We start from the raw sequence: 235,629 nt of genomic DNA on the forward strand, positions 1-235,629 counted from the left end.
GGATGTCTTGGTAATTGACCTTGAATGGACATCTAAAAGTAGAGACAATATGGTATAATGGTTGAGGTGTTGAATACGTACTCAGAAGCCCACTCACCCCTTTTTGTCCCATACAATTCTTGCCCATATCTTTTGTGATTCTTCCATGGAGGATCTACTCAATATGATAGATTTCTTTGGAAATTCAGGAAGCTCTAGATTCAAATACCATCTTGGCCATTCTAGATGCATAGCCTTTGACAAATCACTTGCTCTCTGAGCCTAAGGTTCCCTTTCTGTAAAATGAGGGCATTGGATTTGATGACCTCTATGGTCTATGATGTGATGATACTAAGGCTGACTGACTACTTACTAGGGCTGTGGTAGAGAGAATTCCCATTCAGGTTGAATTACACAGCTTATGGGGTCCCTTCCAACTCAGAGAATCTGTAATTGATCAACTACTTTCTGTTCCTAGTCTGGTCAATATCAAGAAACTAGTCCATAGCTAAAGGTATAGTAATAATGCTATCTATCTATCTATCTATCTATCTATCTATCTATCTATCTATCTATCTATCTATCTATCTATCTGTCTATCTATCTCTTCATTCTCTCATTCATCCATTTACCTGTTTTTTTAATTTTTTGTTTATATTTTTGCTGGCAAGATTTTCCTCCAAATATCAAGTGTTAAAATGTTTTATTAATAATTAGATTATATATTTTCTGCATACTTAATGCATTCCCTTTTTAAAAGTCCTGCTCTGACATTTCACTGTAGCATAAAGGTTATACTGGGTTTCTAAAGGCTATTGCTGGAACACAAAGTCTTGTAGGTCCTATTACGTTCGAAAGGCTTCCAGGATGAGCCTCACAATGAGCTGTCTGTCTGCTGTCAAGGACCAGCCCAATTAAATAACTATATTCTTAGACTCATCACCACCTTTGGCCTTACAAAGATGAAAACAATGGTTGTATTATTTATAACATGGAGTTGTTGTGAAGATAAAATGAGATAATATGGGAAGGTATGCAAACCAAAAGGACTATATAAATGTCTGCTATTCATATCACTTTTACTCCTCTCCCAAGAGCCACATCACAAGCTGATGATAGAACCAGGACTAGAATCCTAATTTTTCTACTCCCACCCCACTCCCAACATTCTTTTCACTCTATTACACTAACCTGTTGTGAGAGCTCTGACAAGTCACTTAGGCTATCTGACACCTGCCTCTTCTGTTAAATAATATCTACCTTGTCCATCTCATGGAGTTATTATAAAGAAATGAAGTAATGTATTTGAAAATGCTTTGAAGATATTTTGTTTTTTGGATATTGTTAAGATTATCCAAAGAATCTATATTTAATTCCTGAAACCTCAAGATAGGATGATAACATCTGACTTTTGAAATGTATGCACAAATTTAGAGAATCGACCCCAAATGTTCATATGGACTATTTGTGCCTGACCTGTGTTAGAACATTCCAAGCTCATATTGTCAGTCAGACACACTGAAACTTGAGTTTAACAAAGTGATGTCATTTTGGTCCTCTTTGGGAATGAAGGGCAATAACCAACCAACCATGAAACAACAGAACTAAGATTCTCCCTTGGAAAGATATGCTGAATGATTATAGATATTAAAAGAAACAGAAAAAGGCTCCCATCATGTTGAACAGATCCTTTACAGAGGAATTATGAAAGATATGGGCAAAACTGCACAGGATGAGAAGTGGGTGGGTTGCAATTGGCATTGGAGGAGAGGGTGTTCCCATGGATTCAATGAAAAATGATACCATATATGAAATGAATAATACATGACACTAAGCAATACTTAATACTGGATCAAATGCAGAAGCATTTTTAATGCATATTTTTCCAGCAAAAAAAATTTCATAAAACATACCTCATTATGCAGTTTTACAAATTGGACTTTTGGCTACATTCTTTGTTGGAGTCCATGTTAATTGATGTTTTAGAGTCCCTTGAGTTTTATCCAATAAGATTAGAAAATCAATTTTATACTGTTTTTTGAGATAACAAAATAGCTACTATATTCTAAAACAATGCAAAAGCTGAAACAAAAAATAATTGGCTTTGAAAATTTTTTTTGTTGCTTTGAATTTTATTTTTCAAACCATAATTTTCAGTATTATGCAGCTAGTTAAAAAAAAATAAACCAGGACCCAAATAAGCCTTAGCTGAATTTTGAAATCAATATTCTCTACTTTCCATACATATACTAATGCATTTGACAACACATGTACGTATCAATACCTGATAATCATCATCATTTGGTGCTCTGTGGATTTGTCTTTCAAGATATCTCAGTGAGGAAAAACACTTTGCTTCCCAAAGTCTGCATCATGGCAGTTGCACCCTGAATGATAGCACCAGGATGACATTCTGATCAATTTACTTAAATAAGGAAGTTCTGGGGCTACAAAAATCACCATTGATTTAGGGGCATCAGGGCTTCAACACTGAGTATTCTGAGTTCACAGTATCAGCTAAAAGTAGGTATTGGCAGAAAACTCCACAGCAAGTGTAAAAGGGAAAATTAGACAGGGAAAAGACTAATTTGAACAACAAAAAAATAGATTTAGAAATCAGTTTCCTATTGCACCAACTTTGCTACACTGAGGAACTTGGTATCAAAGGACGTGGAAGTGAGTCCCAGATCTTGCCATTTGCAGGTCTTTGAACAAATTACCACTCCACTCAAGCCCTCAGTCCTCTTACCTGTAAAATGACAAAATTGGCCTAAATCATCTCAAAGATGTATTCTAGGATTACTATTCTATGATTTTGAGATTCCATATCTAAATTAATTCTTTCCACATGTTGCCCTCCACTTCTTGATTTCTCGCCCCTGTAAATTTACAGACCTGTTTTTCAGGGATTAACACAAAAATGTCAAACAGTAGGATTTACATAAATCATTTACTTTGCTGTCTATCATTGTCTGTAATAGAACTGAGTTCATAAACAAAGAGCTAACATGTGCGCTGACAGCAGATATAATGCTAATGCAGATTTTAAAAATCATATTACTTCCAATTTCTGTTTTCAAAAAGAAAAAAACATCGGTTAAGGAAGCAGAGAAAGAAACCGCAAAAATTCACAAAGAGTGCATGTATCCATGTAATATTTTTGTAAAAGTATTACAGAATCATGAGAGGCAGCAAGGAACAGTCGAGAGAACTGGCCTTGGCATTAGAAAGATCTGAACTGAATTCTCACCTCTAATCTCTAACCCATTTTAGCTGTATAACCCTGAGCAAATCACTTAATCTCTCCATATCCCAGGAGCCTCTCTAAGACTTTGAGTGGAAAAGAAGATGCTGATTTGCACTATGAGAGGGGAATTCTTCACCTGAAGCTCCATACTGGAAATCAAAGGTCCAGCAAAAAATTATATTATATATTTTATATATACATATATATGTATGTAATAGAATATTATAGCAGGAAGGGACTTCAGAGATCAAATAATCCCTTGATTTTGTAGCTATGGACACTGAGATCCAGAGAGGCCAAGTAATTTTTTTAAGGTCACACAGCTAGCTAACAGTACAGAAAAGACTCTAGTTCCATTACTCTGCACTAGGTATGAGATTTAGAGAAGGAATTTCAGGTCTAAAATTTGGTAAAATATGAAAGGGCACACAAAAATTGCTAATTTTTTATATGACATGAAATAATGGGAGGTCGGTGCAATTGATGATCTTGCTTTATCGGTAATAAACTGCATTTTATGCCTCTTTACTTGTCACTTATGTAATATTACTACATTATTAATTTCATCATAATAATATTACATATATTCACTTATATAAAGAAGTGCCAACTCTACTTTCTACTCTTCTTTGATGCAGATATAAAGCATTTTACTATGGCTGGAATACCATGTGGTAGAATGAGCTCTGAACCGGTATTTAGGAGACCTGGATTTTCATCCTGGTTCCTCCATTCCACACTAGCTGTGTGACCTTAAGCAAGTTACATGACCTTCTGGTCCTCCATATCCTGCTTTGTAAAGGGAGATGGTTGGACTAGGTGATTTCTAGAGCTCCCTCCAATACTTGCCCAAAGGAATGCTTTATGACTATATGATTTATGGGCTTTAATTAGGCTTAAAGCTTCATTCATAATTAAAAATTACAGTCACAGTCAGAAACTAATTGGCTAATTATAGTCATTACCCTGGAAATTAAATCTGAATGATTGTTTATGTATAAAACCTTTCCAAAATCAGATTCACTCTCTCCCTCGCTTTGATTTTGACAGTGGCGGTACAGTGAAAAGATTCCAACTTGGAGTCAGCAGAGAGGTAAGTTTGAATCCTGTCTCTGACCCTAGCAGTGTGACCAAAAACAAGTCCTTGAACTTCACTAGTCAAATGGAGATCATAATAACTGTACTACCCAAAAGGCAGGGTTGTCTCTAGGTTCAAATGAGATGTTCATAAATTTATAGTACTTTGCATATCTTAAAGCACAATGTATCAGTTACTGTTATTGCCATTACAATAAAGAGTGAAAGGAGAAATCCTCCAGATGCCAATGAATGTACAATGGCCTTAAATCCCTGTGTCTTGTCCACTTCCTGGCAAATAGCTGCACTTGCTGACTTGAACGGAAAGGAGATAAAGTGCACCCCAGCTGCCCCAAGAAAAGGCCAGAACAGAGCTGTTCTTTACAAGGCAATCATCACATAATCTCCTTTTCCAACCCAACATTCTGACATTAATTATAAACTTGTTCAATTAATGAAGCAAACCAAGTCTTTCCAAATTGGTGTACTGACCCTTATAATGGAAGGTCAACATGGAGTTATGAACATGCTTAAGGAGAATTTCATCAAGCTGCCCCAAGTTCTCAGAAATATTGTTTCCTACTGAAATTCAATTGCCTGGCATGTTGGCAAAGCATATGAATATTTTGTACAAGTACCACCAAAAGAAAAGACTGTATTTGTAATTAAAGGTTACCAAACCTTTTTTTTTTAGCACCTACGCTACAAATGGGATAAGTTTAGTTAGACACCCATAAATTAAGTACATATGTAAAATCTATACCCGAACCCCTTTGTGGCAATGTTTCTCCAACTATGGCACTGGGTCCATTAACAGTGCTGACTTCCAAAGGCAGATTATGGAAGCCACTACCTGATGCCATGATATGGCAAAGGGAGCACTGGATTGGCATGCAGAAGACCTGAGTTCACATCTTTACTATGAATCTTGGCTCTGCTACTTAATGCAAGTGGATTAGACTAAGTCACTTTTCTCGATTTCCTAACCTAGAAAATGAAGAGGTTGGAGCTAGACCAAAGCCATCTTGCATTTGCTCTTATAAATATACCTCTGTATATATGTGCATCAGTGTGTGCGTGTGTGTGCATGTGTGTGCGTTATCCCCCATTAGAATGTAAAACCCTTAAGAACAGAGTTTGATTCACTTTTGTCTCAGCACTCAGAGCAGTTTTTGGCACAGAGTAGGTTCTTGAGAAATGCTTGTTGATTGAGTAATTGTTAAATGATCTCCACTTCCCATTCTAGCTCTCAATCTGTGATCCTTTAAGTTCCACTGATGTATCAAGAAACAAGAGCTGGAAAACACCACTACAGCAAATTAGAATTCAGTTCTTTGCTAAAGGTCTTTTTTTCTTTTGGTGTCAGTCTTCATGGGAATTAAAGCATCTGAAATTCAAAGTGATAACACAGTGAAGGCAACGAGAGCAGGAGATGTCCTAAGATTGTAGAGATTAGGGCATTATGGCATGAAAAAAAGATGGAAAATATTTATTGACTGGGATTCTTTCTGATGTTGAAAATCCCTTAAGGTCTAATAACAGAAAAGATTTGCCTCATCTTCTAAAGACATTAAAAAAAATTTAAAGGGTAATTTTCCCTTAAAGCATGGTAGAAACCTAGCTCCAGATCTAAGAATGCTTGGGTTCAAACCCTATCTCTTACAGTCACTGGTTTTGTGACCTTGGGTAAGTCACTTAACTATTTTATGGTCCAGGCAACTCTAACACTTAAGTTGCAGAGAAAGTGCTGATATACACAGTCATATCATAGAGGTGGGGAACCTGCAGTCTTGAGGCCACATATGGCCTTCTAGGTCCTTGGGTGTGGCCTTTTGATTGATTCCAAGTTTTACAGAACAAATAATTTTACTAAGGGGATTTTTGTCTTTGAAGTTTGAATTCAGTCAAAGGGCCACACCTGAGGACCTAGAGGGTCACATATGGCCTTGAGGCCACAGGTTACTCAACCCTGGCTTAAGTTCCTATTTTTTTCCTAAAGGAGTTCAATTTAAAGGATGCTAAGAAAAAACCCTTTAAAAATGCTTTGTGGGGGTCCAAAAAATCATATTAGTGTTCAAGATTCTATTCCTGTTCAACATTCTTGAAGGTCATATAAGTGTTAGACTACAAAGCACTGTATTCACTTACATTCTACCTGTGAAGAGGTAGAGGCACAGTACATTACTTATCCAGGAATGAAGTATCAGCTGTCCTAAGGTCTTCTGAAATGGGGTTAATGGATGCACATCCAATATTATGTGTATCGGTCTATTTGCATTAAGAATTCCTTTACATAGAATTAAGATGTATCTAGCAACTCCTGGATCCCATTAATCATTTCTTTGGGATTCATTTCTTTCTTGGAGACCCCAAGTAAGTTCTTTCTCATGTCAAAAAAAGAAAATACACCATTCACACACAAACTTAAAAGTCACAACAACAAGCGGTGATTTCAGTGGAAGACAATTCTAAAAAAGCAAGGACAGAAACATAGAATGTGTTACACAGGAAAGCTAATGCTAGAGAGGAAAACACACTCCCAAATAGGAAGGTGACAGTTTCTGTTTTTCTCACATTATAGGTCAAACTATAGTTCAGTGTTGCTGTTTTTCCCACTGTAAAAAGGCATTTTAATCAAGTGCAACAAACACTGTAAGTATATCAGTTATCCATCTACCATATATATACATTCAGTTGTTTTCAGTCATGTCTGACTCTTCGTGACCCCATTTGGGGTTTTTTTTTTCAAAGATACTGGAGAGGTTTGCCATTTTCTTCTCCAGCTCATTTTACAGATGAGGAAACTGAGGCAAACAGGGTTAAGTGACTTGCCTAGGGTCACACAGCTAGTAAGGATCTGAGGCTGAATTTCAGCTCAGATCTTCCTGACTCTAGGCTATCCACTGAGCCTCCTAGCTGCCCTAGGTATGTACATACATACACGCATATATACATACATAAATGACTGTCTATATACATTCAATGGATTTAGGATCAATTCCAAAAAGTGACTGTAGTTTCTGTAGCCTACAATCACTCAGCCCCTAAAGGGTAATGTACCTTCTGAGAGTTGTAGAGTATTTTAAGAAATGTTTTAAAAAATTACAAAAGTTTCTATTTCATATCATATTGGAAAGCATGTTATAAATAAAAAGCTGACTGCCAATGGCAGAGAGATCAAGTGGGATTCTGTTGGGTTTCAGACATGTTAATGCTTTCAATCTATTTCTTTAAAAAGTTGGCACATAGTGTATTAAGGACCCTGCAGGGATCACTTCGAAATGAGGTTCATTGAACTTCTATCAATGTTACTACACTAATGCATGCTGATTTCAGTAAGACTTTGAAATGAGAACCTATATAAGTATATTCCATCATTCTTGGGGATTTTTGGCATCTTGAAGTTTAGAGAGAGAAAAACTTCACTTTCTAAAAGAGAAAAGATGTAAAAGGAAAAGAATATAATGATGATAGACACTGAAAGGACATGGAGTAGGGGGTTCTGTGTAATGGAAAGTCCAGTGTCCTAAATGAAAAGGATAGATTTCTTAAAGGGCACTTGAACATTTAAATCACATATGAAACTAAACTGAAAGGGGTAAAGGAATATAAATGGTCACCGCCATCCATTTAGATGGGGAAGAAAGCTTTTCTCTTGCATTGTTTTGTGTTACTCATTGCAGGTAATTATGATCACATTTGTCTGATGCAGTGGTGAAAGGGGGAAGTCTCCCCTTTAGTATTCCAGCTCTTCCATGACTTCCATGACAATCGTCCGAGGGCCAGTCAGGATCAGATTGCTCACGGTCCGGTAGTCAACATGCAGGACGTTGAGACCATTCACCGAAACAACAAACTGACAGACCTGAGAAGATAAAGATAAAAAGTGCTCATTCGAGATCAAGTCTCTTCACAAAAATGTGTTGAAGTTTCAAAAGAAAAAAATACATTTTATTGATAGCTTTTGTTTTGATATCACTAACATTCATACATATTATATACATGATCCATGATAAAAAAAAAGAGCCTAGACATCATCTTTCATGAAATTATCAAGGGAGACTGCCCTGATATTCTAGAACCAGCGAGCAAAATAAATATTGAAAGAATCCACCAATCACCTCCTGAAAGAGATCCAAAAAGAGAAACTCCTAGGAATATTGTGGCCAAATTCCAGAGTTCCCAGGTCAAGGGGAAAATATTGCAAGCAGCCAGAAAGAAACAATTCAAGTATTGTGGAAATACAATCAGGATAACGCAAGATCTAGCAGCTTCTACATTAAGGGATCGAAGAGCTTGGAATATGATATTCCAGAAGTTAAAAGAACTAGGATTAAAACCAAGGATCACCTACCCAGCAAAATTGAGTATAATACTTTGGGGGAAAAATGGTCTTTCAATGAAATCGAGGACTTTCAAGCATTCTTGATGAAAAGACCAGAGCTGAAAAGAAAATTTGACTTTCCAACACAAGAATCAAGGGAAGCATGAAAAGGTAAACAGGAAAGAGAAATCACAAGGGACTTACTAAAGTTGAACTGTTTACATTCCTACATGGAAAGATTGCATTTGTAACTCTTGAAACTTTTCTCAGTATCTGGGTAGTTGGAGGGATTATATATACACACACACACACACACACACACACACACACAGAGGGAGAGAGGGAAAGAGTGAGAAACAGAGAGCACAGGGTGAGTTGAATTGGAAGGGATCGCATCTAAAAAAATAAAATTAAGTAGGTGAGAGGAATATATTGGGAGGAAAAAGGAATAAATGGAATAGGGCAAATTATCTCTCAAAGAAGAGGCAAGAAAAAGCTTTTCCAATGGAGGGGGAAAGGGGGGAGGTAAGAGGGAAAAAGTGAAGTTTACTCTCATCACATTTGGCTCAAGGAAGGAATAACATACACACTCAATTTGGTATGAAAATCTATCTTACAATACAGGAAAGTAGGGTAGAAGGGGATAAGGGGATAAGTGGGGGGGGATGATGGAAAGGAGGGCAAATGGGAGGAGGGAGCAATTAGAGGTAAACACTTTTGGGTGTTTTGAGAAGGTCAAAAGAGAGAACAGAATAAATGGGGGGCAGAATAGGATGGAGGGAAATATAGTTAGTCTTTCACAACATGACTATTATGGAAGTCATTTGACAAACTACACATATAAAGTCTATATTGAATTGCTTGCCTTCTCAGTGGGAATGGGTGGGGAGGGAGGAGGGGAGAAGTTTAGGAACTCAAAATTTTAGGAACAAATTGTTCCTAGAATTGTTTTTGCATACAACTGAGAAATAAGAAATACAGGTAATGGGATATAGAAATTTATCTTGCCCTACAGGACAAGAGAAAAGATGGGGATAAGGAAAGGGAGGGGTATTAGAAGGGAGGGCACATTGGTGGAAGGGACAATCAGAATGCATGGTGTTTGTGGGGGAAGGGCAGTAATGGGGAGAAAATTTGGAATTCAAAATTTTGTGGAAATGAATGCTGAAAACCTAAAATAAATAAATAAATAATTTTTTAAAAAAAGAATTAATAAGAAACAACCATCCCATACCTTTTTGAAGAGTCCAAAGGATAGGAATGGGTAACTAAGGTTTTCTGACTTCTCACAGATACATACACACAAATGACTCAAATTAAAAAAAGTTATTCTTGCCTTCTCCATGGGTAGAGGAGGGGGCAGAGGGAGGGAGGGAGAAAATTTGGAACTGAAAATAAAATTTCTCTTAAATTTTTAAAATTTAATAAAGGTTAGCTTCTCTAACTTTTTATTAACCTTATCAACAGCAGTTCATGTGAAATTACTATAGGATTTTTAGCTGACTTGTAAACTCAGTGAGTCAAGAAAAAGGGTACTTCAAACTTGTCAGCATTAATGAAGGCTGTCATTCATTCCAAAGACTTTTGCTATGATATTGTGTCATGCATTACCCAGACCACATCTAGAGCCCCACTAACAGCACTGGGCATCACATTTCGAGAGGGATATCAACAGAGTGATGGATGTGCATTCAGAGGACAATGGTAAAGGGACTTCTTGGTTTGTCCTTTGTTTTTGAAGAGGACCGTGACATCAGGGAGGTGATGCCATGACATACAAGTCAACTTCATTTAAGTGAGGAAGAGCTCTGCAAAGTTACCAGCCTCATTTTCTTCTTTGTAGCCATCTGAGTCTAGTGGTAAGATAACAGATCAGGACCACTGGAGATGGCCCTGGATGCAATGGGAGACCTTGGTCTTTTTTAGTAAGACAAATGACATAGAGGTAAAGAACTAGGAATATTTAGCCTTAGGAAGAGAAGATTTAGGAGGGATATGATTGCTCTCTTAAAATACTTGACGGGTTCATGGGGAAGAGATATTGGATAATTTGTGTGGTTTTTAAGAACAGAATTGAGGTTAAGTTGAAGCAGATTGCAGCTGCACATAAAAGGGTTTTTTTTTTTTTTTTTAACAATTAGAGCTGCCTGAAAATGAAAACAGATTGCTTGGTAAGGTACTGAGTAACTTGTTACTGGACATATGTCAACAGAAGTTGGATGATTAGTTTTCAGGACTAGAGAAGAATACAGATTGAAATAAAGATGACTGATAATGTCTCTTCTACCTCTGAAAGCTTTGAGCACTTCAATCAGAGAATCAATCCATAACCACATATTAAATTCCTAATAAGAATCATAGCTAACATTTATATAGCAACTTAAAGTTTGCAAAATTCTTTATACACGTTAACTCATTTGATCCTCACAGCTTTGGGAGGTAGATACTATTATTATCTCCATTTTTACAGATGAGGTGACTGAGAGTGGAAGAGGTTAAATGACTTGTCTAGTTCCACAGCTAGTAAGTGTCTGAGGCAGGATTGGAACTCAGGTCTTTTTGACTCCAAGTACTGTGTTCTATCTACTTGCTCTACCTAGCTGTCTGGTAGTATGTACCAAAATTAAACAATCTCCATTCACAAGGAACTTATATAACAGAGAAGATCACATACACACATATATTTACACAAAAAAGATACAAAATAAATAGTAGAAATCAGAATCAGGAAAGATTTTTTGTAGGTTGCAACATTTCAGTAGATCTTTGAGGGGAACTAGGGATTCTAAGAGGGGAAAACAAATAGGACTACTTGATTTCAAATCCAGTCTAAGACACTTATTAACTGTACAACACCAAATAAGTCACTTCAACCTGTTTGCCTCAGTTTCTTCATCTGTAAAATGGGGATAATAGCACCTATCTGCTGCAGAAGGTACATTGATGCCAAGGCATAAACTATTTAAACAAAAGTCTAAATTTTATTCTAAAAGCAATAAGCCACTGAGGTTTACTAAACTCCTGTGACTGCTGTTCAGTCCTGTCCATCTCTTCATGACCCCATCTGGGGTTTTCTTGGCAAAGATACTGGAGTGGTTTGCCATTTCCTTCTCCAGCTCATCTGACAGATGAGGAAACAGAGGCAAACAGAGTGAAGTGACCTTCCCAGGGTCACACAGCTAGTAAGTCTCTGAAATCAGGAAGATAAGTTTTCCTGACTCTCTACCCAGTCCTCTATCCACTGAGCCAGCTAGTCCCAAGCTCCTATGACTCCTTGTACTCAATACACTAATATTAGAAACTGAGGAAGTTTAAACAAGAAATATCACTGGATAATGGCCAATAGGATTAGGTATTTCACAGCCAAAGCACCAGAATCAGCCACTGAAAAGAGTATCTGATGTCATCAGTGGCAGTATTTTGGTTTCTAGATTTCTAATGCTGAAGGTGACCTGGCCCTTTTCTTTTTATTGAGGATTCCTACATTAGTTCTTGTTTGGATGGGAAGACTGCTGAGTTCCCCTCAGATTCTCAAATGTGACACTTGTCATGGCCAAAAGTCTGCTGGTTTGCAGACAGAGCAGACAGTATTTCACTACAATGCCATATGAGTTTGCCTGGAACTCATTTCTTCCATCATTATACCACAAAGGCAACAAGACAAACAGGTTCTCTACACACACACACACACACACACACACACACACACACACACACACACACACACACACACACACACACACACGAGATTTAATCACAGAATGCCAGGCCTGTAGAGATCATCCAGCCTAACTTAATTCTGTTATACAATAGGACCATAGATTCAGACCTGGAAAGGGTCTGTGACTTTCTCATCTTGAAAATGAAGAAAATGAAACCCAGACCAAAGTAAGGCAATTTGCCCAAGGGCATATATTAAGTAAGTTGACCACAGTAACATTCAATCCCAGATTTGACTACAAATCCTAAATCTTTCTATTGCATCACGCTGTTTCCCATACTATCTCCCAGCTTACATTAAATCAGTAAGTGAAATAAATCACAAACCACAGTCCTGATAAGTGTGTGATGTTCAGAATCTGAGACTTCACATGTGGATGACCCTCAACCAAAGTCAGATGGCTTCCTTTGTCATTTAAAATTCCCCACCATCTTTAGAACCACAGAAGATGAAAGGGATCTTATAAACTGTATTTTAGAGAAGAGGAAACTGAAGCTGGGAGAAGAAAAGGAAGGAAACAAGCAATTATTAAGCTGTTATTAAGCCTTTTACAAATATTATCTCATTTGATCCTTACAACTCTGGGAGGTAAGTGCTATTATTATCCTCACTTTACAGTTGAGGAAACTGAGGTACAGAAAGATTAAGTGATGTGCCCATTAGTAAGTGTTTGAGGCAGCATTTGAACTCAGATCATCCTAACTGCAGGGCCAGAACTCCATCCATTGCACAGCCAGCTGCTTTGGTGAATTGACCGTGGTCATACAGTGAGTTCATGGTAATCCTGATTCTGTGACACGGACAATTCTCTTAACCCCTCCCCTCAGTGGCCTAGATAATAATAGTCTAAGGCTGTATATTGCAGAAGAAGTGCTGATCTGCACTGGTAAAAAGAGTTTTGACGAATTCCCAATACCAAGAAGATTACAGGTCTGGTTTGAAAAATATAAGTTAACATACATCCCATACATTAACATATCATAATTTCTTTTGCCGTTCTTCAATTATTGGACGTAAAGGGTGCCTCTAATTTTTAGCTATTACAAACAGACTAGTAAATATTTTTACACAAATTGGTATTTTTTCCCTTTTATAAAACTTTTAGGATGCATGAGGTTAATAGGTTTCTACTTTGCATCCACTTCTCTGCCTGGTTTCATCTCCAAAGAACAAGAGGACCCCTGATGTCCCCCTCCCCCAGTTTTCCTGCCTCCTTTCCTGTGTTGTCTTCCCATTTCAATTACGAGCTCCTTGAAAGCAGAGACTGTCCTTTTTATTAATAATTGTATCTTCCACGCTTAGCACCATGCGTGGCACATAATAAATGTACAATGGAGTGGATTGGATAATGTTAGAACACTATACTTTGTTCATATGTGCATCAAACAATAAATTCATTTTTTCATATTTATATTTTAAATAATCTGTTTTCAATGTCAGGCTAATAAGAAGAATGTCATTTCCTTCTAATTGGTTTAACTTGAACCACATCTGTTGATCTGTAAACAAAATAACATGATGTTCTACAAACAGAAACAGGTAAAATTATTTAGAAACCCTGAGTACTACCAGAAAATCTGTCCAGTTATAGTGGATTTAAAATTAATAACCAACAGTACACTCTGTACCCACAAATCACATATACATTCCATATAACTACAGCACAAAAACAGCCTCAGGGAAAATAATTTTCTCTTTATTCAATAAAGGAGGTATGAGTCAAGGAATCTAAAAATGGGAATGTATCTCAGATGCCAACTAGGCCCAACTTGTAAATGAATAATTCCTTTTAGAGAACACTCAACAAGTGGTCATCTAAGCTCCTACTGTATAGCTTTAGTGACAGGAAAATAACTGAGAACCGGTCTCATGTTAGGAAGCATCACCCTTCACACAAACCTAAATCTGTCTACAGCTTCCACTTATGGCACCTACCTAGTTCTGCATTCTGTGTCCAAGCAAAATAAGTCTAATTGTTCTGCTTTGTGACAGTCCTTCAAATACCTGGAGACAAATAATAATAATTGCACCAACAACTAGCCTTTATATAGTGTAGTGTTTACAAAGTGCATTGCAACTATTATCTCATCTGATCCTAATACTAATCCTGGGAGATAGGTGCTATTATTGTCCCCATTTTCCAGATGAGACAGATTCTGGAGGTTAAGTGACTTCCCCAAGGGCCACATAGCCAATAAATGTGTGAGGCTGGATTTGAGTCTTTCTCTCCAAATACAATGCTTTACTCACTGTACTTCCTGGCTGTTCGTGTTGTCTTCTTAAGGTCTCCTTTTCTCCAAATAGACATTCCCAGTTTCCTCAAAAGCTGACACAGTGGATGGAGTGCTGGGCCTGGAGTCAGGAAGCTCTGAGTTCAAATCTAGCCTCAGATACTTACTGGCTGTGTGTCACTTAACCTTGTTTGCCTCAATTTTCTCATTTGTAAAATGAGCTGGAGAGGGCAATGGCAAACCACTCTAGTATCTTTGCCAAGAAAACCCCAAACGATATGGCAAAGAGTCAGATACAACTGAACAACAACATAAAAAATGTCTTTTTTCATGAAAACTGTTGTCTAGCCACACTTCCTCCATCCCGAATAAGTTGATTTTTAAGCAGAATTTATTCTTAACAAGTGTCATCTTATTAGATTCTAGCTTGTCAAAATTCTTTTATATAGCAACTCTAATCTAACATATTACACATCTCTACAAGTTTTGTGTTATCTATAAATTTGTAAGCACGCTACTGATTTTTCCATTTGATTAATTTGATGACTCATTCTAAGAAAAGAGCAGATCCCTAAGATTCTCCATTAAGACACATCCCTCCAAGTTGACATTGGACCAGTAAACTATTCTTTGGGTCTAGCTATTCATACTCTTCCAAATGCACCTAACTAGTTTATATCTCTATGTCTTCACAAGAATACCATGAGAGACTTTGTTTAAAATGCTCCACCTTCTTCATTCTTCTCATTTGCCAGTCTAGTTATCTCATCTAAAAAGGAAATTGGGTTAGTCTGCTGTGACCTATTGTTGATAAAGTCACACTGACTTTGAGTGAGAATTACTTTTTCTTGGTGCTAACAAACTGTCATTTAATAATGCACTCTAGAACTTTGTCAGGAATCAAGGACAAGATCACTAGTCTATATTTGTAGATTCTACCCTATTCCTCTTTTGAAAAATGGTACATTTGTCCTTCTTCCATCCAGTAGCTCTTCTCCCATTTCCAAGAACTTTCAAAGAGCCACTGACTTGAATTCACTGAGCATAGCTAGATGCTATCTGACCATCTCTTCACTTATCTTGGGTTGGTATTTCCTGTAGATCAGTTATGTCCTTTTCTTCACAGTCTGAAGAATATTTCTGCATGAGAACCTTTAGTATTCATTATTTTCCAAAACTAGCTCTCTCAAGCCTCTACCCATGTGAATACGAAAGTAAAGATAAAACAGGAGACCTCTCATTCTCCCCACACACACTGAAAATAATTTTTTGAAAACTCACATCTCCTATTTCCAGTGATTTCTTACTTCTCATTAAAAGAAAAAGAAGACTCATTTTTTAAATTTTATTTTATTCTGAACTTAAGAAATAAAATGAACATTTCCATAACAGTAGATTAGAAAAATAATAATTATACATGAAACTGCAAATCTATTATCTACTTGTCATTTCTTTTAAGTACATGACAAAATTCTGGAACTTTTTTTTCACTTTTTTCTCTTCTTCCCCCAATGGCTACTAGTAGGCACAAATTATCAGACACAAATATGTGAATGTATGTATATATATATATGTACATACATACACATACATATATATGTACAAGTAGACACAAATAAGTGTGTGCATGTATATATATGTACACACATACTTACACATGTATAAAATCATTCTATAAATACTCCTATTTATCAGTTCTTTCTCTGGGTACAGATGGTGTCTCACTTCATATGTCTGTTGTAGTTAATTTGGATATGAATAATAGTCAAAATGACTTAGTCACTCAAAGTTGTTCTTAAAACAATATTTCTAGCCCTGACAACCACAAAGCCATCCCTACAAGCTGGTGGAATTGAGAGTTGATAACCCATTTCACTGAGGCCCGCCCAGACAAAGGGCCAGAGGCAGTATCCACAGTAGAAAGTAGTTAGAATGGGATTGATTTTAGATTAATTAGCTAAGAAATTAAGTCTGAGCCGTAATGTCCTAAGCTTCTGGCCAGCATCTAGATTAGTGTTATCAAACTCAATTGAAAATGGGGCCTTTAACCATTCATAAGGATCCCTATTGTTATTGTTTGGGCAGCTACGTCGTGCACTGGATGGACCATCAGTGCAGGAGTCAAGGGGACCTGAGTTCAAATCTCACCTCAGACACTTGACACTCACTAGCTGTGTGACCTTGGGCAAATCACTTAACCCCAATTGCCTCATCCTGGGTCATCTCCAGTCATCTTGATGAATATCTGGTCACGGGATTCAGATGGCTCTGGAGGAGAAGTGAGGCTGGTGACCTGCACAGCCCTGTCTCACTCAAATCAAAGTCAAGTGCAAGTCATGTCATCATTTCCCTGATGGCATGGTCTTCTTCAGCAATGGATGCACACACACATGTTGTTACTGTTTAGTTGTTTTTAGTCATGTCTGAGTCTTCATAACCCCGTTTGGGGTTTTCTTGGCAAGGATATTGGAGTAGTTTGTCATTTCCTTCTCAGGCTCTTTTTACAGATGATGAAACTGAGGCAAACAGGGCTAAATGATTTGCCTGTGGTCACCCAGCTAGTCACTGTCCGAGGTCAGATTTGAATTCAGGAAAATGAGTCTTCCTTACTCCAGACCCAGCACTCTATCTGCTGTGCCACATATCTGCCATAACAGGATTCTTACAAACCACATATTTACGTAGAAAGTCACATGTTAACATTACCTTTGTTCTATTGTATATTTTTATTTACTGTGTTAAGTATGTCCGAATTACATTTTAATCTGATTTGGTTGTGCTCAGGAGTACTGTGGGAAGCAATGGACTGCATATTTGATACCTTTAATCTAGATGATTGTTGAAGCTTTAGCAACTGAAATCAGAAGTTTGTATCAAGAGGAACACAGAAACTAGTACCAGGTTGTTGTTCAATCACATCCAACTCTTTGTGACCCCATTTGGGGTTTTCTTGGCAAAGATATTGCAGTGATTTGCCATTTACTCCTCCAGTCCTTTTGACAGATGAGGAAACTGAGGCAAACAGGGTTGAGTGATTTGCCTAAGGTCACATAGCCAATAAGTGGCTGAGGTCAGATTTGAACTCAAGGAGATGAGTCTTCCTGACTCTAGACCAAAACTGTGTCCACTAAGTCACTAGCTGCCAAGTACCAGGTAGGCAAAAAAATTCCAAAGCAGGCCATGGGAAGGGAATATCTGAGCAATAGTTTGGAGAAGCAGAGTTAGAATGGCCATGAGATATGAGGATCAGTGAGGGAATCAAGGCTCAAATTGGTCAAACTGGCAAATCTCTGGTAATTCACCTTCTTCAACCTCCTAAGACTGAATGTCTCCCAAGACTCTTTGTCTTTGGTCCTGATTTCTTCTCCCATTATATTTATATGCATTCCAATGGCTCAGATAAATAGATACACAGATGGATAGATAGATCAACAGATACATAGATATTTTCTGCTCTGGATGCCACCCCACAGCCCTTCACCTGGACCAGCCCCAATGGAACAGGATAGCAACCGTCAATTCCACCTACTGGTGGAGAGGGCCTTAAAAAGAACAATTATTTAGTGTTTTCTATATAAACACTACACTGTGCTAAGTGCTGGGAATATACAAAAAAAAAAAAAACTCAGAAGAAAACGATGATTTCTACTCTCGGGGAGCTTATAGTCTAAAAAGGGGAGCTAGGAATGAGGCACAGGAGGAAAGAAGAGCACCAATAATGAGAGAAGTGATTATTACTGGCCAATGATCTGGGGAGAGCCAGAGTTCTCCCCCTTTTTCTAAAGTTCTCATTTCAAGGCTCAGCAGGATAGGACTGATATACCAGATAGGATTAACATCCTCCTCAGTCTAGGTCTTGCTATCCCACCCAAGCTTACAAGGAATTTAATCTAAGGTTAAACTCTGGCCTATTGTGTTCTGGTTAAGCTTGGGTGATATAAATTCTTTGAGACTATCAGTGTTTTGCTCAGGCACACCTGTTAACTGCTCTGACAGCTAATCTTTTTCTGGTTTAGTGCTGCTAACTTAAAAAAAAGAGAGAAACACTTGTGACTTTCCTTCTCTGGCTGAAAAAAGAAGAAAAAGAATTCTTGGGTGAAGAGTGGGGACAGCTGCCTTCCCTGCACATATGGGAAGTAGAGAAAGAATTCTAAGAACCAAAGTCAGCATTCTAAGTGTTAACAGGATGAGTGCAGCAAGACGACAGGACCCTGTGATCAAGTTGGGATAACGCCATGGTTGGGGGCCAGCTTCCCATCTGATAGAAAGCCAGACTAACTGTAAATAATCTTTCCTCCTGTATTAGTTCTGGCAGCTGTGATAGCCCTGCAGTATGACTGAGAGCCAGCAGGGATTGTGTAATTACACATTTGTTCTTGCATGATGGGAACCTAAGAAAAACCATCCAGTTGTATAACCCCAAAGGGAAAAAAAACCCAAACAAAAACTATGCCTGCTCTGCAAACATCTCACCACAACACCAATCGATAACAACTAAGGAACTGTGTGTTCAAAAAGAGCTGAAGACACATGTAGAAAGTATTCCTATTTGTCACACTTTCTTTTTTTTTTAATCTGGAAGGGGAAGGATGTAGTATAAGGAAAGACAGCTTAATCTTCCCTGTGATTAGCAGAAAGCAGTTCTCTATCTTGCAGAGAAAATAATTTGTGAGTACTAAGTACGGAGTAGCTGGGAGAAGCCATGAATGGTGGGGAAAGAAGTATCAAAGGACTTTCCTATTGACACTGGAAGAACAACAGAGCTGCAAATTGACAAGTAACACTTAAACAGTAGGGAGATTTGAATGTGGCCCTATGATTTTTGCCAGAATAAGTAAGAGAAAGTTAAAGCTTCTCTTTAAAGAAGAAAGAAAGCCAGAGTTAAATCAAGCAATGTCTGAAAACACATTTTATGGAAAGGATATGTGTACCTATGTGTCTGCATTCATTTAAACCTTGCCCTAAATTGAGTATCACAATATTGCTAAATAGAAATTAAAGACTTAAAATAGCATAAATGATGATTAAAGAATTTCCCCTCCCCCCCAAAAATCAGCTACCTTATGTGTTACTCTTACTCTTTTATCCAATGGAGATAAAGGTTAAGCAGTTGACCTATACAACCAAACCTTAAGGTACCATTTGGCTGGTGACAGCTGTTCAACTTAGGGAAATAATGTGTCTGAAGCTTTACAAAACTAATCCTAAAAAAGTGGTGACAAAACATCACAGAGATAAATGTTCCTACTTTGTGTTTGGCAGGTACCATTTAAGATGATGTTTGTCATCACTGACAACAAACCAATGAAAGCTCAATGCTTTCAGGCTATTAGGCCTGGAAATGTCATTACATTATTGAAAACTGAATGACATTATTGGGAGAAATGTAGGAAATGAAAAGGGAATAAGATTAAGATTTTGTGATGGCTCAAGTTAGTATGAATCTGTGCTGTATTTTGGCAGAAGCAGACTCTCACTCAACTTCTATTCAGATAAGTTTGTTTAGCTCTGAAAACAAGAAAGGGAATGAAGCTGCAGGTGAGGTTAAAAGATACCAGGTTTCTCACTGGAAGGAACCCTTTATCCCTAAACATACAGTATGATATCTTAGAATGAGGAAAGGATTAATGAATCCTGGAAATGACAGGATTATAGAATTCCAGGCAGCTAGGTGGCATGGTGGATACAAAGCAGATGTGGAATCAGGAAGGCCTGAGCATTAATAACACTTACAATATTTAGTTATATGACTCCAGGCAAGTCATTTGACAGTTCTGTGCCTCAGTTTCCTTATCTGTAAAACAGGCATAATACTAGTACCTACCTCACAAAGTTATTGTGAGGATCAAATGAGATAATACAGCCAGGTTTCAATCAGTGTGAATAATGAATCTGATGAAGTAGAGTGAATTCAAATTTGAACTATCTGAAGTAATAATTATGTAAAATATGATAATTGGTTCCAGTCCAATGGAAAGCTACAATGTGAATTTGAATAATGTAACCACTTCACAGGTTTCATTATTTTGTTGTTCAGTATTTCAGTCATGTCCAACTCTTCATAAAGATACTTTAGTGGTTTGCCTTCTTCTTCTCCAAGAGATTAAGGCTAACAGAGATTAAATAATTTACCTAGGATTGCAAAAGCAAAGAAGTGACTGAGACTGAATTTGAATTCAGGTCTTCCTAAGTCCAGGTCCAGGGTCAGCTGCTCTGTCCAGAAAATCACTTAACTGCCTCCAATTAGGACCTAGCTTTATAAATAAAGTGCTTTACAAACCTTAAAGTGCCGCATACATGCTAGGCACTATTATTAGGTGACTACAAAGTATATAATTATAATTTAGGCTGCCAGTTACCATGATTTGCACAATTAGCTACAGAGATTATCCTAGAGATTCTCCATCTTTAACCAGCTTTTCAAATTCCATGTCCTTATAAGAGGTCATTGCTTCACAACAGATATGGGACCATAACTATGCAATGTTGACTCTATTAGGTTGTTGGCTTTTATACCTCATACAGTTTCATTCTCTTTTCAACAAAAGAAGTATCTAGATGGTGACTTAACCTTGAGTACTCATAATGAGAGCACAAAATGGTTGGTAACACTAGAATAAAACTGCTTCCAGGATGCCTTTCTCTCCTTAATGTATTTTTTTTAAATCAGATCTTCTATACCTCATGATAAAAGCCAGTGATGTAGTATGCTCTCTGAAGAGTTAGAGTCACCAAGCTTTTATTAAGTTTGTACTGTGTGCCAGGCATTGTGCTAAGTACAAGATGTACAAACACAAAGGAAAATAAAGAAAACCAATCCTTGTCCTCAACAAGCATATATTCTAATGAGGGAAGAAGCCAAAGACGTAGAAGGGAACTGAGAAGTAGAGGGGTAAGTATCCCTGTGTGGACATGGTTCCAATCTGGAAGAGGAATGAAGGACGGCAGATCTGGGACATTCCCAAAAGAAGCCCCGGGAATAACTCATCAGTGGGAGCAAGAAGGGGGCTGCAAGAGTAGAGAGGTATTTCGGTGTGAGAAGGAAGAGTATGGATTGAGAATGGTGATGTCAATGGAACTCTACAATGTATATGTTGTTGCCGTTTGTCCATCATTCTTGAAGATGACCAATGACTTCACAGTCTTGACCTGAGAGTGAATTGGATTTAAGTGAGGTAAATGATGTGCAGTCCTCTGCCCCTCTCCCTCCCTCTCCCTCCCTCCCTCCCTCCCTCCCTCCGTCCGTCTCCTCTCTCTCTCTCTCTCTCTCTCTCTCTCTCTCTCTCTCTCTCTCTCTCTCTCTCTCTCTCTCTCTCCTCCAGAGTTATCAAAGTCCAGTGGCAAGACATAGGTCAAGACTACTGGTGATGGCCTGGCATGCAGTGGGTGACCTTGGCCTTTCCAAATTAAGATTGTTCCCAGGCCTCAGTTTGTCTGAGACAACATCCATTAGTGTAGGTATAATGGCATTTCCCTAGACTTTGTCCTATGACCTACAAAAGGGCTACTTCCTCTAACAAGTCCAATAGCTCTTCCTAAGCCAAAAAAATGCTACAGATTTTTCTTTCTTGACAGGGAAAGGGCACATTTATCAATGAGTCAGTCAACAGACATTTATTAAACTCAGCACAGTGCCTGGCACATAGTAGGTGCTTAATAAATGTTAGCTAACTATGTACTGAGAACTGGGCAAAGTGCTAGGGATACAAACACAAAAGTGAGAAAAGTCTCTGCTCCCAAAGAATGTGCATTTTATAGAAGGAGACAACAGCTACACATAAATTACATACATAATACAAAATAAACAACAAGGTCATTTAGCAAGAGCGGCACTGGGTGGGCAGGGAGGCAGGAGGAGAAGGGAATAAGCCTATTAAAAGTGTATTAGGAGGGAGGGACTTCTATTTATTACACCCATTTTACAGTTGGGGAAAGTGAGGCAGACAGCAGTTGTGTGACTTGTCTGAGGTCACACAACTACTGAGTGTCTAAGGACAGATATGAACTCCACTCCTAGCACTTTACTCACTTACTGAAAAAGCCTCTCTTCAGACTGGGAAGAAAGAATAAGAGAACAAAGGATCTAACTCAATTCTAAGGTAGATATAAGATTTTTGAGGGGCCGCTAGATGGTTCAGTGGATAGAATGCCAGCCTGGGGTCAGGAAGACTCCTCTTTCTGAGTTCAAAGCCAATCTAAGACACTTACTAGTTGTATGACCCTGGGCAAGTCACTTAACCCTGTTCACCTCAGTTTTCTCGTCTGTAAAATGAGAATTGGAGAAGGAAATGACAAACCACTCTAGCATCTTTGCCAACAAAACCCCAAATGGATGGGATCATGAAGAATTGGACTTGATCGAAAAAAAGACCAAAAACAAATCAGGTTTGTTGAAGGAACTGGTAACAGATGACCTTGATCTGCACTAACAGGGAGGCATGCTTATTCACTAAGAATGAAAAAAGTAAGATTGTGGAACATTCAGTGGGGCCTGGGGGAGAGCACAAAATATTTGGGATACCTCTTCTGGGGAGTCACCTATAGAAGAATATAAAAAAAAAGATTGCCAAGCAGCAGTGAGGGCCCAACTGAGGTTACATAGTACAGCATGTGTCAGCTGTAGGTAGCTGGGTGTTTCAGTAGATAGGGTGCCAGGTCTGGAGTCAGGAAGACCCAAGTTCAAATCTAGCCTCGGACACTTACCAACTATGTGACCCTGGGCAAGTCACTTAACCTTTGTCTCAAGTTTTCTCATGTGTAAACTGAGGATAATAATAGCACCTACCTCTCAGGGTAGTTGCGAGGATACTACGTAAATGTTATTGTAACTAATAAGATACAGTTTCCTTCTACCCTCCAGGAGGACTTAAATTTTAAGGTGATGGGGAGCCACTGAAGGTTTCAAGAAGGGGTGTGACATGATAAAAGTGGTGTTTTGGAACAGTCAGAAAGAATTCACTGTCCAACAAAGGCTTCACTCAACCAGGCAGCTCTGGCACCAAACCCTTTCCCACAAAGATCCTAATTCAAGCAGTTTCCAACAAGAGTCACTCTGTTTGTGTCTCTGGACCAAACTTGAGTCTGGCTGCTTTGGTATTTATAATTGAGAGACTGGTGCATAAAGGACAATGATAAGCCTCTGGTCAGAGAATCATAGATTCAAAGACAAAAAAGACCTCAGAGGCAATCCTGTTCAATCCCTCATTTTATAGATATGGAAACTGAGGTCCAGAAAGGTCAAGTGATTGAGGTGGCATCTGAGCCCTGGTTGTTTTGATCTAAACCACTCACAAGCATTTATCATTCATTAGTGTCTGGTGTAGGCCAGACGCAGGCAGTTACCTAGTGTAGAGTCTAGAGAATGCTGGACCTTGAGTTGGGAAAGACCCAAGTTCAAATCCAATCTTAGTCACTTTGTGACTCTAGGCAAGTTGCTTAACCTTTGCCTCAATTTCTCTGTACCAGGTGCTATGCTAGGTGCCAAGAATACAAAGATAAGAGTGAAACCTCCCCTGTCCTCAAGGAGTTTATAATTTAACAATTTCTGGACTAAGCTACTGGTTTTCTCCCATATGTTATAGTCAATGGTATGCAACTGGCTCTCGAAAGCATGACAGACTTTTAGGTTTAATTTGCAGTATTAACAATTTCTCTATCACTTTCTTAGGTCTAAACAATCAACAGAACAGTAAACCAAGCCCTTATTTATAGCATTTGCTGATTTCTAAGGTATAAATACTCATGTTGACACTTTAATAATCTGCCAGCTGGCTCTATTACACCCTTGGGTACAACAATCCTAAAAATGTCCCCAAACCCCATTAATCCTACCATCTATTCTTGTGACCTTTGATTACAATCATGTCTACACATTCTCTCTCTCTCTCTCAAAAATCCTATTACACAACTTTCTCATTATTCCAGTTATTATTATGGCTTTACCATATTTGTTTATAGCACTATGTAGCTTTCATTCCTTCAAAAGCTATCATTTTGAAATTTGTATGGTTTAATTTTCTCCAACTTATAATTTAATATATGATGACTGGTGAAAAACAAAACAAAACGAACACACACACACATAATTAAAATTTTTTTTTAGTTAACAATCTAAAGAAAGCACATAAGGGAAAAAGAGGCAGCAAACCCTGCAGCCTTCCTTGACCAAAGGAAAGTCATCTTGGCTAAGAATCCCTTGCTTTCTCTAAAGCATAGCTCCAGTGCATGCACCATGTAAACAGCCCTCTTTGATGGCCCCCAATTGTGGGCTCTCTCCCTCTGGAGATTACTTTGCTTCCATTCTATTTACTTCTCATGGACATCTTGTATATCCAATTCCTCCCCCTCCAAACTCCAGAACATAAATTCCTGTAGGCCAGGAATTGTTAATCTTCTTGGCAGCCTCAAGACCTTTCTCAAAGTAGGTGCTTAATGTAGGTTAAGTTAAACTGAACTGGGGGCAGCTTGATGGTGGGTCTGGAATAGAAAGTACATCCAGGCGCCTTTTCTTCAATTTGAGAGATTCCTAGAAGTTTGGCTCACTTTAGGAAACACTCTAGATACATATTCAGGCCCATTAGTTAGAACTGGGAGGTGTGACTTAAACAGAGGCCACTCCAGTGGCAAGTGAAAAGAGCTCTTAACCTTAAGTCAGGAAGATCTAAATTAAAATCCAGCCTCAGAAACTAGTTTCCTAGGGGAGTGACTCTGGACAAGCCATTGAACTGCTTTCTGCCTCAGTTAACTCATCTGTAAATGAGGCTGATAATACCTACTTTTCAGGACTATTATGAGGATCACATGAGATGACAGTAATGCATGGCTTTGCAAACTGTAAAGTATTATAGAAATATATAACTATTATTAATTAAGGGTCTTTGCTCTTTCTCAGAGTGACCTAGAAAAAGTCTCACACCCCTGAGGCTATCCCAGAATTGAACCAACCTCTTGGGGTGGCTTGGTGGGGTTTCACTTCAGCAAAATGTGGGCCTATCCTATGGCTGGAATCATGAGCTCACACAAGGTTTATGGTTACAAGCAGTAAAGTAAGGCTACCTACAAATCTGAGGTTTCAGATAATGTTGTGGTAACATAATAAGTATTCTTTTTGAAAATGCATAACAACCCTCTAAACAGCTGAATTTTTTTTCAAAAAGTGGGAAAATCTGCAGCTGTGCGTTCAGCTCCATTAATCTCTCTACCAAACATGCAACTGCCTGGATAATGGGTGGTGTGGGAGTAGGCAAAAAGCCAGTTCTTGGACAAACACAGGATTATCTCTCCAGAGAATTACAGCCTCCTTTCAATTTTTATACAATATTTGAAAATGCTACATGGGTATATCATCTTTAAAACACACACACATACGCACGAACCCCAATTGTCAGCTGAAGAAAACTATCAACATTTAGATAAAAATGTAAGATTTATCCTTGCACAAATTTTAAAAATAGTTATATAGTTGTGTTTTTTATTTGTCTACTCTTCCAGTTGGTATACATCCATGAGTCATGGAACGCTGTTACGGTCCGTAAAGAGCTGAAGGCAGTGGAGAGGTACCTGGTGAGTGTGAGTGATCCGGCTGCAACCCATAACAATAACAACAAAGAATTATCAAAAAGAAGAGAGAAAAAGATGTCATAGTAGAAATATAGCAACAACAAAAAATGGAAATTAGGCTAGTCTCACAGCAAAAGTGAAAGAGAACTGATGGACAGCTTATGCACCCCATTGGTACCCTCTTGCTATCAAGAGGAAGGACAGAAGGCCCCAAGGTATTCTGGGTAGATCCCGTCTGCTAAATTTAAGGGAAGACGTAGGCAAGAGTTATACAGAATGGGTAAGTGCCTTGCACTGTAATCTATGTCACTGGAGGGAAGGGATCCTTCCCACTGATGGATGGGAGGATGGATCCACTGAAATACAAAAGTATCAATATTCAAAAGTGCCCAACTATATCCCATAGAATTAAAAAAAAACTGTTGGGTGGTTCCATCCAAGTTCTCTGTCCAATTGGTTACAATTTATTTTGTTTAGGATGTGAGATTAGGAAACCCAGTTTAGTAGAGATTTCCTAAAATCCTATTAGAATGCTTGGGGAATCTCAGAACTGACTTGCCCTCTCAGGGATCATCTCGGCCATTGTATGGCCTATAGCAAGTGGAATTCCTGGAATTATTTCCCTTAAATTATAAGCTTCTTGAGGGCAGGGACTGCCTTTTGCCTCTTTTTGTATCCCTAGTGCTTAGCACAGCGCCTGATACATAACAGCTATTTAACAAATGTTGATTGATTAAGAATGGGTTACCTAGGTGGTGCATTTGATAGAATTCTAGGCCTGCAGTCAGGAAGTTTTCAATTCAAATGGAATCTTACATAATCACTAGCTGTGTGACTCTTGTCAAGTTATCACTTAACTGCTACCTGCCTCAGTTTCCTCAACTGTAAAATGGGGAGAATAATAGCATCTATCTCTCAGACTTGTTGTGAGGATCAAATCAGACAACTTTTGTAAAGAATTTTCTTAGTATAGTGCCTGGCACATAGTAGAAATTGAATAAAGGCTTGTTCCTTTACCTCGCCCTTCTCAACAGCTCTCAGAGGTAGCCTGAGATGTGCAACAGGGACTCCCCAAGGTCATCATCCATCAAAGCTGAACAGTACTTCTACCTGGGGATGTTTTTAGTGTATATGGGTGGGCCCAGGGTGGATAGGACTTCTATATATAACACTATCACTATAAAACCCAACTGACCAGCCACCTTTAGTAGTAAGGCGATAATGGTAGCCATTCAATATTGGTTTTTATATCATATGTCTTGTGAATAGTCATATTCAAATTAACTGGCTATAGCAGAAGTGAAATTTGTTATTGCATAGGTCCAAAGAAGTATTCCTGTCAACATCATTATGTTTTGGGATTTAAGAAAGACAAGAATCCAAACATATATATAACATGTATATGTGTGTATTAAATCTGTGAATATCTCCCTCTTGAGTATAAGGCTAAAGAGAAACAGAACTATTTAAAAGAGGTCAGAATCTCTAGCCAACCACAAATTCCTTCCTTTCAGCATAAACTTTAACCCATTTAGTTTCCTGGGCAGAGAAATACTTTACACTTAACTACTTCGTACCCAAGGAACACACTATTATTTTTTCTGGTTCTTGTGGAAATGCAAAATTAAAACATGAAAGAAAATGATTATAAGAAGGATTACCAAAGAGTGTTCATAGAAAGCAATCTTTTAAAACCTGCACCTCAGGGTAGTACCTTCTTCCACATTAAGTTTAATCTTCACATGATTAATTACATTATTAACTTGCATTCATGTGCTGGCTTTTTTTTTTTTGAGAAGCTAAAATTACTTCCCCTATATTATTTTATTGCCAAGATGAGGCACATATTATTCTCATTCCAATTTCCCAGATGAAACACCTCAAAGCAGAAGAAATCAGGTGCTAGTCCCTGATTATCCAGGCAACATAATGATACCCTGTAGCCTATTATCCAGAAACCTGCTATGTTTTGCTTGTATTGTATTTGCTTACAGCACTAAGTCACTCTGTCTTCTTACCAGCCCCAACTCCTTTGGCCAAAAGATTTGACATGCTATACTTTTGGGTGCACACCTTGCTCAGTGGGAATGTGCCCACCATCCTTGCTCTAAAGGAGCTGAGGAAGCTGCATCACTGACTCCTCTTGGGGCTTTATTAAGCACTTGTCCATCACAATAGTGTGAGCATGAAATATTCTCCTCATGGAGCTGCTCTCCCAGCAGCCTCACCAGGCTCCAGATCTCTGGCAGCAAGACACCTACCCACAATGCCAGCTATTGTGATACCCACTGTGATAAATGACTAATTGGACCATTATTTTATTACAATCAGCATTGATCAATTTGATACGATTCCATAGGGGTGGTGATTGTAAATTCTGCATAGTAGGCTCCAAAGCTGTGAACTGCAGACTGTAAATTCACTTGCTTAAACACAGGAAGCTAACTAGAGGACTTCCACCCTTGTTTTTCTTTGCTATGGTGACCAAGCCCAGTGTGGGGGATGTGACTCAATTATATGGAAAGCCCCCCTAGCTATTTTATTTTTGCCCCTCTGTCCCTTGTTATCCCTCTGTTGCTCAACATGGGGAGATGACAATGAGCACTTAGCCCATGAGTGACCCTGGTTGCTTGCCTTTGACCTGCCTTTCTATGTTTTGACATCTGTTTATCAGCTGGCTGTGTTTCATGACTTGGGACCTCCTGAAAGGGCAAGACAAGTCTGTCAAGGTCTCCCCATTAGCCTCTTTGTCAACCAATGAGATTCTATATTTTGTGTAGACTCTCCTAGAAGGTCAAAGGCAAAGTCCATCCACCAATAAGGCTGTATTTTCAGTCTCAGCTCATGAGGAAGATCTGAAGTTCACTTCACTAGATAGGGTCATGGACCCTTTAATAAAGTACCATTCGCTCAGAGCTTGACTTCAGTGGTTTTTCTTGCACATTGGACAATTTTGGAATCCTTCGAAATTGATGTTTATCACTGCAATCTGGCTGGGTTTTCCCATGGTGCCATTAATCTGGGTGGTTGATTTAACACAAGGTTCAACCAGGAGTATTTTCATAAGACTTCCCAATGCTGGAGGGAATAATGATTGAGTCCCTCATTCAGACACACAGCCAGTTGAGTCATCATTCTTTTCTCCAACAAGAATAATCTTTTCCAAATGTTCCAGGTTTGAACCCTGGATTAAAGGCCAAGATACTTTTTGCTAGGATTTGGTCATCCATGGGCCATAGACCTGATGAATATAGGTGAACCATGTCTACCTCTCTGGAGGTTACAGTTACATAGGCCGTATTTCAAGCTAAGGGCTGAATTAACGACCTCCAGACACAGTTGTCCAATATATTATTTGAGTTTCCCAAAGAGTAGGGTTCCACTCTGAGTGCTGCCTGTTTACAAATAATTTTATGGCTTCTACACTCCTGGATGCTGATCTGGAATTAGAAGAACTCGAGGGTCTAAAAGTCAGGGAGGAGCCTTGGCTTCCACAGGCTTTCCTGAGAGGCAGTGATTTGAGACTTCATCTTTACCTGGAACTAGGAAGGAAGTGAATGAGGAAGGAGAGAATAGGAATCAGTCATGGTCATGTGACCTAACAAAACGTTTAATTGAGAAGCTGGCTGAAAAATGCTATGCTTGACTCCCAAGAAAGTTTTCAAGATGAGAATATACAACCTCTCTAGTAGGGATGCTTAACTAGAAAAGTGAACCATAGCACATATATTAAAAAATATTCTGATAAGTGTTTCAATATAACTAGCTTCCTTTGTCATTCTATGTATTTTATTTTAAACATTTAAAAACATGATTCTGAGAAGAAGTCCATAGGCTTCACCAGATAGCCAAAGGGTCTGTGACTCACAAAAACACTAAGGATCCCTGTGTCTTAGACATAAGCAGGTCTTGTTTGCACATGGAGGGCACTGGCTGTCACTGTACACAGTGTAGTGAGAGCATTTCTAACTTCCACAGCTGGCCTTGCATGGCAGTGACAAAGGGAGCCTTTCTATTGGCACCTGAAGTGTGGCTCTGTGGGTACACTTATGAAATTGGCATGGGACCTTCACTCTACTGTGGCTCTGGGAGGGAACTCTGCAAACTCTGGCCCTATAAACTTTTGATTGTTCTGTAAACTTGCCTGCCAGATTCAGGGAGAATCTTTTCTAGGAAAAAGGATATCATTCAGGAGGAGATGCTTATAGGACATCTCTTAAAAGACATGTAGTAACTGCACATGTATAACTTACATCAAATTGCTTAGTGTCTCAGGAAGAGTGGAGGGGAGGGAGAGAATTTGGCATTTAAAATTTTTTTTGAAATGAATGTTAAAAATTATTTTTACATGCAATCAGGAAAAACATATTTTTTAAAAGAGATATGCAAGCATTTCTCTTTCAAGAGCAAGACATGAAAGCATCATCTGAGGAACACGGTCATCTAAAAGCAGCCTTAGTTAGACACTTCTGGAGATTGCCTTAATCTCTTAATCAGACTTGAAAATATTTCCTTTTCTATAAAAAGTCCCACTGTATAAGCATGAAGGGTAGCACTAGATGAAACCACAGCAGGGCACAAGAGCACAGCTGTTCTCCTGGCAGGCACTAATGCTCACCATGAAATGGGGCAGAACCTTAAGACTGGAATCCCAGCCACTCTAAACACATAAGCATAGCAGTGTTTTACAGTGGCAGCTCCAGTGAGGGCTAGTTCCTTTCATTCCACATGATCCAGCTGTAATGACTTAAAACAATCAAGAAAACAGGATGTGCAATACAGGCTAAAAAGACGTTAGAGCCAAAGAAGAACAAAACCTTTTATTAAAGAGTGGGGGCTTTTTTTTTTTCTTTACTTGTTTTCATCCTTGCTAATTTTAAAACCAAACTGAACTCGCAGCTTTCCAAATGTGCTTGGAACTGATAACTGTGCAAGGGAAATACCTTGATGCAAAAAGGGCACCATGACAAACACCTGACTTTCATGGATTTCTTTACACTTTGCAGAAAACTTTCACATACTATTACCTCAACTGGTATTTTCATCACAACTAAAGTGAGAGGTTTCAGAAGAAAATGGCAGGTTTGGTTAAAAACCTAAGAGTTTAAAGTTAAAGCACTAGAAGCAACCTTAGAGGTTTTTGGAAAACTGCGTGTTCATATCCATTGACCATTTATCATTTGGGGAATGACTCATTTTCTTATGGATTTGACAAACTTCTCTATATATCTAAGATAGGAGACCTCTATATGAAAAATTGTCTATAAAATTTTTTCCCCAGTTTTCTGATTTTCTTCTGATCTTGGCTACCTTGTATTTGACAAGCATAAAGACTTAAGATTTTGGAGGAATTCATTATTTGGTAAAACATTCTTGGGAAAATTGGAAAGCAGTATGGCAGAAACTGGACATCGACTAATATCTTACACAATTTACTAAGATATGGTCAAAATGGATATGTGACCTAGATATAAAGAGAAATATTACAAGAAAATCAGAAGAATTACTTATCAGACTTAAGATAGGCAAACAATTTATGAATAAACAAGAGATGGAGAGCAAAGTTAGCAGTAAAATGGTTAATTTGGATTACACTAAATTAAAAAGGTTTTGTACAGTCCCTTGATTTTAAAATGGTATATGATTTATGGCTGGATGGGGTCCTAGAGATCATCTAGTGAAGTCTGACTCTGATTTTACAGATAAGGAAACTGAAGTCCAGAGAAGTTAAGCATCTTAAGGGAGATCACATAGACAGTAAGTCAGGATTCACACTGAGAGGCAATATGGAATAATGGACAGAGTGTTGAATATGAAGTCAGGTAGATATGGTTTGGAATACCAACTTTGACACTTATTAGCTAGGTGAACATGGGTAAGTATGAACTCCCCAAGTCTCAGTTTCCTTATTTACAAGATGAGACTGATCATACCTGTTGTACCTAACTGCCAGAATTGTTGTGAGGCTTAAATAAGATGATTTGTGTAAGGTAATGTGTATGTGTGTGTATGTATGTATATATAGATACGTTAAAATATAAATTTTATAACTATTTTTATACATATGTATACATATAAAATCTCACATACATTTAAATATTCTTAATTTTTGTCACTGTTAAATCCAAGTACTCTGATTTCAGATCTAGGGAGTTGGAGAATAGGATCTATACCTCTGGATCAGGGCTTAAGATACAGGAATGTTGAGTTCTTGGCCAGAGATGAAATACTATATCTAATAAAGGTTGAGGAGAATATTATTTGTCAGACTTGTGGATCTGATCAAAATGGCTTAACTAAAAACAGAATGGGGATAGAGAAAATTGTCTTTATATGATGACTGAGCCATATAGTTACAGATATAACACAGGAAGAAGAGTAGTCCAGTAATGAGCCTCTTCAATAAGGACATAGCTTAAAGTGATACATCAGAAAACTGATGGGTATTAAGCATGGGTTATATGTCCAGCACTGTGCTAGGTAACATGGGGGATAGGAGAGAAGTATAAAATGTGGTTCTTGCCCCTGAATAAGAGGGCTAATAATAGTGCCCATGACATCACATTTTATATAAAAATATATAGAATATAAGTAACAAAGTAAACTAAAGAGATTAATTATGATTTATAGGTATCACTGAGATTTTGTGAAATGTTAATGTTTGACTGAGATGCCACAACAGAACAAGGTGATTAAAGTTTGCTTATCAAGAAAGTATACTTGGTATGGAGATCCATGAAAGAAAAGGAAGAAAGGTGATAGAGAAGGAAGCATGTAGAGAACATTTGAGTGGTTATCAACAAAAGCAGAGATAGAAATGTGATTTGGTAAAAGTATACACACATATACGCAAATGCTTACATATATAATTACATATATTTGTGTGCATGTCTAGTATGTATACACACACACACACATAGAAAACAGATTGCCTGGCAAGAAAGAGAAAGTGAATGATAAATTAGGATCATGTACGATTAAGAGCTGGAAGGAGCCCTCAGAGATCACCTAATCCAATCCCCTCATTTTATGGTTTTAAAAACTGAGGACCAGAAGAATTAAATGTCCTGTTCAAGGTCACATCAATAACAAATTGTACAAATACCAGGATTTGAATTCAGATCCTGATTCCAAATCCAGTGATGTGTCTTCTACACCACACTGCCTAAAAGCAGATTGCAAAAGCAGCAGAAAGACAGGTATAATACTTATTCTTGTTGAGTTGTTTTTTCAGTAGTGTTGAACTCTTTGTGACACTATTTGGGATTTTCTTGGCAGAGATACTGGAGTGGATTGCCATTTTCTTCTCCCAACTTATTTTGTAGATGAGGAAACTGAGGCAAACAGGGTTAAGTGACTTGCCCAGAGGCACACAGGTAGTGAGTGTTGGAGGCTAGATTTGAACTCAGAAAGAGGAGGCTGACTCCAGGCACAGCACTCTGTCCATTGTGCCACCAAGTTACACTCAGGGTCTTCAATTATCTGTATAACTGCTGGAATTCCTTCTGTGCTAAAAGCAAAGTTGGAGATAAACTATTGACTTTCTTGACAGAGTTTTCTCCTTCACAAGGGAAAGTAAACTCCAGGTGGAACTGCTGTAGTTTGGACCTGATTCTCACCAAAAATGATGAAAAAGTAGCCCCAAGCAGAAGTACAGGAACTGTGGGAGAAAATGCAATTCTACTTCTCTCTCTTTTCAAAAATTCTTTGAAATCCAGTCTTCCATAAGGTAAGACTTCTTAATCTGTCATAAGCTCTAAAACGCCATGTTAATGTCAAAAAAAAAGAGAGAGAGAGAGAAGTAGAACGGTATGGTCATAGCAGATAGAAAATGTAGCAGAAGTACAGTAGAAAATGGATTGGATTAAAATTATTTAAAGAATGGATGTCAAAGACTCCAGCAAAAAAAAATGTAGGATCACATGGCATAAGAGTCTTCTGGGGAAATCAGTTCAAAAGGGAAAATGATAACTGTCCTCTAGACAGGGTTGTCATATTTCAATCCACCACCTATATAGTGCTTTAAGGTTTGCAAAGTATCATGTATGCATCATTTCATTTGAACTTTGACAACCTTGTGGGGTTACTTCATTTTACTGATGAGGAAATTGGAGCTGCAAGAGCCCCAAAGAGATTTGCAAAAAGTCACCCAGCAAGTAAGCATTAGAGATGGGATTCAAATCCAAGATTCTTGATTACAAGTCCAGGATTATATCCACTATATACTATCCCCACACCTAAAATGAGTGAATTAAATTTAGATTTAGTCTGAAAAGAAAAAAAAACCCCACAAAATAAAACTAATGGCAGTTTATAGAGAGGCAAATTTCAGTTCAATAATAAAGAAAATTTTCCTGGTAATGAGGATTATCTAAAAATGGAACACTGGGAGATGAGTTCTCAAAGTCTTAGATGCTGAATAAGCACTCTCCCAGGATGCTCTAGTGAAGTATAGCTGTCAGATACAGGCTGGTCCAGATTATCTTAGGGTTAGGTTCCAACAGCATTTGTAAGGCCTTATTTGGCCTTCACAGCAGCATAGTCAGGTAGCTAGGGAGGATAACATTTTTATTTTATAAAGTAATGGAGTTTTTCATAAAGTAATGGAGTTAATTCATACAGCTTATAAATGAAAAGGGTGGAACCTGGATTCAAATTTTAGAAGCTGGGTCTAATGGTCTTTTTACTACATCATGCAGTGATATGCAAATGATTCCCCATTTTAGTCTGAAAAACATGGATGAACAGTGAGGTTTCAGGTTCAAGTCAATTTTTAAGACATGACAATTTACACAATCTTTTTTTTTTACTTAACTAAGGATTTATATGGCATTAATATAACTTTTAGAAATTAAATATTTAAAATGAATAGCATATTGTACATAAAAGATTTGCAGTTTTGTGCACAATTATCTTTTTTATTATATTATATTACGGAAATGCTTATTTTATTCCATAAATAAAAAACAATAAATTTTTAAAAATAAAATAAAATTTGATTTCATTTTCATATCTACATTCTTACTATAGCTTTTTGTTCAAAACTTGGGTTGCCCCCAGTGCTCTATTTCCTTCTTCATGCTGTCTCTAGAAAGAAGATAACCAATTAAGAGTTCCATTATAATAGTCTACTGAAACAGTACTGGATTTGGAGCTAGTAAGAACTGAGTTCAAATCTAGCCCTCTGCCTACTAGCTGTGTGACCTTGAGTAAGTCATTTACTTTCTGTCTGAAGCAGTTTCCTCATCTATAAAATTGGGATAATAGCAACACCTACCTTACAGGATTATTGTGACGATAAAGTGAGATAATACTTGTAAAGCACTTAGCAAAGTTTGAAGGACTATTAGCTATTAGCCTATGATGTATTTTAAAGCTACAAAAGATCACTTTCCCCAAAGCTCCAACAATGCTAAGGCTGGCTCTGAATGATAATATTACTCTGAAAGTTTAAAAACATAGAAAGAATAGGTGGCATTTTAAACAAACCACGGAGTTTTTGAGCAATGTTATCTTTGACACCAATACACTTTTAGTCACAAGGCCAGTAGGATGCAAAATTCTAGATAAGAACCAGAAACAACTCAAGTTAAATGCTTCCCTTTCCTTTCCAGGGGCCAACTGCAGGACAGCTTTGGGTAACTAGAGCACTGTGTGGAGGATTTCTAAAAGATGAAATTAATTCCTAGACTGCCTTGAATACTTTTGGCTCACGGAAGGGTGGCTCCTAATGGGACTTGTCATAGACTTGTTTCTTTACCCCCTTTGATTTTGAGCTCCTTCAGTGCAGGGACAAGCGTTTGCCTCTTTTTGTATCCCTGGCACTCAGCACAGTGCCTGACAGATCCCTAGAGTTTCTGTAATAATCATGATGATGATAGCAGCTAACATTTACATAGTACTTACTCTATGCCAGGCACTGGGCAAGTGCTTTACAATTTTTATCTCATCTGATCTTCACAACAACCCTGGGAGGTAGATATTACTATTATCTCCATTTTACAGAGGAGAAAACCAAGGCAGAAACTGGCTAAGTAATTTGCCCATGATCACATAGCTAGTAAGGAGCCTGAGGTTCAATTTGAACTCAGGTCTTCCAGACTCCAGCACTCTATCCACTGGACCACCTAGCTACCCAATACTGATTAATGGCTTCATATCTTAACAGAGACTGAAGTGTTGAAATAGATAGCGGGAAGGGTCAAAGACTCACAGAAGAGCTAGAATTGGTAGGGCATGTGGCTTAATCAGATACAATTAACTTGGATGTAAATGGACCTTGGTTGTCATGTACTGTCTGCGGTTGCCTCTGATTATAGCTTCAGTTCTGAGGTCATAAAATCTAGGATCAGAGAATGAAGCCTAGATTGGATCTGCCAGTCTAACATGTTCTGCTCCTCTTAAATAGGGTAGGGATAATATCTATGTAGTTGAGGTAACCATTCATGGAGACTGATGCAGAACAAAATGTATCAACTTGACGTCAATAATTTCTGCTCTAGGGGAAGAGAGAGAATGTTCCAGGATTATCTGACCCGTTGCCAAACAAATATTTCCCCAGGTCAGAATCTTTTATTGCATTTTCCAACATTGCTTCTCCCTTTGGGAACTATTAGGTGTGAATTTAATACCAGCACTTTTTATAAGGAACAGTGAGTGGGACATGAAACCCAGAAGTAAAATCTCCTCTTGCAGCCCTCAGTCTGTGATTTTAAAGAAAGAACAAAACACGAACAAATTAAAAAAAAAATTAAATCCTCCAAAGCTCAGTTGTATGCGTTCCTAATCTGAATTTTGAACATGTGTGTGCTCCATGACAGTTGATTACTGTCACTTAATCTAGACTGAAGGTCTTCAGAAATGAGTGGTAATTATATATATAACAGTGGTAGCATGGTGCACCAGGTTATTCCTATCTTTTTGTGCCTCTAAGCCACCTCACCCCGCTCCCACTACTGACTGGTTGCCTAGAAGGGTTTTCTACTAAAAAATGCTCCTCTACTCTGGAAAGTTGTATCAAAGGATGTATAATCCTTTCTTTATCTTTTGAGCTTTAAGCCCCTAGCCACAGATCATATTCTGGCAAAATACTGCACTGTTAAAACTCTCTTCTCTAGTGATATTCTCCCTTATATAAACCTCCTTTTAAACGCCTACCCAGCAAGTATACTCAGATTAACTCAGGACCTTATATTCTAATTGGGAAAACAACATATACTTGAAAAACACGGAGAAGGAAAACAGACCTCCAGGGGCATGGTCAGGAAATGCCTGTGCTGTGATGTGGAGACCTAGCTCCAGACAAGATAAGAAAAAAGGTCAGTCATCAGAACCAGGGGACCTGAGCATAGAATCCAAAGTTATAAAGAAGGGAGATGATGATAAGGATGCTGGCTAGAGAAAAGGCAACTGAGAAGAAGTAAAGAGATGTTGGGGAAGGGAGAGATGCTGGATGTTCCCAGGTTAAGGAGAAAATATTGCAAGCAGCCAGAAACAAACAATTAAAATATCAAGGAGCCACAGTTGGGATAACAAGATTTAGCAGCTTCTACATTATAGGATTGAAAGGCTTGGAAAATGATATCCCAGGGGACAAAGGAGTTAGGATTATAAGGGACTTAATAAGGTTAAACTGCTTACATTCCTACATGTAAAGGTGATATTTGTAACTCCTAAGACCATTCTCATTATTAGAGTAGTTAGGAGTATATGTAGACAGAGGGCATAGGTATGAGTTGAATATGAAGGGATAATACCTAAAAATTAAAAGTGTGACGTGACAGAGAAATGTACTTGAAGAAAGGGAGAGATAGAATGGGGTAAATTATCTCACATAAAAGAGACAAGAAAAAGTTTTTACAGTGGAAGGAAAGATAGAGGAGGTGGTGAGGGGAGTGAGTGAACTTTACTCTCATCAAAATTGGCTCCGAGAGGGAACAACAAGCACACTCAACTAGGTACAGAAATCTGCCTTACCCTAGGAAAGTAGGAAAGGAAGTGGCTAAGAGAAGGGGAGGGGAGGGGAGTGATAGAAGGGAGGGCAGACTGGGGGAGGGGGAAGTCAAAACCAAAATACCTGAGGAGGGACAAGGTGAGAGAGAACAGAATAAATAGGGGGTGGTGGAGGGGAAATAGGATGGAAAGAAATGCATGTAGAGATAGTAACTGTGAAAAAAATTTTGAAGCAAATTTCTCTGATAAAGGACTCATTTCTCAAACATTTAGAGAACTGAGTAAAATTTATAAAAATGAGAGCAATCCCCCAACTGGTAAATGATTAAAAAGATACGAACAATTTTCAGATGAAGTAATCAAAGCTATCTATAGCCATATGAAAAAATGCTCTCACTATGGATTAGAGAAATGCAAATTAAAACAATTCTAAGATACTACTTCTTACTTATGAGATTGGTTAATAGGACAGAAAAGAAAAATGACAAATGTTGGAGGGGATGTGGGAAAAGTAGGACTTTAAAGCACTGTTGGTGGAATTGTGAACTGTTTCAACTATTCTCTAGAGCAATTTGGAACTAAGCCCAAAGGGCTAAAAAACCCTTTGACCTAGCAATACCACTGCTAGGTCTGTATCCTCAAAGAGACAAAAAGACAAAAATGAAAAAGACCTATATGTACAGAAATATTTATAGAAGCTTTTTTTCTGGTGGCAAAGAATTGAAAATTAAGGGGGTACCCATCAATTGGGGAATAAATGAACAAATTGATGAAACTGTGCTCTAAGGAATGATGAGCAGGGCGCTCTCAGAGAAACCTGGAAAGACTTACATGAGCAGGTACAAAGTGAAACGTACTGTGTACAAAGAAGCAACAATATTGTAGGGTGATCTGCTGTGAATGATGTAGCTCTTCTCAGCCACACAATGATTCAAGAGAACTGAAGGACTTAGAATGAAAAATGCTATCCATCTCCAGGGAAAGAACTGATGGTGTCTGAATACAAATTGAGACATACATTTTTAAATTTCTTTATTTTTCTTGAGGTTTTGTTTTTTTGTTGGTTTTTTTTTGGGGGGGGGGTATCTATGTTTTCTTTTACAACATGACTATTATGGAAATGCTTCGCATGACTACACACGTATAACCTACATTGAATCGCTTGCTTTCTCAATGGGGGGAGGAGGAGAGTAAGGGAAAGAATTTGGAAAACGGTTTTAAATTTGGAATGCAAAATTTTAAAAATGAATGTTAAAAATTGGAGGGGAAATACTAATTAAACTAAAAAGAAAAAAAAGAGTGAGGACCACCAACCCTTGTTCTAGTTCTTTCAGAAAGGACTAACACCACTGATGGTGGAAACAGTCTCAGCTCTTCTAGCTCCTTTGAGGCATAGACTCTGAGACATGTCACCTTGTCTTTGCAAATTAATGCCCTTTGGGCACATTTGTGTCCAACTTCTGAGCTCACATTGGCCTGGTCAGTCACATTCAGACACACTGTGTCTTGACCCCAACATAGTGATGTCATTTTGGTCCTCTTTGATAGTGAAGGATAAGAATCAACCAGCTTTTCCTTAAAATACAAAAACAAAATCCTTTTATATTTGGGGAAAAAGGGAGAAAGTCAATAGCTAGGATTGGTTTCCTAAAGCATTGTTTTAATTTGTTTAAGTTTCTCCTTTCTCTAACTTTTTGGTACAGAGTTGAGTCCCCCTGGTGAGAGACCTCATCCTAATTTATGGTGACTATTCACTACATTTTCCTAATCCTCATTTGTATAGGATACGTCTATGCCATAGTTGGCAATGGCTGTTTGCCCCCAGATCACCAAATAGCTCTGGCATTCAGGGTTCTCCAGCTTTTTATACTCTAAATCTCTCTTTGTCCATGCAAATCAGTAAGTGAGGAAAGGTTAATTTGCCCAGGGTCAAGTTCATTCTCTGTTGGCTGCTCAGTGGCTTTCCTGACCTTTTCATATGCAAATGAGCTACTCAAAGCCCTTGGACAGTTTCAAAGTACAAATGAGCCTGATCAAAGTTTTATATCCCTAAGAAAGTACAAGTGATCCACTCAAATCTGAAAGGAGCTCACTCTTTAGAAGGTACAAATACAATCTGAATGGGAGCATAATCATACATATAAGGGGAAAAGTGACGAGCAGTAATGAATGCATTTCCTTGCCTTTAGTCTATGAATGAGTTTGTTTGTTTGTTTGATAGTCAGCTACTGTAGAAACCTCACTTAGCAAACTTTCCTTCGTTCTCGAAGAGGACCAAATTGACATCATCAAGATAAAGTCAAGTTTCAATGTATCCAACTGTGGCTGATCAGACCAATACGAGCTCGGAATGCTCTACCATAGGTTGGGCACAGATAGTCCATGTGAATATCTGGGGTGGATACTCCAAATTTGCACATCTTACATTTCCTCTGTGCTGTTTCAATTCTGCTTTGCTCATAAAGCACAGCACCCTTTCTGATGTGGGCACGCCATGCTGACTGGTCATGTGCCAGTGTCTCCCGTGTTGCACAATCAAATCCAAAGTTCTTGAGAGAGACTCTGAGAGGGTCCTTGTATCGCTTCTGACCACCATGTGATCGCCTGCCCCGTGTGAGTTCTCCATAAAATAATCCTTTTGGCAAGCCTACATTTTGCATTTGAACAATATTAGCCAGCCCACTGAAGTTGCATTCTCTGAAGCATAGTTTGAATGCTTGGCAGTTGAGTTCGAGTAAGGACCTCGGTGTCTGGTACCTTATCTTGTCAAGTGATCTTCAGAATCTTCCTAAGACAGTTCAAATGGAAGCAATTCAGTTTCCTGGCATGACTCTGATAGACTGTCCATGTTTCATAGGCATACAACAATGAGGTCAGCACAACAGCTCTATAGACCTTCAGTTTGGCAGTCAGTCTAGTACCTCTTTTCTCCCATACTTTTCTTCCCAAACACTGAGCAATGCGTGCATCAACCTCATTGTCAATGTGTATATATCCCTGGAAAGTACACTACCAAGGTAAGTGAACTTATCCACAGCACTCAAAACTTCTCCACTTGTTGTAACTGATGGCTCCATGTATAGATGATGTGGGGGTGGCTGATGGAGCACCTGTGTTTTCTTGGTGTTTATTATTAGATCAAAATTAGCACAGGCAGCAGAGAATTGATCCAACTACATCCCCTACCCATGATATGAAAGCTTCAGCATGTTGATCTCAGTTCAAACCCAACTCAGAAGGCATTTATGTACCTTTTTTATTCATGATCCCATGAATCAGTAAATCATGGGGTCATAGATTGAGTTGGAAGGGACCTCAGAAGTTACCTTCATTTTACAGATTCAGAAACTGAGGCAGAGAGGACAAGAGACTTGCCCAAGGTCACAATTAATAAGGAACAGAGTTAGAATCTGAATCTCAGGTTCTCTCCTTCCAAATCAAAAGCTCTTTCCATAGAAATTTCTGTGCTTGACTGAAGGAGAAAAGGGGGCAGATCATATGAGAGTTTCAGTGGAGTGTCATGCCTTGAATTGTATTGTAATTGAATTGTAATTCAATCTGACCTTGAAGGTAAGACCAAGGAAAGCCAGAAAGAAAGCCTTGTTTCTTTGGTGTCCAGGTGAGTGAATCTTAACTTTTTTGTGTCATGGATCCTTTATCAGTCTGGTAAAGACCATGGACCACTTCTCATAATAATAATGTGTGGGGATTTTTTTTAAAAAAATCATATTTGAAGGAAATACTAAATTTTAGGTAGAGACAAGTGAAAATAAAGATGCATTTTTTTCCTGTCTCTGGGTTAAATTAATGGACCCTGGCTTGAGAACTTTTTATGTTACCACAATCAGGGAAGCAGGGTAATTGAGCTGATCAAAAAGGCTGAATACACCAGTGGTCCTATGAAGGGCCTTTCTCTTATTCTGAAGCTGTCGGTGAGCAATAGATAAAAACAAAGAGGTTAGAACCTCTGACCTGGTAGAAAAAGGAACTAGAATTTCTTAGCAAATTATGTGAAAAAAATACAGAACTGAGAATACTGCTAAGACTTATTTAATAAGCTAGTCTTGGCACCTAAAACACCTCTATAATTTGCCTACCTAAAAAGTTTGTACGCCCTCAGAGTCCTCAGGCTGTGTGAAAATAGTTCTATGAACTCCAAATGGTGCAGCTGATGACCCAATACTGAGAAACAGGGAAGAGAAGACAAAAGGTTGTGGTTCTGAAGCCACAAGCCAGAGAAAACAGATTTAGAGATGGAAGGTACTTCAGACAGGTCAAGTCCATGTTCCTCTGGTTAACAGATGAAGAAAAGGAGGCCCAGCTTTTCTATGGTCACATAAATAGTAAGTGATGGAAAAGAGATTTGAACACAGGACTTCTAATTCCACATCCAATGTTCTTTCTTTTGAAATTGAATACCACTGTGATAGTTGCAAAGGCAGGGAGCTACTCAAGTTGGGATGCTTGTATCTTGCCAAGGGGAGAAACAAATTGTAATTATAAGCAAAGCCATTTTTGTGGCAAGTGCTGACACACATAGTAATAATAATAAATGAGCATTTATATGGTGATTTAAGGTTTGCAAAGTGCTCTACATACATTATCACATTTGATCCTCACAACAAAAATGGGAAGGAGGTGCTATTATTATCCTCATTTTACAAATAAGGAAACAGAGGCAGGCAGAGGTTAAGTGATCTGCCCAGTGTCAGCTGGATTTGAACTCACATCTTCTTGACTCCATATCCATCACTCAATCTGCTGTGCCACCTAGCTGCCTCTAGTAAAACTGGCGCAGTCAAAATGGAATCATGGAATCACAGAGTTGGAAGGGATGTCTAAGGTTACTGAGTCCACTTCTTGTCCAAAGTGTGAACTCCTTTCATTAGTACCCAAGCAGGTGACTTATTATTTCCAGCGATGGGAAACTCTTTCCTCAGATTTTAAGACATGTCTGCAAGATGGAAGCCAAGGATGGATTACTAGGGATGAACATAAAGGAATAGCTCAGACCTGTAAGAAGAGCACCTAGGAATGCTATGATCAGAAAACGCCAAGGCTCCCCATGACTGCCAAAGGCAGGAAAAAAAAAAAAGGACTTTTACTTATCAGGTGGGAAAAGGAGCATCAGAGACCATGGGATAAGGATTACAAACAGCAGAGAGGAAACTCTCTGTTCAACTCTTTGTGGCCCCATCTGGAGTTTTCTTGGCAAAGATACTAGAGCGGTTTGCCATTTCCTTCTCCAGCTCATTTTCAGAGAAGGCAACAAGGTTAAGTGTCTTACCCAGAGTCACCCAGCTCAAGCCCAGTATTCTATCCAATGCACCACTTGGCTGCCCCGAACTACAGCCTGGCGTACTAAAAAGCACTAACAAATTTGACTGTTACTATTACTCAGCTTTGAAAGATTTTGAATCATTTAGAAGGGACCACAGGACTGGAAGAGGTAAATGACTCAATTTAGAAATAAAAAGAAGAACATGGGAGTCCTTCACCAAAAATGAACAGGCAAGTTTGACTTTAATTCCCAACAAAATTGTGGAAGACATTATTAAAGGAATGGTTTATGAAATAAAGCCATCAGTCACTAAAAACCAGTATGACATGGGAGGTAGCATGAAACATTGGAAAGGGTCCTGGTTCTGAAGTCAGAGGTCCTGGGTTCAAATCCACCTCCGATGCATACTGCCCATGTGACTTTAGGCAAGTGTCTTGACCTCACTGGGGCCTCAATCATAAAATGAGGGGATTGGATTAAACTAAGCAATCTCTGAGATCTCTTCCAGCACTAAATCTATGATCCTATTCTTGATGTAGAATGGAGAGGGATGGGCTAAATGCTAGTACTAGCTAGACTGGAAGTGGTTGAATGACCAAGCCCAATAAGAGAGCTGATTGTTAAATTTTTACCTTGGAAGTCAGCAAACACCAAAATTCAGGGCTTCATTTATTGTTTTCCTGATTGTTTAAACTTAAGAAAGTGATGGAGAAAATCATCACGATGTAGATTGAATTTAAAAGTGTAATCTGAAGACATGCCCGTAGCCAGAGGTTGGCAGGCTTTTAAATTTTGCCCCCTTGGATCTGTTCTTGTCCCAGGGCTGATCAGCATTTATTATGGATGATTTGATTGCATGTTTATAACCTCCACAGGTGATATAAAGTTGAGCAGAATAGATAAAAGAGTGGATGACATAGGATCCATAAAGAACTTTATAGGTTAGAATGATGAGCTGAGTCCAACAAGATGAAATTTAATAAGAGGAAATTAAAATGTCTACATTTGGGCTCAAAAAGTCAACTTCACAAGTACAGGATGGATAGTACAAGAAGCATGGAAATCGAACAGTTCCCATGAAAAGGATCTAGGGATTTTTAATAGATTACTTACATTAGAAGCCTTTCTGCTATGGCAGCCTTGGTAATATCATAGTTAACAGTTGAACTGTAATTACCTTCTAACTGTTTGGGATGTGGGGCACTTGGCTACAGTTACAAAAAAATACACTGGCTGCCAGGAGCCACATTTACTATATTTAGGAGGTAACTTTGGGAATAGGAAATAGGGTGGGAAGCTGAGGGTTCAAAGTTGACTCTCTGCTTGGAAAGATGGAGAGTTGAGTGGATCAGCATTGACCTTCAGATTTGGCAGAGCTTAAAAATGTAGAAGATAAATGATGTCTTTAACCAGGGAGGTGATGGTCAATATTTTTAACATTTGGCTCTACAGAAAAAACAAATATATGCATGACATATTTTTAAGTTTAATTATTAGCATTTTCTCCATTACTTTCTTTTTTTCTTGCTTATTTTTTATTTATTTATTAATATATAATTTATTTTTCAGTTTTCAACATTCACTTCCACAAGAATTTGAATTCCAGATTTTCTCCCTGTCTCTCCCCACCTCCATCCCAGGACAGTACGCACCCCATCCACCCCTTCCTCAGTCTATCCTCTCTTCTATCACCCCACTTCTTCTATTTCCCTCTCCTCTATTTGCCCTGTGGGAACATAGGGCAAAATAGATTTTTATACCCCACTGCCTATACATCTTATTTCCCAGCTGCATGCAAAAACAATTTTTGACAATCATTTTTAAAGGTCTGAGTTCCATATTCTCTCCCTTCCTCCCTCCTCACCCACCCTCATTGAGAAAGCAAGCAATTCAATGTAGGTCATACATGTGTAGCCATAAAAAACACCTCCATAATACCTATGTTAATCACATTTCCCTCTGTCCTGTCCTGCTCTCCACTTATTCCATTCTCTCCCTTGACCCATCCCCCCAAAATAGTGTTTGCTTCTGATTATCCCTTTCCCCAATTTGCTGTACCTTCTATTATCTTCCCTCTTCCATCCCCTTCCCCCTTGCCTTCCTGCAAGGTAAAATAGATTTCCATATCCAATTGAGTGTTTATTATTCCTTCTTTAAGCCAAATCCCATGAAAGTAAGACTCACTTATTTCCTTCCATCTCCCCCCTCTTCCCCTCCATTGTAAAAGTTCTTTCTTGCCTCTCTTATTTGAGATGATTTGCTACATTCTACCTCTCTCTTTCTCTTACTCCTAGTACATTCCATTCAACAGGAAATTTTATTTTTTAGGTATTCTCCCTTCATATTCAGCTTACTCTGTGCCCTATGTATATGTGTGTGTGTGTGTGTGTGTGTGTGTGTGTATTCCATCTAATTACCCTAATACTGAAAAAGATCTCATGCATTACAAATAACATGTAGGAACGTAAACAGTTCAATTTTAATGAGCTCCTTATGGCTTCTCTTTTCTATTTACCTTTTCATGTTTCTCTGCATTCTTGTATTTGAAAGTCAAATTTTCTATTCAGCTCTGGTCTTTTCAACAAGAATGTTTGGAAATCCTCTATTTCATAGAAATTTCATTTTTTCCCTGAAGTATTATACTCTGTTTTGCTGGGTAGGTGATTCTTGGTTTTAATTCTAGCTTCTTTGAACTCTGGAATATCATATTCCAAGTCCTTCAATTCCTTACTGCATAAGCTGCTAAATTCTGTGCTATCCTGATTGCATTTCCACAATACTTGAATTGTTTTTTTCTGGATGCTTGTAATATTTTCTCCTTGACCTGGGGACTCTGGGACTTGGCTATAATATTCCTAGGAGTTTTCCTTTTCAGGTCTCTTTCAGGAGGTGATTGGTGAATTCTTTCCATTTCTATTCTACCCTGTGGTTATAGAATATCAGGGCAGTTGTTCTTGATAATTTCTGGGAAGATAATGTCTAGGCTCTTTTTTGATCATGATTTTCAGGAAGACCAATAATTTTAAAATGATCTCTCCTGGATCTATTTCCCAGGTCAGGTGTTTTTCCAATGAGATATTTCACATTGTCTTCTATTTTTTCATTCTTTTGGTTTTGTTTTATAATTTCTTGATTTCTGATAAAGTCAATGGCTTCCATCTGCTCCATTCTAATTTTTAAAGAACTATTTTCTTCAGTGAGTTTTTGGACCTCCTTTTCCATTTGGCCAATTTTGCTTTTTAAGGCATTCATCTCCTCATTGGCTTTTTGAACCTCTTTTGCCATTTGGGTTAGTATATTTTTAAAGGTGTTATTTTCTTCAGTATTTTTTTGGGGTCTTCTTTAGCAAGCTGTTGATTCATTTTTCTTGATTTTCTTGCATCACTCTCATTTCTCTTCCCAATTTTCCCTCCACCACTCTTACTTGATTTTCAAAATCCTTTTTGGGCTTTTCCATGGCTTGACACCATTGCATATTTTTTTGGAGGCTTTGGATGTAGGATCCTTGACCTTGTTGTCTTCCTCCAGTTGTATGCTCTGGTCTTCCTCTGATTGTATGCTTTATGCTTCCTCATCCGAAAGGATGGAAGAAAATTTTCACCAAAAAAGTAACCTTCTATAGTCTTATTTTTCTCCCTTTCTGGGCATTTTCCTGGCCAATTACTTTACTTTTGAGCCCTTTGTCAAGTAGAGGGTATACTACCCCAGCCTTCAGAGGTTTTGTGTAGCTATTCTCCAAGATATCAGTAGCGACCTGTAAGTTTTTGGTTCCTCCAAAATGGCATAGTCAAGAGAGAGATATTTACTCCTCTCCTGGCCTGCACTCTGATTTGTGAGCAACCACAAGCACTCTTTTCTGCCCTGGAACTGAAAGTAGGATTCTTTCTCCACAGCTGTCACCAGTTCCGCCACACCAGCACCAGAACTGCCACTCAGGACGGAGACCCAGATCAGTCGCTCAATTCCCCCAAGGTCTGTAGGCTGAGAAATCCAGAAGCAACCACTATTGAGGCAGTGGCTGCAGCCACCCTGAGGCTGGGGATAGGGCCAGACCTCACTGTTCTCTAGCCCAGGTAAAAGAGCTTTCTTATTGAACTTTAAAGCTGTCTTTGGCATTTGTGGGTCAATAAATCTGGAAACCACAGCAGCTGCTCGTGATTCAGTGCCCTGAAGCCTGCTCCAGTCTGTCTATGCCAACGAAGCCAATGCTGGGCTGTGCTCCACTCAGAGCCCAGTGCAACAGACCCTTCCTGTCAGCCTTCCAGATTGTTTTGGGCTGAAAATATGTTTTACTCAGTCAATTTGTGACTTTTGCTGCTCTAGAATTTGTTTAGTCGTTTTTATAGGCATTTTAAGGGCTTTGGGGGGAGACCTTGAGCAGATCTGTGCTTGTATTCTGCCATTTTGGCTCTGCCCTCTCCACTACTTTCTTAAGACCTCTAAACAACCAGCAAAACAACAAATCAATCCCTGATTTGTAGCATTTATCATGTTCTCATTGAAAATTTAACAACAAACCCTTATAATCTAGTTGAGAGCTAGCTTCAGCACAGCCTTGCTTTCACCCTCAAGAGGGAATTGCTGAACAGGCCTAGATCCTCATATGGCCAGGGTCTGACTAACAGAACTTGTAGGCAGTACTTAATGACACGTTTGCACTTAATCCTGTTCTCTCTCTCCTTCCTATTACACTCAGGAAAGTTACTCTGGATACTTTAGGTTATAGTTTTTTCTTTTTAGGTAAACAAGAGAAAAGAGTTTCCTTTGCCTCTTTTCTTTGGGAAGACAGAGGAGTAAGGGAGCATATTACTCTTGCTGGATAATGGAAAAGATGGTTCTTCCACCCCTGGCAAAGACACAACTCTTTCTCTCTTTGTCTTAGTCTGCCTGTGTCTCTCTATCTCAGTCTGTGTTTCTGTCTGCTTGTCTCTCTCAGTCTGTCTGTCTGTGTGTGTCTGCTTGTCTCTGCCTATCTCTCTCTCTGTCTGCCTGTCTCTCTTTGTGTCTGTATGTCTATCTTAGTCTGTATGTCTCTCTCTCTCTCTCTCTCTCTCTCTCTCTCTCTTTCAACTAGGCAGTGGGAAGTCCATATGGCCATATGTTAAGATAGGCCTAATCAGGCCCAAGTAAAGTTTCCATTGTCATTCTCCCTTTAGATATAATGGTGTATCTCTAAATTTTAAGATTATTATTATTAAGGACTCTAGTTTCATTATTTGACTTATTTTTAGGTACTTTATGGTTTTATTGAACTAGGAATTTCCCTTGATAACCCCCATTACAGCTCATCTCTTGAGTAAAACTGTATGTTCACTTAGTGGGATACAGATTATCATATTTCCTGTTTTCTAACACCAAAAAAGATCCTAAGAGGACTGGCTCTCAACAAATGTGAGGTGTGGCAATCTCATTGATAGTAAGCTTCATATGAGCCAGTAAGTATTCATGACAGTCAAAAAAGATAATGCTATATTAGACCAAATTAAGAGGGCCATATTATCAGGTATGAGGGAGTTGCTATTCCAGTTTTACTCTGCCCTTGTTAGACCACATTTAGAGTACAGTCGTTCAGTTATTTCAGTCATGTCCAACTTTTCATATCCCCATTTGAGGTTTTCTTGGCAAAGATACTGGAGTGGTTTGTCATTTCCTTCTTCAGCTCATTACAAATAAAGAAACTGAGGCAAACAGGGTTAAGTGACTTGTCCAGGGTCACACAGTCAGGAAGGGTCTGAGACCAGAACTGAATTCAGGAACAGGAGTCTTCCTGATTCCAAGCTCAGTGTTCTATCCACTGTGCCATCTAACTGCCCCACCTTTAGAGTGCAGTGACACATTTCAAGGACAAAGATAAACTAAGGGGTGTCCAGAAGAGAACAATCTGGCTAGTAAGAAGATTAGAGACCATGTTATACAAGAATAAGTTGAAGAAGATGAGAAAGTTTAACCTAGAAAGGAATAAACCTCAGGAGACATGGTAGCAGTCTTTATGTATTTAAAAGGCTAATATGTGGAAGAAAGATGAATCTTGTTCTTCCTGGTCCAGAGGCCAAAAGTCTCAGTTGAGCTGTGGAGGCACATTCCAACGTGATGGCCAGGAAAACTTTTTCATGATTCAGTAAGCCTCAAAGCTGAACAGGTTCCTTCAAGTTCCCCCTTACTGACATTTGAGCAGACTGGAGGCCCACTTGTCACTAATACTGGAAGGGATTTGGGTTAGGCAGACTAGATGAAGGAATTCCATGTTGTGTAGATGAATTCATCAGGGTTTTGAAGGCTTGGACTTTATACAATTCCTAGTGTCTTTCTTACCAACTCCTCATCTAGCTTTGGCTGAAGGTTCCTCCTTAATTTTAGAGGAAAAAGATTTTAGGTAGAGTTTCCTGGGATGCATCTCATTTTTCCTGACAGATAATGACTGAATGAATGATCATTTAAGTGCTCGCTATGTGTCAAGCACTTACTATGTGCTAAGCTCTAGGGGACACAAATATAAAAGAAAGATCCTACTCATGGAAAGTTTACAATCTAACAGGGGGAGAATATGCTATAGGGAAGAGGTGGCTGTGGGGGGGGGGCGTGTTTTAGTTTGGAAACTTACTGGGATCGTGAATGGAGCCACAGAGGAGGGTATTAACATATTTTTCTAGAATTAATGATAGAGTTGATTTTATTGGGGTTCAGGAACTGGAAGCATGAGAAGCGGATGAAAAATGTCAAGGTTAGAATAAGAGCGGGGCTGAGAAAGCTGCATGCATCGTGGCCCAGCTACAGATGAGAAGATGGTGGAAGAATGGAATAAAATATGGCTGGGCTAGGCATAATATACTGGGTGACTATGACAAATGCAACAGGACAGTGAGACCCCAGAGTGGGAGTTTCCAGCAGTGAAAGGCTTAAGTTCCTCTGGGAATGACTTTTGGTCTGGGTGTCAAAGCTTCTAGAAAGAAGATGTCTGGGGAGGGAAGTGAAGCATGACTGGGGTTGGCTCTAGATGTGAGAGAATGAGGCAATCACCAATGGGAAGAGCAGGACTCCAGAGTGGGATGTAAGAAGATGGTGGTCAAGTAATTTCACTTTCTTTTTATCTGCTATTAACATTGTCCTGTCTACCCCCAAATAGCTAATAAATTATTCTTATTAGACTCCATCTTGATGGGGAAATCTAAGACAAAAATCATGAGTCATTTGTTCAGCCCAGGTAAGCATAGGGACAAAGAGGTCTATGGACCCTGGGAATGGGGGCTGTCCAGAAACTCACTGCCAGAACATTCCAGACCCCAGAACTGTGCTCAAGAGCAACACAAAGCCCAAGAGCCATACTGGAGCTTTGTGCAGGGTGTTAGAACAGGTGGCAACAGGCAGCTTTGTTACCTACTGATAATATTAATAATGACGATGATGATGATAAAAATAGCTAGCCTTTATACAGTGGGGCAGCTAGGTGGCACAGTGGATAGAGTGACGGGTTTAGAACCTGGAAGATTCATCTACCTGAGTTTGGACACTTACTAGCTGTGTGATGCTCAGCAAGTCAATTTACCCTGTCTGCCTCAGTTTTCTCACCTGTATAATGAACTGGAGAAGGAAATGGCAAACCATTCCAACAATGTTGCCAAGAAAATTCCACATGAAGTCACAGAGTTGTACACAACAGAAAAATGACTGAACAACAAATATAGTGCCTACTCTATGCCTGGCACTGCCAAGCACTCTATAGATATTATCTCATTCGATCCTCACAACAAAACTGGGAAGTAGGTACTATCATCATTTCCATTTTACAGTTGAGGAAACTGAAGCAAATAGACCTTAAGTGGCTTGCCAAGGTCATACAGCTAATAAGTGTTTAAGGGTGGATTTGAACTAGGAGTATCTTAACTCCAAGCCCAGTGCTCTACCCCCTGCACCACCTAGCTGCCTCATTCAGAAGAGGAAGTTCAGAAACAAGGAGTAACTGTGTGGTTCTTACCTAGGAGCAGAATGGGGTCTCAGGACCATTTTCTCTTCTACTCTGAACACTGAAAAGGAACAACCAAGGCAGGAAACCCATAGCAAAGGAAAGTACTCTGAAGCCAGCAACAGTCTTTCATTGCTCCAAAGTCAAACCCAGATTAAGAACTTGCAGAGTTTAAACCAGAAGAGTAATCAGACTTTGACCAGGATCAAACCACTTTGGAAGTGCTAAAGTTTGTGGGTCTGCAGTTTGAGTTGTTTCTAATTGCCTAGAATAACTCAATGCTCATTACTCCTGAGAAAGTAGCAACCTCATCAGACTAGATCTTACCTCCTTAAGTGCACAGAGCCTAGCCCCAACATAAAATCTGAAGTCAGAAAGTAGGCTGGAAGAATGAGAAAATGACAAAAAAGAATCTCACCACAAAAAGTCATTATTGTGACAGGGATGTTCAAGACATAAACTCAGAAGAAGAAAATGATTCTAAAATATCTACAAGCAAAGCCTCAGAGAAAAATACAGCTTGTGCAAAAATTCAGCTAGAATTCTTAGAAAAAATGAAGAATTAAGAATTAAAATATTTTTGTAAATGAAATGGGAACATTAGAGTAAAAAGGGGAAAAGAAATGAGAACTATGGAGAAAAGAATTGGAAAGGGTATTAAGAGCTTGGCACAAGAAGTATAAAACCTTGCCTAAATGACAAATACCCTGAAAATTAGAAAGAACTAAGTAGAAAACAATAACTCCATTGTTGTTGGACCATGTTAGATAAGTATATTTTTAAGTGAAAAGACGGAAAAAGCAGAAGAATATGTATGATATTTCATAGCAAAACCACCCAGAAAACAGATTAAGGAGGAAAAATAATAATCATTAGACTATTTGAACACCATGACAAAAAAAAAAAAAGCCCAAGATATCTTATTTCAGGAAATATTAAGAGAAAACTGTCCAGATTGCTTTAACCAGAAGACAAAGTGGAAATAGAAAGAATCCACCAGTCATGTCCCGAAAGAAACCACAAAATGAAAATGTCCAAGTCAAGGAAGAACTACTATGAGCAGTTAGAAAGAAAGAATTCAATACCAAGGAGCCATGATTAGAATCACATAGTATATAGAAGTCACCACTATAAAGAAGTAGAGAACTTAAAATATGATATTCCAGAAGGCAAAGGATACAGGCTGAAAGCCAAGAATAACTTACCCAGCTAAAACTGAGTATAATCCTATAGGGGAACTTCACTCCCAAGCATTCCTAATGAATGAGTTATGTAGAAAATTAGAAGTTCAAACAGAGGAATTAAGATAAATATAAAAAGCTTAACAGACATGAACAATGATAAAAGACTAAACAAGGATAAACCACTTATATTCTAATATGGGGAGATGATAAGGTTTCCATTCTGACCCCTATCATCATCAGAAGTCATAAGGAAAGTTTAATTAGGTAGAAGGCCTGGGAGTGATTCTGCTATTTATGGATGAACTGAATATAAGTATGGAAAGGGAGGGGAAGAGTAATACTTATTGCGGGGGACCAAGAGGATTGAAAGGAAGGTTAGAGAAAAGTTTCTCACATAATAAGGATGAACAAGAAGAAATCTATACAAAGAGGGAGGGATGAGGGGAAAACCTGACACTTTCACCTTATTCCTATCTGAACTGATCAAAGAAGAGAAGAAGACACACACACACAAACAAACAGGTACATGGGAAAGGGGAGAAGAGAGAAGGGGAACTAGAGAGAGTGTAAATTAAAGGAGGGAGTAGTCCTAAGCAAAATAAATTCTAAGAATATTTTTAAAATATGTATAGCCTTCTTTTGGGTGGCAAAGAATTAGAATGAGGGGGTACCCATCAACTGGGGAATGGCTGAAGAAGTTACAGTATGTTATAGTGTTGGAAGTTACAGTTCCATAAGTTACAATGATGGAAGAGTAATTGTAAATTATCAAAGGGATGGATTCAGAGAAACCTGAGAAGATTTGTATGAACTGATACAAAGGCAAGTGAACAGAAAATTAAGAGAATAACTTATACAATGACAACAATATTGTAAAGACAAAACATTTTGAAAAAATTAAGAACTCTGATCAATCTAGACATATATACACATATATTGTATATGTGTATGTGTGTATGTGTATAATACAGAGAGATAGATGTATGTGTATATTGTATATATGTTTCTTTTAGACATGGTCATTGCAGAAATATGTTTTGCTTGATCATACATTTATAAGGGGTTTTGTTTTTCTTTCTTGGAGGGAGGGAGGTTAGATTTTTGCAGACTGAAAAAAATTCAATTAAGGAAAGAACTTATGATATCCTTATTCAAAGGGTAGATTGAGGAATCTACGTTTTATTCTGAGACAGAGTGTATGAGAACATTGGAAAAGTTATTCTCTGCTGGGAAAGTAATTTATGAAAGAATATCATACTAGATATAAAACACACACAAACCCCAGAATTTTTACATATTTGATTTGCCTGAACTTGGTAGGAAAATGGCAATGAAGAAAACCAAAAAACTTCAAAGCTTATCATATATTTTTCCTCTGATCAATCTGATTTTTTAAAAACTGCTTAAAAAACTAGAAAATAGTATGGCAGAAACTAGGTGCAGATCAACATCTTACACCATATACCAAGATAAAGTAAAAATGTGTATTTGATTTAGATATAAAGGCTGATACTATAAGCAAAATGGGAGAGCAAGGAACAGTATACCTATCAGATTTATGGAAAATGGAAGAATCTATGACTAAACAAGAAACAGAGAACATTATGAAATGCAAAATGGATAATTTTGATTGCATTAAATTTAAAAGTTGTTGCACAAACAAAGCCAATGCAACCAAAGTTAGAAGGGAAGCAGAAAGTTGGGAAACAACTTTTATAGCCAGTATCTCTGATATATATCTAAAATATATAGAGAAGTAAGTCAAATTTATAAGAATACATGTCATTCTCCAATTGATAAGTGATCAAATGTTTCCAAAGGCAGTTTCCAGATGAAGAAATTAAAGTTATCTGTAGTCATATGAAAAATGCTCTAAATCACTAATAATTAGATAAATGTAAATCAAAACAACTCTGAAGTACCACATCACACCTATCAGTTTGACTAATACTACAAAACAGGAAAATGATAAATGCTGGAGAAAATGTGGGAAAACTGGGACACTAATGGATTGCAATTTGGAGAGCAATTTGGAACTATGCCCAAAGGGCTATAAAACTACGCATAACCTTTGATCTAGAAATACTACTCTGCATCCCAAAGAGATCATAAAAATGGGAAAAAGACCCACATGTACAAAACTATTTATAGCAGCTCTTTTTGTGGTGGCAAAGAATTGGAAATTGAGGGAATGTCCATAAATTGGAGAATGACTGAGTTAAGTTGTGGTATGTGAATGTAATGGAATACTATTGTGCTAGAAGAAATGACAAGCAGGATGGTTTCAGGAAAAACCTGGAAGGACTTACATGAACTGATGCAAAGTATAGTGAGAACCAAGAGAACATTGTACACAGTAACAGCCACAGTGTGTGATGACTGACTCTTGTTGACAATGCAAGGATGTAATACAACTCTATAAGACTCATGATGGAAAATGCTATCCACATCCAGAGGAAAAACTTTAGAGTTTGAATGAGATCAAAGCATACTATTTGCTCTCTTTTTGTAGTTGTTGTTTTGCTTTTTCTTTCTCATGGTTCCTCTCATTGGTTCTAATTCTTCTTTACAACATGACTAATGTCAAAATATGCTTAATATGAATGTATGTAGAAGCTGTATCAGATTATTCCCCATCTTGGGGAGGGGAGCGAAAAGAGGGGAAGAAAATTTAAAACTCAAAATCTTATGGAAGTGAATGTTGAAAACTAAGAATAAATAAATTAATTTTAAAAACCACAATTTACTACATTAGTAATTCTTTTAACCAAAATCTGGAATTTCAGTGGGTGATTTTTACCAGCCTGACTTCTTGTTATGGATAATGTAAAACACGCAGCTTTTCTGCTGTGAGAAATGAAGGGTCAAATGTGCGATTTACATTGTACTGCTCTGTTTAAATGAAGTACAAATATGGTGTAGGGGAGGAAGCAAGAAGAAATTGAGAATGAGAATTACAGCTTGTTTCCTAACATAACTAAAATATTTTTGGCAATACATAGCATTGACACTTAAACAATTAAGTAAATGGAGAAAAGAAACTGAGTGGGCCAACATCCATCAATTCATTACAACAGGAAATGAGAGAGGGGCAGGAGTTTTGAAATACCTCTATGGTTTTGTAGAATTGCTGGCACAGAACTGCCCTGGAATAATTTAAATGTTGCTCACTTTCAGAATTGTATTATTCTTCCTAAGAAAAATAAACCTTTCCGAGAACAGCACTGATGTCTTTTGTACTGAATTTATGACCAGGAGTCAAATTCCATGAATACACAATAGCTGAATCGTGTCTCCTCAGCTTGCTCAGGCAAGTACAAGAATACAAAATGACTTTACATCTCTCACCTTGAAGCCCCTAGAGCAAATACCTACCAGGTAGAATGGGGCCAAAAATCACAGTTGTCACTGTTTTTATTTGATCTTAAACAAGCAAGGTCCAGCAGAACATGTGGCCTTGATCTTACCAACCATGGTGTATTTGACTTGAATAGGCATTCAAAAGAAATTTATCAACAGGACGCCAGCTTGGACTTTTTGTGATAGGATATAAGAAGCTATTTGCTGGAGTGTTGTATGTTCTCATTTAAAAAGAAATATATTAGTTATTTTCTCTTTTATCCTCCTCCTCCCTTAAAAAATCTAGGTAAGTGGAATGTAATTAAAAGATGCATGGAGCAGGACATGGCATGAGGCCATAGTACAGAACATTCCAGAAATCTTAGTGTGGTTTTAAGCTATTAGAAATTTAAAACTGCGTCAAGATTTTTGGAACATCTTGGGTAAGCAGGACAGTAAAGAAACTAGACTGGAGAGAAGTGACAGAAAAGTAAGTGGTAATAAGGAAGGGCCAGGTCACGGAGAGGTCTGAGTTGCATTTTGATTCAGGAGGCAACAGGAAGCTACTAAAGGTTATTGAGGGCTTAATGAAAGAAATTATTCACTATTTCATTAGAGAATTAGAAGATGAGAAGAAAGTTCTGCATGATATAAATAGAATTTCTGACAGTAGTGATGGATTGGTAAGGGTTCCTTTCTGTTACTGTCTCCAAAAGGAGCTGCTGTTCCCATCAATCTTTTCTCACGGGTTACTACTGCTATTTAGGTAATTTGACTACACCTCCATCTCATCTTAAGCCACCAACATTTAGCTATTAGAATTTGTTAACTATTAAAGAATTGAGAACAATGGGCAGACAACCTGGTGGGCTAGGAAACAGCCAATTCCAGTTTGAATCTATGGTTATTGTGCACAGGCTACACCTGTAATCAGACATAATGCTCCCACTGTTATATTTACTCATTGCAATGTGGTACTGACTGACTATATGATCACAGAAGAAACTGCCATGAGGCTGAGGCCTTCAAGCTTTTTGAAGTTATCAAATTTTTATGCTTCAGAATGAACAAAGGGGCAGTTATGTAGCATAGTAGATAGAGGATAGTCCCTGGACTCAGAAGAACTTGAGTTTAAATCTTACCTCAGACACTTACTAGCTGTGTGATCCTGGGCAAGTCATTTAACCCTTATTGCCGTTCCCCCCCTCCCCCCCGTACCCTAGCAAAAAAAAAAAAATGGAAACCTGTTGTGAAGTGGTATAATCTTTTAGCTAACAGAAATGGTGATAACACAAAAGTGACACCAGTTTATGTAGCCAAAGATCCATGTTAAGAGGGAAGGTGAGTCAAAGATACTATTACTAAAGCTAAGATTAAGGTAATGTGATCGTAGGGACAAAATTTATTCCCCTCCCTCCCTTTTCATGCAGTTCTTGCTCTGAATTGAAATAAAATGAACATAATACATTCTCTTCCTACACGCTGCACATGAAGTCATGACAGTATGAATTCAATTATTCTCTCAAAGACCATGGGCAAGTAACATAACTTCCCTTAGATCCAAATTCCCACTTTGTAAAATGGGAGAATACTCATAGTACTTAGCTCATAGAACTGTTGTGAGCCTCAGGTGAGATAATGAAAACAAATTTTAAAACATTATATAAATGTCAGTTAATAATAGTGATTTCTTGGCAGTAAAGTGTTACAGTGGATAGAGTGGGGGCCTTTGAGTCAGTAAGAATTGAGTTCAAATCATGCTTCGGACAGTTATCAGCTATAATCCCAGGCAACTGATATCAATTAATCTTTGCATGCATCAGTTTCCTCATCTGTAAAGTGGGGATAAAAATAGCACCTACCTCATAAGGATGTTGTGGGAATCAAATAAGTTAATAATAGTAAAACCTGTTGCAAACTTTAATCTATTAAACACTGGCTACTGTAACTGTTATTATAGATTGAACTTGGCAACAAGTATACTACCATAGGGTGAAGGTGTGGGTACAATATGAAGATAGAATAACAGACATTCGTGCAGCACTTTAAAATTTGCAAAATAAAAATTTGCAAAAAAAAATTATTTTATCTGAGTCTCAAAGTGTCCCTACAAGGTAGGTATGATAGGTATTGTTATTTTCATTTTATAGATAAGGAAACCAGATCTCAGAGGGATTAAATGCCCACAGTCATCAAACTAGTAAGAGAGATGGAAGAGGGGGATAGAACTGGATTCATTAAAGAATTCTCAGGAAATACAGTATACTTCTTAGAACTACAGCTATTAAAAATTACAAGTTCGAGGACTATGAACTATGTATAATTTAAATATACCCACATATATGTATGTATGTGTATACCCGCATATATCACCTTATATAGGGTATTTAGGTGGTGCAATGGATAGAGTGCTGGGTCTGGAGTCAGAAGACTCATCTTCCTGACTTCAAATCTGGCCTCAGACACTTATTAATTGTGTGATCTTGGGCAAGCCATGTAACCCTATTTGTCTCATTTTTCTCATTTGTAAAATGAGCTGGAGAAGGAAATGGCAAACCACTCTAGGATCTTTGTCAAGAAAAGTCCCAGTGGAGTCATAAAGAGTCAGACACAACTGAAATGATTGACAACATCATAGCTTATGGGGTCCCACTGGTGTTTTCCTTCCCAATGCTTATCAGTCAATATCAAATGCTTGGTAAGTCATAATTAGCTTTTGGTTTCAAAAGTATTTATTTACTAAGGCGACAATAGTAAAAGCAATTTGTACAAAATTTCAAATCTGTGATTCACTCTCCCATAAGTACACACCAAGTCCAGGGGAAGGTGGGCTCAAGCTTGGAGAGTTCAATATGGCACAGAGGTAATTCACAGCTCCTGCAAGTCCTTTGGCGATATTCTCAAGATGTTTCCCTCAGGGAAGGTACAGCTTTCCTAAAGGCTTCTTGTAGATCCTTGAATGTGCTTTTCCTCATGGTATCCAGTCTATCCTCAGCTCCTGATTCAGACACTGACGCCAGCTATTACTATTCTAGGGATACTGTGAGGACTCTTAAATTCACAAGGTCTTCCTCTGGTCAAGCAAGGATGGGGATTTGTGTGGAGGTCAAGACCTGAGGCTGGAGCTCTTATCCTCCCTGCAAGGAAGGCTTTCAACCTGATTCCAGATGTTTGAATATTTTGGTTTTGAAGTGGCTTCAGTATTTTACAGAGGGCCCAAAGGTCATCTTCTCAACCAATCCGAACCAGACTTTCTCTATAATAGTTCTAGCATTTGACACTTTCTTTAAGTGGGATGAGTTCACTTAACTGATTGACTTAATTGATCCCTACCCTTACCAATAGTGAATGTTTTGACAAAAAATTAAAATAATTTAAAAATCCAAGTATTTCAGAAAAAGCACCTAAATTATCTATAATAATAATAGCTAGCACTTATGTAGCATTTTAAGGATGGCAATATATACATATTATCTCACTTGATCCTTACAACAACCCTGTGAGGGAGATTATTGTTATTATTATCCCCATTTTACAAACGAGGAAACTGAGATGGAGTACTCAGGTGACTAGCCCAAAGTCAAACAGCCAGGCAGGACACATACTAAGCACCGGAGTCTATGGTGAATTGCTCTCCCGCCACCCTTAAAGCATTCTACTGGAGTTTCTCAATATCAACATATTCTATTGGAGGGTTAATTCAATAATTACTCAATTGATAATGCTTAGCAACACTACATCAGCCACTCTAAATATTTCTCAAAGTGAGTTGAATCAATCAGGCATTTAATTAAGTGAAAAGACACATTTAACTGAGGGATAAATCCTTGCCTTTCCATAAGTACTCAGCTCAGTGGAAAGGAAAGAAAATACACTTAAAGTCAAAGAAATGAGCAACCATAAGTTTTATAAACAAAGAACCTGCACAGTACAAACCAAGGCAATCTTCCAAAAATAAACTCTGCTAGGTACATCTTTGTGGAAATAAAATAGAAAATCTTTCCTGTGGCCAAGAGTTCCATTACAAATTGAAATGTTCAGTCCTGGCACATGTACAAATTCTCGCCCTTTTTTTATTCCAGCCAATTTTCTTTCTTCAAGTCTCTTTGGTATTGTGCCCACCACTACAATGCCACAGGGATGGCATGAACTGTAAAACAAACCCACACTGCCAACAATCTTACTTACCCACCCCCACAGTGGGGCTCCCCACCATCTAGTGGGTTGTATTCCCCAGGGGACTTCACAGCCCTTCAAGAGAATGAGTAAGACTGAGCTTCTAGAAAAGACTGGCCCAGTCTTCCGAGGCTGGGATGTCAACCATGCTCTTTGCTGCTTTTTAATTCTTATCTTCTGCTATCCTTTCTCTTCCTCATACGTTGGCATGTACATGGGAGGATGAGCAGGGAAAATGAGTCCCTCTCTTTCTTGACCTCTCTGCAGCATAGGACAAAGTTGAAAAACCTTCCTTCTGCATAGTGTCTCATTGGGATTTTGTGACATCCCATCCCTTGGTCCCGAAGAGGACCACCATTCATGGCCATATGGGTGGGTGTATCCCAGGGCTTGGTCATCAGTCCTTTGCTTTTCCATATATATATGGAAATATATAATACATATAAAGAATATGTATATATATATTCTTTCTTCTTGGTGACTTCATCAGTAAACACAGATTCATTCAGTGTCATCTCTGCGCAGAAGACTCCCAAATCTACATAAGTAATAACTGATTACAGCTAACATTTATGTAGTGCTTCCTATGTGCCAGGCACTCTAAGTGCTTTACAATTATTATCTTGTATGCTCCTCACAATAACCCTGGGAGGGAGCTGCTATGATTACCCCCATTTGACAGATGAGGAAACTGAGGCAAGTGACTTGCTCAGCATTACACAACTAGCAAGTATCTGAGACCAGATCGGAACAGAGCTTAGCATGATGCCCGGCACACAGTATAAGCTTAGTAGCTGTTTATTGACTGACTACTCTCTCTCTCTTTCTCTGTCTCTCTGTCTCTGTCCCTGTCTCTCTGTTTCTCTCTATTTCTGTTTCTCCCTCTTATTTCAACCCCACATCTCCAACTTCTTGCTGGTCACTTCCACTCGAATGACCCCATTATAGGACTTCATGAGCCTTAGTCACTCCTTTTTCTAAGTTCCTTATTTCCTTGGAAGGCACCACCATTCTTCCAGTCACTCAGATCTGCATCACAATCTTGGAGTCATCTCCAGCTTTCATTCTCTCTCACTTTCCTTATATAATCAGTTGCTAAAATGCTGATTCTTCTTCCTTAACATGATTCCCATTCATTCCCTCCCCTCTTCTTGGACTAAAACCAGTCTTATTCAGACCATCCATTCCTCTCTATTGCTTGTAGCTAGGTGACACAGTGGACAGAAGGCTGGGCTTGGAGTTAGAAAGACCCCAGATCAAATCTGCCCTCAGACATTTATTGGATGTGTAACTCTGTGCAAGTTACTTACCTTCCTTCTGCCTCAGTTTCCACAATTGTGAAATGGGGATTATAATATTAGCATCTACCTTCCAAGATCAAATGAAATAATACTTGTGAAGGGCTTAGCACAGTGCCTGGCACATAGTAGGCACTTAATGCTTGTTTCTACCATTCCTCTCCCCCTTCCCCTCTTGCTTAGACTATTATAATATATTGATTTCCTTTCATCCAACCTCTCCCTTTTCCAAGCAGTTCTACACACAGCTGCCAGATAGATATTGCTAAAGCACATAGAGAATTTTATCACTCCCCTGTGGAAAGAGCTCTAGCATCTCCCTCTTGCCTCTAGGATAAGATGAAAATTCCTCTTTTTACCATTTAAAATTCTTCTCAGTCTGTCTCAAGCTTGTTTCCTGACTGATTGTCCATTACTCCTTATACATTTTATGTACCAGTCAAACACTCTGACTTGCTATTTCACATAGATATATAGATAGACAGATGGATATGTAGGTAAACAGATATCAACAGACAAATAGATGTACAGATAGATGGATATGTAGATAGATATATAGATAGATGGATATAGATAGACAGATAGATACGTAAATATATAGACAGATAGACAGGTAGATAGATATGTAGATGGTTAGATATAGACAGATAGATATGTAAATATAGATAGATGGATATGCAGATAGATAAAATGCATTTATTATGTGCTTACTTTGTGCAAGGCACTGTGCTAAGTCCTGGGCATACAAATATTAAGTAGAAAGAAAGATAGTTCCTGCTCTCAAGGAACTTATATTCTAATGAGAAAAGACAGAAAAGGGAACTAAAAGGCAGGAAGAGTGAGTGTGAGTGTGTGTATGTGTGTGTATGTGTGTGTGTGTATGTGTGTGTGTGTATGTGTGTGTATTCTGGAGCCAAATCCAAAGTTGGGGGAAGAGGGGACAGACAGTGTGAGATAGATAATGGCTAGAGTGCAGGCAATACATTTTGGAAGCAGTAGTGTAGACATTTAATCTCCCATCTCCCTGTCTTTGTACAAGCTGCGGCCCCCTGCCTGAAATATTCTATCTCCTTGCCTCCATTCTTTGGAAACCCTATTTCCCTCAAAGTTCAGCTCAGTTTTCTTCTCCTTTAAGGGGACTTTTTTTTGATTCCTTCCATTGATAATGTTACCCTTGACATTTTTTATGTATGCCTTTGAATTTTTTATGTGTATATTATATACTTATGCACCTGGGTTCCTCCTATAGGATAAAAGCTCTTTGAGACAGGGACTATACTGGTTTTGTCTCTGTATCTCTAGCAGCTAACCTAGTGTCTGATGCGTAGTAGACAGTTAATAAATGCCAGCTGAATTTAATTTAATTCTGTGTTCTATTTATAATAAGTTCATTCAAGGTTCAAAACAAAGTATTAAGTGAAGTCTGAGCGGGACCAACTTTCAGAAACATTTATTGACTTGAAGGACACCAACCACCACTCATGACAGCAATATGTTTCATTCATGAGTAGGTGATTTGCAAAGCATGGAAACATTGTGGTGACAATACAGATTGAATGAAAAATAATGGCAAACGTGAAATCCTGCTGAGGGAAAGAGCAGAGAAAGTGGGTGTTGAGGTCTCTTCACCCAGAATGAGAAAGGAAACTTGATATGAATGAGACCAGAAAGTCAGAGGGAAAAAACAGAACCTAGGCTCAAACTCTAACTCAAAGCAAGAGTTATGTTAGTGGCTGCCCTGCAGAAAGAAAAACCTGAACATCAAAGAGGCTGAAACAGGGCTGTAAGAGAGAGGTGAAGGGCCAGCTGAGGCGGGCGGTAGGATGGAACAAAGCTATATCTATGTAAGGGCATGCGATAAAGCTGTAGAGACTTGAGACCCAACAGAGCAACACAAAATAGAAATTATGACAACAGGTAGATACAAAAGACTATTAGGATAAAGACAGATAGACATACCTTCATTCCAGCTGCAGCTGCTGGGCCACTGGGATCCACAGCCTGTATATGACATGGTTTGCTTCCTCTTACAACAAAGCCCCATCCCACTGCATCACCAACAATCTAGGACCAACAGGAGAAGGGAAAAAATATCAATTAGGAATCCTTGGAAAACACCTTGTAATTCACCTTTCATTTTAAGGGAGAATGAAAATCAACAAATAAATGAACATTTATTAAGCACCTACTATGTGCCAGGTACTGTGCTCAGTGCTGGGTGAAAAAAGAAAATAAATATTACTCCCATTCATTCAAATTTAGTTTAGCTTTTCTCACAATAGTCTTATGAGGTAGCTAGTGTGTTCCATAGTAACTCCATTTTATAGATGAGAGAACTGAGGTCCAAAAAGGATGAATGGCTTGTTCACGGTAATACCTCTATGAAACGTCAAAACTGAGACTTAAATATATGTCTCCTGATTCCAGCTCTTATATTCTCCCTTTATATTGAGCTGCTTCTCTCAAGCACAGGCTATGACAAAACTTGTCTCTGCTTCAGGGTTAACTATTTACCTATCTTGAACTGATCATCTTACCAAGATAACTTAGCAGAATAATAATTATCCTAATGGCTGATGCATGTTTCTGTTCAGTGATTTCTGTCATGTCTGGCTCTTTGTGACCCCATTAGGGGTTTTCTTGGCAAAGATACAGGAATGGTTTGTCATTTCCTTCTACAGTTCATTTTATTGATGAGGAACTGAAGCAAACAGGGGTAAGAGATGTGTTCAGGGGCACACAGCTAGTAAGTGTCTGAGGCTGGATTTGGACTCAGGGAGATGAGTTTTCCTGTTGGTGTTTGTCTTTCATTCTCAAAGAGGACCTTGTCATCAGGGATGTGATACCATGAATTACAAGTGAATTGGACTTAAGTGAGGGAGGACTGTGCAAAGTCACCAGCCTCGCTCTCTCCTACTGAGTCACCTGGGTTCAATGGCCAGTTGTCCTGATCTGAATCTTCCTGACTACGGGCTCAGCACTCTATCCACTGCTCTACCTAGCTCATCTGGCTGATGTCTATACAGTATGAAAGGCTGGTGTTTAAGTCTTACCTCTGACATATACTAGCTGTGTGTTCCTGGGCAAGCAACCAGACCCCTAAGTGCCTTCCAGGGAACTCTCTAAGTTATGGATGAAGGACTAGCCTAATGTAGAACTATGAAATCACAGGGGAGGATCCCTACAATTAGCTCTCTTGAAAGTTTTCTTTGTGGAGAAGGCATGTGAATGACCACAATGATGTAAAGAAAAACCAATACTGAAAGACATTAGAATTCTGATTAACACAGTGACCAATCTTGACTTTAGAAGACTGGAAATAAAGCACACCTAAGTTTGTCTTAGGGGAAAAGGGGTGGACTATAGTTGCAAAATGAAGCATACGTGATCAAACATGGCAATTATATTGGTTTGTTTTCCTTAACTCTATTTCTTTGTTACAAGAGAATGTTCTATTTGGGGGAAAAGGCAGATTTGAGGTGTGAAAGCTATTTTTTTTAAAAAGGCATTACAAAAATAGCTTTCTTAAAAAGATGTAGAGAATAAAATAAATTTTAAAAAGATATAGGGAAGTACTTGACTTTCTAAGCTGGCTGTTTCAAACACATTTCCTCATAGAAATAATGTTTTATTTATAATAAAATTTATATTTATTTATAATAAAATTTTATTTATAATGGCTAAGTTCTCATGCTAGTCTATAAGCATTTAACCCATTTAATGAATCTAAGATAGTATACATTTCAATGAAAATATAGGCCAAAAATACGATACACCAACAAAATTATTTAATGTTATTTTGAGCATTGGTGCTTGAGAAGAAGTAGGTTTAAGAGAAGATATAAAAATAGATTGAAAGGTGTGGGGATTCAGGAGAAAACTTTCAAAGGGCTGGGAGGTTTTATTATATCTAATTCCATTTAAAAACATGTAGCTATTTATTTGTACAGGTGTAGCACTGCCTTGGCCTCACACTTATTTCTTATGTCTGAAATGGAATAGAAAATACGGTGTCAGGTGGGGGTGGAGAAGAAAAAGAAGCATGAAGAGGAGATTTTCTCAAGGGTACTGGAGAAATTTTCAAAGAGAAATAAAAGAGGAAGGGGGTTATAGAGGATATGGATGTGACCTGGGAAAGGCAATCATGTGAGCTGAAACTGATTGCACTCCAAGTAAGAAAAGTTGGAAGAAATTGAGAAAGTTTGATGCGTGCACAGTCGTTTTGAGGGAGAAGAAAAGAGAGAGCAGAGAACAGATTGTTGGATCAGATTTTATGATTCACCAGGCCAACCACCAAGAGCCATTATCCACCTGGGATGTTTTTGTCATCTTCTGGCTAGTATAGAAGGTAGTGGTCATAGAAATGTCTTACAGGAACACAGGATCTCAGAGTTGTCCAACCTTTGCTTGAAGACTTACGTTGAGAAGGAACTTGCTACCTCTCTATTCCATTTTGGGATATTTTTATGTCAGGAAATGTTCCCTAATATCCGTGGTTGCTTGTGTTCACAGTGAGCACAAGTATCATGAGTCTGGTGGATGGAACTAAGCTAAAACGACATAAAACACTATTTCCCTTCATAGCGGTAAAAGTACTGCTTCCCTTCATGGACTCAAGATGTAATCACTTGAGAATGCTCCTCAGAGATCACCTAGTTCAACCTCCTCATTTATAGGTGAGGAAATTGAGGGACAAAGAAATTAACTGATTTAAGGTCACATAGGTAGTAAGTAGCAGATGGAGGATTCAAACCACTGTGTCTATTCAACTCTGCCTCCCTGGTGCCATATTTCTTATAAATACTAATATAGTCTATCCCTGCTTTGTCTTCTCTCCTTGGTAATCTCACATACCAATCCCTCTAACTTGTTTAGATTTTTCTCAGAATTTAACTTCAGTTCAGGAGGATTGTACTACTTATAATTCAAAGTATAATCATATTTGGTTAGTGCATTTTTTTAAAGATTAGTAACACACACTGAATAAAATAACATGGAAACATGGAACAATGCCAGTATAATTGCAACATTTTGAGTTCCTTTTTCTGTGAACAAATTTGGGATGTAAATGCCCAAAGACCAAGAAACCTTTTGATAATTATTAATATAATATTAAATATATACTAGTAATTATAATCATTTATATATTTATATAAATATATAACAAATAATATAATATATAAATAAATGTAAATATAATTCATGTTATATATTTATGTCATCATGATTATATATATTAGTAATTATGGTTACTATAAATGATACAATATAATTAATATTACAATAAGCATATTAATAATCATAATACTATCACTTTCAGGTTTAACAAATTTTTTACGTTAGTTCATTTATACATGTAAAGTCATTATACTAAAGCCAAACCAGAAAGTCACTTTCACAGGAGTTTACTGCCCATACACCAAATGGCACAGGAAAAAACCAAAGTACCTACAGTGAAAGTCTTTCTCGCATATGGAGCCCCAGGTGTCAGGAGTTCTTCAGAAGTGACTGGTCTCTTTAATACTGTGAAAACAGACATAGGTTATTTAAGATAAGCTTGAGGAACTAAACAGTTCACAAAGCTCATGCAAAATGTACTTTGTTATTTTCTCCACATTTCAAACTTTGCAAGTTTTTTTTAAATTTGAATTTCCATGAATATTTGATATTGACCCAAGTTATAAAGGCCTTCCTTATTCAAAGGATGGGTCAATGATCCAGGTACTGTATGTACCTGGATGAAGACACAGTGTACCACTGTGGCCGTAGTCTTGATCAGGAATTACTCAGGAATGAGTTTTCCTTCATTTCCTCATTATATTGAAATTTTCAGCTACTCTAAAAGTCAGATAACACCCAAGTACCTAGCTATCCACCGTTTCCTCTTTTCATAGACTTTGGGATGGTCTGTCATTCAATCACAACTTGACTATTTTAATTATCATAACTTTTTCTTCTTTAGCTCCATGAAAATATTGAGACTATCCCAAAAAGCCCTTAATGATTTTTACCATATGATATCATAAGAAAGTGGCATATATTATAGAATCATGAACATTTTTTTTAAGAACTGGAAGGAATCCTAGAAATGATCCAGTCCCTCTCACTGTACAGATAAAGAAAGTGCAGTCCAGAGAGGGATGAAATTACTTATTTAAATTCACAAATATTTCTAAGGCTCAGTTTTTGTGCTCTAAAATCCTTGACTATTTGGGAATATCTCTTTTTCCATATTATCTTTCTTGCTCATAAGTGAAAGAGGTAAAACTGGGGATTCCTTAGAATAAACTCTTAAGAATTTTGAGCTGGATGTCTGCTCTGGTAACTTGTTCCTAAGAGAGCAGGCCTTGTTGTTTCTAGTTTGGGCATCTTTCTTGACTGAGGACAGGGAGAAATAAAAAATAAAAATAATCCCCTCCACCTTAGTTCAGGCCCCTCTTAGTCCCCTCTTCTCTGAATTTTTTCAAGACTGATCTCTCTGCCTCCAGTCTCTTCCTTTTCTAATTTTTTGTGGCTGTCTTTCATTTGTTTTTAGTTGTGTCTGACTCTTTGTGACTCCATTTGGGGTTTTCTTGGCAAAAATACTGGAGTGGTTTGCCATCTACTTCTCCAACACATTTTTACAGAGGAGAAAACTGAGTAGTAAAATGAGGTTAAGAGACTTGCCTAGGATCACACAGCTAGTAAGTGTCTGAATCCAGATTTGAACTCAGGAAGATGAGTCTTCCTGACTCCAGACTCAGCATTCTATCCAGCTATCATCTAGCTATCGCTTTCTAATTCATTTGCCAAATTAGTAATCCCATTACACAGATCTGATCATGTTGCTATTCTTAAAATTTTAGTGGTTTCTTATTTTTTCTAGGATCAAAATCATCAAGTAAAATCATTAATCTCATATTTAAAGACTTCACAACTTGACTCCCAACTAACTTTTGGGTGTGTTACTATGTTATCTCCTTTCTGGTACTCCTCAATCTAGCCAAACTGGATGGTTATCTGGTTTCTATATGGAGTCTTCCATCTCCTACTTAACTGTACCCCATATCTGAGATGCATTCCCTTCCTACTCTCATCTCCTTGAAATTCTAGTTTCCTTCTAAAACTCAGCTTGGGTGCCATCTCCCAAGTGAAGCTTTTCCAAAAGTCCAGTTTTTAGCATACCCTCCTTGTTAAGGTTACTTTGTATTCATTTTGCTGTATTTAGTTTTACTAAAATTTATTACAGATTTACTATAACTTACTATATCTCCCTTCACCAGTAGACTATAAGTAAGGTCCTAGAGGGAAGGGATTTTTAAATATTTATATATTATATATTTTACATTTTTTGTCTTTGTATCCCTATTACTTTGCAAGTTGCATCAACGTCCATTTAATACCTCCTATGTACCAGGCACTGTGCTAAGTGCTATGCCTGGAACATAGTAGACATTTAATAAATTCTTGTGGAATTAAATTCAATTAGCCTAACTCAGAAGATCATTGACAGACTATGTTCATTCATAAAATACTTGCAGCCTAAACAATAATTTTAAAATACCCACTGCCATCTTATTGTCTAATGTAACCAGAAAGATTCAAAATAAGCTTCAGTTTACCTAATTTTTCCTGAAGCCTTTCCTTTTAAATGGTAAAATATTTAGCACATTTTTATCTGGGCCTCAAGTCCCATCCACTTCTTCCTTCCTCATCCTAACTTATTAACAGCATTCTGCTGATTAAAAAACCAGATATTACGGAGGGATTCTTAATGACTTGTAGTCAGAGTCCATTGACAATAGGGTTCTCTTTTCATTGTTAGCTTAGTTCTATTTTTCTTGAACTGACTGGGAGGACTCAACAAGGATATTCTGAAACATCCCCTAAAGAAAAATTAAAGTTCATTGGACTGGTCCCCCCAAAATGCTATTAGATGAAATTTGCATACCTAAAAGGACAGATTAAATGAAAATCTAGATTCCTGAAAGTATTCACTCTTTGAGAATTTGACTTATTTCCAAATCACAACTGATGAATAAGGAATTAAGTCAGTTTAACCTGTGATGCATTTGTTTAGTTATACCTCTTCTCCTGTAACTCTACTGGTATATTCAAAATTACAGGAAAATAACTTAGAATTAAAACCAGCACCTTATTTTACAGACCACTGTAAGAACAATAAAATATTTGGCCAGGGCAATAAAATGCCAGTTTTTTATCTTGTGACTGTTTGCTTTTATTTACTCTTCAAGGCATAAATCTATAAAAAAGGGCTATTAGTAGCACGTATGTTACAGAGCTGCTCTGATGATCCAAAAAGATAAAATGCTATAAAATGTTAGCTATTAACATATTTAATGTGCTTACAGAACAGAATTAAGCTTCTGATCTGATGGATCCTTTCTGAATAGCTCAGGCTGTCCTCTTCCCCTCTCAGACAGCATTGTGGGTATTCTGTTTCCAGGTAAAGGTACAGAAATCCAAAGGCAAAGTAACTTGCTGTAGTCCAGGCAGAAGACTGGTGAACTGAATTTTCAAACCTGTCTAATCATTTTTACACCAGATTCTCTGCAAAATTAAAATAGACCATAAATAATGGTACTTGTTCTACACCTGCTCAGGACCATCCAAATATGCCAGGGGACATTATAAAGTCCAGTTAAATGGTGATCTCATCACTTTCCAGACATTTAATTACCACATCTATACTGATGATTTTCAAATCTACCTATGCTTCCTTAACCTCTCTACTGATTTCCAGCCTCAAATCTCCAAATGCCTTTCAGACATCTTGAAATGAATGTTCAGTAGACATCTTAAATTCATTATCTTTCCCCCAAACTCTCCCTACCTCTAATTTTCCTATTACTGTTAAGGGTAACACTATCCTTTCAGTCCTACATTATTGACTGATTGATTATCTTTATTGCACTATCTGTATTGATATGTGTGTATGTGTATATACATATATACATGTGCATATATGACTGCATATATATACATATATGTGTATGTACATGTAATCTGTATGAGGGGCCACTTCCCCAACTTGCTGACCAGCTCATCATAAAATCATGACATTTTAAAGTCACAAAAGAGATCAGAGATTTATGTCTTCCAATCCCTCATTTTATAGATCGTAAACTTGAAACCCAAAGAGGTTAAAGTTCTTGACTGAGGAATAATCAATGGGATCCACAACCCTATCAGTTTTTGGATAAGAGGCTTCTTTTTCTTCGGATATGGAAATTTAGAGGGTGCTGGCAGCATTTCTACAAATGATTGAGTTTGTCACCAAGTGACTATGAATACTCAAATGCTCAAATGAATTTGTGGTCTCATTGATCCAGGAGGTCTCTCCAATGACCCAAATCATAACCTGTCTAAACCTGTCTACTCTATATGACCCTTGTCTGTGTCACCCCAGAGACAAAAAGGCAAAATAATGAATGGACAGAGAACTACATTTGGAATCAGGAAGCCATTTACTAGCTCTGTGATCTTACACAATCACTTAACCTCCCAGACTCAGTTTTCTCATCTGTAAAATTAGCACAATAAGAGCATCTTACCTCTTATTGTTATCTTGTGTTGTAAGAATAAACAAAAAAGATGAAGTGCTACATAAATGTTAGCTATTGCTATTGTGAATAAAATTATCTCAGGAAATCCACTCAACATGCTAGAGGTCTTCCTTGCTCTCTCCTGATAACCGCTCTGGCTGCTCACCTATCACCCCTTCAGCCTTGCTGCGTGACCAGCCCATCTTCTTTTCTTCCCATACAATTTCTTGAGGACATTTTTTACACCTGTTCTTCCTCTTTGGTTGAATGTTGCAGTCAGTTCCCACCCACTCTGTGCCTACTCCTTGTACAAGACTCATTTTTAAAACCTTTGAAGCTCTTATACTGCCCTATAGCAACAGCTGTAGAATGCTGAGGTTTTAAAAATGGAACAAACATTTATTAAATGCTTATGATGAGCCAAGCAGCATGCTACGATCTCATTTGATGCTCATAATAACCCTAGGAGGTAGGTGCTATGATGATTTCCCCGTGATGAGGAAACTGAAGCTAAGAGAAGTAAAATTACTTGCCAAGAGTCATACAACTAGTGAGTGTCCAAGGCCAGACTTGAATTCAGGTCTTCCTTACTCCAGGCCTAGGCTTCTCTCCACTGTGCCTCCTAGTTGCTGCCAGGTTTCATGAAAAGTTTGGGATTATTAAGGGAGGTAGTCCTGCACTTTCCCAAAGGCAATTACACTAACTCTCTCCCTCCTCCTTTTCAACTCTTGGGCCCAATTCATTATCCATATGTACTGTCTGTTTCAGACATACACACTGATGGCCAAGGCCCATTGGGTGTCCATCCAAATGCATGTTGTATTTTGGGCAATAGATATTCTTCACCCTTTTGATCTTTCTTTTCTACGTGGATAAGCAAGCCAAACTTCTTTGGGTGATGACAGATCTCTTCCAGGAGGCTCCTCATTGTTCCTGGGCTTGATGCAGTCAACACAGTATCTTGTAAAATCAGGAACATCTGGAGGATCTCAACATCCATAGGGAATCCCTCTTCAACTTGGACTCTGCTCTAAAGCTTTCTAATCATGATGGTGAACACCTTTGTTTGGCACACAGCTTCCTGGTTTATGACTCACCAGATGTTATGATCAGAAGGTCACCGAACAGGGTTATCTATTATGATTTCCTTCTAAGTATTTATCACTAAGAATTAGACGGTGACAGAATGGGGTTATAAACTGTTATAACATTAAAGAAGTCTTGAATATTTTTAATGCATCTATGAGAGACCCCTTATTGAAAAAGACTGTAAGATATCATACTGCTCTATTGAATTATATGCTTTTAAAAAATAATCAACAAATAATAAACCCAATTAAGATCTTATAGTCCTACATTATTCAGTCAATTGTGAAAAGGTCAAGATGTGGTTCTTGGTATCACCTGCAAAAGCCTACACACTCCACATTAATACTCTCATCAAAGATGCCCTCAGTTTATATATGGATAACTTTCATAAAGATTTTACATACATGGGAGAACAGGCATATAGGCCAATAGTTAACAATGTTCTCTTGGTTGTCTTTTTTAATTTTTTTCACCTCTCTGTGATGTCTTTCCCTTCTTCAGAAACTTTACATATTGATCCACCTCCATAACTGTCACCTCTAACATGAATCTCCTTTATACATACTTGGTCCATGTTGGCCTCCTTCAGGTCACTTAAAACCCTACCTTTTGGGCTGGCCATACACACAGGCAGAATACATTACAGCCTAGGTAATGTGAGTTAGCTTATCAAAATCTGGCAATGACCCATTATGATAAGTGGCTTAAGAATTCCTAAAACATTTACTGCTTTCAGCTGAGAGACTGAAGGTGGAGGCTATCTTGGGGTGGGAGGGAAAAGATAAAACATTAAGCCATTATCATCTATTAATATCTTAACAGGAATCAGATAATCAAACCAGCCAATCACCTGGCAGGGCCCTAAGAAAGTGAGACAAAAGCTTTCATCAATTAACCAACACTTCTGTGTGTGCAAAATTTTGTTTTTGTGATTTAGGGGAGGGAAAACAGGAGTTCCTAACCTCTTTGGTGTCATGGATCCCCTCTGGCAATAAAGTGAAACCAACAAATTTCTGTTTTAAAATATATAAATAAAATTCATAGGATTGCAAAGGAAAGGAATTCTATTGAATACAGTAATCAAAATATCTATTTTTTTACAAACCAAGTTCATAGACCCCAGATTAAGAACTTTTGGTCTATCACAAGGGTCTAGGTATTCAGAGTAGCAAGAGGGGAGGATGCCAAAAATGTAGAGGGGTGGAGACCATGCAGAAATAGCGACTGAAGGGCAACAGAAGCTGACTTCAGAATACTGCCAAGGATTGTATGACTTTACTGTGTTTCCCTGCCTTGTCTAGATTCCCTGGGCAGGCTTCTTCTACTTTCCAACAGCTTTCCTTAATTTCTTTCAGGAGCCTAATAAAGCCTTCTTTATTTGTTTCTCTGCCCTGCTCTTAGCCCCAAATAATATGGCTGTTCACCAGCAATAGGCATGAAGAGCATTCCTCAAAATTCTCTAATGTTCTTTAAAATAATTCAATTACTGCCTTCTTCCTGTATCATTTTATGAACAAATCATTTATTCACCATGAAGGCAACCATGCTTCTCTTCTTAGAAATTTAATTATTGTCTACACAGGCAACACTGTGAGTCTGATGTTCTGACGTTTTGTGAAGGCAAAAATCCAAGGAGCTGGAGATCACATGGACTTTTTGTCTTTTTTTAAAAAAATTTCTTCCTCTCTAAGACTTGGATGCCACTGTGGCCCAGAGGGAGGAAAGCTCTGGGTAGATTTGTTTCATTCCTGATGATTATCTCTTTAGAGGACCTCCAACCTGAATGGGACGTTAGAGATAATCTAATCCCACCACTTCCTTTTATAGCTGAAGAAACTAGGGCTTTGACAAAATTAAGTGACTGAGTTCAAGATCACATCAGTAGAAAGTGACAGACACAGAAAGCAAACACAGTTTTTCCAAATCCAGACCTCTTTCCATTGTATTACAAGCCCCCAAATGCTTTGTGGGCATATTCATAGTTGTACCTCCACCACCCACCCAGCACCTAGCACACTGTTCTACACATAATCATGACTTAATGTCTGTTGAACTGAATTAGCAGAAATAACTGAGACCTATATACTTAATAGTATCCTTTGTCTCTTTCAAAACTGATCAGTTGCCTCCTTCTACATAAAGCCTTTTCTTTTCTCCTGTCCCCCTGCAAAATGTACCTTGTGTTTATTTTGTGCATGTTTTCCTCAATTGAAAGCCTCTGAGGACAAGAACAGTGACAGACACATAAAAAGAGCTTAATAAATGACTATTAATTAATGAATGACTTTGCTCTTCAGGTTATCATAGGACTGAGTGTACTCATCCTGTATTTTTAAATATAACAATAGAAATTTGCAGATGTATCTAAATATATGCGTTGTTCAGCCATGTTCGAGTCTTCATGACCACGTGACTCCAGAGATCAGTATCTCTGGATAGAGTAGTTTGGTATTTCCTTCTCCAGCTCATTTTACAGATAAAGAAACTAAGCCAAACAAGGTTAAATGACTTGTTCAGGGTAACACAGCTAGTAACTGTCGGAGACTAGATTTTTACTCAGGAAGACGACTTTCCCTGACTCCAGACCTAGCACTCTATCTACTGCACCTATTCATATATGTATATAATCAACAATATAATCCTGAAGCAACTTCTGAACAATTCCCTATAAATAATAAAATTTGTTTTTTGACAAAATTATAAAAGGTCATTCATAGTAATAGTATCATAGATTTAGAGCTAGAAGGGACCCAACAGGCAATCTGATCCAACTCCATCATTTTACAGAGGAGAATCTCAGTCCAAAAAACATTGAATGACCTCCCCAAGGTCACATAGAGCAGAAGTGGGATTTGCATTCAAGTCCTTTGACTCCAAATCTAGTACATTTTCCATTATACCATTCTATTTCTCTCCTCTTCTCCTGTTTCTGCATTATCCATTTTAATCAGTTTCTCAAAAGCTACACTAGCTTGAAGTAGATTCTACAAACAGGAAGGACCATCTAGAGTCCTCACAGGAACCAACTCCAGGGCCAATCCACCGTAGGCTGAGTGGAATCCCCTCTTTACAGTAATCAATCAATAAATATTTACTAAGCCCCTACTATATGCCAGGCATTGTGCTAAGTACCAGGGATACAAAAAGAAGTAAGAGAAAATCCCTGCCCTCAAGGAGTTTATGGTCTTTCCTGAGGACTAGCAAGGACCTCATTTGTTTATAGTCAGGAGAAGTCAAGTTCAAGGGCATTCCTACAAAATCCAAATGGAGGTGGGGTTTGCAGAGTGGGCTGGTAAGGGAGGTGGAACATTTACCTGACTTGGGGTTACAGAGCACTGGTGGGCTGCTGCTGAGGGTCGGGCTGCTGCTGAAGTAACCACTGCTGCCACAGCTGCTCATGCTGCTCCTTCTCACTGCAGACACGATCTTGATCTCCTTGCTTGGGCTTACTGTGAAAAACCAGAAAACAAACAGAGCCACTGCAGTCAGTCCCTTGGCACCCTGTTGGGCAGGAAAGCTGGGAGTCAACAGGCATTTGCTTCCATTTTCCAGGCCACAAGCTCTAGAAAGCCTGAGCAGGGAGGCTCCCTAAAGATACAAATAAGCTATAGATGCAGTAGCAGTGTGGTGGCCACTATGTTGGCTACAATATTAATGAGCTAATAATGATAAAGAATGCACGGCTGCAATGTCAACTCACTGAATATTCAATGATTAGCCATCCACTTCCATGGAGAAGAAGCTTGCAATTCAAAACATGATAAAGCTTTTCAAATTGAATCTTTGAGGATTTCACTAGTTTTCCATTCCTGTTTTTGATCTCCACCATGGAATGGGATTAATTTCAATCAACAGAAGACAATCAACTGTTTGAGGGCACTTAGGAAATCAATTTCCCATTGCACTAAAATGAAGTGTATCTCAATTAAGAACATAATATGTTGTAATTGGACCAAAACTGCAATCTTATGGGGGAAAATGAGTTATGTGAACTTCTAAGACCTGTCATCATTGATCTTAGGGGGAGAGTAATTGGCATTATGAACATCAATAATTATATAGTATTATAAAACTACATTATAGTCTATATAAATGGTTGGTCTTACAGTTGGAAAGAACTGGGCTCAAGCCTATCTCCAATATATACTTTCCATACGACCATGGGCAAACCACACTCAGTGCCCAGGGAAACTTTCTAAGTCTGCACATTACAGATGTACAGGTGCATCAGTGTAGGGAGATTCCACACTGGGAGGGATGAAATCAGAGGACTGGACCAATTGATGAAAACAACAATGCCCTCAGGGACTACATGGGTGTGTTAGGGATATTTATTTGCTCACACACTGAAAGGTCCCAGAGAGCTCTGCTGCTTTATAGAAAAATGTCAGAACTGTCAACCAATTCTCTTATATTCAGCTATCACATCTCATCACTGTCCTAGTACCTGGACAGAGTAAGAACTTTTCTGGTTTTTAATTTGCTATAAGTTAGAAACTAGACAGCCAAACTTATTAGCCAAACTGTGTAAACTAAAAGTAAATAAGACCTATATGAGGCTATACGGGGCCCTCCCATAAGTAAAATGCATGAGCTTTGTAACATTTATTCCAGTTCCTGGGAGCTTTTCTTAATTGCTTCTTAGTTCTTGACTGTCCCCTAGACAGATGAGGTTGTTGGATATCTGAGTGCCAATAACTGAGATGTTCTCATAAGTTTCTTTTTTTTTCTCAAAGCCAAATAAATGACATGACTCAGTGGAACCAAGTTACCTGACATAAAACTGGTGGGTTTTCGGTTGTCACTGTTCTGCTTCCTCAAGCAAAAGGGGCTATCGTGGGTTTCCTGGGAGGAGGGAGATCGTTCATTGAGCAGTTCCATTAGCCTTCTTCTCCGACGGAAATTCATTCTAAACTGGTAGAGAAGGTTGCTATCCACAAAAGCATGCTTATTGGACACTGTGGAGGAGAAAAAGGATATGGGCAAATAATGTAAAGTGTTATAAGTCACTGATCTCACTCCACAGAGGCTGACACCTGATTAAAGTTTGCAGCAGAGTTGCAAAAGTCCCAGTTAAATTAGACAAACATTATCTAAGCACTAACAGTGCATAAATAACCTGCAGGATACTGGAGATACAAAGACAAAACAAAACAGTCCCTAAAACATCATTTTACAGATGAGAGAGGGCAAGTCACTCAAGGAGTTTACATTCTAGTAGAGGATGTCACATATACAGAAGTAAATATTAGATAATAGTTGGTGGCAGAAGAGATCACTAACAGTAGAGGAATTAGGAAAGGCTTCACAATTGAGCTGAACTTTGAGAGAATGTAGGGATTCTGAGAGGTAGAAGCAAGGAGACAATGCTTTCCAGTGACTGGGAGCCACTTGAACAAAGGTATGAAGATGGGAAAAAGAATACTGATTTCACGGAATGAATAGTCAGTCAGTTTGGGGGAAAACCTAGCCTAAGCAAAAGACAATAATATGAAATAAAGGTAGAAGAGTAGGTTGGAAAAGATTAGAAAGCATTTGACCATGATGGAATTACTATTATGTTATAAGAAATCAGGAAATAGATGATTTCAGGAAGACATGGAAAGATTTATATGAACAAATGCAAAGAGAAATAAGCAGAACCAGTACAATGTATATGATGATAGAACATCAATATTGTAAAAATACACAATTTGGAGGATTTTTATACACTGAAGAAGAATGAAATGAGCAGATCCAAGAGAACAATTTATATAATAACAAAAGCACTGTAAAAACAAACAGCTTTGAAAGCTATAAGAATTATGATCTTTACCATGACCATTTGTGATTCCAGAGGACCAATGATGAAATATACTATGCCAAAGAACTGATGGATGATATGCATCATTCTGCATTTAGGATACAGAATGAGACATTGAGACATACATACATACATACACACACACACACACACACACACACACACACACACACACATATATATATGGAGAGAGAGAGAGAGAGAAAGACAATGAGAGAATTTGTTTTGCCTATTATTTATTATACAAATTAATTGTTCTTTTTTTTAATGAAGTGGGAATAGGAAGAAAAGAAAATAAATTTCTGTTACTTTAAAAAACAGGTGTGCAGTCCCAGCATTATTAGTTTTACTTTGTTACATGGACCTCTCACAAAGCAGCAGTCATCTGTAAATGTAATCTAAAACTTATATCAATAAAAACCTTTTAAAAAATGCTAGGTAAAGATTTTTATATTTTATCTTAGGACTAACAGGGAATTGCTAAAGAGAACTTATTTCAAAAGATGGCATGAAGCTCTACTTATTTTAATAGTTTTACTTTCTTTGATTTTTAAGGAATATTTTTCATGTATGAACAAAAGTCAATTAACTGATCAACTTGATTGATCCACAATCTGACCATGACATCTACCTACAACTTTATGTTTTCCTGTCCTCTCAGAGGAAACATAGCTATGTTGGGTCAAAAGTAGTTAACTGGTACTTGCTTTCCCAGAAAGCATCCTACTCTTCCCCACAGCACTTCCCAAGCTTTGCCAAGCCCATGGCTTGCTTACGCTAACTCCCCTCCAGGAATTCAGTCTCCCCTCCACTCCCTCCTCTACCTGTCTAATTCATCCCCATTTTTCAAGGCCCAGCTAAAATACCAGCTCTTCAACGAAGCTAAAATTTCAACTATGGATTTTCTCTCCCTCCTCTGATCAACGATAGCAATAATTCACAGTTATTTAACATCTTAAGGTTCATACAGGGCTTTCCTCACAACACTGTGAGACAAATAGTACAATTCATATCACCTTCATTTTACAGATGAGAGAGGGCAAGTCACTTGTCCTGAGTCACCTTACTAATAAATCTTGGCAAGGATTTAAGCTCAGGTGCCTCCTTACCCTAAATCCCATGCTTTCACTCTACTCTGCTGCTTTTCACATGGTACCTCAATGAAGTCATTTGTATTTTACCTTGCATCACAGAGAAACAGAGTATTTATCTATGTTTATACATTAAAATGATGTAAAGCAACAAATAAGCAATTTTCAGGCAGTGGACGAAGTGCTAGGGATACAAAGATGAGGCAGCAAGATAATCCCTGCACTCAAGTAGCTTATATTCTAATTGGGTAAAGGCAAGGCATAAAGGGGAGCTGAAAAGTGAATAGGGAGAATAGAAGTGCCACTGGATGGTATAGGGATGTCTAAGAGTGGTCTGGAAGCCTGGTTCTAAGCTCACCTAAAAGCCAGGATTCATTATTTTAATATTTAACTATACCACAATAACCTTCACTCTAACTCAGGTAGCTCACATGATCTCTTCTGGAAAAGACCCACAGAAATGATTACAAATGGCACCTTCTGCCACCCTCTCCTATCCTAGCAATCAAATTTCAATGAATTTGTTTAATATCAGGTATGAAGTTACCAAAATTCAAAAGATCTAATTTACCTCTCTTTCGCTCTTTCAATTATGCTGCTTACACCAGGAATATTCCGAGCAGCCCCCTTCATAAATCTTTATTACAAGGAAAAGCTCACTAGTTAAAGGACAAGGGAAAGGAAAAGATTTAGAAATGAATGTGATGCCATAACAAAGGAAATAAATACAAATAGATTTTTTATAAAGAACTGAAGGTCTTCTTTTACTCCAACTGCTAGGTATATATGTTTTATCCTCCCTTAGGAGACTGTATAACTCATAAGAACATGGACTATGTGTTGTGTGTGTGTGTGTGTATGTGTGTGTGTGTGTGTGTGTGTATTGTAGTGCCCAATAGAGTTATTGAGTACCTACGTTTGATAAATACTGAAGGAATAAATGCTTCTTTTATGTGAGAGCCTACAGATGCAACAAAAAGGATATTCCTGGGGAAAGCATTTCTGAGGGAAATGCGGGTCAGAATCCTTGCTTTAGAGTTCACTAGCTGGCTAAACCTGGGCAATTGTCACTTCTCTGTGTCTCAGTGTTCCAAGCTGAATAATGGGGATGCCAATACTTGTACTGGGCTGCTGTAAGGAAGGTATTTGTAAATTGTAAAGTAATCAAATTAATCAACAAATATTTATTAATCACCTACTATGTTTCAGGCACTGTGCTAAGCACTGAGAATACAAAAAGAGGCAAAAGGCAGTTCATGCTCTCAAGGGGTTTATAATCTAAAGGAGGACTTTACAATTTAATGGTACCTAGCTAATAAATCTTGGCAGGGATTCAAACTCAGGTGTCTCCTGACTCTAGTGGTAATCCAAATTACTGTTGAAACTACCGAATTTCAGAGTCAAAAGAGACCTCAGCAGTCATTTAGCACAAACACTACCTGAAACAGTCATCCAGTCCCTGCTACAAGATCACCCACAGGGGAGAGAACTCACTAGTTCCCAAGGTAGTTCTTTCCTCTTTTGAATTGTCCTCATTTTCAGGAAGATTTTTTTCTGACATCAAGTCCAAATTTGCCTCTTGGCCATTTCCCCCCATTGTTTCTAGTTCTGCTTTCAAGGACTTGTCTAAACCTTCTTCAAATATTTGAAGATGACTTTAGTGTCCCGAGAGTCTTTCCTTCTCCAGGCTCAGCATTCCAATTCCTTTCCACTGTTTTATGTAAGAAATTGAAGCCCTTCACTTCCCTGCTTTGTCCTCCTCTGGGAACTCTCCAATTTATCAATGCCTTCCTTAAAATGTGGCAACCAGAACTGAATACAATATTCTGTACAAAGGGATCCTTATTACTAGAGATTCTACTGGTGGTTGCTAGGTCATTAGACATCAAGCTTCTTGAATTAGGGGAAACATTTACTCTAAGCAAAACTATGGCAGAATAGTTGCAGTTAAATCTTTTAAAACGGTATTTTTAAAAGGTGTAGTGCTAGTGCTGCCTAATTAGACAAGGCTGATTTTTATAAAATCAGATCTTTGTAGATTAACATCTAACCATATTACACACCAGTTATTTAAGTGACAAGAACATGACTGCCTGCTCTCATTAGAGGATTCCTACCTTGGATCAATACTGGACAGCTTGTGTTGAATTCTGCATTTAGCCTACAATAATGTCTTTGTTTCATGGCCACGCTCACCCAGAAAAAGACCCAGAAAAGACTTACAAATTCTCAGCTGCAAACTAATTACTGCAGTTTACAAACTGTCAGGAAAGACTTCTTTGGGAGTATGGCAAAAGATAAAGTCACAATATTTGTGAAGGTGTCTTTTATATTTATGTCAAGTACTGCTCCCTTTATTTTTTCACCGATCCAGGATAGAGACTGCAAATGCTCTATATAATCGTCAGAGGGTTTCTCTTGTGAGTGGGCTTTTGGTGATGACTTGTAGCTCATGTAAATGTTCCATTATATTAAACTAAATGCCTTCCCTAAAAGTGAGGAATGCAAGAAAACATTATTTTTTTTTTTCCTTTTGGACAAAGGTTCTCCAGCTTGCAGTTTCCTGATCCTTTCATGTGTTGATAGTTAAACATTCACTGGCTCTTGAGTCGAGGGAAATTGGTTCATATCACCCCTCTAATGCTTATTATCTATGTGACCTTGAACAAGCTAGTTAACTTCCATGGGCTTCAGCTTCTTTCCCAATAAAGCAAGTAGTTTGGACTAGATGTACTCTGAGGTCCTTTCCAGTTCTAGACTTATCATACTATAGGTCAGGAATTCTTAACTTGGGGTCTATGGATAGATTTCAACATATTTCTGAACTAGGACGAGGGAAAAAACAAAACACACACATACAGAATATATAACCTCTAACTAGTATTTATCATTTCCTTAAATTGTGAGTGTAATCACAAGTATAAGATTTGACATTTATACATATTAAGCTTCAGCACTTTTGACCCAACCCAATGTTCTAACCTCTTGAGATCTTCTGCAATATTGACTCTGCCTTTCCCATCTTCATGTCATCTGTGTATCTGGTAAGTCGCCACCTATACCATTAGCCAAATTATTGATATAAAAATATTAAACAGCCCATAACGAAGCACAGATTCTTGTGTTGCGCTGCTGTATCCTCAGCTAATATCCAAGGACTTCTCTGTTGAGTCATAGGTTGGTCGCATGTGTTTTAGTAAAAGGGGTTTTCACATCATGAATTCTCACTGCTGACATAATCACAGATCCCTCCAAGTTTCATCTACATAAAACTGCAAGTACATTACTAACAGATAGCATTTTTATTCAAGTGTACAGTATCCTATATCTTAATGGGTCCAATGAGGAAAATCAACGTGCTTTGGCTTTATGCTTAATCCTGGCTCAACTCAACAAATATTTAACAATCACCTTCTATACAAAGAATACTGTGCTAGGGACTAGGTGAAATACAAGAATAAATATACTATGATCCTGCCCTCAAGGAGCTTACCTTCAAACTGGAGGTTACAATGAATACAAAAATAATACAATACAATCAATACAATCCAGATCCCTGATTCTCTGACCGAAGCGAGGCATTAGGGCTTAGAAAAGGAAGGTCCTAAACCCCTGAGCATATGGGACATATGGTTTGGTAGAAAAAGGAGCAGCCAGTTCCATTGTGCCTGCCTAGAGTTTGCATAATGGTGCCTTTCACTTAGTCCTTCTAACTATTTCCTTTGAACACTCTCATTATTAAGACTCTCTTTGTTGTTCATGGCAAAATGTTTTGATAATTGAAAGCAGTCACAACTCCTGAAGCTTTGAAAGAAACCAAGAGGCATTTTTTGCATCAGACATCATCAAGATAAGACAAAACTATAGTATGTTCACTGGCCCTGAAACAATTCGACTTTATTTGGGGTGCCTATGTAAAGTTTACACTAATAATGCTTGTTATGACTAGTACTATATACACACATGAGGAAAGGCAGCCCAAGAACACACATACTATGTGACAAAATACTGATCCTTCAGAAGGAACATATCTTTGTAGAATGTATACTATCATCCTTCCAAGGAAAGGCAATGTGGGGCAGTGGAAAGTAAGCTAGGCTGGAAGTAAGGAGATTTGGGTACTATTCCTACCTCTGACTAGCCAAGTGACACTGGATGAATAATTTAATCTCAATGGACCCCCGTATTCTCATCTTTCAAAGGAGGGAGTTGGGCTCATTCACCTCTCTAAGGTGCTTTTTCCTAAGTTTGAATGTTCAATGATTAAACAAAACTGATAAACTCCCTTATATAGTCTAACTTGGGACTCAGATATACATTTAGAAGAATTGTCTATGTAAATAACCCAGAAATTAAATAAGGGAACAGAAACAAGGAAAAAAGTGTCTCATAGTATCTTTAGATACAAGATATTTTTTGATGGTGATGGAGAAATAGAACTGACATCCTTCTCCAATGCCCTCATTAAGGTACTGAGTGACAATGGGTTCTCCCAGTCTAAGTCATCAGAGTACTACTAGGCTAGAAAGCCTCAAAGCATAGGACTGATGATAGAGTATATAAGAGCTTTCCTCTGAGACTCAGCCTACCTGTAAACCCTGGTTTTGTTCATGACACAACACAAGCACTACTGGATCATGGTGATACATAGCTAAAATAGGCTGGAGAAGAATGACTGAGTACAAGAGACAAAGCTAGCTTGACAATGACTGGAAGCAAAAGTGTTTCCAAACCTCCCAAATTGAGAGATAATCATTACAAAGCTAAGATCCTTTTAAGAAAAGTGAGAATCTGATAGCCAACTTAATCATTCTCATTAGCAAGCTTAAGAGGAATGGAGTTTACCTTACCACCTCCAGAATTGCAGTCATATCCTTGTTCCACCCTCACCCCTAGCAATCTGCTCTTTGTTGATTTTCCCTAATCACCTGAGCAAATCTCCCAAGATTACAGGTTCCAATTTAGATAGTTCTTTCTTACCTCTTACCATATTTGAAGTTGCCCAAAACAAAGGGGAAAAGATACTCAGTTTGGTATAGTGATTGCATCTGAAAGTCATAATCAAATCTTGGGAGAATAATCTGGATAGGGAGATAGTGTCACAGAAGGTATTTGAAGATGGGCAAACAATCTTCAGTAGGTATTGAGGGAAACAGTTTAAGAAAATACTTTCTATTTCTAAGAAGTAATCAAGAGAAATATGGGAAAAGAGCAAAAATGAAAAAAAAAAACATTTGTAATAATTTAAAAAGCCTTAACTCTTTTCCAAGAGAAAAGGTCCTATCTTTCTGCTGGCAAATGCAAAAGGTGTGAGAAAAGTTGTAGTAACTCTATGTCCAAAGAAGGTAAGAAATTAATTCATCAAATGATACATATTTAACATGTACAGACACATAGTACTAGACTTGATGGTCAGTGCAGAAAATATATGGATCTGAATACAAGCCACTCCTGAATATATAGGTTGCTGGTCAGTTGTCTTCAGTCATGTCTAACTCTTCATGACTCCATTTGGGTTTTCTTAGCAAAGATACTGGTGTGGTTTGCCATTTCTTTCCTCTAGTCCACTTTACAGATGAGGAAACCAAGGCAAACAGGATTAAGTGATTTGCCCAGGTCACATAGCACATCTGTCTGAGGCCAGATTTGAATTCAGGAAGATGACTCTTCCTGACTCCAGGCTCTGTGCTCTATCCACTGTACCATCTAGTTGCCCCTTTGGTTGTAGAATGGTGCACATACTCCAGAGTCAGCAGATAGTCAAGTTTGCTTCTTTGTTTAAAAGGGAGAATTCAGTTGGAGGAGTGGACATCAGGAAATTACTGTGCCATCCATAAAACAAACAATTTTTTAAAAATTCCTATTCTCATTACTTATAAGTCCCTAAAAAGAAAAGAGGAAATAAGAAAAGAAGACTTCCAAGAAAATGAGAGTCAATGTTCTAACTAGTTGTTTTAAACCATCTCAGTCTTCTAACTAAGAAATAAGGACAGAATTCAACAAGGAAAGCTCGAACAGGATGCAGAAAGGGCAAATGTTTCACAGGAGGGTGAAATGATACCTATAAGTCAAGACTGAAAACCCCATTAGTTGAGCTACCACTTAGTTCCTGTGAATTTTAATGATTAACTTCATTTCACCTTTGTTCAACTAAAATTCTATCCAGCGACCTATTAATTAGCAGAGTTTCTATCCCATTGCCAAAGTTTACTTATGAACTCATTGCTCCTTTACCTCAGGAACCTGACGCAAAGTTTGCTGTGTCCACTGTTATCCAGCTTGGCAAATGCCCAAAAGGTATGGCATCGCACTTCACATCCTATGAGGAGGGAGGATGCTTAAAGCAGTAGCCAATGAAAACCAAAACAAATGCCAAAAGGACTAACCTGTATGCTTAGAAAGGAAGTCTAGAAAGCTTAGGTAACCAGAGGATTTGTCCACATCCATAAAATTACTTATAGTGTTAATAACAACTGTCATAAAGTAATTTAAGGTTTGTGGGGCAATTAGACACACTGTTTCATCTGATTTTCACAACAGTCTTGTACGTTAGATGACATAGGGAGTGAGATAGGGACTGGCCTTGTGATTTCATTGGAACCGGCAAATAGGGATAAGGAAACTCCCTCTACCCATATGTAGGTCCTTCCTTCTCTGACATTTATAGCCTTAGAAGACTGTCTAAAGCGCTAAAAAGATTAAGTGATTTGACCAGGGTCATACAATCTTAGAGTCAGGGACAGAACTTTGATGATAATAATAACAACTAATAATTAATATTTGCAAAGCATTTTACATAAATTATTTCTTTTTAAAAAATTTATTTTCAGTTTTCAACATTCACTTCCACAAAAGTCTGATTTCAAATTTTCTCCCCACTTCCCCCTCCCCCTACCCCCGGATTGCATGTATTCTCATTACCCTTTCCTCTGATCTACCCTCCTTTCTATCACCTCCCCTCTTATCCCCTTCCCTTCTATTTTCCTGTAGGGCAAGACAGATTTCTATACCCCATTGCCTAGATATCTTATTTCCTTAGTTGCATGTAAAAACAATTTTTAACATTAACTTTTAAAGCTTTGAGTTCCACATTCTCTCCCTTCCCCCCTCCCCATTCACCTCCACCGAGAAGGCAAGCAATTTGATATAGGTTATACATGTGTAGTCATGCAAAACACTTCCATAACAGTCATGTTGTGAGAGACTAATTATATTTCCCTCTATCCTGTCCTGCCATCCATTTATTCTATTCTCTCCTTTGACCTGTAAATCTACCAAAGTGTTTGCTTTCAATTACCCCTTCCCCCAATTTGCTGTCCCTTCTATTATCTCCCCTCTCTTGTCTCCTTCCCCTCTGCTTTCCTGCAGGGTAAGATAAACTTCCATAGCCAATTGAGTGTGTATGTTATTCCTTCCTGAAGCCAAATTCAATGCAAGGAAGGCTCACTTATTCTCTCTCACCTTTCCCTTCTTCTCCTCCATTGCAAAAGCTCTTTCTTGTCTCTTTTATGTGAGATGATTTACTACATTCTACCTCTCCTTTTCTCTTTCTCCTATTACATCACTCTCAACACTTAATTTTCTTTTTTAGATATCACCTCTTCATGTTCAGCTCACTCTGTGCCCTCTGTCTGTCTTTCTCCATACACACACACACACACACACACACACACACACACACACAACACACACATATTCCCTCCAACTATCCTAAAACTGAGAAAGGTCTCATGAGTTACAAATATCTTCTTTCCATGTAGGAATGTAAACAGTTCAATTTTAATAATGCCCTTATCATTTCTCTTTTCTGTTTACCTTTTCATGCTTCTCTTGATTCTTGTATTTGAAAGTCAAATTTTCTATTTAGCTCTGTTCTTTTCAACAAAAATGCTTGGAAGTCTTCTATTTCACTGAAGTTCCATTTTCTTCCCTGAAGTATTACACTCAGTTTTGCTGAGTAAGTAATTCTTAGTTTTAATCCTATCTCCTTTGACCTCTGGAAAATCACATTTCAAGCCCTCTGATCTCTTACTGTAGAAGCTGCTAAATCTTGTGTTATCCTGATTGGGTTTTCACAATACTTGAATTGTTTCTTTATGACTGCATGTAATATTTTCTTCTTGACCTAAAAACTCTGGAATTTGGCTACAATATTCCTAGGAGTTTTCCTTTTGGCATCTCTTTCAGGAGGTGATCGGTGAATTCCTTCCATTTCTATTTTACTTTCTGGTTTCTGAATATCAGGGCAGTTTTCCCTGATAATTTCTTGAAAGATGATATCTAGGCTCTTTTTTTGATCATGGCTCTCAGGTAGTCCAATAATTTTTAAATTATCTCTCCTGCATCTATTTTCCAGGTCAATTGTTTTTTCCAATGAGATATTTCACAGTGTCTGCTATTTTTTCATTATTTTGGTTTTGTTTTATAGTTTCCTGATTTTTTATAAAGTCATTAGGTTCCATTTACTCCATTCCAACTTTTAAGGAATCATTTTCTTCAGTGAGTTTTTGGACATCTTTTTCCATTTGGCCTATTTGCTTTTAAAGGCATTTTTCTTCTCACTGGCTTTTTGGACTTCTTTTGCCATCTGGATTAATCTAATTTTAAAGCTGTTATTTTCTTCAGCATTTTTTGGGCTCTCTTTTAGCAAACTGTTGACTTGTTTTTCATGATTTTCTTCCATCACTCTCATTTCTCTTCCAAATTTTTCCTCTACTTCTCTTACTTGATTTTCAAAATCCTTTTTGAGCTCTTCCATGGCCTGACACCATTGCATATTTTTCTTAGAGGCTTTGAATGCAGGAGCTTTGGCTTTTGTCTTTTTCTGGTTGTATGTTTTGATCTTCCTTGTCACCAATGATGTAAGAAAATACCTCTTCATCAAGGAAGTAAGAATATATAGTTTGTTTCTTTTCCCCTATTTGCTCATTTTCCAGTCAATTACTAGACTTTTGACCTTTTTGTCAAGGGGAGGGCTCCAGAAGCAGCTTCCCTTTCAGCAGTGGCTGCTGCCACCCTGGGGTTATGGTTGAGGTTAGGTCTGGGGCTAGGGCTGGACCATGCTCCCCTCTCAGCCAGGTAAGGGAGTTTTCCTACTGACATTCAAAACTGTCTTTGGTGTATGTAAGTTGAGAAGTCTGGAAACTGCAGCAGCCACCAGAAATTCAGTCCCCTAAGGCTTACTCCAGCTTCAACTGTGCTGGTGTGCTCCTCTCCCAGCCTGGAGCAATAGATCCTCTCATAAACCTTCCAGACTGTCTTGGACTGGAAATGTCTTTCAGTCCACCATTCTATGGCTTCTGCTGCTCCAGAATTTGTTCAGGTTTGTTGAGGGGTTTGGGGGAAGAGCTCTAGTAGGTCTTTGCTTCTACTCTGCCATCTTACTCCACCCCCCATAAATTATTTCTCTTGATCCTCAGGATAACTTTGTGAGATAATGTTATTATTATCTCTTTCCTACAGATGAGGAAACTGAGGCTGAGAGAAGCTAAGTGACTTGTTCAGAGCTGCAGAGCTAGTAAATATATGAGTCAGGATTTGAACTCAGGTCTTCTTCACTCCAGGTCTAGCACTATATTCTTTACATCATTTAGATCTCCCTGGTTCTGAAGCCAGCTCCCTTTCTACCAGTCCATAAGGTATTATTAACAGGTATTATAACACCCATTTTGCAGATGAGGAAACTGAAATTCCTAAAGTTTAAGTGGTTTGTTCATGGTCAAAGAGTATGCATGAGGGACTGGAACCTAGACTCTAAATCTCTTGCTCTTTCCCCCACCATTCTATTGCTACATACCCTAGTTTAAAACAACAGTTAAATGACAGGCTATGTGGTCTAGAAGCAAAAATGTTTGTCTTTTCCCTTTCAATTACTGTTTTTTTTTAATCACATCACTCAAATCATTATCATAGTAATCATAAGCTTAAAGTTGGAAGGGACCTTTGAGATGGCCAAGACAGATGAAGTTACTCATTGTCCAAGGTCATGGAGAGAATAAATAGCAGAGTAGGATTTGAATCCAGGTCCTCTGACTTTTAATCTCTCCCTAAGTTTCATAAATAGCTTAATTATAAATGCAATAACAACATTCTGTCTGATCTGACAAATGAGGGAAATAGTACCTCTTCCTCTGACTCATGACCTGTTTCCATCTTCTCAGACACATTATTAAATATACTGCACACTGGAGTAGCAAAATGTGGCTATTTTTATCACAGAATATCACAGAATCATACTACCATTTGAATATAAGGATCTAAATGCTTGTTGGGCAGCTAAGTGATCCAGTGGATCACCAAGCCTAGAGTCAGAAAGACCTATCTTCCTGAATTCAAATCTAGCTTCAGATACTTACTAGCTATGTGACCCTGGGCAAGTTACTTCACTCTGCTTGCCTCAGTTTCTTTATCTATCAAATGGGCTGGAGAAGGAAATGGCAAACTACTCTAGTATCTCTACCAGGAAAACCTCAAAGTGAGTCACAAAGAGTTGGACCCAACTGAAACAACTAAACAACAATATCACAGAAATTTCAGTCTTAGAATGGACCCGTGAGACCATAGAATGACAAAATCTTAGAACTTGAAGAGATACCCTTACTCCTGTAAATTATATAAACAGAAGTTTGACTAATGATCTTTTAGGTTACTTTCTGTCTACAATCCTGTTACCCTTTGATCTAGAGCCCAGTCCAAGCTCCCTCATTTCACAGATGAGGAAGGTGGGGTCTAGAGTGGTGAACTTTTTTGTTCCAATGCACACAGCTAGTTAGAGGAAGCTCTGGGACTACAGCCCAGGTTTCCCATATCCCATCCAAGTGCTCTGCTGTCCACTACACCACACCAGCTCATTCTTAACTCCCTAAGAATATATTTTTTAAAAAATCATTAGAATGAAAGCTGAGGAGAAAGTGTCTCAAGTCTACTTTCAATATTTTAAAACTTCACATACAATCTTTTTATCAGATGGCATAATGTAATAAAGACAATATTTTTTCACTCACTTAATTTATGACTTCCGGGAGCCATTCCAATTTGCTGTGTGTTATGGTTTAGTGGAACATTACCCAAATGTTATTCAGGCAGCTGTGGCAAAGCCCAGGCAAAGGAACATAGGTGCTTGAGAAAGAAAAGTAGACCCCAAGGCAATATAATGTAGTCACTGGTGAAAACAAGTCTGTACATACTGGCGTTGGGAGCCTTAGATATCATGGGAAGGACATGCTCAGATATCATGAGAAAAGAAAAAAGTCCCTGTTCTCAGGAGAATTGGCTAAAGGAATAAAATCTCATGGCAAACACAGTAAATACTGAGGTTTATTCTTCCATAGGCAACTTGACAACTATAAAACATATACATATTTTTCACTACTAAACTCCAGAGTTAAATATCTTTAGTGCACATATCTTGGATAGACAATGAAGAAGGGCAATGGCTGCTTCCAAAACAGATTGTGAGAAAAGAAGGCTGGATTACATTTGGGAAACTGCATTTTTTATTACTAATTCTAAGCTTCATGCTGGAACAAAAGGTCATTTTAAATAAATATCAATATTCTTCTGGTGATGAAGTATGATACATCATAGTCTTTGAAGAATTAAAGTTGGAACTCACCCAGTGACCACAGAAACACATAGTGCGCATGAGTAGTCTTTAGCAAATTACCAGCGAAGAATTACCTAGAAGTAGCTTAGAACAGTGAAGTCAAATTCAAATAGAAACAGGGCCACTGAACTGTATATAACCACCCCTATGGGTTTGTACATACTTAGAAAACTACATATTAACATTATCCATCTTCTACTATGGGGCAGTTAGGTGGTGCAGTGGATAGAATGGGAGGTCTGGAAACAGAGAGACCTAAGTTCAAATGTGATCACAGATACTTTTGAGCTAGAAAATACATATCATTATTTATTATTATTACCTTAATATTACTAGCATTTATTCATAATTCTACTGGGTATTGTGAATTCAAAGATGAAAGATAACATAACACTTGGTCCTAAAGAATTAACATTCTACTAGGGGGAACAGAATAAAAACATAGATAAGAATAATACAAAATGGGTTATAATGGTGGCAAAAGAAAGATCCAGACAAAATTAGTTCAGAAAAATTGAAATATCTGGTGGAAAGAGGAGGGTATCAGGAAGAGAAACTGACTTTAGTATAGACAATAACCTAACATATGCCTGAAAGTTTAGTGATAAAGATTAAAATATATTTTAAGAATATCAGAATTGGAATCAGAGGTCATCTAACATAACTGATAGCTGAGCAATGATCTTGTCTACAACGCATCTAACAAGTAGTCATCTAGCCCAGTAAATGTCTGCTAAAGTGGACAAATATTTGCATATTTTTTTTTGTACATCAACACATTAAAATCAGATAGAAACTATATTTTAATGTGGTTAGGGCTGTACTTGGGAGTATTATGGGCTGTATGTATCCTTGAACTGCTTGTTTGATAACTGTGATCTAGAAAATACACCAGAATAAATTCTGATCAGAAAAGATAACAAGTCACAGTGAGTCACTTTTCATGCCGAAAGTGTCTTGGGGAGACAGAGAGGTCTGCAGACTCTAGGGGAGGGTCTGGCAGGAGCTCAGGCCTATGGAAGCAGTGAGGAGCAGTACAGTACCCAGGGACTAAGAGAGGACCAAGGCAAGGTACCAGAAAGAGATGCCAGTGGATCCCTGAGTAAGCCAGATTCAGGAGCTGGTGCTATCTGGAAGCTCTAACTCTTCCCTCTCAGGGCTGAGTCACAGATCCAGGGCAGAGAGAGGAGATTGTGAGCCTTGGACCTAGCTATGTACTGAACTCAGAAGCTGTGTAGCTTTGATCCCTCCAGGAGAGTGAAATATTCCCCCACACTCTCCTGCAGGGATCAGAGCTACCTAGTCAAAGGGGAGCTGGCAATTCAGTCCCTTTGAATCTGCAAAGTCTCCCAGCTATCCAGTAGTGCCCACAGAAAGCATGTCTCCTGAAAATCCCAATCAGAAACAAGCTGATAGATCCAAATCTGAGTCAAAACTTACAGAACTCAGACCAGGAGGGCAGCAAACAGAACTCCCCTGGTTCACACCACTTTGGGAGCACTGAAGGCTTTCAGGCCCCTAGTTGGAGCTGTGAAAGCAGTAGAAGAACACAGAGAACAGAAGTTCAGGCCAGAGAACTCTCTTTTCTTCTCCCCCTACAAAAAAGTACGAAGAGCCCAGCACTAACATAAAGTCCAAAGTTAAGAACCAAGAACCAAAGTCAAGAACAGGAAGAATGAACACAGAAAAAGAACGTGAACATAAGAGCTATTATGGCACTAGAGAAGCTTAGGACACAAACACAAAGAGGAAAATAACTCAAAAAATCTACAGGGAAAGTCTCAAAAAGAAATGTAGTGTGGATGTACATCCAACAAAAATTTCTAAGAGAGTTAAAGCATGAATTAAAAAATAATTTTAAAATAAATAACTTTAAAAACCAAATGAAAGTAGTAGAGGAAAGAAGCTAAAAGCTAGGGAAGAAAGATGTGAAAAGATACATCAGCTTAGAAAAAGAGGCACAAAATGTTACAGAAGAAAATTAATCACTGAAAATTACAATGCATTGGCCAAATGGAAACTAGTGACTTCATGAGATATCAAGAAATAAGAAAACAAAGTCAAAAGCTTGGGAAAAATAAAAAAAAATGTGAAATATCTCATAGAAAAAAACAACCTATCTAGAAAAAAGATTGAGGAGAGATAATTTAAGAAATGTTGGACTACCCAAAAGCCAGAAAAAAAAGGAAACAGCCTAGACATCATATTTCAAGAAGTAATAAAAGAAAACTTGGATCTTAGGGCAAAGCAGAAATTGAAAGAATCTACCAGTCATCTCCTAAAAGAAAAGCTAAAATGAAAACCTTTAGGAAAATTATAGCCAAAATCCAGAGCTCTTGGTTCAAGGAAAAAATTCTGTAAACAGCCAGAAAGAAAGAATACAAGCATGAGGAGCCATAATCAGGATCATACAAGATTTAGCAACCATCTCTATAAAGAATTACGGTATTTCAGAAGGTAAAGGATCTAGGTTAATAATCTACCCAACAAAAGTAAGTATAATTCTATAAGGGGAAAAAACAAGAACAGAGAAGAAAATATGCCATATAAACACATGAATCAAAAGGAGCATAAAAAGGTAAATATGAGCAAGAAATCATAAGGAACTAATAAGGTTAAACTATTTACATTCTTATATAGGGAGATGACACATGTAATCCCTCATAATTTTATCACCACCAGATGTCACAGAGAGAGTCTAATGAAATAAAGGGATTGGATGTAATTCTGTTCAGTCTGACTGATCTCAAAAGAAGAGTGGAATGGGGAGAGGGAAGGAAAGGAGAAGGAATGCATTGGGAGAGAGTGTCTGGGAGAAGAATGGGGAAAATTATTTCACATAAATTGAGACAGAAAGAGGAGGTGATACAATGAGAATGGGGCATGGGGGTGTGTGAACAGACAACACTTGAAACTCACTTCTCATCTGAACTGGTTAAAGGGAAACATAAGGAGGCATTAATCAGAAGCAAGCACATTTAAAATAGAAGGATGTATATAGAATTAAACAAGGGGCTTCAGCAGAATCTCTTATAGATCAGCTTTTATAAAAAAGGCAGGGGTAACATTCATGATCTTAGACAAATCAAAAGCAAAACTAGAACTAGTTAAAAGAGATAAGAAGAAAAACTAAATTTTGCTAAAAGGTACACTAGACAATGAATTAATATCAACACTAAATCTATCTACCCCAAATGGCATTACATTAAAATTCTTGAAGGAAAAGTTACATGAGTTATAGGAAGAAATAGTAAAACTATAATGGAGCAGGGTGAGAAACTTCAATTTACTCTTCTCAGACTTGGATAAACCTAATTTAAAAATAAGAAATAAATGAAAGACCTGAATAGAATTTTAGAAAAGTTAAATGTCAGATATCTGGAGAATGCTGAATGGGAACAGAAAGGAATATACCTATTATTAGAGATGTATGGCACTTTCACAGAAACTAATTATGTATTAGGGCATAAAAACCTCACAAATGCAGAAGAATAGAAGTATTAAATGTGTCATTTACTGAACATAATACAATAAAAATTACATTCAATAAAGAGCCTTTGAAGCAAAGATTAAAAAGTATCTTAAAACAAAATATATTAATCTTAAAGAATGGGTGGGTCAAAGAACAAATTATAAAAACAGTAATTTCATTAAAAATAATGACAATAATGTGACCAAATAAAAGGTGTGGGATGTAGACAAAGCAGTAATTAGGGAAATCTTATATTTATAAACTCATCAATAAAAAGAGAAAGAGCACAGCAACAAAATGAGCACACAAGTGAAAAAACTAGAAAATGAACAAATGTAGAACCCCCAATTAGATAGCAAAATAAAAAGCCTGAAAATCAAAGCAGAAGTTAACAAAATTAAATTTTTTTAAATAAATAAAATCTCTGAATTATTAAATTAAATAAGCTTGAAAAAACCAATAAAATAGATAAGCCATTAGATAATCTGATTAAGAAAAAAGAAAAAACAAAATCAGTAGAAAACAGAAGGACTACCAGTCAGAGCTATGAATATGAGAAGAGTTCATGACTAAACAAAAGACAGAGAGATTCATAGGAGAAAAAAATTAATAATTCTCATTCTACGAAATTAAAAACATTTTACATGAGCAAAACCAATGCAGCTAAAATTAGAAGAAAAGCAGGAAACTGGGGAAAACATTTGCAATAGATTTCTTATAAAGGTCTCATTTCTAAGGTATATAGGAAACTAAAGTCAAACTTACAAGAAAAAGAGCCATTCCTCAATTGATAAATGGTCAAAAGATATAGACAGACAATTTTCAGAAGAAATCTAGGCTATCAATAGTCATGTGAAAAAAAAATGCTCCAAATCACTAAATATTAGAGAAATGCAAATTAAAACAACTTTGAGGTACCATATTACACCCATTGGCTAACATGACCAAAAAAAAAAAAAAAAGGAAAATAAATGCTAGAGGGACTATGAGAACATAGGTAAACTAATGCACTGTTGGTACACCTATGAACTAGATGAACCATTCTGGAAAACTATTTGAAACTACATCCCAAAATCTATTAAACTTTGTATATCCTTTGACCCAGCAGTACCACTACTAGGTCTATACCCCAAAGATATTAAAGAAAGAGGAAAATGATCCAAATGTACAAAAATATACACAGAAGCTCTTTTTTGGAGTGGCAAAGAAGTAGCAACTAAGGAATGTTCATTGACTGCAAAATGACTGACTAAGTCATGGTGTATGAATGCAATGGAATATTATTGTACAAAGAGAAATGATGAAGGGGATGATACAGAAAAACCTGGGAAGACTTATATGAATTGATACAAAGTGAAATCAGCAGAATCAGGGGACTAATTTATACAATAACAGCAATATTGTAAAGATAATTAACTGTAAAAGACTTACCTCTGACCCCCATAATGATCCACCACAATCCAAAATGTGATACAATGTTTTGGGAATGATAATGCCTCTACCTAATCTGTATGAAGCCATCCCTATTATCCTACTGTACGTAGAGTACATGCATGTGAGTTCTTTTAGAAATAAGAATGGATTGGTGAAGTTTTGTTCCCACCCTCTTGCCAGAGAACTCTGCTCTTGTCTAGAATAGTTTAGAATGTTATGTAGCCTAAGTAAAGACAAGACTGCAAAATATTAGGTCATCTGTAAATTCATGTTAATCATGTTTGGCACATTTACCCATTTCTGCCAGAGAACATGATACGATAACTCACTATTGCTTGAAGATGAAAGTCACTTTCTTAGGATAACTTGAGCTGTGATTTCTTATCTATGGATATTGCTGGCCATTTCTAACAGCCCTATAAGGTTTTATAGTTTAAAAAATGGCTCAAGTTCCTGCAGCACTAAAACCATTCAATCTCCAGAAAACAGCAATTCCCAGACAACAGTTTCAAAATTGCCTTTGGAATGAACAAAACTGAAGGTCAGTTCATGAAAAGTCATTTCAGTTCTGTGAGTTTCAATTTCCTCATCTGTAAAATGAGGATAACATCTCACAAGATTATTGTAAGGTTCAAAGGAGATTATGTCTGTAAAGTGTTTTGCAAACCTTAGAACTTTATAGCAATATGAGTTATTATTATTATAAGAGTTGAGTCTCTTCATTTATTATCCCATCTGATTAACAGTAATTATCTCTATTAAGTAAGAAGACTTTTGGATTGAATCAAACAGAAGCTAGTGTATATCTCCTTAGAGACTGGTTTACACCTTAAAGACTATATAAAAGAAACTATTTCAAAATCAGGGTTAAAAATTCTGAATTCAAATTTAGCTTCAGATGCTTCCTAGCTACATGACCCTGGGCAAGTCACTTAACCCTGTTTGCTTTAGTTTCCTCATCTAGAAAATGAGCTAGAGAAGGAACTGGCAAACCACTTCAATACCTCTGCAAAGAAAATTCCAAATAAGGCCAAGGAAGAGTCAGATATGCCTGAAAAACAATTGAATAACAACAAAATAGACTCAAAATGAACATGCAAAACTGAATTTAGTGAAGTCTGACTGGAAAGAGTGGATTTCTGAGCTTGCTATTATAGGTTAAAAAAATCTCTTTAACAAGCAGGACAGCACCTTCTCTGCAACTTATAATCTTAGAGAGTTGCCAAAAACACAGAGAGCTTAACTGATATGAACCAGGCTGACATGACTAGTGTGTCCAAGGTGGGCCTTAAACCCAGGTTTTCCTGATTCCAAGGCTGGCTCTCTTCCCACTCCAGCACAGGAAAAGGTAAAAAGTATGAGCAGAAGATAGTTAGAAAAAAACAACAACAATTAGCTTTATGTGAAGATAGCTTTAAAAAAAAAAGACAGCAAAAAAAAAAAAAGGACATTGTGAAAGCCATGGGTTTTAGCTGTTTCTGTTTTACTGCCAGAAATTTTACAGCCAGCAGTAGAGTTAATAAACAGATGGAAGGTCAAATTTTATTTTACTCTTCCTTATGCACCATCAAATAATAGCTGGATGGCTTCCAAAGTTAGAGCCTTTATTACTGATTGTGACACTCAAAGGAGGGGGAAATGTGCTTTGTTTTCAAGAACCAGGCACTACCCACCTACTGAACACAGAGTTCCAATTTTAAAAAAATACACACATCTATACAGAAGATAATCTTGTTCTGATGGTCAGGCATATTTATTTTGTATATAATTCAAGGAGAGAAAAATCAATATGGAACCTTGCAGTGTACCTTCTAGCTAGTTCTCCTATTTTTAAAAGTATCATAACTGGGATATTGTAGAGGTGTCTGTATAGCTTTGAACATTGCTGCAAATTATCTCTGTGCTTAATTAGATGTAGATAAACCCTCCTTGGCCACACTCAAACCTAAGCACTGCAGATAGTCAAAATATGTTATGGAATCTCAGAGGAGGAAGGGACTCCAGAGGCTGTCTAATTCATTCTACCTACATCTCAAAAATCTTCTCTACAACATATCTGACCATGGTTTAAAAGTCTCTGTTCAAACACTTCAGTGAAGAGGAACCTACTATATTCCAAAGCAACCCAATCCACTAATGAGCATTTTTAATTGTTAGGAAGTTTTCCTTCTCAACAAGACAACGTATCAAGATGATACCTTTGTCCTAGCGTTGTGGTACCTGTTATACTTGCTAGTCGGGCAGGCTAAAGTTGATGGACCACTTGAGTTCAGGAGTTCTGAGCTGCAGAAGGGCTAAAGGGGGAATTGATATCCTCACTGGGACCAGCCTCGGGGTTGTTGTGAGAATAAAGTGAGTTAACATATTTAAAGTGCTTTGCAAACCTTAAAGTAAATGTGAGCTATTATTGGCTTTTGTCAATTTTATTCCCAAACTATAAGAATTCATTGGAAGAAATACTTACAAATATAATAGTAGTAATAATAGCGGACATTTATATATCCTTTTAAGTTTTACAAAGCACTTAAATGTATTATCTTATTTAAACCTCACAATAACCCTGGGAGTTAAGTACTACAGTTATTATTATCCCTATTTTATAGATGATGAAACCGAGGTTCAGAGAAGTTAAATGATTTGCATATGTTCACGTGGTAAGTGTCAGTGGTTGGGGCAGCTAGGTGGTGCAGTGGATAGAGCACCAGTACAGGAGTCAGGAGGACCTGAGTTCAAATTTCACCTCAGACACTTGACACTCACTAGCCGTGTGACCTTGGGCAAGTCACTTAACCCCAGTTGCCTCATCCTGGGTCATCTCCAGTCATCCTGAGGAATATCTGGTCACTGGATTCAGATGGTTCTGGAGGAGAAGTGAGGCTGGTGACCTGCACAGCCCTCCCTCCCTCAAAACAAAGTCAAGTGCAAGGCATGTCATCATTTCTCTGATGGCCTGGTCTTCTTCAGCAACAAAGGAAGAACACACACATAAGCGTCAGAGGTAAGACATGAATCAAGGTCTTTCTGACTCCAGTGTCATTGTTCTGTCTGCTATCCCATGCTACCTTAAAGTATACAATGAACTATCAAAATGGCCTTGGATCAAGAAGGAATCTTTAGCTTGCCAAGGTCCACCCTTCTACACCCACCCTTGATCCCATCTCCTTCCATCTTTCCTAAAGGACCGTCCCCGACTTTCAGCCCTACTCTCTCATCTTCAATCTATCTATCCCTATCAATTGGCTCCTTCCTGCTGCCTACCAACTTGGCTACGTTTCCCCCATCCTTAAACAAACAAAAATCTTTCCACTCCTCAGTTAAACTCCTCAAGAAAACTATCTAGATTAGGTCCCTCCATTTCCTCTACTTTCTTTCTCTTTTAAACCCTCTGCAAGCAAGGTCCTAACCTAAAACCAAATAAAACCAGTCCCTCCAAAGTAACCGATGATCTCTTAATTGCTAGATCTAATGGCCTCTTATCAATCTTCATCCTTTCTGACTTCTTTGCAACATGTGACATTATTCATAAACATCTCCTCCTGGGTATCCCCTCTCCCACTTCTCCCTCCACTCACTCGATCCTTCTCAGTCTCCTTTGCAAGTTCATTATCTCTATCCATGCACTAACCATGAGTGTCTCCCAAGGCTCTCCCCTATACTTCTCCCTTCATGCTATCTCACTTGGTGATCTCCACTCCAGTGGGTTCAATGATCATCTCTATACAAATGATTCCCAGTTCTATATATTTAACCCCAGTCTCTTTCCCAAGCTATCATCCTATATCACTAATTGAATTTTAGACATCTCAAACTGGATGTTCCATAGTTATCTCAAACTCATCATATCCAAAATAGAACGTGTTATCTTCCCTGACATCTACAAAAATAACAACAAAAGGGAGGTAAAAAAAGGATTGCTGAACAGCAGTGAGAACCTAATAGAGGTATAACATAAGTTTGTAGTGCCCTCAGAGCAGATGCATGATTTTTTCCATCTTGGTTCAGAAGCATGTGTGTATGAGTGAAGATGGTAGACAGTGGGAGTGATCTAAGGTTAAGATTTGGCAGAGCCAAATCAGAAATGTGATAAGGGGGGTAGGGACTAAAGAGAAAGGACAATGAAAAGCTGAAATGTTTCTCCAAGGGGTCAAGAAGAGGGAAAGAAAAGAGGGTGGCTAGTGCAGGGGTCATAGTCTGGGAGAGAACTGGGTTGAGGGACTGGAAGTCATAGTACAGACAGAGTTGTGTTTGTCTGTTTTTGAAAAGGACCATGACATCAAGGAGATGATGACATGACTTGCCATTGACTCTGTTTTGAGTGAGGGAAGGCTGTGCAAGGTCATCAGCCTCACTTTCTCCTCTAGAGCCATCTGGGTCCAGTGGCCAGATACTCAGGATGACTGGAGATGACCCTGGATGCACTGGGAGACTCTGACCCTTTTAGGCTAAGGTCTTTTCAGGTTCTCACTTTGAGTGAGGTAACACCCATTCAATGAAGGGACATCTTTAAGAAGTGAGTCAAGGGATGGCCCCTTTAATTAAAAAAAATCAAACTGGGAAGGGAAGATCCTCAGGGTTGCTGGTCAAAAGAAGACCTTGGAGCAAGTGAGGCTGGTGATCTTGCACAGCCCTCCCTCACTCAAATCAAAGACAGAGTATGGTTATAGAAGAGACGGCAGAGGGAGAGGCAGAAAAGCAATGGATTATGGTTAGATAAGTGAATTTCATAATTCTTGAACAGAGAGGTGGTGTATTTGTGAGTGATAACAAGATCAAGGGTATGGCTAACTCTGTATAGCTGAGGTCAGGTGGAGGAATAGGTCATGGAAAGTGAATAGGTTGAGGAACTGATTAGGGTGTTTGAGGGAGAATCTATATATATTTTGAAGTCCCCATATTTGAGAGTAAGAGTTGAGGAGGAGAGAAAAATAGTGCGCCAAGCTCCAAATTCATTGAGTTCAGTAGATTGGGTGGTGGACATGAATTGTACAAACTTCAAAGGAGAAGAGGTTACTGAGTGATGGAGGCAGAAAGTGGCAATGAGAAGCAAGGAGTATTGCTTGCTTCTAATAGAGTGAGCTGAGGGGAATGAGTGAAAATGCAGCCGGCACTGGAAAAGGTGGCCAGAAAGGCTGTATATTTTCTTGGTGCCAAGCACAGCGCACTTAATAAATGGCATATGAATTGATTTGAATAAAGATACCAATTTGGACATAGTCTAGTTGAAGTTATAATAACTTTTTTTTGTTTTGTTTTACTTTGCACATAAATATTTTTTTAAAAAATTAACTCTATTAGAAGTCAGGAAGTGGAAATAGGAGGAGAAAGAGAAGTTAAAGGACCAAGATGGTAGAAAAAACCCAACAAAACAATTAAAACCAAATGCTGCAAAATTATAAAGACTAGGTTTAGTCTTGAGCAAGATGACTCCCCCTGATTCTTTGCAGAGATGGGGAATCATGGGTATGCAACACTGCATATAACATCAGACCTCATCAGTATGTTGGTTAGTTTTGCTGAACTTTTTTTTTCCTTTTATCTCTTTTCTTTAATATAAGTGTTGGCTCTCTGGGAAGAGGCAGAGGAGAAATACTGTGGGAACTGTAGATGAGGAGAAAACAAAAGATATTAATAAAATTTATTTTTAATAAAAAGAAGGGTAGGGGAGTCAGTTAATTATTTCCTGCCCAAAGTAAAAAGACATATGAAATCACTGTTGTTACATAAAGGTGCCTTGCAAGTCCTAATGGGGTATATACAAATGTGAGTAATAGTTCCTATGGAAAGAAGGAAGAATGACTGTTATCTTCTATTATTGAAGTGTCTGGCATTGAAACTTTACCTAAGTATATAAAGCTGGCACCAGAAAAGTTGGTTCTCATTCTTCCTGTTTATGAGTAAATGGCCATAATATCATTGGAATCACAGTGAAAGGGTAGCATGAGTCATGTAGAAAGTTACTGAGGGAAGGTAGATCAAGGAGACCAGGATGTTATCTTTATGGCTTACTGATTTCAAGTATAGTAAAGATAGGGCAACTCTGAAAATCCGTTTCAGAGAAGGCAACCCATGCCTTGGGCTTCCTCTAGGTAATTTTTGCTCAACTTTAAAATTTTAAAATGTTAAGGTCCCTTCCTTAAACCAGATAGCTACCAGTTCTACAAGTACTCAAATATTGCCTACCTTGTGTATTCCTGATTTATCATCTTTCACAATTTGAAAGGCAAATATTTCCCATAAGCACTCATAAATTTTCTATCTGCAGAACAATAACTAGCAATTTTTGCACCTGAGGCAAGTGACATCAATCAATATCAACCTTTGTTAAGTGCCTGCTCATTGCTGGGCACTGTGCTAAGTGCTAAGGATACACCAAGAGATAAAAAGCAGTCCCTGCCCTCAAAGGGCTTACAATCTAACGGAGTAGACAACATGCAAACTATGGTATGAATTTGACTTTCCAAAAAATTTAAGATAAATTCAGCTAAACAGAGGAAAATGAGGTGTAGCAGACTGACCCTGAGACACTGTCCTATTAGTGAACACAGGGGCAAAGACCCTGGAACATCAGCCCCTGAGGATGGAATCTACTGAATCACTGTAAGGCTGCTGCTAATGATACTTTTATCCAAGGGGTCAAGTCCAAGGAATAGGTAATCTGTGGTTTGACCATAGGGGCAAGAAGCATGCTATCTGACAGTTTCTTCTTTTAATTCACACAGTAAATAAGCATTTACTAAGTGTTGACCATGTACCAGGCTTAACTACCTTTGCTAACTAATTGCTAATCTCCATTACTTCTCTGTTGTTAAAGGAGGACATGCTGTCCCTTTATATTTTGGCATGCTGGGACAAAGCCCTGATCACTCCATCATAGTTATGGCTCTGCCATTTTGGATAATAAAAGTCAGCACTAGACAGACAGAGTCAAAAGTGACCCAATGGAATAAAAACAAAATACTAGCCTGAAAATATTCCACGTGGCTTTTGGGGTATTCAATCTGGTTACACTATGAGAGAACTAACTTATACTGAAAACACAGATGTGCTGTTGTTATGGACAGCTCAGCCTAGACCTAGTGCTGGAAGGGGGATGGACTAATGTAAAAGGACACTTATTCCCAAGGGTCCAGAGAGGACCCTCTGCCTGTAGGAGGCACAAAAACAAATGGCTGAAACTATTTAATGCCATGAGCTTGTGCCAAACTAACCAAATAATAAGAGACCAGGTGCTTATATAGAGTTTGTGCATGCAGTACTTATCATACAGTAGAAAAGATGAGTTTTCCCTCCAAGGGCCTCTTGGATGTGTACTACTGACACTGAGGGAAGTGTTTTGCCTGAGAAGACAATAGAGGAAGAAGTGATGATCCCAGAGGAATGAAGCTGGAAGAACTCCATCCCGCTCCATCTAATCCTACCCGCCCTCGTATCTGGCCTGCTGTTCTTGTCATATCTTGATTACAGGAGGAGAGTTTGCTTTAAAATGTCCTCAAAGGGGCTGCCTTGGGGGAGTGGGGTGCCCCATTCTATCACACTCTCTTAGCTAAGACTGTTTTAAAGCAGGTTCTAGCACACCAGCTGCTCTAATCAAACCTAGAATGGGGAAATCATGCTTCTGGCTACCCAGGCTATAGACCCTAAGTTATCCTTTCAGCAACTGCTGCTGAGAGCAATTTACATAAGCAATTATTCAGCTCTGTCTGCCCCTCCTTTTACAGATAAGAAAGCAAGGAGAAGGAGGGGAACGTGGATAGGTGAGTAAATAGATAGTTGGCACAAATTTGCCCCTGGTAAGGTGAAGTAATGAAGATGACAGACATTGCAGTTCATTCTGGGACAAGGATAACCTCATTTAAAAAAGTTATGGGCTGTCAATTTTTATATTTTTGTATTTTTCAGGCGGAGGGAGTTAAGGTCATAAAAGCTAAAGATTTCTCAATTGTTTTCTTTTTCCTGCTTATCTACTGTGACTAGCATTCAGTATCAATTTTCACTTTATACTTGGCCAAGTATGTGTTTTATATGTCCAGAATATCAGTCTCTGGTTAAATTGCTTATACTTCAAAGACGTTAATTGTTTCCTTATCTAATAAATGCAGCCGTAATTATAGGCTGTCAGTAACCATTAACGAATAAAACTGGTGAGGATTTCACAAAGTATAGATATTCCACCTCCAGCACACTAGGAAGTCAAATTCTGCATCATTTCCACAGGGAAAAATCTTTGATCAAGGCATAAAGCTAAACCTAAGTTATTATTTCATCTTTGAAACTGAAACACAAAAGTAGAACAATTAAATAGTTTCCTAACTCTTCTTCCTTGCTAAGGGTATAAAGTGATATTCACTTTCTTTAGCTCTAATGTGTGACTATGTTTGTACGATGTTCAGTGCCATGGAAAATGCCTTGCACAGAGTCCAACAAAAGAAGGGTTTCATACTGATGGATTTTCTCCCCAGATGTTCTTGCCTCAGGATAATATTGTGCTAGAAGCTGAGAAGGGGGGAGAAGGGAGGAGAGAGGGAGGCACTGAAGAAGGACAAGAAATTGGGGTCTAAATGGAATAGGAGGAAAAAATTGAGCTGGACCCCATTTGAAAATTTAGCTGGGGGGTGGGGTGGCATAGGAAGTACTCAGAAGACAGTGTGAATACAGATATGGAGAAGAAGGGAAGGTGCAGTGACAAATAGGTTGGTCTTATTATGGTATCAGGAGAGTGGTTTGCCCTCTTTTCCCCCATCAGGTTAAGGCAGAAAGTAGGTCTTGACAGGTGGTACCACAGAAACAATAAAGCCCAGAGACAGTTAACCCATGCAGCACAGGCTAACAGAGGAAGTGTGATTTGGTTCTTGGCATGGGCTTTGCCACCAACCAACAGTTTTGCCTTGGAGAAATTTCTGAATCTCTTCGAATCTTGGCAGTTAAGTGCTGCAGGAGACCTGTGTTCAAAGCTGCACTATCTGTATGACTGGACAAATCACTTAACCTCTCTCAGCTTCATTTGTAAAATAAGGGAAATCGACTCAAAAGCCTCAAGGGTCTCTTCCAGCTCGAAATCCATGACTTGTGGTTTTTCATCAATTAAAGGAGAAGATGATGGTATTGGAATTGACTTCTCTGCCTCCCCTGAACTTGTATATCACTTGAAATTTCCTCTCTTATTGTACTTTACAATCCACCTTGTGTTATACAGATAATAGTTTCTTTCAAAGCTCAATTCAAGCCTCACATTGTCAATGAACCTTTTCCTGACTCCCAAATTTACCTTGTATTTTTTTTTTGTCAGATCTGTGATTTCACTGGTATGGGGACTGGGGACTTTTCAGCAAGGAGACTCTTCCATCAACAAAGCTCATCAGTGTATAGTCTTAGAGAGTTGCCTGAGGTTTTGGGAGATAAAATCACTTTGTCCAGTCACACAGCCAGTGTATGTTAAAGGCAAGACTTGAAACCAGGCTTTCCTGAATCTTAGACTGGCTCTCTATCCATTAGGCAACACTACCTCTTGTACATATTCCACAATTTGTGTGTATGTATGTATGTGTATGTATGCATGTATGTATGTTGGGCAGCTAGGTGGCACGGTGGATAGAGTACTGGGCCTGGAATGAAGAAGACTACTTTTCCTGAGTTCAAATTCAGCCACAGACGTTTACTAGCTGTGTGACCCTGGGCAAGTCACTTTACTCTGTTTGCTTCAGTTTCCTCATCTGTAAAATGAGCTGGAAAAGGAAATGGCAAACTACTCCAGTAGCTTTGCCAAGAAAACCCCAAATAACATCAGAAAGAATCAGATACAAATGAAAAATAACTGAATAACAAAATGTATGTGTAGGCATATGTGTATGTATATGTATATATATGTAGGTACATGTATAAATACAAATACCTACATACACACACATATATACACATGCACATACAAATATAACTATATATAAAAATATATACATATACAGAAATATACATACACATATACATATATAAACATATATATACATAGGCACACACACTTATACACATTGTTTTCTGCCATAAAATGTAAATTCCTAGAGGGCAGGGACTATTCTTTTTTGTCTCTGCAGACTTGCTGCTTAGCAGAGTGCCTGGCACAGAGTGGGTGCCTAATGAATTTTGAGTTAGAATAATGCAGCTAGCTTTCTGTCCTCTCTACCCCACATTGTTCTCATATGTTTTCGATGTATTTTTTAGAAACTTACATTTGAGCATCTTGACTTCCCTTGTAGAATGTGTGCTCTCCGATAACACCAACTATATTACCAGGCACACAGTAGGACTTAATTGAAGCTTGTTGATTGATTTCATCCCCTTCTCTTAAGAATCTGAAATATGTCCCTAAGTTCCCTTTACTCACTCATGCTGAAACAGGGAGTGTCTTGCACAAAATGGCCACTCAATAAGTATTGATTGAATGATTGGTTTCCGTCTAGCTCTAAATTTTTTTTAAATACTGTAGAATTCTAAAACAAGATGGAAATGGTAAATTAGGGTGGGAGGTGGGGAAGCTTGGAAGCCTCAGCAGCAATAGCCACAGGGATCACAATCAATTTCAATCCTGACTTAGCAATCTGCCTTTCACCATTTTGTTCCCCCTTCTCTCTCAGACCCCCAGACTCCACAAATTCACAGTGAATTCCTCACCATGCTGGATGATACCATGCTCCAGAAGCCTATGGCAAAGTTGCTCGGCTTCATTCCTTGTGGTGGCCTCTCCTTCCTGAACCAGCCAATCAAGGAGCTCGGAGGCCATGAAGGTACGCTCATACTTGATGCCTTCTTCCTCCCTCGGCTGCAATAGTGTGTTTTCAGAACTCATCAGCCTGTTGAGAGAGGTGGGGGATAGGGAGAGAGGAAAAGAAAATAAATGAACACATGCTTAGGACAAATAGTTCTTTCCAGGCTTCTGTAAGGGATCATGACCAAGAAGGCTGTCACAACGTCAGATGCATCTGTCCAGGGCCTGCCCCAGATAGCATTCTAAATAGTGAGGCTTGATTCAGGAAAGAAGAAGATGGATTCTCATGTGGCAAGTGGATAGAGCTGAAGTGATAGCAGTCCACAGAACCGCCTTTAGCAGACATTAATCTTAGCTGTCTTTAGAAAGGATTATGAGCCACTTCCTCTTGCCTCTAAGAGAAGAAATTAGCCCATTGTTTCCCACAGGCTTTGGTGGAAGTATTTATTTCCGCTAGGGCATCATCTACTTCCTTGAAGGGTTGTGCTAATTAAAAAATCGACCCTTTGCAACCCTCTTCTTAGATATCCTGTTTCTCACACCTCTTAAAAAGCCAAGACTAGCTTATCTTCTTCTTTAAAAGTTATTATTGATAAGGTCTTGCCTTCCATACTAGTTTCTCACTTCTATTTCAGTGGCCTTCTCCATTTTACCCCCCTTTTTAACTTTCCTCATTTTCTATCCTCCCTGCAAAACCAAACCAAAGAAATCAGCGAAAAGAAAACCCCAGAGAGTCACTAACATCATCTAATTCAACTTCATTTTGCAAATGGGGAAATTGGGCTTTCAAGAGTAGGAGTGGCTCCTGCTATATCACAGGACTGGTTAGTGGCTGATCTTGGTCTAGATCTGAGTCTTCTGACTTACAATCCTCTTCCTGCATTAGGATGCCATGCATGTGCTTTATAAGCATTTCACTGAGTGGTTACTTTTGTTTATAGGGTTACCTGTTTCCTATCTACATTGTTCACACAGACATCTTCTATAAATTTCTGGAAGATAAATACCAGCTCTTTTAAAGTGATTTATTCAGTCTAGCTGCACCAGATCTCAAATTGTATTATAAAGCAGCAATTATCAAAACCACTTGCTGCTGGTTAAGAAACAGAAGGGTAGACCAGTGAAATAGGCTAGGTACTCAACAAAAATAGTACTCTACTGTCTGATAAACCCAAGGACCCCAGGTTCTGGGATAAGAACTCACTATTTGACAAAAATTGGTGGGAAAACTGGATAACAGTGTGGTGGAAACTAGGCATAGACCAATGCCTGACACCATACACAAGAAAAAAGTTCAAATGGGTACATGATCTAGGTATAAAGACTGATACTACAAACAAATTAGTGGAGTAAGGAATAGTGTATTTATCAGATTTATGGAAAAGGAAAGAATTTTTGACTAAACAGGAGATAGAAAGCATTATGAAGTGCAAAATGGTAATTTTGATTACATTAAACTGAAAAGGTTTTGCACAGCCAAACCCAATGCAATCAAGATTAGGAGGGAAGCAGAAAACTGGGAAAGAATTTTTGCAACTAATGTCTGTGACAAAGGCCTCATTTCTAAAATATATACAGAACTAAGTCAAATGTACAAGAATATATCATTCCCCAATTGATAAATGGTCAAAGGATATGAACAGGCACTTTTCAGAGGAAGAAATTAAAACTATCTATAGTCATATGAAAAAATGCTCTAAATCACTATTGATTAGAGAGATGCAAATCAAAACAACTCTGAGATACCACATCACACCTATCAGATTGGCTAACATGACAAAACAAAAAGATGATAAATTTTGGAGAAGATGTGGGAGAGTTGGAACACTAATTTATTGTTGGTGGAGCTGTGAGCTGATCCAACCATTCTGGAGAGCAATTTGGAACTATGCCCAAAGAGCTACAAAAATGTGCATACCCGTTGACCCAGCAATACCACTTCTAGGACTGTATCCCAAGAGATTGTAAAAATGGGAAAGGGTCCCACATGTACAAAAATATTTATGGCAGCACTCTTTGTGGTGGTCAAAAACTGGAAATCAGGGGGATGTCCATCAATTGGGGAATGGCTGAATAAATTATGGTATATGAATGTAATGGAATACTATTGGGCTATAAGAAATGATGAACAGGAAGACTTCAGAGAGGCCTGGAAAGACTTATATGATCTGATACTGAGAGAAAGGAGCAGAACCAGGAGAACTTTGTACACAGCAACAACCACAGTGTGTGAGGATTTTTTCTGGTAGACTTGGAACTTCATTGTAATGCAAGGACTTAAAAAATTCCCAATGACCTTTTAAGGCAAAATCCCTTCCACATCCAGAGAAAGAACTATGGAATTGGACTGCAGAATGAAGCAGCCCGTTTTCTCTTGTGTTATGTTTTGTTTTGTTTTCATGGTTTCTTTATGTCCAAGTTTTTTGAGGGGTTTTTTTTTTTTTTGTGGGGGCAGGATGGGGATAGTAACTCCTCTACCTTTTTCGTCTGAAAGTTATAAAGCAAAACCAAGATAACAGGCATATTAAACAATTTTAAAATTTAAAAACACACACAAATGCAGGATGTGATTGCTAAGGATAATAATATTAACATACTGAGAAGAATCTAGTGAACACTAGGCATTATGCAAAGCTCATTAAAGCCTTTATGTCCATACATTTTTTTTAATATCATCATTTGTATTTCAACAGTTTCCCCAAGTTCATCCTCTTTTAAAGAAAGACTTGGCTGCTAGCCCAGGGTAATATCAAGTTACATGTAGGCATTTCTCTTCACTCTTCTCAGTCTTATTTCATCATATTCCCCTTGCCCAAGAATGGGAAGCAGTCTGATACAGTGGAAAGGGTCCTGAATCTGGAGTCAGAAGACCTACGTTTTAATTCTGGCTCTGTTACTTTCTACCAAAATGATCTTGAAGTGAATTATTATCTCTGGGCCTCAGTTTCTCATCTTTTGTAAAATAAAGAGTTAGACTAGATGGGTCCCTTACCAGGCTAAATCTGAAATTGACTAATGAGGGACAAAGTATTTATTACATATCTATTTTGTGGTAGGCACTGGGGATAAAAACACAAAAGTGAGACAGTCCTTGACCTCAGAGAGCTTACATTCTATTAAAGGGAAGGAGGTTTTAGTTTGGGAGCTCACAGAAATGGTGAACATAGAGAAAAAGCAGCATGGTGCAGGGGATCTTAACCTTTTTTTTTTTTTTTTTTTTTGGTATCATGGACTCCTGGGGTAGTCTGGTGATATCCAAGGATCCCTTCTCATAATCAGATTTTAAACATACTAATAAAATGCACAGGGCAGCTAGATAGTGCAGTGGATAGAGTGCTGGGCTTGGAGTCAAGAGGACCTGAGTTCAAATCCAGTCTCAGACATTTGCTAACTGTGTGACCCTGGGCAAGTCACTTAACCCTGTTTACCTTAGTTAGTTTCCTCAACTATAAAAGCAGCTAGAGAAGGAAATGGCAAACCACTCCAGGATCTTTGCCAAGAAAACTTCAAACAAGGTCACAAAGAGCTGAACAAGACTGAAATAACTGAATGACAAAAAAATTAAAATGCATAGGATTATACAGGAAATCAATCATATTGAAATAGTTATCAAAATGTTTTTAAAACAAGTTTACAGATCCCAGATTAAAAACCCTGGGGTAGAGGCAGAGGTCTGGATTATAGTTGGGACAGAACTAGGTTCAAATCCTGCCTCTGACACTGGCTATGTAGCAATGGGCAAGTCAAACTCACTTAACCTGTCCCAGCCTCAGCTTCCCCATATGTAAAGGGGCAATGATGATAACTATAATACCTCCCTCATCCACCTATTCCAAGGACCAGATGAGATAATCCAACAATACAAGTTAGGCAATTTTAACAACTTTAAAATTGTTATTTATTTTTACTGTACCCTTTATGCTCCAGAAAACAAAACAAAACACAACTGTACTACACTTCTCCTGCCTTTGTGCATGGGCACATTCATTCCTGAAAGAAAATCCTTCCTTTTGCTTCCTCAGCCCCATCTTTACTTACTGAAATCATTTCCTTCTTCCAAAGCCCAACTCAGGTGTCACTCCAGAAAACCTTCCAAATTCCCCTTTCCTTGAAAGTTTAGTATGATTCTATTTCTCTTCTCCCTTAGAGTTTTTAATTTCCTAATTAGTGTAGCCTAATTTCCTAATTTGTATCTATATCTCACTCTTCTTAAATATTATAAGCTCTGTGAGGGCAAGGATTATGCAATCTTTTTCCATTTTTGTATCCCCAGTGCCTAACGCAATCCCTTGCAGATGGTAGACTCTTAAAAATATTTGTTGAAGTAAATAATCACACATGACATTATATAATCTGAGCACTTTGACTGCCTTTGATATAGAAATCAGTTATTTGTAGTATGATCTTAATCTTCCTTATTTCACTTCCTCTTCTTAGTGAATCAGCTCACTTCCCTAGTCAAGGAAATTCATTTATTGGAGTTAGCCTTAAGGCTAATCTACATTAACTGTTGCATGTTAATAAGTCAACTTCCTCCTCTGTCTAAAAATAAACATTAAAGGGTTATTTCATTATGCTCTTGTGTCAAAAATTTCGTGTCCCTATTGAATAAACAAATTACTTTTCTTTTTTACAAAATTAAATATATGAGTATTCTAGGTGAACCAGAGAATAACTAGTTCATAAATTAGATTTCTTTTCATATTTCACAGAACACAGACTCTCAGAGTTAGAAGGGGTCTCAGAGGCCATACAGTCTAAACACTACCTGGCCATACAGTCCAAACACTACCTGAGCAAGAATCCCCTTCTTCAATTCATCTAACAATCAGTCATCAGGCCTCTGCCTGAAAATCCCCAGTAAGGGGGAGGCCCAATTCTTCTTGTCTGAGGCAATCCATTCCAATTTGGAAAACTGATTGTTAGGGGGTTTTCCCAAAATTTGTCTCTGTATGGTTCTACTTACTCTTCTCATTGTGCTATCTGGGTTGTAGGATCATAGTTCTCAGACTGGAAGAGGCCTCAGTAGCCATTAAATCCAAGTACTTAGTTTAGGCAGCTAGGTGATGCAGTTGGTAGGGCGCTGGGCTGGGAGTCAAGAAGACTGATCTTCTTGAGTTCAAATTGGCCTCAGACAATTACTAGCTGTATGACTTTGGGCGAGTCACTTAACCTTGTTTGCCTCAGTTTCCTCATCTGTAAAATGAGTTAGCGAAAGGAAATAGCAAACCACTCCAGTATCTTTGCCAAGAACAACCCAAGTGGAGTCATGAAGAATCAGACACAACTGAACAGCCTTCATTTTGCAGATGAAGGAACTGAAGTCCAGAAAGGTAAAGTAAGGTCACACAGCTTATAAGTAACAAAAGCAGAATTTAAATCCAGGTTTTCTGACTTGAAATCCAGTGTTCTTTCCCCACTGGCATGCTGCCTCAGGTCTAACTCTTCTTCCACATGACAGCTTTTTTCAGTTCTTGAAGACAGCTATTATGTATCCCCTGGACCTTCTCTAGGCTAAATATTCCCAATTCCTTTAGGCAATCTTCATATGGGATAGCCTTGAAGATCAATACCCTATCTAAAAGGTGTGGAATGAAAACCCCAGATGAGGTCTGATCAAGGCAGAGACTCTTCATGACCCCATTTGGGGTTTTCTTGGCAAAGACACTGGAGTGGTTTGTCATTTCCTTCTCTAGCTCATTTTACAGATGAGGAAACTAAGGCAAACAGCATTAAATGACTTGCCCAGGGTCATACAGCTAGTAAATGTGTGAGGCCAGCTTTGAACTCAGGAAAAGGAGTTTTTCTCACTTGAGGCCCAGCACTCTATCCACTGTGCCACCAAGTTGCCCCATTATTGAAGGCTAAGCCTCTCTAATTCAGCCCAAGAACTTTATATCATAGCATATTGCTGATTTACATTCATCTTGTGGTCCACTAACACTCCTAGATCTTTTTCAGACAAACTGTTCTCTAACCATGCTCCCTTATTTTGTCCTTGAGTTAAACAAACAAAGAAAAAAACTGACTTCATGAGTATAAGGCTTTACAGTTATCCCTATTAATTTGTTAAAACTAAATTCAGGTCACTTTTCTAACCCAGAGGTCAGCAAACTATGAGCTAAGGGTCAATTTCAGCCTGTCTGTTTTTGTATGGACATTTTAAAAATAAAAAAACTCTTTATTTTAAAATATGAAAACCATTTTTTTAACTATTCAAAAACAGTTAGTGGGCACTTGCCACTGTTTGCCAATCCCCTCCTCTAGCCTGTCATGATCTTTCTGCATTCTCAATTTGTCATCCAGTGACAGTTTTTCCTTTCAGTTTTGTGTCATCTCCAAGTTTAATAAGCATGCCATCTATGTAAAGCCACGTTATTAAAAATGTTAAACTGCACAGGGCCAACGCCAGATCTTTAAGGTACCCTACAGGAGAAAATTTTTAATTCTGACAAGCAATCATTAACAGCTACTCTTTGCTTTCAATCAGTTCAAAATCCACTTAATTATACTTGCATCTAGACCACAACTCTCTCTTTTATACAGATTTAGCATGACAGAATTTATTAAATGCTTTTCTGTATTTACTAAATAACATCTATATTGTTATCTTCCAGGTTAATCACTCATTCAGAGGAGGAAATAAGGTTATGTTGGCATGACATGGTCTTTGTGAAACCGTGGAGATTCTTTTTGATGTCCCAAGCCTGACTACCACTTCCTTGTTTCTGGATGTTTACTTTCTTTTTAATAGCATGTTCTAGAATTTTGCCAGGAATGTACTCAAACCCATTTTGGCCTGCAGAAAAACAAAACAAAACAAACTAACAACGAAATCTGAGATGTTTGTCCTTTTCCAGTCCCCTTACTTATTCACCATGATCCTTCAAGTAGCAGCCAGTCAACAAGCATTTATTCAGGCATGCAGGAATATATGCCAGGCACTATGCTAAGAGATGAGGATACAAAGAAAGGCCAAAACCATCCTTGCTCTCAAGTAGATCTCCTTCTAATGAGGGAAAGAACAGGTGTAAAACTAGGGAGGACAAAGTATAGACAGTATAGACATATATATATGGACAGTATAGACAGTACGGAAGTTAATCTCAGAGGGAAGGTACTAGTAGCTGGGTAGCCTTGGAAAGGCCTCCATTTACAGAAGGTGGGATTTGGCTGGGAATTGATTCATAAAGGAAACCAAGAGGTGGAAATGAAGGAGAGAATTCCAGGCATGGGAAGACCACCAAGGCAAAAACCTACAGGAGCTGGAATATTGTATACAAGTACGCCAATGCAGCTGGATTTTAGAGGTCAGGAAATAAGGTGTAAGAAGATTGGAAAGGTAGGAAGGGGCCAAGTTTGAAGGGCTTTCAATGGCAGAGAACTTTATATTTGATCCTGGAAGTAATGGGAAGTCATTGGAGTTTACTGAGTAGGGGACAGTGAGGGGAGTTGGATGTGTGACATCATCAGGAAAATGATTGCCACAATTCGCAGTCCAATCCACCAGGTTCTTCAGCATCCCAAGAGATGATTCATCTAGGTTAGATAACTAAAACTCTTCCAGAACAGCTAGATTATCTCTTACATATCTTGGGTATCAATTCCACTATTAGTCATTTTTTTCCTGTCCTTTCTAATCCAAAGATCATTCTCTTTGATGAAGATAATAGTAGTTTGTCTGTACACTCAACGTGGGATCATTTGGCTTCTGCTTAAAAGATTTCCAGGGAGGGGAACTCATTAACTCCCTAGATAGCCCATTCTCATTTCGAAAGGCTCTACTTGTTAGGAAAATTTTTCTTGCATTGGATCAAAGTCTATTTCTCTGAAATCTAAGCCTATTATTTCAGATACTGCCCTCTGAAGCATGTTATTATTAATAATAGGGAAAATGGTTAGCATTATCCTTGATTGTCTTATTATCATTATTATGGTTGCTGTACTGTTGTTACTGTTATTAGGATTATTAAATAGAAAAATGTGCCTGAAATCCCAAACTTCTCTCGTTTATGGGGTGAAATCCAGGAGCATCCAAAACTTCCATGTATGAACATTTATAATCAAGGCCAAGTTATCATTATCGTCCTTCATCTGAAATGAAGCCTTCATGCATTCACTTATTTGCTCAGTGAACTTTTTTAAAAAATTCACTGCCTGGTGCATATAGAAAGTTTCATTTCAATTAAACAAGCATTTGTTTGGCACTGATAATACAAAGGCAGTCATCCACACACTCCCAGGTGTCTTTTGGATCATCTCCAAACTACATGGCCTACTCTTCAGCCACCAGAAACTTAGATTTCATTCCTGGAATCAGCCTGGGCTCTGATAGGTGACCCTCTATTGCCCAAGTCCGGATTTCTGCTTCATTTCCTAACCTTCTCCAAATTATGCTGCCTCGGGAAACTCTTCACCCTTCTTTGAAGGTTTCTTTTAAGTGAAGTCTCCCTATACTTTTATGTAAGCTCCCTGAGGACAAGGGTTGTCTACCTTGCCTGTATTTGTGTCTCTAGCACTTACTGCCTAGATCACAGGATGGACTTATGTATGTAACTATATCTTTTTAGGTATATATGTATATATACACACATGTGTGTGCATATACACTATACACACATATGCAAATATGCATGTATGTGTGTATACAGACAGACAGATACATATAGATAAGTTTCAGTTATTTTTCAGTTGTATCCAACTCTGTGACCCCATTTGGGATATTCTTAGCAGAGACACTAGAGCAGTTTGCTATTTCCTCCTCCAGCTCTTTTTTACAGATGAGGAAACTGAGGCAAATGGAGTTAAGTGACTTGCCCAGGGTCACACAGCCTGGATTTTGGCAGTGTAGGGTTACCTATCAGAACTCAGGTTGGTTCCAGGAATGGAGTCTAAGTTTCTGGTGGGAACAGTGGGCTGAAGAGTAGGCCACAGAGTTGGGAGATAACCCAAAGGACACCTGGGCCTGTCTCGATGACTGCCTTTGTATTATCAGTGCCTAGCAAATGCTTGTTTAATTGAAATGAACTCAGGACGATGTCTTCCTGACTCCAGGTCCCATGCTCTATCCACTCTACCACCTAGCTCCCCCATATATGAACAAAGAAACAAATAAATAACATATGCATGTGTGTGTGTGCGCACACGCACGCGCACGCCTATCATTCTGTCTTCCTAGGAACTTATAACTTACTGGAGGAATACAACAGGTACAAAGTTGTTTTTTTTTACAATTAAGTATGGACCCATTTTAGGATGGAGAGACCACTAAGATCTGGGGGTGAGGTGAGTTAGTAAAGGTTTCATGAGGCATGTGAGATGTGCCACAGATTCCATTCAGTCATTCTTCCCTGTCATAGCACGCTAACCAGAATCAGGCAACATGTGGATGCTGATGCTGATTTCAATTTCCATGAATACAGCTGAATCAGATGCCACAAGAAACAATTTGAGCCAAAAGAGGAAGATGCTACATTACAAGGAAGGAAAAGACAAAAGGAACTGTTATAACTGGCAGCTTCTGAAATGTCTTAGAAGTATATTTGTTGTTGTTGTTCAGTCATTTTCAGTCATGTCCAACTCTTGTGACACCATTTGAGGTTTTCTTGACATAGATACTAGTTTGCCATTTCCTTCTCCAGCTCATTTTAGAGATGAGGAAACTAAGGCAAAAAGGGTCAAATAACTGTCTCAGGGTCACACAGCTAGTAAGTGTCTGATACTGGATTTGAACTCAGGTCTTCCTGACTCCAGGTCCAGTGCTCTATCCACTGTGCTACCTAACTGTTCCTTAGAAATACACTGGGGTTGCTTAGTATGTACATAGGCTCAAAGGACCTCACAGGTCTCATTTTGTAAATGAAGGAGTTTAACGCTCAAGGTCAAACAGGTAGGGAGACACAGAGGCTGAATGTGACTCCCTGTTCCCTGGCTCCAGAAGCAATGATTTTTCTTTTATGTCACACTGCTCAATGTGTGTACATCATAAGGTAACTTCAAAACTACATATCTATGATATATATATATATACATATATATGCACATACACACATACATATGTATACACACATATATATGTATGTATATGACTATGAGACAGAGAACAAGTATGTAAGGTTATCTATAGATTTCATTAAGTGAAAACTGAAACAGGAAGAAAACTATTGAGAAAGAGAAGCAAAGGAAACCATTATTTTGTCTGCAAAGGATGAAACTCACCTCTGAGAAGGTTTTGGGCTTTCTATGCTCTGGAGAGAATCATAATTCTCAGACATGGCCAATGTGTTGATTTGTTTTACTAAAAGATGTACATTTTTTACAAAGGAGGACTTGTACTCAGAGAGCAGGGGTGGAGGTGGTAACTTAGTAGGTAGTGATAGTTATGAAAAAAGCAGCATAACTAAAACAATATTTAAAATGCAGAAGAAAATTAAAAGTGTAGGAGACAAACAGATCAGCTGTGTAATAACCTTTTAAAATTTAACATATATAAAATATAGTTCTTTAATAAGTATATATGCAAGTTTCTTGAGTGTTTGTAGATGGTGCCTGTTTTAAGTTTGTAGTAAGTAAAAAAGAAAAATAAATATAAGAAAAATAAATGGAAGGAAGAAAGAAAGAAAGGAAGAAAGAGAAAGGAAGGAAGAACATATAAAAAGTAAAAGTCTTGGCTCTTCCACTTCCTATCTATATAACCTTAGCCAAGCATGGTATGATGGAAAGAGTCCTGGTTGAGAAATCAGAATAGATGGAATCAAATCCCACTTGTGACACTTAATACATATTCCTATAGGCTCACTGGGTCTCAGTTTCATATAAAATGACAACAACTTCCACAACAACAAACAGATTTTGTTATTGTCCATGTTCACCACTCAAAATCTGTGGGTATCCTAGGAAGCGATAATTCAACAACACTTCAGGAAATTAGATTTTTTTAAGGAAAAACCAAAAAGTCAAAATACTTAATCCAGCCTAAATGAAATGAAATTTTCATCCAAAGGCAGGATTCTGACTATATTTAGTGTTAGAAAGAGTGCTGGATTCAGTTCTAGGTGACAGTCATAGAACATTAACCAGCTGAACTGAATATAGACAAGAGTTATGAAAACGACAATGAGACTTTAACTTGTGTTTTATGAAAATCACTCAAAGGCTCTAAAGATGTTTGGTCAAGAAAAGGCAAAGATCTAGGGGGTGATGCAAGATGTTTTTAGTTTCTTTCCCCATAGCTTAAGTTTGTCACGAGGAAGCTGGGCTAGACTTTTCTTCTTTGCCAGGGGGAAATGGCTAAGAGAATACTGAAAAAAAACCAACTAAGTAGAAACTGAATCTAAAAATTAACACACATGTGTGTACATATATACACATATGTATCTATAGATTTTGATACATTATATGCGCATGCATACGTACAATAGTATCTGTGTGCATATGTATTTGTAAATATACATACATGTATATTTACACTTATTTATTTATTCGTGTATTTATTTATAGGCCGTAAGGTGGAACAGGAAAGGTGACAAGCTAATACATCCAAATGGAGGATTTGTAAGAATGTATAGTTAAGAGGTGAACAAGAAACAAAGTGCACAAACTGTAATCTGCACTGGAGTACTCTCTCTTGTTAGCGCACATACCAACACCAACATTATCACCTGCCCTGATTTTCAAAGATCTATGATCTCCTTCGTTGCTAATATGCCCACCACTTAGAAAGATTATAGATTAAAATCTCTGACATTGAGTAGATCTTCTCTAGTTTGAATGACCAAGAAATTCATAATCTGGGAGCCAACAGAACGATGAGACTCTCCAAACTTGTTCCTTGGCCAACAATAAGTCTATCACTCAACGCTGGTTCTATTTTCAATCTTAAAGTCATCACCTAGTTTATTTCTGAGCATAATGACCATTTTAAAGGATGATAGCTAAGGCTAAACTCATTTACACAAAGCTTGCTTTTAAGTTCAGCTGATAATTAATCAGTTAGATGATAAAGTACTTCGTTGACACAATTATCTCCAATTTACTTTGACTATTTCTTATGGCCTGATACCAGCAGGAGATCTTTAAAACCAAAAGGTTTAATTATCTTCCCAAACTCAGGAAGGATTAAAACAAACAAACAAACAAAAAAACAAACATAAGCTTATAATAATTAGTTTGAGGCTGGTGTTTTGGGCTCTCAGACTATATTATAGCATACAGTCCTAGCTTGGACAAGTTTCAAGCTGTGGGGCAAAACTGGGAAGGCTTTCTACAACTTTGTAAAGAGGTCCTTTATCTTACAGCTTTCTTCACTACTCAGCAATAAGTGTGGTGAATTCTCAGACTATGAGCTATCACTACATCCAGTTGGAAGTCCAAAAATAAAAGTTTTAAAAGCAAATTTAAGCATACTTTTTCAAATTTGCAACACTGCTCTCCTCCGTTAGCGCACATAATCAAGGGCTGGCCCATATAGGAAATTGTAACTAGTCTCTACAGGCCCAAAGTGAAATCACTATCATCTCTGTAGGGGACACCAGAAATTAGGTGAAAGCAGATGCAAGGAAAGGACAAAGAAGGAATTGCCTTTGAGTTCTATGAGTATTTCAAGGGGCTGCCTAGTATAATGGATACAGTTTTAACCTTGAAGGCAGAATGATATGGATTTAAACGCCACTCTCTACACTAGTTATGAGACAGGCAAGTCATTGAGCTTAATTCACTGCTTCAGTCTCCTCCTTTGTGAATGGGGAAGAGGAGAAGGGGAACCCTGTGGTGCCCCCCTCACAGGGCTGCTATGAAACCTGTCTTTATAAGCATGTGCAGCCTGCTGGGCTGACACATGTGGGAGAAGGGGAATAATAACACGGAATGGAAGGACCCTCCTCCTCAATTCAGAGCGTGTTCAGGCTTGTTTCCAGTCTGCTTACTACGTGAAGAAAAGAAGCCTTTCCATTAGTTGCTTAACCAGAACTGAGAACGTGTTCAAAAGGTACTCATCAGCCAAGGCATTTTTTCTTTGCTATCTGGTTGTCTGAGTAAGGAGGCAAGGGCTGCTACAAATGTCCTCTTGGGGAGATAGGTTCCACTGGGGTTGCTGCTGCCTTGTGGTTCATGAGTGCATGGTTTTGCTGTTGCTTCTTTCTCTGTGGTGAGAGAAAGGCAGGAGAACAAACCACCAGAGGTTGGGGAATGAGAGTCCAGAACAGTTTGTGGTCCACCAGCAAAGCCTCAGGACTCAGACCCAGCTGGACTGATCCCATATCTAGATCCTATCAGCTAGACTACATCCAGAAGCAACTTGGTGAACAACTTGGGACAAATGTTTTATAGAAACTGCTTTTAGTTTGAGCCCACTCTCCCCAGGAACTGAGGTGGTATTGGGAGATGTTTGTGCCTTCTGTTCCTACTATAACTTCTCAGTAACTGTCCCTTTGTAAAAGCTAATTGAACTTAATTGTTTAACTGAAACTAGAATGAAGATCACTAGCAACTGATTGAAAAGAATGAACTTGAATAGAGGCTTGAGCTCACAGCATTAGAGAATCACCCTTGACTTTTCAAGGGTACCTTTATAACTCTTTATAACAAGTAGCCTTGCTTTAGGACCTAACATGTCTATAAGAGTGAAAATGGTATTAGGGTCTTCTGAGAGTATATAGGCTCCAATCAAATAAGGCAATGCATGTAAAATGCTCTGCAAATTTTAAAATGTTATATAAATTCCGTTTATGACATTATTCAAATATATTTGATAATATAAATCTTACTGAGAAGCAGCATGGTACAGTAAATAGAAGGCTAGCTTTGGAGCTAGAAAGATCTGGGTTCAAGTCCTACATCTAACATATTAGTTATGTGACTATGGATAACTCATTTAAACCCAGTGCCTGGGGTGACTCACATCAGAATGAAAGCTCAATAACAGCAGGTACTGTATTTATTTTTGTTCTTTCTGTGTATCCCCAGAGCTTGGCACAGAGTCTGCACTCTGTGAGTTTAATAAGTTCATGTTGATTGATTATATAAATTATAAATAAACTGCTAATGTGCATCAGTGCTGGGATTTTTCCATACTGGGAGGTTCCCCACCCATGAATTAAATCGCAGGTCCAGATAAATTAAATAGATCTCGGTAAATGTTTATACTGACCCCAAAATAAAATGTATTCAGTATCTAAAACCTTGTTTTAGATTCATGCTTTTATTTATCCTTTAAAGCTTCAAAGACTCTTTTGAAGAACTAAAATTAACAAGTGCTTGCTTCTCATTAATTTGGTATTTTTCTCAGTTTAGTAAACAATGAATCTGTACTCCCTCCCCATCTCATTTTGTACAAGGCTGTAATTAACCAGGGATGTTTTCATTTTGCAACTCTAGCAACAAAGACAGACTTACCTCTCAGCACCCTCTGGATAAATGGATTTACTCACAATCTAGTTAATAATAGGGAGTCCCCACACTTACAGCAATCCCAATGTGCTGTTTCATCTAGGCCAAGCATTAAATGGGGGGAAACATCTCACTGAAGACTTTCTATCTCTTCTCTAATCTTCTGCTATTTTCCTTTGCTCCAAATACTTCTCTAAAGTGCCATTTTTCAATTCTATGTATTCTTATTGTTGCAAACATTGGCAATCTTCTCACACTTTCCCCTCCTCTTTCACCAACTTCAGAATCTCCCTCAAGTCTTGAATCAAACAAAGATTGCATAACTTAAAAAAAAAAAAGATGGGGGTTTTTGCAACGTTCTTACAGAAGGAATAAACTGAACTGAATAATCAGTACTTAGATTCAGACTATGTTGCAAATGGTGTCCAGTTTCAAAAGGAGCATTGGAAGATACTTAATGTCTTTTCTATGCCAAGTGTGGCCAAGTGAACAGTGTATCACTTCTGGTTAAGGACAAGTTTAGAAATCACTCTCTACAGTGTTACATGTGTTTATGGGCACAAAAAAAATTCTCTCCAGATTAGTTCAGAGGGTTTAAAGAATCATATGGAAAAAGGTAAAGCTTATAATGAAGACCCAATTATATAATAATAGCAATAATTAAAATCGTTTATATAATAGCACTTTAAAGTTTGCAAAGAGTTTTACAAAGATCTCATTTTGTCCTTGCAATAGTTCTGGGATATAGGTGCTTATTATCTGCATTTTACAGAAAGGAAACTGAGGCAGATAGAGAGGAAGTGATTTGTTCATGGCTATGCTACTAGTAAGTATCTGATGCAGCATTTGAACTCAAGTCTACCTGACTTCAGGTTCAACATTATACACTGAGCCAACTAGTTGCCTAGAGCTATAGAGAGGTAAAGGAAAGAGGACCAAGAAAAGACCACTAGATTGGTAGTCAACAAATGGATGCTAACCTTGTATGGAGATGTTTCAGGTCATTAATGAGGCCAGATGCTAGACAGTCAGGCTTCCAGAAGTAAATGGGAGGTGAGAAAATGTAATGAACAGAAACGAGATTTCCAAGGAATTTGGCAGCAAAAGGGAAGGCAGAAGGTTATTGTTTGAGGTAAAGGCAGACTAAAGTGAAAATACTGAGGCTTTTGTAAACCATCCATTTGTCCCACTTGCTTCTGAACGGAAGATAGAGTAGACAAGGGATGCATTAATTAATATCTTTCTTACAAAGTGAAGCTAATTCTTGGTTGTTTGTTTATATTTGTTTACCCCAGTCTTAGCACAGAATCTGGTTGTAGTTTGTGATTAATGAATGCCTAAGCACTTTAAAGTTTACAAAGCTCTTTCCTTACAATAGGTGTGCTTAGAACTAAGAGCAAAGAATCTTGAAGTCAGAAGACCTGAGTAATATAATATTGGTACCGGAAGCTTACTAGCTGTGTGACTGGACCTATTTAGTTTTTCTTGGAAACAGCCAAAAAGCTATTTAGAACCAAATCTGACAAATAGAAAAATCAAGAAGATATTGAAGTTTGGGAATTCTGACTCCCAATTAGCAAAATTAGCACTTTAGTATTTACAAAGCATTTTATATGCATTATCTCATGTGGTAATGCCCACAATGTCTGTTAAAAAGTATCTATATGTCTTATCTGAGAGTCTAGGAATATTAGCAATGCTTCCACCACAGAAGTAAAGTGCTCTAGAAACCTTAAAAGCAGAAGAGAACTACTATTATTATTAATGACTGTAGCCCAAGAATTTTTATTCCCATTTTAGAGATGAAGAAACAGACTCAGAGAAATCAGAGACTTCTATACAGTCACAAGGCTCACTGCAGTCTTTAAGCTTTTGGCAGAGCTACTCTGCGATTTCTTCCAGTTGCCAAGATCACACTAGAAATTAGGTCCTGTAGGACTGACCTGGGAGTCCAATTTTCTCATCTATAAAATGAAAAGGTAGGGTGAGATATCTCTATAGCCCTTTTTAGCTTAAAATCCTCTGACTGCCATGCATAAATGAAGGCTAACCCACAGAGTTATCTGAAATGAAATGCTTTCGAATCCTGACCGATAAGGATGGCCTGTGGGTTGAAAAATAAAAATCGGCCTTCTTAGGAATTTAGGCTTTCTGATAGATTCCTCAAAATGTGAATCCCAGAGATCAAAGGAACATAGCTCTAGAGCTAGAAGAGACTTTAGAGGCCATCTAGTTCAAACTCTCCATTTTATAGTTAAGGAAACAGTTATTTTATGCCTAAATCTCTAGCTTTTCCTTCTGCTGCTGTGAGAAGGAAGCAGTCCAAGAAGCCAGGCCCTCCTGCAGCTGCTAGCCAGGACATCTGTAACAGTCAGAGCAGAAGCAAGAGGGATAAACCAACCCATCCTACAAGTCACATTCCATAGAGTTCCTCATTTAAAAACCCAGGATTCTTCTTTCTAGGTAGTAATGCTTTGAACCTAGAAATTAGGGTGATCAGATCCAAACATAAACTAAAGAGGAAGGAAAAGCCCTTTGCTCTGTTTTGAGACACTTTCCCACTTGTGAACAAGCTCCAAGAGATAATACAAAGAAAAGGCAATGTATACAATATGAACAAGAATGCAGTTAGTTTCGGGAAAACTTCAGCCAGGAACTACAGTTTCACAAAGAACTAATAATAACACAAAGCAAATGACAAGAGAAAAAGAACCAAAACAAACACAGAGAACAAGGCAAACAAATTAAGAGACATTATGATGGTGTGGAATGAGGAGTAACCAGGAGTCAGAAGAACTGGATTCTGACGCTGATGCATATTCATTGTGGGATCACAGGCAGGTCACACAGTGTCTCTCCACCTCATTTTCATCATCAGTTAAGTTGGGGTAAGGATCCTTGCCCTGTGTATTCCACAGCCTAGCAGAGTACACTACAGGGTAATGATTATAGGGACTAGAGCAGTTTAAGAAATTAGGAAGATCTAAGATAGAGAGACAGACAGACAGAGTGTTAGCCAGAGAAAGAGACAGAGAGAGAAACAGACACAAATAGAGAGACAGAATTCAACATGGTTGAAATAAATTGAGTAAAGATTGATACCTCATATCCACTCTGTGAGAAAGGCACTGAGATTCTCCAAGAAATGAAGTATCAATCTCCACTCAGCTGTCTTCAAGTATCTTTGTGCTCTCTCTCTCCCTTTCATCTCCCCCTCCAGCCCCATTCCTCTAATTTCTTAAACTGGCCTAATCAACGTCACCATTACTCTGCAGTTAACTGATCCCTTTTAAATTGGTCCTAAAGCATGGAAATGTCCGTGCCTTTTGGTTCAGTTGAGACAAGGTTTTGAGCTTCTGTTTCCTTATCTGTAAAATGGAGATAATATTTGCTGTACCCACCTCACCAAGTTGTTGCGAGACTCATGTGAGGTAATGCATATAAAATGCTTTGAAAATTCTAAAGTACTAAATAAATGTCAGTTATTATTATCATGAGAAATAAGAGTAACAACCCTTCACTTGGCCAGTCCATACCCTCAAGCTATTGTTTTATGCTCCCATTCTTTCACTGCCAAATATGGAGGGGGGACTGACACTTGTTGCTTCTACTTCCTCATTTTCCCCTCCCTTCTCAAATTATCTGAGCAATCTGGCTTCCAATGGTCGCTGAAACTTTTCTCTCAGTCTCATAATGGGCTTTCTTCAATCACAGGATCATATATTTAGAACTAGAAAGGACCTCAGAAACCATTTCTCATTTAATAATTCAGGAACCCAAAGAAAAGACAGGGGTGCCCATAGTCACTCTGACAGCAAATGACAGAGGTGGGATGGTAATCCAGGTCATCTTATGACGCAGCCATTGGTTCATCCTGTATAGCAAGTAACTTTTCTATCAACAACCGAGCTTGGTTTTGACTCCAAGGAACATCATGTCCCTACACCAGGTTACTCCCTTTGACCCTCCACTTTTCAGCGTCTTTTTGGATATCGTCTTCCCCATTAGATTCTAAACTCCTTGAGTGCAGGGACTGCCTTTTTTTTTTTTAATTTGTATCCCTAGCACTTAGCACAGTACCTGGCACATAGTAGACAATTAATAAATCTTCACTGACTTGAATTTAATTTGTGCATGCTGCTTCTTGAACTCTCTAAAGCTTTTGACACTGTTGACCATTCCCTCATCTAAGATATTCTGCTCTCTTGGGGTTTTTATGACAGCAGGCTGTAATGAAATGGGAAGATCTTTCCTGCCCATTAATAGGCCTTTGTGACTGGCTTTGAGTTCTGGCCCAGCTGACTGCTGTGATGGAGCCTGAGTCACACGAAGCCCATGGTAGGAAGAGCTTGCCAAACTGGTGGAGCAGGAAGTAAGAGTGAGGGAGAGCTGAGAGAGAGTGAGGCAGAGCAGGTAGCTCCAGTGAGAGAGGGAGGAATTTTGCCTAGGGAAGCTTGTTTGTGGGGAGGCCTAACAGAGAGAAGGCTTGGAGATGTCACTTCTTTGTTACCATGGTGAAACTGCCTTTCTGGTATCTGAATAAATATTTTGGTTTTGCCTTTGAGAAAGAGAGTTATTTATATTTTGCAAATTTACCCTGGAAATACACATGCATATTCATAGCAGCTGCTATGGATATTGCATTGTTGTTACATAGGCTCTCTTGTTTCTTCACTTTCCTATCTCACCATTTTTTTTTGCAGTCTCCTTGGCTGGATGAACATCATGACTTCTCCTGCCTTCTTGGTCTCCTTTCCTGGAACAATAGCCACACACTACATTTACGTAAATGTACCCCCACTGCTCTGTTCTGAGCTTTCTCTTTTCTCCACTTTCTCATCAGTTCCCATGGGCTTAGGCAATGCCCATATCTACCTATCCTCCCCATTTCTCTATCTCAAACTTTAATCCTATCTCACCAATTGCCTCTCGAATACTTCTCCCTGGTTGCATAGGCACAGGTGAGGGTCAAAATTGAGATACCAAGTCCAAAGGATCAAGCAAGAAATCAGCTAACAAGTCATGAAATTGAGAGGCTAGAGGGAGGAGGTGCTAGCCTAGGTAGAAACAGGATCAAAACCAGAAAATTATGGCCAAAAAAGTCTGGTATGTCTGTTGGCTAAATAGTTTAGTACTAGGCAAATAACATGGGGTTGAGCTGTAAAAAGGATTATATCTCAATTTGTGGCAGTGTTTGTTTCTGGGCATGTGCATATTCATCTATATCTAGGTCAATACATTTTCCCCTACTTTCCATACTGAAGAGCTCAGGTACTTTCTGCACTTAACTATTATGTAGAGTCTATAGAGTCCATGTAGTGACATTCACACATTTAGATTCCAAATGTTTTCATTAGGAAGAGATATTGTGCATTTTTGCCAAGCCCTGTGATCACTGACTGAAAAACAATAACATAGAGATCACTGAGGGAGTGGAATATGTGATGGTTCTTGTGGGAGCAATGGGGATGTTCTATTTTGATCAGTTATTTCAGTTGCTTCTGACTCCTCAAGAACACCATTTGGGGTTTTCTTGGCAAAGATACTACAGTAGTTTGCCATTTCCTTCTCTAACTCACTTTACAGATGAGGAAGCTGTGGCAAACAGGGGTTAAGTGACTTGTCTAGGATCCACTGAGCCACCTAATTGCTTATTCTGTCTTGATCAGAAAGCAGGAAGTAGGATCCTACTAGAGACAAGCACACTGTCAGCAACAAGAAAACAACAGCTGATAGAAAAAAATAAATTCGTAATAAAGTATAATAATAGCTTGGCTATATTATAAAATATATTATATATCATCCATATATAATATTATATATTATAATATATGCTCTGATTTGAGATTGTGCCTCAAACACTTGCTAGCTGTGTGACCCTAATCAAGTCACCTGACACCTGTGTGCCTCAATTTCTTCCTCTGTAAAATAAGGAATGACTTGTGTAGGGTTACACAGCCCAATCCTGTGTATCAGAAGAAAGTTTCAGATAATTCTGAAGCCAGTTTAATTATCTACTATATTTTGCTACCTCCCAATAAATTCTATTCTCAGAGTCAAGGAGAGCATGCCATTTTGGGCAGAATTTCTATTCCAACTCTAGGAATCCAGAACAATAATGGAAAGAGTTTTGGCAGAAATGACCAGACTGAAGATCTATGAGTAGATTGTTATAGCAAAACCCCCATGTTTTGATAGCCATTAATTGAGAAAAACAATTTGCAACAGCAAGCTCTTATTTTTAATGGAAATTTGAAATTTCATCTTTTTTCTTTTGCTTTTTAGAAATTTGCTAACACTATTTAATTATATGACATATAATTGAAATAATAGTTTTTATTAAGAATCTTCCTAAATCCATTTCCTTTTTATTGCAAGGAGAAAAGCAAGTGAGTCTGTTTGCTCATACTAAAAAGGCCAGCTAATTAATGGTTCCATAGAAAACATACAGAATGCACTGAACATTGCGGAGTACAAAAATTAGCCTTTGTTGTTGTTGAGTTGCATCCAACTCTCCATGATCCCATTTGGGGTTCTTGGCAAAAATCCTGGTGTGGTTTGCCATGTCCTTCTCCAGCTCATTTTATAGATGAGGAAACTGAGGCAAGTGGCTTATCCAGGGTCACACAGCTAGTAAGTGTCTGAGGCCAGATTTGAGCTCATGAAGTTGAGTCTTCCTGAGTTCAGGTCTGGCACTCTACCCACTATAGCACCCAGCTGCCCCCCAAATCACCCCATCACTTTTTAAAATGGCTTTCTGGCCAACTGTATCATCAAGAATAAAGGATTTCTGAAGTAACCTACTTTTCATACAGTCTCTGTCCTCTCATGAATACTTTCACTTCATTATCCAAAGGGAAGGTGCCATCATCTTTCCTGAAGCGGTAGAAGAGTTTGACATCCTTGAATTCCTTATGCTCATCACACACTGCAAGACAATATACATGCAAAGTAAATTCAGTAGAAAAGGCTGATATATTCCTGTTATGAAATGATCATTATTCTATTTGTGTAATAAAAATATTCCACTCCCCACAATTATGAGTGAATCGTACATACATTAAAATCCTAAGGTTATCTTCAGGAGAGAGTCCATACATACTGGTTGCTACTTACTAGCTGTGAGACTATAGGTAAATTATGTACCCTTCTCTGACACTCTGACAATCAGGTTTTCCAGCTTCCATAATTCAATTCTCTAGACATAACACAAAGCAGAAAACTGAGTAATTATGCAGTCATCTGTTGAGTATACAGCATGAGACTGAATAATGAAAGGCAAAAAAAAAAAAGGAATTGTCTATGGAGGATAACAAGGGCTGGTAAAAGATTAGTACTTGAAAGAACAAAGTACTTGTTTAAATTAGGGCTGTATGTGTGTGTTTGGTGTAATTCTGTTCAATTCAATGCACCTTTATGAAGTGGTTACTATGGACATGTCTAAGGTTTGGTTTCACAGTTGTTGAAGTCCTTTTTCAGTTGTGTCCAAATCTTTGTGACTCCATTTAGAGTTTCTTGGCAAAGATACTGGAATGGTTTGCCATTTCCTTCTCCAGCTCATTTTCCAGATGAGGAAACTGAGGTAAACAGGGTGAAGTGAGTTGCCCAAGGTCACAGAGCTAGTAAGTTTCTGAGGCCAGATTTGAACACAGGAGAGGAATCTTTCTAACTGGCTCCAGGCCTGGTGCTCCATCTATGCCACCTAGCTGCCCCAAGGTATCTGTGCATTTATTATAGTCTGTGAAATAAGTTCTGGGAGACTACATAAGCCTTTAAAATATGAAATTTACAAAGCATTGGGAGAACAACAGATCACTTATTTCCATTTCCTCTGAAAAGAGGATAAGGGGACTCAAAAACTGAAAAAACATTTCAAGGAAATAGCTTGAAATAGAAACTTCTAACACATTATTTTGTCAACTAAAGATGAATATGAAATATTCTGATTTTTTTTCTTCTTCAAGATTGGGAATGATGTTCTCCACTCAAACTGACCTGTTGATTTAATATTTATACAACTGAAATGTTAAAATCTGACTCACCATGATGAATAATACCTCGGTCTGCCAATTTTTGCATTAATTTAATAGCTGTCTCTCTATCAGAAGCTTCTTTTCGATCAATCAACCAGTCAATTAGCTCTTTGGCCACAAAACAATTTGGATATGTCTTGAGGTGGTGTCTTCGATCTTTAATTACTTTTTCTTCATGTAGCCTGAGCCTGGAAAAAAAATAACAATCATGTTATAACTGGATTTTGGAGATAACACAGTAGAAAAAAATTTTTAATAGTTCAATTAATCCAGATCTGCCATTAGGATGGAAGTCCCATCTCTGGGAAGATAGTTCCTGAATCTCCATATTTACACCTCACACTCCTCTTGAGATTCAGTCCTCCATTAGTGATTGCTTTCTAGACATCTGCATGACATCTAGGTATTTTAAACATAATGTGTTCATAATAGAAATTAATATCTTTCCCCTTAACCCCACCTCTTCTTTTTTCAATTTATCTCCTTTGGAGAGTACCATATCTTTCTGGGTTACCCAGATTTGCAATCCAGCACCTGTCAATTCATGGCTGTCCCTCACGCTCATGTCAAATATTTGCCAGGTCTCGTAAACATGCCTTATATTCATAAACTCTCCATTCTGATAAGCACTATCCTAGTTCAAGGTCTCATCACCTCTCAAATGATTACTGCAGTGGCCTCCTAACTGTTCTCCCCTTCTCCAGTCTATATTCCACATAGCTCTCAATTGATATTCCTTAAAGCACAGATCTAACCATGTCACTCCACTGCTCAAGTAGCTTTAGTGGCTCCCTACTGATTTTAGGATAAAATCTAAAATAAAATAAAAAACAATCCTTTTTTCTACATTTAAATTTTTCTTATTCTAAATCCAACTCATCTTTCCAAGATGATTTCACATCACTGTTCTTGTTCACTATGCTCCTGCCAAGCTGGACTACTTGTTCTCCATACACACCATTCCATCTCCAATATGAATGTCATTGCACAGGCTGCCTCTCAAGGCTCTGCTCAAGTGCCACCTCTTACAATAGGCTTTTCCTGGTTTTTTAGCTGACATTACTCCTCCCATCAGTGTAATAGCAAGCACCTTAGCACATCCAGGATGGTCTCCTAGCACAGGTCCTTTGATCTGCTTTATAAAGGAAAGACAACTTTTAAAGGGGTCAACAGTTCTCCTTTAATTAAACATGTATAAGTCATTCACTAGTGCAGGGGGAAGGTTAAAACCCTGAACATGGAGAAAATACAAAGAGAGAAAATATAAGCAGAGAAATTAGCACAATGATCAATAAACGGGGCTCCAACTATCTGAGGAGTGGGAGGAGGGGACTCTTAACAAATGCTTACTCAGAATCCCATCCAGGTATCAAAAAGTCCTTCTCATAAGTGAAACTCCCAAAGTAAAATACCAACTTCCCAGTATATACAGTTTTCAACTAGTAGTCTCAGAGTCAAAAAGCATCACAACTCATGTGACTCAGCACAGCTGTGAACTACAAGGGTTCAAAGGAGATTGAGCCTTCAGATGTTTGCAATTTAGCCTGAGTCTGGGAAACTGAACTCCAAAAAGAAAAAAAAAACAGAAAAAAAATCTCACTTTGCTTGCTCTTACAACCACTCAACAAAAAATCAATTTATATTCATCAGTAAAATGCTTCTTCAGTTGAACTGAATTGAATGAGAGCAATACGTCCCAGAACCCTAAAGTCACTGCATATTTTTAGGGATGGCACCAAAAAGCTCATTAGATCATAGCTCCATAGTTAAAGTCAGTCATCTCTGACCCTCTCATTTTACAGATGAGGAAACTGAAGCCAAGGAAGTTAAGTGACTTACCCAAGGTAACATGGACAGTAAATATTAGAGACAGGATTTGAACCCAGGTCCTCTGTGGATAGAGTGCTGGACCTGGAATCAGGAAGACTCACCTTCCTGAGTTCAAATCTGGCCTCAGAAACTTATTGGTTCTGTTATTCTGATCAAGTCACTTCACCTTGTTTGCCTCAGTTTCCTCATCTGTAAAATGAGCTAGAGAAGAAAATGGCAAACCACTCCAATATCTTTGCCAAAAAAACCCCAAACAGCTTCTGAAAGAGTTGGATACAACTGAAAACAAGTGAACAACAAAAATAACAAAAAACCATCTGTTTCCAAAGCTCATATTTTTTCAGTTATTTTCTTATGGCACCAACCATCCAGGCTTAACACTTTAGGCATATCTGATTAACAGCAATAATAATAATCACTGGTATTTATATAGCACCCATTATATGCCTGCACTTTGCTAAGCAGTTTACAAATGTTCTTTCCTTTAATTCTCACAGCAACCCTGATGGGTGCTATTATTACCCTCATTTTACAGTTAAGAAAACTGAGGCAAAGAGGTTAAATGATTTGCCTAAGGTCATACAGCTACTAAGGAAGGCTGGAGACTCCGGAGGCCTAGTGCTCTATCAACTGCACCACCTAACTGCCTCTCCTATCCTATAGGCAATTGGGTGTTAATATTCTATATATTCTATCTTGGCAATATTGTAGTAGAACCTTTAATGGACTTTTAGCTCAATGAGAGTCAACAGAGTGGCTGTGATCTTAGGTTGCATTAAGAGAGGCAGAATTTTGAGAGGAAGCTGGCAGTCATCCCTCTGTTCTCCAGACTATGTCTGGACAACTGGGTTCATTTCTGGGCACTAGAGTTTAAGGAGGATATTGAGAAACTAGAAAGGGAGGGCAACTAGGGTATGGTGAAGGGCACTGAGTTCATATCACATGGGCACAGTGTGAAGGAGCTGGGCATAGAGAGCCTGCAGAGGAAAAGAATTGGGAGGATGCAATCATCGTCTTTAAGTTGGAAGGGCAGATCTATGGAGAATGGATGGGATTTGTCCAGCATGGCTCTTGGGAGCAGAACCAGAACCAATGGATAGAAGTTAAAAAGAGCCAAACTTGGGCTTGATATCAGGAGATAGGTAGGACAGGCTCCCTGGGAAGTGATTCATTGGAGGTCTTCAAGCAGAGGCAAAAGATTAATGCATATAATTTTTAGCAAGGATGTATGCAAACTGGTGTATTGTTAATGTATTTTTTGCTTAATTTCAAGATCTTTCCCATCCATTAATAGGCCCATGTGACCTGCTTAAATCACATGGAAGACTAAGTCACATGTGGTAGGAGGAGCTTGCTGAATGGATGGAACAAGAAGGGGTGGAACAGGAAGAGGCGGAGCTGGAGCAGGGCTGAGAGGAACTTGATCAGACTGATCAGATCTGAGAGAGGGAAAGGAAGCAGGCAGCTGACTGTGAGTGAGAGAAGGTCATTTTGCATAGGGGAGCCTGTTTGTGGGAAAGCCTGATAATACGTATAGACTTCTTGGATACTATGATGCATTTATTTGTTGCTATGATGGATTCGGTTTTCTGGTGTCTGAATAAATGTCTTGGTTCTGTCTTCCACGTGGAGAGTTTGCTATATTTTGCAATTCAGAATTGTTCTGGCAGATTCATAGCCATTGTAGGTGCTGTGAATATTGCCTTGGTGATACAACTGGGCAGCTAGTCAGCAAGACCTGAATTCAAATCCACCCCCAAACCCTTATTAGTCATTTAATCTCTATTTGCCTCAGGTTTCTCAAATGTAAAATGGTGATAATAACAGCACCTAATTGGCAGGGTTGTTGTCAATATCAAATGAGATAATATTTGTAAAGTACTTAGAGTAGTGCCTGAACTACTATATAGTGACTCCACTTAAATGCTTTCTCTCCTCCCCTCCTCACCAAAGTGCTTTGCAGACTTTGATGAGTTATATAAATGTCATCTTCTTTCTTATTTCACTAGTCTACAGTACCATTGTTTAACCTGCTTTCCATGTTTAAGACCTTGGAGCTATCTTTGACACCCCCTTCTCTCTCACTTCTCATGTCCAGTTAAGTTACCAAACCCTGTCAGTTCTACCTTTGCTGCACCACTCTCATCTGTCCCAACTTCTTGATTGCCACTGCTACTACCCTTATCCAGGCCCTCATTCTGACCCACTTGTGTTATTCCTAAAGACTCCCAACAGGTTTTTCCACCACTGCTCATTCTTTCTCTCTCTCTCTTTCTCTCTCCCTCTTTCTATCTCTTTCTGTCTATCTCTGTCTGTCTCCCTTTCTCTCTCTTTTTCACTCCCTTTTTCTCTCTGTCTCTGTGTCTCTCTGTCTCTTTCTCCATCTCTCTCTCTCTCCTCTCCTGTCTCTGTCTCTCTTCAATCTCTCCTTCATATCACTTCACATCACAAAATAATCCTCCTTTTGAATAAAAATGACCATATAATTCATGCCTCTGCTCAAAAATTTTCTGTGGCTCTCTATTGCCTACCAAGTAAGGTTTAAATGTCACTACCTAGCATTCAAAACCATCTGAAATATGGAACCACCAATACCTTTCCAGCCTTATTTCATATTTCTCTCTTAAATGAATTCCATGCCATAGCCATGACATGAATGTTTTTCTGTCTCCTTGGTTTTGCTCACCTTGTTCACAATGCTTAGAAATCCTCCCTCCCTATCTTCACCTCTGAAATCCCAATATATCTTTAAGGATCAACTCAAATGCCATCTCCTTTGTAAAGGCTTCCTTGATTTCCCATGTCAGTAATGACCTTTCCCCTCAGACCTCACATAATACCTTTTTTTTTACAATCCTCTAAAGTCAGTCAACAAGCATATATAAAGTTCTAACTTCATTTAACATGTAATATTGGGTAGCCTAATTTTCTATATGTATTTTATCTCCTGAGCAGAATGCAAACTCCATCAGGACAGTAACCTTGTCTATACTTTGTACCTTCCCTCCACCAGCAGAATACCCTGTATGTTCACAGTGGGCAATTTGCATTTGTTGAAGGTGGGGCTCCTGTGATACCTCAATCCTCGCCTAGGACAGCCCTCGGCATACAACAGGAATTCAGTGGATGTTTGTTGAATTTAATTATGATATTCAGGGATATGCAAACTGGCAAGAACAAAGAATCCCTGCCCATCCTTAACCCTTCACATCTAAAGCTGCAAAAAATTTTGTCTGACGTGCTTTGGAGAAAACCCATTCAAGTCAACAAACCTTTATTAAGCATCTATTCAATTTAGCAAGAATGTAGGGACATGGACATGGAGTCAGGAAGACTTGGGTTCAAATCCTGTTTCCAATACACACTACCTGTGTGACCTCTGACAAGTCATTTATCTATATTACCTCAGGCAGTTCCCTAGGATTTGACTACAAGATACAAGGGCCTTTGGTGGAGAGAGTTACCATACCAGGAGTTCCCTACACTAACAAGATACAAGACAGGATGAGAGTTCATTAGCAATGCAGAGGGATGAGAAAAATTGGTTACACTGGAACATTGGCTCTTGAGCCAGAGGCCTAAATTCCTATATTATCTGTGTGACCTTAGCCAAGTAACTTCATCTTCCTTAGACTCAGTTTCCTCATCTGTAAAATGAGAAGAGGTGGAAGATGAATGAGATGGTCTCTGAGATCACTTTCAGTTTTAGATCTAGGATCCCCAAAGGTCTCCCCACTCTGCCTCACCCCTACCCTTGTCATCTCTGCATTGTGCTGCAGAGAATGATGACAAATTCAAGAAAGATCTTTTCCACAGTAGGTTACCTGCATGCTTCCACATTTTTGTGTTTGTTTTGAGGACCCAGGTCTCCCTATCTCATCCAGACTGGAAGTGCAATGGCCACTCATGGTCCCGATCCCACTGCTGATTAGCACAGAAGCTCTGACCTTCACTTCTGACCTAGGCTGGTTCCCCCCTCCTTAGGCAGCCTGACAGCTCCAACTCCCCCACCCTGTGGGACCCACTGCTGGTGCTGGACTTGTTCTAGACACCCATTTGGCTTAGTCCACTGCACCTCAAAACTTCTAAGCTCAAATGATCCACCATCCTTGACCTCCCCAGTAGGAGGGATACAGGCATGTTCCACCATGTTCAACACTGCTACATCTTTATAGGAACAAAGGAAGGAAAATGAAAAGTCAGGAAGGAAGGAAGAGGGATTAGTAGAGGAGACCAGACAATAACTCAAAAAAGACCAGGAGAAAAAATGTTTCCTTGTGATGCATAGTTGTCCCTTCCTTGTAGAACTTAGTGCTTTTAGAAAGGAGAGCCTCTTCCTTGGAAGTCATCTTTGAAGCAAGTTCAGACTATCTATACCTTTAGTCTTTCAGGGAAATTTGTTCCTGTGAATATAAATCTAAAATGAGAAGAAAAAAAAACAGACCAGTAATAGAAATAAGAATAATTAGACTGATGCTAAATCAGTCCTACAACTTCTTTTAATTAATACAGTGACAGGAACACTGCCTAATTGGTTGAAAAATATTCAGGCTGGCAGACTGTTATGCATTAATTCCTAGACACAATGCCTGTCAGGGATCCATGACACATGAATTCTAATTTGTTAACAAATCTAAAATGTATAACCATCTATTCATCACTTGATAGAAGAGAAACAGGTAAGGAATAAAGAAGAGAGGAGAAGGATACAATGGAAAGAGTACTGGTTCTGGGGTCTGAGGTCCTGGGTTTGAATCCTATCTCTGATACTTAATATGCATGTAACCTTGGTCTCTTAGTCCCACTGGGCCTCAGTTCCCTCATCTATAAAATGAGGATATTGTAGTACTGGATCTTCCTAGCTCCTTTCTGACCTCCTAATCTGATTTCTTGTGTGGAAATTAGAAAATATAAAACATGAAAGTTATCTATGATATCTTACACTAAACATATTTTTTAAAAGGCGCTGGCCTTTTATAAACCCTGCATTATTTTTAATACTACACTCCATACTGATCCCCAGTTCAGGGAAATTTGGGACTTTCTCCTCACCACAAGATCTAGGCATATTTCCAAGTTTCTGAATGTAAGAGCTAGAACCCCAAGGGGAGGGGGGAGAAAAAGGAAAGGAAAAAAAAACAGTAAGTGCTGACAACACCAACAAATATTTAACAAACATTTATTCTGGAAGTAGGGACCTGCAGCCCCAAGGCCACATGTGTCCCTCTAGGTCCTTAGGGAAGATCTTTTGACTGAATCCAAAATTCACAGAACAAATCCGATTTGTTCTGTAAAATTTGGATTCAGTCAAAAGGCTACACCCAAGGACCTAGAAGGCCACAAGTGGCCTTGAGACATAAGGTTCCCCCCACTCCTAGGCAGATAGGGTGGGGCTGTAAGAGCCTGGAGGCAGGAAGCACAGACTTCAAATGTGACCTCAGACACTAGCTATGTGACCCTGGGCAAGTCACTTCACCTTTGTTTGTCAGGGCATCCAGGTATAATGGAAGTGAAGATCAGTCAGGAAACACCAAAATAGGTGATTCTGGTGATAACTAAAGATAAGGGAAGATTTATATTCAACCAACAACGTCTGCATTGTATATTTTTAGACAGTCATTCTTAGGTAACTACCTCATGACCAAAAGTCACCATGATTTTTTCTTCTATCTGGACAGAAAGATCAAAATATAAATGGTGATTATAAAAAAACTAGACCATTTGGGAAAAGGATAAGGAAAAAGAAAACCTGCTCTCCTGTGTTCCTCTAAACCTAGGATTCCATTTCTGACAGTGGCCTCAACGTGTAGTTTGTAGGAAGGTGTTAGTTACCCTCCAAAAGGTCATCCTCATAGGTTAGATATGTCTCCAGAAGGTCTCTGTTTCCTTTAATAACCAATTCTGGATCAATGAATAATAGCTAGCATTTACATATAGTGTCAAAGTGCTTTACATGGTATCTTATTTGATCTTTACAATCACCTTAGGAAGTGTTATTATTAGTAAGTGTTTTTCTTATCCCCATTTTATTCATGAGGAAGTCACTTAATCATGGTGATATCATTTTGGTCCCCTTCGAAGATGAAGGACACAACCAACCAAACAACATGAGGAAACTGAGGTGGAGAAAGGTCTAGTGGCTTAATTTGTGGAAACCTGTTCTTTAAAACAACACTATTTAGATTTCGATTATAGCAAAGTAGATAGAATGTTGGGTTTGCAATCAAGAAAACCTGGGTTCAAATCCTCTCTCTGATACTAGCTGGGAGTCTCAGAAAACTCTCTAAGGCTTAGCTACTAAATTAGAGACTGGTTGTAATTGCTGCTGATAGGGGGAGTTCCCCTCCCCCCCACCAGATCATTCTCAAAATGTAGCTCCCATAATTGAATACAGTACTCTGGATTCGATGTGGATAGGGGAAAGTGAAGCAAAGTTCTCCATTCTCAATAGCATGACTGTCTCTTTGTGTAGCATGAGAAGCCATTAAGTTTTTTGTCTGTCATGTCACACTTTTGAATCCTAATGAGATTGCTGTTCTCTAAGACCTCTGCTTCTTTTTTCAAAGGAACTTGTTGTCCAGCCATGTCTGCTATTCTATATTTGCAAAGTTGATTTTTTGAGCCCTACCAAAAAATTTTATATTCAAGTTCCCTTATTTAAAAAGCAGTGTAAGATACAGTACTAATTACACTACAGGCCAAAATGAATAACTAACAATCATTTCATAAGCACCTAGGTAGAGTGCTGGACCTGGAGTCAGGAAGACCTGAGTTCAAATCTAGCCTTGACATTAACTAGATGTATGACTTCAACCTTCCTTTGGTTCAGTTTATTTACTTGTAAAATGGGGATAATAATCCCATCTGCATTCTTATGATGAAATAATATTTATAAAGCACTTTGTGAACTTTAAAACACTAAATAAATGCTAACTATTGTTATTAAGTATTTACTGATTATTTAGCCAAAAAAAAGTGATCCATGCTGGATTTCTGGGTTACAAGAGGAACATAAGACAAAGGCCAATCAATGAACAGCTAAGGACATAAGTATTTCTATTATTATCCCATTTTTTCCCCAGTGGTTAAGAAATTTAAATATGAAATACAAGTATGAAATCTTCCCCTCATTATTCTCAAGCAGCTGGTCAAATGCTCTAGACAAAAGGTTAATTCTTCATGTACTATTTCTGGCCAGCTAAGGAACAGCTAAAATTGCAGCAGATAATTTCCTCTTTCAATAAATATAATTTATTCTTCCTTGATTAATAAAGTCCTCCTTCAGCAGCTCATCAAGGTGTACAGGTGATACCGAGTTCACAAAGGCAGAAGGTCTATAAGAATCTTTACAAACTGAAAGGCCTTAGAATATAGGCCTGGCAACACACAGTCTGCTAAGTCTAAGTGCCCAGAGGGACTCATCAACAGATGTTGGCATAAGAAGATGAATGTAAATATATATACATATGTGAAATTTAAAAAATCTAGGTCAATGTGCATTGGCAAGAATTCTTATTTGACTTTGATACAAAGGTCAGAATCAACACCATATTAAAGACTACAATAAGAAGAAAACATGTGACTATAGTATCTCCAGTCCAGTATTTTTAATTAACTTGTCAACTCCAAAAAATAGTAAGTGGGGGAAAAAAGATGTTGACTATAACAGCATTTCCCAGCAAAATTTAACCAATGGAAAAACAGGAGGCTAAAGGAGTCTAGAAACCATTCTGGCCATAAAAACATCTCTTTGATAAAATGATACAAGATAGCTTGTATGATACTCAAGTTTAGAGTATAAAGTTTATTTGACAAACATTACAGAAGAGGGGGAAAGAAGATGACAAGCAATCCAGCCTCATAAAATCAACCATAATGGTAGAATCACTTCTTTTGGAATCTCCCATCTAAGTATCCACATATGAGGAAATGACAGTGGTCCAGGAAAGGATCCAGCCAGAGACATAAAAAAGAAACACATGCTAGAGGCAACATATTTTAAAGGTATTATTTAGTGACAGATTTTCAGGGTATTTCAAAGAAAGGAATATTCCAAAAGAGTGAAAAACACCACAGACTGTACTTTGACCCCCCCAGAAAGTCTCCTGAAAAGACATTAGTGACTAACAACTCTTATACCTGTTTTCTCATCTCTATGAAATCTGTATAAGGGTCTGTACACACATTGAAAGCATTCTTGATGAAGACATGAAAGGGAAACATTTTCTTAAGCAGATCACATCTTCAAAGTCACACAACTGACTGTGAGATATAGAGAATAAAAGATCCCACTGTCTTTATTTTTCCCAAAAAACATCTGACTCGGGAACAGATGTAGCCTTAAAATTTTCTTGAATAAGATGTCTCCTACACACACATTAAAATCTTACAAGATGCTCTGGCAGGTGTGATCAGAGAGATATAACTTTGTTCAATTTCAACATCAATCAAGGCATAAAACAAGAATATTCTTATCTAGTGTGTTCAGGTACGTACTATCTGTGTGACCCTGGGCAAATCACATAACCTTGTTTGCCTCAATTTCTCATCTGTAAAATGAGCTGGATAAAGAAATGGCAAATTTTTCCAGCATCTCTGCTAAGAAAACCCCAAATGGGGTCCCAAAAAGTCAGACACAACTGAAACAACCAAACAACAATAACAAGTGTCTTCACTAGTGTCATAAAGGATATTGTGTACAGCAAGATTCTTTATGGATTACAAGATATCCCAAATGCTTCTATTCACAAGGAATGATATGGTTCAGACTGCATTAAACCCTAAAATATTACAAACTCTCCGCCATAAAATTCATAGTAATTTAAAAGAAATCAGGCAAGCTATTTACAAAATGAACAAAAAACACATATATCCTAGATCACAACATGACACTTAAGGAATATCTCATGAGATATTCTTTGTCCACTTGTATACAATCTGTCTACTAGTGAACAATGTGCTTGGCTGAGAATCAAACAGGAGAGAAACTGGCTAGATTGCACTTGGTAAACTAAGCAGTACTTTCAATGACACCAAGATACATGTACCTTTAACTCCAGTATTCTTTCAAAGTTCCACAATTACAGAAGAATCAGAATTGAAGAAAGCCCAAACAACAATAGAAGACACATCCTGGTTTTACGTACACGGAAGCATGTTGCCAACAATAAGTTAGATGCAAGAAAGGAAATGACAGGTAGGAAGTGGTTTGGTCACATTGGAAAAATGAGGAATAGAAAATAAACACCAGGCAGTGTGCTTCTACCCTTGAAATATATATATATAAAATCCGGAGGAAAGCCTCTGGCATGTTAGAGGTTTCTTAGGAAGTATTAAGGTGAAATATCAACAAAGATCACAAAAGGTATTGAAGGGTGTGATTTCTACCAGTGGAAAGAAGACCCATTCCAATAAGATCATCATCAATAGAAAGTTTTGAAATTAAGAAATATAAAAATAATTGTAGCTGGCAGAGAAGAAGCAGCAAAAGGGGAATAAAAGGATGTGCTTTTTTTAAAGGATCATAAATCTCGGTCAAAGTGAATACTATAATTAAAAAAACACTGCAAGCCAAACAGCAGGCTCAAAATGTAAGCTATATGATTTGTGTGATATTGCTTGGATAAGAACGTTTTGACTTATAGCTATTGTTGACTCCATATGTAGTCACACAGCCCACATCTGCAACTTCCAAATTAGAAAACCTGGACATTGCAGTTTGCTGAAGTCATTCAGAAAAACCAAGCCATAACTATAAATACTGAGTCATGATTCTGGTGTCTCAATAAAATTAGCTTAGAAGTGTCTTCAATGAAACTTGGGTGCTACCATATAAAGGTCATAAAAATCTCACAATGCAGACCAGAAAACCAGATATTAACACCTCCTTTACTGACCACAATACAATAAAAATTTTATTTTAAAAAGGGCCACAGAAGAAAGAATTAAAATTAATTGTAGATTATGCAACTCAGTCCTTTAGAGTTAATGGGCCAAAGAACAAGTCATTGAAATGTTAGATCTTTTCATTAAAGATTATGCCAATGAGACCAAAAAAGAGAGAAAGAATGAATGAATGAATAAACAAAAGAAAGAAGGGAAGGAAGGGAGGAAGGGAGAGAGGAGAGAGAGACAAAGACAGAGAGAGAGAGAAAGTTTCAGAGATTAAAAATTTATATTTCCTTTAGGGTGTGATACCCTATGTACACAGAGAGAAAGAAAAAGGAAGGAAGGAAGAAAGAAAGGAAGAGAGAGAGAGAGAAAGAAAGAAAGAAAGAAAGAAAGAAAGAAAGAAAGAAAGAAAGAAAGAAAGAAAGAAAGAAAGAAAGAAAGAAAAGAAAAGAAAGAAAGAAAGAAAAGAAAAGAAAGAAAGAAAGAAAGCAAAGAAGAAAGTTGGATGGAAAATTCGATAGATTTTTCTGCTTTTTGTTTTCTTTTGCATCAGCCAGATATCCATGTGCTTCCTACTTGATCATATAGGTAGCAGCAAACATGGAGGAAAAAAGGACCGTCGTAGTAGTTATGTGCAGAAAGCTAAAGCAATTTTAGTAGGCAAAAGTAAATGTTAGGGGCCTGCAGCCTATGACCAGACCCAAAAACAAAAGGAAGGACTCGGAGGCTATGGGACGTGAAGGACTCAGAGGCTACGGGATGTCAAGGACACAATCGCCAGTGACCTTATGACACAGGGTCATTGCCACCCCATCCTTTGGTGTACTTTGTGTCTATAGCCTTAGGCAGCTTACAACTTATACTTGGAGGGAGAAGACTTTCCCAAGAGAGACACAACACAAGGGAACATAAATACAGACATAGAGGGAGAGGCACTGAGGAAACTTCGAGAGTCAAGCTCCTATGCCACTGAGAGGTTTCATCCGACTTGACTGTGTTTCCTCCTTCCAATATCATTGGCCAATAATAATACTAACATTTATAGATATATATATATACATATATAAGTATGTATATATATATATAGCTCTTGCCATATGCCAGACACTGCGCTAAGTGCCTTACATATATTATCTCACATGATCCTTACAATAACCCTAGGAGGTAGGTACTATTATTATCCCCATTTTACAGGTAAGGAAATAAGATAAACTGAGAATAAGTGTCTTACTCAAGGTCAACAGCTACTATGTGTATGAGACTAGATTTAAATGGAGGTCCTCCTCACTCCAGGCTCAGCCATCTAGTCTGTACAACCCCCTGAACCTCTGGGTCTCCTTGCTTTTCTCTTCTGCCTAGAGGCAGTTTGAGAATGGGTGATGTTTGATAACCCTCATTAGTGCTACGGACATCCGCTAAAACCTTACTATTCTCAAAGTATTTTCCTGAATATTAGCCATGGGGAATTTTTTTCTGAGCAAATGATTTTTTGAAAACTATTTGCAACACTCCATCAACAAGCATTTTATTAACCATCTTGGTAGGGTTCTTCAGTATTATATAGGTAATTTAAAACATTGCACTAACAAAACATCATTGGTATTCAGGAGATATGGTACATGGCTCATTGAGTTAGGAGCAAAGACTGGGTCAGAAAGTCATTGGCTCTATAGCAGGACCTTCCAGTCCATTCTCATAGGGCTTTAAGGGAAAAAGTCTACTCTCTCTGTCTTGTCTGCAAGTATAATTTAAATGGCAAGTCCAGTAGGGGAGAGATCAGGTCTTTCATGAAGCAAGAGGTAACGTGCCACAGTGGAGAAGAGAGCTGGCCGTGAAGAAGGCAAGAAGATCCTTTGCCATTGGTCCTCCCCAACCCACCCAGTAAACACACATATTGATGATGTGATGGCTTGGGGAAGTGGCTTACCCTCTTAGGGCTCTAAACAACCCTCTCAGACTACATGTTTCAGAGAAAGTGAAGACCTGAATCAGTAGAGGCAGTTTACTTACCTGGGGTGCTCCTTATGCCAACGAAAATACAGGTCTAGTCCCCATCCCCTACGTTTCATGCAGCATCTACTTTATAGCTCAGGAATAAAGGAGCAGAACAGAGGTCTGTACATGTTTGTAGATCTCAACAAAGCCTCTGACACTGTCAGTCATGAGGACTTAGGGAAAAGTATGTCACAATTTGGCTGCCCAGAGAAGATCATCAGTATTGTATGTCAGTTTCACGATGGCATGTTTGCCTGGGTTCTGGATGGTGGACAAGGCTCTTGTGCCTTCCCATCACCAATGGAGTGAACCAGGGCTGCGTGCTTTCAGCCATGGTATCAAATGCTTGCAATGAGGATGAACACAGCATCAAAGTCAGCTACCTCGCTGATGGTAAATTCTTCAGCTTGACAAGGCTACAAGCCAAGACCAAAGTGGAGGGAGTGTTGGTACAGATGATTGTGCGCTCAGCGCAGCCTCTGAAGCTGAGATGCAACAAAGTATGGATCGATTCTCTGCTGCTTACACTAATTTTGGCCTAAACTTTATTCCTCATCAAGAGCTGTTTCCAGGGATAATATTTTGTTCTGGTGGAAATAGCACCTGGTCTTCTGCCTACTTTAGGCTTTCACTGGTTAAAGAGTACAAAGCGCTTTGTGAATAATGTTGTGTTCTAACGAGGCTAAGGAATTAGGATACATTAGGAACCAAAGAAATATTTTACAAAATGTAGATAATTAGAGCAGTTTGAAGGAGTACTGCCTTCTTTCTTTCAGTCGAACATAAGCTACCTAAAGGCAGGATCTATTTCATTTTGGTTTTGTATCCCCAGTGCCCAATTAAGTGCTTGGCACTTAATTAATGGAATCTCAATAAATTCTTGCAGAATCAAATTGAATTGAATTGGTCTAAGCCAATATTCACTTTAGATAAAATTTCTAGGAGACAAGGAATGGGTCCATTTAAAACTACACCAGGACAATCACTGTTAAGTGCAATACACACACACATACCTACATATATATATGTATGTATATATATACACATGAAAGCAAGCGTGTGTGTATACACACATATGTGTATATGATGTGCATATATGTGTACATATGAGATACTTTTAAATGATACATTATTAAGATGCACACTTAGTCCTTTTTAATCTAGAAATAAACATAGTGTCCAGCTAGAAAGATCCCAAAGTCATCACTTCCTTTCATGTCACACCTTTACTAATTTTTGTTTCCTTCCTAAGGTGTTTTCTTTTCTAATGAAACAAAGAACAGTTGGTTCCTGAGGCCTCAGGCTACATACTCATCAATAATAAGGTTGGTGTCTTTTCTACTTACACAGCACTTTTCCAAGCTCATGTCATTAATTCTGCTTAAACACCACACCTGTGAAGGAGTCAGATGATAAATCTTTTTCCCATCTAACAGGTGAAGAAACTGACACAGAGAGATTAAAAAGACTTATTCAAGATAAACAGTGTGTCATAGGGGCAGAAACAATTAAAGGGCCCAGGCCTTCTCAGTCTTGGCCTCCATTTTGGACCTTGCTTCTTCAGGTAAGGTAGGGAATTTTCTACTTCACAGCTTTGATAGCTCTACCTTGTGCACAACCTTCCTAATGACAGAAAGTCTAATCTGTTGGTAGAGAAGTCTCTATGGTCTAGAATGCAGGGTGATTACTAACCAGGTTCTTCCCTTTAGGTTATATGATTCTTTGCAGCCAGGCAGGTAGGGCCACACAAGTCCACACGTGAGGTACTAGTAGCACCAGCAGATGCTAAAAGACCAGGCATACATAGATAGTATATAAGTCCCCTTCCACTCCACCCAGGCAAAGAGAGGCCAGCTGCCTAGTAATAGTGCCCTTCCCCACAGGCTGATCAGGTTGCCATTCCTCCCTCCCTTCTCCCCTTGATATTTACTTTAATCTCTTCCCTTGATTTTTGACTTTTCATACCCTGGATCACCCCAGTCCTGGGCATCCCAGCTATCTAAATTCTCTTTCTACTCCTGTGCTGCAGAATACCCTGTAGGAAGTTGTACAGTTTGGGGTTTTTCTTTTTTGATGGTTTGCTCTCATGTGATCTCACTCATGTGATCTCAAGTGGGCCCTCACTCCTGCACGGCAATCCTTTTATTCTTTTCTGATTGTCTATCACACACACTGCCCTCCCCCCAAAAGCTATACCAAAACTCCTAGGTAAGATGGAAGTACCAACCTCTTTTTCAGCAGAAGAAAGTAATTCCTGCTTTTTTGGAGAAAAGAGAAGCCGTCTATCTTAAGTTCCCTCATCTCCCCTACTCCATGAATCAAAACTTATCTATATTAGCACCGATCCTTTCTTTTACTCTAGACTCTGAGGAAAACATGGCTCTTCTTGCCAAAGTCCACTACATATCTTTCTCTCTCTCTCTCTCTCTCTCTCTCTCTCTCTCTCTCTCTCTCTCTCTCTCTCTCTCTTCCTCTCTCTCTCTCTCAGATGCACAATCTTTTAACGTTTCCTATTTACTTCCCCCATCACTTCCTACAAATATGTCCAGATTCCCCCATCCCATCCTTAAAAAATCACTTGACCCTGGCATCCCCTCAAACAACCATCCTCTATCTCTCTGCTCTTTCATTGCAAACTCCAAGAATGTGTTGACTATTTTCACTGCCTCTACTTCCTTTCTACCCACTTATTTCTCAACCTCATGCAATTTGGCTTCTAATCCTACTATTCCACTGCAATGCTTGCTTAGTGGTAACCAACCAACTCTTAGCTGCCAAATCTGATGGGCTTTTTTCTGTTTTCTGTAATTTTCTGCTCTGTTGACTATTCCTTCCTCCATGATACTCTCTGCATCCATGGTTCCTATTACATTGGTCTCTCCTGGTTCTCCTATCTATCTAACAACCCCTTGGTCTCCATTGCTGAATAATTACCTCCAGCATCCTAAGTTTGGATGTCATCAAAGACACTGTTATGTACTCAGAAATCAAAGAATCACAGAATGTAAGAGTTTGGAAGGGATGTTAGGAGCCATCTATTCCAACCAATGTTGCAAAGAAATCCCTATCCTCTACAAGTGGTAGTTGGGAATCCACCACTTCTGTTAGGAAAATTTTCCTACAATTAAGCCTAAATTGGCCTCTCTAATCTGGTACTCTTCATTCTGCCTTCTAAGGACAAACAAAATGAGCCTAATCCCTTTTTAAAATAGACAAGTGTCATGTCTCTTTCTTCCCTCACACCACCCTAGTCTTTTCTTCCAGCATAAACATGCCTCATTCCTTCAATCAATCCTCTTCAATTCCTTCAATCAATCAAGGCTCTTCTCCATTCTTGCTGCCTTCCTTGGGACATTTTCCAGCTTGTCAACATCCTTCTTCATCATGAATATTGTGAACCTAGTTCAATGAAGGCAAAGCACAATGGGACGATCAACTTCCTATGCCTGGAAGCTGTCTTTCTTCAAGCAGTCCAAGACTGCATTTGGTTTTTGGCTGCCACATCACACTACTGACTCATAGAGAGCTTGCATTTCACTGAAACCCTTCGATCTTTTCCAGAACTGTCCTTTAACTATGTTTTCCTCCATCTTATTCTTGTGAAATTGATTTTTTTTGTACCCATGTGCAAATCATTAACATTTATACCTATTGAATTTCATCTCATTAGATTCAGCCCAAGACTCAGGCCTGTCAAGATTTTTTTTTTTAATATACTGACTCTGTCATCCAGTGTGTCAGTTATCCCTCCCAGTATTGAGTCATCTGCAAATATGATGAGTCTTCCATATATGCCTTTATTCAAATGTTACACATCACAGAGCCAATCACAGATCCCTAGGGTACTGTACTGGACATGTCCAGCCACATTGACATGAAGTAGTTAATAACTACTCTCTATTAAAGATGGCCATCCAAGGAGTTTGATTTATCTGATTTTATTGTAGACTATTCTCTCCATTTTCTCCACAAGAAACATATCAGGAACTTTAACAAAATCTTTGCTAAAATCTATGTAAAATATCCAAAACATTCCCATGAGCTACAAGTTTATTAATCTTTTCACAAAAGGAAATGAGGTTAGTGTGGCATGTCCTATTCTTGATAAAGACCTGACCATTCTCTGTAATGGAAAAACTAATCCTTATCATTTCTGTAACTATGCTGGATATCCACCAATCATTTCTTGAATGATCCATTTTAGAATTTTCCTAGGATTAAAGTTAAGCAAACCAGTCTACAGTTTATAGACTCTTTTCTTTTACCATTTTTGAACATCTGGGCATTTTGTCTTCTCTACTCTTGTGGTACCTCTCCCATTTGTCATGAGCTTTCAAATATTACTAACAGTGTCTCAGCAATGACATCTGCCTTTTTTTTTTCAGGACTCAAGGATATAGTCATCTAGGCCAGGTGACTTGGATTAATCAAGGGCAAGTAGCTACTCTCTCATTATCTCCTTACTAGCTGGGGAATCAATCCCTATTATTCATTTTCATTCTGTCATTTCCAACATAAAGGTCATTCTCACTTGCAGAGAAAACAGAAACAAAATGAGAATTGAATTGTTCTGTCTCCTCTTGTCAGTTAACATTGTCTCACCATACCAAGCAAATTATCTTTTCCTTCTTTGATCCCTTTTCTCCCAATATAATTAAAATAAAAAACAAAAAACTTTTTGTAATCCTTAGCTCACTTCACCAATCTCAGCTCATTCTGAGCTTTCATATTCTTGACCATATTTTACTGAATTGTGCCACACTTAACATTGTTTTCATCTTCTGTGAATTTCTTTTAAAGATCTAAGCTGATTACTGAGTTTCTTGTGCATCCACATTGGTCTCTTCAGATAAATTCCATTTTTTCTTTCTTGCTGGAAGTTTTCCTTTGTGTCTTCAGACTTTCTTTCTTGGGTATCTCTCATATTTCATGAGCTGATTTTCCCTGAAGCATGGCATTCTATCTAACTTTCATCTGAACTCTGAAATCCACTTTCCCAAAACCTAGAGTGCATGTCAGACAAAACTTAGATTTCCTCTCCTTCTTTATCATAAACTTTAAGGACGAAGTGCTCACCACACCCTAAAATTCACCTCATTTCCTTTTTTAAATAAAATTTTATTTTTTTCAGTCAATAAAATACTGCACCCTCTCTCACATACCCCCAATTGAGAATGAAAGAAAAACAAAGATCCTGTTACAAACATGTATAGTCAAGAAAAACAAATTTCTGCATTCATCATGGTGTGTGTATGTGTGTGTGTGTGTGCATGTGTGTGTACAGAGATATTTTGAATTTGTTCCAGAATACTGCAATAAAGTGAGTCACATGAATTTTTTGGTTTTCTAGTACATATAAAAGTTATATTTATGCTACATTGTAATCTATTAAGTGTACAATTGTATTACATCCAAAAAAATGTATGTACCTCAATTTTAAAATATTTCTTAAAATGCTAACCATCTTCTGAGCCTTCAGAGAGTCATAATCTTTTTGCTGGCGGAGGGGTTTGCCTAGATGTTGATGGCTGCTGACTGATCAAGATGGTGATTGCTGAAGGTTTGGGTGGCTATGGAAGAGTCTTAAAACAACAATGAAGTTTGCTGAATCAATTGACTCTTCATTTCACTTGAACACTTAAAAGCATTGTAGAGTTGTTCATTGGCCTAATTTCAATATTGTGTCTCAGGAAATTGGGAGGCCCAAGAAGGGGAGAGAGAGGAGGGACTATTGGTGGGTGGAGCAGGCAGAGCACACACATTTGTAGATTAAGTTTGCCATCTTACAATAGTAATGTTGAAAATCACAGATCACCATAACAAACATAGCAATAATGAAAAAGTCTGGAACTATTCCTATTTACAATATGTGTAAATTACCAAAAGGAGACAAAGTGAGCACATGCTATTGGAAAGATGGCACTGACAGATTTGCTAAAGGAAGGGTTGCCACAAAACTTCAAAGTGTACAAAGTGCAGTGTCTGTGAAGCACGATTAAACAAGGCTTATTTACATTCATAAACACACACATACATATATTTGCACACACATCTGTCTTATTCTGCATTCTGATTCTTTCACCTCTCTATCAGAAAGTAGGTAGCATATTTCATACTTATTCCTCTGGAATTATGGTTGGTTAATAAACCGATCAGAGTTCCTAAGTCTCTCAAAATTGTCTGTCTTTATAGTATTGCTGTCATTGTATAAATTGTCCTCCATATTCTGTTCTCTTTGCTCTCCATCAGTTCATACAAGTCTTCCCAGGTTATTCTGAAGTTATTCCCTTCGTGGCTCAATATTATTCCATCACATTGATATAGCATAACTTGTTTAGGCATTCCCCAACTGACATGCACGTTCTCAGATTCCCATTCTTTGCCACCTCAAAAAGAGCTACAAATATTTTTGCACATACTTAGAGTTTGTTTTGCTTAGGATGAATCCTTCCCTTATTCTACCCTCCCTCTAATTCCCATTTCTCCCTCCTCCATTTTCCCTCCTATTTCGCTCTTGAGTGAATATTTATATTATATATACACATATATATAATAGGCATATTTCTATACTTAACTCCGTATTTGTCATCTTCCCTCCTTTGACCATTTCAGATGAGACTGAGGTTCAAGTGTCAACAGCTCCTCCCATCCCCTCTTCCTGGTTTGTATAGACTTGTACTTACACACCCTGATGGAGATAATTTTCCCTAGTACTCCCTGCACCCTACACAGTTCTGGGTCACAGATTTAAGGCAGGCTCAGGAAGAAACACACCCAGGAGTGGCATTTGAGGTGAGGAATTATTGAGGTCCTAGCCTGCGTGGTTAGTATTCTCTCCCTTCACAAATTATCTTATGTTTAATTACCTATGTACATGTTATCTCCTTGAGGGAAAGGACCTTTTTTCTTTTTTTTTTTTTTGTCATCTCTGTATCTCCAGCACCTAGCACAATGAGTGCATATAGTGGGCCCTTAATGAATGTTTGCTGAATTTAAGTGAGTCAGATTTCATTCATGTTAGGTGCTACAGGGTAAGGACCCAACTGACCTCCAAACAGACTTTGCAAAGGCCTTATCTTTTAGTAGCACCAAGGAACTAGGTAGAGCCTTAACCTCTTTATAGCCTATTCACCATTTTGATGATCTGTAACTGCATGTTTCCTCATGCCTTATCAAAAGTACTGCCAAGAGGTCAGAAAAGGAAATTATTCTGCTTTTTAATACAGCTCCATTTTTTAGTCTTGATCAATACTTTATTAACATATTCATATTAACTGAATTGGAATTTTTTGATGAAAGAAGGAAGTATAACTTAATAGTTGTTCGGTTTTGTATATGTGTTGTGATGTGGTACTCTTGAGATATGTTGATCAGTTTGCATAACGTGTCTCAATACCTGGGCACTGAGGAACTATTGTGACAATGTAGCAAGCCCTAGAGAGCGACATTCTTTTGGGTAAATATATCCCACCCTCTTTTAAAGAGGTTTGGAAGGACACTTTGGAAGGATACTTCACCCTCAGTAAGGGGTCAATGACTAGGATTCCCCCATTCAATGTTAGGACAAAAAGGAAATTTGGAACAGAAGTTCCCAAACTTTTAAGAATGAGGACCCCTTTATCAAAACATTTTGTAGACTCCCACATAATAGTAGTTGGGTTATTAGTAGCCATTGATTAAGAAAATAAACAGGCAATGCTTTGGCACACAGATGGATTCCAAGATCCTTCCCAAGAATTCCATGGCTTCTCAGGGATTCATGGTCCACAGGTTAGGAAGGACTTCTCTAGAGATGAATGTGTTGCATTGGGGAAAACACCAGATTGATAACTGGACTATAACCCAGTAAGATAGCCTTTTGATGAGGATCCTCTGCATCAAGTCTATGGCACACACTACTAAAAGAGTTTGAACTGGTTAGATATTGGGGGAATTTCTAAGTTCCCTGCTGGAAAACAGAGTAACTGAGGAAACATGAAGACCTCTGGAAGGCATGGAAAAAGCAAATGAAGTAGACTCCACCTGTAGAGGACAATAGCTCATGAGCTCATGACCTTATTCAGCTAAGGGTAGCATAGTTTTCATAAATCACAGATTTAGAGTTGATAGGGGCCTTCAAGGTCATCTAGTCAAGATTTCTCATTTTACATAGGAAGAAACTGAGGCCCAAAGAGGTGAATGACTTCCTCAAGATCATATAGTTAGTAAGTAGAAGATCCGGGATTCAAACTCAGGACTTATTACTCCACATCCAGCACAGCCTCTGGGAAGACACAGTTATAGAACTTTAGAGCCAGTATGTTGGATTCTTGAGCCTCACTTTATAAATGAAACAAGGAAATGTCCTATGTCACACAGCTAAGTAGTGGAGACACAGAACTAGAACTTAGATCACTTCAGTCTTGAGTGTTTTTACATGATACTCGAAAAAGGGCAAAATAATTGCAAGCAAATTTCCGTCTGGAACTCTGAGTAACTTCTGCAGCCTCAGGTCAAAGGATTAATTGTATTTTGTTATTGTTGACAGGAGAGACTTATCACTGTTTGTGGGGTTTTTAATTTAAAGTTTTCTTTTCATCTCTTGAACAAAGTGTTACAAATAGGAAAATGCTGGGTTTTTCTGGTAAGATTTCTGAGATTTCTAAGGGGAGGCTACAGCCAAAAAAAAAAAAAGATGATATCAACCTCCTCCACTGGATCCTTCCCTCCACAAAAACCCTTTTTACCAAGATTACATGGATATAGTTACAATCTGGGTGTTGCATGGTCTTTCTTCTTTATGGCTCTGGAGTGAATCTCTTTCCACTTCCCTTACCATCACACTAGAGTCCTTGCAGAATTGTTAATATTGGCCATTATACTGTGAATGAAAGAGATAATGTTGGAGCCCAGAAGACACAAAACAGCAAAGGAATTCCTCCATTAACCAAAAAGGTGTGTTACAACGAAACACTCTAACATCTAACACTCAATTACAAGAAGTAGCAGTAATATAAGAATGTGCTCTAGGATATCAAAAAAAGTGGGAATGTCATGGCATGAAAATATGATTAAATGTTAACTGTATGCATGAATGAGGATTATTATGCTGTAAGAAACTAAAAATATGATGAATACAGAGAAGCATGGAAAGGCTTATATGAGCAAAGTAAAACAAACAGAATTAGAAAAACAATACACAAAGACTACAACAGAATAAATGGAAAGAATGGATACCACACAAAAGACCTGAAAGTGAATGCTACAAAATTACAAAGTATAAGCTGGGCAGAAAGGAAGAGCTATAAATGGCTGGTCTCCTTTGCACAGGTGGAAGGTACAGGGATGTAGAATTTTGCATGAAATGTTAGAATTTTTTTCATCATTTCTACTGTTTTTTTCCCCTCATATTCATTATTTTCTTTCTTTCTGTGTTATACAGGATGGCTCTCTGGGAAGTGAGGAGAGGGCTACAAGGGGTAATGTAGGTTACATAAAAATGAAATATTAATAAAAAACTATCAAAATGTTAAATGAAATGTCATTTATACTGGGAAACATAACCTAATAGAACATAAGCTCCTTGAAGGCAGGAACTATTTGATTTTAATCTTTAAATTCCCACTGCGTCAGCATGGTACCTGGCATGGAACAGGAGTTTAACAAAGACTAGTTGTATTGAATTCCATCTCAGTCATGGCAAAGGAGGAAGAGTGAAAGTTCAAGGAAGTGAGGCATAACATCTATTTTATGCTCATGTAGGAAAAGGAGTTGGGATAGGGGACACTGTGATCCTGAAGTGTTGGGAAGAAATGTTTGTACTTTTGTTATTGCTAAATCTTTGAAGTAAATATCCCTTTGTAAAGGCTAAAAAAAGTTTTTTTTGAAAAGAAATGAAAAGAAAGGTCAGGGATTAAAGGAAGGGAAAGTGTCAAAGGGAGAAAAGACGTCAGAGCCATGACAAGGTAGGGTAGCTCTTTCATCTGCTGAGATTGGGTCAGTCTGTAGAGCCTTTTCTCCAACCTGTATCAAGCACCCATTTTATGGGGTGACATTATAACCCTGAAGACTAGTTTAGGGAAGCTACATGCTGAATAATCCAAAGAAAATGTCACTCTTGATTGGCTGGGAGACTTCTGAGACCACGATGCTACATACAGATAAAGAGGATTAAGAGAAGGAGAAAAGCTGAATTCAACTTTTTGGATAACTAATTAGAAAGTCCATCCGTTCATTTATATTACATGAAGTTTTAGCATACCAATGCCAGGCTGAGGCAGTCAGTGACTGAAATCAATTCACACCAGAGCATAATTAGATCAATCCAATTCAATAAACATATATGAAGGGCCCTATAAAACATATCATTGTAGGGGTTGGGATTGAGGCCTAGAGGCCACATGTGGCCTTCTAGGTCCTCAGGTGTGGTCTTTAGATTGAGTACAAGTTTTACAGAGCTAATCCTTTTATTAAGGGATTTGTTCTAAGAAGTTTGGATTCCCTCAAAGGGCCATACTTGAGGCCCTAGAGGGCCTCAAAGCCCCAGGTTCCCCACCCCTCTAGAGATACAAAGATAAAATAACACAAAAATTCTTGCCCTTCAGAAACTTTTTAAAAATGACAAATAACCAAATTCTTTCCTATTCAGATAATGAGAATGGGTAGATTTGTGGATGGCTGACTAATCAACATTTTGGGTATGGTAACAGATTGATGTTAGGCTAGAAAGCTGTTCAGAGTAGTGGGCCACAGAGCTTTCTGTTCTTGCCTCTGTCTTCTCTGACATTTGAATAAAGACAAAGAAGGCATGCTTTTTTGAAATCATGGATGAACAGCACCAAAAAGGATTAATTATCCCTCCAATGACAGACTCTGGATTCAAAAAGATTGAGAGGATGGAACGATAAGCCAAAACTAATGGATAAAAATGAATAGGGATCGATGTGAAGGTCCAAAAAAACAGACAGCTGCACAAGTACAGGATGGAGGAGATGTACATGGCTTAGCAATAGTTCATGTGAAAAAGACAGGCCTATTTTAATTGGCCGTGAGTCAACAAATTGATGTGACAGTCAAAAAAGTTTAATCACTCAGGCTACATTAATAGTTGCTTCATATCTATAACAAAGGAAACAGTGCCACTGAACTGTGCACTAGCCATACCTCATTTGACTTCTGTGTCCAATTCTGAGTATTACAGAGGGATTTTAGCCAATTGGAGTGGGTCTGAAAAGTTTGAAAACCACATTATCTGAGGAATGGTTAAAGAACTGTCCTAGGGAAGAAGCAAACATGACCTACATGAAAACCTGCTTTTTTTTCCTTACTATTTCTGTGATCATAGCAAGTTTCTTTCAGTCTCTGGGCTTATTTCTTTTCTTTTTGCCTAAAAAAACTGAGCCACATGAGTCAATGCTCTCCTCTTCCTTTTAGCTCTAACAATCTGTGAATCTCTATTACAGGGAAGTAAATCACAACTCAACCTGAGAGAAAGCTTCCTATCATCAGCTGCCCCAAAATGGAATGTGCTGTCTCTGGAGGGAGTCAGCTCACTGTTTAAGCAGGGACTAGATGGCTACATGCCAGGGATAATGTAAGGACATTCCCTGCAGTAGATGGGAAGTTGGACAAGATTACCTGAGTAGTGGGACATAGGAGAAAGAGTAGTGAATGGATTTAGAGCCAGAGGACCTGGGTCCAATCATTTTGGTCATGTACTACTTATACAACCTTGAACAAGTCACCTACCTCTTCTGTATCTCAATTTCCTCATCCGTGAAATGGGGATAATAATAACACCCTTCAGTCATGTACTATTTATACAACCCTCAACAAGCCACTTGCCTCCTCTGTACCTCAGTTTCCTCATCTGTAAAATGGGGATAATAAGAGTGCCCACCTCAAAGGGTGGCTGTGGGGATCAAATGAGATAACAAATGTTAAGTGCTCTATAAATGCTTGCTACTATGATTACTATTACTTACTCCTCTGATCTTTGGTCTTGTCATTCTTAAAATGAGGGGGTTAGGCTGGATTGCCTCTAAGTTCTTCTAGTTCTGATTTTATGAATGCACTGATTAACCTAGGGAACAAGACTTCATTCTAAAGACCAAAATAGCAGAAGCAACTTCCTGCACATTTTGTACCGAAAAACTCCACCACAAAAACCATGGGCCAAGGCAGCCCAAAAGAAGTTTTCTTTGCTTTGACCTACCAAACAAGGAGGATATTAAATCAAATCCTGTTCCAAACATGCCATGCAGGCGTCATATAGGGTTACTGCCATCTATTTTCAGGGCACAGAACAGATGTTCAGGCTCTGGAAGTCTGTCAGTGTCAGGCCTGGACCATAATAGAGTTAAGGTTTCTCTGGATGTAAAAATAAATCCCTCAAGAGACATTTGGAGAGTCATTTGTCTTCCTCCCATCAAAATCTTTTCAGTGACATCTGTAACCTGGTGGGAAACGCTTTTCAGTTCATCAGCCTGTAAATGATCAATAAATCAGCAAGTTCATGGAAACCCTTCTTCAGCAATATAAGCCAGCTCTAGCCACAATACTTTTTTCCAAGGGGCTCATGCTGGCCTCAGCTCTGTAACTTGATGACATTGAAAAACAAAAGAAAGTAGAGTCATTCCGTGAGATGAAAATGCAACAGAAAGGTTTTTGCTATACATGTTTAGGACTATTTCTGTCAACCTTGATGATCAGAGACATCCTATAACCGAGCCCTACCCATCTTACCCCAGACACACACACACACATACACACACATACCCTCTCTACTTTAGCCCAGTCAGTTTCTTGATTGGCCTAATGAACACAGAATTTTCATTCCTCCCTCTGTATCTGAGCTCATGCTCAAGTTCTCACCACCAGGTACTTTCTCTCCTTTTCCAGTCTCCCTCAAAATCTCATCTATTCTTCAGTGTCTGGTCCTAGCACCATTTCATGTCTTCTGAGATGCCTTCTCCAAATCCTTTCTTTGTCAACCCTTCCCAGAATTCCTGACAATACTTATCCTAAAGGGGGTTATCCTGTCACTTAATCAAAGGCTTCCTTAAATTGTTATTTCGGAGCATTTGCCTCCTCAGCTATACCATTATCTTAAAAAGCTAAAGATGATACAATAGGTGTATGTACATTTACAGTGTCCCAGGCTTATCCTAATGTCTCCAAAAAATTTGGTACTGTCTCATGATCTAAGTTTGTATTTTTAAAGCAAAATTTGGTTTTTAAGTTTTGAAAAAGCTAATCTTAAGTTTTATTTAATTTAGTTTATCTGATGAATGATTGAATGGTCAACAAATGTTGACCTTAAAAAATTAAATAAAATTCACTGGGTGTACACCCTAATAAAATGTACTGTACATGCTATGATCATATATGTCTTTATATCTTCCACAAAATCAAAGAATTTCAGAGGAGGAAGGGCTCTCACCAGTCATCTAGTCCAGCCCATATTCAAAAGGAATTCCCACTATATCATACCCATTTGTTTAAAGAACACTTACTACCTCCCCAGGTGGGTCTATATCTCTTCTGAATGGTGTCTAGAAACAATTTTAGTTAACTTACTAAATATTTACTGAATTAAAACAAACAGAAGCAATCTTAGTACACTATAAATAGAACAGGTATGTGTGCCTCTACCATGTCATTCTTTGGTACCTACCCAGCAATTTTGTTTGAATGTGGCTGATATGTAACCTCTGCATAGCAAAAACAGCTTCTCAAAACACTTATGAATCAATCAATCAACAGTCAATAAGTATTTATTATGTACCTACTGAGTGCCAAATGCTCTGCTAAATACTAGATGTACAAAGAAAGGCAAATGGTGAAGATTCCTGCCCTCAAGGAGTTCCTATCAGAAAGGACTATAGAAATCATTCGGCCATAAGATCACAGGCCCATAAATCTGGAGTTAGAAGTCTTATAGGTCTGTGTCCTCATTTTACAGATGAGGAAACTGAGGCCCAGAACAGTCCAAGCTCTCACAGCTAATATCACAAGTTCTAGGATTTGAACCTAGATTCTCTGGCTCCAGAGTTCATGTTCCTTCTACCATACCACATTGTTCCCTTTCATCTTACAGATGAGGAAATGGAGGCACAGACAGGAAAAATGATTTTCAATCTGGGGTTGAAAATCTACTACTCTCCCAAGAAGGGTGAGGGATATATTTAGAAATGAAAGCAATAAGAAAATATGTAAAAATTATTTTAAAAAAATTAAGTTGTGCTAGACCTGGTTTATTTCCTTTATTGACAGGGTTACTCAACCAAGATATGGTTTGTTTGTACCTAGTTGTTCACATCACCTCCCTTGTTAGAATGTGTGCTCCAAAAAAAAGAAAGAAAAGAAAAAGGAAAGAAAAAAAGGGGGGCAGTTAGCCCTGGAGACAGGAGCATCTGAATTCAAATTTAGTGCTAGCTATATGACCCTGGGCAATTCACTTAAACCCAACTGCCTATTTAATAAAGAAGAAAGAAAAAAATTGTGTGCTCCTTGAAAGTAGGGATTATCTTTTGCCTTCATATCCCCAGCAGTTAGCACACTGCCTAGAATACAGGAGGTGTTTAATAAATGCTTTCTGTCCCACAACTAGGGACAAAACAGGAATGTAAGTCTACATCTTCTGACTCCAACTCTTTGGGGAACTTCTTTTTTTTCAAACAATCCTGCCTTCTGGGATATGACTATAAAGTGAATATAGCCAAACAGCTGGCTCCTGAGTCTACATTAGTCACCTTCCATTTCATGTACATCCTTTCTGTAGACATCTGTCAGGGAGGGGCTGAGGAGGCTCAGGATCACACAAACTAGGGGTCTAGCTAATATGGCATTTGTTTACTGTGAACATGGGAATAACTGAGAAGCAGAGGGTAAAGTGGGAAGAGCTCTGGACCTGGAGTCAAAGGATCTAGAATCAAATCCCAGGCTCTGCCACTCACTACCTTAATGGAACCTGAGCAAGTCCCTTAATATCTTTGTCATCATCTGTAAAAAAGATGGGGATTGGACTAGAGAGCCTGTCAGTTGCTGCCATCTCTAATTCTGATACTATGATCCTAATTTCTGTAGTATTTCCCACTGAAATGAAGGGTGATATTTTACACCTAATATACTAAGGAATGTACTGAGAATTTAAAAGAATACCTCATTAGTTGAAGGCTAGGTAGAAATAATAATAGTTATCATAATATTATAATAATTACTAGCCTTCATGGACTTTAAGGTTGGCAAAGAGCTTTACAAACATTTTTTCATTTGACCCTCTCAATAACCTTGAGAGGCAAGTGTTCTTATTATCCCCATTTTACAGACAAGGAAACTGAGACAGAGAGAGTTAAAATGATTTATCAAGGGTAAATCACACAGCTAGTCTAAGTGTCTGTCTGACGCTCGAACTCAGGTCTTCCTCACTCTAGGTCCATGCTACCTACTGCACCACTTAGAAAAAGGTGCTTTTAAAACAGTACTGACATTTAAAATAGCTCTATCACCATCAAAGAGGGAAGAACAGTTTGATGGACTAGGAAGACCTGAATTCAATCCTACCAATAACATACATTAGCTTTGTGATCCTAGACACAAACCTGTGTCCTAGGCAACTTCTTAGCCAAAAAAGGAAACTCTAATATGCAAAGGGACACGGTGTTCCTCACTAGGAGCTGTTCCATAGAGTCAACAGGCATCTCTTAAGCATTTACTAGTTCCAAGCACTACACTAAACAAAGGGAAAAACATTCCTGGCCCTGAGGGAGTTCAGACTTGAATGGAGGAGATAATTTAAATAACTAGGTACATAAAAGATTTATACAGTATAGTTGGGAGGTAACCTCAAAGGGGAAGGCCTTCCCAGCTGGCCAACTGGGAAAAGGTTTTCTGAAGAAGATGGCATTTGAGCTGGGTGTTAAAGGAATCTAGGAAGCCAGGGAAGCTAAAAAAAGAGGTTAGGAAGGAAAGCATTTCCAGGCAGGGAGACAGCCAGTGCAGAGGCCTAGAGACAAGATGAAGTGACAAGTATGAATATTAGTCAGCAGACCAGTTCAACTGAATCACAGAGTTTGTAAAGGGGAGTAAATTATAAGAAGACTGGAAAGGTAGCAAGGAAACAGGCTATGAAGAGTTTTAAGAGCCAAAAAGATTATTTTATATTGGATCATGGAGGTAACAGAGAACCACTGGATTTTGGACCAGGAGGGTTGTATTACTTGGGTAGGTGAGTGGGAAGATTGGAGTGGGGAAAGACTTGAAGAAGGCAGACCAATTAGGAGGGTACTGCAGTAGTCCAGAAGACAGGTCATGAGGATGCAAACCAAGTGGTTGTTTGTGTGAGTACAGAGAAGGGGACATATAAGAGAAATGTTGTAAAGGTAGAAATGACAAGATCTAGTGGTGGAATGAATGTATATACTGCAGAGGAAGTGAAAGTGAGGAGCTTAAGTTGCAACACTGAAGTGGTAAACCTGAGTGCCTGGGAGACTGGCTGGGTCCTTAAGAGTAATAGGGATGTTTGGAAAAGGGGAAGTTTCAGGAGAAAGATAATGAGTTCTGTTTTGGACAAGTTGAATTCAAGGTATCTTTCAGGACACTCAGAGATTCCCAAAAGGCAGCTCAGGAGAAAGGCCAGGATTGGATATAAGATCTGGGAATCATCTACCTCCAGATGGTCACTCAACACATGAGAGCTGATGAGATCACCAAATGAGGCAGTATTCAGGGAGAAGATAAGAAGGTCCAGGATGGAGCCCTGGGGGCAACGGTCAAAAAAGAAAATCAGCAGCAATCAGACAGAAGCCCCTTAGAAAAATTCAAAAATACTTTACACTAAAGACTTTTAAAAAATTAGATCAATTGCCTCTTGTATCATAGGCATCTTTCTAAGTTTTACATATACTTTTTCCCCTAAATATAAAAATCAAAAGCATTTGATAGCATAATTTTTTTGGAAAACAATGGAGTACCAATGAATCTAAATTAGTGTTGAGTTTTGGAAACTCTATGAGGAGAGTTTCATAAGTTATAGCTACCAGGCTACAGGAACAGACTTTATGGACTTTCTGAAGATGTGAATTTGTGTGTGTGGCATTGCCTGAAATTTAAGGCATATGAATATGGCCCTTAGGGAAATTCTGGTGGAAACATTTGTACAAAAGCAAATGGTGAAAAGAAACTAAAGGGGAGCTATATGGCCATTTATTCTAATCTGGCAATCTCTGCTTGTAAACACAAACGGCCGTCATCCTTATATTCCTCCAGTTCACATTCACATGACATATTTCACAGACTGTACTGTCATCACAGATGTATGGCCCTGCCCTTTCAGGTAACCCTACACGTTATCTCAGTAGTCTGAGCAGTCAATGAAGTTCCAAGGAGGGAATACTGGAGGAACGCTTGGTGGAAAATTCTGGAATGTCTGTTTCTATATACCTAGATACAGGTTTATGAGGGTCTATCTTCTCCAGTGCCTTGGTGTGTGAAGATGACGTGGGGTTCCTGAAGGTTCTGCCCATAGAATGTAGGCTCAAACAGTTTGCATCAAGTTGAAAAGGCTTTGAGAGCTAATGACGGACTGTGCTTATTTTCTTAGGACCAGACTACCTAAGTACGTAGAGGATCAATTACCAAAAGGTTGATCATTAGGTTGTAACAACCTAGGAAATAGAGAAATTTACGTTATTGTACGTCCCCCTTCCATTTCTGCGGCTAACAAGGTGGACTGATGAAAAAAGGGAGTCAGAGAATGCTAAAGGATTATGTAATGTAAATAACTGAGTGTATATGTCACTGTCCAGCACTAGTTGATTATATCTGTTCTGATATCATTTCACATTCTTGTACGTATTTGTTTATATTTGTCCTGCATCCTCTATTACTCCATAAGCTCTCTGCAGAGGCAGCCTGAGGCACCTGATAGCATATTAGATTTCTATTCCTGACTTGGACTTACTAATTGTCAGCATAAACAAGTCACTTTCCCTCTCCAGGCATCAGTTTCCTTATCTGTAAAAGAGAGATGATATTCCTATAATCTAACTTATTATGAGGCTCAAATGAAACCACTGGATCATTTAGATTTAGATTTGGAAGGGACTTTAGGGCCATCTAATTGAGCCGTAAGCATTTTACAAATAAGGAAATTGAGGCTTAGAGGAGTTAAATGATTCGGAATCACACAAGCTAGAAAATGTCTTAGGTGGGATATAAACCCAAGTCTTCTTGTCTTGTCTTGTGCTCCATCCATTCTACCACACTGACTCTCTAATGTTCAATAAAACTTAGTATACTTTAAAGTGTTAAATAAATATCTATTATTATTATCATTGCTATTTGGTGAAATTTTTTAAAGTTTATTTTTAATGACATTGAAAAACAATTTTTAACTTTCATTTGTTAAAATTTTGAATCCCAAATTCTCTCCCTTTCTCCCTTCCCTGAGATGACAAGCAATTAGATATAGAATATACATGTGCAGTCATGTAAAACATATTTTCATATTAGCCATATTGCAAAAGAAAACACAGACAAAAAAAAACCCAAGAAAAATAAAGAAAGTATTTTTTAAAAGTACGCTTTGATCTGCATTGAGACTCCATCAGTTCTTTCTCTGGAGGTAGATAGCATTTTTCATCGTAAGTCCTTTGGAATTGTCTTGGATCTTTGTATTGTTGAGAATAACTACATCTTTCACAGTTGATCATGGTACAATATTGCTGTTACTGTGTACGATGTTCTCCTGGTTCTCTCTAATTTACTTTATCTCAGTTCATAAAAGTCTTTCTAGTTTTCTCCTGAAAGCACCCTCTTCATCATTTCTTCATATACCACAACTTGGTCAGCCATTCCTGCAATTTCCAATTCTTTACCACCACAAAAAAAAAAAACAAACAAAACCCTGCTATAAATATTTGTACATCCAGGTCCTTTTCCTTAAAAAAAAAAAATCTCTTTGGGATACAGACTTAGTAGGGGTATTTCTGGGTCAAAGGGTATGTACAGTTTTAGAGTACTTTGGGCACAGTTCCAAATTGCTCTCCAGAATAGCTGGATCAGTTTACAACTCTACCAACTGTAATGCCAATTATACTACACACTCCTTAAGGCATTCTGATGCTGGAACAATATTCTTGTACAGAGTAGGAAATAAATATTGCCGACTGACGATGAGTCAAAGAATCTAAGGAGATACTATATTCTTGGCATAGTAAGAGGAGCATGGCATAGGGGATAGAGTGTTGGTTTTGGAGTCAGGAAGAGCTGGGTTCAGATCCTGACTCTTACACATACTTGCTGTGCTACCCTGGGAAAACCACTGTCTCCCTGTACCTCAGTTTCTTCTTTTGTAAAATAAAGGCACTGGACTAGCGGGTATGCAAGAATTCTTCCAGCTCTAATGATCCCAAAACCTAGAGTGTGCACCATGCCAGACACCCGCAGACTTTCACTGAAATAAATACTGATTAAAAAAACCTATTACCTAAAGGTCTTGTCAGCTTTCAGCAATAATCTCATGACAGCTGTCACTTGTACCTGTTACGCTTGACTGAGATTGAGTAATACTTGATAGTGGTGACAGCAATCAGGCACATTCTATTGAATATTCTAATTAGGGTAATAAGGGGATATACACCACTAATGTTGAATGGGAAATCTGGAGATGATTAGAATTCTGGAATGCCTTTTAAAAGATAGCTATGACTTTTATTGCACATGAGACTGCACCTGTCTCCAATCTCTGTATATTTTACATCTGTTCTCTTAAAAATAAGATGCAGGCAACAAAGTCAATTCCGTACAGTACCAGTAAAGAAAAGATGCCCATTTGTGAAGAACACAGAGTATAATATGTGGTTTGTAAACTGACTGTTGGCATCTACTTCAAGCCCAGGGCTCTCTTGTTGGCTCTACTACTTCACTCCTAGAAAAGAAATTCTTTTAAGTGCCAGAAATATCATCATCCATAAGACTTCTCTGTATGTTCAAACCAAGATGAGGTGTAAAAGGAGGAAAAAAATCTCCAATGATTCCACAGTGGAGCATAGAGACAAACAGCTCAAGATGGAGACAGCTATAAATTCCTCAAATCTTTCTGTAAGGGAGGAGTTGTAGATAGCAAGTGGGTCTTACCCAAAATTAGAGGCACTCAGACAGAAATCTGATAACCAAGCAAATGTCTTAATATAGTGACATAGAATTAGCACTGAGGAAGTTAAAAATTAACAAAAGAACACAGACTTTAATGCTAGGCTGAACTGATTTGCAGGTGTTTAATGATTAATCCTGCAGCCATGACACAAAGCATACAAAATCAAGTGTATGTGCATTATACAATTTCTCCTCCTCCTCAGTTCACTTCTAGGGATTTTTTTTGAGTGGTTTCTGAATTACTAGAATACCTCCTCCCTCATCTTTTCCACTTCCAGCCTTTCCCTGTCTGGATTTCTGCCAGACGTACCATTATCAGTTGCTGTTCTACATCATCCAGTTCCCAAAATCTTCCACCAATGGCTTACCATTCATGCTGGGAGCCAATGCTTCCTCCTAGTTTGCTTCTCTTCTGTTTCTAGATGCACTTCTCTCCCCACTCCCCACTACTCCTGTCCCTGATTTCTATGCTACAGCCAGGTTACCTTGCCCATATTTTTTCCCATCCATTTCATCCTAGTCCATCTCGATCCTTGACTTAGCCATCCTCTAACCTTGGCCAGGTTTCCAGGTATCAAAGTATAAGTCAAAACTCATCCCACTCATAAAAGCTTCTCTAAGAATAAAAAGTTATGACATCATACTGTGACTCAACTCACCCAATGAAGCTTTATTTAACCATGGACTAGGGTACAATGGTTGAAAATAAATTTATTTATATGGTAAATTTTATTACCCATGATAACTGGCTCCTCCATTCAAATCCATTTCTATCATGACATGGAAGTGACCAGAGGCTGTAAAGGTCAACTGGTGACATTTAACAGACCATGGTATGAAAGCCAGGAGAGCAGGAGGAGTGAGGAAATGTAAATATTCCAGACAAACATAATTTCTCTGAAGGGAAGGGCTTTCATTTTGGTCTTTGTATCCCCCAGCTCCCCCACCATCTAGCACAGTATCTGAATACATTATTCTTATTGTTCAGTCGTGCCCCATTCTTTGGGACCCCAAGTGAGGTTTTCTTGCAAAAATACTGGAGTGATTTGCCATTTTCTCCTCCAGCTTATTTTACAGATGAAGAAACTGAGGCAAACAGGGTTGAGGGACTTGCCCAGGGTCACACAAGTGACCTGTGAGTGTCTGAAGCAGGATTTGAACTCAGGAAGATGACTCTTCTTGACTCCAGGCCATCATTCTATACACTGCAGCCTGACTCCCACCTGGAGTATAGCTGGTGCTTAATAAATGTTTCCTGAATCGAACTGAGGTACAAAGTTCAGTCAGCTTTAAATAAATAATAAAATTATCTATGGAAAAAATATTGCTTAATAATTTGTTTAAGTAGGGAAGGAAATCAGGGAGAAATCTGTGATTCATGAGTTTAAGAAACACCCAGTGAGGAAACTCCCTTTGTCAATGCATATCAGTAGTGCTCTGAGGATACTGAGAGCTTGTTACTTGCCCAGTGGGGGTCAAACAGCCAATATACGTTAGAGACAGAACTGGAATTCAGTTCTTGCTGTCTCTAGGGCCAGCTTTCTATCCATGTCATCCTACCCCTCATCTGACATTATATACCATAGTGTTTTAAGATTTGCAGCGCACTTGCTTCCCAATAGCTTTGTGAAGTCAGGCCAGTATCCCTATAAACCTCACTTTACACATAAGGGAAATTGACATACAGTGAGAGGAAGTGACTTGGCCAACATCAAAAAGGGAGGGAGTTAAAGAGCTAGGACTCACATTCAGGTTCTCTGACTGTAAATCCAACCTTCCTTCCAGAGGACCATGCTATCTATCTCTTTTGTCTAGGCAGGAGAAATGGAGAAAAAAATACTGAAATATATGCATGTATATGTGTGTGTGTATATATATATGTATGTGTGTGTATGCAGGTGTATATACATACACAAATATACACATGTTTACAAATATACATGTGTGTATATACATATATATTATATATGTATTATAGATACATATATATGGGTGCAAAGGGTGGGGGGAAGTGGTAGAAAGAGATTACATTTGCATCTTCATAGATTTAGGGAATTCCCAGGTCAGGAAATTCACTCTGCCAATTCAGGATGCCATCGCTGCATCTTACAGTCTCAGACAACCGCCTAGCACACTTAAAGGTAAGTGATTTGCCCAGGGTGACACAACATATACACGCACACAGACACACACAAGTCCTCTTATTCTTATTGTAGAGATCTGTATAACCCTCAATCTACCCAGTTCTCCATAAAGTAACATAAGACTAGACCAAAAATGCCTCTTACAAAACCTAGCTTATAAGTACATATCATCTTTCCATTGTTATGCAAATTAAAATTAAACAAATGTGTACTGAGTACTTCCCAGGTAAGACCTTTTGCCCTGCCTTTTATTTGATGGGCTATTTCTGTTGCAACACCATATACTCTCTGGACTCAAAACAAAAAAATGCATTTTAAATGCTCTCATTAAAAGTAAGAATCAGCGTATGAGGAAAATAATTCATTTTCTCTTCCTGGTTACACAAGAGCTACTTACCATTTTTATTGTCCTTTGTTTTGTGTCAAGCCATTTTATGACATTTTTATTAGTTTTACAATATCACTTTTATTAGTTATTCATCATAGCTACCATGTGATTAGCCTTTTTAGGCAACAGCATTATCCTAATAACACAGAGAGATAAACTATGTAACTAACTTACCCTGGGAAACAAATTAAGGACCATAGTAGGAAGTCATAGTTTCATGAGCCCTGCAACTTAATCTGGCTTTGGGAAAACTGCCTGACCTCACTCTGTGCGGCACAGGTCCTTTAATCTCTAAGATGCAAGTATTTACTTAGAACAAAGAATTCTTCTTTAGTCCAGTCTTTGAAGGAGTGGCCCTTCTTTTAAAGGAGATCAACCTCTCTACTCATGCCCTTGATTCAGTCCTCTCTTATCTCCTATGGTTGATCACCCCCAAACTCATCACTTTCCCCTCTCTAATCTTCAATCTCTCTCAATCCACTGACTCCTGTCCTGATGCCAACAAGTATATGCAAATCTCCCCATCTTTAAAAAAACACATTGCTTGCCCCTACCACCTCCCCCACCCAAGATACCTAGACAGAAAGACAAATAGATGATATCTGTCAATCTATATCTCTTCCTGCTTCCACAGGCAAATCCATAGAAGAACATCTCTACTCAATCGTTTCCACTTCCTTTCTACCCACTCACTTTTCATCTGGCTTCCCACTTAACCTTTGCCACTCGACTGAAACTGTTTTCTCCAAAGCTAGCAATGATCTCTTAATTGCCAAATTCAAGGGTCTTTCCTCAATCTTGACCCACCTGGATTCTCTGAAGCATTTGACACCAACAACCCTCTCTCCTCTTGAATACTTCTACCTTTCTGGAGACCTGTAACAGTGCTTTCTTGTGGTGCTCTTCTAGCTGTCTTACTGCTCTGTCTCAGTCTCCTTTTCCAGATTACCATTCATATGCAGCTGTGGAGTTAAGACATCACCCGTGATGTCATCGGTTCTCTTTGAAAACTAAGGATGGAAAAACAGCAGCACTATCCATATCTTCCAGTAACTATGGGTGTACATTAAGTCTCTGTCCTTGGCTGTCTCCTTTTTCTGTTTTCTCAGTGATGTCATCAATTCCTCTGGGTTTAATTAGCATTTCTCACAGGACTCCCATATTTAGCCCTAGTCTCTCTCCTGCGTTCTAACCCCACGTTGACAGCTTCTGACTAACATTTTAAATTAGATATCCTATTGGCATTTTAAAATCAGCATATTTAAAATGGAAACCATTAAGTTTTCCCTTTATCACCCCCTGCCAAAAAAAATCTACCCCTATTCTAAACTTGCCTATTTCTGTCAAAGGCACCATCATCCTTCCCATCCCACGGGTTCACAATTTCTGAGTTATTCTTGATTCTGCATTCTTACCCCACAAAGCCTATCAGTTAGGTTTTGTCATTTCGACCTCTATGATCTCCTTCCCATCATTCTCTTTCCCTCCAGTCACACTGCCATCACTCTAGTGATCACATCCTCATCACCTCTTGTCTAGGTTACTCAAAAGCCTTTTTCTTGGAATCCCTGTCTCAAGCCTCTTCCCCTTTCCAATCACCTGCCAAAGTGATATTTCTAATAGAGAGGGCAGGTCACACCCCTCCTTAATAAACTGGCCTTCTTTGTGTTTTTCCAATACCACATTCCATCTTCCACCTTCATGCCTTTGCACTATGTCTCATGCCTGGAATACAGTGGGTTGTTTTTTTTTAACTAAGTGTCTTAGAATTAATCTCTCTTAGAATTAATCCCTAGTTTCTTTCTAAACTCAGCTCAAGCACTAACTCATGTACAAAGCTTTTCCTGATGTTTCCAGCATCAAGTGCTACACCTTCCAAAAATAATTATCTTGTATCTATTTCAGTTTTATTTTGTACAGTCCTATATATGTACATGTCATTTCCTCCCCCCCACACACACACTAAAATTCAAGCTTTCTGAATACAAGATGTATGTCATTTTTCTCTTTATATCCTCTAGTATCCAGAACAATGATTGGCATATAGTGAACATTTAATGAATAATCTATGCAGGCTTTAAATTTCCACTCCACTCTTTATCCCACACCTGATCAGAATGTGGCAATGACCTTCATGGGGTCAACAGAAAGATTATTCCAGAGGAGAAAAGAAGTTCTGTGTGTCCTACAGGCCTGGGTATGGACTGTGTGTCTTTCATCTGAGAAACAGTCTAGCAAAGTTTGAAGAGGTTTATTACTTATTTTATTATTATGTCATATTATTATTTTCAAGCCACAACTTACAAAGACATCTACTATCATGTGAAGGGGTTGCAATCTGCATAAGTGGAAGGAGTCTCCATACAGATGACATTTCATTAATCCATTTCAGATCCATTAATCTGAGGCAAGTGTTCAAACAAAAGGGTGTTCCTTTACCCCGGGCACATGTTATAGTTATTATAATAATAATGCAGCTAATATTTGTTGTACTTATTATGTGCCAGACATGGTGCTAAGTGCTTTATGATTAGTATCTGATTTGATCCTCACAACAATCCTGAGAGGTTGGTGCTATTATTATCCCCATTTTACAGATGAGCAAACTGAAATAAATATAGACTAACACAGGGTCACATAGCTACTAAGTGTCTGAGGCTGGATTTGAACTCAGGTCTTCCTAATTCTAGGCCCAGTGCTCTCTTCTACTGTACCACCTCAAATGCCCCATGCCCTATGGCATCCTTCTTTATAAGGGTCTTTATCTGATAATTCCTCCTCCTCCAATTTTTCAATTCTTTCAGTTGTTAGGGAAAAGAAGCTTGACATCTTTCAACCGCTGCTCCTTCCCCAGGTGTTTCTGACTCTAAGGCTAGCCCTCTAGTATGCTGACCATTCTCTGACCCTAATGGGGAAGCAGCATGATGCAGTAGAAAGTACACAGTGGACAAGGATGGAAATCTCCCCTGTCTAATGATTACCTCAATGAACCACTGCAAGGAGACTTACAATTCTAAAAAATTCCATGATTCTGTAATTCAGAGTTTGGGCTCCAGTATAGCAGGATAATAAAGAACTGAACTTTTCTAATGAAAACAGTCTTCCATTCATTTGCACTGTAACTATAAAACTAGGCCTTGATTATAGCCATAAAAATCATCTCAACCAGTTGTTAAAAGATCCATACACAAAAAGTTCAACTGAGTACTTTTTACCTTGACTTGAATAAGAACTGTTTTTACTGCCTGATTTGGGCTATAAACTATACACCCCAGAAATGTTTTACTGCAAAACTAAGTTACCACTATCTCCTATCTCCTTGTCCAACTCCAGGCCCAGCTCATTTATTCATCTGCAATGTCTATCCAAGATATTTGTAATAATGGACCAAATCAATGTCCTGTCTGTCAAACTGCATCTCACAGCCTAGACAATAAGCAATCTATTTGATTTTTCATCACCAGATCAAACTTTTTAAATTTCAAGAGGTTCTGCAATGCTCCGGGGAATGATGCAATCGACCCAACAAGCCCTGCAAAGAAATATTGGGAGGTCCTCACGTTCTAGAAAGAATCACTCTTCTATCTGGATCTCCACTGGACATAATTCATGATAGTGGTGAACAACTCTTTGATGAGCATATATCTCCCTATTTTATGCTTACTTTGATATGGATAATCAGAATATCATAGATCAAAGTTATTTCTCACTGCATCTATCAAGGAATCTTGTACAATCTTAACCTATTCATGGGAAAGAAATCTTATTGACGGAGAACCTTAATTTGCTCTACCAAGTCAAATGCTCATTTTATGATCAGCAAAAAGTGTGGATCTTATATCCTCTGTACTGTCTAGCTCATTGTATGACTATGAATGTAGTCTACTTTTAAAATTATTTATTAAATTCCAGCCTCTTCCCTTTCCATTCATATTTTCATCAAGGACACTCTCAATACAATTATCATAAGCACTTTAGAGAGAGAGAAAGCAGATATATGGGTTGGTAGTTACTGATATCATCTGAAAGATTTTTTTAAAAAAAGAGTTGATGTACTTTTTTCTTAACATCAGAATAATTTCTGGACATACTACCCATACCTAAATACCCCAGACCTGAATCTTCCTTTGTAACAAAGATTGAGCAAAAGCTAAGTTACACGGTCAACAAGCATTATTAAGCACCTATCATATAACAGACACCATGCTACACACTGCAATATTAACACCTGACAATGTAGGTAACATTTCATGCCTATAATCCTCTTCACTTCTCTACTGAGAGCGAGGAGGGATATAGTTCTTTCAAATGTGCATTAAAATCTGGCCAACAAACATATTTCATGGATTTGGTGTTTGCTATGTAGATGATCAGGCCAATTTCTTTTTAGTAATTACAGCTTTGTTCCAGGAGGTTCTGTAATGTTCTGGGGCTTGATCCAGGCAGCACAATATCCCACATAAATGGGAGCCATCCATAGGCAAGTCCTCTTTGATCTAGATTCCGTGCTGGATCCCCTTCATCACAGCAGCAAATATCATTGGCAAGCATAGATCTCCCTGGTTTTATGCCTCACTTAATGTTTTGCATCAAAAGGTCATTAAATAGGAATATTTCTGTTGCTCTATCATCCAGAGAATCCTGAATGATCTTGTTGTATGTATGGAAGAGACCTATTTGTAAAGTGGTATATTGTTCTAATAAATTAAATGCTTTTCATAATCTATGTGGTACAGTGAGAAGAGTGTTAGGATCTGGAGTCAAGAAGACTTGATCAAGTCCTTCCTCAAATATGTACTAGCTGTATGAACCTGGTTAAGTCACTTAAACTTTTCCAGCTTCAGTTTCCTCATCTGCAAAATGAAGATAATAATAACACCTACTTCCTTAGGTTGTTGTAAGACTCAAATGATATAACAAGTGCAAAAGTGCTTTGCAAACCTTAAAGTGCCATTTCAGTGCTAGATATTATTAGCTCTTATTAACAAACACGAAGCATAAAAGACGCTTCTTCTTCAAAAGAAGATGAGATCTATTTTCCTATATCTTTCAGTTAAGTGCTAAATGGCAAAGATTCTATTCACTGTTTACTCTTTTGAAAGTCTGTTTATTCTAATGCCTTCATTAAGCATATCCTTGATTTGTATACAAATGATTCTCAAAAATGTATAGATGGGAGAGTAGGCATTTAGTTGACAATTACTAGTGTTTCAATTTTTTATCGTAATAACTGCCAAGATTTTCCCATGCCTTTTCAAGCTTCCTCTTTTCAGAGGTCCCTTTTGACACCCTCACAACATTGTTAACCCCAACACAGATCTCCTCTATCTACCCTTGGTCCCATCTGGTTGCTTTTCTTGTTTTTGTCCTCTTTGGTATAATTTCTACTTTCTCTCTAAATACATTCAGGACTGGGATGTTGAGTCCATGTGTGGTGATTCTATTGTCTTGGATGAAGAAAACAATTTTGCTGTAATGAGTTTTGCAAATCTTTTCCATTTTTCTTTTATCTGTAGTCCTCCTTCCATCTTCATCCTTAAATGCCTTTGGGAAGACTTAACTTAGTTGGAAATCTTGCCAACCCTTCTCCAAACTGATTTTATACAATAATGCGTCTCTCTGTTTTATGAGATGATATAGCTCAAAATCATCTACCATCAGCCTTTGTAAGATTTTCCAAATGCATTTGTAGTCTAACACACTGTTACTTTTGGCAAGCCAGATGTTTGCTGATTAAGGCATTTTCTAGGCTTTTGGGGCGAGGGGGTTTCGTTGTCATATTAATTAATTTACATTGGCTAACCTTCTAGATAAAATTATTATAGAAAGTGTTTATGTCATTTCTGCTATCCATTTCCCATTTTTAATTTTCAGTCAGTTATTTAAATAGTTCAAGATTAAGTTGTTTCAATTGTAAAGCATATCTTTTTCTCATTTCCACTCTAAAAATGACTTCTCCTTCTCCCTCTTCTTCTCCTTCTCCTCTTCCTCCTCCTCCATTTCATCTTCCTCCTCCTCTTTCTCCTCTTTCTCTATTTCCTCCTCCTCCATTTTCTCCTCCTCCTTCTCCTCCTCCTCCTACTTGTCCTTCTCTCAGCTCTAAGGTGTTAGTGGTATGACTCAAGGATACCTTCCACATCAATGACAAATCTTTTCCTGTCTATTAAAATATAACCTATTGAAATGTATACCCAAGTTCAAAAAGCAAAATTACTGGAAATATTGAAGGAGCTGTAGGAAAACAGGCATGTTAGCGCACTGTTGGTGGGCTGTGAATCAATTTAACCATTCTGGAAAGCAATTTCAAACCACACCCAAACACCATTACTAGGCCTATACTCCAAAGAGATTTTTTTTTTTAAAGAAAAAAACAAAAATATTTAGAGTGACTCTTTTTGTAGTAGCCCAAAATTGGAAAACTAAGGAGCTATCCTCCTGTTGGGGAATGGTTAAACAAATTATCACATCTAAGTATAATGGAATATTAGTGAGCCACAAGAAATGAAGAAATGGACAGTTTCAAAGGAAACTAGAAAGATGTTTGTGAACTAATGTTGATCCAAATAAGAATTTAAACAATTTATACAATGACAATAACGTTATAAATAAAAGTAACTTTGAAAGACCTTAAATTAATGCAATGACAAAACGTAAATCCAGAGGACTGAGTTTGAAACATTCTACTTACCTCTAAGATGCCAGAGCAAACAACATGCAGAAATAGATATATATTTCAGCATGACCAATGTGGAGATTTGTTTGCTGGATTATATATTTTTATGAAGAAAGTTTTCTGCTTGATTTTTTTTTGTTTGGGTTCTTTTAGTTCTCAGTGGAGAGGACATATTATAAATGCATATAAAATTTTGTTTGTTTTTTTAAAGCAAAAGTCCTAGATCCAATTCTGTAATAGTCAAAATTCCCCATGTCATCCAAGGTCTTACAATGATGCATCACTTGATTACTTGAAGGATTACTTGAGCAACACATCAGCTGCCTTGAAACCTCCCCTGGCCTCTCCCATAATAACAATGCTAAGATCTCAGAGAGGGTCCAGAATTCTGACCCTGAGGTTGAGAGAGGAGATAATGGAGAGACAGCAGACTTTGTTTACCTGTTTCTTTATCCTGGAATGAAGGAAAACATCAAGGTAAAAAGTTAAAGTGAAGAAAGGAAGCATGAAGGAGAATAAAAAGATGAAATCATAGAGGGAAAAGGACCTGTGAGGGACAGGAGGAAATAATTGGATTTAGAAGGAAATAAAATCCAATGGAGAACTTTAATACTAAGAATGAATAGCAAGAGGTAGATAAAGAGTTAATTGCCTATAGTCTCAGAATTACCTAAGAACAGATTAAAACAGTGCCATAAACTATGAAAATGGCATGTAGGCACGTACAGTAAACATTATTTTAAAAAACAAGCTAAGTAAGCTTTAGGGTTTTTTTTTGAGCTCTAGTTCTAAATGACAGAATTGAAAGTAGTTAAATTGCAAAGAAGTCTTACACACTTAGGAGCTTTTATTGCTTTTATGTTCTCCTAACTAGGCTATTTCAGAGTTGTCATCTGTTTTCAACCTTTACCTATGCAACTGATTTTTCTGAACCCACTATGTTTTATTGTTGTTTAATCAATTCCAGTCATGTCCATTTTTTTGTGATCCCTTCTGGGGTTTTCTTGGCAAAGACTGGAGTATTTTGCCATTTGCTCCTCAAGCTCACTTTACAGAGGAGGAAACTGAGTTAGGTTTAAGTTAAGTCATTTAAGCAGGGTTAAACGGCTTGACCAGGGTCACACACTTAGTAAGTGTCTGGGGATGGATCTGAAGTCAGGTCTTCCCAATATCTTCCTGATTTCAGGTCCGGTACTCTATCTGCTGCAACTGATTCTAATACAGAATCTTACATTTATCTCCATTAAAATTTCATCTTAAAACTAGACACAAAGCAAGTGCTCATCAATTGGGGAATGTCTGCAAAAAATTATGGCACGTGAACATAATGAAAGTTTATTGGATCATAAGAAATGACAAAATGGATGGATTCAGGAAAACCTGGAAAGAACTAATATAGATTGAAATGAAGAAGACTCAGAGAACAATTTATGCAGTGACTACAGCAGTAAAAAGGAAAATAAATTCAAAAGATTTCTCACCTCTTGGCAGAAAAGGGAATATATTCTCAAACACAGTGTGTGCTTGTTTTGCTTAACTATATTTGTTATAAGGAAAGGTTTCTACTTGAGGTGGGGAGAGTGTAGTAATGCAAAAAAGGAAAAGATAATCAATGGAATGTTTTCAAATGCATAGAAAAGAAGTAAGTTGAGAACACAGAAAAGCATGATTTAATTTAATACAAACTTTTTAAGTGGTGTATAAAATAAGATGCACAGTTTCATATCCAAATATTTGGAAATATTTGTTTGTTGATGTTTGTCCTACTCAAAATTTAATTTTTTTAAAATTTGACCTATCCTTCTTTTACAGTCCTGTTTCTGTTTTCCAGCATGTTAAGTCTCTTCCAGATTTGTGCCATCTACAATTTTTGATCAACATGCTTCCTGTGTCTTCATCCAAATACAGATAAAGATGTTGAACATGATAGGGCCATGGACAGATTCCTATAACTGTACAAGGAGACATACATTCTCACACAATATGTGACTTTGTTTTGCCTGACTATATTTGTATTTGCTTGACTTCACAAGACACTTTACTCCAGATTGATGTGAATCCACTAACCACTATTCTTTATATGTTCAGTTGTTTTCAGTCATGTCCAACTCTTCACAAACTGGTTTTGGGGGTTTCTTGGCAAAGATACTGTGCTAGTTTGCCATTACCCTCTCCAGCTCATTTTACAGCTGAGGAAACTGAGGCAAATAGGGTTAGTGATTTGTCCAGGGTCACACATCTGGTAAGTATCTAAGACCACAGTTGAACTTAGTAAGAGAAGTTTTCCTGACTCCAGGCCCAGTGCTCTATCCAGTGTGCCACCTAGCAATTTTTTAGCTTCCATCATTAAACTAATTTCAAATATATCTATCTGTAATATCTTTTAACTCATGATTCTCCATTTTGTCTACAAGGATAACTAGAGATTTCTATTAAATGCTCTGTTGAAAAATCTGTTACTTTCCATCAACTCTTGACTGTCATAAGAGCATAAGTTTAGAGCCAGAAAGAATCTTGGAGTTCATCTGATCCAACCCCTTCATCTTATGGATGATATCAACAGGGTTGATATTGGAGCCTAGTTTCTCCAGTTCCAAATCCTGCATTCTTACCACTAAACCACTAATATGTTGCTTTTCCATAGCAAAACTGTAATTTCAGGGCTAGCTTCTCTTTGTCACTCTACATGTTTCTGGGGCTAGTTTTACTCTCCACAAGTCGATATGGTGTCCTCCACATGGTAAGCGTTTAACAAATGCTTGTTGATTGGTTGTTGTTCAAGCTCCTATTATGTGGTAGGCACTATTCTAGTTGTTGGGAATAAAAATACAAAGAATGAAACAAAGCCTACTCAGAAGTAATTTATATCTTCCCTAGAACCTAGCAGATACTTGAAGAATAAATCTCTGCTCCCTTTCCAAAACTGTGCCCAATTAAACAGGCTGCAACATTAATTTGGAATAAAACAAACTTTTTGTTTTTAAATAAATATATATCACCTTTGGCAATGTGTAATTTTTCAAAGATCAGTCAGATAACCTGATGTTCTGATAATATATTTGACCTTTTAAATCAAAGTCTGCTTTTTTGAGGTCTTTATATGTCAGATGAAGTTCTGTTGGATTAGGCAACAATGAAAAGACATAATCTCATTCCAAATAGTTCATAATCTGAGGCTTTGCTGTGTTAAGCAATACCAATAAAATATAATCTTAGTCCTAATGGTTCAGTCTGATATTGTACAAATGTTACATTTTAACACACATGATGGTCAGTGATTAAGCAAGTATTACATTCTTCCTTAGTACATTAGTCAGTGAATTTCTCATATACCTTTAAAGAGGTCTTCAAATAGACCATGAGTACTTTAGAAAAACAAAGGCCATTCAAGTTTTCTCTTAGTGATGTACTATTCTACAATCTGCATGCATAAAACATCTCAACTTGCTTTTACATAATGTAATTACCCCCACAATTTAGGAGTGACAGGTAAAATAATAATACAATATCATTAAGACACTTAAGAAAAAATTTCAAAAAGAACAATTAGTAAAAATTCCATGGTTGCAAGGGTTTTTGTCAAGTCCAAGAAGAACAGACCCACAGTGAAGGTTGACAATTTTCTACTGAAAGGATGTAGGAAATTACTAAAGAATCCATTGCAGCAACTGAGTGCTTTCTGGACCTGGGACACTAATAATTTCTTTTGCTGCCTTGTTCACTGTGGTAGAACTGGTTTCCTTCATGCTATCTGAATGAATGATCAGAGGGAAAGGACCTTAGCATCCAGTCTCCAACACCTTTCTGCATAGAGAGGAAAACTGAAACCCTGAAAGTTTTAAGTGATTTTTCCCAAGGTCACAAAAGTAGTAAATGTCTGAGTTGGGATTCAAACCCAAGTCTTCTGAATATAAATCCAGCATTCTTAAAAGAGACCTTTTAGGTAGGTCATCAAATGTAAGGGAGAGTTTGAAGTATGCTGCTTCTGAAGAAAAGGAAAAGGGATGCAGAACAAGCATTTATTAAGCACCTACTATGTTCCCAGACACTATGGTAAGCACTTTACAAATATTATTTCACGTGACAACTGAAGGAATGGATATACAAAGCCAGAGACAGGACCACATTCATTTTGTATGTTTATGTCTATGGCAAGTGCTTTAGTTCATCTATATATACTTAGCCATGACAGAGAAATCCCAGGCTCTGTACCATCTTGGATTTTAAGTCAAGTTTGAATTTTCTGGAAGGGTATGTAATGTTGAGAAGGCAGAAATTGTTCAATTGCTATTCTTTCAGTCAAAAGTTCCATCAGAATTTCAGGTGAAGTAGGAGCATTTTGACAATATGTTATGATTTACAGATAGTAGTCATAAAAACCTTTGGCCTTCCGTACATTTGGGGAATATGGCAACAACATACTACTGCCCCTTCAGTATAATGTAGTGATATGAATGCTGGAGGTGGAGTTGTGTCCTGGGTTCAAATCCTAGCTCTGATTACTAGGTATGCCCCCTTTCTTTAGATTCAGAATTCTCATTGGTCAAATAAAGATAATGGTACTTTCTTTGCCTACCTCACAGAGGGGTTGTGGGAAAATTCTTTGTGAACCATAAGGCACCATGTGAGCTACTTACTATTTAACAACCCTTTCTAAGTTCACTTAGTACACCTGTTTACATACTCTTGGTTAGATTCCAATTAATTGGGAGTTCAAGCATACTGAGAGAGGCAATGACCTGACACTGTACATATATATTCTCCAATATGAATGCTCAAAGGATCTGTGATTCCTGGAAATAAGGCAATCACTCCAACATAGAGTGCCATCACCCATCTATAACTTGTTAGAGAAGTGCCAGGGAGCTGACTGAGGCCCACAGAAGTTGACTTGGTCCCAGAGCTAGTAAATGTCAGAATGGAGATTTGAAACCCAGATCCTGAAGCTGTTGCCACTATGGAATTTTTGACACTCTAATCACCATTCGCCCTCTGACTTTCTAATTCTCCCACTGTGTTAAGTCAGAATGCAGTGATTCATAGTCAAAAAAACAGTATAGGCTGCGATGATGGGCACCATACATATAGTCCTCCAGGGAATGCCTATGACTATCCAGATTCACAAACACCTTGTACTGAGCTATCTCCCCTGTATAGCTTCTTTAGAAGAAAAGACAATAAGGCAATGAGAGTTCTAGTTAACAGAAGAAAAGCCAGCTCCTGTATGGTGAGAGAATTTGATGAGTTCATAATCTGGGCATACAGTGGATTTAGTCCTAGATCAAGCAAAACTTAGAACATGCCTGAGTCTGGGGGGCCAGGGATCATGTGAACAAATACCAATTAATCAATAGACACTTATTAGGTGCCTACTATGTGTCAGGCACTGTACTAAATGCCGGAAATAAAAAGGTTCCAGGTTACATAAAAATGTATTAGCCCCAAGCTTTAGATTCTTTACCCCTCAGGATTTAGTTCCAAAACTCATTGACAAGGGGCCTAACTGGCTGATTCTCTTTATCTGCTTTTAGAATGTGAAGCTAACAAGCAATAAAGTGACCAAAAGTAGAACAATGAAGAACCAGGAAGAATTTAGGTAATTCATTAATCAGATCAAGTGTCCTCTGGATAAATCTTGGTTTCTTTTAACTAAAAATAAATGAAATGAGTTAGTACCTGCTTGCTGACCCATTTGATTCCTTAGGAAGTAAATGTCTTATTGGCTGTTACATGAATCATTAGCCTTGGAAGCAAATAGAGCTCAGTGTTAGAGCACTCCTATTAAACCTTTCTTTCCGCCATCCCACTTCCACACACACAAAGGTCCCTCTCCTAAGTTTATGAAATCTCATCACCACTGTACCCCAGGGCTAGTTACTGCCATACATACCTTCACCTCCAACATCCTCTCTCCTCTACCTTCTTCTCTCCAACCCTGTATTACCGGGTCATACTCTCCCAGACTTCCAAGGTAACAATTTATTAATTTTATAATCTCATTATACTAATGTGCTAATAACTCTTCTCCCATCAAAGGCAAGCTTGTTGCACCTAGAACCAGAATATCAAGTATTTAAATAATCAAGATAGTATTATGCCCTGTACACAAATGGCCGGGCAGACCTTGCGAGATTTGGAACTTGTGGTTTCAAGGAATCCTGGCTTTAATCACTTTAAGTACTTAATTGTAAGTTATATTGAAGCTCTGAGTAATCAGAATCCACACTTGTTTGGCTGGAAGCCCTCTTCTTTACTGTGAAGTCAGCAGTAAAGGAAATATGTAGACAAATGCTTTGGCTTTGAACCCAACCTCTTAGATTTCATCAAAGCCCTCTCAAAGATTTGAATTCACAATGCATTAATTGTAGCCTTTTCTTTCTATAATCACAGGCATAACAAAAGGCCATAGGATTCCTTAGCTGGTAACTTGTAGTTGTCTAAGTCTCAGGTTTGCCACTTCTGTACACACGCAACCTATTTTAAAGGCTAAGCTAAATAAATATAGTATTGTGAATGGTTTAAGATGTCACTGGTTAGAATGGTTTCTTTAGTCTTGCAATGTTTATGCTAAAAGAAGTATTTAGAAATAATGCCAACATCCCAAAGGTAAAGCCAACAGTTCAGCATTTAGGTGTATTCTTTCATCTGACTAAATACGCTAGATATAATCTGTGGTCATGAAATGAGGGACAGCTCCCAGCTGCTTACATCAAATTGATTCAAATCAAATGCAAGAATCTGACAAAAATAAATGGAAATATAATTCCATTATCTTCGTTAAGAGCTGTATAAGTAAAGGAAAGGTCTGCATCTTTCCCAAAATGTCTGCATCTTAATTATCCCAGAAGCGGCATTATTTACTCTTGGTGGTAAAAAATCTGTACCACTCTAGATCAGCACAGTGTTTTATGCGCTGAGGTATTTTTTGGAAAGTCATCAAAAGTTAGTTGATACAGAAATGATCCAATACTGGCCTGAGCCTAAGCTGTTTGCAATTTCAATTTTTCATTGGAAATAGTCCTGTTTAGTTATTATAGTGAGCATAATCTGATAAGCAATATACATTCAATTTCTAGACAGGGAAAACCAGCAAAGGTGTAGGTATACTGATGAACCTATGACCATCTCAGTGAGAGGAAAAATTCCCATTGGAAGGTACTGGATTTATGGCATAATAGCATACACCTCTGCATATTTATAAACTTTTTGTGTACTTGTGTATTTATAAACTTTTTTTAATAAGTTTTACAGGAAGATGATAAGTGCTGGAGAAAATATGGAAGAGTTGGAACATTATTGGTAGAGCTGTGAGCTGATTCAAACATTGTGGACAGCAATTTGGAACTATGCCCAAAGGGCTACAAAAATGTCCATACCCTTTGACCCAGCAATATCACTTCTAGGGCTGTATCCCAAGAGATCATAAAAACAGGAAAAGGTCCCACACATACAAAAATATTTACAGCAGCTCTTTTTGTGGTGCCCAAGAACTGGAAAGTGAGGGAATGTCCATCAATTGGAGAAAGACTGAATAAGTTGTGGTATATGAATGTAATGGAATAGTATTGTACTACAAGAAATGATGAACAGGCTGACTTCAGAAAAACCTGAAAAGACTTATATGAACTGATGCTGAGTGAAATGAGCAGAACCAGGAGAACATTATACACAGTAACAGCAATAGTGTGAGACAACTGCTTCTGATAGACTGAGCCCTTCACAGCAATGCGAGGACCTAAAACATTCCCAAAGGTCTCCTGAGGCAAAATATCATCCACATCCAGAGAAAGAACTATGGAATCAGAACACAGAATGAGGCAGACTATTTTCTCTTGTGTTATGTTTTGTTTTTTCTCATGGTTTCTCCTGTTGGCTATAATTCTTCTATGCAACATGACCAATGTGAAAATGTGTTTAATAAGAATGTATGTCTCAGGGAGGGAGGGGGTGAGAAAAGTTAAGAGTTATGAAAGTGATTGTTGAAAACCAAAAACAAATAAATTAATTAAAAAAAAAAAAGAAGTTTTAGTACAGTGGATAGAGCACTGACCTTGGAGTCAGCAGGGCCTGAGTGCAAATTCATCCTCGGACACTTGACACTTACTAGTTGTGTGAGCCTGGGCAAGTCTTAACCCCAACTGCCTCACCATAAATGAGAGAGAGAGAGAGAGAGAGAGAGAGAGAGAGAGAGAGAGAGAGAGAGAGAGAGAGAGAGAGACAGAGAGACAGAGAGAGACAGAGAGAGAGACAGAGAGACAGAGACAGAGAGACAGAGAGACAGAGACAGAGAGACAGAGACAGAGAGACAGAGAGAGACAGAGACAGAGAGAAAGAGAGAAAGAGAGAGAGCAGTGACAGAGAGAGACAGGGAAACAGAGAAAGACAGAGAGAGATTTATTGATGTAGGCTCAACTGTGAAGTCCTTTGTTACTGAATGCACTTTATAACCTGGCCCCTTCCTACTATTCTCCTCCACAAGCTCTATAGTCCAGACATAGTTACTTTCCTACCCCTATCTCCCAAACCATAGGTCTCTCCATCTCTCTCAGTTCTTCCATACCTCCCTCCTTCACCTTCAAGCCTGGAATTCTTTCCCTCCATACCTCCACCTCTTATAATACTTGCTTTCCTTCAAGCCCTTCTGCAGAAGGCCTCTCATGATCCTCCTAACCCTCAACTACTTCTCCTCTAAAATTATCTTTCATCTACAAAGATATGTACACATATGTATCAAGTATGTAGTGTGCATGTTTACTCCCCCACTGAAATGTAAACTCTTTGAGGTCAGGAATTGCTTTTGCCTTTCTTTTCATCCCCAGCAGGCATTTGGCACAGTGTCCGCCACACAGTAAATGCTCAAAAAATACGTGCTGATTATTTTTGGCTTTTACATTCCTTCCCTTAACAAAGGAGAACAAAAAAAACTGACACGATGACTGCATCTGATGCCTCTGTTGTAGTGGTCTGCAACCTCTCTACCAAAGAAGAGAAGTATGTTTCATTATCTGTTCTCCAAGACCATTACTGGTATTTCTGCTACTCAGAGTTCCTTTTCCCTTAAATGATGTTTTCAATTACATGCCTCCAGTCACTGAGTATAGGGGCAGCTAGGCAGCACAGTGGATAGAGTCTGCAAGACTGATCTTTGTGAATTCAAATCTGCCCTCAGACACTTAGTAGCCGTGTGATCCTGGGCAAGTCACTTTATCCTGTTTGCCTCCATTTCTCCATCTGTAAAATGAGTTAGAGAAGGAAATGGCAAACCACTCCTATACTTTTGCCAAGAAAGCCCCAAAAGGGGTCACAAAGAGTTGGACGTGCCTGAAAATGACTATAAACAAATCATCGTGTATACTATTTTTCTGAGCATGCTTTCTTCATTCTGCATCAGTTCATACAAATCTTACTAAGTTTCTCTTTCATTATCTTCTTTTGGAGGTAGCATGGTACAATGGGAAACACACTAGACTTGGAGTTGAAGTCTACAATTCAAACGCTATTTTTTCTACTTAATGACACATGTAACTTTCAGCAAGTCATTTAATGTCTCTGGGTCTTGGTTTCCTCATGTGTAAAATGAGCAGGTTGCAGTAGACATGCTTTGAATCCCTGCCAACTAAATCTATGATCGTCAGTCAACATTTCTCACTACACAATAACATTCCATTATATCCATTTAACCAGTTTGTTCAGTCATTCCCTAGTCAATGGACCTTCCTCTTGTTTCTAAACCTTTCCTACCATATAACGCTACTATGAATATTTGGTATATATTATGACTTCTCTTTTCTTTAAAACTTCCATTGGGCATATAACCAGAGTGATGAATGGTTTCTTCCCTTTTTTAGGCACAATTCTAAATGGATTCCCAAAATGAATGGACAAATGTCAAGTTCTATTGACAATGCTTTTGTGCTTGACTTCCCACAATCCCTATAGTATTAATTGTTTGCCGGGTATAAAGTAAAATCTCAGATTTGTCTCAGTTTTCATTTCTCTTATTAATGGTGTTCTAAAGCATATGTTCACATAGTTGTTAATAGTTTGCAATTCTTTTGAAAACTGTTTGCTCATGTTCTTTGATTTGTGAATTTTCTGAAGCACACATTTCTTCCACTATCTGTCAAATTCATCTTCCTAAAACATCCTTTGAATTATGCCCCTGCTCAAAACCTATGGTTTCTTTTCTTTCATAGTCAAATTCCTTAAGGCAGTGGTTTACATTCCTAGCTTCCATTTCCTTACTTTCCACTCACTCTTTCACCTCTTGAAAATCTAATCTTATCACTTGAATGAAATTACTTTTTACTCATTTGTATTGTCTTCTACTGGTATACCTCGATTAGATGAGCTAGTAAGTTTCTCCCACACTTCCTCCCTTCTTTCTTACTGGGTATATTCATTTACCCTTAACTTCTCTTTCTTCTCTTAAGAGTATAAAAATATAACAAAACTACCCCAGGTTCTCTCTCTTTTCAAACTCTCTATATGTCCTTTGATGACATTAAGAGTTTTGAAGAGACACTTGCTTCTTCTCCCCATATTAGAATGTAAAATATTTAATCCTTATGCAATCCCTTTTGGTTGCTCAAATGCATTTACTTTTTTTATATTTCTCTTAATCCTTGTGTTTACATTCCAAAATTACTACGCAGATCTGCTCTTTTCATCAGAAATTCTTGAAAGTCCTCTATTTCATTAAAAAATCCATTTTTTTCTGTTATAGGATTATATTGTTTTGCTGGATAAATAAATCTTTGTTGTAAACCTATGTATTTTGCTTCTTGGAACGTCATATTTCATGCTCTCCCCTCTTTTATAATAGTAGCTACCAAATCTTGTGTGATCCTATGGGTCCATAGTACTTGAACTCCTTTCCGGCTGCTTGTAATTTGGTTTTTCTTTGACCTAGAAGGACTAGATTTTGGCTATGACTGTTACTGTGAGTTCTACCTGAATGTTTCTTTCAGAAAATGACTAGCAGACCCTTTTTATTTTTACTTTTTACCCTCTGGGCAGTTTTCAATAATGATTTTTTAAAATGGGATACCCAAGCTCTTTTATTTCAGTCATGGATTTCAGTCATGGAATTGAGATTTACAATGACTTTTATGTTTCCTTTTTCCTTCACCTGTTTACCAAGGCTGTTGTCTTTGAAATATCTTACTTTTTCTATGTTTTCAGGTTTAAAAAAACAAACATTTTAGCAAAGATATGCAGTGCTAATAATATACTTCTTTCTATTCCAATTTGGTAATCAGCAAAGACCTACAAAATCTAACTTTTCTAAAATTATATTCAAGCATTTACATGATTCTTATCATATTTCTTGTTGTCTCATAGTCATTAATTTCTATTTGGTTCATTCTAATTTTCAAGGAATTGTTATTTATCTAAGGGTTATATCTCTTATACTAAGTTGCTAATTTGCCCATCAAATATTTCCTTTATAAAATCGTTTGAAAAAATACTTGTATCATTTCTTCCAGTAATTCTAATTGATCTTGTAGCCAACATATGTTTGTGTCTGGAGTGCCTCTGGTTCCATCATAGTTCTTTTTCAATGGAATATTTTTTTCCTTATTCATTCTTCTCAGCTTACTTCCTGAGTTGGGACTTTGTGTTAAGACCAAGCTCTGAACACTTATGGAGGGAATGCTGGAGCCAAATCTGGTCCTGAACTGTATTATTTGAATTCCTCCCACTTTTTCCCAGGTATTAAGTGCTATATTTTTCAAGGATCTCGGGGGAAGCTCAGGTGAGGGAGTTTCCTACTTGGAGCATATTGTAAGTAGTCTGACCTAGGGAAAAATCTGATAACTATCCTTCTGGTTTGAGCTTCCTGGACTTGACCTCAGTTTCAGTTTGGAGACTCAATTTCAGGTTTGCCTTTGGTTGGAGCTCCAGTGGACAGCTCCTGGTCCTAGTTTCTCACCGATTAGTCAACAATAGGACGCAGTCTGATTGGCTCAGAGTAAATGTAAATAGCAATTGTTTCTGTTTTGATCAGAAACCCTGAGGGTCTTCCCCTCCCAGATTGACTTTTTTTTTTTTTTTTGATTAGGTAAAAGAGCCCATTCTTTGTCTCATTTCTAATCTAGCCTTAGTCACTGACTGGGTGTTGCCTCAGTCAAACTGAGACTTAAAAAGGTCAAAGTCTCCCACTGCATCTAGGGTCATCTCTAGTCTTCCTGATCAATATCTTGCCACTGGACCCAGAGAGCTAAGGAGGAAAAAGTAAGGCTGGTGACCTTACACAGCCCTCTCTCCCTTAAATCTAATTCACTTGTAAGGCAAGATATCAACCTTCCTGATGCAAGGTTCTTCTTCCAGGACAAAGGACAGAAAACAACAACTGACCACAGCACTTATCAGGTAGCTAGAAGTCTCTATGTTCTGAGCAACAGAGTTTACCATGATCCCTGCTCTGCTTACTCACTTGAAGGCCCCCAGCCCTGGTGTGCAGGCTGAATGGCAGATCCTATTCTGGAGTCAGAGACAGGAGGCTCATCCCTGGTACTCATTTCTTGCGTTTCTACAATCACAGGCCCCAGATTACATCCTGTTCCAGGGCCACCACAACAGAGCTTCCAGTTGGCTCCTATTCCTTCTATCTCTTCCATACACAGGCACAAGCTCCAGTCCAGTTCCTGTGCTGGAAGATTCTTTACAATCCTTCCTGGGTAGATACTCTCTCTAGGGCCTGCAGGCTGCTGGCTACCTCCTTGTGCTAACTCAACTGGAAAAATAAACCAGTGTAATTTCTCCTTGAATTTCCCAATCACTGCTTGGTCTGGGAACTGTGGGAGGGGGCTGGCCTGTCCAGATTCTTTTTCTTTTGCCATGTTTGCTGGTCTACTGCCAACTCATTCTTTACCCAGTAGCCACTGCAAAAACATAAATGTTCCCTACTAAAAATCTTCAATGTCTCCCTATTGCTTTTAGAATGAAAATCAAAACCTTCAGTCTAGCATTTGAAGCCCTCTACATTATGACTTCTACTTACCTTTCCAAGCTTATTTTATATATTTCATATTCTCTCCATTCCCATCAAAATGATCTATTACTTATCCTGGCACATGACAACCCATGTCCTATACTTGGGCCTTTGCATAAATGATGCCCATTTCCGAGATGTATTCCCTCTTTATCTTCACTTTGTTGAATTCCTAGTTGACTTCAAAACACTGTTCAGGTGGCAAATGCTAAACAAAGCTTTAAGGATCACCTTGGTTGCTGGTGTTCTCTTCTCCAAATGTATTACTTTATATTTACAGACTCGTTGTACCCTGCACCTCCAGATATAAAGCATCTTGAAGGAAGAGACTGTTTTGTTTTCTTCTTTGTAGCCTTAGTACCTAATCACAGGGCTTTGCATATATAGCTGCTTAATTTGTTGGATTGAATTCTAAATTCCTTAACACAGCATTATAATTGCTCTACAATCTGGCACCAAATTAATCTCTTATTATTCCCTTATACAAATCTACCAGTCAATTCAGAACAGTTTAGTCCCCATGCTAGAATACATCATATTCATTCCTCCTTCAGAACCTTTCCTCTCTTAGTTCCACTTACCTGGAAAGTCCTCCTTCTTTCTCTCCATTTATCCAAATCTTAGCCATCTTTCAAAGCACTGCTCAATTACCAGCAACCCCATAAGCTTTAGCAGAGTGATCTACAATTCTTGTCTATATCGCTCAGCAAGCAATTAACCATCTCTTATTGGTTAGCAGAGGTTCATGTATCATTGGCTTTTATTATAATTTAACTTTTCATGTATATCTATGTTTTCTCCACATCTACATCATAAACTCCTAGAGGGATGTTGTATGTACCACAGCATAATCTACAGAGTTCAGCACATAGTACGTAATAAATATTTTCTAAATGAATGATTCAGAATCATTCAATGATTCTTTTTGTCCACAACATTATCAGTTTTTCTCTCTCCTCTCTCCTCCCTTCCTCCTCCTCCTCTCCCTCTGCTTCTCTCTCTCTGTCTCTGTCTCTGTCTCTGTCTCTGTCTCTGTCTCTCTCTCTCTCTCTCACACACACACACACACACACACACACACACACACACACACACCCCTTCTTCATTCCTCTGTCATTATGAATACAAACTACCTTAACCTACCTGGTTAAAAAAAATTAGCAAAGCAAGTTAGAAAATTCATTTCAATGAACCAAAATATTACAGTGCCCTCTCTGAAAAACACTGACACATACAGGCCTGGAAGTTACAAGACCTCTTCTAAGTATTTCACCAGCACTGACCCTATTATCCCCTTGTTCTCAGTCACAATTGAGATTTTGAGGCCCCTCTTTCATAACATTACTGACTGTACTGGTGCAGCATTCTCACCTTATCTTAGAAGCAAGGTTAACTATTCTTGGTTTTTTTGCTGTTCAGTTGTTCGGACTCATTGTGGCCCTGTTTGGAGTTGATTTGGGAAAGATTCTGAAGTTTAGCATTTCCTTCTGTAGCTCATTTTGCAGATGAGAAAACTAAGGCAAACAGGTGACTTGCTCAGGGTCACCCAGCTAGCATCTGAAGCTGAATTTGAACTCAGGGCTTCCTGACTAGTCTCGGTGTTTCCTCCATAGCCACCTAGCTTCCCTTAACTTCTCTAGGTCTCCTTAATTTCCCATGAAAATTATTTGTGACCCTTTTGTTTTCTCTGTACCTCACTGGAGACTATATCTACCTTTACTTAAAACACGATATTATGATGAATATAAAAAAATCTGGAAAGATTGAAAAAATAATGTAATAAGTAAAATATAAAATAATGTAAAAAAAAGATAGCAGAACAAAAACCAGAACAGAGTACAAACAGACTATAATTACATATGAGGGGAAATATATAAATATATACATATATTGTGGATTTCTGTTTCTTTCTGAAAATTTCCTTTGATGGAGGGTTGGTGATGAAAACCCATTCTGATAAAGGGTCCAGGATGGAGAACTTGTACTCAAAGTACATTAAAGATGAACATCTTTAAGGGAGGAGATTTTTGCCTTTAATCTTGCTAAACAAAAGTAGATAAAAGGGACCAAGAGGTAACTGGTAAATCAGAGAGAAGGAACAGACCTATAATTTCATTGGTAAAGAGGGACTCTCTTCCTACCCTCTCACCCCCAACTCACCGCGCCCCCACCCCCACCCTGAAATTTCTTCTGTTACTTACAGGTCAGCACATATTTCCTTGGTAACAGTTAATCTGGACAAGATTGGATAGTTTTTCATTGAATTCAAGCTCTCTGGAAGTCATCAATGTGATATGTCAGCCAAGAAAGTTAGTACAGTGTTAGGTTGCATTAAGAGAAGCAGCAGTCAGCAAGAAGTAGATGACCATCCCACTTACCATCCCCTGATCAAACAACACATGAAATATTGTGTTCAGTTCTGGGTCCCACATTTTAGGAGGGACATTGATAAGCTGGAGAGCACCTAGAGAAGTAAACCAGGATGTTGAAGGAGTCCAATTTCATGCCACATGGGAACTGGCTAATAGAAGCAGGGATGTTTATCAGGAAAACAAAAGACTTAGGAGAAAAGGAGTTGTCTCCAGTTATTTGAAGGGCTGTCCTGGAGAAAAAGGATTAGTCTTTTTTGCTTATGCTCAGCAGGGAGAAGTAAGAGCAATGGATAAATATTGCAGAGAAAAACTTCAACTTAAGAGAAAGAAAAACTTCCTAACAGAAAAGGCTGCCTTGGAAAGTACTGAGTTCCCCCTCACTGGAGGTATTCAAAAAAAGACTGGACAACCACTTGTCAGATATGACAAGTGGGGATTCTTTATCAGGGACTTGGTTAGACTAGGTGGCCTGTAAGGTTCCTTTCCACCCCAATATTGTGGGATTCTGAAAGAGGGAACAGTGGAATTAACTTTAGCTAAATTCCTCATTTTAGTTCTCATTTGGCTGGGTGGGAAGTTCTGCAGAATAGGTAAGGAGCTGGGAGCATAATGATCACAAAACACAAGTAGACAGTAGTGCCTCTATAAGAAGCAAAAAGAAATTTAAAAAAATAGACTTTTTGGCAATACCTCCAAATCACACCTTCATGAAAAGTAGGTTACTTTGTAAAATGTCTAATCTCTAGATGCTCTCTAAAGTTCCTTACAACTTGCAATCCTGTGATGCTAAGTTCTCTGAGAACAGGCACCCTTGCATTGTTTCTTTTATAGGACATCATGTTCTACAAATGTGACAGCTTTTATAGGAAATCTAGAAGGGCAACAGAAGGAAGGTTGTCTGTCTGTGAAAAGCCTAATAGTACTGCTTACTCACAAGTAGTAGAGACAAAAAGGGAGAAGGCACTACATCAGGAACTTCAAATGAATGTAGGTTTATTTTTAATTTCTGCATAAAATGGAAGCTAAATATTTTAACATTTTTTAAAAGTTTTTTTAATTTCAAAAAAGGGGTCTATTTTATTTTATAGTTTCATTAGTAATAAATTCTCATGATCCTATATAAGGGTTAACTCAGATAAAGTTTTGTTTTGTAGACTTTACATATTAAATTATTTTAGAAGATACAGACAGAAAAAGTATATTGGAAACTAGGAATGGTCACATTAGGAATGTGTCTCTTATTTCCAGATAATTTAGGAATTTAGGAATGTATCATTTACTCCTAGATAATTTAAAATAGATGAAGAGAGGAAGTTGAATAGGGACATGTAAAGACATTTGGAACTACTCTGCCCTTCTTGCTTTAGTAAGATGAAAGGCAAAAATCAGCCCCAGCCCTTAAAAATGTTTGTCTTTAATGTGTTTTCAGTAGAAGTTCCTCATCCTTTATCAGAATGTGCTTCCATCACCAGCCCTCCACCAAAGCAGAAACAGAAATCCACAAACAGAAGAAATCAGACATAGAAGAAAGGACACTGCCCTGGAAATCAGGAAGCCTGAATTTGTCCCTTCTCTGCTGATCATTGAGCGACCTTGGGCAAATCATTCAGAAGCTGTCTCCTCATCAGAAAAATGAGGAGGTTGAATTATATGACCCCTAAGACACCCCTTTTGTTCTTAGACCTCATATCCTGTGTCCTATAGTCAGATTTGGAGGTGTCAACAATAAAACTTGCACAAGATATTGAGAGAAGTTTTGCTCTTTCATGTTGTTATATAATCTCTGAAGACATATTTACAATCTGGAAGAAATGGAGTAGATTCTGTCATGGGAGATAATGTCTCCTCAGAGGTTCTAATGTGACTTTCCTTGGTCAGCCCTCTCTCAGTTCTAGCAGAGTTCTTTGGCCCCACTGAAGTCAGTGGTGTAGAACCTACTGAGCTGTCCCAGATGGTCCTAGGGTTGGCATGTTTTGTCCAGAAACAAGAGCTTGGTTTTAATTTCTGTGTACTTGATGTTTCAATATTGTGGGCTTTCAGCATAGTAATCACTGCAAATGAAGGACTGGGAAGAAAGGAAGAGAGAGGAGGCTGGCAAGCCTCACATTAAATTCCTGGCTTACAACTGGAGCCTCTCACTTCATTTGCTCTTTTGATGTTGCCCAGTTGGAGAAAGTTAGTTGGCTACAAAGAGTTTTAGGGGAGCTATTCAAGGATAAATGAAAGAAATCAGGGATTCTTTCTCCTATTGTGCAAATTAGCCAATTGCCATCAGATTATCTAATTCTCTTCCTTACTAGTCCCACACCTGCATGCTATCAATTCTGAACCAAAATATAGATGTAGACATAAGTTGGCCTGGAATCTACAAGCATTTCAAGTGTGTATATACAAATAGAATATACTTTAAAAACAAAGTGCAGAGAGTTCCTAATGCAACTATTAAAGATCATAGGATCATTAATTAAGAGCTAGACGGGATCTGAGAGACCACTAAATCTAATTCCTTCATTTTGCAGATGAGGAAACCAAATCACGGAGAGATTAAGTGACTTGTCCAGGGCTACATAAGTAAACATCCTAGGCAAGCTCCAGATTGCTGGTTTAACACTAATGTCTACTTGGAGAGAAACTCCCACTCTGAGAGTTGTGAGAGATAATCCACTTTACCTGAGTATAAACTTTCGATTCCAATTTTCCTGGTTGTTTCCCCAGCAGGTCAGTGCAATTAGTTTTGGAAGAGACATGATTCCTCTTGGTAGCTGTGGGTTTCTATTAAGGGCTCCATCGTTTACCTTAGTAACGAACAAGGACAGCTCCATTTTCCAAGGCCTGGTCTACATGTGTCCCATGAAGCATTAGATTTAGAAGTATCAAGCTTTATTGTGGTAACAGAGCCATTCTTCTTTCCTTTTTCTTCTTTCATTTCCCATTTATTTAAACCTTGTGCCCGATTAGCGGAACTTTGCATCTGATTTCGTTGTGAAAGGCTGCAGCAGTTTTGTGAGCTATTGAAAGGATAGAGATACTCTGTACTAACAGCAGCTCACATTCCTCTAGTGCTTGAAGATGTGTTTTGTCCTTATGGCAACATCACTTACAAATAAGGAAACCAAGGTCCCAGATTTAACCAAGATTACTTTGCAAGGAAATAACGGGAGGTCAAATTTGAGCCTAGGTCCCCTGATTCTCAGTCTGCAGGTACTGTTTGTTATACATTTCTGGCTTTTATACAGCTTTCTCCTTTCTCCCATCCTCCTTGTGCTGTATTTGTGAATAAGGTCAAGGTAGGCACATTTTTAATGGAGATAGAACTTGTCTTCACTGAGACATATCTGGGAGACTGTTATAAGACTATTGGAATATGTGTTTTGCCTAGACTCATTAGTTATAATATGTTACTGCCTAGATTAATTTCAAAATGCATTAGATATCTTTTCTTTTTATATCTGCTTCATTTCTAAATATAAGCCTCTTCTGTCCCCTATAGAGGAATCATTCCTTATGACAATTAAAAGAAGGGAAAAAGCTGTTCAAGAAAACTAACCAGCACATCAACCAAGCTAAAATATACCCACAGCCATCATCCTCTACCACGAGAGAGCATGCTTCAATTTTAAAAATGGATTTGGAATTAAAGAACCTGGATTAAATGTAAGCTCTTGCATTCACTCTCTGAATTACCTTGAGTAAGTCATGGAATCTCTCTGAGTCTCAGCTTCCTCATCTGTAAAAATAAACAGGTTGAGCCGGAAACGTTTTATGGTCTCTTACAGCTCCAAATCTTTTAAATCCTGCGTTTCTATGACCTCTGCAGAGAGGGACATAGACTTCCAACTTATTCTGACCCAGCCCATGTCTAATAATTCACCTCTGCCCCTGAAAGCATCAAACACATAGTAGGCACTTATTAAATACTTGGTGACTGATCTGTTAATAAGAAAGTGCTAGCTTTCCTCAGAGCACTTAGCATTGCCAATCAGTGGTGGTAATTGAGATAATTTCTGTAATTGGGCCAGACATGACTATTGGTTAGGAAGCAATGTGGTACAAGTAAAAGTCTGGGTTTGGAGTCAGAGACCCTGAGTTCATATGGTGGCTCTACTGTGTTCTACCTGTGTGGTCTTGGGCTAATCACAGAACCTCAGGCTCTTCATCTATAAAATGAAGGGTCTTGGCTAAATGATCTTTAAGGGCTTTTCCTGCTTCAGATCCTGTGATTGTGACCCTATGTGACTGAGGGATGATTGTCTCATCAACAGCTAAAAGGAAACACATAGGAGGAGACAGTTTAGGGGAGAATATGATGAGTTTAGTTTTGAATAAGTTGTGTTTGAAGTTCCAACAAGACTGAAGTTTAAAGATTAAGTCTAGATATATAGAGGTTTATGTCTACATAGAGATGATAACGAATCTGGAAGTAAATGAGATCACTAAGAGAGGAAAGATAGAGAAAAAGGGCCTAGGGTACATCAGAACTTGGGGCAGGGTTGAGGATAACAAAATTGTGGAGAATAAAAGAATATCCAAACAGTCAGTTTGAATATCCAGATTAAGAAGAGAGCAGTGTCATGGAAGGGAACAGAAAGTATCCAGGAGGAGGGGGCTGTCCCTATAATAGTAACTCCTGTGTATACAGCACTTTTAAGTTTTTAAAACTTCTTACAACAGCTCTGAGTGGTGGGGCGACTGTGAGCTCCCAGAGAACAGAGACAATTTTTATTTGTCGTTGCATCCCCAGCACTTGGCACAGGACCTAGCACGTAGTAAACATTTAATAAATGCTTGTTGCCGCTGCTGTTGCTGTTGTCCTTAGGTAGTGTTATCTCAAGTTTACAAATGAAGAAACTAAACTTCAGAGGGGTAAGGGACTTCCCCAAGGTCACAGCGCTAATATGTCTCTGAGTCAAGACGTGAACTCTTTGCAGAACTCCATTAAATCACAATGCTCCTTGGTGTTGAATGTTGAAGGCAAGGTCAAGGAGGATGAATTTTTTTTTTTAAAGGCCATTGAATTTAGCCCTTTAAATAAGCATTGATGATATCTGAGAGATTTCTTTAAAACTAGTGAGATATAGGTATATTTATGTCTAATGGCAGTCACCTCAGGGAGGGGGAGTGGAGAGGAGAAGAGGAAAAAATACTTTACATGATAAATTTATTATATATTTAAAAAGAATGGTAAGTTGTATATAATAGATTTGCAGTTTCACATTTCAATGCAATGCAGTTTCAATGCAATCATTGCTTTATTATTCTACTATGTCATGGAAATGCTTGTTTTATTTCATAAATTAAAAATAAAATAAAAATTTTAAGTAATATATTCCATTGTTCTAAACATTAAAAAAATCCACAATGGTTTTGGAACAAGCCACTTTGCTAGGGTAGCATGATAAAGGAGGAAAAGCAAAAAGAGGACTATCTCTGGAGTCAGAAAACCTGGGTTCAAATCCCACCTCTAATGTTTGCTACCTATACAACTTTGGCCAAATAATTTAACTTCCTTGGGCCTTAGTTTCTCCATCTGTAAAATAAGTAGAATGTCACCACATGATCACTTAGATTCTTTTCATTTCTATATCAGTAGTCCTAGGATCCAGTCTCCTATGACCAACTTACTTTAAACGTCTCAAACACAACCTCCCTGAAACTATACTACCTTTCCACAAGAAGCCTTCCTTTTTCTCAGACTTACCCATTGCTGTCAAAAGTACCACCATCTTCCCTGTTACCAACCTTGCTATCATCCTCAAGTCCTCCCTCACAGCCACCCAGTATATCCAATCTGTTCTCACGTCTTGTCATTTCTACCTTGATGTTTCTTCTGTGTTCTCTTCTCTCCTATCACATTTCTCCTACTCTTGTGCAGGTCATCGCCTCACACCTGGACTTTTGCATTAATCTCTTCCTCAAGTCTCTACCTACTCCAATCCATCCTCCACTCAGCTGCCAATGAGACTTTCCCAAATTGCAGGCCTGACCATGTCATCCTCCCCCCGCTCCAATTTAATAAAACCCAGTGTTTCCCTATTACCTTTAGGATCAAATATAAAATTCTTTTCTGGTTTTTAAAGCCCTGAACAACTTCACCTCTCCCTACCATCTAAGTCTTCTTTTTTTTTACCGTTTTAAAATTTTATTCTGAACTTAAGAAACAAAATAAGTATCTCCATAACATAGTAGAATAGAAAAAAAGATTATACGTTTACATCCACTCCATTCTACCTACTTTATGGTCCAATGACAATGACCTTCTTGCTGTTCCTCTCACACAACACACTCTATCTCTCAGCTTTTTCACTATCCGTCATATATAAAATTCTCTCCCTCCTCACCATGGCTTCTTGCTTCCTGACTTCCTTCAAGTCTCAGTTCAAATATGACCTTGTATAAGAGATTCCTGATCCTCTTATAGATTCTATGCACAGTTGTTTGCCTGTTGTCTCCCTCACTGGAATGTGAAGTCCATAAAGGGAGGGACTGTTTTGTCTTTCTTTGTATCCCAACGTTTATAATGACTGACTAACTGACTGACTGACTATCCTAATGATTTGGTTAGTGAGCAGATGAAGTAGAAACAGCAAGTACAGATCACTCTTTCTAGAAGTTTATCAGTGAAAGAAAGAGATGACACAGTGAGAGATCAGATGATAGCTTGAGGAGATGACAGAGATCAAAAGAAGGGTTTTTAAAAAATATAAAAGATGGTCCATATTCCTAGATATCATGGAAGGTGCAATTGTGTAGGGAAAAGGTAAAGATGAGAGATTGGGGTGGAAGAGAAGGGTGATGAGAAAGATAAATGAGCCAGGTCCCCAAAGGAAACAGGAGGGGTTAGATTTCCAGAAACAACTGAAATCAAAGAGAAAATGAGAGAGAGAATAGGTGAAGATACAGTGCAATTTTGAAGTTTGAGGAAGAGAGATGAAGGAGTTGATGATAAATGATCTCAGTCTTTCCCAATAAAATAAGAAGGCAAAGAGAGAGAGAGAGAGAGTCAGAGTCTTGAGAGGAAAGATTCTGAACTGCTCTTGTGGGGAGGGTAACAGTCCATCAGACATTAAATGCAGCAGTTGGGAGCCCAATGGAGGTTTGAAAACATGAATTTTAGTGACATGGTTGCATTTTTCCTATTATCTTGTGTTCAGTGACTTGGATGCAGAAATAGAAGGTGGGGGATGAGCCATGATTAAGAATTAGCATGATATGAACAGTGGAAGGACAGAGGAGTCAAGGATCATAGAATATCCATGATGGCAAAATAAGCAGCAAAATGGTGACTGGGGTCTATAGCCTTAATGGGATATGAAGGAGCATGGTCTAGATTCTCTGGGCTGGGACTGGCTAGATACCATGAACTATGTGAGTTTAGGCTCAACCAAAGCAGAGGTGTTAACCTTTAATGCAATAAGTCCCCCAGGGCATGGTCTCTGGAAATCTTGTGGCCAAGAGGATATAGCAGCAGATTGGATGACAAGAGGATTTCCAGGTAGACAGCCGAAGGGATACAGTAGTGGGCTATGTGAGTCATTGTCCACTTGGAAAACCTCACCAATCGGAAAAGCTCAGCTTTAGGTCCCAGTATAACAAACTACTTTCATCGTTAATAATGGTGGAGAGTGACCACCCTTGAATTCTAACATCAAAGAACTCGGTGTGCTGCCTGAGGAAGTAAAAAAATGTCACTAAAGAAAACAAAAATGTGATCAGATCAAGACTTCACACAATAGATCTATGTGGAAGTAGACATAACTTTGAGGGCATTGAAGGGCTGATTCTCAAAAGAGTTGAAAGACTGGAAAAAAGAGGGGTGTGGGGCGGGCAGGAATCAGAGCCCTTATAACCAAAGAAAGCAAAGGTCATTTGAAAGAATATTAATTACTATCACTCCATATGCCTACTTTTCCATCTCATTAAAATCTTCATGTGAATAAATCTACACATACATGGAGATTATCCTTGATAAAGGTAGAAAAGGGTATTAAGATAAAGCAGAGCAGGAATCAGGGAGATATATGCTTGTTAAAGCTATCTGCCACTTCCATGGAGGATGCCCAGTGCAGAGCCCAAATGAAAGAGAGATTCCCTATAAATGGTGAGGTTCTTCAGATGTTTGTTTGTAGATTACATTGTGATAACTGAATCAATCCCAGGAAAACAACTGTTTATTTAGTTGTTTTCAGTCATGTCTGACTTTGTGACCCCATTTGGGGTTTTCTTGGCAAAGACACTGCAGTGGTTTACCATTTCCTTTTCCAGCTCATTTTATAGATGATCTCAGAACTAAGATTTGGTTTCAAGTCCTAACTCTGACATGCTGACTATGTGACCCTGAACAAGTCACTTGGCCTCTCCATACTTTAGGCAACTCTCTGAGACTATAGGGTGCAGAAAAGGGTCCCACTTTCATCAGCAGAAGAAGTTTCCTCATTTGGGAGTTCCCTTTACCAGTGACCAGTGAAATCACAAGCCTGATCTCTATCTTTAATATTCTAGTGACAATGTATGGTGGCAAATTATAGAAAACCACAGTTATTAAAAAAACCAAAGCTGTAAGTCAGCTCTATGACAACAGAAAGGCTCACAGTAGGAGAAGGATGTAATATCTTAGCCATGAAGAAGTGGACCAAAGGGGCATGAAGGCTATCATCACAGAAATGGGTAACAGAAAAAATGACTGCTCCATCATGTAGTGATAGCCTGGGGGTCCCATTTTTGTCGATGCAATGTCCAAAGCTCCAGGAGATAACTACCAGTACATTCTGACGTTCAGTCGTTTCAGTCATGTCTGACTCTTTGTGACCCAATTTGTCAGAGATACTGGAGTGGTTTGCCATTTCCTTCTCTACTTCATTTTACAGAGGAGCAAAATGAGGCAAACAGGGTTAACTGCCATGCAGCTAGTAAGTGTTTGAGGCCAGATTTGAACTCAGAAATATGAATCTTCCTGTCTCCAGTCCATGTGCTAGATCTACTGCACCTCCTAGCTACCCCACCAGTCCATTAAGTAATGGATTTGTGGTAGGCCAGGATAAGAGTCTCAAGGTGAGGTACACAGGGGTGGCAATCTATACTTCTGGAGGGAATACTTACATCTGTGAGATCACAGAGCTATTAAAAGTATTGAAGAAAAGGATGGTCCTGAATCACAGAGATGAGAGGAGCAGTGAATAAGAATTCACTAGCCATGAAGTAGAAGGAGAGCCAGGTAGCAATAAGCTTGTAGATTAACTCTGCCCTGTAAGTCTATTTATGAAGTTGAAGTTACCTTTGTCTGGGAGATGGTGCCCTTGGATGGATGTATCTTATTCGATTACTAAGAAAAAGAGATCCAGGTTATAGGAGTCTCTACTTGAGGTCTCTAAGTTAGAGATCTGGACTTAAGAGTTAGGGGAATGTGACACATCAGCCACATACCAGCTGCATGATACAGGACAACTAAACCTCTCAGCTTCAATTTCCTCATCTGTAAAATGGGAATAATAATAGCACCCACTTCTCAGAATTGTTGTAAGGATCAAATGAGGTCCCAAACTGATAGAGCTTAAGACTACACTAAGACTTTTGGGCAACCTATATTATCTTAAGCCATTACATTTTATTACACCTATAGTGATATACCTATTAAGCTATATAACCTAAAACTATTAAAGCTTAAGACTGTACCAAGACTTTTGGGACACACAGTATATGCAAAGCAAATCTTAAAGGATTATAAAGGCTAGCTCTCATTATAATTATCAATAAAAGATACCTCTCATTTGAAGCCCCAAAACAGTAGAGATCCAAGCAAAGAAAGGTTTAAGATGGGGGTAAAAGGGAAACAGTGACACAGTGGAGGAGATAATCAATAAGGTCCTTTAGGGAAAGAGTCCTCTATCAATGAGATCTTCTGGATCAAACCTCCAAAATCAAGTACTATGATTTGTCCATAGCAAACAGAATAACTTTTTATTGCCTTTGATTTGTGAGAGACATTTTTTGGAGGAAAAAATCTATAGAATAATGGTGGAGAAGGAAACATCAAAGATCAATCTAAGGTTTAAAGTCTGAATGACTGGGACAATGGTAATGTCATTTCTTGGGAATGGGAATTGGACAGAGGGCAAAATGGTGAATTCCATCTCATTTGTGCTGAGTTTGAGATGATAGTCAACTGGCAAAGGAGCAGTATCTGGGAACCACCTAGAGAAATGATCTTGGAGCTCAGCCATGAATTCCAGAATGAAAATATAGGGGTGGTAACTGAACTGTGAAAGTGGTTGAACTGTCTGAGGGAAAGTGTAGAAAAAAGAGGGAAGCAGAAAACCAGATAGATCCTTAATGAATTTTAATGATATTCAGTTAAGAAACATTTATTAAGCACTTCCTGTCTGCTGGGGATACAACAAAAAGCAGAAATCCAGTCCCTGTCCTCAAGAAGCTTACATTCTATGGAGAAGACAACATGCAAACAGCTATGGACATATAAAAAGGAAGAAAAACAAATCAGTTCCCTTGAGAAGCTGGTTTGGAGCTGAGACCAGTCAGTAGATTCAGAGCACTTTAAGGCTAGGTTTCAAGTTTTGTTTTTGGTGACTAGACCTACAGCAACTGTTACCTAAACTTCTGGACTGAATCTAGAATGGACTAGCCTTCTTTGGAGTCCTCAAAACTAGAAATGATTCAAGACCTGCCCATAGTGCACATAACCATTCTACTTGCTATCTGTACATATCCACAGGACCAGCCTGTCTGTGGACCATTGCCAAGATTTGGGCACATTCTCACTAGATTTCTCCAGGCTGCATTGACTTCAGTGCCATGACATTACCTTGATATATTTCTCCCTACCTCATAGGTATTCGGCAAATATCAGAAAGATATCTCAGGGTAGAAGGAAAAAATCAGAACTTAGCAGCAGTACAGTTAGAGCAGATGCAATGAAGTGTAAAATATGCTATTCCCATCTAGTATGCCATGCTGCTTTAATTTACAGAATATATAATTATATAGCATTAAAATTCTAGTGCATCAATCCTATGGCAAAAACTGAAATGAGAACAGACAAATGTGTTCAATCTGCTTATATGACAATTACTGTAATGGCAATAGGGATCAGTGTAAACTCCTAACTGCTCTCATTATTCTAAGACTGCAGTCTTAGAGTCCTCTCATTCCATGCCCCCCCATCATGAAACTCTCTGTTTGGGTCATAGTCAGATTTACCTTATTCCAGGAGCGTGGAAATGTAGGAAGTCATTGAAGATCTTTAATCTCTTCAATAAAGCTAATTCTTGAGTGAAGGCTTTTCATAGACATATTAATCCACCCTCACACATGCAATTGATCCTCCTGTGAATCTGATTTCAAAGCAACAGTATGGAATTTAAATTATTATTCTAAGGGAAATTCTGATATACTTACTGTCATGTTGTATGTATGCTTAGCAGAAAATGAAATCAAAGTCTACTCATCCTCTGGAGCAAACTTTTTGAATGTCTTTGGAAGACGCCAGTTAATCCATCACTTTTTCATTTATTCTATGGTCCTATTATGTAATGGGAAATAACAGGTATCTTGAACCCTGAATTTAGCCTTCCTTTAAAAAAAACAGAAATGGCTCAAAATTTCTCTCATTATTTCATTTGTCATTCAACAAATAATTAATGAGTACCCAGAGGCCATCTCCCATCATCCCATCTTGTCGCTAGACCACCATGGCTTTGGAAGAGAGAGTGAGGCTGGTGACTTTACACAGCCCTCTCTCACTTAAATCCAACTCACTTACAAGTCATGACATCACCTTCCTAATGTCATGGTCCTTTTTTAGAATGAAGGAAAAGCAACAATCTGTGAGTAGTAGTAGTTGCCCCACTGAGGACACAACTGGCCAGTTCCAGTTGGGCAACATAGCTCTTTTTTTCTTTCTTCCTTTCTTCCTTCCTTTCCTTCCTTTCTTTTCTCCCTCTATCCTCTTCCTCTGTCCACATAAGGAATCATACCCTTACTTGCAGACATTCTGCCCGAAGGAATATAAATTTTGATCCCTGAAACATCATAAGATATCTTGGAGTTTACAGGCTAGATTTCTTCTTTAGGGACCATGCCTTAAACCCAAGTTACTCTGGCTCTCACTGATGGGCCAAAAATAGATCCCAGCCCAAGCCTCACTGGGTCGTTGTTTGGGTTCTGATGGCTCAGAGTGAGTATAAACAACAATTGTTTCTGTTTTGGGTAGAAACCCTGAGGGTCTTCCCCTCCCAGATAAATTTTTTTATAAAACTAGGTAAAAGAGAACATTCTTTACCTCATTTCTTACTTAGCCTTCATCACTGAATGGGCACTGCCTCAGTTAAACTGAGACCTGGGAAAGATGTTAGCTTAAAAAGGCCAAGGTCTCCCACTGCATCCAGGGCCATCTCCAGTCATCTTCATCAATATCTTGCCACTGTACTCAGATGGCTCTGGAGGAGAAAGTAAGGCTGGTGACTTTGCACAATCCTCCCTCACTTAAATACAATTTACTTGCAAGTCACAGCATCACCTTCCTGATGTCATGGTCCTCTTTGAGAATGAAGGACAAACAACAAGTACTTTATAGTCTAAGAGAGTTGCCTGAGGCACTATGAGAGTAAATGACTTCCTAATAGATACATCAGAGAGTATGTATCAGAGGGGAATTGATCTAGGTCTTTCTGACTAAGGTTAGCTCTCTATCAGGGGCAGCTAGGTGGTGCAGCAGATAGAGCACTAGTGTAGGAGTCAGGAGTACCTGAGTTCAAGTCTCACCTCAGACACTCAACACTCACTAGCTGTGTGACCTTGGGTAAGTCACTTAACCCCAACTGCCTCATCCTGGGTCATCTCCAGTCATCCTGATGAATATCTGGTCACTGGTCACTGAATCCAGAATCACTGGATTCAGATGGTTCTGGAGGAGAAGTGAGGCTAGTGACCTGCACAGCCCTCCCTCGCTCAGAACAAAGTCAAGTGCAAGTCATGTCATTATTTCTCTGATGACATGGCCTTCTTTGGCAACGAAGGATGAACACACTCTGCTCTCTATCCCACTCATTAGGATGGCTCTTCTAAGTTAGGGCCATTTTCCATGTCAAAATACATATTTTCAAATGCAAATGGTTAGAAAATGTGTTCAGTTGTTGTTTCTGATGTTTAAAGTTCATGATAAATTACGTATGTGTGAATCAATTGGTAAACATTTATTAAGCACCTCCTAATGTGCCAGGCTTTGTGTTAAGTGTATGTGTATATGAGACATACACAGAAAGAGAAAGAGAGAGAGAGCATATAATCAATATTGACAAGCACTGTGCTAAACTCTGGTGCTACAAAGATTTTTTTAATGGTCCTTGCTCTCAAGGAGTTAACATTCTAAAGAGTAACCTATGTACAGAAAAGAGATATACTGAGTTGATGTAAAGTAATCTCAGAGGGAAGGCATCTGGGGGAAGGAAGAGGAAGACTTCCTGTAGAAGGATGGGATCTGAACAGAATCTTAGAAGAAACCAGGGAAGTGAAGGGGCCCAGAAAAGGAGAAAGAGCATTACAGGCATGGAGCATAAATACTGCAAAGATACAGAGTCAAGAGATGTAAGCCAATGTAGCTGAATCATGGAATGCACAGAATGGGAGTAAAGTGTAAGAAGGAAATGAGTACTATGACATGTCTCTACTGTGCTAAGCACTTTATAAATATTATCTCATTTGATCCTCACAATAGCCTTGGGAGGTAAGAGCTACTATTTTCCCCATTTTACAGATGAGGAAAGTGAATCAGGGAGAGGTGAAGTGACTTGCTCAGGGGGAGTCACACGGCTAGTAATTGTTTGAGGCTGCATTTGAACTCAAGTTTTTCTGATGCCAGGTCCACCCTTCTATTGACTGTGACATGTATATGCCTTTAAGAAGACTGGAAAAGTTGGAGGGGGTTAGGAAGGGCTTTAAATATCAGAGGAATTTATATCTTAACTGACAGGTAATAGGGAGACACTGAAGTTTATTAAGTAGGACAGTGACATGGTCAGACTTGATCTTTAGGAAAAATCTGTCCCCTGAGGGGACAGGATTTGGAGAGGGGAGATACCTGAAGCAGGGGCACCAATTAGAACCTTAATGCAATAGTCTGGGTGGGAGGTGATGAAAACCTATATATACCAGAGTGGTACCTGGGACACTGAGAGAAAGGGATAGATATGAGAGGGGTTGTAAAAGTCAAAATCATGTTTTAACAATAGATTCAATGTGTGGGGAAAGGGAGAGTGAGGAACTGAAGATGACACATCAGTTGTGAACCTAGGTGACTGGGAGAATGATGGCACTTTCCACAATAAAAATAAGAAAGTCAGGCAAAGATGTTGCCTCCACAGTCTGGAAAACCTAGGTTTAAGCCTTTGTTTGGATATTGTAATGCTAAGAAAAGTTAAAGATCTTCCCCACACATTAATGGGCCTGTCCACTAATGGAAGCTTGATTAGGGGAAATTTTTTTTATTGGAAGGCCCACACTTTTTGTTAATTTCTAATGAGGCACTGGTTCTCAAGGGTTGTGATGCCCTCTGGCTCTGAAAGGTATATATATACTCTGACATGAGGTTTTATTTGTGGCTTAGTTTTTGGAAGAAGGTTTGTATGCCAGATGAGACTCTGGGAAGTCACTAAGGAGCCCCCCGGCTTTGAAAACTCAGATGTTGGTGCTTCTTTCTCTGGTAGCTATATTTGTGTATAATGCTCAGACAGTTGGATCTATCTGTTGATCAGTAATATATGTATTGCTTATGTTCAGACAGTTGGAAGCCCTATCTGTTGCTCTTTAATTCTTTGAAGTTTAGGGTGCTGACTTTTTCCCCTGAACTAAGTGAATGATATATGTGCTTGAATAAAGTGATTGTTGACCCCTCAAAAGTTGCTTTCCTTTTAGAAAAGTAAATCTAAAAATCTGTGATAGCAGGCCCTCCTGTGTATGCCAGGGTCCTTGCTGATGCAGATATACACTGGATTTGTGGCCCTGTGGGTAAATCACTTACCTCAGTGCTCAAGGCAATTCTCTGAGGCTAGGAAGTTGCAAAGAGGTACCAACCTGCAGTGGTCGAAGGCATTCCCTCCATCAACCAAATGACAGGTCCAGTTCCTAACATATGTATGTGTGTATATGTACACATCTCTATATGTCTGTGTGTGTATATTCTGGACCTATGATTCCATTAGCATAAGGGACTTTGATAAGTAAATTTATAGTCAGTGGAAATCAAAAACTGTTCTGTAAAACTTTCTCAATCCCTCTGATTCCTAGAGTCTTCCCTCTGTACATCATTTCCAATTTAACCCATAGTCAGCTTGCTGCACATAGTTGTTCGCATGTTGTTTCCCCTCACATGGACTGTGAACTCCTTGAAGGAAGACTTTTTGTCTTTCTTTGTATTGCCAGCTGTAACAAGGCACAGTACCTGGCACACAGTAGAAGCTTAATGTTTGTTTGGTTGAAGGTTGGTTGTTGTCCTTCGTTGTTGAAGAGGACCAAAATGACATCACCATGATAAAGTGAAGTTTCAGTGTGTCCAATTATGGCTGATAAGACCAACATGAGCTCAGAATGCCCTACCACAGGTTGGGCACAGAAAGTCCATGAGAATATTTGGAGTAGATACTCCAAATTTGTGAATCCTACATTTACGTTGTGCTGTCTCAATTCTGCTTTGCTCATAGAGCACATCACCCTTTCTGATGTGGGCACACCATGCTGAGCAGTCCTGTGCCAGTGTTTCCCATGTTGCATAGTCAAATCCAAAGTTCTTGAGAGAGACCTTGAGAGTATCCTTGTATCACTTCTTCTGACCACCATGTGATCGCCTGTCCCATGTGAGTTCTCCATAAAAGTCTTTTTGGCAAAGGTATATTTTGCATTAGAACAACGTGGCCAGCCCATGGGAGTTGCATTCTCTGAAGCATAGTTTGAATGCCTGGCAGTTCAGCTTGAGCAAGGACTTCAGTGTCTGGTACCTTATCCTTCCAGGTGATCCTCAGAATCTTCCTAAGACAGTTCAAATGGAAGCGATTCAGTTTCCTGGCATGGTGCTGGTAGGCTGTCCATGTTTCACAGGCATACAACAATGAGGTCAGCACAACGGCTCTGTAGACCTTCAGTTTGGTAGTCAAATACCTCTTCTCTACTAAACTTTTCTTCGGAGCCTCCTAAACACTGAGCTAACTCTGGCAATGCACGTATCAATCTCACTGTCGATGTGTACATTCCTGGAAAGTATACTACCAAGGTAAGTGAATTTATCCACAGCACTCAAAACTTCTCCATTTATTGTGACCAATAGTTCCACATATGGATGGTGTGGTGGTGACTGATGGAGCACCTGTGTTTTCTTGGTGTTAATTATTAGGCCAAAATTAGCACAGGCAGCAGAGAATTGATCCATACATTGTTGCATCTCAGCTTCAGAGGCTGCATTGAATGCACAATCATCTGCAAACAGAAAATCATGTACCTACACTCCCTGTTAACAAATAATAAAGCTTAATAAATACTTACTGACTAATATGCATACATACATATGTGTATATAAATGTGTATGTGTGTATGTATATATGTATGTATATATGCGCATATGCAAATATGCCCACAAGTACACCTCAGACAACACAAAAATAATACCACAACAATAGTTTCTTTAAGCCATTTCCCATTTTCATTTGTATATTGCTTCTTTCTGGCCTGGTACAGAATTCCTTGACAACAAGAAGAATTAGCTTATACTCCTGCTCCATAAGATTACCATGACTTCTCTACATCCCATTGAAGGGAAATTAATACTCTGAGATTTATTTTGAAGCGGGATAATAAACAAAAGATTCTTCCATTTGAGCAAGTCCTAGAAAGGTCGTATTGGATGTAAAAATCTTCTTGTTTTTCCTTTGTTGCTTGAGCATCAAGAACCAGAAAGTGAATGTGGAAATGCTTTCCTGATATGGGGACACAATGTTTCCAAACTGAGACTGGCCCCATACATACATGATGTAGGGGATTAGAATGGAAAGCCTGGAAAGTTTCAATTTCACTCCTCTTCTTATTCTCAGGAGGCACTGAAAGCCACCTGTTCTTTTACATCATTCCAGAAAAGAAGTCATATTCACCCTGTGTCTTTAAAGGAGAACCGTATTCTTCTGAGTCCTTCATCAGTTCATTTAATAATAGCTGCTAAGGAATACATGACCATATTCCCATAAGGTTACCTAAAGAATAACTGGCATATATTCATTAAGGTTTGCAAAGTACATCATCTCATTTGAGATGAACAAGAGATGAGTGCTCTTATAATTAACCTTCAGCTTTACAGAAAGATTATAGATTTTGAACTGAAAGAAATCTAAGAGGCCATCTAAGCTAACCCCTCATTTTATAGATGAGGAAACTAAGGCCCAACAGGTTGAGTGACTCACCCAGTGATGTATAAATTAGCAAGTGCTAGAGGTGGAATTAGAGCCCATCTCCTCTGACTCCAGAGTCAGTGAAAGAACATTGTACAACACTGTCTCCTATACAGAAACTTTTTAAGTGTTTCTCTTGCAGTAAATTCTGTGGGTAAATAGTTAATTCAAAGGAATACATTTCCCTTTCCATTCCTTGTGAACACAAGTGTCATTGTTCTTCTGCTCTGTTGGGGTCCCGTGCTTTTACTAGATTAAATAAGTGGCTTGACAAACTCTAACTTGAAAAAAATTCATATTTTATATACAAATCTCAAAGAAATGGTATTGAAATCTTGTTTAAAAAATGTACATTTCTCACTAGTCTTCCATTTTTCTGTTCATGACAAAACATAATGTTTATATACTATACAGATCTGTTGTTATTCAGTCATTTTTCAGTTGTGTCCAATTCTTTGTTGACCCCTTTGGGGATTTTCTTGGCAGAGATACTAGAGGGGTTTGCCATTTCCTTCTCCAGTTCATTTTAAACATGAGACTATACAGATTTAGGATTTCACATTTCTGGCTTTCCATCAGTACATGCCAGTCTCTGAAACCTGGTCTACTACCAGACTTAATAGCACCATTTTAAAGGCACTTATATTGTCATTTTAAGTGAACTAGAAAACTGTCTTGTACTCAATTCAGCAAGGGTCTATTAAGCATCTACTATGTGTAAATTGCTGGGGGTAGGGAGGAGATAGAGACACCAACAAAGACATGCCCTGCTTTAAGAAAATCCAATAAATGGATATTGCAATATTCATATTGCAAAAGTATTCACTACAGAATTCCTTTAAATATCAAATAGCTATAGCAGAAAAACTGGTGTTTTAAGAAGCTTTCTAGGAACGATGTTGGTGTAAAGTGAGGCACCCAGGTTTAGAGGACCGCAAGGTTTCTGTATAGCGGGAAGGGTCAGTTTCATTGCACCTTACCATGGAAGGGCAGCTTAAAATGTGTACTTGGAACACACTTTCAGCTGCTACATATCATTATTAATTTCTATGACCTCAACTAAATCTTATCTGCTAATATTTTATTGTAAGATTCTACGAGAAGGGATAAACTTCTCTTTATAAAGCGGGTTTAAGAAATGAAAGAAAAATCCTCAAAATAACACAGTCAAAGAAGGGTACCCCTACGGCACAAAATGAGTTATTTTAAAATATATGCCAGCAGCATTCTGTACGGATACACATGGATACATAGACACATATTTATTTCCTGTCCCCAGCTCCTCCTCTGCCTTTTCCCAGAAATAGACCACCCGGGTGTCGCAATTTGTTAAGAGCTATCCAGAATTTAACATGTAAAGTAATGAAGCTGCTGGCCTCACATGAGCTACAAGATGATTTAAAAGGGATGTTCCCATTTAATGATTTTTTAAAAAGATATTAATTAGTTCCACATGTTTTTTCCCAACTTCAAATCATGGTCTGAATAGCTGTTGAACTGCTTGTAACTGAATGAGAGGTCTTCTTGCTTCCTTTTCAAGAAAGTCAATTCTCTGCAGTGGTTCCTTGTTCTCAACACTCAAGGACTGGAGTGGGGATTTTTCAGAGTTGGTATGATCAGGACAACCTGAAGCAGGACCATCTAACTGAGTGTAGGCAACTTTTGCCTGACATTCCACACATACTATGACGATGAAGATGATGATAATAGTTAACATTTATATAGCACTTACTATGGGCCAGCCATTGTGCTAAGCGCTTTAGAATTATCTCATTTGATCATCGCATCAACCCTGAGAAGAGGTGACATTATTATCTCCATTTTACAGATGAGGAAACTGAGGCAGGGAGAGGTTAAGTGACTTGCCTAGGACAGTCACATACCTAGCAATCATCTGAGGCTGAGGATTTAAACTCAAATCTTCCTCACTCTAGGCCCACTGCTCTATCCATTGCAGAAACTAGCTGACCCTTATGATGCAGATTTGATCCCCCCATTTGTAGTTGTCTCCACTCCACAAACTTGCTTGTATCAATTTGTCTATGTTTTGTATTTACTTAACTGTGCTTCTGTGGTCTCATCCCAGCAGAGGATAAACTCCTTAAGGACAGGGGCTATCATTTTTATCTTTTTATTCCCACATGTGTAGCATATAGTGGATGCATAATAAATGCTTTTGTTTCTCAGTCAAGACAGATACATAGAGTCACTAAAGCCTTTCTCGCTGGTAAAACTTAACAACATTTAAACTACATTAGCTAAGTTCCCAGAATCTATCTATCTATCGATTGATCAATCGATAGATATATATATACATATACACACATATACATATATACACATATACATACACATACGTGTGTGTGTGTGTGTGTGTGTGTGTGTGTGTGTGTGTGTGTGTGTGTGTGTACTACAGAGAAGCAAGAAAATAGGAAAATACCCAGAGACTTATTAAGAAGCCCAGTTACTGGATGGGTACATTGGAGAAATTTTAGATCCCTTTCTGACCAAAATGTATTGAGGAGATGGCCAGATTAGAATCCTTTATGAACCAATTCTAGTCATCCAAATGGAGAAAGTCAATTTGCCAGGGTCAAGTCCTTCCTCTATGCACCCTTGTGATAGGTCTTCATTACAAACAATGGAGGTATGTATGACTGGAATCATTCGATTATTATTAATTATTATTATTATTTAATTTATCAATTAAATTAATTATTAATTTATTATTAATTTAATTAATTACTACTATTATTAAAAACTGAATTACAATAACCCAGAATTTGTACAATTCAATAGGATGTCATCATGTCTATATGATCTTTTGCCAGTGCCTACATGTATTATATTCTCTTCTCTAGTTCTCCTTAGAATTATGTTTAAACTAAGTGTCCACCGACCCCTCCAAGTCCTAAAACATTTCTCAGCCTTTAGTGAGTCCTACTTTATAATAAATCACTAACCATTTCTGTTTATTGCATTCATTTAAGGACTTTGAAGACTGTAATTTTGGAATAGAAAATGAGATGAAATTTCATTATTAATAAATGAAGATTTCAAAATAATAATAAAAAATTTTCAAAGATCATTTGTAATTTGTGATAAGTAACAAGTGTTTTTCCTCTACCATGCCCCCTGAAGCAAGGATGCGTCAATAATGGATTCTTAATTGGTTAATTTAGACTTTTTTCCTACATATTTGGTAATGTATTTCATATATATATATATATATATACATATATACATGTATATATATATATATATATATACACTTCTGACAAGTATACAGAAATTTGTTACAATGAATCAGCAAAAAACATCATTACACTATCTCTCCAAACAAAATCAACTAAAAAGTTGAATAATTTCTTATTCACCATTCACATTCAAAACTTTTTTTGGCCTTTAAAAAATACACGTTTAAGCAAGATGCATATGTTTGCTATACTGTGTAAGAGCCCATATCTTTTCTGGGAGAGTGGGTGAAATGGCAGTGTGGGGGGAAGGTCCTGCAGAAAGACAGATAAGATAATGAGTAGCACCCTGTTCTTTCATTAGTTGTTCTTTTGTGGCCCTTAGGTAACCAGCAAGTCTTAAGAGGTAGGCATTTTGGAGATAGTCTCCCTTCCTCAACCCCCACCCCTACCCCAGTCAGTTCTTCTCCTGACCTTCAATCAATAAACATTTATTAAGTGCCTACTATGTGCCAGACATTGTGCTAAGTGCTTCCTCTGCATGGCTAACTGCCCACCTTCTGTGATTAGAAAAGAAGAACCTAGCGGTCCCATTCCCTACCTCCTCCAATCTTAATTTCTTTGTTGACCAATCAGTCAACAAGTATTTATTAAGTTCCTACAATGTGTCTGCACTGTGCTAGGCACGGAACATACTAAGACAAAAAAATGAAAATCCTTGTCCTGAGTACTAGAGGATCTTACATTCCATAGGGGGCAATAATGCATATATTAGAATATAAAATAGGTATTTAAATATATACAAGATAAACGCACGGTTCGCGAGGGGGCACTAACACTTGGTGGAACATGAAAGGACTCATGTAGAAGATGGTACTCGAACTGAGCTTTAAAAGAAATCAAAGCTGAGAAAATTTTAGTCCTTGGAAACAGATGCCTGAGGGGAACTAGAACAGTGAACAAACCAAGAACCACATTTATCAGTTGTTGCACACGGCTTCTGTCCAAGCAGATAGGTGTTAAAGGGAGACTTTTGATGACACTGGTGGTGGTGATGGTAATGGTAATGATGGTGTAACCAGTAATAATAACATTCTCAGACTTTCCGGACTCTTCTGGAAGAATATCATCATCTAGATCCCTAAATTAAATATGCTGTTTAGTAGTGTGGTATACTAATTTTCACATGGTCTATCCTAATTCCTTTTAGATATTTAAGCTCCAAATCATTCACATTGAGAGACCATTTTACTTTGCCATGCAGTCAATTGTCAACTTACAACTATCTCTCTCTAAGTGTATGTAGCACACAGCCCACATCTGTTTGCACTCTCTACCTGTGCCATCAATCTTAACACATATTACACTGTGCATATCAACAGATACTGATAAACACTTTTAAATATTTATACTGCAGTAAGATAGTGCTTTTTCAAACTTTACTCCACTTAACCCCTTACTGTGGTAGAAATGAGGCTTAGAGAGAGAAGGAAACATTGATTTAACTTGATTTATATTTCTTTCCCAATGTCAGCCAACCAACCAGAAACTGACCATTTTTATTCCCTTATTTTTTCAAAAGAACAACTTTGTAAGGAAAAATCTATCTAGTTATTCAGAAAAAAGAGTACTTGATCTAAAAGTCAAAGAAATTAATAGATCATACCTTAGGACTTAAACTTTAAAATAAGAACTAAGAAATAGACCTACTGTGATGTCTTATTTTAAATGTACATGCTTCTTCTAAAACTGAACATTACAACAACATAGGAGATTCCTAAGCAAATTAGAAATTAGATTCTAAACATTCAAGTTCAAAACGAAATTTAAAAAGGCATGTATTTTGCAGCAAGCAGAAAATAGATAAAACTGAACACTTGCTGAGATGCACTGAGAAGGCTTTTAAAAGTACTGTATATAATATCCTAAAAGTCTTAGTATAATTTTAAATGATTAAAGCTTGAAAGCTAATAACCATTTATTAAGCATCAACTTTGCACCATGCACTGTGCTAAGAGCTATATACAAAGTAAAGCCTGCTCTCAAGGAGTTCACAATCTAATGGGAGGAGATTACCTGAAAATAGCTATGTACAAATAAGCTATAAACAGAATAAACTGGAGATAATGTACAGAGGGAAGGCACTAGAACTAAGGTTGACTGATAGAGTCTTCTTATGGAAATGGTGTGATTTTAGCTGGCATTTAAATGCACAGAGGGAAGCCAGGAGGCAGGAGATGAGGAGGGAGAGAATTCTAGATAAGGGGGACAGGCAGTGAACATGCCTAGATTCTGGGTATGGAGTCTTCTTGTAGGAACAGCAAGGAGACCACTATCATCGATCCAAATGTATCTGGAGGATATAAGATAACAGAAGACTAGAAAGTGCATGGAGCCAGAAGGTCTTTGCCCTCCAAATTTCACTAAAACTTTTGGGACACTATACTAAAATTGCTCTGTCATTTGCTAACTTTGTTTCCTTGGATGAGTCACTTAACCTTGGTTTCCTCGGCTGGAAAATGATGAGTAGACCAGATGATCTTTAAGGTCTCTTCCAGCTCTATATGATCTGTTTTTTTAGATCAAGGAGAAGGCACTTATTCTCTTAACCAATCAACAAGGATTTATTAAGAGCCACTATGTGGCAAGCACTGTGCTATCCACCCTATAGACAAAAACAAAACATAAAACAATTTCTGATCTGGAGGAAGAATGACACGAAACCACGATGGATAGAAATGTGCAAATTACTTTTTAGCTCTAAAGTCAAATCAAAGCTTTTCTTTAAAAAAGTCAATCAGCTCTGACGCTGACTTCCAGTGTCCTTGGCTCACTTCTGCAACCAAGGCCAACTGCGAGGCACGGAGTTCCTTGAAATACTCTTTATTCATTCAATCTTGAAACACCTCACCAGGAATTAAAATTCACTACAAACGTCACAGAAGTATTCGAAGGAGCAGGTGCACACACTTCCAACCAGTATCTCTAATCTTGTCCCTATACTAAATTGATTGTCTAAGGGGATGGTCACGAGAGCCGACATACGGCCACTGCCGAGCTCCATTTTAAAAACTCTCTTACAATGAGCAGACCATTCTAAATAAAAACTCTTGTGTCTCTGAGACTTGGGGGAAAGGCAGAAAAGAAGCTTTAATTAGGCAAGACGAAGGAAAGGAACAGTGCAGTGGCAGTCAGGTAAGGTGCAACGTGCATTCTAGTCCCTAGCTATTCAACTAATTAGCTTGGGCACACTTCGTGCCTCCGTTTCCTCATCTGTAAAACCAGATGATTGGACTAGATTTTCTTTCAGGTCCTTTCCAACGTTCATGTTAGGTGAATCTCTAGTGGAATCTCTTTGTATCCCTACCCTCTCTGCATGTCAGGCCCGGGAGATCCTCCTATTCTTGCTGCAGAACTGGAAGGAATAGGGGGTGGGGGTTGGAGGGGGCGAGGGGAGAACCGGCAGCTCTGCCCGACCCACGACGCTCGGGTTGGCAGCGAGAACCCCGGCACCACTTCTGGGCTGCCTGCCATGCTTTCTTCTCCCCAGTCTCAGCAGCTACGGAAAACCGAGAGGAAACCTCATATAGAAGAGCTCGATCAGATCCGCCCCGCCCTGGCAGGGAAGCTGCTGGGGAATATGGGGATATGGAGAGGGTGTGTGGACCCGCACCCCGGCCCCGAAAGAGCTAGCCCTCTCGGCCCCTCGGCCTTTGCCAGCCGCGCGAATCCGCAACAGCTGTCAAATCCAGTCCGAGGAAAAGCAGCCTTGCCGGGTCTGGCTGGGAAAGAGGAACGCCGGGAGCTCTCTGCGCCTCCAGCCTGAGCCGCGGAGAGAAAAACGGGGAACCAGCGGCGGCAGCCACCGCCCCGTGAGCCCGCAGCACGCCGGGTCGGAGCCGGAGCCGGAGCCGGAGCCGGAGCCGGAGCCGGGCGAGCCCAGGCAGAGCAGCCGCAGCGCAGCGCAGCGCAGCGCAGTGCAGAGCGCGGGGCTTGGGCAGGGGAGCCAGGCGCGGAGCAGCAGCCGCCTAGAGCATCGCAGCCACTGTCCCTTACCGTAGCTGCTCCCCGGTGACCAGGATCTCTGCCATGTGCTCCAGCTCCCTTTGCTGCAAGCCTCCGCTGACCGTGCCACCGCCGCCAGTGCCGCCTGTGCCCGAGCCCGTGCCGGTGCCCGTGCCCGTGCCCGTGCCGCTGCTACTGCCGCCCTCCTCCTCCATCCTCGCGAGCTGCTCACTCTTCTCTCCCCGCTGTAGGCTCGCCCGGGTGTTAAGAATCAGCCAGCCCTTACAGAAGCCCCAGCCGCCATCTCTGTTGGGGGCAACCTCGGGACTCGTGTGTGATTGGGGAGAGCTCAGTGAATCCCTCCCTCCCTGCGGAGAAAGGGTGGGGCCGCAGACCAGGGGGCGGCGCTGTGGGGGTGGTCAGGGCCCGCGTGGCCCTTCTGGGCGGGACCAGAGGGAAAACATAAACACGAGGCCGGTGTCCAGTAGGGAACTTGAGGGCAGCTTGTGGCCAAGAAGTGGCTGTAGACTCGTGGCCCCGAGGTTTCTCTCCAGAGCTCTAGCTGGGTGGCCCTTCGTGTGGGTCATTAGTTGTTTGGACTGAGTGTCCAAACGGTCAGACATTGTTAACATCGCTGTTGTTTATTACCGTTGTTAACCTAAATTAGGAAAGGGTAGGAGAAATGTCCTACTGGCTTAGTAATAAACTGGACTGGACAGAGAGAGGACATTATTCATGCCATTGCAAGTCTGGTAGAAACTAAAAAGGCAATCTTCCTATGCATATTGCAGAATTCATGTCCTTCTAAAAGTCTTCCTCTATTCCAGGGGTTCCTAAACTTGAAGTCTGAGACCTATTAATATATACATATATACACATATATGTATATATTAATATATAAAAGTATTTATATATGTATATTTATACAATCTGTATTTCAAAAAAAATTGTTTTCCTTTTAAACATGTGTATTGCATTTTATGTATTAAAAACATTCTGAGGAGTCCATGAGTTTCATCAAACTGCTAAGGGGATCTATATGACACACACAAAAAGTTAAGAACCTTCATTGCAGTGCAACACCTCATTTCACAGATGAGGAAACAGGATAATGTATTAAAATGGAAGGAGGGTTGCATTTTAAAATGAGGAAGACAGGTTTAATTATCTGTTCAGATCCTTACCAGCTGTGTGAACCTGGCTAAATCTCAGCCTTGGTTTCTTCATGAACCACGGTATAATCAACCTAAATGATTTGCCAAAGGTCACACTTATAGTGAGGGGGATTTGAACTTAGGTCTTTTGACTCCAAAGCCAATGGTCTTTCAGCCATTCCAGGCTGTCTCTCCTTATTTCTCTCAAGTCCGAGTCAGAGCTATACATGATATGCATGGGTGGGAAACTTGCAGCCTGGAGGCCACATGTGGCCTTTTAGGTCCTTGGGTGTGGCCTTTTGACTGAATCCAGGTTTTATAGAACAAATCCTTTTATTAAGGGGATTTGTTCTGTGAAGTTTGGATGTAGTCAGTAAATCACACTTGAAGACCTAGAGGGCCACATGTAGTCTCTAGGCTGCAGGTTCCCCAAGCCAGGATAGGGCAACCTGGGTCTTCCCCTCCATGGCACTAAAATAGACAGAGTGCTGATGACACTTCTGTTTCTTCAGCAAATAGAAACAACTAAGTCTGGTATCTAGTATTTACAGATAGCCAAATGCCCAAGTGGATGTTATTTCATCAATTCAGAAATTCCCTGCAGCCCATCCTGTGTAACTTTTATCATGTCCTCCTGTAATTCCTACACAAGGGGTCCACCCAACATGCTGGAGACCTTTCTCAAAATCTCATCTGACATTGTGAGGATACCAGAGGAGCACTCTAGCTCCTATATATCACTCTAGCTCCTCATATATCATTTTCATTCTTACCACATGATTGGCCCCTTTTCTCTGCCTGTTGTACAGTTCCTTTGTTCTTCTTTGGAGGTCTTCTTTGGTTACATGTTGCAGCCTGCTCACCCCTACCATATGCCTTTCCATTTTCCTCTGTATGATCTTCATTTTTAATACTTTGAAGACCATTGTATTCCAGATCTTGCTGCCAAATATCAATACCAGTAGAATGTTAGCATTAAGAAAATGGACCTTTGCTTTCATGGGAAGCTTAGTTTCTGAAAAGGGGCTTTACAGTTTTTCCCAAGGCAATTCAGCCTCTTCTACCCCTCTTCAACTCTGGGAGTAGCTAGTCTTCAGGCTGTTCCAGACAAAGTTTTCCATCTGCTTTGCAGATATTCCTATGAATTTCTAGACTTTTACATAGCTCTTATTTTGTACTGTAGTCAGGTCCCAAACTAGACTATTGGACTTGTAGCATGAAAATGTGAGTTAATATCCCATCTCTGAAACTGTTTGGGAAACAATGAGTTGCTTATCATCCCTGTGCCTCAGACAACTCCTGGTGACCAATCTCCTGAGACTGCCATAAATGGAGAGATTTCTCACATCAGATTTTCAAAAATTCACACACTAGGATCCATGTGAACAGGGAACATGTCTATTCTAAACTTTGCATCTCCCCATGTATCTAGCACAGCAGTCTAGACACAATGCTAAATGTCTCTTGATTTGATTTCTACATATATAGGTTTTATCTTCAGTTAATCACACATTTAACAAATATTTATAGGGCTTCTGCTAGGCACCAGGCATTGTGCTAGATGCTGGGAATTCAAATATAAAGAATGAAAGAATGTGTATTATAAAAAATGCAACATAATTAAATGCAATTGACTTAGGAAGAAAGGACACTAACATTTCAGGACCAAGAAAGGCTTTGACTAGAAGGCAGCTCTAGAATAGTGTCTTGAAGAAAAAGAGGGATCCTATTTGCTGTACTTATCTTCTCTATTCAATCAGTTCCAGTAGGGAAAGGATAATGTCTTATTTGACTTTATATCTATCGACTTTCCCATCATGCCTTGCGTAGTGCTTCATACACAGCAGGAGCTGAGGAGATCTAGGTTTTAGTCAAAGCTCCGACACAGTGAAAGATAAGACAAATTGCTTCATCCTGTAAACTGGTTGTCTCTTTCAAATGTACATTTTGAATGTACACACAATATTATATATTGTATTTATGTATATAAAGACAAGGAGTTGATGAATTCTTAAAGCTCCTTTTAGCTCAAAGAGCTATGAAACTATTCTTTGCATGCTAGATCCTACAACAAAACTATCTCTGACTTCCTTGGTTCAAGAACTATGTCTAATCAGTGGTCCTCAGAAAGACATACATAGCAAGCTTTTGAAATTGGAGCACATTCATACAACAGACTACTTGTAAGTTCCACTTAAGAATGAATGAATTCTGTGCAAACTAATCTCAGGCAACTTTGAAGTTTAAATGATTATTCCTAATTTGGAAGGTGTGATTGTCTTAAGTTCTTTCTGTACTGCTCCTGTTTTTTGATTATTCAGAGTATTCATGTTGAAAGTTTATAGAATGAATGAAGGAATGAAAAGGCATTTGTTAAATAATTACTGGGTCCAAAGCACTCTGGGAATACAAACAGAAAAGACTACTTTCAAGAAGCTCCTTTCAAATGGGGAATGCAACATATACAGAAGTCACCTACAAGTCACCTATGAGGAAAGAACCTATGGTCTGGAGGGTATAGGGACAATATAGGTGGCAAAGCATTTTCTTCATTTTCATTTCCACTGATAAAGTGCCAAGGACTTTAGTGCTGGCTTCTTTTCCCCTTGAATCTTCAGCAGTTGCCAGGTCACCCCGAAGTTACCTCCTGGCCTGATAGCTGCAGACTAGATATCCAGGCAAAAGGTGAGAGGAATATTATCAGTCCCCAGAAATTCTCTGGACCACATTATTTCATTTTGAAAACCAGTTAGAAATATTTACTTAAGCATGCAAGATACATGACTATAGAACCATATCTTAAAAATCTCTAGGCAGGACTCTATTCTGGAATTTCATACTAGATGGACCTAGAAATAAAATGTTAATTAGTTGAAGCACAGGTAAACAAAGACTAGGAGACGGGAATGGGAATGCATACAGCTCTCATGTTCCGAAACGTCATAAATATGTAGAATGTACAAGCCTAGAGAACAGGCTTCAGAATGGCTTCATGTTTTGTCTTTGTATTTTGAGTGCTTAACATATTATAGGTACTTAATAAATACTTATTAATTAGCTGATTGAATCATAGACTATCCAGCTACAAGAGACTTAAAAAAAACACCAGAACTAACCCTATCATTTTACAAATCATGAAAGTGAGACTCAGAGTCAACAAATGACTTGCCTGAGATCACACAGGTAGTAGCAGAATCACTTAAATGCGGGTCTGTGATCCTAAATTTGCATTTGGCTCTATCATCCCAGAGGCTTTTTGCCCAATATCATGTTTTTTTGTTGTTTCTCTTCCTCTTTGTTTCTTTTTTTTTTTTTAAATAAACTTTCAGTTTCCTTGTAGTAACTTCTGCCAGTGTTCTACTGAATTATCAGGAAGGAGATGGTTCCAGATTATTAGATTACCTCCCCTCTATCTTTTATTTGCTTACATCTTTAGTGTACAGAGAGAATAACTGGTTGATTGTCTTCCTGCTTGGCAATGACTCTTCACATACCTTAAGACAATCAATTAAGTAACCAATAGAAATAACCTGCTCTGCTCTAAACTTTTTTTATAGTAGGAACAGAAATTAAGGCCAAGGCAGAACATAGCTCTTAAGATCCACTGGTCCCACTATTTTGCAAATCATTCTTCAGAACACGAACCACTGAACACAGTCAGGGGTCCCTGAGTCAATCATTTCCTAAAGACCCTAACGTTTTTATTTTCCAAACTTGTAATTACATAGCCTGAAGTTCTCAAAACATTCCCCAGCATCTCTGATTTTCTCTTATATCTGACAACTCCAAAATAGCCTAAATTCCAAGAGCCTTATATAGTGTATAATTCTAATATATTTTTATTATGAATACTAAGTCAAGTCTATGTAAAAGGAATAAAGCTTTATTGTCTTCAAATGAGATAAGTTTTTTTTGATGCTTAGCACAGAGCTTGGCGCATAGTAGGTATGTGGTTAGCATATAAATGCTTATTCCTTTTCCCTTCCGTCTCCCGTTTATTGTGCCCTCAGAAGTGAGACTGAGAAAAATAACAGCCAACATTTACATAGAACTATATTTTTACATATCTTTATATATACAGAACTTTAAAGTTTATAAAATGCTTTATAAATATTATCTCATTTTATCATCACAACAACCTTGGGAAGGAGGTGCTCTTATTATCCCCATTTTACATATCAGGAAACTGAGGCAGAGGTTAAGCAACTTGCCCAGGGTCACACGGGTAGTAAGAGTACTAGGCAGGATTTGAGCTCTGATCATTGCTGACTCTATACCCATTGTACACCTAGCTGCTTAGACAAAATAGGCTGTACCATGCCTCCCATTTGTGTTTCATAAGGAAAAACTGCAATGCTTAAAAAGCACTCTGAAAGTACTGAATATTGTAAAGTAATTTAAATTGCAACACAATTATGATTTTTCCAGTTTATAACCACATTTTCCTACCTTTAAATGCTTTAGTCCACATTCAACACACTGAGTTCATCTTATCACCACCATAATAATTGTATAGATTTATGGTTTCTTTCAGAGGCCATATTTTTTTGTTTTATTCAAGATGTTTTCTCTTCTCAGCAGAAACCCCCTCTTCAGGAATGGCTCTTCATCTAGAACAAGGAACCCCTTGGGGCCTGAGGGTTCAAATAAACAACTACTTAACTAAAAATATACTCACTGACCCCCCAGGGATATCACATCCTGGCCTACTACACCCCTTCCTTTGACTTACTTGAAGATCATACCATATATCAACTTATTTTTTCTTTTCATTTGGGCCTTTGATTTCATGGACACAACTCTGTCAGTAAATTCTAATCTTAAAGAGTTGCCTGGGACCTTGAGAGCTTAAGTAAATCATCCACAGTCACACACTAGTATATGTCAGAGACAGAACCAACTTAAAGCCAGACCTCGGACACTGTTGAGACAAAAACTTAATTCAACAGCAGTGGTGATGCGGTGAAGTAAGTGATCTTATTTCAGTTTGATTGTTCTCTGATTCTACAATAATGGAATCCAGAAGGCATCATGCTATGGTGCTAAGAGCACTAGATGAGTCAGAGTATATGGGTATGTGTGTTCTGACTGTGATACTTATTGGTTGACATTTATCATAAAGGAGATAAATGTCAGAAGTTTATGCAACCTGTTGAAATATGTGAGATCATATCCAATTCATTCAGTTTCAGTGCAACTGACCCCAGAATAAATGGCTATTTGGGGGATTGCTCCTATATACCCTCAACTATTCAACTACTGAGCTTCCCAATGATTGAGGGATTGATTCTCCAGAATGTAGATTCCCCAAGTCCTATACTTCTTCAGTATCCTGCTTTGTGATTACTTCAGTGACCTTATTTTTTGTTTTTTTGTGTGTTGAGCTGTTTCAGTTGTGTCCAATTCTTTATGATCCCATTTGGGGTTTTCTTGGCAAAGGTAATGGAGTGGTTTGCCATTTCCCTCTTTGGCTCATTTTACAGAGGAGAAAACTGAGGCAAACAGGGTTAAGTGACTTGCCCAGAATTGAACTCAAGTCTTCCTGATTGCAGGCCCAGCACTCTATCCACTGTACCATCTAGCTGCCCCTATATGACTTACACACCTTCATCTGCAAACAGATAAGAGAGCAGAAGAAGAGATGACTCTCCATCGAGTCATTCGGGGTATTTCTGAACACTTCTGCTGCCAAGGGATAAGGTTGTCATACTTAATATCTGTATTATTTGCATATTTCCATCTACATTATCTCAGTTCTTATATTCATAGATAATTGAGAATTATTTACAATGGTGACAGTGGGAGGGGTCTTGGAGTCGTTAGAAAATCTGAGTTCCAGTCTTGGGAAAAGTCACAACCTCTTTATGCCTCAGTTTCCTGATCTGTAAAATGGAAATAAATATACTTGTATAAGTTCCCTCCAAGGTTCCTGTGATGAAAACATTTGGTAATTCATAAAGTAAAATATAAATGGGAACTATCCTTGCTATGATATTTTTAAAAGTTCATAATAATAAGCACTAATTAGATCTTAATTCAGGAATAAAGAAGTGATTGTCTTAACATACTGTTCCCTTGTGGGACCACTTTTGGAATATCATGCTCAGTTCTTACACCTTAATTTTGAAAAGATGCTGATAGAGGAGAACAACTAGAATGATCAAGGGCCACAAGCCCACACCATGTGATGATCCATGGGAGCAACCACAGTTGTTCGGCCTGGATAAAAAAAGCCTGGAAGGGTATCAAAGTGAGGATAAGACAACAATTCTTCAAATACTGGAGGATAAGATAACTACCTTCTAATATGTGAAGACCTGTTATGAAGAAGGATTAGACTTGTTCTTTGTGATCCCAGAGAATAATAGGTACAAGTTACAAAGAGGCAAATTTTGGCTAGATATCAGGGAAAACTTCGTAACAATTAGAACTATCTTAAAGTGTAACAGGCAATTCCAAGAAATAATAAGTTCCCTTTCGTTGAAAATCCTCCAGTAGAGACCGGATGACCACTTAGCAGGTATGTTGGAATGGTAATACTTTTTTCCATATAGTTTGGACAAGACAGCCACTAAATCCCTTCCAACTCTAAAATTCCATTTCTGTGAATTCCTGATTCTTCTGTTTCCATCATCTTGGGATTTCCTTTGGGTGGGAGTGACAGTATCAACATCCTGTCCAAATATTTCATCTGACATTTTGTTTCTATGGGGACTTCCTAGAGTCTCCCTATTTCTTGCTAATACTAATTATTCATGACTGCACACTTAATATTTAGGTTCATGCTGCCACCTGTTGGTCCTAATGGAAATAACATTTCCATTGAAGATTTAAACGTTAAGGAAAGAGAGTTAGATCAGGAGAGAAAACTTCCAGTGCTAAAAGCTGATTCACTTTGGAAAAAAAAGGGGGAGGAGGGTGGTATGACATGTCATTTCTTATTCAAGAAGTTCCAGTGGCTTCTTCTTGTGTCTAGAATCAAATATAAATTTCTTTTTTCGGCATGTAAATGCCTTCACAATGTGGCTCTAATATAACCTTTGTTGTGTGCAGTTTAACTGCACATGATTCTCCATCACCCATAAAGCTTCCAGCTAAATTCTGTGTGGTGTTACATTCAATATACTTAATCTGGTACTATAAAAGAGAATGAATTAAACTGCTTATTAATGAATCAATTAAACTAAAAATGAAAAGAGCCATGATGAACAGCCAGGAGTTTGGCAGTCAGTCAGTAGAGAAGAAAAGCAATCTATAGTCAAGGCTGAAACAGAAGAAAAGAAATACCAATCCTTTGTAAGAGGAGTATCAGTCATTACCAAGAGATGGTACTTCTTAATTGAATCAAACCATCAGAGGTGGAAACACGTTCTAAATGTATGGAATTAATCGAACACTTTGGCAAAATCTGAAAAGTCCTTGATTAATTTAGATATTTTTGAAATTCATTGAATGCACTTTAGTGTTCAGATCCATTGAGGAAATTTGGTTTTTTCCTTAGGTTTGTTTATAAAATATTGAAGGATTTTGGAACAAAGGGATTTGAGCTTCTAGCAGTATAGGGTGGAAGTCTTTGATCCAAGCCCTCAAGAATGGCTTGAGGTGAAGGGAGTAGGGGAGATGTTCCTCCCATTTCAGATTCAGCCTTTCTGCCCCCTCTCTGTACTATCTTGGTTAGAGGTGGACCTTGTGAGCTCTAAAGGGTCCCGAGAATTTGGACCAGATGCTTCCCAGAAGTATAGTAACTGTTCTTACTATACCACTTTAATATGTACCCCTTTTGAAAGCTAATTGTTAATTGAGCAATTGTTATCAACTGCTAATCAAAGGAGGAAGCAGGGGTTGGGGATTCTTAAGGATTGTAGTATTAGAAAAAAATCACACCCACCTCCCAACTCTTCAGAGCTCTCACTAGATTCTAAGGGGAGATGAAGCACCAAGGTCTGGGGACCAGAACTTCCAGAGCTAGTAGATAGGAAAAGTAGCTCTAGAGCATGTGCGACACCTTTGGGTGTCTATCTCAAGCCCCATCTCTTCTGGGAGACCTTTCTTAGACATCTAAATTACATGACCTACTAGAGGTGGGGAACCTGCAGCCTCAAGGCCTTCTCATGTGGTCTTCTAGGTCCTTGGGTCCTAACTCTTGACTGAGTTCAAGTTTTATAGAACAAATCCTTTTATTAAGGGGATTTGTTTTGTGAAGTTTGAATGCAGTCATAGGGCTGCACACATGACCTAGAGGTTACATGTGGCCTTGAGGCTGCTGGTTTCTCACCCCTGATCCTAGACCATACAAGTGAGCATCACAGCCAGGACAGACTCTGAGCTCACATATTCTCATTTCATTATTCTTTCCACCATATATGCTGTCCTTCAAATGTAGCCTTTGGAAAGCAGATCCTAACACAAGCAGATCCTGACAAACATGTAGCTTTTGATACTGGCTTTCTTTCTTTAAAGAGAGCATATCAAATTTTTCATTACAAACCAGGGTAAAGCAATAACTTGTCATGTAGGTCTAAAAATACTAGCTACAGCAATATGACAAGAGAATCAAATTAAAAGTACAAACATGAGAAAATAAGAAATAAAATTATTTCTGTAGATGACATGCTAGGGCATTTAGAAATTCTAAGAGAATTAACAAGGGAACCAACCAAAAGACATTACAAAACATTTTTTTTATTTATTTAACTTTTAACATTCGTTTTAACAAAATTTTGGGTTCCAATTTTTCTCCCCTTTTGTCCCCACCACCGCCAAACACCAAGCATTCTAATTGCCCCTATGACCAATCTGCTCTCTCTTCTATCATCCCTCTCTGCCCTTGTCTCCATCTTCTCTTTTGTCCTGTAGGGCCAGATAACTTTCTATACCCCTTTACCTGTATTTCTTATTTCCTAGTGGCAAGAGCATTACTCGACAGTTGTTCCTAACACTTTGAGTTCCAACTTCTTTACCTCCCTCCCTCCCCACCCCTTCCCTTTGGAAGGCAAGCAATTCAATATGGCCAAATCTGTGTAGTTTTGCAAATGACTTCCATAATAGTTGTGTTGTATAAGACTAACTATATTTCCCTCCATCCTATCCTGTCCCCCATTACTTCTATTCTCTTTTGATCCTGTCCCTCTCCATGAGTGTCGACCTCAAATTGCTCCCTCCTCCCCATGCCCTCCCTTCCATCATCTCCCCCACCCTGCTTATCCCCTTATCCCCCACTTTCCTGTATTGTAAGATAGGTTTTCATACCAAAATGAGTGTGCATTTTATTCCTTCCTTTAGTGGAATGTGATGAGAGTAAACTTCATGTTTTTCTCTCACCTCCCCTCTTTATCCCTCCACTAATAAGTCTTTTGCTTACATCTTATATGAGAGATAATTTGCCCCATTCCATTTCTCCCTTTCTCCTTCCAATATATTTCTCTCTCACTGTTTGATTTCATTTTTTTAAGATATGATCCCATCCTCTTCAATTCACTCTGTGCACTCTGTCTCTATGTGTGTGTGCATGTGTAATCCCACCCAGTACCCAGATACTGAAAAGTTTCAACAGTTACAAATATTGTCTTTCCATGTAGGAATGTAAACAGTTCAACTTTAGTAAGTCCCTTATGACTTCTCTTTGCTGTTCACTTTTTCATGCTTCTCTTCATTCTTGTGTTTGAAAGTCAAATTTTCTTTTCAGCTCTGGTCTTTTCATCAAGAATGCTTGAAAGTCCTCTATTTCATTGAAAGACCAATTTTTCCCCTGAAGTATTATACTCAGTTTTGCTGGGTAGGTGATTCTTGGTTTTAGTCCTAGTTCCTTTGACTTCTGGAATATCCTATTCCATGCCCTTCGATCCCTTAATGTAGAAGCTGCTAGATCTTGTGTTTTCCTGATTGTATTTCCACAATACTTGAATTGTTTCTTTCTAGCTGCTTGCAATATTTTCTCCTTGACCTGGGAACTCTGGAATTTGGCCATAATGTTCCTAGGAGTTTCTCTTTTTGGATATCTTTCAGGCAGTGTTCTGTGGATTCCTTGAATATTTATTTTGCCCTCTGGTTCTAGAATCTCAGGGCAGTTTTCCTTGATAATTTCATGGAAGATGATGTCTAGGCTCTTTTTTTGATCATGGCTTTCAGGTAGGCCCATAATTTTTAAATTGTCTCTCCTGGATCTGTTTTCCAGGTCAGTTGTTTTTCCCATGAGATATTTCACATTATCTTCCATTTTTTTCATTCTTTTGGTTTTGTTTTGTGATTTCTTAGTTTCTCATAAAGTCATTGGCCTCCATCTGTTCCATTCTAATTTTGAAAGAACTATTTTCTTCAGTGAGCTTTTGAAGCTCCTTTTCCATTTGGCTAATTCTGCTTTTGAAAGCATTCTTCTCCTCATTGGCTTTTTGAACCTCTTTTGCCAATTGAGTTAGCCTATTTTTCAAGATGTTATTTTCTTCAGCATTTTTTTGGGTCTCCTTTAGCAGGGTGCTGACCTGCTGTTCATGCTTTGACTGCATGTCTCTCATTGCTCTTCCCAGCTTTTCCTCCATCTCTCTAACCTGATTTTCAAAATTCTTTTTGAGCTCTTCCATAGCCTGAGCCCATTGAGTGGGCTGGGATACAGAAGCCTTGACTTCTGTGTCTTTGCCTGATGGTAAGCATTGTTCTTCCTCATCAGAAAGGAAGGGAGGAAATGCCTGTTCACCAAGAAAGTAACCTTCTATAGTCTTATTTCTTTTCCCTTTTCTGGGCATTTTCCCAGCCAGTGACTTGACCTCTGAATATTCTCCTCACACCCACTTCGCCTCCTGATCCTCCCAGCGCTTGGGGTCTGAGATTCAAATGCTGCTTCCCAGCCTCAGGGCTTTGGGCGGGGGCAGGGCTGCTGTTCAGTGTGAGATTAAGTTCAGCTGCCCGGGTGGGGGCAGGGCCACCTCTCAGGCTCAGTTCCCTCAGGGGGTTTATGCAGAGACCTTCAACAATGGATCCAGGCTCCTGCCTGCTTGGGGAGCCCTGGTCTGCCGCTGCCTTAGCTGCTGCCTTCCGAGGGGACCTGAGTTATGGGGGCACCCCACTCCCCTCTCGACCCACCAAAGAGACCCTTTCACCGACCCCCGTCACCTGTGGGTGGAGGGACCCGCGGGGCCGCTGGAGATCTGGTCCCTGAAGCCTGCTGGGATCTGCTCCTCTCGGTGCCGTGGGCACGGCAGGGCTGTGCTCGGCTCCCAGTCCCGGCACCCAGTCCATGGCTCGAAGGACCTTTTGCGAGAGGTTTGCAGGTCCCTCTGGAACAGAAATCTCCTTTGCTCCACTGTTCTGTGGCCTCTGCTGCTCCAGAATTCTCCGTTAGTTCCTTTTTACAGATGTTCTATGGGTTGTGGGTTCGGAGCTATGTGTATGTGCGTCTTTCTACTCCGCCATCTTGGCTCCGCCCCCTACAAAACATTTTTTAAAAATTAAAAATCTAGGGGCAGCTAGGTAGCACTGGCCCTGGAGTCAGGAGGACTTGAGTTTAAATGTGGCCTCAAATACATACTAACTGTGTGATCCTGGGCAAGTCACTTAATGCCAATTGTCTCCAAAAATAAAATTAAAAAAAAATCTGTAGGAAAAAGAGATCATATTCCTTTCCACAGAGCACTACAACTATGTGTATGTGTGTGTGTGTGTGTGTATGCACACATACACATACATATATACACGCATACCTAAAAGGTATATATTTTTGTAAAAGTTTGAAAGAGATAAAATAACAGAAAATGGTTTCACTCAGTTCTCCTTGTAGCATCTGTTTCTATAGGGAGAACTTTAGAGGTAGTGAATATTTTCATACAAAGCAACTGACATGGACAGCCAGAAAAATCCATTTTCCTACTTGGAGTGAGTTATGGATAGAACAGACTGCTGGAAACTTCATAGAAAGAGAATGATCCTAGGATTTAGGAGATGTGAATTCTCTCATTAAATTGTTTCTGCCTTTGGGCATGCTGCTCAAACTTTCTGTGATTGTTTCTTCAGCCAGACTTTCACGCTTAAAAATAAGAGTTGGCATTTATGTAAGCTTTAAGGTTGGCCCAGTACTTGATTTACATTATCTTTTAATCCTTACAAAAGTCCTTTGGTGTCAGTCTGACAGGTGTTATAATCCCTACTTTGCAGAGAGGAAACAGATTTACTAGGAGTCAGTGGTCACAGTTGCTGGAGGCTGTAAGTCTCAGTTTTCTTCTCTGTAAATTGAGGGATCTGGACTGGAAAATCTCTATTATTTTACCTTTTCTACCTTAAAACTATGATCCTAAAAAGAATAACTACCACAAACAATAATCTCAATGTGTGTTCGTCCTTCGTTGCCGAAGAAGGCCATGCCATCAGAGAAATAATGACGTGACTTGTACTTGACTTTGTTTTGAGTGAGGGAGGGAGGGCTGTGCAGGTCACCAGCCTCACCTCTCCTCCAGAGCCATCTGAATCCAGTGATCAGATATTCATCAGAATGACTGGATAATCTCAATATCTTCACCTAGAAAGTTTACCAGTTCCTGTAGTGTTGAATGCAAATTTCCTTCTTTTAAAAACATGCATGACTTTTCTATTATGAAATTGAAATTACATTGTATTTGCTGCAACTGACAATATTTAATAAGAACTGGACTTGTGTGATGTCCTCAATATAGAGAGTGCCCAGATGAGGATGCTCAATCTACCAATGCAGGTCAACACAACTCTGAAATTCAAAGTCTTACAGAGCTGCCCAGAGAATGGAGAGGTCCCCTGCTTTCCTCAGGGTCACACATGTGTCAGGAGTTGAGATATTATTGTTTAATAATAATAGAAGTCAGATATAAGTTAGTCAACTCAAATGAGTTGTGTTGTCACATTGTTTGCAGCATTTGAACATGAAGTGTATAAGCTTGATATTAAACAATCTTTGTGTAGAAATCCAAAGTGCCAAAATATCTGCTAGATTTCTTGTTATAAATTTGATAAATACAATATAATAATTTGTTTTCCAAAAAATCTTGGAACTTAAAAAAAATGGAATAACTAGAAAAAAGTTATTGATAATTGGTAGGCATTTTCAATAATTAAATTTAAACATAATTGTCAAATTTTTTTCAATTTGTACAAAAGTGTTATGCCTTTCTCTAGAATACAGGCTTTTAAGTCAGCAGAGGTGTGGTACTTTGAAGGAGAGGTGTTGTTAGAATTATCAATCACTCTTACTTGCCTCCACTTTGTTGTGGTCAGCGTTACTCCTACCTAACCACTCCCTTGACCCTTTTATTTGGGAGGGTCTTTCCCTTTGAATCAAGCATAGGTTTAAAAAAATGGTGGAGGTCCCCACTAGGTACTAACCTAGCTAGTCATAGCTGTCTCCTTCCCCCTAATCCCACTCACTGTTTATTTATTCATTACCTGGATAAATCTCGGTGTAAATAATATTTCTCTTCATTGTTGTAAAAATAAATCAATACTTCTCCTTTTAGGCTCTGAGTCCCTAGCCAGAGAATTGCTGGCAAAAAAAATGTCACAGGTTCCAAACCTTCTATCTCTGTTTCTCTCTCAGTATACAATCCCCCAATCCCCCTCTCTGAACTGTATTTCCAAATTAGAAATGCCATGATCCATAATTTAATACCGTTGCTTAAGAAACAAAGTGTAAACAAAGAAATGTAAACAAACTAGTAAGAAACAGATTTTTCCCGACATCCAAGGGAAAAGACATCAAGTGTAGTCTAAAGGGAAAAGGAAAATGAGTATGTGTGATGTGATGTGGTGGTTCTTGGAAATATTTCAGGCCATAGATCTGGATATGGTACTGATGTCTCATGGCTTCCAAAACTCTTCTGGCTGTTCTGTGTTATGTTTTGCATAGAGTCAGGAAGACTCCAGTGCAAATTCCACCTCAGATACTTACTAGCTATGTGAACCTGGGCAAGTCACTTAACCCTGTCTTCTTTAGTTTCCTCATCTACAAAATGATATAAAGAAGGAAAAGTCAAACCAGTCTAGGATCTTTGCCAAGAAAACCCAATGGACAATATGGAGTCACAAAGAGTCAGAAATGACTAAACAGCAACAAACAATACACATATTATCCCATTTGAATTCCACAACTAATGAGGTAGGTGCTATTAAAATCCCCATTTTGCAGATGAGGAAACTGTGGTTGAGATTAAGTGACTTTCCCAGGGTCATAGAGCAAGTAGAAGAGGTAGGAGTTGAACTCAGGTATTTCTGACTGAAGTATTCTATCTATTATGCCACCTATCTGTTCTCTGAGTTCATTTCTTCATGCTCTCACAGGTTCTCACCACAATCCCTTAAGACAGATATGTCAGAAACAGGAAAATTAGACTGACTAGATGTGGGATAATTGGAACACTAGTGCATTGTTGGTAGAACTGTGAACTGATCCAATCATTTTGGAAAACAATTTGGAACTATGCCCAAAAGGCTATAAAAAGTGCATAACCTTTGACCCAGCAATACTACTTCCAGGGCTGTATCCCAAAGAGATCATACAAATGGGAAAAGGACCTATATACACAAAAATATTTGTAGCAGCTCTTTTTGTAGTGGCAAAGAATTAGAAATTGAGGGGATGCCCATAAATTGGGGAATGACTGAACAAGTTGTGGTATATGAATGTAATGGAATATTATTGTGCTATAAGAAATGATGAGCAGGCAGACTTTAGGAAAACCTGGAAAGACTTACATGAAGTGATGCTGAGTAAGGAGGAGCAGAATCAGGGTAAGTTTGTACACAGTTACAGCCACACTGTGCAACAGTTAACTTTGATAGACATCTCTTTTCAGCAATGCAGAGTTCTAAGACAGCTCTAAAAAGCTCGCGATGTAAAATGCTATCCACATCCAGAGAAAGAATGGAGTCTGAATGCAGATCGAAGCAGACTATTTTTCTCTTGCTCGTTTTTGTTTTGTTTTGTTTCTTCTTTCTCATATTTCTTCCCATTGCTTATAATTCTTCTTTATAATGTGACTAATGTGAAAATGTTTAATATGACTATATGTAGAGCCTAGACCAGATTTCATACCATCTTGAGGGGGGAGAGGAGGAAGGGGAAGGAAATTTAAAACTCAAAAGTTTGTGGAACTGAATGTTGTAAACTAAAATTAAATAAAGTTTTTAAAAACAAAAAAAATGATGCATTTGTCAGACTCAGGTCCCCACCAATGACAGAGTCATAGCATAATTTGGTGGGGGTAGGGGAGAGCAGTTGTTGGGGCCTTAAGAAAGGAAGCACTGAGATTTCCACTCTGCCAGTGGGCAGATCTCCTGATCTCCTTGGACAGCGCTACACATAAAAACAGCAGTACAAGATACGGGGGGGAAAGGGCACTAAGCTACTGAATGTCAGCACTAATAGTCTACAGGTGATGAGATTCTTCACAATTTATTAAGTTTGGGGCAAGGGAAGATGAGAAAACAGCTAAGCACAGAGGTCTTAGTCATCAAAACAGACTGACTTTTTGCTCTAGCATCAGAACAAAATTGAGAAAGCTCTTCAATGTTTTAAAATGGCAACAATAGCCTTTTGTAATAGATAAATACAATAGCTGATTTGAAGCAATTGAAACCAATCAAAGATAAAAAGGCAGTTTAGGTGGGGAAAATAGACAAAGGAAACAGCACACATTCACAAAATACACAGTATTTATCATTGGGATTCACAAGTACTGTTATCAGTGTAAGAGAAAGACCCATGGGTTTGGTTCGTATAAATGTTTTAGCTGCAAATAGAATGAAACCTAATGAATTGAAAGAACACTTGTAAATTAACTGGGGATGAGAATTTTCCCTGAGAGTATCCAGTGCTTTTAATGAGTAAACTTTTTTTCATTTTAAACCTGTTTGTGATGTGTTTTGTCTTTGCTTCATCTTTATTTCTGAGTATATTTCTCCCTCCTCTTCCACCCAGCGTATCGTCTCTTAGGCTCATAAGATCCCTTGTAAAAATAAATAAATAAAAAAACCAGGAAAAAATGGAGCTCAGGAAAATTACCCAGCATACAATAAAACTGGACAGTCTGGGCAACCTTTCATAGCCAAGGTTCTCCACGTCTACAAAGCAAGGAGGCAGATGTATTTTGTCTTCTTTAAGCTAGATCACATAATTATGCATCTTTCAGTTTTGAAAAACAAACTTAAAAGAAACCATCTGTGACACTGAAAGAACTGTTTGCGTGCTATAAGATTGTTTACAGAGTTGCTAAGTTTAATAGCAGAAACATTGGTGCTACCAATGGCTGTTTATGTGGTCAAAAGGATACTTTGTCAGTCATATGCAAGGCAGTTTTCAGTGGTTCTACTTGCAGGTAATAGGATGGAAAGGAAAGGAAAGGAAAGACCTTTGCCATCAGATGAGAAACTAAAATCTTCCTATTTTGCATTGCAAGTGTATGAAGCAAACAGATTCAAGATGCTCATTTGATTATGTGCACATATGTATGTCCATATGTGATTTGTTGTTGAAGCTCATGTAGGAAGGATTTTTTTTAAACTTTGTAATCCTATTAGTAACAATGTTACATCAAGAGAAACGTTCCATATGATTGGAAGATCTTTAAATGAAAATGACAAAATGTGAGACAACTGTTAGGACTCTGTCAGTATCAGAATAAAGTGCTCGTTAAAATGTGAGTTCAGGTGGAATTGGGACTTATTACGTGTGTAATAGGGGTTTGAGAACAGACTGGCATGCTGGATCTGGATTTTAGAGGGACAAGAACTCTGACAAACCTGAGAGCAATTTGGACTGTTGTGATCTTTGAGCTGGAACTTGGACTTGAGTTATACTCTAGGAGTTTTAAAAGTGACATGAGTAGCCTTTGAGAGAGTAGGCCAAGAGGAAGAGGCAGAGAAACAGCACCCCGCCCCTGCCCCCCCAGTTTGCCTGAGATTTAAGGAAAATTGGAAAACATTGGCAGACCAGGGGCATCAGTGGACAGGATAAACTGAGAGAAGGGTGGAGCTGCACAGAGAACTGAAGTGGGCCACTGGGATAGTGCAGGCATCTTGAAATAGAGGACATAGGCCAAAGCTGTACTCACTTTGTACTCATCTTTTCAAGGACTGAAAGAAATCTCCTCCTCCCCAACAGGCCTGCTCACTTCACATTTTCCCTTCCTCATGCCTGTCTAGTAAGTCATACTATCATATGTTTTGCTCACTTCTTTTACCTAAACATTTCCTATAAACTTCGCCTCAGATTTAAAGGACAGCAGTTAGCTGGAGATCCACAAAAATTAAAATTAGTGTGGAAAGCCAAACCTCTGAGTGTTAGGAACTTTGCTAACTGGAGTTCTGAGTTATTGTGATTGTACTGCTTTTTTGGTGAGAAGTTTTGTTGTTGAGTCATTTTTCACTTGTATCTGACTCTTCAAGACCCCATTTGGGGTTTTCTTGGCAGATACTGGAGTGGTTTGCCATTCCCCTTTCCAGCTTAGTTTACAAATGAGGAAATGGAGACAAACAGGGTGATGTGACTTGCCCAAGCTAGTAAGTGTCTGAGGTCAGATTTGAACTGAGGAAGGTGAGTCTTCCTGACTCAGGAACTGGTACTGTATCTATTTTGACACTTAGCTGCCTCTTGGTGGGAGGTAAGCTTCATAAAACTGCAGAAGAAGGGACTACGTGGATAGGAAGATCATCATATGGGCCTGAGTTATTTGAGCTAATTGTTCTAACAGCATATGACTAAACACATCTCCAGAAAGAAAGGTGGTAACAAACAGGAGATAGTGACTGAAGAAATGATCACTTTCTAAAGAATCTCCCAGGGAAAATATAGGTAAAATCTAGGAAGGATTCAGCTTTGCCCTTTCTAACAGGAAGAATCAAGTTCCAACTGGTCAACTCTACATTCCACAAAGATACCCAATAGAGTTATAAACATACAAATTTGGATGAGAAATTAATCCTGATCAGCCCCCTGAATGTTATCATCAGGAGTCTAGCATCCTAAACTGATGGTTCTTTCAAAGAAGATAATCACAGGCTTTCTGGTTGTTAATTATTGCAAGTAGTTTTTTAGTTGATTCTCTAGGATTCTCTAAGTATACTGTCATATCATTTGCAAAGAGATAGTTTTGTTTTCTCACTGCCTAATCTAATTCCTTCAATGTCTTTTTCTTCTCTTATTGCTAAAGCTAACATTTCTAATACAATATTGAATAACAGTGGTGATAATGGACATCCTCGTCTCACTGCTGATCTTATTAGGGATGCTTCTAACTTATTCCCATTACATATAATACTTGATGATGATTTTAGACAGATACTACTTATCATTTTAAGGAAAACTCCATGTATTTCTATGCTCAGTCACTGACTTTCTGGAGCCACTGTCAGCACTACTCTATGCCATGTGGAGTTTTACTCCAGGAACCTGGGTGATTATCTTACCAGTTCAGTCTGAAGGCACTTCCTCTCTCATTGTGCACCATTACTTGTACAGCTACCACCAGCTCTTGACGGATCTCCTCAACATACTGGATCTCTTCTCTCAAAGTGATTTCTTGAGGGCTTGACTAGGTCTCTTTTATTTCTGATCTATCCTGCTGCTGAACTGACTAACTCTATAATGTCTTATTTGCTTTCTACATAAGCATTGAAATGTGCCCAATTTTTTCATCCAATCACAAGATATTTCCTATGTAGTATCTATATGAACCCAATGGTCAAAATTCTTTATTCCCCTTATGTTAATTAAGGACTTGTTCACACCTGGTTTACTTTTTTAAAGAGATCTAATCAGTTGGGCCTCTTGGCCTTTTGTGATCCCATTAATTGGTGTGCTACAAATCCTGTTCTTACCCTCTCTGTTCTCCTCTTCAGTAAAACATTTTCTACCCTCAAAATAAACAAAAAAATGAAATAAATGTTGTCCTCAGCAAATCAACTGAAGAGCTTTTGGCAGAATCCATGGTCCCAAATCCTGGACAGCTCTCTAGCGACTTGAGTAGGTTCAAACATTGTCCTTTTCCAGTGCCTTGTACTAAAGAGTTTTGGGGAAAACTCAATGACCCAAACAGACTTTGGGTCAAACAATTTCCCAAGCAGTTGGGAAATAGACATTCTTCTATATTTCCAATTATGTACTGATACCACTTAACAAAGATAGTATTTTACAAAATTTCCATATGTTACTGCCTGAGTTGGTGTTTTGCAAAAGATCTTTCCCAACCCCAAAACAATGAGGGAAAGAAAATCAAACCTTTTTCAGAGGGAAATCATGGTCCTTACAAAGCTCCCAGAACATATGTAGTTTCCCCTCCAGGGATTACAGGTCCTAGTTTGATTGGAAGTTTTCCTCTCATCTTACTAAATTAAGCTAGGTGAAAATTCTGCCATGATTCCCCTGAGGGCATGATCCAGTTGGAGGTCTGGAAAAAAAATTTCCAAGTGAATTCAAGCAATGAATCTAGGTGTTTCTGACTCTAAATTCAGTGCTCTCTTCACTGCCATGCAGCTTCTCACAGTCATTACAAAAGAAATCAAGCCTATTTAAAGTTTATTAAAAGAAGGTTATCTTCAAAATTGTGTTACAAAATGGGAACAGAGCCTAGGATATACTTCTATACTATTGCACTAAACACTGGGTTTTTTGTTCCAAAGTACTTCGAAGAACATTTGAGCTAAAAGAAGAAATTGTCATTTTTCTTTTCTTTAACAAAGATGAAGCAAATTCATTTTATAACAAAAATATTCCCTTGAACTTTGTATTTTTGGTGGATTTTTCTGAGGGGAGAAGAAACCTTAGCACTCTAAGTCAGCACAAGAAGCTCAGATTCATGCTCTGATTCTCAAAGTGCCTGAATTTATAGAAATACTACTACCGAAAAACTTACACAATAATTTTATATTTCCCAAATTTAAAAAATTCTCTGCAAATGAAATAGAATCAGTCTATAGAACAGGTCTCATTTAATTTTAAATGCCTAAATATGAATAGATAAGAAGGGACCTATAATTTTTTTTTAAATAGGTCAGTGGTATCAAATTCAAATAAAAATACATGGGCCAGTAATCCATCCATAAGGATTCCTGTGGACTGCATAGTGACTTAATTTTAAAATGTGATATTATATATGCTTTATTGCATTTTTATTTATTTGTCAAATTCTTCCCAGTTATATTTTAAGCTGATTTGGGAGCCTTTGAGAGTGTTGAGGGTCATGTGTTGAATACCTCTGGTATACTAAAGTAAGACAGCACCTTCTCTACCACTTATGGTCTTACAGAGTTGCTGAGAAGTTAAATGACTTGCCCAAAGTCTGACTGTGCTAGAGGAGGAACCTGAGTTTAAGGCTTCTTAGCTTCAAGGCTAGCTTTCTCTCTACTACCTTAAGCTGCCTCTTATAAGAGTGCCTTTGCCAAGAATAAATGTATCTGGTCTTCCTTTTACATCAAGCCTAGTTTAAGTCCAGGGCAGCTAGGTGGTGCCATAGTGCATAGAGCTCCAAGCCAGGAGTTTGAAAAATCTGAGTTCACATGTGGCCTCAAACACTTACTAGTTGTGTTACCCTGAGCAAGTCACTTAACCCTTTTGTCCTAAGTTTCCTCACCTGTAAAAATGGGTTGGAGAAGGAAATGGCAACCCATTCCAATATCTTTGACAAGAAAACCCCAAGTGGGGTCACAGTCAGACACAATTGAAAAATCAATAACAACAAAGCTTAAGTCCATGCAGTGACTGAGGTTTAGGAACTAAATGGAATAAAACACTTGTGAACAACACAAAATTTAATAAAATCAACTCAAGATTTTAAAAGGATATTATCACCATGTGGATCCTGACCCTTTCTGCCTCTGCATGAGCAATAGAAATAGAACCCAGTGAGTAAGATATATTACCTGGCAAGGTAGTAGGGTTCCATCAAGTCTCAAAAGCCCTGATTTCACATAAGCCAGGCAATTAATGCCTCAGGCAGTTCTGCCAAAAGTCCAAACACCAGTCCCCTTAATCAACCAAATCACAACAGCCTCTTGACCCCTTTAAAGAGAAACTAGGAGGCCATTGCTCATACAAAAGCTGACTGAAATTTTCCAGATTATATGGCAAGAGGAGGTTGCCATTATATGGCAAAAGGTAAAAGAAATAGATTGTCACAAGACAACTGCTGCCTGACAACTCCAGGAGAAATATCAGAAGTAGAATAAAGTAGCCTATACACAACATTACACTGGTAGATCTGACCAAGGCCTTTGATACTGTCAGTAAGGAGGACATATGGAAAAGTATGTCAAAATTTGGTTGCCTGAAGAAGTTCATCAGCATTGTATATCAATTTCATGATAGCATGCTTGCCCGGGTTCCGGATAGTGGACAATGCTCTCGTGCCTTCCTAGTCACCAGTGGAGTAAAATAGGGCTGTGTGCTTGCTCCCATGCTTTTTAGCATGATGTTTTCAGCCATGTTGTCAAAGGCCTTCAATGAAGATGAACATGGCATCAAGGTTAGCTACTGCACTGGTGGAATTTTTCTGATAGATTTAGTACTTCATTGCAATGCAAGGACTTAAAATTCCCAGTGGACTCTTGAGGCAAAATGTCTTCCATATCCAGAGAAAGAACTGTGGAATTCAATCACAGAATGAAGCATACCATTTTCTTTTGTATTATGTTTTGTTTTGTTTTATGATTTCTCCCATTCATTTTAATTATTCTATGCAACATGACTAAGGTTAAAATGTATGGAAGTGATTGTAGAACACTGAAAACAAATAAAATAATTTAATAAAAAAAGAGATATTTCATAACATATTTGTGTGAAAGAAGGGCTGATGCTGTGAAAAAGACAGAACCATTGATTCTGATTAATGATTGAAAAAGAATCATTAATATCAATGTCATTAACATATCATTTTTTAAATACTTTGCACTTAAAAACAAGCTTACCCCTTACATTATTCTGATTATTTTATGAATTACAAATTAGAAAAGTATAATAGTTTTCTCAATAAATGTGTTATACTTTTTGTTATAGGCTTAACATTTGTGTTATAAAAACAACATACATTTTTAATTTTATTTGAATAAAATATGAGCTAAGGAAATTATGTGAATACACTGTTTTATGAAAAATGTGTGGACTTTTTCTTTCTTTGCTTTCTTTTTTTTTTTTTTTTGGCATTTTTGGATTCAGCCCTATGAAGTACAGAGAATGAGATAATTCCTGCTTAAACACTTACATTCTAATGGGGCAAATAAATATGTAAAAAGTATATATAGCATTAAATGATGTTAATAAATACAAATACATAAAAAGTAACTAGATACAAGTGTATTTGGGAGGGAGGACCCTAGCAGTTGGGGGAATCAGGAAAGTTTTCATGCTAGAGTTAGTGTCTTAAAGGATTGTTGCTATTTATCCTTTGTTCTCAAAGAAGACCAATTACATGTTTTGATCTGCAAGTGAATTGGATTTAAGTGAAGTAGGGCTGTGCAAAGTCATCAGCCTCACTCTATCCTCCAGAGTCATCAGAGTCCAGTGGCAAGACACAGGTCAAGATGACTGACGATGGCTTCGGAAGAAGTGGGAGACCTCAGCCTTTTTAAGCTAAGGTCTTTCCCCAGTTTCAGTTTATCTGAGGCACCACCCATTCAGTAAAGACTGGGTAAGAAATGAGGCAAAGCATAGTCTAGTTTGCCTTCTCAAAAGAATCAGTCTAGGAGAGGAAGATCCTTAGGATTTCAGGCCAGAAAGGAAACAGTCGGTATTTACGCTCATTCTGAGCCATCAAACTCCAAACAATGGGAAAGAGAGGGGTTCTATAAGGCAGAGGAGGAGAAAGTGCAGTCGAGGAATGCGGGGCAGACAGCCAGTACAAAAGCACAGACACAAATGATGAAGGGAA

The 235,629-nt window shown here is 38.4% G+C and overlaps 1 protein-coding gene across 1 annotated transcript; it reads right to left on the reverse strand.

Annotated features, from left to right (window-relative positions):
* Positions 1-6,684: 6,684 nt before the first annotated feature.
* Positions 6,685-211,939, reverse strand: DEPTOR (DEP domain containing MTOR interacting protein). The gene is made up of 9 exons (XM_072603198.1): positions 211,656-211,939; positions 128,551-128,729; positions 127,313-127,436; positions 106,030-106,208; positions 76,735-76,920; positions 75,277-75,411; positions 66,781-66,851; positions 63,288-63,392; positions 6,685-8,168 (listed from the first exon to the last, which is right to left on the reverse strand). The coding sequence occupies exons 1-9, from the start codon at positions 211,817-211,819 to the stop codon at positions 8,040-8,042; spliced, it is 1,272 nt and encodes a 423-aa protein (XP_072459299.1). The 5' UTR covers positions 211,820-211,939; the 3' UTR covers positions 6,685-8,039.
* Positions 211,940-235,629: the final 23,690 nt, after the last annotated feature.

The sequence above is a fragment of the Notamacropus eugenii genome, chromosome 4 (assembly GCF_028372415.1).
Source record: "Notamacropus eugenii isolate mMacEug1 chromosome 4, mMacEug1.pri_v2, whole genome shotgun sequence".
Taxonomy (NCBI): Eukaryota; Metazoa; Chordata; class Mammalia; order Diprotodontia; family Macropodidae; genus Notamacropus; species Notamacropus eugenii.

What these genes read in the sequence shown, in the direction of transcription:
- DEPTOR (XM_072603198.1), bottom strand. Translation starts at nt 211,819, where the DNA reads ATGGAGGAGGAGGGCGGCAGTAGCAGCGGCACGGGCACGGGCACGGGC. An exon ending in CCGAGGTATTATTCATCATG is followed by an intron (nt 127,437 to 128,550) that starts GTGAGTCAGATT and finishes ATTGTCTTGCAG; the next exon opens with TGTGTGATGAGCATAAGGAA. An exon ending in GCATGGTATCATCCAGCATG is followed by an intron (nt 76,921 to 106,029) that starts GTGAGGAATTCA and finishes TCTCCTCCACAG; the next exon opens with TGTCCAATAAGCATGCTTTT.